The sequence below is a fragment of the Lissotriton helveticus genome, chromosome 1_2 (assembly GCF_964261635.1).
Source record: "Lissotriton helveticus chromosome 1_2, aLisHel1.1, whole genome shotgun sequence".
Taxonomy (NCBI): domain Eukaryota; kingdom Metazoa; phylum Chordata; class Amphibia; order Caudata; family Salamandridae; genus Lissotriton; species Lissotriton helveticus.
In genome coordinates, this window is record NC_136058.1 from 216,227,302 (window position 1) to 216,515,659 (window position 288,358).

A 288,358-nucleotide genomic window follows, 5' to 3' on the forward strand; every position below is an offset into this window, starting at 1 on the left:
TAGGGAGATGGACCACCTCAACAGTTTTGGGTTCTCACCCCTCATTTGCATTAACCATCTGAGGAGCCTGTGGTCGGTCTGAACACGGAAGTGAGTCCCAAACAGGTAGGGCCTCAGCTTCTTCAGAGCCCAGACCACAGCAAATGCTTCTCTCTCAATCGCACTCCACCTCTGTTTCCTGTGGAGTAGCCTCCTACTAATGAAAGCTACCGGCTGGTCTCCTCCCTCCTCAGTGATTTGTGAGAGTACTGCTCCCACACCATGCTCTGAAACGTCTGTCTGTACTATGAACTCACTCGAAAAGTCAGGTGCCTTGAGCAACGGTGCTGTGCACATAGCAGCTTTCAAGATTTCAAAAGCAGTCTGGCAGGCTTCAGTCCAGTCCACTCTTTTGGGCAACTTCTTAGAAGTGAGTTCTGTCAAGGGGGCGACAATGGTGCCATATCCCTTGACAAACCGTCTGTAATACCCGGTGAGTCCTAAGAAGGCTCTCACCTCTGTCTGGGTCTTGGGGGGCTCCCAAGCCAGAATGGTATCAATCTTTGCCTGAAGGGGTGCCACCTGGCCGCTCCCCACCTGGTGTCCCAAATGCACCACAGATCCCTGCCCTATCTGGCACTTGCTGGCCTTGATAGTGAGGCCTGCCCTTTGCAGAGCCTTCAACACTTTGCAGAGGTGTTGCAAGTGTTCCTCCCACGTGGAGCTGAACACAGCAATGTCATCCAGGTATGCGGCGCTGAATTCCTCCAGCCCGGACAGTACCTGGTTAACCAGTCTCTGGAACGTGGCAGTGGCATTCTTCAACCCAAAGGGCATGACTCGGAACTGGAAGTGCCCCTCTGGCATTGAAAATGCTGACCTCTCTTTGGCCCCTCAGTTAAGGCAATCTGCCAGTACCCGGAAGTCAAATCAAATGTACTGGGCAGCTCCCAACCGATCCACGAGCTCATCAGCTCTGGGGATGGGGTGTGCGTCAGTCTTCGTGACCACATTGAGCCCACGGTAGTCCACGCAAAACCTGAGTTCTGGAGTTCCACCGGGCGTAGCAGCTTTCTTGGGCACTAAGACCACTGGGCTAGCCCAGGGGCTGCTGGAGGGCTCAATCACCCCTAGCGCCAACATCTTGGAAACTTCTTCCTTGATGCTGGCCCTGACCTTGTCAGCTACCCTGTAAAATTTGTGTTTCACAGGCAGACTGTCTCCAGTGTCCACATCATGGACGCACCAGTTGGTGGCTCCTGGGGTCAGGGAGAACAACGAGGCGAACTGACCCCACACTTGGCGACAGTCACTCTGCTGCTCTGGGGTCAGGGTGGGCGAGAGGACCACACCATCCACTGACCCATCTTGCTCCTTAACTGCCAGGAGGTCAGGGAGAGGATCACTATCCTCTTCCATTCCTGCATCTGTAGCCATGAGCATAGTCACTTCAGACCTCTCAATGTGTGGTTTGAGGCGGTTCACATGCAAAACTCTTAGGGGCTGCCTGGGAGTCTTCAGGTTAACCAGGTAGGTTACTTCACTTTTCCTTTCCACCACCTCATATGGCCCAGTCCACTTGTCTTGGAGCACGCAAGGCTCCACTGGCGCCATCACCCACACTTTCTGCCCGGGTTGAAATTCGACCAGAGTGGTATTCTGGTCGTACTATCTTTTCATTTCTTTCTGGCTGGCTTCCAGGTTCACCTGAGCGAACTTCCTGAAGCGTTGTGTCTGGTTGCGGATGGCCAGCACATAGCTGAACACATCCTGAGGGGTTTTCCCACGGGACTTTTCCCAACCCTCCTTCACCAGTGAGAGAGGTCCTCTAACAAGGTGGCCATACAGGAGTTCAAAGGGACTGAACCCTAAGGACTTCTGGGGCACCTCCCTGTATGCAAACAACAGGTATGGTAACAAGACGTCCCACTTCCAACTCATGGGCTCCGCTAGGCCCATAATCATACCTTTGAGGGTCTGGTTGAACCTTTCAACCAACCCATTTCCTTGAGGGTGGTAAGGAGTGGTGAACTTATAAGTTACTCCACATTCCTCCCACATAGACTTCATGTACTTAGAGATGAAGTTGGTACCCCGGTCGGAGACCACCTCTCTGGGGAACCCCACACGGGAAAAGATCCCCATCAATGCACGGCCCACCACGGGTGCTGTGATTGTCCTGAGAGGGACTGCTTCCGGGTACTGGGTGGCATGGTCCACCAAGACCAGGATGAACCTGTTGCCTAAGGCTGTCTTGGGGTCCAGGGGCCCTACTATGTCTATGCCCACCCGCTCGAAAGGGGTGCTCACTACTGGGAAGGGTTGAAGGGGTGCCTTCAACTTCATTCCAGTCTTGCCACTGGCTTGGCAGGTGTGGCAAGATCTGCAAAAGGAACCAACGTGCTTTCTCATCTGGGGCGAGTGGAAGTGGGTGACAAGCCGGTTCAGGGTCTTGTCTTGCCCCAGATGTCCTGCAAGAGGCACGTCATGAGCCAGACCCATTAGGAAGTTTCTGAAGCGCTCGGGTACCACCAGCACAGGGGCTGCACCGGGCTCAGTAAACTTAGGCTCGCTATATAGTAGGTCATCTTCCCAGTAGATAAAGTGGTCTCTGGCTGCTCCGCCTGCTGCCTGATCTACAGCCTGTTGCCGCAGACCGTCGAGGGAAGGGCATTCCTTCTGCGCCTGGCAGAACTCCTCCCTGGAGGGACCACCTTCCTGCTGCCAATGGGTCAGCTCGGGGAGGTCTCCCCGTTCGGCCACCTGTTCCCCTGTAGGTTCCAGGGCATCCCCCTCAGGTTCTGCTCCTTCCTGGACCGTGGGAACTGCTGGAACCGTTTTCCCGCGCCCCTTCCCTCTTCCTCTCCTGGCAGGTCTCTGGGCCACTGTTTCAGGCTCCAGTTCTGCTGAATTACCCTTACTGGCTGCCATACAACTCGTGGTCACACAAATCCATGCAGGCAGACCCAACATCTCCAAGTGAGTTCTGTGTTCTACATCCTTCCATGGAGAACTTTCCAGGTCGTTACCTAACAGACAGTCTACAGGCAAGATATCACTGACAACTACTTCCAAAAGACCAGAGACTCCCCCCCATTCAAAGGGAACACGCGCCAGCTTGCAGAGGCGCACTGAGCTGTCACCTGCCACTACAGGGCGGAGTACATCAGGGATGATTTGCTCTTCAGACACCCACTGACACCTCACGGATGTCACGCTGGCTCCTTTGTCTCTCAGAGCCTCAACCTCACTCCCATTGATGGTCACCTTCTGCCCATACTTCTTAGTGTTAGAGGGCAGTATGGTTTCCTGGACCATCTCTTGGTCTCCTAGAGAGACAAGGATCATAACTGCTAGCTCCCCCCAGTCATTAGAAACCAAATCCCCTCCCAAAGCTACACTAGCTAACGCTGGGGCGGGAGCACCAGTGGGTGCTAGCTTTTTCTTGGGACATTTTGGAGCAATGTGGCCCACCTCATTGCAGTGATAGCAGGTAGGGGGACCTTGGTTATCTCTTCTGTCTCTATTGTCCCGCCTGCCCTTAGGGGGCCATGGCTGTCTAGGTTTGGGGGGTTGGGATTTCTTTCCATGGGAACTATTTTGGGGCCCTTGTGAGAACTCCTTTTGGTTACCCTTATCCCCCCCACTCTTCTGCTGGGGACCCTGCCCACCTTTGGCTGTGGTACCCACAATTTCTCTGTGGACCCTGCTACTGGTCCAGCGGTCCGCCTCCTTAGCAAGCCCAATGGGGTCTGTCAGCTTGCTGTCTAAAAGATGCTGGCGCAACTCTGGAACACAAAGACTACTCAAGTGCTCCCAACTGATTAAATGCAACAACCCCTTAAAATCAGTTACTTTACTGCCCTTCATCCAACCTTCCAGTGAACGTGAGTACTGATTCACACATTCCATCCAAGTCTCAGACTCTCTCCTCTTGGAGTTTCTAAACTGCAGTTTATACTGCTCTGGAGTAAGGCCATACCTGAAATATAAGGCCTCCTTCATATTGGGGTAGGTCATGGCACCTGCCATCTCTAAGTGCTCTAGAGCACTCCTCCCAGAAGCCTCAAAATGTTTCCACAGGCCCGCCCCCCAATGCTGATCAGGCACACCATTCATCTTGAATGCAATTTCATACGAAGTGAACCAGGCATAAATATCCTCACTCCTATGGTAATTCTGTACCAGGTCTTTGGGAATATATACTTTACCCCCATACACTAACTGTGCGCTGCCACCATTTGAACTGGCATCCACCTCCTTGGCTTTTAGATCCAGTTCTCTCATGCTCAACTCATGAGCCAAAATTTCTTTTCTTCTAAGGCACGGGCATTTTTGCTCTCCTCCGCCGTCTTTTCTACTTCTAATTGCTTCATTTTTATTTTCATGACTTCCAAGTCATATTCTCTCACTCTCTGATTTTCTTGTAACTCTTCTGGGGTGAGGCTCCTGCTGGAGTGGTTGCTGCCAACTCCTGCACCTACTCTGCCCACTGGCAGATCTGTGACTTGAAAAGCATTCCCTGCATCCACATCATCATTTCCCTCTTGTGCCTCCCAATGGGCCTTCAAGATTCTTTGCAGCTCATCCTTCCTGTAGTTGCTCTTTATGGGGCACTCAAACTGGTTGCAGAATTCCTGAAGCTGTGTAACTTTGTAAGAATACAGATCCTCAATGCAAAACTCTAATTCTGCTTCCTTACTAGGTGCTTTCCCATTCAAAGACGTGATGTTTTAGAAGAGGTATTCAAAAATCAAAAACCAGTAGTATGGGGTGGCGTAGTGGTCTGCACTCACTAGTGATGTACACCAATTACTGTGGGTCTAGTACAAATACAAGTTCAATCCGCACTGCTGACCAACAATGTTAGAACTGGGGGTCTCTAGTTGGCAGGGGTAGGTACCACTGTCTAAATAGGGACCCTTGCTTCTAGTCAGGGTAAGGAGGAAACCCTCTGAGATAACCCCTGCTCACCCTCTAGGAAGCTTGGGACGAGCAGTCTAGGCTAACCAGAGGCAATGTGTAAAGTATTTGTACCAACACTCACAGTAACACAGTGAAAACACCACAAACTGACTCCACAACAGTTTAGAAAAAAAAGGTATTTTAATCTAAACTACACAAGACCAAAACGACAAAAATCCAACATACACAGTTCAAGAATATGGTTTCAAAAGAGTTCTTAAGGTTTGCGATAGAATTCTCTACGTTGCGATATAATTCTCTACAGATGCGTGAAAAGTTCACAGTTGCGTCACGTTTAATCACAGTACCTTTTAGTTGCAACAAAGTTCCAAATGCAGAAGCTGGTGCGGTGGAAAACAAGCGATGCGTTGCTCCTGAGACCCTGGGGAGGTGATGCGACAACCCCGCTGCAGCAGCGGGTGTGTTGCGATGAATCCGGTCTGTATGGGGAGGAAGGCCACTTGTATGGATTCCGGTGCGTAGGTTCCGTAGGAAGTTTGTTCTCGCAAAGGCACGATGCGACGATCTCGTAGGGGCTGCGACGATCTCCGGGGCGACGATGCGCTGTCCAGCGGTGATCCTCTCTCTCGTAGCTCCTCGATGCGATGGTTCTGTGATGATGCTCGCAGTGACGTGATGCGGTCCGCAAGCAAGCGGTGCGGTGATCTCACCCAGCGACGACAAGCTCTGCGACGACACTCACAGCGATGTTCGACTTTCCCGCACCGGTCTGGTGCGTCCGGCAAACGAAGGATGCGACGGCTCTGGCAGCGGCGTCAGGCGCTGCGATGATCTCGACCTTCGTAGCCACGGGAAATTTCTCGCACTGTCGGGGATGCGCTCCGCAAGCGAGCGATGCAACACTTATCATTGGCAAAAGTCTCTCAAGCTTAGTTTCAAGCGTCCCAGCGCAGGTACCACTTCCAGAGGCCCCACAACTGGATCAAGCACTGTAGGAAGGACAGAACTCTATCAGCAGGGTTCAGGGAAGCTGGGGGTGAAGTCCTTTTGGTCCTGGGACTTCAGAACAGGGAGCCAGCTCTTCTCAGGCCCTTGGAGATTCCTTTAAGACAGGGGACACAGCACACTAGCAACGTTCTTCCCCTCTCCTTGGCAGCAAAGTAACAGCAGGTCAGTCCAGCAGAGCAACAGCAGGACAGTCTTCCTTCTTCAGAGTCAGCTTTCTCCTTGGCAGAGGTTCCTTCTTGATTCCAGGATGATCTAATTTTCTGTTGTCAGGGGGCCTTTACTTATACCCCTAAAAGTCTTTGTTCTCTTTGTGCATGTAGGCCCCGAGCCCGGTCTGAACCAGTTCAGGGTGTCTCCTGAGTACTTTGTTTTGCTGGCTTCTTCTTTCCTTTCAGAGTGAAGGGCAGGGTCGTCAGCCGCCAAGAAGGAGGTGGAGCCAGCATTGTGGAAGGCAGGCACAGCCCTATTCAGGCCCAGGTGCTAACTCCTCCCACCACTCCAGTTGCAAATGCAGTCATTCAGCCTAGGGCTGACTCAGCCAGCCTCCTGGGGCATCCCCAGCCTCTGTCACTCTCAAACCAGACAGTCAATCCACAAACAGGCCAAGGCACACAGAAATATCAGACAAGAGAACAGCAACTTTCTAAAAGTGCTGTTCTCAAACACAAGATTTAAAAACAACCTTTCCTAAAAGATGTGGTATTAAATTCTGAGTTCAGGGATACTAGATACTTATGTCCCTTCTTGTTACTATGGGAAGAAATGCTGTTAACCACTGTAGCCAGCATCCCCCATGTTATTCTATGGAGCAAGATAGCCTTACAATAGTAAAAACGAAAATGGCTGCCATTCACTCTCAGAGCATGTCACCTGACCTAGTACATGCTCTATCTTTTACATACACTGCACCCTGCCTAGGGGGGTACCTTGGGCCTTCCATAGGGGTGACTGATGCACACAAAAAGGGAAGGGTTAGGCCTGGTCAGTGGGGACGCTGACCAGAAGGACATGGCAGTTTTTAAACTGCACACAGGCACTGCATTGGCAGGCCTTAGACACTATTTTAGAGCTACTCCTGTGGGTGGCACAATCAGTGCTGCAGGCCCACTAGTAGCATTTGTCATCACCAGCACTGGCACACCCAGTGCACTTTACTAGGGAGTTCATGGTGATACAAATATGCCAAAAATGTATATCCTATCAGAATAACACTTTACATAGGGAGCACTTACACTCTGGCACTGATCAGCAGTGGCAGAGTGTCCAATGCATCTAAACCAGCAAAAACGAAATCCAGCACAGCATCAAAAATACAGGAGGTAGAGGCAAAAAGATAGGGGAAAACCACGCCAAAGATGCCAGGTCTAACAGGTAGTCCTTCAACTTCATCAAAGTGAGTGCCGTATGGAAGGCGAAATTAAAAACAGCATTCCCCATGTGGGTCGTGGGGGAGAGACACAAAAGTTGCTGTCCATATTATGCCATGAAATAGTGGATTTACTGACTCCTGCTGACACCAGGAACTCCAAGTGCCGCTGGTCCGCTGTTTGCTTCAGTGTGCATCCTCTGGAGTGTCGGTGTGTGGATTTGTCTTACTACACTGCACATGAGGTTCCATGTCGGACTTTTCGGCCAACAACATGATGCATTATAAGATTTGTAGTTTTGCTTTTAACGTTGCAGGAGTTCAAAATCCATTTGCCTCTTGTTTCTCTCACTTCTCCCTGCATATCAGTTGTTAGCAGCTTCATCACTGACACACTGTGTGACTTTGGGCTTTGTTCTGGCCCTCTCGCTCACGTACCCAAGTACAGCTATTAGAAGCAGGTGGAGTTAGCAGCTGTGCTCTTTCATTCATTCACTGTCACAATCTTGGTCATAGGTCAGGAACTGTTGATAGATAGGTTAGCAACCGGTTTTGTGATTCCTTCGTGTCTCTACTTTTATCTGTGCGCAAAACGGAACATGCGATGTGAGGTGTTTGTTAGCAGTGTTCGCTCAGCTTAGACACTTTGCCCTCGGCTTCGCACGTCTTTTCATTGTACTGTCTCTCTGGGTTCTTGTCAGCATAGTTACCCAGGGACCAGCACTTCTGGGTGTCCGTGACACGCTAGTTTCTGTGACGACAACTCCTTTCCCAGTGTCTCAGACTCCCCTAGGTCCGGCTCTGTCTCCCAGTGTCTGAGACTCCCTTGTGTCCAGCTCTCTCTCCCAGTGTCTGAGACTCCCATGGACCCAGCTCTCACTCCCAGTGTCCAAGAATCCCTTGTGTCCAGCTCTTTCTCCTAGAGTCCAAGACTCCCTTCTGTCCGTCTATCTCCCCCAGTGTTTCAGACTCCCTTCTGTCCGTCTCTCTCTCCCAGTGTCCAAGACTTCCTTGTGTCCAGCTCTCCTAGTATCCAAGACTCCCTTCTGTCCAGCTCTCGGTCCCAGTATCTGAGACTCCCTTCTGTCTGTCTCTCTCCCCAGTGTCTTAGACTCCCTTCTGTCCGTCTCTCTCCCCCAGCATCTCACACTCCCTTCTGTCCGTCTCTCTCCCCCAGTGTCTCAGACTCCCTTCTGTCCGTCTCTCTCCCCCAGTGTCTGAGACTCCCTTCTGTCAGCCTCTCTGTCCCAGTGTCTGAGACTCCCTTCTGTCCGGCTCTCTGTTCCATTGTCTGAGACTCCCTTCTGTCCGGCTCTCTGTCCCATTGTCTGACACTCCCTTCTGTTCGGCTCTCTGTCCCAGTGTCTGAGTCTCCCTTCTGCCCGGCACTCTGTCCCACTGTCTGAGACTCCGTACTGTCCGTCTCTCTCTCCCAGTGTCTCAGACTCCCTTGTGTCCAGCTCTCTCTCCCAGTGTCTGAGACTCCCATGGACCTGGCTCTCTCTCCTAGTGTCCAAAACTCCTTTGTGTCCAGCTTTCTCTCCTAGTGTCCCAAACTCCCTTCTGTCCCTCTCTCGCCCCTGGTGTATCAGACTTCCTTCTGTCCGTCTCTCTCCCCCAGTGTCTGAGACTCCCTTCTGTCCGTCTCTCTCTCTCTCCCGGTGTCTTAGACTCCCTTGTGTTTGCCTCTCTCTCCCAGTGTCTGTGACTCCCTTGTGTCTGGCTCTGTCTCTGTGTCCAAGACTCCCTTCTGTCCGGCCCTGTCTCTGTGACCCATACCCCCTTGTGTCCGGCTCTGTCTCTGTGTCCCAGACTCCAATGTGCCCGGCGCGGATTCTTCCAGCGCCTATTTTGTTCATATCTCAGTTCTGAGCCTTTCTTCCTTTTTCCCTTCAAACACCCGAGATGGCTTTAAAAAGGAACGGGGCAGGTCTTTGCTCTCCTCGGCAGGGCGGGGGCTGCTTTAGAAGTTACTTTAAGCAATACTCAGAGCCTGGTAGGAGAACACATTTAATAATGAACTGGTTACTATGGTTCTGCCGGCTGTAGGGCAGCGCACTTTTCTCAGCCTGTTGAGAGCTGCTGTTCATTGTAGGAACGGTGGGATGTGATCAGCTTTTCCCAAACAAACATAAATCCGGTTTCTCTCCACAGCCTGGAAATGGCCCTTTGTTGTAGCTGGATCCATCTTCGTCTGTTTTTTTTTAGACCTGCACTGATTTGTGCTGCATGGCTAAACACTTGTAAGGTCCCAAAGGCGAGACCTATTGGCTATGCCAATGCTTGTTGTAATTGCAGTTCAGAATTAGTTAGCGCACCCATTTTGTGAGTCAGACATGCTTCCTTTGCTTGCAAAATGGGTCTAGTATAGAACAAAATTCTATTTTGTGTCACAAACTTTGTGTTTTAGTGAATTGCAATGTTTGCGACTGCTAACTGGCTTTGTAAATTTCACCCTAAGTACACAGATTACTACCCAAAAAATCTCATACAATAGTTTTAAATTTATGTTTATATGTTTATGTTTATTTTATTTTTACAACAGACAAAATGCAAAAATGAATGTGCCCCCACATCTGCAGTAAAACTTTTGATTAAAAGCAGGGCAATGGGATTTCTAATAGTGGTTTATTCAACCAAAAGTTATATCTCTTCAGTTTAGCTATTAGCAGCAGTCAAGGTTCCTGGTAAAACAACTCCAGGTTCCTGTTCAGCTACCCAGATGTAGATCAAAAGGCAGAACATTTGTCACTTAAAGAACAAATCACTTATGATGGCTCTATTAAAGTGTTATGCTTGGTGGAAATGCATCTCTCGCGACAAACTGTACTAGGTAGTTTATAAAGCTTACCTGATGGGACAAACCCTGTGATTTATTGAAAAAAAGCACAAAAAGAAGGAAATCAGGAGCTTGCTGCCTGTAGAACCCCCAAACCAAAATGTGCATCATGCCCCAGAACATTCTGAATATGATAATGCCTCACAAAGGTTTTAGAAAATGCCCAGGTAGCAGCCTGACAGATCTCAAACAGGGATACACCCTGGACCTCAGTCCAAGAGTCCACCATCCCCCTAGCAGAATTCCCCTGAACCCCAGCCGGAGGAGGAAAGCCAGAAAGGGAGTACGCTAACATGATAACCTGCTTCAACTAGCACCTAATAGACGAAGAAGAAGCCCAGCACCCATGGTAGGGAATCCCAAAATACACAAAAAGGGAGTTAGACTTCCAAAAAGGACCAGTGCAGTCTAAATAGATCCGCAACGCCCTGCAAACGCAAAGTAAATCCCAAGGAAGATCACCAACTGCCACCTGACCTGATCCCAAAGCAGGCAGCACCAGCTCCTGGGAGCGGTGAAACTGAGAAGGAACTTTTGGAACAAAGGAAGAATCCAACCACAGGAACACCCCATCGTCCAAAAAGGATCAAAAAGGTTCCCAAGCCATGAAGGCCCCAAGTTCCCCAAGGCGCCTGACCGAAGTAATGGCCACCAAAAAGACAATCTTGAAAGTCACAAATTTCATATCCACGTCTGACAAAGACTCAAATGGAGAAGCCACCAAAGCACGCAACACCAAGGGAAGTCCAAAAGAGGAAAAGAAGGCTTCACCACAGGACGGGATAAGGAAAAACTGTGAAGCAATGACCAACCAAATCGTCCACATCAGACAAATTACCCCAAGGAGAATGGAAAGCCCTGATAGCAGCCCACTGAGCATATAAAGCGTAGACAGCCAAACCTTTCTCAAACCCCTCCCAGAGAAACTGATGGTCATTAGCAGGGGACAATGCAGAGGAGACAACTTCAGAGCCAGACACCGACGCTGGAAACTACCCAAATGCGAACCGTATGACCTGAGAGTAGAAGGTTTCCTGGACTGCTGAATGGCTATTGCTAAATGCTCGCGAAAACCCTGAATCCTCCACCCCTGCCTCTCAACTTCCAGACTGACAAACGAAGCTGCTGAAGGGACAACATTGGAGGGGACCACAGGGGAGATGGGAGGAACTGGAACAACCAAAGACCCTGAACAACCAACAACCAAAGAGTGGGAAACCAAGATCACAGGGGCCAAAATGGTACCACCACAACTACCTCCTGATCCTCTAGCAACAGATGAGACAGAAGCTTGGGGATCAGAGCCAGCGGAGGAAATGCATACAGCAGGCGAGAAGGCCATGGAAGGATAAAGGCATCCACCCCCAAACCCCCACCTGATGGACCCGGGAGCAGAAATGGGAAACTGAGCATTGTGCCGGGAAGCAAAGAGGTCGAGAAAGGGAAGACAAAACCTCATGCACACCAGACGAAAGGCCCCCGGAGTCAGAGACAACTCCTGAGAGGCAAAGAAATACCACCTGAGGGCATCCGCCACCCCATTGTCCACCTACTGGAAATGAACAGCTGACAGAGACAACAGGTGTCCTTCAGCCCAACAAAACAACGGGACCACCAACGCATTCAGGGACCGGGACCATAAACCCACTTGATGATTGAAAGGCCACCGTCACCATCTTGTCCAAATGAACCACAACATTGCGATGCAACAACTGATCCCGGAAACCCATGACAGCCCGGAACACAGCTGACAACTCCCTCCAATTCGAAGACCGCCTCGCCTCCCGAAGGGACCAACGACCCTGAAGGGACACTGACCCCAACGTAGCCCCGCACCCCTTTGCACTGGCATCCATTGTAAGGAAAACTGGAGGAGAGGGCTGCAGAGGCAGACCCCTGATGAGATTGTCTAACACCATCCCCCAGCGTAGGATAGGGAGGCGAGACAGAGGCACCGGAACCAGGAGGAACAAATTACGGGACAAAGGATCCCAACGAGACAACAGGTGTGACCAAACAGGCCGCAGATGAAACCGGACCCAAGACACCGTGAACACTGTTGCAGCCATAACACCCAATTAGAGATGAACCGGGAAGGAACACCCCTCCAGAAACTGACGAGCCAGGGAACACAAGGTCACTGACGAGACACAGGGTGGAAAACCCGATTCAGATCAGCCCGGATATGAGCCTCTATGAATTGCAAGTCTTGGGACGGGACCAGCTGACATTTGGACAGCTTCAGTAGAAACCCATGGGCCCTTAATGTCGAACACACCAACTCCTGATCTTTCAACAACATATCCCGGGGAAGTAGGGCGTGGCTTAGCTAGCGACCAAGATGCCTGACTCTGAAGCTCCAGGACCTTCACTCACACAAACCCTCCCGTCCCGCTCCAAATGCTGACTGGTGCTTATGGGTTTACAAGCTGAGGTGCGGCGAGCAAGCAGCGTTCCATTGAGCCACCCATGTATCTAAACAGCACCCAAAACTGGCAGATACAGCGAGTGCAAGTCTGAGCCTGATTCTGCCTTCGGAGGCCCCAGGACGATAGGGGTCTCGGGTGACCCTGCGGGCGGGCCCAGGCTGCACGAAGTGGACCTGCGGGTGGCTCCGACAGTGCACCTCAGGGAGCTATCTGGGATCACCTGGTGGACTGGGGGAGGGGGGGCGTGACATTGAATCCTATCCTCAACAACTCATTATCCGCTAGTAAGTGCATACTGTGAGGTGAAATGCAGCGCTAGGGGCTAAAATATGGCTTGACCCAGAGTTTAAATACACAGCACCCTGACTAGGGTGGAGACGCGTCTTGCATCTGCTGACACCTACTGGCCCTGGCATAATGAGCTGGTGTTTTGGTGGCTGGGGATAGTGGTTAGGTGCAGAAACACTATGGGCGACTCCCTCCCACTCGTCTAACTACACTGAACTGTCCCGCTGACCTGGGCCTCCGGGCTCCATATTTTTACTACCAAATCTCCTCGGCGATGTGAGTGCAGAGGGAGGATCACAGCTGTGCCTATTCAACCTTGCTGTTTCGTCGGAAATCTGTGGGGAGGCAATATACTTGTGAGAGCGCTGCCTAGTCCATCCTGCATGCCTTGCTGAGAGTGATTTATCATGATGGGGCGAACAGACCCCAAACAGTGCCAATTGAGCTTTTACGCCTGAAAGACTCCCAGGCGGGCAGTAAGCGAATGCCCCTCTGTGGCCGGGGCCCCACCACTGGAAGGTACCACTGCCATCAAGGCCGAACTAAAGGCTGGCTTTCAGGCCATTGATGATCACCTTGACACCCTTACATCTAGGCTCGAAGACATCCATGGAAGTATGGAGGCACAAGGTACCCGGATTTGGAAGACTGAGCACCGCATATCGACCCTGGAGGATGCGCACCACTGGTGCAAGAGGCGAGGCACAAGTATATAGACATTAAACGCATGTTACAGAAGGCGAATGTCAAATACGCAATGCTGTATCCGGCTAGACTGCGGATCCAGATGGGCGACAAAACTCAAATTTTTGAAACTCCAGATGAGGCGGGAACATTCTGCAAACATCATCAAAACACGAATGCCCCTCGGAAAAGTGGTGAGGATGGAGAATCCAGATCCTAATAGCCCTCTGGTTCCCTGAAGACAAGATTGCCCCATTGCCGTGCTACCCATAAATGAGATCTCTATGCATCACCTGGCACCGCACTTAAGACACGAGGGCGCAAATCTGGGAGCCTCGAATGAACCATGAACATTTATGCAACAAAGAATATTAATACCCGTGCCACTGTCTGTGATGAGGCAGGAGCTAAGATAGATGTCATGTTCATTTTTACATAGACGATCCCTTTGGAGTGTTGCCTACCCCCTTTGGAAGGACTCGCATTCTGTTCCCTGAATTTATTTTTGTTTCACTTTCCCCGCTAGATTCCAATGGGATTCACAGGGTGCTCGTTTATATGTCTCCGATGAGGGAGGGGGTTGGGGTGGAGAATGTTGGGGGTTATTACCTGTTATGTATGTTTGTGGTACAGAGTGATGCCTCTCTGCTTTGATAGAGCAGTGAGAATTACACAGTTGCACAGTGTTAGGGTCCGAACCATGCCGTCTACATGACCCCTTCTAGTGTGCGCAGCGCAGGCTTGCAGGTCAGATGTATGTACTGGAATGTCAGAGGGCTATTGAACCCTGGGAAGGGGGCATCAAGTTATGGCCTATATGTCTAGGCATTCCGTTCAGCTGGCATTCCTACAGGAAACACACTACGCCCCACTTCCCATACATCTATTTGCATCGACATGGGGTGCTAATCCCTTCTTTGCCTGCTATGGTACATACTCCCGGGGGCTATGCATCCTGGTCCATCATTCACTCCCCTTTCTGGTTGGGGAAGTGGTGGCCATTGAAGAAGGCAGTTACCTCTTAGTGTCAGGTACACTGGGTGTGGAACCATTGCTGCTGATTAATATATGTACACCAAATGTAGACACTACAGACTTTTTCCCTAAGATTGCTACACAAATCACACAAATAAATATAGATAACATTTTAATGGGAAGAGAGTTTAACCACATGCTAGACCCCATTATAGATACTACGGGGCCAGGCTGTGTCACTAACATGCAACACAGGGCCTCATTTTGATACTAGAGTCTGCACTATTGTCAGACCCCTGGAAGTCAAGGAACCCCTCGGATTAGGCATGCTCCTATTATTCATCTCCACATGGCATGGTCGCGAATAGATCACTGGTATCTTACGCCCGCTGCCTACTAGTGGTCCAGGAGATTGACTATTTGCCCCGAACACTGTCAGACCACTCTCCAGTTCTCCTCACATTAGAACTGTCCATGATACTGAGACCACACTATCAATTGAGGTTCCCGGCCGATGCCCTTCTTGACCCCGTTTTACATACCAAAGTGGTAGAAGCTGTCCAGGAATATTTTTGGTTAAACGAAGGCACAGTACATTCGCAATCCATACTATGGGATGACTTTAATGCATATATAAGAGGGGTGTGCATATTCAAGCAGGCAGGAGTGCTGAGCTCCATACGAAGGGAATTTAAAGCACTGAGAACAAACTTAAAGACATCGATGTGGCTACGCAGGAGGCCGCTTCCCCCTTGACATTACGAGACCGAGCGGCATTATTGACAGAGTTCGCTGAGCTAGCGGACCGCTAGGCCAAATATCTGGGTAAGCACACAAGAGCCCGATGCATTCAGTGAAGGGGAAAAACCTGGACGGACACTTGCTAGACTACTTCGCCCTCAGTACCAGTTAACATATGTCACACATCCAGAGATGGACAATGATGTCATACTATCACAGGGCAGTAATATTACGACTGCTTTTCTGTCTTATTATTTGCACTTATACACGACGCATAAGGCCCCTGAGGGACATGCCCTTACAGATTATCTAAACGAGAGAGCCATGATGTGGATAGACATGGGGCACTGCGAGTTTCTAGCCTCTCTAGTAGATGATGACAAAATCAAACAGGTAATTTGTGACCTTGCTAACTTCCGGGCCACCGACTCGGAAGGCCCAAAGGGTGAATTTTATAAAGCCTATCAGCACATACTGGTGCTTTGACTGCTGGAAGTATATGACGAGGCCTTACAGAGAGGAATTCTCTCCTCAACTATGCAGGAGGCAATAGTCAAGCTTCTACTCAAGCCCGGTAAAAATCCTTGAAGCTATGCATCCTACAGACCACTATCACTCCTTAACCAGTACTACAAGATCTTAGTCAAAGTCCTAGCTACCCTGCTTTCACTATTAGTAGATAAAATCATATGTCCCTTTCAGGCGGGGTTTGTCCCTGGCTGCTCTACGGCAGTGAACTTATGCTCCATATTTGCTGCCAGCTGGAGCCCACTCTACCAGCGGCAGCAGTTCTGCTTGATGCTGAAAAAGCATTTGATTCCTTAGAGTGGCCCTTTCAAATCGTGGTGCTCCAGAAGCTGGGGGTCCCGGCTGGGTTTATTAATCTAATTTGGCTCCTGTATGCCACCCCGATTGCCTGCCTGAAATTAAATGGGAACATTACCCCTCAGTTCAACCTAACGCGGGGCACCAGGCAGGGATCTTCTTTCTCGCCCCTGTTATTTTTTATAACCATGGACCCTCTGGCTAGGCATATACAGGAGAGACATCTCCATCGTGGATTGCAGTTTCATGCAGGCCCTCTTGTAGCCTCATTCTGCAAAGATGAATGATGTAATGCTAGTTGCACTTGAACCAGTCGCTAACCTGTCCCCATTGTTAAGGGAAGTGGTCCAATTTGGAACAAACTCTGGATTAGCAATCAATTGGACTAAGTCAGAGGTCTTTGCACTATTAACAGCCACTATCCAAGCCAATGTCAAATTTCCACTTAGATGGTGTACAGATCCTCTGAAATTGTTTGATATTTACCGAAATGGCAGTGCGCCAGAAGTGATTTGCCTCAATTACGGGCCGGCGATTGATAAACTCACACTTAAATAGAGCAGTGGATTAAACTCCTCCTTTCTATGGTGGGTAGAATTGCTATTATGAAAATGGTTATACTTGTGCATTTCCTCTACCTCTTCTTAAACATTCCCACTGCAATTACCATGACATTTATCGACATATTATGGTCCTTGCTGCTCCGAATCATATGGGCTGGAAAATAGCCACGCATAGGCTAGGACACTCTAGTTATGCCATACGAGCGGGGGGGGATTCGGGGTCCCCGATTTTTACTTATACTACCTCATTGCACAGGTACACTTCTCGTATTATTGGTATCATCCAGATGCCCGCCTCCAATTTTTAAAACCTAAGTGATCTCATGTATTTTCTAACCTGCTCTCAACTATACTACCAAAGGGCATAACTCGCAATCCCTGTGAAATTCAGACACTAGCCACAGCCTACTGGGCATGGTCTAAACTGCGACGATATTTAGACACTGATGTTTTAAATTCCACGCATGTAACCCTTGCCGATAACCCCTGGATACCCCATACAAAGGAGACCCTTACTAAACAGACTCTTAATAGACACGGGAAACGCACTGTGGGAGATTTTTTGGGTGACTCGTAACTACTCACCGCTGGAGAACTGCCCCTCTGCGGTGATGCGTCCTACATGGACAGATTTCTCCTGCATAGGGTTCGATGTTCTTTGGCAGGGGCGCTCCCAGACGTGACAGCTGAACCCCCAGACTTTCCCCCACTTACATTAATTATAACTTCGCCAGATGGGACACATCTGGTGTCGCAGCTATATCATTTATCCCTGAAACTTCGACCTGGAGTCGGGGCAAAGGTGCGCTCAGCCTGGGAAGAAGATCTAGGACTACTGTTAACAGATAAAATGGGTTGTACTGCTGCGAGAAAACACTCTATGTGTCAAGCAACCACCGGCACAAAATTGCTACACTTTAAGTACTTGCACCGTGTGCATGTTTATGCCATACTTATTAGTTCAAATTCACCCTGGTACCCCCATGGGTGCGCTAGATGCGCTGCTGACCGTGCCGATTTCGCACACTTGGCTTGGACTTGTAGACCTGCTCTGGCATATTGGGGGGGAGGTTTGTAGACATTTATTAATAATGTTAGAACATATGCTACACCCGACACTACTGATTGCATTGCTGGGATATGTACAGCCCCTAAAGAAGAGTATACAGCGATGTGCCCCCATACCGCTATTGATAGCAAAACAACAGAATTCCTTACACTGGGGTAGAACACAAGTCCCAACAGTGAAGGCCTGGATTAGAGATCAGGTATACTGCGACACTACAAGCGAAATATATGCCACACTACAGCCCCCAACCTCATGACCACGATATATTTTGGCAACCAGTGAAAACATTTGCAGACACACACCCCAGATGAGGATTGAAGTCCCCATTTAGATACCGATGTAGACATCCCAGGCGACACAACTAAGAGAGAGTAATATGCGGAGAGAGACCCTCCCTTGCTGATGTTACTATCTGTGGAACAAGAGGAAACATGCTGCTTATGAATAATATTAAGCCTATTTCAAGATTGCGCTGTAACTGGCTGTATAACGGCCGTGGGTCGACATGAGTGTGGCATGACCAACTGCTGTATAAGTGGTATAACGATGAATAGATACTGCTCAGATAGAGAACAAGTTGCAACACATAGAGAACTGTGACACAAACTGATAAGACGAGCTCAGTTGTTATTGTGGTTGTTAGGTAAACACTCTGTACCTGATGTTATGGTTTGAGTTGAATTCATGCCTATTGATTTCGGAAGATTTGAAATCACGCTTTTCAATGATTACTTCATGTATCTTTGTAGACTACAAATCTTAATTAAAAAAAAACATCCCTGGAAGGAGCATGGACCAGCCAATCGTCCAGGGAAGGATAAATCAGGACCCCCTGAAGATGGAACAAAGCCACCAAGGGAGCCACAACCTTGGTGAATACCCTCTGAGCTGGCCTCAGGACGAAGGGCAGAAGCCGCAACTGATAACGATACCCCGTAGACAAAATCGCAAGAACCTGCGAGAATAAGTGTGAACAGGGACATGATAATATGCTTCCTGGAGATCCAGGGTGCACATGAACTGACCTGGGAGAACCAGGGGAATCACTCTTTGGAGGGTCTACATTTTGAAGGTTAAACGCAGCACACATTTGTTGAGCACCTTCAATTCTAAAACTAGATGAACCCCCCTGTCACCTTGGACACCAAGAAAATCAGAGTAAAACCCCTCTACCTCTCCAGCCGAAGAACCTCCTTAACTGCCCCAGAGTCCAACAGAGCCTTCACCCCCAGACAAACTTCCTATCTTTTGGCCAGACAAGCAGGCCAGGGAGTCAGGCAGACGCCAGAATCTTGATGAGGATCAGAGAATTTGATGAGATAACCCAGTCTCACAATGTCCAGGACACACAAATCGTAACAGGAGAGGACCCAAGCTGGGAAAAAGTGCTGAAGCTGACCTCCGACCAATAATTTGGCATCGGCCGCCAGATAGTCAGGAAAGCGGCTTTGAAGGTAGAGTCTTAGCCTTCTTGTCCCGGCCCCTACCAGAAGAAAACCTTCCATGACCACGAGTAAACTGATGTCTCGAGGGAGGATGGAAGAAGGACCTGGGCTTAGAAGGCGTCACCACAGAGGAAGAATGCTTAAAGGAAGAGGAATGCTTTAAGGGTCGAAGACTTCTGAGCAGAATCTGTCTTCCAATCTTTGAGATCCAAATTGCAGCTGCCTGCCACACAAGCCCCTGAAAGAGCTGAAGCTCTTACAACGTTGAAAGAAACATCAGAGAGGAACTCCACCTGTCTCTCAATATGTTGTATAAGTCTCGAACAGTCAGAAGAGTCATTCATAGAGCCATAAAGAGCCTTAATATCTAAAATCCGTAACTGAGCAACATAAATCCCATAGATGCCGGCCCACTGAGCCAGATGGGAACTGGAATAAACTTTCCGAAGGGAAGCATCCACCTTCTTGTCCACGGGATCCCTGACCATTGCATCCTCAGCCAATGTAGTACGACCCACCAGACTCGCCACAAAATAATCAATAGGAATTGAGCCAGGTAAATCCTTGGCCATACCTTGCAGAGGGTAGAGCTTAGCCATGAACCGGGCAGCATGATGGGATCAGTGTCCTTCCACTCCCATTTAAGAACTTCATGGATGTGTGAATGGACAAGGACTTCAACTGCTGCAGTGCTCTGAAACTGGTGAAGCAATGAACCCCCAGAAGTACCAGGGGCCTCGTCGCTAGGAAAGCCCATATTGGACTTGGCATGCTTCAGCAAGTCCGGCAACATACCCTTGTCTATGTTCCTGCCCTTATGTTCATCACCCCCATCCAATCCTCCTCTGAGTCAGAGGAATGAGAAAGAGGAACACACCTAGAGCTTTTGGGTCGGGGACCTCCGCCCATCTCCTGCAGAGTTTCCTTAATCAAACACTTAAACCTGGCATCATCACTCTCCTTGTGCCATTTTGATTGTGCAGGGGAGGGCGAAGAATAAGATTCCGAAGAGGTAGAGGAGGAATAGTCCACATGCCTGCTCTTTCTGGTATGTTTTCCCATATCCCAAGGGACTGGACACACAGGGGAAATGAAGAATCCAAGAACCCCATCCCCCCTCAGGCCAGAAAACACTGTTCCAGTTGAACACAACTGTCAGCAGCAAAGGTTAGCAAGAGCCAGCAACGGCCAAAAAGGACTACCAGCACAAGCCAGGCCAAACAAAATCCCACAAGCACTAAACTGGAATGTGCAACGAAGATGTAGGCGAAACCAGCGTCCAGGAACACCCAACAACACATCAAAATGACAAAGAAGCAAAGAAACCGCTAAGCGGTACTTACGTCAGGCCGGCTATTTTAACTGCAAGGCAGCCGATCGCTGAAACGCTCTGCAATGCCTGACTCTGACCCAGAAGCACCCCAACACCAAAGGGCTGCCAGGTCAATTGGGAATCCATACACAGAAATGCAGCGCCACCAACATGCCCGGCGCAGACCCCCGAACCTGCATGTTCCATCAGCCAGGAAGAACAACGTCAGCAACCACGAGAACCTAGCGTTGCAGGAGCGGTCACCAGGACTCCCCCCAAGCCCGGCAGGAATGGAGTCACAGAACCAGTGCCTTTCCCGCCGCCGGCTGCAGAGAAAACAGTAGGACTGCAGGAGCCCCCCAGGCTCCTGTTCGTCCTTCCTACTGTCAGTAGACAGAAAAAAGAACAGGAGAAATGCTGGTATAGGGTACGTTTATGTCCTCCGTTTGGGAGGGGGAGCGGGAGGGGGAGGGGTAGAGCCAGCATTCTTTTGCTCTTTTTTTCTGTCAGTGAGATAGGATTATCTCACTTGTTATTAATGAAGGGGACAAGGACAGGAGGGACCTGGGGGTAATGGTATAGTTTAAGGACTTTCAAGGAACACAAAAATCCCAAAATTATGCAAATTTACCAGCATGATGTAGATTTCATCCAGGCCAAGTTAAGCGATCATTTTTTGGCGTAATTTCCCCACTGGAACTTGGCAATTGCCCAAGACATATTCTCGCTTCTCAAAACCATCTCCTCCACACTTCTCAAATATATCAGTTCTTCTGTGATGCCTTACTGGTCTGACTGGCTTACTACTTCTCTATCCCATGGAACTGTCCAGGACTGTTTAACAATTGAACAGATCTCTCCATTATCAAAAAGAACAGGTGTGGACCCACAAAAGCCGAATAACCTCTGTCCAGTGTCAAATCTTCCCTTCCTTGACAAGATCTTGGACAGCTGTTTGGTGATACAACAGTGTAAAGCCAATTATTACCTGTTCTATGACATTCATTCTTATTTCAGGTCTGAATTGAGAACGAAGACCCTACTAAAAAGATGTCACATTTTCATTCTAGATGAAAATAATTCCTGTCACGTCATGAAGCTAGACCTGTACATGACTTCTGACTCTGCAAACCATTAGATTTTCATGGAAATCATTAAAAAACAGAATGGGTATGAAGGCAGTAGAGCTTCACCCGTTATATCAACGCATGTTTGAAGACTGATGTTAAAGGGTCATCGGGGTAAAATCTCTCTACCCATTATTTGATCCAACCAGGTATTTCCTGAAGGTTCATCCTCACATGCACTCTTTTCAATTTCTACATGGAACCTATTTATCCCTTCTCAAACACTCTAGCATTGCATACTTCATTTACACTAAAAATACTCAGCCATTGCCATCATGGCCCATGTAGAGTTACTTAAAATGGTGTGGCTGCCTTGGTCAGGTGAGGCTATGATCTCTGTTCCCATGTTAGAGAAAAGCCCACCCTCTTATCAGATCCCTGCCTGTCTGGTGGGGATCTCAGTGCCATCTATGCAACTACAGATGCAGCGGTTGAATGTAGTCAGAACACTGCAAAATGGGCATCATGTTACAAAGTACAATTTCTTTTCTTTTCCACAAACAAACAAAAATTCCTTTTTTGAGTACAATATAAAAAAAAAGAAATGACTGATTGTGTTCTTCAAGAGTGCAATATATTTTTGAGTGATGATTGAAGATGGAATGATTCTTCTACTGCCACTGGTCAGCTTCTGTGATCGGTCTTGGAGTAAGAATCTATTGTTCTCATACTAGACCTTAAATCTGATGTTAGCAATGTTGTTTCTTGCACTTTCCTTGACGTTTGTCTCTGGATTTATTCAATGTGTGCACAAGCTGTATGGAGTCTTAAAAAAAAAAGGCTTGAACTTTTTGTATATCAAGCTCCTGCAGGATAATAGGACAAGATCCCTTCCTCCAGCTACTTCAGAATAGCCGGTGCCTTGGTGCACAGTTGGCACTTATGTTGATCCCTTGATTTACCATTATGTCAGAACAGAGCATCTACCACTCTTCTCCCATCAACAATTAGTTACTCAACAGAGTATGGTAATTTTGAGGTGTAGGATTACCACAGTACTACTAGGGTTGCGTGTAACTAGAGTAATTCCATGTAGCTTAGTTATGCGGTTATCAAAATGCATAAATACCCCCATTGAATCCAAAATTGATGTGGGGACGATGTTTTGCGCTGAGAAACAGTGCTAAATGCAGCAGAACACAAAACGTGAGCCGACGCTCTCACCTACTAAATGTACTCCCCCCAAAGTACCTGTAATTACACAAGCAGGAGTAATTGCTTATTTATCAGTATTTCTGGATCAAAGAGTATCGTGAGATTACCGATATGACTCCAATTACTTCAGCATACTCGAAATTATTCCCATGCCTAAGCACAGCAAGTTTTCCATTGAGGAATGGAGAATAGTACCCAAATGAATCAATGTTTTCACACTGATTCCCAAATGCTTTACGGATCACTGACAGAATATCGAAAACAACAATAATGTGATACTCATATATTGTGTTAAAAATATTGATTACAAAATATCGTGTCCCTATACTTATAACAGTATTAAAAAAAAGTTTCACACTAATATTGTTGAAAAACATACACAAATATAGTTTTACACAGTTTAAAATGGTAAATCTTAACTATTTAAATATATATGTAATACCTATTTGAATATCTATTTATATAAACACACATATATGTGTGTTTGTGTGTTTATATATACATATATAATAAAACACTATATATTACTCATTATATTACATTTTTCGGGAAATGTTTTAAAAGTACTTCTGTAAAAAGCATATATATATATATATATATATATATATATATATATATGTATATATATATATATATATATATATATATATTCACTGAAAAAACCATAGGTTAGAGACCATATATAGTTAGGAATTAGCATTTAAAAAACCTTGAAAATTCACTGAAAAAACCATAGGTTATAGACCATATATAGTTAGGGATTAGCATTTAAAAAACCTTATTTTACTCACACAAAACCATTGAAATTCCATATATAGTTAGTTGCACTAACTATACATCGCGCACCCGCAATCCACTGCTGATGATGTCACATATTACATCATTCATGACATGGTCAGTGACATCACTGATGACATCACTGATGACATCTCAAATGACATCACTGATGACATCATCCAGTGACTGTGTGTTTCTGTAAAGTTTAAATATGTTTTACATATTGAAGAATGAGTAGATGTAGAAGTGTCTGGATGAAGGATTTAGTAGGTGCGTGACTGACTGTATGAGTGAGTGATTAAATGTGTCTCACTGAGTGCATGGGTTAGTGACTAAACTGTCTTAATTTGTGCATCATTATGTCTGTTGTTCTGTAAACTGCTGCATGTGTTGGTCAGTAGCTATATGAGTAACTATATGGGTTATTGATTGATTGGCCAAGTATTTGTATGGGAGACTGAGTGTGTGTGGCTGGCTGGGAGGTGTGTGACTCTGTGCAGATCAATGTGTACTTGTATCAATGATTGTATAAGAGAGTAAGTATGTGTTAGTATATGTTTCAAAATGTAAGGTGCTCTATGTTTAACTGTATAGATTAGAAAATGGAAGTGTGATTGATTATTTACAGGACTGACTAGGTGTGTGAGTAACTCCATGGATGAGTGACAGAGTGTGAGAGTCTGTATAGGTGTATGAGTGCATATGATAGTGTTGTAAAGATGAGTGATTGTATGTATGAATGATTGTATGGGTAAATGAGTGAATGTGTGTGTAAACATAGGAATCACTGAGTGCGTATGTAGTAACTAGTATTGGTGTGTCAATGGTTTCAAAAATTATACTCTGTATTTAACACTGGGTGTAACAGAGATTATATTAAAGTGTGAGGAGATGCATTGTATTGTCACATGAATGATATCATCAGTGATGTGGCCATTGATGTCAAATGAGATGTCATCAGTGATGTCATCAGTGATGTCATTTGAGATGTTATCAGTGATGTCATTTTAAATGTCATCAGTGATGTCATTTGAGATGTCATCAGTGATGTCATCAGTGATGTCACTGACCATGTCATGAATGATGTAATATGTGACATCATCAGCAGTGGATTGCGGGTGCGCGATATATAGTTAGTGCAACTAACGATATATGGAATTTCAATGGTTTTGTGTGAGTAAAATAAGGTTTTTTAAATGCTAATCCCTAACTATATATGGTCTATAACCTATGGTTTTTTCAGTGAATTTTCAAGGTTTTTTTAAATGCTAATTCCTAACTATATATGGTCTCTAACCTATGGTTTTTTCAGTGAATTTCAATGGTTTTTTAATAGCAAATATCATAAGCTGTCGAATGTCAAGTACGTGGTAAGTAAAAACATTTTCGTGTTTATGCACACTGATCTGCTTTGAATGCTGCCCCCCCTCCCCCTCATTTCTATTAGGAGTACTCTCTCTTTGCAGATAGTGAAGGGTAGTTAACGCAGGCCTTTGCCCCCGTTGTAATCCGTCGTGCCTGCTTCTCTCTCCATTTGATTGATTGTTATCCAAGCATTTACTGTTTTAGAATTGGTTCTCTTTGGTTCATTCTCTATTTACAAACAAGCACAGAGTCGCAATACTCTGTTTAGTCTTTGCAGATAGCGAAAAATCGTGTAAAAAAACAAAAGGAATCGAGCAAAATCAGTAGGCCACTAATGGGATCTCTTTTTGACCTCGTTAAAATAGAAACATTAGGAACAACCCCTCATGACAAACACAAAACTATTGAGATGAACTGAACTCCACACCATGATGGCTGCAATACAGCTCGGCTCGGCCACCCACCCCCCCCAAAATAACGATAAACTCTATGCAAATATTACAAATATATACAACACACCAGCAAAGTAACAGGGTAAAACATTTTATTAAACAACTATTTACATAACTATTTTATACTTTTTGTTGCCCGATCCGGCTAGCTCAATCGATCGAGCATGAAACTCATGCACTCTGATGGTTCAAAGTTTTGAGGAGTGCTTGTAACACTGTCTGAAGCCTATTTGCACTTGCTTCAGCTTCACTATTCTCAAAGTAAAGTGGGGGCTGTTTGAGGACGTGACTGCATTTGTGAATAATGTAATGCGGTGCCACCCTGAACCGCTTGACGGAGGCCCCCGAGGGGCGGTGTGATGGCACGGACTCGGAGGGGGCGCTTGGCTCCGGCTCCCTCCCCAAGTCGTGTTCTCCTGGTGTAGCCTGAGATCGCCCCCGACATAGGTGGCCGGCTCCCGGGATCAAGCGGAACTTTTTGCCTTTTGGTAACTCTTCCATTCTTGACCTTGTCCCACAATCCGTTTCACCTAAAGACACGCTGTAGTGGGGCGGCCCTTTACCATTTCAGTTGCCATTCCGCCCGCTTTTGCTACACTGTGCCTCTTCCGCTATTCAGCTGTTTACCGCCCGCTCTTTCGACTACAGCGTCTCACTCACCATGTAGTTGAGTTGCTCCCGCTCTTGCTGTGCAGCGATAGCCGGCTGCCACAGTACTCTCAAAATGGCGGCCGGCTCTTCAGATTTGGGCGTGGTCCACTAAAATTGCCCTGCGACACCTTGGAACTCGGACGCTTGTCTGCTAGAGATTGGGCTCCATTCTCGAAAGCGTCCCCTCAGCCTTGAAGATTCTACAAAAGTCTTGGGGGCCCCCGACTCCCGCAGGCTTCTGGTGGGGAGCGGCTAGCATTATTGCTCGTCGAATGGCCACGACGGAGCTACGAAATGGTGGTGCTCTCATGCTAACGCCAGCTTCAGTCTGAAACATCCAGAAACACTGTAGACTACCAATTCGATCAGTTCCGGTAGCGCCCCAACGTGACCCGGTAGAGAAGAACTAGCCCTCTCCTCTTTCACTGATGGTTCTTGTTGCCTGTCCCTTCTGTTGTCATTTAACAGAACTATTTAGCCTGCTGAAAGGGGTTGTGTTCCGACCGCTGGTTGGTGGAGACATTTTGACTATATTCTGGACCTGCGTTGTCGCGTAATGCGTCATATGACGCGCCGCGTTAGCGCATCCGGAAGTGATCCGGAGCGCGACGCGCAGCGCGTAACGTAAGCATAACAGGTCATGTGACTTGTTAATAAAACTTTTCATTGGTTCATTTTACTTTTCTTATTCTAATGATGAAAGGCTTGGTCATATGACCTAAAAATTACGCTTTTTATTACTTTCGAACATTATTTTTTCTTAAATATATGTTATAATGTTCCAGGCTAATGTACTTTCCCGGAAAATTTACAACTGTCCTGCAAGTAAAATATATTCCTTTTTCGAGAAAAAGGGCGTTTCTTCGTCCCATGACGGAGCCGTTGAGCAAAAGAGGGTCGGCCTGCTGTCTTAGTCGCCGATACGCCTGAATATGAGATTCTTATCGATCACTTTATGTTGCAGGAGTAGAAAACACAACAGCCCTTGACCATTTATCTTTACTGCGTTCCTGCGTATTATACCTTTTACCCTTCATGTAATTAGTCTGCTTTATTTCACTTGCCTTTTACTGATTCTAAAACAGTGACTATTATTAAAAACTTTACCAATGTATATACTACTACCATGTTTTCTTTTAAAAACCTTTATTGTGAAAATGTCATTATACAAATACGGGCCTATAACCACGTGGGCCGGCCACGGAGCAAACTGTAATCGTATATGATGAGTAGACATTTACACTGTAGAGGAACGTAACGGGCGAGCCATTAGGTTGCAAGAACTAAAGTGTCTAACAGTTGCGGAATCGGTGGACGTACATTTTATAATTAAAATACGACAGGGCCAGTTACAATAAAATTATCTAGATATACATTTGCGGGCAAGTACCATGGGTGACGTTAATTCGAACTTTCAATAGTACAGTAATCAATAACACATCAGAACTTAATATCAATAGGGATATCGAAATATTCAATCTATTCTCGTCCCCGCCCGCCATGTGCTTCAAAACTGCATACGTATCTCGTGATATCAAGGTTGTGCAACCAGTACACAACAAGGAGTTACGACTCCCATTTATTCCGGCGCCATTTTGGGCGAGGACGGGCAGGTCCAGGATATAGTCAAAATGTCTCTACCAACCATCGACTATGATGATGTTCATATGCTGTATTTATTAGAGTAACACTCATCTGTCCACATGAAATTAATTTGCCACAATCTAAACATGTCATTTTAATCTTTCCAAAGTTCTTCTAAATATTTGGGACCGTTTCCCTTGCCTCTGATGCTGTCAGTGCCACTTCTTTGATGAATGTACTGGCAGGTCGGGGGTTCTCCTCCAAATCTCTCTTTTATGCAGCACTATAATTAATCGGTGCCACCTCTCCATATGACGATGCATGGTATAGTTACCATAACTATATATTTTTTCGGTTCCTCTGGAGAGTACATCGTGGCAGATGAAGCGTGTAACGTACCGGGCATTTACCTTTTTTTGCATGTAGAGGAAAGGAAAAAGAATTCGAGCGTCCGAGTTCTAAGGTGTCCCAGGGCCATTTTAGTGGACCAGGCCCAAATCCAAAGAACAGGCCGCCATTTTGAGAGTCCTCTTGCAGCCGCCTGTCGCTGTAGCATCAAGAGCGGCCGAAACTCAGCTGAATGGCAACTGAAACGGTAAAGGGGCGCCCCACTACAGCAGACGAGCCTCCACCTAGGAAGGCCCGTTCACGCCGCCCCCCCCCCTTCGGGCACCCCACGCCGTTATTCGGAGCAGGATTGTACGATGGCCACACCAGTACGGCAACTTGCTAGACACCACCTCGGTGCCTACCGAATCTCAGCGCCTTGTGGTGTCTTCTATTCAGAAAACATTGTTGTGCTGCCTTCGACCTATTCGCCGCAAGTGCGCACGCAACTCAGCTGCATAGCTTGCTAGACACCACCTCGGTGCTAACCGAATCTCAGCGCCTTGTGGTGTCTTCTATTCCAAAAATATTGTTGCGCTGCCTTTGGCCCCATTCGCACATCGGTCCGCTACTGACGCCATCTCACAGGCCAACGGGGCGCCCCACGCCGACTTTCAGCATTGTAGGATGGCCACACCAGTGCGGCAACTTGCTAGACACCACCTCGGTGCCATCCGGATCTTGGCATCTCAGCGCCTTGTGGTGTCTTCTATTCAGAAAATATTGTTGCGCTGCCTTTGGCCCCATTCGCACATCGGTCCGCTACTGCCGCCATCTCACAGGCCGACGGGGCGCCCCACGCCGACTTTCAGCATTGTAGGATGGCCACACCAGTGCGACAACTTGCTAGACACCACCTCGGTGCCATCCGGATCTTGGCATCTCAGCGCCTTGTGGTGTCTTCTATTCCGAAAATATTGTTGCGCTGCCTTTGGCCCCATTCGCACATCGGTCCGCTACTGACGCCATCTCACAGGCCAACGGGGTGCCCCACGCCGACTTTCAGCATTGTAGGATGGCCACACCAGTGCGGCAACTTGCTAGACACCACCTCGGTGCCATCCGGATCTTGGCATCTCAGCGCCTTGTGGTATCTTCTATTCAGAAAATATTGTTGCGCTGCCTTTGGCCCCATTCGCACATCGGTCCGCTACTGCCGCCATCTCACAGGCCAACGGGGCGCCCCACGCCGACTTTCAGCATTGTAGGATGGCCACACCAGTGCGACAACTTGCTGGACACCACCTCGGTGCCATCCGGATCTTGGCGCGTTGTGCTGCCTTCGGCCTATTCGCACATCGGTCCGCTACTGACGCCGCCTCACGTGCCAACGGATTTTCTATGCTTTTTATACCCTATGCCGCATAACAGGTCATGTGACTTGTTTAAAAAACTTTTCATTGGTTCATTTTACTTTTGGTTTCCTAATGATGGAAGGCTTGATCATATGACCTAAAAATAACACTTTTCATTGGATGAAAACTATTTTTTTTTCCCAAACGATGAAAGCCCCACCTTGTTTCTGGATGTTTCAGACTGAAGCTGGCGTCAGCATGAAAGCACCACCATCTCGTGGCTCCGTCGTGGTCATTCCGCGAGCAATCATGGCAGCCGCTCCCCACCGGAAGCCTGCAGGAGTCGGGGGCCCCCAAGACTTTTGTAGAATCCTCAAGGCGGAGGGGACGCTTTCGAGAATGGGGTCCAAGACCTAGCAGACAAGCGTCCGATTTCCAAGGTGTCCCAGGGCCATTTCAGTGGACCAGGCCCAAAAAGGAAAGAGCCTGCCGCCATTTTGAGAGTCCTGTGACAGCCGCCTATCGCTGCACCGCAAGAGTGGGCGCAACTCAGCTGAATTGCGGATTTTGACACAGTGGACCAAAAGCGGACGGAATGGCAACTGAAACGGTAAAGGGGCGCCCCACTACAGCAGACGAGGCTCCACCTGGGGAGGCCCGTTCACGCCGCCTCCCCCCCCCCTCCGGGGCGCCCCACGCCGTTATTCGGAGGGCGGCAACTCAGCTGAATTGCGGATTTTGACACAGTGGACCAAAAGCGGACGGAATGGCAACTGAAACGGTAAAGGGGCGCCGCACTACAGCAGACGAGGCTCCACCTGGGGAGGCCCGTTCACGCCACCTCCCCCCCCCCCCGGGGCGCCCCACGCTGTTATTCGGAGGGCGGCAACTTACTGGACATCACCTTGGTGCCATCGTTCTGCTGCCTTGGAACTATTCGCACAACAGACCGCTACTGATGACCCACCCCCCGCGACGCCCCACGCCGGATACCGAAATCAGTGCGGCACCCAGGCAACATCACCTGGGTGCCGTCCAGAAATATGGACGTTGTGCTGCCTTGGGACTATTCGCACAACCGACCGCTACTTCCTTCTTTTTCCCTAAAAATGTTTAAATGTTTTTACTGTTTTTGTTTTGTTGTATGTATTTATAAGTTATTAAAGTTTTATAATCCGACTACTTTGTTGGAGTGCTATATATTTTTAATGTGAGACATAATTGTAAAAACTTTGATGTACAAAGAGTCATCCCTGGAATCTTCCGCTTCAGGCTCGGTCCCCTCCCCAATCACAATACAGGATGGTTTTCAGATAGTAGGAACGCGTGTGGTGTGACGGATCTCATCGGGTGTGGGCCTTGATCTACTATAACTCCTTTGAAGAGGGGTGATTCTTTACAGCTGGGGCCATAAACTACATCTGCAGGGCTAGCTGATAGCCTGGGACCGGCCTGGACAATCGGACACAGAGGAAGAGGAGTGTCAGGGGGTGCGGTAGTGAATAGGGCAAAAGGGAGGTGTCGGGCGGGCACAGGGTGTGATTCTCAGGGAAGAGCAGCGCAGATGGGGGGAGGTTTATTGCCCATGCATAAGACAGAGAGCGGGGGTGACCAGTGCCTGGGGGAGATGCTTGCGAGGGTGGGGAGCCATGCTAAGGATCGACAGCGTGCAGAGAGTGGGTCTGGTCAAGTCATCTAAAATGGCTGCCGTGCACGACAAAAGTGTGGCATTTGAAAAAAGGCAAGATGGCGCAGACAATGTTTTTCAACACTTCCTGATTTCCTTCGAATCGAACGTTAACAGACGTTGGGGCATATTACCAAAGTTAAGCGATATTTATCCCTAACGATGCTTAGCAACGAATTTTTTACCGCTAAGCATCGTCAGAAATTATCGCAGATAAACCTTGCTATTATCAAGGTTTATCGCAAATGCGATAAAAAACGGCCGCAATGCATTAATATCGCTGAAAAGTCCGCGATATTCATGCATTACCGAGCTAATGCTCTTAGCCATGTTATCCACCTCCCATTGGATAACATGGCTAAGAACTGCTCAGGGCAGGTGTTACTTTTTGGAGATATTCGCGCTTAGCGCGAATATCTCCAAAAGTTGGTAATAGGAGATAGCGATGTTAGCGACTGTTTCCAGTCGCTAACATCTTGGCATGCCCACTTTGCATGTCATTAGTGATAAATATCACTGACATGCAAAGTGGGGCCCAAGATGGTCGCTATCTCCTACTAGCGGTCGCTAACTGGTGTTAGCGACAGCTAGGTAATACGGAGATAATTTTATCTCCGCTTTCTTGGCTTTTAAAGCCAAAAAAGCGGAGATAAACCCCCTTGATAATATGCCCCGTTATCTCTCCCACACTACCGGTCCCCCTGGGCTTAAACGCCGAGATGGTAGGGACTGCATCCCGTGAAGATAGGCCGAGACGTCACTCAGCAGAAAAAAAAGTAAAAAAAAAGTCTATAAACATACAATAAGTTAAAAGTCAATCATTCTTCATTCCTTGTAGTACGCTCCCCAGTCCGCTTCCCGTTACGCTAACCGGGCGCACCCCACCAAAAAAACGATTTTTTTTTTTTTTTTTGCCCCGCCGAGCCCTTTTAAAGCCTCCACATCAAACCTATGGGGTCAGGGAGGATCTACTATGCCTCCTTATGGTCATTTGCCCCTTCGCTTTGGCCTCCTCTTGTCTCTCGATCCTACCGAGAGACAAGATGGCGGCCGCTACGGACTGTTTGGAATGTTTACAGACGCCGGAGAACCAATCAGCTTCGCTTCACAAAGCTCCGTAACGCGAAAAGTACGCGAACTGGAGCGCTGCCCGTTCCGCTGTTACAGATATATATCTTTTTTTGAACGTTAATTTCTCAAAATCCACTGGAGCACATATATTGAGACCTAGCAAAGGCACATCGGGCTACCAGTCCCTACAATTTTGCCAAGTTTCGTGCAAATCCATTCAGCCGTTCGATTATTATTATTTTATTTTTTTTTGCCCCGCGGGGCCCTTTTAAAACCTCCACATCAAACCTAGGGGGTCAGGGAGGATCTACTATGCCCCCTTATGGTCATTTTCCCCTTCGCTTTGGCCTCCTCTTGTCTCTCGATCCTACCGAGAGACAAGATGGCGGCCGCTACGGACTGGTTGGAATGTTTACAGACGCCGGAGAACCAATCAGCTTCGCTTCACAAAGCTCCATAACGCGAAAAGTACGCGAACTGGAGCGCTGCCCGGTCCGCTGTTACAGATATATATCTTTTTTTGAACGTTAATTTCTCAAAATCCACTGGAGCACATATATTGAGACCTAGCAAAGGCACATCGGGCTACCAGTCCCTACAATTTTGCCAAGTTTCGTGCAAATCCATTCAGCCGTTCGGGCTAAAAGTGAGGCCAACCGCCCTATGGAAAACTCAATGTTAAAAACACGTTTTGGGACCCCCCTTTTTTCTCGGCCCCCCCTTGACGAAACCCCCCCAAATTTTCAGGGGCTGCTCAGAAACATAATGTTCCATTTTCCTGAAAATTTCAGCCAATTCCGTCCACAAACGCCAAAGTTATTAGACATAGAATTTTCAAAAATCCCATAGAGAAAAAATCCTAACTATATATACCTACTGGCGACCACCAGTAGGTAATATATATATATATATATATATATATATATATATATATATATATATATATATATATATATATATATATATATATATATATATATATATATATTATATATGTTACATATATATCTATCTATGAAAGAAAAAGGTCCTGTCCACCCCTTTCCTCGGCCAAACCCCAGGCATGGACCTCCAAACTCCAGAAGCAAATCACAGACTCCCACAATGTATAAGTGGGTAAAGCAGTGTTGGTTTATTAGAGATATTTCAAACCAAAAAATCCACAGGAACAGTGCTTGCCATGACGCGTTTCGCTGGGAGCTTGATCACATGATGCGTCTCCTCACTGTGACGTGTTAAAAAGTGAAAATGAGCACAACCAACTTTGGAAACAAACTCTCCCGGCCCAAAAATACAGAAAACAGACTACGGCATTCTCCTAGTCAGCAGCATACATCTCAAAATACAATCTTGTAAGCAATAATTGTGCAAATACGCGTAATAGAACAGAGAAGAGTACAAAGGATCACACAAGTGGTTAAAAACTACATGTGAGCCATAGTCATTACAAAATGCAATAAATAGGATAAAACCACTCTACCAACAACCTACATAACGGTTAGTGATGTACTCCAAGAAGTTCATATAGATATATATATGCATATGTGTGTGTGTGTGTGTGTGTGTGTATATGTATATATACACACACACACACTCACACATATATGCATACAACATATATATATATAGCTGTATATTCATATATATAGATATATATATATGTAACATATATAATATATATATGCTTTTTACAATAGTGCATTTAAAGAATTGCCCAAAAATGTAATATAATAAAGAGAAAAAGAAAATAATATATATATATATATATGTATGTATATGTATATTTATTTTTATTTAGAATGTTTATTAAAGCATGCACATCACCCAGGGGTATCAGAGCACTGTACATAGGGTTGAATGAAACAAGATGAAAGGTATAGATACAGATACCTCTAGAGTAAAGCGCCGCATTGGGCTGTTGCAACAAAAATCATAATTATAAAACCATCATTCCATTAAAATTCCGTTAGTCATCATAGCTCTAGCTACTTCGTGGTGGGTATTAGGTTCTCCAGTAAGCGATGGGCCTCTTACCAATCTAGAGGTTGCTGACATTGAGACGTCACTTGTGCCCTGTCTCTGAAAGACAATGCCAGGAATATATTCATTAGGATCTTTTTACCTCTTTTTGAAGAAGTGGACCAATGGATTTGTGCGTACCTTGGGTGGTAAGTAATTCAGATCCATGGCGCTGCTACAGAGAAGGATCGACATGACCCCCCTCTGGCCTCCGCGCTTCTCTTTTTAAGGGAAGTGGTTTGTGTATATTTTCGCGCCAAGCCAGGAGCGCTTACGGATGGCCCTGCTGACAAGAAGACACGAACGAGACTGGCACCGCGCTGCTTGCAGTGCAGTTTTTGCTCGAGGGATCGAGATAGTTTGTTGTCCACCAAAGCAACAGGAGAAGGAGTGCAAAAGGTGGTACTTACCCCGGGACGCTGTGTGCTTACACTGCTGTCCTCGCATAGCCAGAATCTCTCTGTGATTTGGTCCAGCAGTCCGAGGGGACTTGAGGAGGAACTTTGGGACACGGAGGTTTCATTTATAAGTCCCACCATACGAGGCTGTAAAGGACATTGGAGCGGACATTGATAGACTGTCTGCACCCACACCACCGGCCCAGCTGCAAGACCATGTTGCATGCTGGGAGTTGAAGTCTCTACATACCCACGTGACTTCCAACAGGTGAGCCAACGCTTAAGGGGAGGAGTACAATGTCGACTGCAGCACTCGCAAAACAGCCTTGATGGAGATATGCGTGACTTTGTGTTGGGGCGTAAGCACTGAGGAAGGCTTGTGTTAAGCCGAAATGCATTTGCTGCTGCCAACTGATACCACCGAGAAATAAAGGGCTTCCACATGACCCCCCTCTGGCCTCCGCGCTTCTCTTTTTAAGGGAAGTGGTTTGTATATATATATATATGTAAGTTTTTTGCTTTCGGAATATAGCAGGTTCAGCCTGAGAGAGTTATCACTTCTTAGGTAGCGGCTGCCACCAGATATTCAGATATTTTCTGCCAGGTAACTTGGTTCTTTAAAATGTAATGCTTTGTGTATGAGGCAGGCAATTTTCAATTGAGCTCTTGCTTCAAGGGGAAGCCAGTTTAGATACGGAAGCGATGGGGTGATGTGGTCAAAGAGTCTAGTACCTGTTACCAGTCTTGTTGCAGTATTAAGAATCATTTTGAGTGGAGCTGTTCTCATTTTGGGTAGTCCTGACAGTGTCACCACACCATATTCTAGTCTGGAAACCACATGTACTTGTACTGCTTATTTGAAGTCTGAAGGTGGTAGAAATGGTTTCAGTTTTTTCAGTATTCTGAGTTGGAAAGTTGCACTGCGTGTGGTCGCACTGATGTGAGCTCTCATATTTAGACTTTTGTCCAGTGTTATTCCCAGGGATTTTGTGGAATCAATGATGGTAGGTGTGCAATTGAGTGTGTATAGGTGCTTGAGCCCATCATGGACGCGTGAGGAGCTGTTTGGTGGGGAGAACAGAAGGAATTCCGTTTTCAGAGAGTTCAGCTTGAAGTTGTTTTGTGAGAGACAGGACTGGGTTTTGACTAAATTGTTATTTAATTGAATGACATTTTCTAGGGAGGATATCTTTAAGTATAGTTGTGTATTGTCTGCGTACATGTGGTATGCAATGTTCAATTAGTTGAAAATTTCAGATAGTGGTTCCATATATAGGTTAAAGAGTGTGGGTGAAATGGTCGACCCTTCGGGGACTCCACATATCACTGGTGAGGAGTCAGAGAATCAGTTGCCAAGTTTTATGCACTGTGAGCGATTCTGTAGGAAGGAGACTCCCAACCACAACTGCTCCACAGCCCCCCCTTTACCAGCCATAACGCAGCTAGACACTCGACCAGAGGTAGATCCCCCTTCCCCTGAACCCTATTAGAAATAACGATACGTGCAGCTCGCCCACCATCATCCAACAAGATAGGACCGCACCCTCCTCCCCAGAGCATAGCACCACTCATCTTCCCCTTCTCACCCCCACAAATAATCTGACGCAACCCCTCAACCTTCTTGAAGTTCAGCTCGAAACCTTGGTTCGAGGCCTGACCGAAACCCTATCCTTCCTAGCTAAAATCCGAATGCCCACCCAACATTCCGTACCCCTCCAAACCCCTCTCAACCCAGAAGGAGCAAAACACCTCCTCCCAGCTGGACCCCTGCCTCCCCCAAGATCCCGTCCGGCGGACATTAAACCAGGGACCGTGATCCGAGCAGACAGACGAAGAAGAACAAAACCCACCCTCTCCCCTCAGGAAGCGACTACACTCGCCTCATCATATGACCACCCCGCAAACCTTTACCTCAATTCTGCACATGCCTCACAGAAAGTGATTCCATTTGCCTTAGCACAGGTCCCCCGTTGACCTCCTCACCCAAATCCATGATTCAAGTAATTACAGGAGTTGGAAGGGAACACCCCCCCCACCTAGAGCCCTTAGACCCCCAGCGCACCTAATATCCCTACCTAGAGCCCAACCCAGCAAGTTGAGGTCCGAAGAAGAACCCCCCATTAAATGCATACTTATCAACAGCAGATCTGCTTCCAAACATGCAACAGAATTAGCAGAAGCTATCCTCTCCCATGATCAGGATGTAGCTTTCATCACTGAAACCTGGCTCAACACCCTGTCCTACCCCAACATGGACATGCTGGTGCCGCCCGGATTTACAATAATCCACAAAGATAGACATGAACAGAGAGACAGAGGCATAGCAATCATTCATAAAAGTAACTTCTCCATCAAAAGAAAGCTCATCGTGCCTTTATAACTCCTTCGAATGCCTCTCAGTCAACATCAAATCATGCACGAACAGATCGCTACTTTGCCATCTCCTGTACCACCTTCCAGGCAACTCCAACGAATTCGGAGCGCAGCTCTCTGACCTGATCACCCACTGCGCACTCAGCAAAGCCAACAGCATAATTCTGGGCGACCTCAACATAAGATGGAATGAAACAAAAAACCCGTTCATTCAATCCCTTAACAGCCTCCTGCTAGAAAACAATCTGATCCAACACTGCTCAGAAGAAACACACCACAGAAGAGTGATCCTTGATGCAATCATTTTGGATAGAAATACAATCACTATTGACTATATCATTCCCGTTGACTGGTCAGATCACCACATTATTCTTTTCCATATCTACCAACCGGCCCTAACTCAACCTCCTAAACAGGCTCCTCCCAAATGGGTCAGGAAAACAGCTCAAGTCCCTCGGGCCAACCTAGAAGAAGGGCTAAGCACGCTCCTCCCTAGCACGATGGAGCACCTCTCAACCACCGAACTCTCCTCTCTCTACCACTTGGACCTCCTGGCGCCCTTGAAACTAAAAAAAACCAGAAGCACCCCCTCCAGGTCTTAGTTCACCACCAACATCAATGATGAAAGAAGACATCTTAGAACCTTAGTAAGAATCTGGAGGAACAAACCCTCCTCCCTCCACCGTGATCAACTCAAGGCAGCATGCAGAAACTGCAATAAGCTCATCAAGAACAAAAAGACTACTTTCTTCTGCTCCGCTTTAGACAACACAAACAACCTCCCCAAAGAACTCTTTAATATCATTAGAAGCCAAACATCCAAAAGGACGACATCCGATATAGTGGCATCCAAAGAACTATGCGACAAGTTTGCCAGCTTTTTCAACGAAAACATCGCCAAGATCGATCTCTCTCTCAGCACAAATCCCTCCCCTCACACGGAGATCAAGAAGTCAGCAATTAAGGACAGCACCCCAGTGAACCCGCCTAATCACTGGTCCTCCTTCAACCCCATCCAGGAAGCAGAGATAGTCAATCTGATCGCCAACGCCAAATATTCATCCCACTCCCTAGATCAGCTTCCCACGAGCCTGGCTAAAGACCTGAAGCTTATCTTAGCCCCAATTTGGTGCAAGATCATCGATAGCTCACTAAGCTCGGGAATCAATCCAGACTGCTTCAAAGTAGGCCAAGTCACACGACTACTAAAAAAAATAGGGTTAGACACTGAGGATATGAGCAAATTTAGACCCGTATCGAACCTACCTCTTTTATCCAAAGTTCTGGAAAGATGTGTTCTTCCACAGCTAACCCAACACCTGGAGAACATCAAGCTCCTAGACCCACACTAATCGGGATTCAGAAAGGGATGCAGCATGGAAACTGCAATCCTAAATGTCATAAACTATCTACACAAGTCACTTGACTCAGACCAATGCTGTCTTCTCATTCTCCTAGACTTATTGGCCGCTTACGATACAGTTGATCGCACCCTGCTCCTCAAAGTCCTCCACGAAAGAGCAGGCATTGAAATGACGGTCCTAAACTGGTTCTCCTCCTTTCTACACAACCGCTCGCAAAGAATAAAAATTAAAACTTTGAATCCAACCCCCTTCCCGTCAACAGATGAGTTCCACAAGGGTCAGTACTCTCTCCCCAACTTTTCAACATCTACATGGAACCCCACACCACACTACTCAGGAATACCAACATCCCCTTCCACCTCTATGCGGATGACACGCAGCTTCATCTGGAAACCACCTCCGTTGAGGACATACACAGACTAAATGTCACGCTCAAAGAGGTACAACAATGGCTCACATTGAACCACCTTAAACTTAATCAAGAGAATACAGAAGTTCTCCTCATCTCCAACAGAGACGAAAACCCCCAAATCGAAGAATGGCTCAAAGCCATTGACGCCCTCAATGGCGCCCTCAAGCCAACGGACTCGGTGAAATCTCTAGGTATCATCCTAGACCCCAAACTGGACATGAAAAAACACATCTCAAGATCCGCCAAAAGCGCGTTTCTCAATCTGAAACTTCTATACAAAATAAAACCCTTCCTTCCCCCGAAATACCTTCAACAGGCCACACAGGCATTGGTGCTCTCCAGAATTGACTGTGAAATCGCAGCCTTGACCGGGACAGCAAAATCTCACCTAGGTCCCTGAAAACTACCTTCAATGCCTCAGCAAGAACGGTCACAGGAACGAAGAAATTCAACATCTCTCCCGCACTCAAGGAACTTAAGTGGCTCCCAATTGAACAACGAGCCAGCTTCTGAAAAGCCTGCCTCACGCACAAAGCCCTTCACACAGGCAAACCAGAATACCTGGCCGCCAAACTCAAAAGGGCGGGCCAATCCAGGAATCTCAGAAGTTCCAACACGCTACTACTCATCCCACTGAAATCTCGGAAACACAAAACTGCAACTAAATCCTTTGCGGGAAATGCACCTAAGATCTGGAACTCCATCCCCCCCCACAGCTGAACGACCACCTATTTGCTGAAATTCAAGATATTACTCAATGCCCTCTTCATAGAGCGCTCTCGAACGTAACAAGAAGAACACAAGATACTCTGGAAAGAGCTCTACACCGCACCATAACCTCGATGTGGTCCAAAACAGTTGTCTTAGTACTATAATCGCCGGGATCTCCCGCCGTACCTCGTCTTGTTTGATAGACACCCCACTCGCTATCAGCAAATTAACTCCCCTCTATGAAACCCCTCAGCGTCGACCCTCTTGTTCAATCAAAAGATCTGTATTGTAATTATGTCTATAATGCTCTTAAGTTTGTAAGTTACGGATTCTGTCTATGCCGATAAGGCTCATAATTGTACTTGCTGTGAAGCACTCTGATACCCTCGGGTCCAGCTAGCGCTATACAAAACTTCTAAATAAATAAATAAATAAGCAAACCAAGAAAGCACTTTCTCAGATAACCCCAGTCTGTGTTCTTGTACTTTTAGTAGGATGTTGTGATTGACCGTGTCAAACGCTGATGAGAGATCTAGGAGGATGAGTAGGCACAAGTTGTTGTTGTCTAGTATCTTAAGTTGGTCGTGCGTTACATGCACAATGGCTTATTCAGTGCTGTGTCCTGTTCTAAATCCTGATTGAAATTTGTTAAGTAGGTTGAATTGGTCAATGTGCTGGCTCAGTTGGTTGTGCACACATTTTTCCAGCAATTTTGCTAGAAAGGGGATATTTGACACTGGCCGAAAGTTGCTCAGGATTGCAGGGTCAGCACCCACTTTTTTCAAGAGGTGAGTCACTTGACCGACCTTCAGGAATTCTGGGATCCTGCCTTGTTTTAGCGACAAGTTTACAATCTCCGTTAGTATAGGTGAGACGATGTGACTTAGGGGCTCATTACGATGAGAGAGGGACCGCTACCGCCAGCCATGCGCCCTTCGTCATCTGGCAGCAATGTTCCCCCCTCTAGATGATAATGGCAGGGGGAAACCTCAGGGCAGATGCAAAGACCGTCCCCCATGGTTCTGCAAAGCAGTCCATTTCCGCTCACCTTCAGGAACCAAAAGATAGGGCATCATTGTAGGGATTACGATATCCCTTTCTGCCTGTCTTTTCGCGGCGGACATCCCACAGGGAAAAGACAGGCAGAAAGGTATTCGGGGGCCCATAGTGGGCCCTCCTTTTGGTGGGTGGGGTGCTGCTGCACTGGGGGGTACCCCCTCCATTTCCCTGCACTGCGTGGCAGGCAACGTATGGTGCCTGCCACGCAGTGCAGAGAAATGCAGTGCATGGTGTTTTAACATTGCGTACAGTGCTGCAGCCAGCAGCACCGTCCTCAATGTTAATGGCCCTGGATGCGCCCACCAGTGTGGCAGGGGCATTCTAATTACAGTGGTGGGACCACCGCATGTCTGGCGGGCAGTCCCCAACACTGCAACAATGGCGGGCATACTCAGGTCCACCCGCCAACGTAATGAGCCCCTTAGTTCCTTTACTGTTGTGGAGGGGATACGGTCATTGAAGTGTGAAGTTGGTTTCACTGATATTAAGACATTGTGGACCTCGTCCTCTGTTAGTGTTTTGAACTGGCTCCATGTAGCTTGATTTTTGGTCTTGGAAGGGTGGTTCAACAATGGCTCTCTAACTTGGCATGTAGGGTCATAGATGGTATGGCGATCATTGACTGTATTGTCTTGTGAACTGTGACTGTCAGTTGCAATTTCCTTTTCGATTGCTAAGATTTTTTAATCGAAAAATTAAGCAAACACTTCCCATTCTTGCACTGTGTTAATACTGAGCTTAGTTACACTGTTAACCCCCGTTTGTTGGGTGACAATTTCAAACAGTCGCTTTGGAAGTTTTTTTGCATTGTCTAGTTGGATTCTGAAGATGCTTTTTTTGTTTCTGTTTCGTTGTTCAGGAAGTCTTCTTAGAAGTAATGTTGAGGGTTACTGTGTCCATCTTCGCTCTGCTTGTCTGAGACTTCTCTTTTCCTCATTTAGGCTTTGTGTGTACCACGGTTGGGAAGGTTTGTTTCTTTGGGCCCCATTCACAGAACTAACTTAAGACAAAATCCGAAACTTACTACCATGCTATTCACAGAATATCGAAAGTCTTAAAATTAGGACTTTTCTCAATTTAGTAGTAGTAAAGTTCGGAGTCCTACCTTTAGGACTCCTAAATGACTTCTGTGAATACCGAAAGTCTTAAAATTAGGATTTTTCTCAATTTAGTAGTAGTAAAGTTAGGACTCCTAACTTTAGGACTCCTAAATGCCTTCTGTGAATACCGAAAGTCTTAAAATTAGGATTTTTCTCAATTTAGTAGTAGTAAAGTTAGGACTCCTAACTTTAGGACTCCTGAATGCCTTCTGTGAATACCGAAAGTCTTAAAATTAGGATTTTTCTCAATTTAGTAGTAGTAAAGTTAGGAGTCCTAACTTTAGGACTCCTAAATGCCTTCTGTGAATACCGAATGTCTTAAAATTAAGATTTTTCTCAGTTTAGTAGTAGTAAAGTTGAGAAAAATCCAAATTTTAAGACTTTCGGTATTCACAGAAGGTATTTAGGAGTCCGAAAGTTAGGAGGCCTAACTTTACTACTACTAAATTGAGAAAAATCCTAATTTTAAGACTTTCGGTATTCACAGAAGGCATTTAGGAGTCGTAAAGTTAGGAGTCCTAAATTTACTACTACTAAATTATGAAAAATCCTAACTTTAAGACTTTCGGTATTCACAGAACACATTTAGGAGTCTTAAAGTTAGGACTACTAACTTCTGTGAATACCGAAATGAGTAAGTACCGTCTGTGAATACCGAAATGAGTAAGTGCCTTCTGTGAATACGAAAATGGTAGTAAGTTTAGGATTTTGTCTTAAGTTAGTTCTGTGAATCAGGCCCTCAGTTTCTTGAGTCTCAGAGGGGCTACTGCCTCCATTATATTAGATGCTGTTCGGTTGTAGTGCTCTGTTAGTTCAGACACATTCTGTTTTGATGCTGGAGGGGTGAGGTTTTTTTTTGCACAATTCTGTCAGTTTCACTTTATCTATCTTTTAGTGTCTCTGATCCAGTATTTTTGTATGGGTATTTGCCCTTTGATGGTCTGCGTGTGCGTCATTAGGTGGAATAATATTGAGTAGTGATCCAACCAGTCAATGGGTGTTATTGAGTTTATTGACAATGCCCCTTTTCTGGATATGATTAGGTTGAGCGTCAAGCCTTTATTGTGTGTTGAGCTCATGCAGGATTGGGTCAGGGTTTGGTCCTCTAAAATTGTTAAAGGGTGGAGACCTGTGAATTGTCCTCGTTGTTCCAATGAAGGTTAAAGTCTCCAAGAAAAATCGCATTGGGGTGTAGCATGGAATGTATTGTGATTGTTTACATTATCTATTCAATGAACAGCTGGTTGTCTCCCGGAGGGTGATAAAACAGGTGTAGTTTGGCTAGGGATTTCTCTGCTGTGTAGATTTCTGCACCCATGTATTCACAGGATGTGAGACTGTCTACAGGGAATGTTTTGACTTGAAGGGTGTTCTCGTGAATGATTGCAATCCCGCCTCCAGGTTGATGCTGTCTGTCTAGGTGTTGGATGGTGTAATATGGAGGAACAAGTAAATCCAGCCTGGGTGCGGACCATTGATTTAGCCAGGTTTCTGTCAGGAAAAGAATGTCCAAGTCGTGGTGAAGAATAGTTCCGGCAATGTCTGTGGCATGTTTGCTTGCTGATCTGCAGTTTAGTAACATACATTTAGTGGTTGGTTTTGGGAGTGACGATGGATTGAGATTTAGTTGCCTTGGGATTTCAATTAGGTTCTCATAGTTTGTGTTCTGTGTTTTTTCCCGCGGGTTTCGCCTTTATTTGAAATCTGCAGTCTGTACGTTGAAGACTTGTGTGTTGGATGGTGGTGAATGGACGTTTTAATGTTGAAGCAAGTTTTTAATGTCTTTCGTGGATAGATGGTTCTGTGCTCTCTTGGGTCAACAAGTGGACGGCCAAGGTTGAGTGTCGTAGAAGCAGGCTGGAGGTGATATGTTATTAGCAAACTTGGTTACTGTGTCACGAAGGAGAGTCTTAGGGGCACATGCATCAAGGGTTTTTGCGTTCGCAAACGGTGCGAATCGCAAAAGTCGGCGGTTTGCGAATGCAAATCCCTTTTTTGGGATGCATTAAGCTTTTTGTTTTTTTCGCAATTTAAGAAATCGCAATCTATTTGCGATTTCTTAAATTGCGATTGCATTTAAGAAATCGCAATTTTGCGATTTCTTAAATGCAATGCATGATTTTTTTTAAATTGAGAAATCGCAAATAGGAAGTGGTAAATTACCATGAAGTTAACCTTCATGGTAATTATCAAAAACTTTCAAAAATGCACAAAAGTGCATTTTTGAAAGTTTCATTTTAAACACACATATGCCCTTGGGGCATGTGTGTGTGAAAAAAGTACTTTAAGGTACATTTAAGGTTCCTTTGGAACCCCCCTGCACCCTTGATATTGCAATCTCATTTTGCGATTCCTTAATTGCGAATCGCAAAATGAGAATGCCTTCACATTCATTCCTATGGGCCTTTAGGCCCATAGGAATCAATGGAGAGGGATTCCTTAATTGCGATTCACAAATTGTGAATCGCAATTAAGGATAATTAAGGAATCGCAAAACAAATTGCGATTTTTTAATGCATAGGCGTTTGCGAATTCTTAATTGCGATTCCTTAATTTTCGCAATTAAGAATTCACAAACGGGAACATTGATTCATGTGGCCATTAATCTCTTGGCAAGGTAGTGAGGTATCTTTGATGCTTGCGTAAGCTATGTTTACTCCATTAATTAGGTTTACAATTTTTCTTCCCAGCTTGCTTAGCTGGGCGTTCCATTGGGTGGCCAGATTGTGTCTACTGAGTGATAAATATACATATAGGGCCATATGTAGGTAATCACTATTTACCGATTTCTAAATACCGAATTTTACTGATTTGGTATTTGAAAATCGGTAAATAGTATGTAGGTGAATATTCGGTAAATTTTACCGAATCGGTAATATTCGGTTGCCGATTCGGTATTTACCAATTGGGTCATTCCCATTCATTCCTATGGGCCTCCAGGCCCATTGAATGAATGAGAAGCCATTCACTATTACCGATTTGGTTAATACCTATCGGTAATAGGGGGAACATTTTCAAGGGTGGCAGTGTGTCACATTGACACCCTGTTGCACCCCTGAATCGTGCATGTGTGCACATGTGGCACACATACATGCCCTAAGGGCATGCATGTCAGCCACATGGCACTGAAAAAAAATAAAAAAAAGGGCTTTTTCTAAGGTATTCTGTATTTTATAGTTGGTAGTAAATAACGAATCCTGAATGCTAAAATGCACTCACTTGAGTGCCTCCTACATAGGAATTAAGGATTCAGTAATTTACAGAATCTGTATTTTAAAAATTCCGTAATTTACCGATTCCTTAAAGTACCGATTCGGTAAATTACTGAATCCTTGAAACCTGCCTCCTACATCTCTAATCCCTATATACCGGTCGGTAACGGTGAAATTTACCGAATTTCACCGTTACCGACCGGTATTGCCTGACCTACATATGGCCCATAATTATGAAAAAATACACATATTAATTAATCAAGTGCAAAACAATAATTACATTGCCACATTAATGAAAACTAAAAATCTATCAATCCAAAAAATGACATTTACTAGAAATATAATAAAAATGTAATCTAATATATTTATAAACAAATAATCTAAAATTAATTTAATATATGAATAGTAATTGATATATATATATATATATAAACAATATTAAGAAAATTATTGAAGTCTGTGCATAATAAATAAGTTTATGCAACAGTAGTAAAAGAGTAGGCTTTCAGAGGGGTTACAATTACTATTACCACTCTAAAAAGGTCAACAGTAGAGAAAGTATTGGACTTATGAGGGGTAAGATTTATTTTCCAGCTCCAGTCTGTGCAACAGTAGGGAAAGCGTTGGACCTACAAGAGGTAAGATTTACTATTCCCACTCCAGCCTGTGCAACAGTAGGGAAAACATTAGACTTTGGAGGCGTTAAATTTACTATTTCCACTCCAGTCTGTGCAACAGTAGGGAAAGCGTTGAACTTGGAGGGGTGGGGTGGGCGGTAATACATATTATTCACACTCCAATCAGTGCTACAGTAGGGAAAGCATTGTACTCCGGAGGGATTCAATTTACTGTCCCCACGCCAGTCTGTGCAACAGTAGGGAAAGCATTGGACTTTGAAGGGTTACATTTATTATTCCCACTCCAGTCTGTGCAACAGCAGGGAAAGCATTGGACTTCATAGGGGAAATATTTACTATTCACACTCCAGTCTGTGCAACAGTAGGGAAAGTGTTGGACTTCAGAAGGATTACATTTACAACTCTCACTCCAGTCTGTGCAAAAAGTAGGGAAGGTGTTGGTCTTCGGAGAGGTCACATTTACTATTCCCAGTCTAGTCTGTGCATCAGTAGGGAAAGTACATGTTTGAATTACTGAATTAAAAGTTCAAATATAAAACTATTAATATGAACATTATAAATTGACAAACAAAAAAATATATAGGTGCATAAACATATATCAGCCCACCCACCAAACCCTCCAACACCGACGACACAGCCCACTGCCTCAGACGCTGGATTGAGGACTGCGCCAACACCCTCACCCCGCTAAAGAAGCCCCCCCACAGAGACACCAGCAAGAGGGCCAGCTGGTTCACCCCAGAACTCCTTGCCTCCAAGCAAGCCTGCCGGAATCTAGAGAAGGAATGGCACAGTGAACAAACTCCGGACAGCCACGCAGCACACAAGGATGCCATCCGCAACCACCACCACCTCATCAGGGCGGCCAAGAGGACCTACTTCAAAGACCGCCTCGACAAAAAAGCACACAATAGCTAGGAGCTCTTCAACATCGTGAAGGAACTCTCCAACCCCAGCTCCAACACCAACGACATCCCGCCCTCGCAAGCCCTGTGCGACTCCCTCGCCACCTTCTTCCACCACAAGATAGCAGACATCCACAACAGCTTCAACATCCAGACAGCCCCAACAGACAAGTACACAACAGACCCTCTGCACACCATCGACCACGACCCCCTGCTAGCCTGGGCCAGCATGAGCGTCGATGACACCATCAAGACAATGAGCACAATCCACTCTCCGCCAGACCCATTCCCGCACCACGTCTTCAATAAAGCAAGCAGCTCCATCAAACCCCACCTGCACAACGTCATCAATCTCTCCCTTGAGAACGCAACCTTCCCAGAGAGCTGGAAACATACCGAGATCAACGTCCTACTCAAAAAACCTAAGGCAGACCCAAGAGACCTCAAGAACTTCCGGCCCATCTCTCTGATCCCCTTCCCGGACAAGGTCATCGAGAAAATCGTCAACAGACAGCTAACCCGATACCTCGAAGAAAACAGAATCTTGGGCCCTTCCCAGTCAGGGTTCTGCAGCAACCACAGCACTGAGACTGCACTCATCGCTGCCACCGAAGACATCAGGATCCTGCTGGACAACGGTGAGACTGCAGCACTCATCCTTCTTGACCTCTCTGCCGCCTTCGACACCATCTGGCACCATACTCTACCCGTACGCCTCCACGCCGCAGGGATCAAGGACAAGACTCTGGAATGGACCACCTCCTTCCTCTCCGGCAGAACCCAGAACGTCCGCCTCCCCCATGCCGTTCCAAAGCCTCCGAGATCATCTGCTGCGTACCCCAGGGATCCGACACTGTTCAACATTTATATGGCCCCGCCCGCACACGTCGCCTGACAGCACGACATCAACTTAATCTCCTGTGCCGACGACACTCAACTGATCCTCTCCCTCACCAAAGGACCCCATCACCGCCAAAGCCAACCTCCATGAAGGAATGAAGGCCGTCGCTGACTGGATAAAGATTAGCTGTCTGAAGCTGAACTCGGACAAGACGGAGGTCCTCATCCTCGGCTCCAACCCTTTAGCCTGGGACGACTCCTGGTGGCTGACGGTACTGGGGGCAGCCCCCACACCGACGGACCATGCACGCACACAACCTGGGAATCATCCTCAACTCAACGCTCCCAATGACCAAGCAAGTCAACGCCGTCTCCTCCTCCTGCTTTAACACCCTACGCATGCTCCGCAAGATCTACAGATGGATCCCGACAGATACAAGAAAGACAGTCACCCAGGCCCTCGTCAGCAGCAGACTCGACTATGGAAACGCCCTCTATGCAGGAGCCCCGACCAAGCTCATCAAAGGACTACAACGCATCCAAAATGCCTTGGCACGACAGATCCTCAATGTACCACGACACGGCCACATCACCCCCCACTTCAGAAACCTGCACTGGCTCCCCATCAACAAGAGGATATCCTTCAAGCTCCTCATCAACGCACACAAAGCCGCCACGGAAAGGCATGCGGAGTCTGCTTTGGGGGCCCGTTGCGGGGGTCTGGGGTGCACATGGCGGGGTACCTATGGTACCCCCCAGCATTTCAAAGAACAACGTGGCAGGCCCAACGCGGTGCCTGCCACGTTGTGCTTTGAAATGCACTACATATATTTTTACCATTGCGTGGGAGGTGCTTTCAGCACCGCCCGCCACAACTTCCCCCACGGGACCCCCGCCCTTATGGCGGGTGGTCACTTTCCATGATGGGATTGCGGGCGGGTAAAGTCCGCCCGCCATCCTCATGGGGCCCTAAGTAGCCCACTATTACAAGTAAAATAAATAAGTATAACACAATTTACACAATTGATAATCAATTAACTTATAAATTCTGAATCATTAATTATTTGTTAATGCATTTTTCCTTAATAAATGTATCACCCTAAACTCCAAAAAAAACAACAGCCCACACCCAAAATATAACTAAAAATCAATTAAATAATTTTTTTATATGGTAGTAATAATTGTTAATTAGTTTCTTAATTTAGTTCCCACACTATACACCTACTAGTCCAGCACCCCACACCTAAAATACAACTAATATATCACACAATTTACATAATTAATACTCAATTAAATAATTAATAAGATACTAATAATTAATTGTTAATTAATTATTACTTAGTTAACTTCCCATCCCATACACCTACAAGCCTATCAACCTAATATGACACTATGAATTACTGTTAATCAAATATAAATTTATAAATCACTTAAAATTATAAATTTTATTTTAAAATATAATTAACAATTATACAAACAATGACACAAAATGATTATATGAACTAAAAAACATTGAGATAATTGAAAACAATATTTCCTTCAACTATATTATTGAACAAGATGTTAACAACAAAATTTTTAACAACGATGTTACTTATCTGAAAAAATTATATTCTTGACAACAATATTTCTGCATCATGACATTTTATTATCACAATATGTTTTTGCCAATATTTCTCCTCTGATAATAAAAACTTGATATTTTGTCCAAATACCATTTAGACTCAAGATTATTACACAAAGAGCTAAGGCAGCACTGCCGAGTTGCGAATGCACATCTACACACTTCGTTCATCAGGAGGTACTTTTCAATGTCTTAGTAAATTGTGGTGCTCTCCAGGCATATGCCTCCCTCCGCCTTTGGGAGACCAAACCAACTCTCTAGGGAAAAAGAAATCCCCATTGAGGTATGCAAATCTACTGCTCAAATGCTGAGGCACATCCAAAATTAGTCTGAATCTGTGTAACAGGCATTGACCACCATAGTAGGAAAGAGGAAGTCCATAAGTCGATCTTTATTTCCTTCTGTGTATCCTTTATTTCATATCAAAGATTTCAATACATAAGAAACAGGCAGCCGACACGTGTTTCGTTCAAATGGACTTTCTCAAGGCTAGAAACACTAGTAGAGCACGTCGTAATTTCAGGGTCAGTATACTGAAGAACGATCACAATCGCTTTGGCAATTGAAACCTGTAGTGCTGGGAGCCGGTATGTATATGCTCCCGCTACCTTCGTCCCACTTAACCAAGCCTTGATTAGCCTGTGACTGTGACAGCTCGGAACGCGTTCTTCTTCGACGCAACATTTTGACACAACTGGCGTTTTCAATTGAGGTTGAAGTGGAAGGATCCACCTGAATCAGATTTAAGATAACTACCTTTAATGAAATCCTTTGTTGGATAATTATCCCTAAAATTTCTGTGGGAAAATTAACCTGAAACTTTTACCATTGAAATAACTGTAAGAAGTTCACAAACGTTGTGTCTTTGACTTCTTGTTTTCAACTCTTTCCATATGTGCTGCCCTCTACAACACACATAGAAAGAGGGAAAAGCCTCCCAGGATTGTTTTTGTGCAGCAAGATGCCCCTTCTGGAGAACCTAACTATAATGAGTAGGAACACTGCGTTCCTACTCATTATAGTTAGGTTCTCCAGTGTACCCCCCATTTTAGACATACCAACCTAGGAGCAAGAATAAAAGTTGTTTAGGCCACTAGCAAGGTATTTTTAATCACTTTCCAACCACTCCACCACAAACTGCACCACACGTAGTCTTCCTTTAAAAGTGCTCCTACGTATCTCCGCAAGTCGTAACACGCCCCAGTTCATAGAGAACTGGGATGGCCCCAATGATGAAGCATGTCACCGTGGGGAAACCCTGGTGAGTGAGGAGACTCAAGAAATATATTTTTTTCTTTCTTCCAGGCTTTTTTTTTACCACACGGGTTAGGAGCCACCTCTTTTGGACTAGGTCTCTAAACCAAATACCTTGGGTTTTCTTTGAGTGCACCCTGAATAACCACCCAGACTATTGTCAGGACATATTATCAAGGAGAAAATATATAAAAACAATATTGATAGGTAAGTACGTCTAGATTTTCTATATCTAACTCCACATATATGTACCTAGGGGGTATATATAATCTACAAGTTACACAGATGTGGAGTTAGGAATAGTCAACCTATACTTTACTATATGCACTTACCTTTCGATATTTTGCCTATCAATATTATGTCCTTGATGTTCTTTAGCCACAATATTCTGAGGATCAATGTTGGGTGCGCAAACCAACGGATACAAAAATATTGTGTGGACAAAATATTGTGTCAAGAATATCAAGGACAAAAATATTATGAAGGTAAGTTTCTTTAGGTAAGTTCTACTATATGAAGGTAATTTTCTTAGGTAAGTTCTACTATATATAACTCCACATATATGTACCTTGATGATATATATATCTTCAAGGCACATAGAGTTAAGAATAGTAAACCTATACTGACCTATTTGCACTTACCTTCTCGATATTTTGGTCCTCAGTATTTTTTACACCATTTTTTGTCCACATGCTATTTGTTTTTCTGATATTCTGTCAATGATCTCAATAGTCAGTCGTACAGTCTTTAAAAAGGCAATTCCTGAGGGATTTCCAAAATGCTATGTGGTTTCTCATTTAACACAAATGGAGTGAGAAGTTGGTCCCCAGCTTCAGAGCAATATGACAAAATGATTGTCCTTCATTTTGAGACCACTGATGCTTGAGTTATCTTCAGATTGTAGCACTGTAGAATGTTCTCTTTGGTCAACTGACAACCAATGAAGGCTTCTCAAAGTCATAGAATTGTGATCAAATGTTTTTATGTTAAAGAACATTCTGGCAGAAAGATTCTGCACAAGCTGAAGCTTTTCAGTTGGTGCTGTGGTGGGACCTGGTAGAGTGGTTGCAATAACCTAACCCAGCAGAATGTAAAAGTGACAACCAGTATGCAAGCTTGGCATCACAAGAATAAAGAATTTTTCTTAGTGATCATAGAATTGTGAAACACATTGTGAAATGCTCATAATTTGGTACAGTAACAACAGATCTTCACCCTGGGACACACCTAGCAATTTAGCCTTGTACTCAGATACGTCTTATTGTCGTCAACTAGCAAATCTCTCTTTTAGTTATGCTCAGTTTAAGAAAACTGTGGCCCAGTCATTGCTGGATGATCAACATGAAGCTGTTCAGACTGGCCTTAGAGCAGGGGGCATTCTTAGCCGTTCAATCAACAGTTGTGTGTCATCTATGTATGACAACGTGTGATAGATGAAAATCTTATAATGTTGGAAAAGGGCCCTACATCCATTTTGAACAGCACTCACTCACATGATGTGGCTACCTTAAGACTGAACAAAGGACAAGATCACAGACTGGAATGTAGGAGCCCATCAGAAAGTACCCTGTGACCGTGAACAACCCTTGTCGCCAGAGGCATTCTTGTCCAGTTGATCAACAGTTGTGTGTCATCCATGTATGACCATGCATGACAGCCGTAAAAGCTTGTCAGACTATAGAGAAATTGCACATATATGTTGAACAACACTCTCTCAGTCAGCGTGGCCATACATTCAGATTGAACAGAGGACAAGATCACAGGCTAAAATGTGGTCTGTTGTGTGTCTTCAGTTTGAGAAGCTAGGTAACATTCAGAAACAGCAGGGAAATATAAGTAGGCTATGTAGACACCAACTCCCAGGGTCACCCTTCTTCATATGTAGATGAGGGGATTATGGGAAGGACATTGTGTGGCAGAGCCGCTGGTACTGATCAAAGAGCATGATGTGAAAATCTGTGTTATGTTTCTGAGTGCAGTGTTAACATTTAAATTAGGTGTGGGTGAAATTTTGAGGGTGAGTAATCTCTTGTCATTTCCATCACTTTCAGTAATGTCTGAAATTATGCCATTATGGCACGTTGTGTAATTGAGATTTTTTTCAGGTACAAATTCTATTGCGGGAGCACTGGAACAATGTGAATGAACAGAACGCAAGTGACTGTTGTTCGTGTCACATGCTATGTTGTGCTATTTTTTAACAGGAAATGAACACGAGGATGCAGTTTATGGTAAAAGCCGGAGCAAATTCCAGAAATGCATATTGTGTCTTAACACGCAATTTTGTATCATTTGTTTAGGGCATTTACTCCAAATAAATTGCAAAACGTTTGCCCAGGCTTAATGTGCTGTTACTGGTTATAAAAAAGTATAAAAGATACAGCATGTTCTGTAAACATGTGCAATCCTGACCTAGACAAATCTGTATTTTGTATGAAATGGTAGGCATAGGTATAATTTAAAATAATTAAATGACGGTTTCTTAGCCATTCAGTTGCTTCTTTCTACATATGAATAGGCACACAACCCAACAGGAAAACAGAAATCAATGGTCAAATATGCTTCCTTGTGGTTCGGCTACGGGTTTACTCTAGATGATGAAAAATGAAAAACAAACTGCATTGATCATCCCTGCACTGAAAAGCATATTTTGTTGCTTGTGTGGTCTACCTGTCTCTTTTAAATGTTCGCCATTACTCCAGACAATACAGAACACCGCCACCAGACTCGTCCTCAGCATCCCTGACACAAACACATCAGAAAACACCTACAAAGTCTCCACTGGCTCCCCGTGGATAAAGAGTCACTTTTAAAATCCTCACTCACGCCTACAAATGCCTACACAACAACGGACCCAAATACCTCAACGACAGAATCAACTTCCACATTCCCTAAAGAAACCTCCGATCTATCAACCTCGCACTGGCGAAACCCCGTGCATCCATAGAACCAGAGCAGGATGAAGATCCTTCTCTCACATTGCAGCAAAGACCTGGAACGAACTACCAGCAGACATCAGACCCGCCCCCTCCATGAACACCTTCAGGAAGACCCTCAAGACCTGGCTCTTCTGCTAATCGGATCTGTGGACACCCCTCAGCGCCTTGAGACCCTCACGGGAGAGTAGCACGCTTACAATTCCCTGACTGATTGATTGAGAATAGTGTTTTTATTGTGTTTATAGGACAGATGTGCCAAGAATACACCATTTGTTGTAGCCAGTTACAGGACATGGATTGTGTAGCACTGAAGTTCTGAAACCTGTTGTAGCAATGTAATGGTGTGAAGGGTCCTACCTAAAGTCAAGAAGTGAAGCCAACCATCTCTTTGGGTATGGCTGTCCCATCACTGGTCTTCCCCGTGGCTTGACATCCACTTTATATATTGTGCCCTCTGTCAGGCCAAACAGAGGGAAAAAGTTACAGTGACAAGCACCTGCACATTGTGGTTAAGCGAATGAGAACTCATCACTATGATTGATCGCTTATGGTTGAGCATCAGGTAGATCTGCGGAAACTGACCCCGCGCTATGCTAAAACCTTTCTACAAATGCACATCAAACTTTCAAAAGGCGACCACCCCAGATTGTAATCCCAAACTTGAGAGCGGAACCTAACGAGAAGTGAAACAGTTAAACCTCTGACAACTGAGTCGTTTGGACTTGCTTTCAGATGATCTATTTCAGAGTATGAGTAGTGACTGACCAATAAAGACACAAATTCACATGTTATTCCTAGGACTCTGTTATGGCCCTGCTCCAGCTCCACCAGCTTTCCTGCTATGCCCCAATACAAATCCGTAAGCGGGTACAGGTACACTACAAAAAGCCCTACACACAAACGGATACTCACAAGAATAATAGTATGGTTGACCGAGCTCCTTGTGTGTTGCTGGTTGCCGTGTGTTTGTCCCGAGCGCTCTCGTCTACATGCCAGGATTTGGACTCAGTTTCCCATGAGTCTGTGTCCTGTCCATTCAAGGACGAGGCCTCTCCAAAATGGCCATGATTGATCACAGGGCATAAAAGACACGCCCCTTGTTGGCCTCAGTGTTCATCTATGGTAATGCAGTATGTGGTCCGTTGGCTAGGCTGCCGACTTTGGTGCTGGAAACCAGGGTTCGAGCCACAGGGTCACGTCCACAGCCTGTGATTCTGGCCAAATCACTTAATCTCCCCGTGCCTGAATATGTAATGTAAATACGTGCTCATGTAAAAATCTCCAATACCTTCGGGTAGTGTTCGTGCTATATAAATATGCAACAAAAATAAACGCTTCGTTAAGACAGTCCTGCTGTGAATGCAAGCACGTATTTCGAGGCAGCCGAGTCCTGCTGGACCTTTACTCATTTAAGTCCCAATGGGACGCTGTGGTCCTCCCAGGACATGCGTACTCATAGGAGTCTGGATAGATTTTTGCTATCGATACGTGTCTCCCGCCCATTCTCCTGAGTGCAGCAAGGATTCACTCTGAGGACTGCACGGAGGGGCTTCAGTGCACCTCTTTGGCTCCCGTTCTCCTTGGGAACAGGCCCGGTTCTAGCGGGTGGGCCGGATGGGCCAGGCCCACCCAAACATGACCCTGGCCCACCCAAACAGGAGGCTTGAAGTCAGGTGTGCAAGGCACAGGTTGTGAGTGTCAGCCCAGGCCGAGACAGCTTCCGGGCACCCAGAGACAGTTTTAGAGATGATCGCAGCCGCACCCGAGTACTTCACAGGTCTTTAAAGACCATTTAAATGTTAACAAGGCTTTGTTTATCTTTTTACCCCTTCATCTCTGCATGTGAAAGGCGACAAATCCTTTCTTTGACAATGGTAACCTTTGCCTGCTGTCCTGCTGCGTTGATAGTTCTTTTTCTATGCAGCACAGGAGAAAAGAAGTTTGTTTATTCCTAGTCCCCTTTCCTGACCCCTGCAGAGACTTATCACATCAGGCTGTGACACAAAGTTTGAGTAATTTAGTAGGTAAGAGAATGTGTTACTACATTTTTTTCTTTGTAAAATCTGCACAGGCCCAGCAGGACACATACTTCCTGTGTGCTTCATTTAAACAGTTTTTATTGTTATCATGGCCGATGCAGGACAACAATGAGACAATACAAAATGCCCAGATGACGCTGGTGATTAATGATCCTTCTGGAGAGCAATCATTTGTCTGTTAATAGTTTTTAAATGCAGATGAACTGTATTTTATGTGGATAGCTCAGTGGGTTACTGCCTTTGTCACAGAGATCCTTGTGATACTTGCAGTTCAGAAGTTACAATCCTAACTTAGGACAGTGACCAATGAACTGTCAGCAAAGAGCTGCATACAAACATGAATGGTATAGTTAGAACTTCGCTTTTTTTGTTCTGTGATATAGTTGGAACTTCCCCAGTCTTTCATCATTCTAATGTTGCTAAAATGAGTATGTTTGGGCAGATATACATTTTTATCAGTAAAGCTGACCCCTATGGAATACTCTTTAAATCCTAAGGTTGTGTTCCCCAGACCAAACCCTCTAAAACTATACTGCCCACCAGTATGGATGGCATGTGATTACTACACCTTGTAATCCTCATTGGCTTATGTGACATTCCCTGTAGGCTGATTTACATACTTGTATGATTCATTGTCTTTGTATAATGGGTGTGTGGTGTAAAGTACTGACACACACTACACTGATATGGGTAGCGCTATGCAGCAAATGAAATGCATATGAGAGAGGGGCTACGTAAAGATGAGGGGTGCTGGTGGAGGGTGGCAGTGAGGGAATCCGAGGAGGAGGTAGTGGGCAGGATTGGATTGGGATTGAAAATCGGCCCGGGCATGCCAAAACAAAAATCGGCACACATTTGCATAATCACTCCTCAAATCACTGCTTTGGCGCAATCTTATAAAAAAACTTTAGGAGGGGGGGTAAAAAAATGCATGCGTTAGTTTACACTGGTGAAACAAGTGAGGCCTCTTCTGCTCAAGCCCCCTGCCCCCGCTCAGTATGTGCACACATTAATGGGCCGGCCAGCGAGAGAAAGGGAGTGACACCTCTGCCTGTTGCTAAACGGAGGTAATGAGCGCCCATCTACCTCTAGAAAGGCCACTCAGACACCAAATGGGCCGCTGGCTGAGCCTGTATTCGAACAATCGACACAGCGCCCAAATGGCCCCCCAGACTGCTAAAAAAAAAGCAGCCCACAGCAGAACTCGGACACCGGCCCCTCAGGCATTGCCCGAATGCCCATGTTACCAATCTGACGCTGGTAGTGGGAGGGGCTATGGAGCTATGAGGAGCACTGTTGGTGGGTGGCAGTGAGGGAATCCAAGGAAGAGGTTCTGGGGTGGAGGGACGAGCTAGGGAGAGATGAGGGGCACTAATGGAGGGTGGTAGTGAGGGAAATCCAAGGAAGAGGTCATGACGTGGAGGGAGGAGCTAGGGAGAGATGAGGGGCACTGATGGAGGGTGGTAGTGAGGGAGTCTGAGGAGGAGGTCATGAAGGGAAGAGGCTACAGAGAGATGAGGGACACTGGTGGAGGGTGGCACTGAGAGAATCTGAGGAGGTTATAAGGGGGAGGGGCTATGGGGAGATGAGGGACACTTGTGGCGTGTAGACATGAGGGAATCCGAGGAAGAGGTCAATAGGGGGGGCCATGGAGGGATGAGGGGCACTGTTGGAAGGTGGTAGTGAAGGTATTTGCTGACAAAAAGAGGTTATTGGTGCGGCGCCAAAAAAGACTTTCGCCTCAGCGCTAAAGCCGGCCCTGTCATGGCCTTTCTGTTTTTGTTTATTTAATTAGCAGTCAGGCCATAAGGGCTACTGTGGAACATACTTCGAAGTGCCTGCTAATTATATTTACTGCTATATTAAATGTTTTAAGTATGAAGGTGATTTTACAAATGTTTTTACCAGGAAAAATGAAAGTGGAGCCCATGGTGCCACATATGGGGCTGGGGCCCAAGGTCAGCTGTGAGATAAGGTGCACTGGAGAGGAGTAGTGGATAATCAAGCATGTAAGGGAGTGTGTTGCAGAGTCCGTGGTTAGGAGGAGGTAATGATGAAGAGGAATTCTACCTGAAGGCGCGCACACAGGGAGCCCGAGGAGTGTCACTTGCCTGATACTCCCACCTCAGAAACCTCCTCTTCCCATCAAAGTAACATTACATGGAAAAAACACTTTTTGAAAGTGATAACATTAAAAGGAGATTTGGAAAAGAGTGAGTTTTACTGGGCCTTGTAAGACTAAGAAGAAATAAACGAGGGCCCTGGGGGGCGCTAGAGGGCGCACACACAGCATGGCCGCCTTGTGGCGAGGCTCCTGTTCCCTGGCACATAAATCTGGACATTATCGTGACTAGCTGAAAGATAGCCGAACCCAAACTACGTTTTCGGGTTGCCAACATACCCCCCCCAGACTCGATCTGACTTTGGTGAAGCTGCGATCTGCGGTGCCTGAGAAAAGCGGCATGGCTCTCTCCCCCGAGGACGACACTGGAGCCTCTACTGCTGCGAGGTACGGGAGACAGCGCTAGGAAAGCCCGGGGTCTTCCACGAGGCGGCAGGCCCGGGACAGCGACCCTGACCAGAGGCTTTGAGGCGCCTACCACCCTTGACGAACTACGGGTGCTGTGATCTCCCTCCCCCTGGTAGGAGATAGTAGGGCCATTGAGGACGTGTGCGGAGCGGGGATATTACAAAATTAAGGCTCCGACCTGTGAGTTTTTTTTGTTTTTATTCACGGATTATTGGACATACCCCCTCCCCCACCCGCTGCATCGAGACCTGCAGTAGCCCGGGCGGGAGAGCGGACGACCCGGTGCTACGAACCCGGGGACAGGTGTGGGTGCCGGGCTCTCGTTTGGGCGCAGGCGCCTGTGATCTGCACACCTGCGGAGCCGTATGATCTGCGGCGGAGCAAGTGCGCTGTGAGACTGCGGGAGACACTGGGGCATTGTGTTGGAGCTGCGCCCTGACCCGATTTGGACACAGCGGTGGGACAAGCGCGCTTCAGTGGTGTTGAACACGCGGGCCGAGCAGCATAGACTCTCCTCATACACCAAGATCAGCAGACGCCCCCCTTGGCTCTTTCACGGGATGCGAGGCACAGAGCGACACGCTGGAAAGATTCGGGGAGGAAAATCGCCACTGCCCTGATGTGCTAACGCACTGCTCACCTCCAAAGAGCAAAAATACCTGGCGCAGCAGTAGATGCCATTAGGAAGATATTACTTACCACTGCACGCGTGCTGGTGGCTTCGGGGCACTCCTGATTGGATAATTGTACCCTGTAGGATAACAGGCTTGAATTGCCAGACAAAGTGGATGGGCACAATTGCGCAGGAATAGCGAGCTTTACACCACCCACGAGACCGGGCTGCAACTTGAACCTAATAGTAGGCCATCTCCAGCGCAGGCCCTCATAGTATTTATGAGCCCTGACGTAAAACAGTGCTGAATCCCTGTTGCACAGTGGAACACCTGCATCTCTATCACTGTACTACACCCGTGTTGTCGAGAGTGCGACGGACAGTCTGCGATTCGGAGGCCCTGCAGATCCCGGTGCCAAAGGGGCAACATGGTGAGACCGGACAATCGACAAACAAAACTTACCTTCGACGCTACCCATAAAAAAGGGCCTAAGACTGCAACACCGGATCCTAAAACAAATGGTTTAGGTGCAGCATGCAGTGATTCTCCTCCAGGGGACTTGGACATGCAACAAATACTGCAAGAGATGCGGCAAGGATTCGCCACAGTAGTAGATAAAGTCGAAAGGCTGTCCTCCAGAATGGATGCCGTGGTACACAAAGTGGACCAACATGAGGAGCGAATTACAGAAACTGAGAGGCGATTATCAGACAACGGCGACACCACTGCTGCCCACACAACTCAGCTGGCCCGGATGGATAACCTACTGCGAGTTATTGCTGCCAAAAATGAGGATTTGGAAGCCCGCAGTAGACGCAACAACATCCGCGTCATGGGCATTGCAGAATCCACAGACACAGGGCGGATGGAGAAATATGTGGAAAAACTGCTCCTGATGTCCATTGGAGCTGAGGCCTTCTCTGCACAGTTCATTATTGAACGGTCTCACAGATCGTTGGCTCCTGTGCCCAAGCCTGGAGCTCCACCACGGCCCATTATAGTGCGCCTCTTGAATTATCGCGACCGCGATGTAGCCCTATGAGCTGCGCGCACCAAACAAAGCCTGAATTACAACGGAGTGGCGTTCTCCATTTTCCCTAATTTCACTCCGCTTGTACAAGAGGAGAGACGAAAATTCTTAGAGGTCAAAAGGAAACTTCGTGCCGCTCAAATTGATTATGCCTTACTGTATCCTGCGAAAGTACGTGTTACTCACCAAGGGAAACAACGTTTCTTCACCAAGCCACAGCAGGTGGAAGACTATATAAAGGCCATAAAAAAAGCACAGCGTGGAGGCAATGGCCGGGAAGCGGCACATCGAGAAACTGATGATGAGGCCTGAGAAATACGGCAAGAACACCACCTACTGGTCTGATGGATCGTGAGAACTTAAGGCCTGTATGCAGATTAATGACTGGGGACACTGAACAATCACTTGACGGGGCTTCGTGCCTCTAATCCAGCGGTAATGTATACCAGGGACCACTATCGCTCCTCGGCCGTCTCCAATGGTGGTACAGAAACTGCGGCTAGAGCAGGGAGAAGTGGCTGTGCGCTCTCTATATGTCTCCCCGTATGGGCATACCCCAATGTTAAGACATGTCTACTGGGGTCTGTTTACACCCCGGGGAGGGTATTTGGGAGCGGGGTGGGTGGACTATTCTGGCAAGTTGGGGTTGCTGCAGTGGGAGGGGGAAGGGAGAAGGGGGAAGGGACAAACTTTACAATGTTTACTGCTCTACTGTTAGCGGATGAGGGCGAAGAACAGGACAGTTATTGCGTTAGAGTAGGTTGGGGGTCTGTTTCTTTTGGAAAGATGCTGTTTGGAGATATTTACCTTGGTACTACTGGTTATCATCGTAAGCCTAGCTATTGTAGGCAATGCCATGTGACGAGACACCAGATATCGGCGACTACTGATAAAAGTGTGTTGTGGAAAATGGGAATATGGCAGATCAAGCGAGTAACCTTTTATCACCCTTACTCCATAGTATGCAACCGAAGACACGCAATAGTTTAAATTTCCTCACATGGAACGTGCGGACCTGGGAGATCCGAGAAAAAAAGGCATGTATTATCATATCTTGATAGGCATAACATACATTTCACTTTTTTACAAGAAACGCACCTCAAACCCCAAAGCAATCACACATTCGCTTGTAAATGGGCTTCCCACGCTATCTTCTCTTCATACTCAAATTATGCTAGGGGCGCGGCGATACTTGTTAAATGAGGCGCCCCGTTCACTCTAGTGGGCCACAAGAGCAGCACATGTGGGCGTTATTTTACGGTATTGGGGTGATTGGGCCATATCTCGGTCACTCTGGTATGTTGTTATGGCCCGAATGTGGATGATCCCCAATTTTTTACAGAATTATGGGCGGCAGTGATAGACTCAGGGCCAGATCATATAATATGGAGTGGAGATTTTAACATATCGTTTGATCCACTGGTAGACAGATCTAACCCATCTCCCCACCACTACACCAAAGCCCGTACCACGATGCACGACATATTAGAAGATTACAGTCTCACCGATACCTGGAGACATGTGCACCCCACTACGCTGGAAGGCACTCACTTTACCGCAGATGCAGCAACATGGGCACGTATAGATTATCTGTTGGTGTCGAAGGCCCTATGCCCTATGCCCGGCGATATCGGACGTGACACACTTGGCTAGAACATATTCGGACCATGCACCGGTACGTCTAACATTGACCGCAGAAGATATGTGCCCCTCGAGCTCCTTTTGGCGATTACAACCTACTATCCTTTAGACGCTGTCTTTCAGGAGGAATTACGAGAAGAAATTTTGGGATTTTTTTTAACGTAACACGGGCACTGTTGCAGAGGTGGAGACTATTTGGGAGGCCTTCAAGGTCACATTGCGTGGGATTTGCATTGCTAAAGGATCAGGGGTCCATAAGAGTATTAGAAGCACACTTAATAAACTTGAAACTGAACTCAAGACACTTGAACACTCCCTGGCCCTGCACCCCGACGGGGATACCCGTTCTAAAATTAGAGACAAAATCACGGCATACACTGAAGAAGCTGATAGAGAAGCTAAATTTAGAGGGCGGTATTGGACAGCTAGACGTTACAGTGAGGGAGAACGCCCTGGTAAGGGTTTGGCTGCGGTGGTCAGAATGACTCGACAGCCGAATACTTTCCTAGAACTTGAGGGGGCAGATAGGATGGTGTACAGGGACACCACACAAATGCTAAACGGCTTTGTTCAACATTACTCTGCATTATATGCTACCTCTCGGACTGACACTCTCGACCTGCATGACTACTTAAAGGACGTTGCACTAGCGTGGCTTAATGACACACAACGGCAGTTTCTAGCTGCCCCATTTGAAATTGAGGAGGTTCGAGACGCTATAATGAGCATGCAATCGGGCAAGGCCACTGGGCTGGATGGGATACCAGTTGAACTATACAAAACCTACATTGACTTTATGGCCCCAGTGCTTAAAGAAATATACGAGGAAGCTTTGGAAGTGGGACATCTCCCCCCATCTATGAGAACTGCTCTTATTACGTCCCTGTTAAAGCCCGGGAAGTCCCCAAAAAGCTGCGACTCATACAGACCCCTATCACTTCTTAACTGTGACGTCAAAATCCTAGCCAAACTTATTGCCACTCGGTTAAATCTCCTTATGACCAATCTGGTTTTGCCTGACCAGTCGGGCTTTGTCCCTGGCAGGGCGACATCCCATAACTTGAGGACTTTCTTTTCTATCATGCATAATGTATTGGAAGATTTGCCCCCTGCAGCTATCTTTTTAGATGCCACCAAGGCCTTTGATTCATTAGAATGGGACTACGTTCTAGCGGTAATGGCACGTATGGGATTTCCTCCAGTCTTCCTATCATGGATTAAACTTCTATATGAAGCACCTGTGGCCAAGATCCTTATCAATGGAAAACTGTCCCAAGATATACTTATTACTAGAGGCACAAGGCAGGGATGTCCGCTCTCGCCTCTGCTTTTTGCTCTGGCGGTCGAACCCCTCGCTTCAAAATTGAGGCAACATCATAATGACAAGGGGTTGCAATGCCCCTTGAGGCAGATTTTGGTGTCCATGTACGCATATGACGTAACACTTTATGTCCGTGACCCCCAAACCAACTTAAATCCCACACTTCGAGAATTTGTCAGGTTTGGCAGGCTATCTGGTATACATATTAATTGGAGCAAATCCTAACTATTCCCTTTAACGCCCGTGACTGCTAAATTCCCCATGGACTACACTATAACTTGGTGTGACGACGAACTTAAATACTTGGGTATTTGCATTTCCAGAGACAAGGATGAACTTATGCGACTCAATTATGGCACCGCTGTGTGCCGCATCACTGACAAATTCACCGGATGGATTACACTCCCTCTCTCTATGACGGGCAAGATCTCACTGATCAAAATGGTGGTACTGCCTCAACTATTGTATTTATTTTTGAATATCTCCTTCTTTCCTGGACGATATTTCTTCCAGCAACTCAAATCCAGCTCACCCGCTTGGTTTGGGGAGGTAAACATCCACGGTTGAAATGGGAGGTTATGACCAGACCTTATGCACAGGGAGGGTTCGGCATACCGGACTTCGACCCATACTATTATAGTGCTCAGGCTCACTATGCCTTTTTTTGGGTCCTTCCACCACGATATATGCCGCAGATTGCGGCAGAACACTGGCTGGCACAACCCGTTCCAATAGAAGGCGCACTGTATCTGCAAAATCCAGACAGAGACAAGACGCGGACGACGGTCATGAGCACAGTCAATGCATGGAACCAGCTAGGTAAAATACTTGATACGTCCCTGCGATACTCACCACTCCTTCCTCTGGTTTACCACCCACGTATGCCTCTACTGCAGGGATTTATTTTTAAGAAGCTCATGGAGCGCATGCATATTACGACTTGGGGGGATTTATATAAAGATGGAACGTTCCGCTCATTAGATGACTTGTCTCTTGGCGTACAGCAATCACCATTTGACGCCTTCTTATAAATTCGGCTTCGTCAGGGGATCAGGGCACTTACGCCCGATTTTCCCAAGGAACCCCAGGTGTTCGCACCATTGCACAGAATACTTCTTAATGCCACGCCTAGACGACTGGTGTCCACCATATATAGGACGGTTCACTCCCTTAGAAACGTATGCCCTCCTGATGCCAAAGCGCGTTGGGAACATGAACTAGGAATAGAACTGACGGACGAGCAATGGACTTTCTGCATGCAACAAACTGAGCGTATCTCTTCTAGTAGTAGGCTTAGAATAATGCATTATAAATTTATACACAGACTGTATTACACACCTGCACGATTGTATAGGTATAAACTGCGCGACTCTGATGAGTGTGAAAGATGCCACGCCCCTGGCGCTGATTTCTTACATTTATCATGGAACTTTGCAGCTGTGCAGGAATATTGGCAGCAGATATTTGACGCCCTATCTAAAATGATCAATTTTGAACTGGAACCATCACCTACTCTGGCACTATTTGGGTGGGTGGAACCTATCTGTGTGTTACACCGCAAATTTATTGCACTGGCGCTACTCCTGGCTAAAAGAGAAAGTGGTGTGTAGATGGGGTAGGGGGAGGGTGCCCAAATTTAAGGTCTGGCTGACTGACCTTGTATATTGTCAGGAACAGATCACAACGTATTCGAAGTTAATGCCGGCCTGCTGATATATGGGCCCCGTTGGGGAGTTATTTATTAAATCATACTGACTCTGGCTCTGGCATTGAGGACATGGAACGTCCGTCACAGGTGGATTGATGTGCTGCATTTCCTGACTATCTATTCACTGTCTTGAACAGCAATATAATCTGAATGAGAGGGGCTATTTAGGTCAACTGTGAAGCACTCCTTGGACTATGTACATAATGGTACGCATTGCAGAGTAGCCACTTTATTGATGGATGAAGGACACATGAAATAGGCTAATGTATTGAATATGAACAGATATAGATAGTTCGACAGATGGTACGTGCATGTCTATTTGAAAGTTAACATGTGTAACACTGCCTCCACATTGTCTAGAGCAACATGTAGCCCGGGGAGATATCACCTTTTCTTATTTGGCATATGAGATGATATTGTAATCTGTACTGAGAAACTGATTCTGATTTATATTTCTCTTTTACTGACTGCAGCTTTCTATGTAACTGTACCCCCCTTGAACTCTGGTTGTTTAACAAAAACTTGAAAATAAAGTTTAAAAAAAAATAATAATAAATAAACGAGGGCCCTGAAGCAGGCATGCCTAGACATACATGCAACAAATCAAGCCCGTTGTGGCCCACCCAAATGTACCCTTGGCCCACCCAAATAAAAATTTCTGGAGCCGGGCCTGCTGGGGAACATTCTGCACAGCAGGAGTCACTCACCCGCATGGTTGCAGTGCTGGGCAACATCGTTCAGCTTTTGGACACAAGGAAGGAGCTAAGTGCTGTTTATCCTAGTCTTCTTTTCATGTTTTTGGCATGCGAACATAGCTTGTTTGCTTTCTTTATCATCCCGGATATATACATATTCTCTGACATTGAGCTGTGCCTCAGAAACTTACCTTGACTTGAGGATTTGGAACTGAAGGAACAGGATCTCTGGTTAGAAACTTGACTGATTAAAGGGTGACGTTAGAGTGTTCACTTCCCCCACCTTATGATTGTTTAGTTTCCTAGGAGTAAGGGGGATCATCATCTCCTTGTTGGTTTCAACCCAGAGTTCCGCAGTCTCACTGGGCATGTAATGGTATGTCTGGGGCCGATGAGTGTGGGTGGAAGCTGTTCCAAGAGAAGCATTCAGGTGGCACAGCAAGGGAGACCGGCCTTGACTGCCCAGAGCCAGTAGGCTGTTGTTTCTTTGTTGTATCCATTCCCCCATTCCATTGGGTGCGCCTCCTGTCGAGCAGTGACATCTGTTCCCCTGGCGGTACACTGTGGGGAGTGGTCGGACTGTCTTCTCACCAGCGTCCCTGACGGCTGGATTCACAGGTTGGTGCTTGTAATATACTAACTTATTCCTAAACCAGACTGCAACTTCCCCTTCCCACTGTCATTAACTTAGTGCTCTGAAGTAACTGAGAGGTGACTTTCAGAGCTATATAAAACTTTTAAAACAATAATAAACACACAAATAAATAAATAAATAAATGGATGGAAGGAAGTATACAAAGTATCAATGTTTGGTAGAACTGTCAGCAAAACTTCTGAGCAGGCCACAACGATGTGACAGCTATCATTTTGCTTCTCCTGAATTACCTGCTGTATTCTATTTATATGCAATGGCCTCACGAGGGTCAGGGGCTCCTACTCGCCACATGAAAAATGTATATCTTTACAAGTCTGCTGCCTGGTCGATCCATCCACGTGACTTGCTCAACAAATCTTCCACGTAACCCTTTAGTTTGACTGACAGCCGCTTGGCCAAACTCATGAAATGTTAGAAGGAAGCATAATATATTATATATGTCCACCACCCAAGAAGTATTAAAAAATTAGCACTATCATTTATAACTGGGGAAAACAACTTATGGTTATGGGCATATACCGTGTGCTGACGTTCGCTTTCAAGCACAGAGCACCGCTGTAACTCTTAAATGCATCCCATAAAGGGCCGGGAGGGATATCCCATGCACAAGAAAAACAGCCCTCTCTCAGCAGACTAAACCAATAAATCATAATAATTTGGCAAGCATGCAGCACTTCATGTCCCTGGTAGGTTTTCAAAACCGTGTGCAAACATATGACACATTTAAACAGTATCAAGTACGCCTGTAACTTATGTTCTCATTTTTGACACGTGAGCACTCAAGTTCTAATTTAAAATAAATTGTTCTTTTGATTTGGAAAGGGATTTTTCCACCGTCTCCTTCAAGGATGTCAACCAAGTCTATAGACCTAGGAACATGAAAGGCCTTCTTCAGGCAGAGGAGAGCAGCGAAAAGAGGTCTGGAAACTGCTCCAGTTCTCCCATGATAGTAACTGCTCCTGCTAGAAATGTATCTCTCCCTCAAGCTGTGACCCGTGGAATTTTACTGTAATTGTATGCATTCATGTTATATTTGTACAGCGCAAACCTAGCCTAAAGTAAGCACAGCACAGTATAGGATCGGCTAGGGCGGTCGACCTCGAAGCTGGGGAACCGGGTTCCAGTCTTGGCAACGACGCTCAACATCCTGTGAATCTGGACAAATCACTTTAATCTCCCCATACCTAACAACAAAATAAATGTGTCCTTCTGTAACAAAACTGGTGCTCATGTACAGCGCTCTGATACCCGATTCAGGTCTAGTTCACGCTACATAAAACTCTCTAACAAAAAAAGGCAAGAATAGAATTACTGGGGCACAGAGGAAGAGTTCATTTTCTAGAGCGGGGGCACCAACGTAGATCTTGGAGGACTGCAGCAATGCCAGGCGTTTAGGGTAACCCATGACTTTCCAATGAAGAGTTTGGCTCTAGACCAGTGATTATGAGAGCCAGAGCAAATCAATTTGGTGACCATTCATCATTTGAGAGGGAGGAGGCCTAGCCATTGGCCACTGCATTTTGCCAGCCTCATTTGGAGGTGAGTGAAATTCAGGGCTTGACCTGGCCCACAGGGCTGTCAAGTCCTAATGGTCATAATGATGACGGTGTTGCCTTATTCAGAGCAGGGCAAATGTCGCTAGATTTTCCTGCATGGGACCACATGTTAGACATGGCAGTTCCCTGCAGGGTAATCCATCAAGGGCCACAACGTGGAGGGAAAAACCTCCCTAGGCATTAGTACTGTTAATGATTTATTTTACACCAATAAACCCTTGCTTTGTGAGTTTGTGTGAAGCAAACAGAAATGCCAAATGGGGTTGAAAACAATATGCCAGGCACTCAATAATTCACTGAGCCTACAGAGGAAGCAACTGTTGAGCAACAGCTGCGCTGTAAGCTTAGAGAACCCCCAGGCCCAGATCCCTGTACTGGGGTGAATGTTTGACATTGTTCGGCATTCCGTCCATCAATTGTTCTTTTTGCATTTGTCACCCTAAGTGGGATGGTATGTCCAGACATGGGTCCGGTGCTTGCCATGCCATTGGAGTCAAAGTATCCTGGCTAATATGGGGTGATACACCGATACCTGTCCTAGGTGGTTTGTTTCCGGTCCGGGGAGAACCTGGCCTGGCAGTTTGGGCTGGACTGTTTCTATGCGATTTGAATTTATTTGAATTTAAAAACACTTATTAAGCGCGCTTTTACCAAGCGGTTTCTTGGCGCTTTTTTGTTGATAACCAGCAGTAGCAGTGAGAGGGGGTTAGGCAGCGAAAGCTCGGGAAAACAGAAAGGTCTTGAGGTTTTTTCGGAACACGGTGTAAGAGGGTGAGGTGCGGAGATGCATCGGGAGAGAGTTCCAAAAAGTAGGGGCAGGAACCGCGAATTGTGCTCCTCCCGCCTTCTTCTTTTTAAAGCGAGGAGTGGTCAGGAGTGCCAAACGGGTGGAATGGAGTTCTCTGGCCGGCAGGTAAGGTTTGATGGCTGAGCATATAAACTCAGGGGCGGTGCCCATCCTGGCCTGAAAGGTGAGGCAGCCGAGTTTGAATAAGGCTCGCTCTCTCACAGGTAGCCAGTGTTATGCCTGCAGCAGGGGAGTAGCACGATGGAATTTGGGCAGGCCATAGATCAGGCGAGCAGCCTGATTCTGTACTAATTGCAGACGGTGAATGGCGTAGGCAGGTGCGCCATTGTAGATTATGTTGCCGTAATCGAGGCGCGAGAGCACCATTGCCATCACAATGATTTTTAATGCCGGGAGGGAGAAGAAACGGGAGATCTTCCTGATTGTCCTGAGGGAAAAGAAACAAGAGGACACAACTGAACTGACATGGGAATGAACCGAAAGTTGTGAGTTGAGAAAAATCCCAAGGGTTTTAACTTTGGGGACAGAAGATGGGGGAACACCGCGTGAGGGGGGCCAAAAGGAGGGAGACCAGGGACTGCAACCACCTCCGGTCAGGACCAACTCTGTCTTGTCCGGATTGAGTTTGAGGTGGTTGCAGTTCATCCAGTCCTGAATGAACAGCATAACTGTTTGAACATTCTGGGCGGATGGAGGGGAATTGGAGAGATTAAAAATTAGCTGGAGGTCATCGGCGTAGTTGAACACCGTGACCTCGAGCTGCTGCAACATAAAAATGAGGGGGTAGATGTATAAATTAAACAGAAGCGGGGAAAGTGAAGAGCCCTGGGGAACACCACAGTCCACCCCACGGAAGGCGGCGGTGAAACCAGTGAGGTGGACCGCCTGAGTCCTTCCGCTCAAAAAGGACTCAAGCCATGAGAAGGCTAGGCCCTCTATGCCCGCCACCCTGACACGAGTGAGAAGTGTGGAATGGTCCACCGTGTCAAAGGCGGCGGATAGGTCTAAAAGGATGAGGGCTTGCGAGAGGTTGGTGTCAATGCCCTCACGTAGCCCATCCATCACTGAAATCACCACCTTCTCCGTGGAGTGGAGGGGCCTAAAGCCCGCCTGACAGGGGGAGAGGCAGTGATTTGCCTCCACGTGAGTGCTCAGGGTCTTGGTAACATGAGTTTCCAAGACCTTTCCCAGGTAAGGTAGAAGAGAAATGGGGTCAGGACTGGTTTGTATATAAGAGGAAATCAAAAAAAGGGATGGAAGAGGTGGTGCTGGTAGGCACCGAGGTGGGCACGTCCTTCTCTTGTCAAGGTACTTGTAATCACAAAGGTCCACCTCCGAGAAGGTTATTGTGCATCCTGTTGTTGTTGGAATACACTTGATGTGTTAAAATACCCCTCACACACCAAAAGGGCCCTTGGTGTCATGCTTCATCATCGGGGTCTTCCCGCTCGGCTGCCGAACGGGGCAGTGCTGCAACAAGCGACTACGCCGGAGCACCTTTTAAGTGAAGGTGCTATGTGAGTGATTGGGAGTGAGTGTCAGTAGGGTCAGGGGTGATATAGTGATGTTAAAAAATACCTGGCCTAGTGTAAAGAAAAAATTATTTATTAGGCACTGGCTGGTATTATTAAAATAGGTGATGTGGAAAGGTTAAGCTAGTTAGTGGGCTAACTTTCCTGTGCGGGTCAACATGTTTCGGGGCTCCATGCCCCTTCGTCAGGACCGGGGTCAGATCCCCCTGTCACTCACTAAATGTTGTGCCACAGTGCGTGTATGTACCTTACACTGTAAAGTACTTACTCCTATCAATGTGTATTTTATTTTATTTGTTATATAAATACACAGCCCTTGCTAGTACTGGTATACTTGGTTGTATGCCTGAAAAACAAGAAGCAGGTGTTAAAAGTGCGCGGATCCCAAAGCGCTTCGCTTAAAGGTACCTGTGAAAAAATGTGGAAAGAAAGACTAATACATATAGTACATACAGATGCTGCTGGATGTCCTATGGGAGGTAAACAAATTTTCATCGAATCTGTAGACAAATATTGCTGTGTACGTAGTTTCAACTAAGGACAACACACAATCAAACACACATTTCAGTACATTATAGGAAAGTTTGTGCAAAGCGGTATATACATACTAGGCAGGGAGGGGATCAGTGTCCCATGAGCCAAAACTGAACAGACGGGTAATTGGAGGTCCAACTGCAGTTAGGGAGTAAAATGGGAAGAAAAACAAGAGGGAAGAAAATGTCTGTTGGTTTTCCATATCTGTTCTGTAATGAGGGAGAAACGATATGGACAGCAACGTTTTTTGCCTATCCTTGGTCGGCTATGCCGTACTTACTAAACCTCCAGCCTCGTGGTGCTTCCTCCTCTGTCCGTGGCTTCCGTGATTGTGAGGAAGGGAGCTGGGGCGGAGGCTTATATAGTCGGATTTCGATTGTAAATTGCTAAGCTTAATTGGATAATGACCATTAAGTCGGGACACGTGTGTTTGCAAACAGTGGCCGCCCCGGAAGGTAAGCTTGGTGGCCATTGGTTAGTATGCAAATTAACACGAGGGCCAGGTAGGGTATATTGTTTTAAATGATTGCCATTGGCTCAAACGCCTTCTTGTTGTTCGAGATAATGTGGCTGGTGGGGGAGTGGGGACTGGCGACTCCATTGAAGTCGATTTCTTTTAGCGCTGAACGCGCATGCGCGGAGGAAGTGTTCCGTCCCGGCGCATGCGCGATGAGCGCTTAGGACAATCCAGCGGGGGGGTGTTTGCGAATGCGTGGAGGAGGAGTGTCCTGGCCGCGCATGCGCGGTTGGCGCTATTGTCAGACATGGATGGTGGCCTCCAACCGATGTTAGTCTGGTGGGTGCAGCCGGCCCAACACTTCGAGGTCTAGTGTGGACCAACATGTCTTTGAGGTTTTTACCTCTCTTGTGCGAAAACATTGGTTTTGGGATATCAAGTTCTCCACAGTTTAGAATTTTCCAATGTTTGTTTACAATCTTGGTAATGCGGTTGGAGTTAGTGTTATATGTTGTTACACAAATCGGTCTCATGTCCGATTCTTTTTTCTCTGTGTCTTCAAGTAGGGCCTCGCGATTGTTATTACGGGCTCTCTTTTTTCCCTTCTTTACAACTGATCTTGGGTAATTTCTATTCAGTAGTTTTTGTTCTAAGTCCCCTGCCTGGGATTTGAAGTCGTTCAAATTGCTACAATTGCGTCTCAGCCTTAAGAATTGCCCGTAGGGTAAATTCTCCCGGAGATGTCGCGGGTGGAAGCTGTCGAACAGTAGCAGGCTGTTTTTTGCCGTTGGTTTGAAGTGGGTGCTGGTCTCAAGTTTACCCTCCACTGGATAGATATTTAGGTCAAGAAACACCAGGTTCTCTTTGGAAACGGTATGCGTGAACTTGAGGAACTGGTCTTGTTGGTTTAGCCATGACATGAACTGGGTCACCGAGTTTTGATTGCCCCTCCAGATGACCAGTATATCGTCTATGTACCTCTTCCACGTAACTACGTGGTTTTTGAAGGGATTATGATCGCTGAGGATCTTGGTTGTCTCGAGGTGATGTACATACAGTCCGGCTAGACTAGGGGCACAAGTGCTCCCCATACTAGTGCCATGCCTCTGTAGGTAGTATGTATTCTCGTATTGGAAGTCATTTCTTTTCAGTGTCAAGGAGATGCACTCCAGTACCACTTGTCTGGGAGTGTGGTACTTCCATGGTGTACTGAAAAGAACCTCCTCTATGATATCGATGGTTTCTTGATGGGGGAGGCTCGTGTAGAGGCTCTCCACGTCTAGACCCATGAGAAGGTCTTGTACTGGGTCAAAAGTTATGTCTTTCATCAACTGAAGAACGGCCTTAGTGTCTCTCAAGTACGTGCTTGTTGCTTGTACTAGGGGTCTAAGAAACGCATCCGCGAATTTAGACAGCGGTTCTAAGATTGACTCGATACCAGAGACTATAGGGCGTCCTGGTGGATATGGGGCCTCTTTATGAATCTTAGGTATCGTGTAAAAGTATAGAATTTTTGGTTTGTCCTGAATTAAGAATTCGCTCTCTTTTCTGGAAAGCCAATCGTGTGCCATGGCCTCCTCGATCATTATTAAGATGCTAATCCTGACCTCTTCAGTGGGGTCTTCTCTTAATATTTGGTAGTTACGAACAACTTTCTACATTCTCTGTCATAGTTATGATAGGTTTGTATGACAGTTGCTCCCCCTTTGTCCGCAGGCTTGATCACAATATCCCGATTGTTTGCAAGTTCGAATAAGGCAGCTCTTTCCAATTTTGTGATATTCTGGAAAGTTGTGTTTATATCCATGGGTAATTTCTCTAGGTCCTCCATCACCGCTTTCTCAAACGTGAGAAGTTCAATCGGTATAGTGGAGTCAAGAGGTGTGAAAGTTGATTTTTTCTTTAGACCGGTGTCTGATAGGTCGGTTCTTTCCTTGTCGGAGTTCTGAAAGAAGACCCTAAGTTTCAGTTTTCTCATGAACTCTTTCATTTCCTGACAGATTTTGAATCTGTCCATTTTATTGGTTGGGACAAAGCCAAGACCTTTAGACAGTACTCTTTCTTGGGCTTGTGTTAGTTGTAAATCAGAGAGGTTCACCACTAGGTTCCCCGACTGGTTGATGCCGTTTGACTCCTGGTTGACACTCCTGGGGGTGCCACTGATTGTTGGTTCCAATGTACCTGTGTACCTTTTCGGTTTCTTTCCCTTCGTGGGCCTTGGCGCTGGCCTAAAAAAGGAAGCTGGCCATAGTAATTGTGTGGGGGTGCCTGTTGGTACCAGGGTTGGAACTGATGCATATAGGGTGGTGCTGGTGGGTACTGCATGTATCCTGGAGGCCCCTGGTAGGGTGCCCAGCCTCTCCCGCCTTGTTGATATTGCCCCCTGTGAGATGGTGCTCCACCTTTGGCACCTTGGTAGCTGTTCCTACTTGAGCCAGAACTATTGGAGCTCGTGTCAGAGTAATCGGTGTCCTGGTCGTTGTTGTGATTTCTAGGGACATGATCTTTTTTGATATAGGGGTAGATCTTTTCTTGAGTGAAACCCTCTGTATCTTTCTTGTGTTTCTTATACTTATTCCTTTTTAGGGTTAGTTCAAAATCTGTCATCTCCTGATTGAGTTCTTCCAGTCTCTTTTTTAGAGCTGCTGGGGACAGATAGCTTTTGATTTTCACCTCAAGTTGAGTTAGTTCTATTTTTAGTTCTTGTGTCAGTTTCGTGGCAGTCTTTACAATCAGGACCAACCAGTCTCTGGTGCATCGCCAGCTTATTCGGGACCAATCTCTTTTGAACTCTAAGTCATGAGTGAATATGAATGGTTCATTTTTTACTATCAAGCCCGGAGGGGCTGTTTTGGATTTTAGGTACTCAGACATGAGTAAGCCATGTAGAGCTGTCTTAATCTATGTTCGTCTGAGGGCTGCTAGTTCATCCCAATCGCCATCGTTAGTGCCTGGTTCAGAGTTACTTAGCCCCTCGAAGGGTCGGAGGGTGGCTAGGATTCTATCGACTTCCTCGTCGTCGAAAGTGAGGCCGCCTGCATCTTCCATGGTGAAGAGCTAACTACCGGAGTGTGTGTGTTGACTATGTGTATACAAATAGCTGTGATGTACGTGCAAAAATAAGTGAAAACCGCGTCTAACCAATTGGAAGTCACGGGTAGGACCAGAAATACTGGTTTTCTCAAATAAAATTCGAGAAAAAGTTCCCACAGCTGGGCGCTGTTCGAAAATCTGAGGAAATCAAAAAAAGGGATGGAAGAGGTGGTGCTGGTAGGCACCGAGGTGGGCACGTCCTCCTCTTGTCAAGATACTTGTAATCACAAAGGTCCACCTCCGAGAAGGTTATTGTGCATCCTGTTGGTGTTGGAATACACTTGGGGCCAGATGTAGGTAGGCATTTACCGGTCGGTAACGGCCGAATTCGGCCGTTACCGACCGGTAAATGGAATTTGAGATGTAGGGACATTCATTTTACAGAATCGGTAAATTTACCGATCGGTAAATTTACCGAATCTGTAAAATACCGAATCGGTATTTTTACCGATTCTTAAAATTTGATATGTAGGTGGGACTCTTCTGAGTCCCACAAGCCTTACAGAATCGGTATTTTACCATCAAATTCTATTTGATGGTAAAATACCGATTCTGGTGTGCATGCACATGTGTGCATGCACACCTGCGCCATATGACAGGCAGACCTGCCCTTAGGGCAGGTATGCCTGCCACATGGCACCCGAACCTGTTTTGGGGGTGCTAGAGGGTGTCAAAGTGACACCCCCTGCACCCTTGTGAAATTCGGTATTTACCGATTCGGTAAATACCGATTCGGTAATGCCCATTCATTCCTATGGGCTTCAAAGCCCATAGGAATTATTATTATTATTATTATTATTATTTATTTTTGTAGAGCGCATAGTCACCCGGGGGTATCCCAGCGCTATGAATGGGCATTACCGGTCGGTATTTACCGAATCGGTAAATACCGATTTTTACCGATTCGGTAAAAAAACATCTGGATTTCCCTACATGTCCCCCCTTCATATTTACAGACTCTTAAATACCGAATCGGTAAAATTCGGTATTTAAGAGTCGGTAAATATTACTTACCTACATCTAGCCCTTGGTGTGTTAAAATACCCCTCACACACCAAAAGGGCCCTTGGTGTCATGCTTCATCATCGGGGTCTTCCCGCTCGGCTGCCGAACGGGGCAGTGCTGCAACAAGCGACTACGCCAGAGCACCTTTTAAGTGAAGGTGCTATGTGAGTGATTGGGAGTGAGTGTCAGTAGGGTCAGGGGTGATATAGTGATGTTAAAAAATACCTGGCCTAGTGTAAAGAAAAAATTATTTATCAGGCACTGGCTGGTATTATTAAAATAGGTGATGTCGGAAAGGTTAAGCTAGTTAGTGGGCAGGACTGGTTTGTATATAGCCAGGTGCAAACTGAAATAGCAGGATAGGCAAACAAAAAAACAATGGATTTAGGCCCAGACCTCTATACTGGGGGGTGAATGTTTAACATTCTTCAGCATTCCGTCCATCAATTGTGTATTTTTTTTTTTGCATTGGAGATCCCCATCAGGCAAGACGGAATTACCAAAACCAAGAGAGGATCATTCTTCTACATCAGCATCTGTTGTAGGTGCATACACTTGAACGATGATGATGTTTATCGGGCAACCTCAAATTCAGAGATAACATTCTACCCTTCATTATATTGTATCCAATGACCGTGTTTGCAATTACATTTTCTATGATTAACTCTACTCCATTTTTTTGATGAGCATCGTGTTCAGTGTAATAGACTCAGCACTAATTTTGCAGAGACAATTCAAGGTGTTCCAGACCAAGTGTGGGATCCTTGCCTCCCTGTAGCTCTTAAAAGACCCCACATCCAGTAGTCATTGGCATCAGGGCCAAGTGAGCATTTGACCCAAATACACCTCCCGCTGGAGTGCACTCATATGTGATCAATTTGAAGGGGGTCCCTCCTTTGGATGAAGGCGTTCAAGAGGATAGCCTTCGTCTAAAACACAACGCTGTGCATTGGTGCCAGCAAAATGCAGGGTTGTCGACAGACGTTGGGGATAACATCATTATAGACCTTTGAACAGACCGTGGTGTTGAGCTAGGTGAAAAGGCACCACTCAGGAAAAATCACACATATATTAGTTTAAATAGATCCTAAATTCTGAACGGTGCTGTAAGTTGGGGAGAACCATCAATCTCCCCCAAAATTGCGGCCAAGGCCACTTAATACACAAAGGTAATCCTCAGCACACGTCTGTAGTATCTGAACATTTATCTTCACATTGCATGCATAAATATTAACACAGTGTTTTGAGTTTCTTGTTTTTCTTTCTTTATTTTTATAGTTTCTCTTCAGCCGACACATGTTTCGTCGCATACACTGGGAAATCGTCCCGAGACTTTCTCAAGGCTCTATAATCTTTGGTATATTCTTTTCTTATATGGCGATAATTCCAACCCACAAAGGGTAAAATATCTGTCTTCTGCTTTGAAATCGGTTCTTCATTGAGGAAAGGTCTCCGTCTGAACAATCCACAAGCTCGTACGGATAGTTCCGTCACCAATGTAGTCCAAAAACCGTGACACGAGAGTTACGGTTTTTTGACTACGTTGGTGAAGGATCTGTCTGTACGAGCTCGTGGATTGGTCAGACGGAGGCCTTTCCTGAATGAAGAACCGATTTTAAAGCAGAAGACACTGTTGGGCATATTCTCAAGAACGTGCAATAACCATCGCAAAAGTAACTTAACGCAACTCTCAACATTGCAGTCTATTGCAGGAAAATTATGCCGCTTTAACTAAGTATTCTCAACACGGCAGTACCATGCGATAGTCTCCAGATAACGTGTCAAATGACCTCGATAAAACCAATGCCACGCCACAAAAATGCAAAATACAAATTAAAAAAATACTGCGATGAGGCCAATCGCAATGCAAACATCAGCGAAAACCAGCGACAGGTCTGCAATTCACATGCGTCAGGTGTGTAAACTCACTATAAAAGTAAAAAAAAACAGACAAACAAATGTAAAACTACAGCGTAGCACCATGGATGTTGTTGGAGCAAGTACGGAGGAGAACCAGAACCTCAAAAGCCCCCCGGAGGACCAGCCTGGGGCCTCGGGTCAGGAAAGGGCAAGGCGAAGAAGAGTAGGAAGAAACGGTTCAGGCCGCAGGAAAACAGGATCCTGATAACAGAGGTGGTAGAACATCATCAACAACTGTTTGTCACCTCCACTGTGTCATTGGCCACCAAAAATGGACTATGGCAGTCCATCGTGGACAAGGGGAATGCAGTGGAAGTGCTGAAGAGGACAATGGAAGAGGTCAAAATGCACTGGAATGATGTGAAGCGCAAAACCAAGCTGAAACTCACCAACAACCAGAAGGCAGCAATGCAGACTGGAGATGGGAGTCCTGCGCCACAGGAGGAGCTGGACGATATAATGGTGTCCACAGTCATCAGTGGGGAGACAGTGGCAGGAGTTGGGGGACCGGACACTGCTCAACATGACCGGACACAACAGCAGCAGGGTGAGTAACAATCAAGGATTGGGGGGACAGTGGAGATGGCACAATGGCACACATGTACAATTGAGCTGAGCACATCTGCCAACAAACTATGCCTCAGCCCCCACCTCCCACCAAGAGACCAATGTACCCAAGTATGCAACATCTCAGGACTGTATAAGCACAGAAGTCAAAGGCACATTGCATGAAATAGAGAAGGGGCAGCAAAATCAGAGCTGCCGGGTGACTCCCCGAAATGCAGCACACAGACATAACATGCAGAGCACATCAACACTGACAACTATGTGGTACAAACTGCAATACACCTACAACAGAACACAGGACACAATTGGTGCCGCATGGGTGTCGACACTGGCCAATCACATTTGGCATTGCAGGGAAATGTGAGTTGATAAGGTACAAGTACAAACACACACATGTCTGATGTCGAAATATCCACTGTACCCCATCAAATAGGCAGCTCCTCCCAAACAGCCACAATGTACACAGTCATGCAGTCTGTATGTAAACATGTACAATGCGACAACATACATGTGAACACATTGTTAAACTGCATCTCCCCTTCACAATGCAGAGGGAGAATCAACACCTCCTGCGGGGCAGCCCGACCCTCTCTTCTCTGATGACGAAGAGAACCTCCACAGCTTCAAATCTGACGCCCTCCAAGAGTTCATTGACAGTCTCCACACCCCACCTCCAGGAGCAGAACAGCCCACCTGCAACAAGGAGACCCCGCCCCTTGCACAGACCACACAGCAGGCAGCACCCACCACCACGGCACTCTCCCAGGGCCCCCACAAAGAACACATGGCCTTCCAAAGCCATGTGTTGGGGTGCCAGGTGCAGCTGGCTAAATAGGTGCGGGTGGGCTTCGACTGCATGGCAGACAAACTAGATGCCATACGAGGGTGTCTAAGTCCCATCAGGGACCACTCACGGACCCTAATGGACACCCACAGTCGGCTCCATGCCCTCCAACAGACCATGTCTGACATCGCTGGAGCCCTGACTCAGAGAATAGAAGAAGTGTTCAGTAAGAGTGGCTCTAGCGATGTCACATGGGAGTTGGGAAACATACGGAGGTTAATGGAGAACGTGGAGCTGGTGAATGCGGAAAGAGCGGCTGCCACGGCTGCACACCAGCGACTGGTAACTGGGTTCCTCAATGACCTCAAAACCATCCTCATGGCATTGCTGCCACAAGGCCTGGCGCTGATGCATGCTGCTGCAACCACTACATCCACATCTCCTCCCCTTGAAGTGTCAGTGCCACACAGTGTGGCAGACATTCCACCTCCGGCGCCTGAGGTGTCACTGCCACACAGTGCTGGAGAAAGGCCACCACCACCAACACATGAGACACATGAAACAGCAGTGGGCGATGATGCAGATGAACCTGCCTTCGTGGTATGAAGGACGCAGTAGCATTCATCTCCGCCTTATGGCCTGTTGCTGCTTGGTTCTGCCCTATGCAGCATCACCTTCCACTGTTCCCCGATGCACCCTGCGACACTCACATTGGACCTCGACATGGACTGCTATATACTGTTTGATCGCCAATGAAACAGCAATCAGACTGCGGACTAAACACTTCCGCTTCCTTTGGACTTGTCATTCCCTGAAGGACTGTGGCTGGCCCTCCACGCGCCAACATTTTCATGTGGGAGTTTGCACAGCCCTGTACTGCTGCAAATGCAACACTCCACTGAATGTGCATTAAACATTCCTAATCACACAGACCTGTCATGTCTGTGGTCTTTCAAGTGTGGAAGTATGGATGAACATGGGGTCAGTGAATTCCTCTTACGTCCCTGTTGCTCATGTCATTGGACTCGGGTCACAGGGTGACACATTGCCGAATGTCCGGGTGGCGCCGGCGCAACAACAGGGACACACGCATTAGTTACTTCTTTGTCCAGCCCCGTACGGAACCACGCCCAGAGACCAGGGGTCATTGTTCAAACCCTTACACTGGACTGGCATACGCCAGGCTAACCCACTCCGCTTACGCTCACGGGAGGACTGCAATGCTACATGTCCCAGGTCTGCCCTGTAGTGATCTGCTGATCACAGGTCTAGTTGTCAGCATGCCAGAGCCACTCCCTTATGGCTGGTATACACCACACCACACCCATCCAGCACACGCATCACAGGACATGTGACCCTGCCAATAAAAAGGGCCAGGCACACTTGCTAGATGCCATTTCCAACCTTTCAGGGTGTATCCGTGTGGTGTTCATGCAGGCATGGGGCACAGGGACCTGCAACATCACATTCCCCCGGCCCAGAAATGACATGATGGCGTCCGCACCACGATACCCAATCATACAGAGTCCATGACTTGCGGGGCACAGACTTGATGGTACCAGATGCACTGCAGCCGGCACAGGCACACCTCCTCGGTGCACTGAGGTAAGTGCTGAGCGGGTGTGCACCCTGCGATGATGCCCCGTGCCGGCGGTCCGTACTGCTCAGGTTTTGTGGGCCCTGATGGACCGCAGTGTAGGCCAGATCCAGCGGACAGCGGGAGCCTACCGCCATGTGGCATCACCTCCTGGATCACAGAGTTAGTGGCACCTCAAAGGCTGAGCGGGTGTGCAGCCTGCGATGATGCCGGGTGCATTGGTATGTCCTCTGCCATGGCGAAATCAAGACCAAGAATCAAAAGTGAGACCTGGGTGCCATGTCTGAGGGCCCCAGGCTTGTGGCTTGCAGCAGCATGTGGTGGGCCCTCTTTGCACCACGCCAGTGGTGGAAGGTGAGCAGTGAGGACTGGATGCGCAGTGGTGGCCATGCACCGCTCATTGGTGGGAGGGGCTGGGGTGCATCTGCTTGGGTGTGCAGGGACAGGCATGTACCACTGGGCGGCAGGAGGGGCTGGGGTGCATCTGCCTGGGTGCACAGGAGCGGACAGGTAATGATGTTGTGTGCAATTGTATGTACTTTGCCATTCATGTATCGGGACTCTGTTTCAGATGACGGATCTGTTTCTGATGTGGGACCTGGTGAACTGTATTACATACTGGCATGTGGTGGGAGACACACCGGTGTCAGCAGGTGAGCAGTGTGGCCAGGGTGCGCAGTGTTGGCACTCTCTCTCCCTATCCATCTCTTCTGTTATCTGTGTCTCTCTCGCCCTCTCTGTCCTTCTATCTCTCTCTCTCTCCCTGCTCTGTCTGTTTATCTCTGTCTCCCCTTCTCTGTCCATCTATCTCTCTCTCCCCCTCTCTGTCTGTCTAGCTATCTCTCCACCTCTCTGTCCATCTTATCTCTCTCTCCCCCTCTCTGTCTGTCTATCTCTCTCTCCCCCTCACTGCCCATCTTTCTCTTACTCACTCTCTTTCTCTCTCTCTGTATCTCTCTCTCTCCTTTGCTCTCTTTCTATCCTCTGATGTGCGCAAGACACACCTTTTCATCATGATTTTTGTTTTCCACCCTGTGACCTATGGATTGCCCCAAGGGGAGCCGCCATGGGTCTTCATTTCTGTTCTGTGTTTTACTTTAATATATTTTCATTTGTTAATTTGAAGGTGAATGTGTGATGCTCATTTTTGTGACAACACTTGCATGTCACCAAATGTGATTTTGCAACATCAGGCGGACTATTTGGTACATGATTCCATTTAGTTGATGTGGCATGTCTTTGGCCGGGATGGGGTGCGCAGGGATGGGGGGTTCTGGGGGTGGTGGCGGAGGGTTCTGTGGTCCTTTGGGGTTCCCAACTGCACGATCAGTGACTCCAAGGTCTTCACGTGTGGCTCTGGCCTGGGCTCCCTTTTCTGGTGCAAGCTGTGGTCCGACTTTACACTAGGTCAGAGCAGGTGTTAATTTCCTGCAGCTAACGGCCCTTATCGCATAGGTAACCTTGGGTGACTCTCCAAACTTCCGTCTTCCAAAGGGTTTCTTCAGGGTCCTCTGATAAGGGACCTTCTTCATCAAAACTGCAACCACAACTTTTCTATTGACTTCTATTGAGTACAAAGCTGTGTTTCCATTCTGCACACAGCCTCCGTGGGGTACCTGGGTACTTACCCTAGGTGGTTCCTTGTGTCCCCAGCACTTCTGAGTCTCCAGGTCCAAGAGCCGACTTTAGTCGCAGTTCGCATTCCACTTTTATAGTATATGGTTTGGTCTCGCCCTGGAGACCACTGTGTATTGTGCTTACTTACCTATTTGCAATTGAGGTATTACGTTTATTTGTGTGTATATATCTCCGGGTATCAGATATACCATTGTGTTAGTGAGTGTTGTGTAATAAATAGACTTATTTTTATATATACACTGTGTGGTTCTTTTTCATCTGACCGACTCTACATTATTAGATCTGGTAAAACAAGTTGCTTAATACTACTTCAGGATAAGCCTGAAGGCTGATCCCCACCGCAACCACTTCAATAGCTTTCTAAGGTTGCCTAAGACTACTACATTCACTATAAGTGTTGTCCCGATTCGTGCAAGTTGCTTCATTAAATAAATGTGCACCATATACTAAGCCAGCCTTCTAAGGCCATGCTTCCTTACTCGCTGTTGTTGTTTGACCATGTGGTCGGTGGCCTTTTTGTGTACCCAGCCAGTATGCTTTTGCCATAGGCCTGCATGTGTTGTTGAGGCCATGCCTCCTTGCTTGCTGTTGTTGGTTGACCATGTGGCCTGTGGCCTTTGTGAAGTCACCCTCTTTTCCATTTTTTAAAGAGAGATTGATATGAGAAGTCTATGCCTTTTTGTATTTGCTCATTTTATTTTTACTTTACCCTGATATCAGTTTAATATTATGCTTGAGGATCATCGTAATATTTGTATATTTATTAACAGTTTTAGAATATATGCTTTTTTCATTTTTCACTTGCACCCCCTTTCCTTCCAATGGGTTTCTCACAGTCTCTTAGTACACCAGCAATTAATTGTTGTTGTTATTTTTATTTTTTATTTTAATGTTCTTATTTTATTTGCATTTAAACTAAAATTAATTTGATAGTTTTTTTTAAACATTTTTCCACCATCCATATGCCATCTACCTGCCATAGGCGCACAGCCACACAAAAGCATTTATTTTTTAAACATTATTCCATTTTCCCCTTGACCACTTGCCTGCCATAGGTGCACAGCATTCATTTCTTAATGATTTTTCAATGTTCTCTTGGACACCCTGGCTGCCATAGGTGCACAACCTACACCAGCATTCATTTTTTGTAAGTTTAATCAATTTTCCCCTGGACTCCGCTGACTGCCATAGGTGCACAACATACAACAGCATTCATTTTTTAAGGACTATTTTATTTTACCCTGCACCCACTGCCTGCCATAGAGTAGATAGACTGCAACAGCATTCATTTTTTTAAGCATTATACTATTTTGCCCTGCACCTCCTGTCTGCCACAGGTCTCTCCCTTAGATGCACACAAAGCAAACAGTTACATTTATATGTTGTTATGCTGACTGGAAGTTAAATATTATGCTCTGGTGGTATTGTTTGTCTTTGAAATGCACTGCTGTTGTTAATTGCCACTGCCAACTGACACCTTCAATATGGCCCCAAAGAAAGATGCTGGCAAGAAGGTGGCTAGTGGGGAGAAGAAGATTTCCTTCACTCTTGCGCTTGCCAGAACCTTTATGGGTAAACTTGTGCCTACCGCACCTGCCTTCAGGGAAAATCGGGGAACAGCACTCGCAGCAATGGCACCCCCCCAACCTAAGCCAAGCCCATGTCTTTGAGTGAGGCAGACACTGTAATCTTGTAGATGCCGACGAGCAGTGACATTGAATTGGATTTATTTCTTTTGCAAAGTAGCACCCAAACATTGAAGGAAAGTGGAAAACACCCACAGCTTGCAGTAGATCTTATTGAAGTAGGAGCAGAACATGAATTTGAGCTGCCTGCTGAGCTAGAATCTCCTCTTTTTCAACCACTGGCTTCCAGATCTCCAGCAAGAAAAATGAATGGCACTCCACCATCTTACCCAATCCCCCCTTCTGATGATCTGGACATGGATTGGACTACGGCTGTGTCCAAGACATTCCAGGAGAGGCTCAGGACAAGGAAAGTTCCTGAAAGCCTTACAATTATAGAAGGGATGATGATGATGATGAGTCAGTCTTTATGCAAGTTGGCACAGAGGAGAGTATCATTACCCTCCTATTCAACCTGCTCCAAGGGAGGTGGCACCACCACACCCACCTGGGCCATCTCCAATGTTTGTAAGGCCCATGCTGGGACCTGCATCCACCACTAACTCTGTAGAAGTACGCACTGCAGAAAGACAATCATCACGACACCTGCCTACATCCAAGTCTTCAGGCATTGACAGTGGCACTAGTGGCCCACAAACAAAGAATACCTCCCCTGTTTGGGCATTCTTTACGGTTAGCAAGCAGTAGGACAACATTGCAATATGCTCCATTTGCATTTCTAGTGTTTGCCAAGGCAGACTTGGTACACACTATGATACTGGAGGCCAAGCGACCCATTTGAAAAAATATCACACACTTCGCTGGGAGGTGCACCTGAATCAACTTTCTGCATGTGGTGGTGGTCAAGGTGATGTGGAAGGGGTGTCGGCTCTGGAGTCTCCAATCAGAGTGGGAGGTATAGGTGGTGATGATGAAGAACAGGGTGACATCTTTATAAGAAGTAGCCCTATTCCTAGCAGTGCTTCAGTATCACCTGCCTCAGCAACCTCACATTGGCATAAGAGTCAATAAAGACAACACAGAAACAGCATACAGTAGTGACTGCCCCAAGAAGGACATTGAGTCTATCACCTCCTGGTCCTCTCCAGAAGTCACCTGCATCAGTGGCACCACCAACAAAAGAAATCGAGGCTAATAATAATAATAATAATAATAATAATAATAATAATAATCCACATTTGTAAAGCGCACAATCACCCGTAAGGGTCTCTATGCGCTGGGGGCCGTCGGGAAGATTAAGCAAGCTATTGCCCAGAATCACATAGTGCTGGGCTAACCTGCCGCCGGAGCCGGGGATCGAACCGTGATCCCCAGATTCCAGCGTCAGTCGCCCTGGCCGCGGCGCCACACCTCTCCCTTAATTAAGAGCATGTTTAGGCAGGAGGGGCACTATGACCTCATTCACCTAATTGTATGTTTGTGACTCGGGAAGCTGGCTAAAATGTTAGTGCTGGTCCTCCTCCCTTTTTCGTTTGTGAAGGAATTGATCTTTTAAAGTTTGTGGCAGCCATCTCCCAAAATAGAAGGTTCCATGGCAGGACCTACTTTACAGGCGTGGCTGTTCCAGCGATCCATCATAATGTGCTGGAATTGGCTGTAAATGCTTTACAGCTTTACAGCAGAGTGCTGTTCAGACTATCCTCCTGATGATAGACAGGTGGACCAGTTGTCAAGTCACTGATTACATGTGTATCACTGCTCACTGGATATCTTTTGTGGGGGTTAGGAAACTGCTATCTACAGGTCTCAGTAAAGGAGAAACATTTAAGGGAGTTTGGTGGCATGCAACAGTAGCCATGTTCGCCATTGAGAAATCCCATGCAGCTGCAAACATATTGGATGACTTTAACAGCAAGCTCTTTGAATGACTGCGACCCAGAGGTCTCAGAATTGGGTTTGCTGCCACGGACAATGGCAGCAATATAGTTAAGCAATTGCAGATGGTGGCTATTTCAGGGTCCTGTGTATGGTGCATTGTATCAACAGCATTGTGCAGTATTTTCTCAGAAAAGACCTATTCAGCAACTTACTGACCATCAGCAAAATAATTTGCACTAATTACAGCCATTCTTTTGAAGCATGGAAGCAATTGAATATCATTCAGCATGCTAGAACAGTACCAGTTAAAGCTCACATGCAGGAGGTGCCAACATATTGGAACTCACCCTATTACATGTTACATGTTACAACATCTGTTTGTCATATAAAGAGGAGGAGATGTAACTAAAAGCATGATCATTGGGATGGACAAATGGAAACCAGTCAAATGCCCGACAGAGATGTCCTTCCCTTTTGAGGTTTTCACATGGGAAGACAGTACGATGGGCCAAGCTTTCCCATTGTTGTATCTGCTTAAGAAGTAGTTAAAAATATGTTTGACAGGTTCACAGCTGTGGCCGATGAATAAGAAGCTGTGTATACCTTGATTCAGAGCTTAATCCTTCACTTGACTGAGAATACAAGGCTGCAAAGAGACTGTGTTTTACCAAAGAGTATATCTGTGCCACAATACTGGATCAACACTATAAAAAAATACCAAACACTTTCATTCCTTTTTCAGAAGGGGATGTTTCAGAACAAGAAGTGGACTGTTGAGCAAGCCAGAGTCGGGGAAGAAGAATGGCTGAAACTCCCACTCACAGAAAGAAGTTCTGGGGTCCTACCTTCAACTTCCAGACAGGGCAGTCCTGTTGTCTCACAGCAGCCAACTCCAGCTACAAGAAATCTGGTGGCAACAACAACAGGAACACAAGAATGGTCCACAGCCTCTGCTTTGGCTTGGAATCAAATGGCATGGCTTAAGTCCACTACAGAGGTGAAGGCAAAACAGGTCATTGGCAGCACCAATGACTATTGAGAGGTTGAGAGCATCTGCATGACCCAAGTGTGGGCTATGTGGATCAAAACCCATTGGTGATTTGGTATGCAAAGATGAAACAATGGCCACAGCTCAGCAGTCTGGCAATAAAGTATCTGTCCAGTAGCCAGTGTGTCTGCTGAGCGTGTGTTCAGTGCAGCTGGCACCGGCATCACAGTGAAAAGGACCAGTCTCTTGCCTCAAAACAAGGAGAGATGATCATTAATAAATGAAACAAACATTTTATACCACCAAATTTCACCGTTACTGAAACACCACAGGAGGAGAATGAGGGTGAATGGTCAGACTAAGACCTAAGTGTGTTAGCTGACCAACTTCTGAGAGAACCACCTGAGTTTGAGGATGAAATTCACTTTGCTGACTGAGACGGCCGCAAAGAACTTTTAGTGGCGAATTGCTGTGCAAAAAAAAATGGATATATCTAAGGGCAAATTATTATTTTTGGTTTGTGACTGACTTATGCAGCCCCACTGTTTTAGGTGCTTGTATTGCCAGTTTGGACTTGGACCAGTGTGCATTGAAGAAGCCCCTCCAATTCCCTTGAAGGATATTGGAGAGACGTCTACCTCCGTCCCATGCCTATCCTTTTTTTAATCCCCTAGCAGGACTGCCCTTAAAAATTTGAATAACCAAGACTGCGCCAAAGTGAATTACATGCATCAAAGAGGATCTGCAATTGTGTACCACTGTGCTTGGATTGTAACAGGCAAATATATTGCACCAAAGATGAGTGATTGTGAGTGATGATCCATGTGGTGGCAGACAGTTTGGGTGGGTGCTCACATCTTATTTGTAAACTTTATTGTGATGATTAGCAAAATTTATGGCCTAATGGGTGAAAATTTTTCCTTAAGGTGATAGGCCCTTCTCCTTTCACACTTAATGAGATTTGCTTGCCGGGGCCACTCCTTTGTTTTCTGGTTCACAAGTTGTCTTCAGCGGTGAACATCATTGTGGAGTTTTTTTCACTCCACGCTCCATGGAGCTCGTGGAGTTCTGAAAAACTCTGCTCCACTCTATGTAGTGGAGTTTTTTCCGCGCTCTGAGTGAGGGAAATCCATTGCGAGATCGCTGCCCTGTGAGATTTCTCAGCACGGGCGGTCATGAATGGTCGCTACTTCTTGCGTTGAGAAACCTTCCGTCCACATTGAGGAAGCTGCCGCTCGAGTAGAAGTTCTACTTGAGTGGCAGAAAGAAGCAGCACCCTCTTGCGCTATATGTGATGCTGTTCATGCTGATTTAACAGCACGGGACAAATATCCAGCGCTAAAAATCCGCACGGAACCCCACCCAAGCCTATTCACAAGTTAATCTTCAAAGACCTTACCAGTCTGTTTAGTTAATAAACCCAAATCTACATAAAAAACCTAAATGTTTCTCTTCTTGTTCTTCAACAGCAGTCAGTGCACTACAGGTCGAGCTCTATCATTTGGGACAGGAGTCGGAACGGAGTTGCACAGATTTGTTACTCGAAGTCAGGAGGATGATGGAAGGAATCAGGTTTTGGCTACCCATGATGATGACTCGTAGAGGAGTACTCTGCTCTGTGGACTGGTAAGAGATGCATTAATTTGGGAAATACAATGATGCTGAGTGTGAGTGCTGGTTGAAATTTGAAACTCTTCTATTATGTGCTCATGTCGAGTTACGGGCATGTTGTAAGTTACTGCGAAAGAAATGTGATGTCACATCATCACATTATGCACGTACTTGGCTAAATGTAATGATGACAGTTGTGAGATTAATCAGCCTGATACATGCAGCCACATATCTGTGATTAGTTGTAATTTGCTCTAACTTCTCAATTAATTTATTGCACATGAGTCTTAAAATAAATGATTGCAACAAACATTCCCCTTCTCTACCTCTCTGAGTCTTCTTGGTACACTCCTCATGAAGGTTACCTTCTGTTCTGTCCTCCGTGGCTCTACAATATCGTTTCTGTTTTACAACCCGCAGGCCTTCTCTTCTCCTGCACAAAAGACGAAAGCTCCATATCACCTTACTGGATCGCTTCAGCCAGGCACACAAGGTTGACGGACAATTCAAGAAGAATGCAGATGCACCAAATTGTATAATATTTCTTTTGAGTATAATTTTTTATAACTGTGTTGGTTCACTTTACACCTTTACAATTTGTATACTATTTTTCAAACCTAGATGGCAGTACAAATACATATATAAAATAAACTTGGGTCTCTGGGGCTGAAGGTCTGTTTCTGTTTTAAATGCATTTAACTGAACTGTGTCATACTCACTCCTTTATTTCCTTCCACAACAGATTGATGATGATGTGCTGTCCATCGCCCGATGAATATTGTTTTGTTGTTTGGTGTTTGTCTTGGTCACACCTTTCCTCAGGTCCCCTTTACAATCAATTAATCAAACTCCTATCCCTCTTACTCCAGGCTGTGTGATTTATTAAGACATGACTTAATTTTCACCATAAATAGATCACACATGTGGTGGGGCAGATGTGGTGAAAGCGACACCAACTCACTGTGGGACCTTTGAATACCTGAGCAATGGCACACCCTGGCCCAATTTTATTTGACCAACCCAAACATAAAAGTGATCCATATTTTAGATATAGAAGAACATAATTTGTCAACATCATCATTTAGGCCTTGTGTTGTGTTGCGTAAACGCTTAACCATGTCCACTTCTGACTGTGACTCATCTCCTCCTGACTTTAAGATTTTAAAAGTTTCGTTTTAAATATAAGCTCCCCATTGCTCAGAAGAAGTTACTATTTCTAGTATTTGTGTCATATCAGTCCTTCTTTAGAGTGTCATGGTGGTAGTCTGGTCACAATCTTTCTAAAGTTATGATATGATAATATATTAACCCACTAACTCTGTGCTTTATTTCGATCTATTTGCCTGTGATGGAGAATACTTTGATTAATCCCACAGCTGTAGTTCACCTAGGTGGGAGTGGGACCTCACTTATGATTCCTTCCATGTTAGCGCTCTAGCCTGCTACTACTACCACCACCACCATGGCACCTTGGGAAACCCTGCAGTAAGACCAGATAGAGAGGTGGAAGCCTTCACTTCCTCTATTGAGTTAAGAGAACTATGGAGCATTGTTGTAGGCAATATAGGCAATGGCAATCCCCTTATTAGTAGCCAATATAATTACAGAGGGTAGTAGGACAAGGATTCCATATAACTAACTAGTGTACACTTTTTCAAACAGATTTAAAAAGCAGGCTGCACTAAAAGGCAACATTTCAAAGTAAAACACTCCAAAAAAGTTTGAGGCATAAATAAGTAAAACAATCATTCTTTACCCTTTTTAAACAATAAAACCCACCCTTTGCACCCACAACAGGCCCAACCCTCTCCCTAAAAAATCTCCCCATCCCCAACCAATGTCCAACAAAAAAGTCCAAGAAACAGTCCTGGTCCCAACTACCATCATTTCCACTCTCTCCACCTGCAACAAGTCCCTTCTACCAAAACAAATATTGGAAAAGGGGCTAAAGAAGAGGCCACTGCACGCAAGCCAGAGCTGTTTGAGGTACCGCTCCATGCATGCCGATCTGCTTAGAAGATGCACCAGCCTCAGCAGGACACTGGAAAATACTGTCTGACTGAGAGGTGGGAGCCGCAGTGGTGGTGTGATGGGTAGCTGCCAGCTGCTGGCCGCGCTGGCATTCTTGTCAGGAGTCTGCAGGTGCTGTCGGCTTGCTGGGGCCATGGGCAGTAGCAGCTGCCTCCTCCTCAAGGGCAATCAGTAGGAGAAATTCGGCCCTTAGGAACTCCAGCTGCTGCTGCCAAAGCCAGGCTGCTATCTCCTGCTTAGTAGGTGGTCAACCAGTATGAGGAGCTATATCAAGAAAGGCAAGAGGCAAAACGTAAGCAATGCTCTGTGCAAGCACATCTGATTAAAAAAACTGTTATTTGTTTTTGATTTTCTAGTAAACGAATAAACAAACACTGTGTGGAAAAATAAAAATAAATTACCACTCATTAATAAGTAAGGCATTATGCACTATAGAGTACAAGTATTATTGTTGTGCTATTAATGGAGACATGCTAGCTAGTGTGTCACTAGTCAGTACTTTGCTACCCTGCAGTCTGCAGCTGGGGAAGCTGAACAGGACAAGTATTATCCCAATTGCCCTGCTCTTCTGCAAAATGCCTTTTACAGTGACTCCAAGTCAGATGAATAATAAGGATCAAATGTCACACATGTCATGTATAAAATGTGGATTTCCTGTCTGCCAAAATTAGATGGAAAAGATAAAGGAATGGGACATATAGATTGAATTTGGCACGTTCATCTCAGACTACCCCATCCGCAAAACTCAAGTCACTTATGTGAGAAGTTGGCCTGGCATATGCTGTCAACTATTCTAGTGGGCACCTTGCATCAGTCCAAATGACCCTTATTGATGGTAGGTTTAAAGACAACCTACATAGAAAGCTATCCTAGTGGTAGCTTTGAAGAGCAGCCTTCAGGCTAAGTCTTGAAGGAATGTACAGCAGCTTGTTTTACCAGTCTATTATCTCATGAATGACTAAATGAAAGGAGAACCACACCAGGTATATATATATAAAACATATGTATTTATTCTAAACACATCCCTCTAGTCTCTTTATGAGGCTAGAAGCAATTGTACACACAGTAAACTTATTTAGCACACAGTAAATTTTCACAATATATGGTTAGCCCTAGGGGTGTACCAAACCATATACTAAGAAAGTGGTATAAGAACCATGATAGACATAGAGGCAAGGCCTAAGGCCTGTAGAACCACTGGGTCCACAGGGAATCACCCAAGACAGTGACACAGAGGACACATGGGGGTAGTGTGCAGTGTCTAAACACAGCTGCGAATCACCATTAACTTCTATGGAGAAAGTTGCGATTAGAATTTTAAAGATTAGGGACACTTAAAAGTGGACTTGGAGTAAACCCCTTTAGAACTAGGCAGTTCTAAAGTCCATACCAACGGGAGACCTTATTCTCTTAATCGTTGAAGAACTGGCTCTGGCTAAACTAATTGAGGATTTAACAAAAGAAACACAACAATTAAAACAGGATCTTAGTAACATGCTTACAACTGAGGCAATGGAAGAAATGTTAAATGACATCACTAAACAACTGGAGTCATACACAAAAGATATAAATGAACGCAAAATCAGGAAATTCAAACGGGATACGCTTGACTACAAGCTTGGAGAGGTTTATAACTGGGCCGACATATATGCAAGGAGAAGACAACAAACATCCAATTCCAATAGACCCTCGGATGAAACATCATCCTCTGATGATTCACAATACAGGAGACAACCCCCATGATTCAAACCAACTAGCACCGCAAGCAAAACAACACAAGAACAACCAACCACCTCCAGTGGTACAAATAACACCAGGAATACTTTTTTAGAGAGAGGCCAAAAATCATCAGACGAATCAGGAGGGGCAAAAGGCCAAACAACAGAGGACCCGATAGCAAAAAATACCAGGAGTCAAAAACCTTAGTTATCAACCTTTCCAATCACCCAATATCACGTTCAGAAACTAATGTTCTACAAAAAGGAACCACTTTTGTGTCCACATTTCATTCTAAACTGTTGGACACACAAGTATGCATTTACAAATTTATGAGAGGACTTCGATTACGACATTTTTTTAGTAATGTCATTCCAATTGTAGAAGAACCATCTAAAGACACTCTGAAGGGACTCAGAAATAAGAGTAAATTCATCGCCCCTGTGAGCCACAAGGTTCTGGATGCATTTGAGAAAGTAATTTGTAAAGAGGTAGAGAAAATTTACAAACAGTCGAAATCCAAAGCCACCAACCTTTCCATTAAGGAACAAAACATCCTTAAAAAATTGGCAGAGAATCCAGAGATTACCATTCGTCAAGCAGACAAGGGAGGAGCCCTTGTTATATTGGATACTGACTTTTATAACAACCGTGTGAATGAACATGTCAATGACTCAAACACCTACTACAAAGTAGAGCGAGATCCGACTAAAGAATTCATGGAGATACTTTCTACCCTCATAAACAAGACTGTTAAATTGGGTGTAATTGGACAAAAGGAGAAACAATACCTCATCAAATCAAACCCATCAGTGCCATACATTTACATGATACCAAAAGTGCATAAACATCCTACTCATCCACTTTGCAGACCTATAGTATCAACGGTTAAATCCATCCATGAACCGATTGGGAAATATATTGACAGACATCTACAGCCATTGGTACAATCAATGACTACGTATATTAAAGACACAACTCATTTTTTAACCATTCTTGAGAAACAAAAGGCGCAGTTCACCAATGACATGTTGCTTTGTACCATTGATGTTCAATCATTATACACTTCAATCCCCCACAACTTGGGAATAGATGCGACTGCATCATTTTTAATGTTGTCTGAAATGGAAGAAGGATTGAAGATATTTATAATGGAGCTTTTGAACTTCATATTATACCACAGTTATTTTTCTTGGCAAGAGGCATATTACATCCAAAGCTCTGGAACATCTATGGGCAATTGTGCCGCACCGGCATATGAAAACCTTTTCATGTACAGATTCGAACTGGATAACATCTTAAGTAAAGATCTTTGGTCAAAGAACCTAATAACATACAAGAGATATATTGACGACATATTCGTCTTGTGGAAGGGTACACGGATTGAGTTGGAGCAAGCTATAGAAGAACTGAATCAAGTCAACGAACGGATCAAATTCACTTACAACATTCAAACACACCAATTACCATTCTTGGATGTATTAATACAGAAAAATGCAAACAAACTCGAGTCCAGTGTCTTTACTGAAAGCACTGACAGAAACAATCTACTACACTTTCATAGCTTTCACCAATATTCTCTAAAAAGACACTTACCGTATTCACAACTGTTAAGAATAAAGAGGATCTCCTCTACAGAACAGTCATAAAAAGAAAGTACCAAAATCTGCATTGACAAATTTAAAGAGCGAGGATACCCAATGGGAATTCTAGAAGAAGCCGAATTAAAAACAAGGAACATTGATCGACAGTCATTATTGTTGGTCAACCAGAAAACCACTAATGAGGAAAGAATGGTATTTGTTTCCAAATACTCAACAGAGAGTACGAAAATCAAAAGAATTATATTGAGAAATTGGCCTTTACTAACATTGGAGCAAGACTTTAATAACATTTTTCGACACACTCCGAGATTTGCATTTCAAAGGTCTCAAAATATTAAGGAAATGGTGAACAAGAAAGCACAAGTTCAGACTGAAAAGCATAAAGGTACTTTACCTTGCTACAATTGTGGCAATTGCAACGCCATAATAAAAGGGAAAGAAATCAAACATCCCAGTCAAGGCTTTACCATCAAGTTACGTGTCACCGCGACTTGTGACAGTCGGAATGTAATTTACTTGATCAAATGCCCTTGTGGCCTAGCTTATGTTGGGAAGACGGAACGCAAGATAAAGACACGCATCATTGAACATAAAAGCAATATTCGAACCAAAAATGCGAAATCTCCATTGGCATCTCACTTTAACAATCACAATCATTCTCCGAGTCTGTTACGATTTCTTATTTTGGAAACTGTACCTGTGTTACTCGGAAGAGACAATGAGACAATACTCAACATCTACTACGCAGAGAAGTCTTCTGGATCACCCATTTAATCACAACACAACCGAAGGGTCTTAATGACCGAATTGACCTGAGCTGTTTTCTATAAAATATATGAACATTTTCATATTATGAAATGGACTAGCGGGCTTACATTATTCATGTAATCACATTGATATTGTTGAGCATAACAATGGTTTTTTGATTTCATCTAAAAATTGATCAGCAATGGTTTATCAGTATTTAGCCAAAAAAATGTAATATAATGTTTTTTGATACATGTATGAATTGACTATATGTATTTGACATTGAGGTGTATTTACAAATTAACTCTCTTGTTTACTCAGAACGTTTGTTTTTCAATTTCAAGCACCAGTCGTATTGTGTGATTAATGATTACCACATTGAGGTATAGTCACAAGATCTTTTTTCTAACATCACATTTTTACCGGGTCCACATGATCGGCAGTATCTCTTTTGTTTCTACTGTTTTGAAACAACGCGTAGTTACACTTCCGGGTTAAGAACGACAATATCCGGCACTCTTGAAACTCTCCGTCCTATTCCCATGCTCCGGCACGAAGATTAGAATTGCGGTCTGATGAAATCGACACAATCTGGTGAGTGTGTCCTCGTTTAAACGTGTAATTTAAGCAAGTAAACATGGTTTGACCCGATTATACAGTAATATCTGGGTTCTTCTTTATAGAACGCGGTCCGTGAATCTCGACACCGTATGAAATTTCAACTGCCGTGAAACTGTTAAACCTCAGGTATGTCGGTAATCATCCTAACGATAATATATCTTGCAGACTTGTAACGCCGTAACCTGAAGGGTATCACGATTATTTTTTAGGTAAATTCCTGAGTGACCACATTTATCATATTAGCATCTCTACAATCGCATTTGTGCCACATATACAACAACGCTGGAAGGTACGATTTTCAAATATTGACAGGGATTTACAATAACTATGAATAATTACCATATGATTTAAACAACAGCGCTAGGAATGTATATTAACCTTCACTATTTGATCACGCATGTTGAGTATACAGCAGATAAAGATTTGGGTCATTGAAATGTCATTTTTATATTCTTTACGACATAATTACATGATGCTTCAAAACGTTCTGTGTACAATGATTCTTATGGAAATAAGGTTTTTGAAGATATGTGTTAAATCACATCCGATATTTCAGTAATGTATTACAGTTGTGTTTATTTTCCTTTGACAGTTAAATAATGCCCCTGAGGAAGGGCAGAATGCCTGAAATGCACTGGGCCATGTACTAAAACTCTGAAATATGTATAATGATGACATTGTGAAAAACAACAGTGAATTAAACGTTTCAATAAAACTTTATTGGAAAGTACAAATTATAAAGGAATCTTTCTGCTTTGTGTGCATTTGAGGACGTCATTCCCGATTGGAATAACGCTACTATGTTACTAATCATTGCCTCCTAGACTCAGAAGGAGGAACTCACACAGCACCAACCCACTTGTTCTTCACCGTTTTACACCAAGATTAACCACGAGTGCGACGGCTCTTCTTAAACAATTCAGGGCATCCCAAGAATGGACATTTCAATAAATTGGGAAAGCTGGGACAAAACCTACGAAAGAATAAAGCAGAGAAGTACAAGAAAGTGAGTGAGTGGGCACAGGGAGGGAAGGAAAACACACTTTGTTTTCACTTTGCCATGCACTGAAAACTTTGTAAATGCCACTTTAACTGCAGCAGATGGACTTTGCACAGCCAACATAGCAGTGCTAAATTGAACCATGCAGCAGTTAGGTCATAGATGGCACTGATGAAATGTCTCTGAAATGGATGTGATGGGTGGGACACATGTCTGCCTCGCTTAACAAATACAGTGAGTCAAGGGAGTAGACAGAAATACCCCCTTGCTTTGAACCAAAGCTTTGATAAAACCATTCCAAACAAGCAAAGTATGTGTGCCTGCTCCTGTCCAGAAGAACTTGCTTGTATCTTCATCCAAGCAATTATCCATTCATCATTTCATTGTTCTAGTATTGATACCCACAATTTAAGCTTTACAATCTCTCATCCTGTCTTTCCCCATTGAAAACCATCCATCCATGTATACTCATCTATTCATTCATTCACCTATCCATGGCTCTCAACCATCCTTTCCCGAATCCATCCACTTAACCACCCACGCATCCTTTCACCCATTCACCCTTCCACCCTACCTGCTTTAACCCACTTGAGAAGAATTCCTTTTACCCATCCAGCATTTCACACACCCAGCAAGACACCCTTTCCCCCTTCCGTCAACCACCCATGCAGCCTATCAACCACCTATGCATAATTTCACCTTCACTCACCCACTCATCCTTTCACTCATTTAACATTTCACCCATCCTTTCTCCTTCCATCTTTTTATCCATTTTTCATCAACCCATTAATGTTCATAATGAGCTTTTGTCTGCTGAGCTGCAGATAGAAGAGGACATTGATCCGATCTCTGCTGTAGCTGTCAAAGCGGGGGTTAGCAACACCCTTGCAATGAGCATACTAGCAATTGTGAAAAGCCAAGCAATGTGACTTACCACTGCCCATCCCTGCTTTGCTGGGACTGCCACATCAACAGCTGCCGCCTCTGCTCCACTGGTGCTGGCCCCGGCACTGGTGGTCTGCATGGCTAGAAAAAAACATTACCCATTTTAGATGCCAGATACTTCTCCCCTTATTATTTTTTTTAACAAAGTTAAACGCCAAAAATCAGTACTGTTCGGTTGCAGTATCTTCTATCAAAAGTATCATGTTGGGCATTTTGTTGGTTGGCAATATTTAAAAAGCCAGGTAGTCAAGCCAACCAAAAATGTTTTGTAACCGACGGGCTGAGGCATGATGACTCTTGATAATTGGTGTACAATGAAGGGGAGGAATAATTGGTCAATAAAGGACATATGGTCTTGGTGGGCAAAAGCAATGGAACCGTTTTCAGACTGGTTTCCAACCATGCTGCACTGCCATCAAAACTGCTGCTATACTACTACTAGATAAATGAATACATAATCAGCATTGGGCGGGTCCACCCATGACCATGGCCACTCTCTAGTTTTACTGTTAGAGCATGAGCAAGAAAAAGAAATCCTTCTAAATGAACATGGGTAGAATAAGAATAGCTTACTTGGGCATGCAATCTTCACCTTAGAGTACCTGTAATAAAACCGGTTCTCTTAGTCATACAGTATCAGTCCACAAGATATATAAGGGGAGAGGGAAAGCTTACTGACAAAGCAGAAGAAAGAAAGCTACAGGCGGACAAGTACAGACAGGAGAAAGTCAACTACAGAAACTTGAAATATAGAAAGTAAATAGGATGATGCAAGGACAACAAGACTTTAACACACGTTAGATAGAGTGAATGTTAGGCCTGGGCGGTGAACTCTGCTCCGTTCGTGGAGTTTGTGGAGTTTTTCCCCCGCTCGGGATCGCGAATGGAAAGTTTGCGAGCTGCTGCTTGGGTAGAATTTCTACCCGTACCAAAACTCGAACTACACCTAGTGAAGAGGAGTTGGAAAATATGAGTAGACAGGCACAGTAAAAACAAATTAAATGGAAACATTATTCTAAATGTGCAGAGGTAAAGGTGTAGTATTCGGTGTTGTTATGTATTGCTTGCATTCATGTTCCCTGACCAACTTATTAGAGATCAATTTGTTTATCACTATACGGATAAGAATATTAGACAAAACAACTTAGCATGAGTGACCCATCATTACATGCCACTATTTAACTAGCTAAGAGCATAGAAATCTCTAGGGTTTCTTTAAAAGATTTAGATGAAAAAGTGTTAGAGTCAGTCAACACTATCAATATCTATTCTTCTACCAAACCTCTCAAGAAATCTATACACGGAAATACTAATGTTCTCAACAAGACAGGATACAGACAGGATACATTATTTAATGTTGGTTCTATTTTATGCCTGAGGGGTGGTAACCCTCCTCATTCTAAGAGATCCAGATGCCCTACAGTTAATCTTACCTGCAATTATTGTAAGAAAGTAGGGTATTTTGCTAGAATATTTTTAAAGAGGAGAGGACAGAAGAAACCTATTGTTAGTGTACTTGAATCCGATACTTCTTCTGGCACAGAAGTAGTCTCAGTTGTGTAGTAAGGGCTGGGCCTTGTTGCGTACATTGTTAAGTTTGCATAGGCTTATTAGAAGTTTAAACGCCATTTTACCATTTTGCCGCTTATGCACACGACACTGCATATAACTGTTGTTGTAAGTTAGGCTGCGTGAAATGCTTCTCATGAGAATGGCTTGTTTTCAGCATCCCTACACTTACATCATGACTCTAGTCTGCACATTGAGTTCTAAAGCCTCCAAGGTTATCATAACAAGGTAGCTGTTGTTCGGACTGATTGGCTCATGTTTTAACTATAACATACATGCAGCTGCAGCGAACGTGATTCTAGCGCCTTTAATATTACACTGTAAGCATGATTTCAGGCACTTGGAAGAAGCCCGTTTTTCCAGAGAGACAGAGAGCTTTTGCAGATCCTGATGTGATACACTTCTGCTGATCCTAGAGGTATGGGGTCCCCCGCACAAGCCTAAGAGACCTTCTATATTTTATAAAACATAGTTCCTACCTAGGGAGGGTGATTGACTAGGCGCTGTAGGACCTATTTTCACCATCATTGTAATATGATTTCTCCATTTGTGTTTTATGGAATTGTAACAATGCTGATCTTATTATTTCTAATCGTATATCTGCTTATGTTAGTAAAAATACTGCATCTTAGAGCACGTATTTAAAATATATATTTTAACTTTGCCAGTGTCTCTTTTTATTCCTGTTTTGGACGGGTATGAGAGTATAACGAAATAGTGTTCTTGCTTCCTACCATTCCTGAGTATAACCTAAGTTGCATGTTCTGGGTTGTCTAATCATTGGTTACTTTGCTATCGGACGAAGAGCTAATGTGACACTGATACTAGCTGGTTAGGGTTTCTAGGCACTAAGGTGAGTTTTTTGGTACACCACAATTCACTGACGTCCTGGATCTCTGTGCAGAGTTCTGTGTAGGAGCAGAATCCCTGCAACAGTTGTATCTAATTGTAATTCACATGACTCTTCTGTTTCACAAGATGATGATCAAGGTGATCCTGCGTCCTGTGTTGATCCCATTGTTGATATCACTGTGGGAGATAAGAGTATTACATTGTTAGTTGACTCAGGTGCTAAGATAACAATGATCACCCAAAAATTGTTCGAAGAAACGTGGAGATGTGTTCAGCCATTGTGTCCTCCTGATTGCTCTCCCGTATCATATGAAGTTGAAAATAGAATTATTAGGATTCTTTGAAGAGGAAATGTGCTTCAAGGGGAGGAAAATCAACGGGAAGATCTATGTTGCGTTGAAGGGTCTTAACATATTGGGTTGGTTACATCAAGGCCTCTTTGGAATGATTCTCAAACCAGGAGCCAAGGAACAAGAATTTTTTATGGAATGTACTGATGAAATTAAAACATTGAAAAGTTAAATTCCTTCTATCTTTGGAAACGATTTAGGAAAGTTTTGTGGTTTTAAACATTGAATAATTGTAAAGGATGGTTCTGTCCCAGTACAACACAAACTTAGAGGTGTTCCCTATAGCATAAAGGAGGACCTGGAAGAGGAAGTATTACAATTGTGTGAGAAGGGTGTCATTGAGCCTGCAGAGTCTTCTCTGTGACTTTCTCCTTTAGTGGTTGCTAGGAAGAGGTGTGGCCAACTAAGGTTCTGTGTTGACTTAAGATCCCTTAATAATGAGATTAGGGTTGACTCACGTCCTCTTCCTAAGATCTATGACCTTTTTACTTCAACTAAAGGAGCTAAGTTTGTTTCCAAGCTCGACCTTGCCAGTGCTTACTACCAGGTCTAGCTACACCCCGACTCCTGTCACCTTACCGCTTTTGTTTCTCCTCTGGGTACCTTTCAATATCGACGGATGTCAGTCGGCTTAGCATCAGCAGCATCGGTATTCCAGAGGGTGATGAGTAAAATTCTTAAATAAGTCGACGGTGTGTTGGTCTTCCAAAACTATGTACTAATTTTTGCAAAGGACATTACTTCACATGATCGCATCCTACACAAAGTTCTGAGTTTGTTTCAAAAGCATGGCGTTGTCTTAAAACTGTAAAAATGTAAAATAATTCTGTACTGAAGTAGAGTATTTCGGGCACATCCTCTATCAATATGGAGTTAGTCCCAGACCTGGTCTTCTTGAAGCCATTGCCAATGCGTCTACACCGACCGATAAGACTGGGGTTAAATCTTTACTTGGTTTGTGTGAATATTACTCGAGATGTATTCCTCACTATGCTACCACTGTGAGGCCCATCAGTAATCTCCTCAAGAAAGGTGTAAAATCTGAATGGTGCGATGAATGTGTGTCAGCTTTTAGTCAAGTTAAGTTGCTCTTGGGTAAGAGTGCTATTCTTAAACCTTTCAACCCCAGCTTATCATGCTGTCTAACTGTTGACGCCAGCCAGATTGGTTTGGGAGCAACATTAACGCAGGTGGAAGATTGAATGGAAAACACCATTGGATTTGTGTCAAGGGTTCTTAGGGCTGCAGAACTACAGTATTCCGTAATTGAAAAAGAACTCTTAACCTGTTCCTGGGCGATTGAAAATTTTCATCCATATATTTGGGGAAAACGTTTTCTTCTAACTGACCACAAGCCTTTGATTAATATCGTGGGCGGAAGCTTGTCGAAATGCTGTACTCCTAGGATTATGAGGATGGTTCCTAAGGTTTTGCAGTACCAGTTTAATGTCAAACATTTTTCTAGTGGTAAGAATGGGAGGGCAGATTTTCTCTCTCATTTTCCTGAAAAGAGAATGAAGATGGGGAAATGTATTTTGCTGATCTTATCGATGAAGATTGCGAAGATTGTCTTGTTGAAGCAATGGAGATACCAGAGTTAAAGTTTTGTTCGGAGGATGAATGGAGGTCTGTTTTTTGCAATAATTGTGTTCTCCAAGAGGTTTGTACTCTTGTTAGGAACGGGTGGCCTAGAGAGAAAGTGCTATCCCCTATGTTACAGCCATTTTCTAAAATTGAGTGTGAAATCCCTTAGAAGATGGTCTTCTGTTGCGGAGTGATAAGCTAATTCCTCCGCTAGTATTCAGGAAAGGAATCATTGAAAGGGCCCATGAAGGACACGTAGGTTCTTTTTTCACCAAACGTCATGTTCGTGATGCTTTTTGGTGGCCCAGTATGGATTGTGAAATTGAGGATCTTGTTGCCAACTGTTGTGTCTATAGATCATCAGACAAAACTCTAAAAGTTTCTGTTCCTCCTCTGATACCTATTGAATGTCCTGATGGCCCTTGGGTGAAACTTGGTGTTGATAATATGGGACTATATGAGATGCTTTCTGGTGGTTCAAAATATATTTAGTCCTTGTTGACTATGCTTCCAAGTGGCCCGAGGTTAAGCCTGTCAGGGAGGCTAACACCAACAGTGTTATAGATTTTTTTAGTGATGTTTGGTCAAGAGAGGAGTTTCCTGAAATCCTTGTTTCAGACAATGGGAAGTAGTTTGTCAGCAATACATTTAAATATTTCTTGTCTGTTTCAAATGTGAAGCACATCAAAAGTTCTCTGTATCATCCTCAAGACAATCGACTTGTGGAAAGGATGAATTGAGTTGTTGGTGATTGGGTGAAGTGGGCTAAGGCTGCAACCATGATGTTTATGGTGCTTTAAGCAGCATGTTTTGGTTTTACTGAACCACTCCTAATTCTTCTACAAAAGTCTCACCTTTTGAATTAATGAAGGCAGAAAAGCCAATATATCTTTCGGACCTTGATGGATGTCCAAGTGGCTTAAATCTGAGTCAGATATTTTGAAATTAATGTTGATTGTTAAAGAGGATGTAATTTCCACACAGTCTAAACAAAAACTATGTTATGACCGCAACTTCAACCTTGGAAGTCGGTGACACGATCAAGATAAAGAAGTCGTATCATGTTAACAAAGGCGAAAGTAAATTTGGAAGACTTGTTAAAGTTATTAGATTGGTGGGTAATGCTTTGCAGGTTGACAGTGGGATTTGGTGGAACCTTAGCAAGGTTTCCAAAATTCGGCAAGATGATTCTCATTTCTCTTCTGAAAAGGGGAGTTTATTCTCTACTTATGCAGACTCTCTTCATAGTAACTTCAGAAGAAGTTCCCGGGCGATTTATAAACCTGTAAGATATAGATTTTTTCGTTTTTTTGTGTTTGGGAGAGAGGAAGGTAATGTAGTATTCTGTGTTGTTATGTATTGCTTGTATTCATGTTCTCTTAAAGTTTCCTATGAATGCATCATCTATGTTCTAATTAGAATGTTCCTGGAAGCTGTGTCTGTTGGAGCTGGTTGTCTTCTTGCTGGCTCCTATTCCATGAATCCTATAATAAATCTCTTCAAGATTCAACTGCTTTCCAGCCTTATTACTACAAAAGGTTAGGGAAATAATAATCATATTAACAGGAGGACTTACATGGGGCCAGCAGATCCGTCAGCATTGGCTGCAGCACTGGTGATAATGGTAGAGGTGGATCTTCCACCCGCCACAACACTGGTTGGGCATTCCTGGCTCCCTGACCCGTCTCCATGCTGCTAGCCCTCTTATTGCCTCTGGCTGCTGATGTAAGATAAAAAGCAGATGAAATAGGAAAGTTAGCCATACAGTTAATAATATCCCCTGTTAGATTTGGGGGTCTCTGGTTGGCACAGGTAGGTACTTGTGACAAGTAGGGACCCTCTCCTCTAGTCAGGACAAGCGGATTACACACCTAAAATAACCCCTGCTCACCCTCTAGGTTGCATGGCGCAAGCAGTCAAGGCTTATTTCAGAGGCGTTGTAAGTTAAGCAGTTGTGACCACATACAGTAACCCAGTGACAGCACTACAAATGGACACAACACAGGTTTTATATAAAAAATAAGTAGACTTTATATAAAGTTACCACGAGACCATAAACAACAAAAATACACACTATGATTACTTTAAGATGGTAGATTTAAGCTTAGTTCAGTTCAGTTCTTAGATGCGACACTCTGCGTCAATGTACCTTAAGTTGCATTGCGCTTCCACGACAAGCAATGTCGCAGCGATGGGAAATGCGGCAAAGTCAGGTGGAAAGAAATAAAGACGTGAAGCTCTTCCAGATTCGGCACGCTTCTCGGGGATGCGAGAAACTCTCGGTTCGGTGCGTGGACTGCAGTGGCGACACCCTTCTGATGCGACGGCAACAGCTCCAGTGGCAACGCTCTTCTCCACGATGCGAAGTTTCCGCTCGATGCGACAACTACAGCGGCGACATCCAAGATGCGACGGCAGCAGCTCCGACGGCGGCACCCTTCTCGGGGATGTGAGGTGCTCTTGGTCGATGCGGTGCAATGCGACAGTTCCAGCGGCGACACCCTCCGGCTTCGGAGTTGCGACGGCAGGCACAGCGACGGCTACACGCTCCAACCTCATTGCGAGATTCTTCTCCTGATGCGGTGCAGTGCGACAGCACCAGCGGCGACACCCTCATTCCTCCAGAGTTGCGATGGCAGGCACACCGACGGCGACATGCTTCTTCTCGTTGAGTCGCGCTTCCAGCTCCTTGCGACACGCAGTTCCTCAGAAGGCCCAAAACAGCAGCAGGCACTTCAAAAAGAACTCTGGGGAGCTGGGGGTTGAAGTCTGTTGTCCCTGAGACTTCAGCAGGAGGCAAACTCTTTTCCAAGCCCTTGGAGATCCTTCACAAGATGAAAGCAAAGTACACAAAGTTCCTTTCTCCTTCCTTTGGCAGTAAGGCAACCACTGCAGGCCAATCCCCCAAACAGCACTTCAGATTGGGAATAGTCTCTCCTCAGTTTCTTCAGGTTCCTCTCCTCAGTAAAGGTTTCTTCTTGTAGTCCAGATCTAATTTCATGGGAACAGGGTCCCAATATTTATACCCAGAAATCCTTTGTTCTCTGAGGGGAGAGGGGTCTTTGCCCAGTCCAAACCAGTTCTGAAGCACTCTGTTTACCATACTGCTCCTTTCCTTTCAGAGTGCAGGGTATGCACATCAGACGCCCCACAGGAGGTGGAGCCAGCATTGTGGACGGCAAGTACAGTCCTGGAGCATTCTGTTTACAGGACTCCTTCTCTTCTTTCAGTGTGCAGGGGCAGAGACATCAGCCGCCCCCCAGGGGGTGGAGCCAGCATTGTGGAAGGCAGGCACAGCCCTATTCAGAGTTCAGGTGCACTCCTCCCTTCCATCAAGATGCAGATCTCTCTATTCACCACTGGGTAACTCAGCCTGTCTCCTGGTATTCCCCAGCCCTGTCACTCACAGAAACCAGACATAGGAATACACAACCTAGCAGAGGCAGGTTTGAATGGTTAGACAAGCAAATACCTACTTTCTAAAAGTGGTATTTGCAAACACAGAATATTAAAATAAACTTCACTAAAAGGTGTATTTTAGTTCAGGCATACTAAACTCAAATTTCTACCATGTTCTCTGAGCCTGTTAGGATTATAAAGTGTAACAATTCTAACAGCCCATTCTGGCCTATGGAGAACAGGTAACCTTGCAATAGTGAAAAACGAAAATGGCTGTAATTCACTATTAGGACATGCCACACACATCAGGGCTTGTCCTACCTTATACTTACAATGCACCCTGCCCATGGGCCTACCATAGGGGTGACTAATATGAAGAAAAGGGAAGGTTTAGGTACTGGCAAGTGGGTGCACTTGCCCATTCAGCATGACAGTACCAGATTGCATGCAGGCTCTGCAATGGCAGACCTTAGACACATTTTAGAAGGCTGCTTCTGTGGGTGGCACAACCAGTGCTGCAGGCCCACCAGCAGCATTTGGATTTCACGCCCTGGCACACTTAGTGCACTAGACTAGGGTCTGACAAGTAAATCAAATAGCCAAACATGGAATCACTAATCTAATCCATACATCAATTTACAGTAGGAAGCACTTGCACCGTGGCACTGAATAGCAGTGGCACAGTGCCTAAAGCATCTAATACCAGCAAAAACCCATTAGGCAACAGCAAAAATGGAAGGGAGACCCACGCCAATGGTGCCAGGTCTAACATCCCCTAAAATATTTTAGCAGGCAAAGGCAAACACAGTAACATTGCACTTTTCTACATCAACTCACCTATACTACTATTAGTATTGAGTTCAACTATTCCTAATTTCCTAAACCTAAGCCCTATTCCACATTTCCTAAACTACATTTTGGAGCTACTAATGCATTGCAATGAATGATCTTTGCTTCTCATCTCATTCTCAATCTCAATCCCCTTTGACGGGCCAACTCAGTCTCCCTTTTTTCAATGCACAGATACTTACCACGCTCATTGATGTTTGCTACTACCACCATCTTAGTTACAAGTGAGGAGTCTCCATGAATTCTTAAATAATCAGCCAAAGCGAGAGCCAATGAGTATGATTAGGTGGCACCTAGCACCTGGCTGGATTACATAATATTTGTAACGTAAACTTAACTTACCTCTGAGTGTAAGTGACATGCTATTTGGAAAAAAAATATTAGCATAGAAAGAACACAAGAAATAAATAGTTACTCGCCGAGCCCAACAACCTTAATGCCCAGCAGGTTGAGCTGGTCCTGCTTCTTGTCCAGGACACCTGGCAGCGGTGTGTAAACTGCTGCTGGATGCACTGGACCTGTTGTAAGTCCCCTATAGTTCCCACAGTAGTTTTCCACTGTATTTGAGATAGCCTGGCTGATGAGGGGTGTTATCCTAAAATCAGTCCTGGGATGCTTGTTTCCGGTCCAGGGAAGACCTGGATTGGCAGTTCGGGCTGGAATGATTTGCATATGGCTGGGTCTGAACTGGGGTGGTGAAGTGTGCTAAAGAAGGAGGATGGATTCAACCCAGATCTGTGACTGGGGGAGAGTCCCTCTGCAGCCTTTGAAATCTATTTGCCAGGGTTGTCTGTGATGCTGCCAAACCATATATACTTAAGTGCATTATACCTCGCAGTAAATGCTAACTTTAAAATGGCTGCTTAGAAACAGGTCGTGTTTGGTGTCAAACACCTTGGGAATCATACCTTCACACCAGTAACTGGTGTGGGAGGTATGATTCCTCCCTTGTAAAACCACTACTGTGGGTCACCGGTATACCCAATGCCAGCTTTCTTGACCTGGACATCACAAAATGGATGCTGCCAGCCACAGACACATGTCTGTGACCACCTCCCAGACAGGATTTAGTGTACTGGGGCTGGGTGGGTGGACTCTAAGAGTGCCTGAAAGTCTTCACTGGCAGCACATTTGGAGTCTCTGTGCATAGTCCAGCTCAAACCAGTTGCAGGAGTCATTTCCTCCTGCTCTGGCGCATAACTGGACAAAGGACATGGCTGTAGCCATCCCTCTGTCCTGACCCTCCCATAGGTGGGTCCACAAAGTTTGTCCAACCCCTTCCTTGGAAATAAAGTAGGAACCCTGACTACAGGACATTAGGGGCATATTATCAAGGGGGTTTATCTCCCCTTTTTTGGCTTTAAAAGCCAAGAAAGCGGAGATAAAATTATCTCCCTATTACCTAGCTGTCGCTAACACCAGTTAGCGACAGCTAATAGGAGATAGCGACCATCTTGGGCCCCGCTTTGCATGTCAGTGATATTTATCACTAATGACATGCAAAGTGGGCGTGCCAAGATGTTAGCGACTGGAAACAGTCGCTAACATCGCTATCTCCTATTACCAACTTTTGGAGATATTCGCGCTAAGCGCGAATATCTCCAAAAGCTAACACCTGCCCTGAGCAGTTCTTAGCCATGTTATCCAATGGGAGGTGGAAAACATGGCTAAGAGCATTTGCTCGATAATGCATTAATTTCGCGGACTTTTCAGCGATATTCATGCATTGCGGCCGTTTTTTATCGCATTTGCGATAAACCTTGCTAATAGCAAGGTTTATCTGCGATAAAAATCGCCGATTTGCGGCGATAATTTTTGTCTCTAAACAAGTTAGAGACAAAAATTATCTCTATTGGTTGGTAATATGCCCCTAGATTTTACCTGGACTAAACTCTGCAAGCAGAAACCAAGTACTTTGACGATCTACACTACGATGGTTTACAGAAGAATCTCCCTTGGAGTAAAGGAGTTACTCCCCTGCTGAAGCAGGCACATTATTGCATGTGACTGGTTTGCATCTCCCAAGCTCCTGAGGACTCCGAAGATTTCGGCCACACAGGACATGGGTTCCGGAGCATCTCTGAGGTGGATCTGCTCTCTCAGCAATTCTGAGACCCGTAACCAGAACTCCTGTGCACGGTGTACTTTTGCAACAGCATATCCTTTTTGACAATCCCTGAGGCTGTGCTTTGGGCTCCATGTAGTCCTTACCCCGAGCAGTATTTCCACTGAAGATTTCTGGCCTCTGCTCTACGAATGCTTCTTGGTCCTGCACTTTGTGATTCAGCTTGAGGTCCCTTTGTAATCCCTGGTCTGTTGGCCTGTGGGTCCCTGTGATGGTAACTTTGATTTTGCTTGAGATTTTCTCGTAGCTCCAGATGTGCCCTGAGTCCCCATAGCGTGGAGAGTCTCCAGGACCTAGCTGGTCCTCACCGTGACTTGTTTACTCTGCCCATGTGGGTTGCATTTGCCAAGGCTTGTTGGTGTTAAATCCAGACACTGACCCCTCAGCACTTGACATCCTTCATGGGACAGCTCACCCCCCGACTTTGGTTGTCTTTAACATCTCCTGGTCCCCTTTGCCGCAGAGTCAATCATCCAGTCTTCTCATCTGTAGCACCCCACATCCGTGGGCATTCGTCTACCGAGCCCCTGGTCAACCTGAAGTGACTCAGGCTCTGTCCCCTCTGCTTTCAGGTTCTTCTCACCTCGGATCCAGGCTTGGATTCCACTGGACACTTTTCATCTTCCCAGCAGCAGCACATCTTTGAGTCACATCATTGAAAACGCCAAAGGTTTCCTACACCACTTGACTCCTATGCACCCAACTCCCCTGGGATAGGTAACACGTGTACCTCAGTACTCACAAGGGTGCTAGCCTTAGAACCTTCTATGTTCCAAAGGATTTGCTTGAAGTCCTCTCCGAAGTGTCCTTAAACTGTAATTTTCCAACCTCGACTTTCCCATAGAGTTGTACGGAACTCGCGTCTGTGTTCATACACTGCACCCGTCCTCCATGGGCTTCCTGTGTTATTCCTTTGGGTGGTTCCTTGGGGTCCCAGCGATTCTACGTGTTGTAGGCACTGTGTCTAGTGAAGCCGTTGTTGTTATACCATTTGTTTAGTATATTGTTCGGTCTCCCCCGGGAGCCCGCAGTGTATTGTGCTATTTACTGTTGTTCTATTGATTAGGTATTGTGTGCCATGTGCTCTAATCTCGTATAGAGGTTAATAGAGTGTGTTTAGTAATAAATACATATATTTCATATATCTTGTGTGTGGTTCTCCTTTCATTTGGTTATTCAGGAGGTTCTGATCTGGTAAAGCTGTAGTGTAGTTCCTATATTCCCAATAGGCTCTGCGCATTGGAATAATATAAACAGCAGTTTAGACGTAGGACTGAGGTCATCTAGGTCTCTACTGACTATATTAGACTTAATTAGTTTTGCCAGCTAGCTCAGAGGTCACTAGAAACTTTCTCGAATGTTCAGGAAAGAGTTAACTCTCCTGATTTAGACAAGAAGGGATTAGCTTCTGACAACCGCATAAACATGACAACTTTGCTCCCTCAGAATAAAGAGTATATCTCTAGAGTCATGTGAAAACAATAGACAGCTATTTCACTCAGTCAATTGTGCATACTTAGTTTCACCAGAGTGCAGAGAAATAGAGAGACGGGCGTTTTCAATAAAAGGTGTTATTTATTGAGCAGTCTTCTTTCTCATGCAAGAGAAATGAATTGCCACAGTTGCAATACTTATCATGAAGTAAAGTGCGTACAATAAAAGGAGTATTATGAAATAATACTGTAAAAGTATTGATATGGTTTCTTAGCCATATGATACTTTAAAACGGATAAAATATATACATACATAAAAACATTGACTAACGTACTCAACTGGTGCTTCTAATATACGCCTACCCCGGTGTACCTGACCTAAGCCTAATACGTGGGAAGGAGTAAGTAAGTTGCAGTTTAAGTTAGGTTGGTTTTTGCCAAGAATCTGAATCAAGAAATCTCTTAAGGGTTTAGTCAGCTCCGTACCTTGGTTCTAGAATGTAGGAGGTCTTGTATCTCTCTCTCAGGACTCGATCTCCCAGCAACCCGCAAGGGTGACTGGAAACACCGGAGCTGGATTTTCTCGGCTGGAGAAAAAGACAGCGTCTTTCTCAGTGCGTCAAAAGGGAGGGGCGGCTTCCTTCGGCTCTCGCATCAGCTGGGCGTCGGGCAAGTAGATAGCCGCTCTGCTCCAAACCACCGTGTGTTTGCTTAAGGCAACGTTGGTATATTTATACCTGAAAGGTGCCGGGTTTGACGTAAGGTTGGACAAAAGACGTCACTAAGAACTAACAGTTCTTTCTGGACTACAGGAGTTCTTGTGCAAATCAAAACAAAAGCAGGGGAAATTCCCGGGCTGCTGGAGGCTTGGTTTGTTTAAAGAACGCATTGTACTTTCTAGGAGTCTAGGGGAGTAGCCTTGCCGTATTTGGACTGCATGGGCTATTACTAAATATGGATATGATTCTTATGTAATGTAATGTAATGTAAAGGACACTTCTATAGCGCTCCTATCACTCCAAGGAGTATCTTGGCGCTCACCCAACCCAGATGAAAGGGTTGGAGGGAAAAAGATGACCTGCACACTGCACCACACATTACACCAGCGCCCTACATGCCGCATCGGATAAAGGGAAGACCCAAGTTTTTAGTGCTTTCCTGAAGTGGGTTTCTTGGGACAATGATCGTAAAAAGGGCGGAATCTTATTCCAGGCCTTGGTGCCTAATACAAAAAGGGATTTACCACCTTTTGTTACCAGCTTGAATCGAGGGATTGTGAGCAAATTCTGACTGGCAGACCTCAGACAGCGTGTTGGGTAATATCTTTTGAAACCATTACACAGGTATTTTGGACCTTGCTGATGGAATGCCCTGAAGGTAATTATAAGGATCTTAAACAGGATTCTTTTACCTATTGGTAGCCAGTGGAGTGTATTAAGTGCTGCTGAGGCTGAAGACCTACGGGGCCAACGTAGTACAAGGCGGGCCGCTGCATGTTGGATAATTTGTAACCTATGGAGAACGGTTTTGTTAGCTCCAGCATATAAGCCGTTACAAGAGTCCAACCTGGAATTTATTAGGGCCACTGCAACCGTTCTTCTGGCCGACAACGGGAGAAGATCAAAAAACTTCCTCAAAGCTTTTATAATCTGGAAGCACGTCCCAGCTACAGCCACTGCCTGATGTTTAAAAGATAGTTGGTCATCGAACTTGATGCCCAAGTTGTGCACAGATGTCATTGTGTTGGGAGGGGCTTCTGCATCCGCAGGCCAACACATTTTTGGGGAGAACCGATTGTGATTCCCAAATGGCAGGATTTCTGTCTTTCCAGCATTACATTTTAAATGATTGTCAGTCATCCATTTAAATGTTGCTGCTAGACATTCCTTAAGATCTTCTTTGGCACCAGGCCGTTCCCTGTCCAACACCAGGATGAGTTGGGTGTCGTCAGCGTATGATATTGAACTGATCTGAAATGATGCGATCAGTTTCACTAGGGGTACCATGTACAGATTAAAAAGTACAGGACTTAGACTCGAGCCCTGGGGGACCCCTGCGCTGACGACCTTTGCTTCAGACTGATATTGACCCAACACTGTGACTTGGCGTCTATTGCTGAGGAAATTCCTGAGCCATGCCAGGACCTGCCCCCCTACACCTGCGGCAGCCAACCGGTCCACTAAGATGTTATGTGAGACCGTATCGAAGGCTGCCGACAGGTCAAGTAGGATTAGGACAGCCTTCTTTCCCTGGTCCATGGCCGCTCGTAGGGTCTCTGCTGTAAATAGCAGGGCCGTCTCGGTAGAGTGTTTTGACCGAAACCCTGACTGGTTGGGGTGGAGAATGTTAATCTTCTCCAAAAAGCTCGTCAGTTGACTATTGACGAACTTTTCCGCCAGTTTTTATAGCACAGGAAGCAGGGAGATGGGACGCAGGTTGGAAAGAATGGTAGGGTCGGCGAGTGCCTTTTTTTGGAGCGGCTTGACAGCTGCAAGCTTCCAATTGTTAGGAATGATTGCCGTGGCTAATGATGAGTTAATAATCCTATTAATTATAGGATTAACCATCTCTACTAGGGTCTGTAAAACTAGAGGGGGACAAGGGTCAAAAGGGGATCCAGATTTTCTGGTCAGAATAGCCTTGGAGGTCTCTTCAAGAGAGACCGGGGCAAATTCCTCCAGGCAGGCAGAGGTCCTTATGCTTTTATACATATACTATTTATTATAACCACATAAGGGAATATCGAATTAGGGTCCTAGATAGAAACACAACACCCACTCCATGAATTAATGTCCATCATTACTAAAAACTAAGCAATATTAAACACATAACGATGCATGTGTGTTTAACAACCCACCCCAAAATACAAAATTCGCATTTGAAATGGTATATGGTAAATACACGAAAATGAGTATTGGTACTGTACGTTTTTTAAGCAGTTGTATCATTCAAATAATGCATATATAAATATCGGCTGAATGAATTGCGAAAATTACACATGAAATGGCTCTAAATACAGAAAAGAAGGTCGATACCATTTCATCACATATTTATACAATACTGTACATGTGCTAGAGGCTGAGGTAAAATATTGTCTCTAGTATCTCTAAAAATGGAAGCTCTGTTCTCTAAGAATAGTTCTACTTTGAGTATGTGACAAAAAAAAATATTTTGGAATGGGAAGAAATAATTTCGCTCTCAGGGGAAAAATAGTTCCAAATGTTTTTCAGTAGTTCTGTTTATCAAAACTGAAGGCCGAATTCAGAGTACGGGGAACACTGTGTGCTCGTTGTTTTAAAAGTTATTCTTTTTGTTCAGGGGAGAACATCATATCAGATAGGCTTGGGAAAAATTGGTCTACAACATCAGGTGAAAGTTCGACCAAGTTCGAAAATGCTGAAATTGTGCATATGTGAGAATGATTGCTATCATCGATGTCGGGATCAGCAATGCTCACAGAAAGTTGTACCTGTTTGGTGCTGCTTTCCTCTCGTACTTCACCGCCACCTAATCGTAATGGTGAAGTCTCAACGAATGCCGTCAATAGGTAGCCGCTGGGGACAACACGTTGCATGAGTCGTTACCGGACCTAGCAAAGCATCAATATCCATTGGTACTGCTGATGGTAGTGTAAGACAGATGTCTAACACGCATTCTTTTCCGCATAGCAGACATCGAAGCACAGGTAAGATGCAATCTTGCCAGATAGGTATGAATGAAAGAAACCAGGTTGCACTTAGATCTCTTAACCGGGCCAATCCGAGCACTTTAGTGATGCGGTCTCGGTAGCGTATTGCTAGGATCGTTTCTTCCATTGTAGCTGGAGTTCTGTCTGTGGCTTGGCTTACCATATCGGAGCAGAAGGATCAAAAATAAAATTCCTACTACGAGTCCCAAAAGAAGAGGCAGGCCGCCGAAAAAGGAATGGACAAAATTCTGAAAAATGCCCAGAACTGTTTCAAAGGGTGTTAACAGTCCCGAAAAAATTGTCTTAAATACATGTGCGATGCCACTAGTATCAGACATGTTTAAAATTTGGCTTAACATTTCTACGAAATGCACGGGGCAATTTGTTGATAATGGGGAATGTATCTCTGCTGCTGTCCTTGCAACTTGCAGATCATACGTCTCTTTGGACGAGGATAAAGGCACAGTTGTCTGTGAAAGAATGGATTTCATTCTGCTTAAAGTATCAATTCGAATAGAGAAGATATTCAAAGAAGGCCATATTGCCGCCTCCATATCTGGATTGCAAGTGACCATGGAACTAACGCTCACGAGATAGGCTTTTCCTGGCACCATGCCACAACAGCTGCGGTCACTTATTAGAACATAACTGCCGTTGGAAAGTTGTCTAAAAAATGGCTCTATACGTGTTGGAGGGGTGCCGTACAGGTGATATGGAAGGTTATTTGAAGACCCTTCGCAGGCTCCATGCAAGTTGATACCCTGACACAGGAGTGTACCGCTTAGTGATTTTTCACAATTGTTACCACTAAGGAATACCTCTTTTTTCCCTTTACTATAACATGTGTGTATCAGGTAAATTCCATGTTGACTTGATGTATCCTTTACCCAACCTTTCATACAGGCCTGCTGGTATATATTTTTGGCAATACTTAAACTGGAAAGTTGTTATCAGAATTGTAATTGTTCCGTGTATTATCCATTCAATGACAGGTCTTTCTGACATTGTCAATGGTAATCTCTCAAGTTTTTCAATGCTCAGAATCGTATAGTCTGCTCCTTTTTGTGCCAAACTGATTTGTTTTAAGGTTAAAGATAGAAAATAATGACGGTATGTTCATTAGACGCCATGGCCCGTAGCCTGAACGCAGGTTTTGCAACGTCCAGCCTAGCTGTACAATAGAACGTAATTGGGACTGACCATGTTGTAACATTAGTAAGTCCTGCTCTATTATATCAATAGCAGATGATACAATGCTGTCCAGTGAATATATTCTGGAGGACAGAGTCGTTAACCCATTGTCCACTACAGAAAGTGATTTTTCCAAATTTATACGATCAATTTCTCGTATTTTTTCAGCTGTTTCAATTTGTGTTACTTTCCAAGCTTCGTTGTAAGCAGCGTATATACCAGCGTATATGAAACGTTTTTGACGCTGTTTGCGTGGTCCCAGTATGAAATCAAGCAAGTCAGCACCGTCTTTAAGTAAAGTCGAGTGTTGCTTAATTTCAGCCAGTGTGGATTTCTGTAGCCAATCGAGGCATAGTTTCCCTACACTGTATGTTGTAACTATCCCTGGATGTTGTCTCTGGGAGTATCTTGGGTCTGGCCTGGTCTGTTTAAACCCCTGTGTTTTGTTCAGGAATCTATCTTGACAGTTATTTGTGTCTGTGGGCCAGATCAACCATTTTTTCCAATCAGGATTTGTTCTGTTTTGGTGTAAAATATGGGATACGTCTATCTCAGCATCTGTAGTGCTATTACTATCAGGCATGGGCTTTGGAATAGACGGTTTGTTTAACTCTTTTACCTTGGCTAAACCAAGACAGGTTGTCTGTTGAATGGTGTCATTCAAGAGTATTATTTGTTCTGGGATCATGCAGGCTCTAAACAATGCTTCTAGACCTTGTACCTGCCAGTCTTTTGAACCCCAGATGGTTTTTGTTTCAATGTTGTTTTTCAAAATTCAAAACCAAATGTAGACATTTTTTCATAAAATTGTTCAGAATAAATCAATTTAGTATTTGTCAACATTGTTTTCATTCCTGTCTTATTTAACATTTTAAAATAAAACGTTTCTGCATCACTTGTGTTCAACCCTGAGAAGTATGGGAATTTCTCATAAAATGTTGCTGCCTTTAGGCGGTGTTGCACAATGTTCCCATTGGTTATAATTAAAAACATTTCTAGGTTGAGCAGATTTATGCAAATAGTGATGACCATAATGATTATAACAGTACATTTCTTCATAATTTGATGAACCCTGCAAGTAATCATGTTCTGTGAATTTAGCTGACATTACTAAATCTGACATTATTAATATTTTCAAAGTCCCAATCATCAGAGAAAGTACTTGGTGTCACAAAGTCACTTAAGGAGACCTTAAATTGGTGTGGATATTTCAAGAGCTCAATCGGGCCATAGATTTCATAATCCGTTTTGTCCCATGCTACCCCACCGGGTATTGGATTGGCTGTGATGTTCACTGATGACAGTTCTCTTTTCTTGAGATGAGAGGATGTGTGAGGGTTTAGGACCAAGTTGATGTTCTGACTTGCTGTGTTCATTGTACTATGTTTTCCTTCAATGAATTTTCCCAAACATAGCACCATGATGAGCCAAAGCAGGAGGAAAAGTACACCTAACACAATCCAAAATTCAATCCATGGTGAAATCAGATATGTTTCTTTTAGTTGACGAAAAAGTTCAGTCATTTTTTCTTTGAAAGTTTTTGTTGCTGGCGTTTCTTCATGCTCGCTTGGATCTTCCGAAAAGTCATCGAAATTGATGAAGTAGCCAGATGCAGTTCTGTCAATTGTTGGAATTGCTTCCGGATTTTCATTTTTATTTGCATATTTCTTTGTTTCATTAGCATAGTCTGAGGCTACATCGTTGTAGACAGGTGTTTCTTGACAAACAGTTGCAATTTGGGTTTCAAGAGGCACAAGTTCCATGGCTTTGTTGCATAGTCCTTTTTTATTCACTGCAGGTTTATCAAAAGTGATTAGTCTCTCAGTTTGAACCTCTTGGATTGTAGCAAGATTTGGTCTTCTGCTATTTCTTGGGAGTCCACTGGGCCTACTACTAATTATTGGCCACATGATTGTGGTTTTACCAGGTTGATGGATACAACTCGGTTCTCCTTTTTACCAGCAAGGGACGGTAGTACAACTGATCTTGTTCCGTTGACAGCTAAGACAGGTACTGCTTTTCTGTAAGAAGGCCCAAATTCCTTCTTCACCGCGATTTTCTCTCTGACTAGATCCCCAATCTTTGGAATCCAGACAGGTCTTGCTGGGACAGGTGGTTTCTCTTCAATGGCTGTTGGCTTTAACTCTATATTACTCAGACTTCTTCTTGTTTCATTTAAGTCCTGTAAAACAGCCAAACGATCTTTGATATCAAAGGGTTTTTCTTCTACCACTGAAGTCTGACAATCTAGATCCTGGATGTGCATTCTAGTGCCGAACAATAGTTCATAAGGAGTGAAACCTTTCAGAGAATTTCTTGGCAGATTGTTAAGACTACGTTGGACATTGCTTTATGTCACGGTTTTTTCTTTCCACTACCGCATTTCCCTCAGGATGGAAGGGAGAAGAGTACTGCAATGCAATGCCCATGCTGGTCATGGCCTCTTTGTAAGCCCCAGAGCTAAATGCAGGACCCTGGTCAGAATGTAGCATGCCAATTGCGTATGTGCCGATAAAGACTCGCAAATCTTTTATAACAGTTCTGGCGCCAGCCGAGCGCTGGTGTCTACATTTTTAAGTGAATCTAGTCTTAATATTTATGGGATCACATTTGTCCTGCTGGATTTTTGTGTATAGATAGCCTTATGCTTTCTAATAGAGGTATCCTGGCAGTAGTCTGGTCCGGTTCACAACTGCGATCTCGATTGCAGTCTGGACAATCCTTTGCAAATTTTGCAGGCTCATCCCCGGCCACCAGTATTCTGATTGTAATTTTTTTAGAGATTTCACGATCTCTTGGTGCCTTAGACCCTCTCCCATGTGTGCGTCTGCTATTAATAAGACTCTCCGGTTCGTGTTTGGAATTACCCTATCCCCCACTCCAGGTATTTGAGCAAAAGGAACGGAGTTTGCATCAATTATGTATGTATTACTGAGTGGATAGCCGAGAGGTAATGCTGCATAGTCGCCTTTTAATGAGGCTTTTACTGCCAGCATGGTTTCTCCGTCTATGTGTTTTTTAGAACGTTTTTTTGTGGCTACGGAAGCCGGTTGAACCGCTTCCGCTATGGCTTTGTGAGCCAATGAATTCCCTGCAACGTGAATGCCATCACCTTGATGACTCAGTGTATGTATCACGTGAGTCTTTTGTAGTTCTTTCTGTAAAAGAACTACTTGTTCCCAAAGCTTTTTATGCTTTATAATGGCCCCCGTGTCATCTTTGTAACCGTTTTGAATCCAGGTCTGCATGTCATTATTGTAATGCGAATCGCACACTATTAGTGTGGGGAATTCGCGATCGGCATTTTCAAGCGCCATCTTTAAAGATCTTATTTCAGCTCGCTGAGCTGTACAATTTGTGAGTGATTCAGTTTTTGTAATCATCGGTCTGAATTTACCTAAACGCCAGCGACCTTTAACAATCGCGCACGCTGCATTGTAAGTTTGTTTTCCCACAACGTAGTGCTGTGCAAATCTGTCTGTGTAAATCACACAGGTGTACTGTTCGAGAGGCAGAATTTCGATTGGCAGATGATATTCTTCTTCATATTCTATATTTTCTAGTTTTTTCATTTTCGGGTCAAAATAGTGCTTCACGTCTTCTGCAGCAAGAGAATTTTCCCATCGTAACCATTTTGGATCTAATGCCACTGCATTTAGATTGCGTGAGCTTGTTAATGCCTCAAGGGATGATTCTGCTGTCATAACAGATATGTTTCTCCCTTGGACTAAGGCTCTTTCTTTTGCTACAGCAGTTTGAACCGCTATTAGAAATTTTTCAGTAGAACTGAATTTCATTTCAGCTTGTGTGTACAAATGTGATTTGTAAGTTATTGGTATCGTTTCTCCCTCATTAGAGGTCAGGTACGTGAAGCCGCATCTTCCTGGATGACTCGGATTACAAGGTTGCATATGTTTTCGCGTGTTTGCAGTTTTGTTTTAGTTAACATGTCTGTTTGTAATGATCTTAAAATTTCTGTATGTTTCTGAGACCAATTAATTGGTTTGAAATCAGGTTTTATTAATTCATAGAGAGGTTTAACCCTCTCTGCATAATTTAGAATGTATGTTCTTCCGAAATTCAGGAATCCTAGTATTGATTGTAAGTTCTTCAGTGTTTTTGGAGCTTGGAGTACAGCACATTTCTCTAAGAAATTGTCTGCTAGGCTTTTGCCTTCACTTGATAATTCATATACTAAAATCAGGACAGCTAGATGGGCAATTCGTGACTTCTTAAAGTTGAATTTATACCCTTCAGCTGCAAACCCAAGTATTATGGTGTTCACTCTTTTCAAGTGTGTCTCCAGGTCATCATCTGTGAGATAGATGTCATCGACATAAGATAATGCCTCATCATCATATATTTGTAGTAACTCTGTTACTCTTGCTGAGAATAATCCTGGGCTATTCTTGAACCCTGTTGGAGACGACAGAATTGTTTTTGCGACCCCATTATTGAGAAAGCAGTCAAATACCTGCTTTCAGGTGCAATGTTTTGACAAAAGAATCCATTTGAGATAACTAATGTTGTTTTATATTTTTTGCGCACAATGTTATTCATTAGTGCTGCACTGTGTGAGTTTTGTACTGCAAATTTTTTGAAGCAGGAGTTTAGGTGTCTGTAGTCCAAAACTAGATGATATGAATTGTCTGGCTTGGAGACAGGAAACAAAGGATTGTTCATCTGTGAAGTGCATGTTTCAATCACCCCCTGATATTCAAGTTGATCTAAGATCTCCCTGACTTGCTTTTTAGCTTCTTGTTTAACTGGGTACTGCCTTTGTGCAGTGGGTTGATTTTTTAACTGGATTTTGTGAGGAGGAGAATCCTCATCCCATCCTACATGATTTTTATATAATGCAGGAGCTTGGGCCACTGCCCATTTTCTTGCAAATGTGTATTTTTTTATGAATTGGAATGTTATTTGAGAAGGCAGGCATAATCATTCCTTCGCCATGAGGGCACTCCCTGACAAACTCTGGTGGCCAGTCTTTCTCAGCTAACAGGATGTCATAGCCTTTCGAAAGGTTATCCCAAAAGAGACCCCTTACTTTCCTAGTCTTGTCTCCCCCCATTCGTACGTAATGTTATTTCATATAATTTATGGGGTTTGCTAAGTCTGGTGTCTGCAGTTTCCACTTGAATGTATTCATTCGGTCCACTGTCTCCAGAAGATTCATCAAGATTTTGCGAGCTATGGTTACTTCTGCTGCGCTGTCTAGCATTGTCTGGGCACACTCTCCGTTTTTCAGTTGTGTCCTCAGAATCCTCGGCATGTTTTATTTTAACACTAGCTACCTTCTTCTTTGGATATTGTAATTTTTTACTTTGATGAGCAGGTTCCTTGTCTTTGCACTTGACGTGCTCTTCTTTGTGTTCTGACCGTCCTCGTCTTTCCGATTTCTGTGAGGAAGTCTGAAAAGCTCGAGAGGGACGTGTATCAATATCTTGATATCTGTCAGGTTTTCTCAATTTATCCCTATCTCTAAGGTTGTATCTTTTCTCAGAGGGCTCCCTCTGGGGAGACTTGCCTCCTTGTTCTGGAGATCTATTTCTCCGTTGAGGAGACCTTCCTCTGGACTGGAATTGTTTTTCTTTGGGAGTGGATTGTTTATTTCCATCCCAACTCTTTTTTGGAGTGTTTAGATTATTTTTAATAAATGTTTTTTCAGGATTTTCAAGTAGTTGGGGTTTTACTGGTTTCCCACCCAAACTATCTCTACCTAGTTCTTCATAGGATTTTTCTATGATTCTGGCAAGTTCAAAAGGTTGTTCTGCTATATCTGTTTCTTTCAATTTCTGGCGGATTGCCACAGATGCTGCTTCTCCTTTTATGTTGTCTAATATTATAGCCGAGACCTGCTTGAAATCTTTCAGTAATTTCATACCCCGAGTTAAAGCAGGTTCTGGACCGTATTAATTTTGAATCTGTCTTAGTACGTCTGGTATAACCGCCATGGATGGAACACCATGTGTTTTTGTGTAAATCGAAGCAAAGACTATGCCCCAAGTGTCACAGTCCTCCACATGGTGGAGTAGTGTGGCTCACTGGTTAGAGGCGGCAGGCCCGAGAGCAGAAGTCAGCCTGGGACCAGGGTTCAATTCCCGACGCGGCAGGGTCGTGGACCTTGGTCAGCGGACTCGATAATTCTCGCTTCGGTGCTTACTCTAATCAGGGGTTCCACTCGGCAACTCTGGGCATTAGCTTGCCTAATCTCCACAACGGCCCCACCAATTCCGGGGATGCCTGGCTCCACCTTGGGGACTCCCAGCAAGGGACCATCCCACAGGGAAAGCCAGGACGGGTTCCCCAGAGTTATACAGCGCCGGGACGCCCCGTTGCTGGGGCAGCTGTGCGCTTTACAAGTATACTACATTTACTACATTTACATTCACATGTGGTGCGATCCCCATTGGAAGACAGATAGTCAGAATTCTGTTTTTCTCATGAGGTATAGTATCCGGAAATACCGCCTCTATTTGAGTGATTTTCTGGGCTAACCAGAATGGAATTTGTTCCCGTTTTGCGGGAATTTTGCCAATTGCTGATTGTATATTCTGTGGTGTGATTTTATTTATGTTCCCCTGGTGAGGGGTGGTCTGTGGAATTTTATTGCTGGTTGGACTGTTGAAGTCCGCATGACATATTGGACCAATTGTCTATGTATTTTAATGAATTGTTTTAGTTGAGCTAAAAGTTCCCGGTCTGACATTTTTTCAATGTCGGGATGTGGTGTGTAGCTGGCTAGAACCGGCCATGTGGCTCCTGGTCTACCTAGTGGACCGAGCCTGGTGATGTGATTTTGATGTTTTAGGGCGCCATTAAACCAGAGCAGGTGCTCTTGGTAAGTTAGTGGGATTTCAACGTCCTCGAAAGGAACGTATTCATCCGGAGGTTCCTCTATTTTGTAATAGTGGAAGTCTTGTGTCACAGCGTGTGCTGCTGGAAAATGTATCCATGAATAGAATACCTCTGTCTGCCGATATTCATGGGCCTCTACCACGAATATGACTGTACCACCTCTCGGTGATAGTCCATTTTCTATAAGTTTAATAGTTATAGTTCTTCTTACGTTTACCGGAATGATTATAACATTCGGGTCATTATTTTGGAGACTTGTGTCATCTGCTAGGAGTTGAGCTGCTATTGTAGCTCTTTCTCTTTCGTCCTCACTTTCCCCCATTTTACTGACAGAAAGTTTTTGTTGCAGATAAAGGTTCAAGGGAAACAAAGATTAGGTGCACAATATTTTGGAACACTGTATCCTTCAACGTTGACTAAACCAAAAACTAATACATAGGAATATCTTCCTACTAAGTTCCGGTGGATATTAACCTTTTACCCACTCCAGACGTTTTTTGGAGTATTTACGGGAAAAAGGGTCTGTGTGAAAATGCACGACTGAGTTACTCTAGTATCTAGCGTTAGATTATTGCCTTACCAAACGTTGGGCGCCATGTAGTGTAGTTGCTATATTCCCAATAGGCTCTGTGCGTTGGAATAATATAAACAGCAGTTTATACGTAGGACTGAGGTCATCTAGGTCTCTACTGACTATTTTAGACTTAATTAGTTTTGCCAGCTAGCTCAGAGGTCACTAGAAACTTTCTCGAATGTTCAGGAAAGAGTTAACTCTCCTGATTTAGACAAGAAGGGATTAGCTTCTGACAACCGCATAAACATGACAACTTTGCTCCATCAGAATAAAGAGTATATCTCTAGAGTCGTGTGAAAACAATAGACAGCTATTTCACTCAGTCAATCGTGCATACTTAGTTTCACCAGAGTGCAGAGAAATAGAGAGACGGGCGTTTTCAATAAAAGGTGTTATTTATTGAGCAGTCTTCTTTCTCATGCACGAGAAATGAATTGCCATAATTGCGATTCTTATCATGAAGTAAAGTGCGTACAGTAAAAGGAGTATTATGAAATAATACTGTAAAAGCATTGATATGGTTTCTTAGCCATATGATACTTTAAAACGGATAAAATATATACATACATAAAAACATTGACTAACGTACTCAACTGGTGCTTCTAATATACGCCTACCCCGGTGTACCTGACCTAAGCCTGATACGTGGGAAGGAGTAAGCAAGTTGCAGTTTAAGTTAAGTTGGTTTTTGCCAATAATCTGAATCAATAAATCTTTTAAGGGTTTAGTCAGCTCCGTACCTTGGTTCTAGAATGTAGGAGCTCTTGAATCTCTCTCAGGACTCGATCTCCCAGCAACCCGCAAGGGTGACTGGAAACACCGGAGCTGGAATTTCTCGGCTGGAGAAAAAGACAGCGTCTTTCTCAGTGCGTCAAAAGGGAGGGGCGGCTTCCTTCGGCTCTCGCATCAGCTGGGCGTCGGGCAAGTAGATAGCCGCTCTGCTCCAAACCACCGTGTGTTTGCTTAAGGCAACGTTGGTATATTTATACCTGAAAGGTGCCGGGTTTGACGTAAGGTTGGACATAAGACGTCACTAAGAACTAACAGTTCTTTCTGGACTCCAGGAGTTCTTGTGCAAATCAAAACAAAAGCAGGGGGAATTCCTGGGCTGCTGGAGGCTTGGTTTGTTTAAAGAACGTTATACTTTCTAGGAGTCTAGGCGAGTAGCCTTGCCGTATTTGGACTGCATTGGCTATTACTAAATATTGATATGATTCTTATGCCTTTATAAGGATACTATTTATTATAACCACATACGGGCATAAATCGGGAATATCGAATTAGGGTCCTAGATAGAAACACAACAAAGCAAGCTGCTTTACATTCCTTCGAGACTTAGCCTGAAGGCTGCTCTCCACAGCTACCACTAGGATAGCTTTCTATAAAGGTTGTCGTTAACCTAATCATCAATAAGGGTTGTTTGGACTGATACAAGGTGCCCACTTTAATTAGTAGACAGCTTATACCTGGTCAACTTCTCACATTAGTGCGTAGCGGTTGGGATTCAAGCTTGCTATTTTTTACCAGATGAATCTCAGTGAGTAATTAACTGAAAACCACTAAAGGAATTTAGGTACATATAATACATTAAGATTGAATAAGTAAATTCTACTGAACTTGGAGTTGGGTAAGTCAAGGGTCTAGCACATCCTTTCTCCAACCCAAGAGAGTTAAGTTCCCACTAGGTTCAGTAGGTGCCTTCACCACATAACACTAGTATGTCCTCTGCCAAATAGGTATAACCAGATCTCATTCCAAGAATTGAGAAATATGTGTGCATCCAGGAAGCTGAGGACAGGGAGAGGGCCCAGCACTCAATGCCTAATGAAAATATTAGTTCTAGATAACCTCAGAAAGACTCCGGGGTCTGATGAGGTGGGTAGAGGGGCTGGGGCAGTGGATGAGGACAGAGCAGGAAGTGAACACTTCTTTGATCTGGAATCAAACACTGGCCAGGAGGATCAAAATGATTCTAACATGGACATTCCAACGTTGCCTTTAGACGGAGGAGAAGGCCCCAGTGGCAGACTCTTTTCTCCCCAAGGAAGGGTACAAAGTTTACCTAGAAGGTCTTGATCTCCCTCCAGGGAATCTACTCAGTCGGGGACTTCTGTAGGGATCTCTGCTTCTCATAAAAGAGAATCCTCTTATGATAAGAAGTGCCAACTCCTTGAGTATGAAAGAGCTAAGCTCAGGTTCAAGAAGGACAATTGGCCTTAGACAGGGAATCCCTAGAACTCCAAAGAGTTTAAAGAAGAATGGGACTAAAGTCCCATGGTGGCAGCAATAGTGCCCCTAGACAAAGAGAATACACTCATGATAATAGGAACCTGAACAAGATTACCCCTCCCTCTCAGAATGGGGATGACATCCACAAATGGATAACTGCACTCGAGGGGCCTGTACAGTACAGAGGGTCCCTCAAGAGCAGTGGGCAGCTATCTTGTAGCTCTCATTTGCTGACAAAGGTAGAGACAAGCTCCTCACTGTAAACGAAGATGATGCAGTCCAGAAAAGTGGTCTCATAGATGTGTTTGGCATAACCACTGAAAAGTACAGGATTAAGTTCAGACTCCCAGAAGACACAGACCCAGGACTGGGTTGATTTTGTAGATTATGCTACTAAGGCTCTGGAAGGCTGGTTACTTGGTAGTAAAGTGTGTGATTTAAAAGCATTGTACAATTTAATTATGAGGGAGCAGATCCTTACTAATTTTCAAAATCAGTTGTTGCATCAGTACCTGGTGGACTCTTATCTGACCTCTCCCCAAAAATTAGGAAAGTAGGCAGACAAATGGGTAAGAACGAGGGGGAAGCAGAACGCTCAGAACCAAGGAGGTGACTCTAAGAAGCAAGATTCTAAAACCACAGATAAGGGTGGGGATAAAGGTAAAGATCAGAAGTCTTCAAAAGAGCCCCAAAAGTCTTCATTTGGTGGGGAGTCACAATCAAACAAGGGTAAAGCCAAGAAGAAATCTTGGTGTTATATCTGTAAACAGAAAATCCATTGGACAAATTATGCTGATTGTCCAAGGGCCAAGGAATGTACTCCAGCCACCACTGCCCCTAAGGCAACTGTTCCCCCTACTTCCGTTCAAAGTGGTGGTACAGAATAAGGGTGTAGTGGGGTTGACCCTGGGATCTCAGATGAATTCTGGCCTAGTCAGAATTACAACTCAGGCTGTGTGAGTCTGTGATGGGGGCATGGATATTGCCTCCTTATTTGTCAGTCCCAGTGATCTGGGCAAATACAGACAGCAGCCTTTGATCAATGGTAAGGAGGCCATGGCATTCAGGGACACAGATGCAAGTGTCACAATTGTGACAAAAGATCTTGTGGCCCTTGAACAAATCATACTTGGTGAGACGTACCAAGTGACCAATGCAAGCAGTGTCAGGACAGACCATTCCTTGGCAGATGTGAATTTCACCTGGGGAGGGGTAATAGGCCCTAAGAAGGTTGTGGTAAGCGCAGACCTCCCCGTTGAATGCTTATTGGGCAATTATTTGGAAACCTCAGCCTGGGCTGAAGTGGAACTCAGGACACATGCAGACATACTTGGCATCCCTGCAGATGTGTTTGCCGTGACTAGGTCACAGGCAAAAATGTCTTCCAGGGAACAGGCCCTGGATTCTGGAATAATGGACCATATGCCTTTGAAGAGAAGGAGCAGTAGGGGTAAAGCAGTTTTCCTCCCTGCCTCAGAATGCAGACCAGTCTCTTGAGGGAGATGATCTTAGTCCTGAAGAAGGAACCGTCTCAGAGGAACTTGAACCTGATCAGGTTGAGTTCTTGGGGACAGGGGACCCTTCCAGGGCAGATCTGAGCCAGGAGTAGCTGAGCTGCCCCTCTCTTGAACCCCTCAGACAGCAAGCTGCTACTGAGGCTGCTGGGAGTACCTGTGGGTCCCATTGGATGTACTGGGATGATGGACTATTATACTTAGTGGGTAGAGACCCCAAACCTGGGGCTACCAGGAGGTTGGTTATACCTCTGAAGTTTAGGGGCTTCCTATTGACACTGACAAATAATATCCCATTAGCAGGACACTTAGGCCAAAGCAAGACTTGGGACTTTCATTGGCCACATATGTCAGAGGACACAAAGGAGTTTTGTTGCTCCTGTATCACTTGTCAAGCCAGTGGTAAGGCAGGTTGAACTACAAAGCCCCCCCTGATACCATTACCTTTGGTGAGGTTCCCTTTGAGAGGGCTGGAATTGACATTGTTGGTCCCATGGATCCTCAAACTGCATTTGGCACAGATTGATACTAGTGGTGGGGGACCATGCCCCTAGGTATCCAGACGCAATCCCTCTTAGGACTACCATAGCTCCTGTTGTGGCTAGAGCCCTTCTGGGAATAATTTCCAGAGTGGGTGTTCCTAAAGAGGTAGTATCAGACAGAGATGCAAACTTTATGTCTTGTTACTTGACTGCTATGTGGAAGGAGTTTGGAGTAAATTAAAAATGTCCCACCCATTATCACCCACAATTCAATGGGTTGGTTGAGAGATTCAACAAAACCCTCAAGGGCATTAATAAAGGTCTACCTGAAAAGTTCAGGCGTAGATGGGACATACTTTTGCCCTGCCTTCTCTTTGCCTACAGAGAGGTTCCTCGGGATGGGGTTGGTTACAGCCCTTTTGAATTTCTGTGGGATGGGAGTTACCTCTCAAACCCCCTAACCATGATATTGTGGACTATGTACTTGGTTTCCCCTCCAGGATGGCTGAGTACATGAAGAAGGCATTCAAAAACCTTGAGGCTAGCCAGGAATTGCAAAAGGCCTGGCATGACTAAAAGGCTGTGTTGACTGTTTATCAGCCAGTACAGAAAGTATGGGTGTTGGAGCCTGTGGCTCAGCAGCCCTCCAAGACAAGTGGAGTGGCCCTCATACAATCATTGAGCAGAAGGGAGAGGTTACCTACCTGGTGGACCTTGGAATGCCAAGGAGCCCCATAGGGTGCCCCATGTGAACAGGCTCAAAACATATGTTGACAGGGCAGACATGGGCTTGCTCATGGCTACTGATGAGGAACAAGAGGAAGAAAGTGTTCCACTCCCTGACCTGCTCTCACAGAACCCTGGTGATTGTTCAGCTGATGGTATAGCCTTGACAGGCAGCCTCACTGACCAGCAGCAAACTGATTGTAGTCAAGTCCTGAACCAGTTCAGACATATGTTTATACTGATTCCAAGTCAGACTTCCTAGTGCACTCATGAAGTGGACACAGGTGACAGCCTGCCTGTAAAAAGTAAGATTTACAGGCAACTCGACCATGTCAGGAACTGCATCAGGACTGAAGTCCAAAGAATGTTGGAATTGGGAGTAATTGTGCCCTCAGATAGCCCTTGGGCTAGCACAGTAGTCTTGGTACCAACATCTCACACCCAGAATGGTAAGAGAGAGATGAGGTTCTGTGTTCACTACAAGGGACTCAATGCAGTCACTAGGTCTGATGCCCATCCAATACCCAGGGCAGATAAACTCATTGATACTTTGGCCTCAGCCAAGTTTCTGAGCACATTTGACCTGACAGCTGGTTACTGGCAAATCAGATTAGCTAAGGACGCAAAGCCAAAACAGCATTCTCAACCCCTAGTGGGTACTATCAATTTGTGGTGATGCCTTTTGGCTTCAAGAATGCACCTGCCACTTTTCAAAGGTTGGTGAACAAAGTCCTTACAGGTCTGGAGGCCTATAGTGCAGCTTATCTAGATGATATTGCTGTTTTTAGCTCCACCTGAGAGGATCATCTGGTCCACCTGAGAAATGTTTGGAGGCCCTGCAGAAAGCAAAGCAGGCCTCACTATCAATGCCACCAAGTGCCAGATAGGGCAGAGTAAGGTTGTATAACTAGGCCACCTATTGGGTGGAGGTCAGGTTCAACCATTGGAGAGCAAAATCCAGACCATCAAGGACTGGGTTGCCAGACTCAGGTCAGAGCTTTCTTAGGCCTGACTGGGTACAACAGGATGTTCAGCTCAGTTCATGCTCAGCTCGTCATCAGCACCGGAGCGCCGTGGCTCATGACGAGGTGACCTCGTCATGAGCACCCAAGGGTGTTTGTATGAAGTGGGATATAATAGAGATAAATAAATTCTTGAAGGACCTGATAATTTATCAAGTCTTTGAAGAATTTATTTAGCTCTATTGATACATATGAGGACATAATGTACTGCCTGTCTTTTGAAGCTGACCCAGCTAAAGACCTTCACAGTTTTGTAGTGGTTCGTCGCACAGTTTCACTTATATGGACCAGAGAAAACATACTCAAGGGACCACCTAGCTCATACATGGTTTAACCATAATTGTACTGCTGTCCTTAAAATCCTTAAACATGTCACTAAGACAATTCCTACAAATATAATTGCAATTAGGAATGCTGGTAATGAATGTAAATGTGTCCTAGTGAAGAGAAAGGAAGAAATCAGAATCAAAGCTTGGGAAGAAATGGAAGCAGCTGCACATTTCACAGATAGTAGAGCTTTTTGGGAAATCATAAATCATCCTTTATTTCTGAATGTCCAAATATGGGCATTACATGTCACAATCTGGCTAATGACTGGGTGCTCCATTTCTCCACTGACCCATATAATGACCCATATAATGTTGTGCCTGAACAGCTTTCAATATTAGATCACTTGTTTTTCCCCTCATCTGCCGAGTTCCATTTTGACAATACCATTGAGGTGACAGATGGTACCAAGGGTATTCAAGGCTTTTCTGAGATGCCCGGCCGGGAAGGCGTCAGACCCCATCAGGGACACTATCAATTTGTTTTGGCATAGTCCGACCTACTGGGGACCCATAATAATAAATGTACGCCAAGCCAGCAGAAGGGGTGGCTCAATCGTGTCTTGGTCAGAATCAATCATCATGCCAATTTTTAATAAAGGAGACAGGAATCTCCTTGCATGTTTCCGCCCTATTTCATTACTGGATTTATCCATTAAAGTATTAGGGCGGCTCATTTTGGGGAAGCAGGATGATTGGGCTGACACCAATTCCTTCTTTTCGGAGGTCCAATATGGATTCCAGCTAGGGCTAGGCACAGTTTAACACGCTATCTATTTATCTCCAATTACAGGGAAATAAGTCAAAGCCAGGAGAGGTGGCTAACACATGGCCTTTATGGACCTCTCCTGTGCTTCAAACTTCATTGACAGAGGGAAAACTTGATAGCTGATGGATCTTGCAGGAATTGAGACCACCTTACTAGATCCCCTCAAGCTTCTACTCTGTGATATAACTAAAAAAGTGCTTTACACTCAAAAAGGAGAATGTACTCAATCAATACGGGTTATAAGAGGGGTAAGACAGGGTTGTATCCTAGCACCAATTTAGTTTTTATTTTACATCAATGCCCTTGATTTGGCGTGAGCCCTAAGAGGTATTTTGTTTGATGCCAACCTGAATTGGAAGAGGCTAATTACTCAGAAAACCCAAATGTTTGCGGTAGAATGTGAAGCAATCTTCGACTTTGCAAAAAATCTAGGCCATAAGCCAATTTGAGAAATGACTTTCTATACAAGAGCAAATGCCTACAGTGCGGGTGTTTGGGATTATGCTGGCTTGGGAAATTTGCAGACTCTTGAAAATAAATTATTGTGCAGGCTATTGGCCATTCTTAAAACAATGGCAAGTTTTATATCACATCTAGAACTAGGTCTTCATTATTTGGAGGACCAAGTGAGAATGGCCCCTTTGCTTTTGTAGCTGAAACTGTGGGCCACACCTGGGACTAGCTTTTTCCACTTGGTATTAGAGAAATGGCTCATTTATATGGCTTCTATACCTTGCCTTGCTTATGTTAAGCAAGCCTTCCTATACCTTGGTATGAACTCTCTTTTTAACTCACCAGGAAGTATGACATACATTCCAAGCAGGAGATGAAGTAGAAGTTTTCCATTTCCACTAAATATGGCAGAATATAAAGGTCCAAAGAAATGGCATTTGTCCCTTGCTATGTGTCCATTTCACCTTCAGAAGGGTTGAAACCATATTTATCGTGGGTAGTTAATACTGAGCATAGATTCTACCTCACAGGCCTTTTGATAAAGTATAGTCCATTATTTAGTAGCCTTCCCATTAACAGGCTCTTGGTTCACCTATCTCCCTTATTGCCCCTACAATTCTGTTTCTTCTTAATCTATGACACACTTTATGCTCTTTGAGCATTGTTTCACAACCCAAGATGTCGTTTTATATGTCATAGAAATGGCATTTGTCCCTTGCTATGTGTCAATTTCACCTTCAGAAGGGTTGAAACCATATTTATCGTGGGTAGTTAATACTGAGCATAGATTCTACCTCACAGGCCTTTTGATAAAGTATAGTCGATTATTTAGTAGCCTTCCCATTAACAGGCTCTTGGTTCACCTATCTCCCTTGTTGCCCCTACAATTCTGTTTCTTCTCAATCTATGACACACTTTATGCTCTTTGAGCATTGTTTCACAACCCAAGATGTCGTTTTATATGTCCATTATTACACCTCATATTTTAGTGTATATAAAGATGATTTATATTACTTACAGCGCTTAGATTCCCAATCGGTCTGTTTTTCTTTTATCAGTTATATTTGTTTTGTGCTAAAAATAGGATGAAAGTATGCCTCAAATGTAGCAAATGTATGACTTTTCTTTCTGACCAGCTGTGTAGTATTCTTTTTAACATATGAACTTTTTTTATGAAGTGACACATAGTTTTAGTGCAGGTTTGTTAGTTTCAAATCCTTTGACTCAATGCTTGGGATTTTATTTCCTTTTATTCTTGAATTCTTGATTTAATTTTTGCTATTTAAAATTAAACTTGTATAGATTTCTCATCAGAGATGAAGTGCCCCATGAAGTTCCCTTAATGCTTTCCCATTTAACATAGCGGGCACTTAACTAGTTGTATGGATTACATCTTGACAGCCTTTATCCAGGCGTCTCTATTACCAAATCTTGTTTTTTATGTTATATTATAACCTTTATAACTATGGTTTTATCATTGTGCTCTTATGATGTATTTTTTTGTGTGGTTTTCTGGTCTTGTATTGACCAAATAAAGAATTGACTGACTGACCTACTCTGTGGCCACCTGCCTGAAAACGACCCTCTCCTGTCTACTTCAGCTTACTTATGCCACGTATATAGATCTTCATGTGAGCCATTTATATTTTCACAATGTTGAGCTTTCCGTGGTTCATTGTTCTGATGTCCCATCTTCTGATTGGATGTATTTTCAATAAGTTTCAGATGTTTCTTTCATATCTGGGCACATCGGCATCTAAACATCCTTTCAGCTTTGACTTAAATGCAGCACAAATCACAGAGGTACTCATAGTAATCCTTCGCTCTTCCTTGGTAGCATTTTTGGCACTTTCCTATCTGTGTGTCTTATCTTGTGGCACCATATGTTGAGCTATTTTTTTATCCATTGAACTTTCTTGGTGGGAATTCTGATGTGTGTCAACATCTTCTCCTTCAGTGGACTATATTTAGAGTCATTTGGTATTTTACACTTTTAAATTTAGTTAAGAGTAAGTTGTAATTTAAATATGTTTTATTTACTTTATAAAGTAGTCAGTCAGTCAGTCAAAGTACTTTATTCGATAATTCAATATCATAAAAAGACAGTATTGAACAGTATATAAATAACAGTTACATCCTTGAAAAAATTCACAGTTTCACAGAATTTCATGGTTGTAAAAATGGTTAAAAGACATAAAAAAGTTTAAAAAGGTCAATACCTATACATTATATATACTATACAAAATTGCATCAGCGTAAGTTGTAAAAATACGATCAAGTCTGGAGGTTCAGTATCTTGTTCCTTTCCCTAACAGCCCCCACCAAAAAACTTGCAACGTGAGAAATAACCCTGGGGCTGTTTACTAATTGCAGATATAGGAGAGCAGGCCTCACCTGAATGAAGCCTGCTTCCTTGAGGATAGGGACAAGAAACTTCCTCCTTTGTGCCATATAGTGGCCGCAGAACATTAAAGAGTGCATCGTGTCCTGCTTAGAGAAATTGTCACAGCTGCACGGGGGCGCTTGATCAGAGGTACACCATCCTTTTAATTGACCTAAGTTCAGATAAATCAGGTTCAAACGAAAACGCGTTAAAAGAAATCTGTGGTAGGGTCTATTAACTAAAACCAAATAAGGCTCAGGGCCTGGAGGATTAGAAATCATAAGGTGGGATCTGACAGTTATTTTTCTAAGCTCATTCTCTTCTCTACACAAAGACAACATTTGTAGCATTGCCCCTTTTGTTGAAGATACATCCTTTGCCGTTATTTTTTCTGGCTCAAGGAAGAGCTCTGGCCTTCCAATGTTTTGAAAACCTTTCTTAACATATGATAACCACTTGATTTTATTTGCGTTATCTAAATGGAGACAATCCATGAGAATGGAATGATTCAAGGAGAGTTCTTCATTTAGCCAGGTCTTTAACCAAGTTATTAACGGCGCTACTTTTAATAAGTCGGTAATAAAACCAACACCCAGCTCAGAATGTACTGAGAAAGAGGAGGTTGACTGTGGGACTGATAAGATTGCCCTCAGGAATTTGTTTTCAGTAATTTGCAGACAATCTGTCGCACCGTATCCCCATAGGGAACAACCATATGTTGCTACCGCCAAGCACTTTGCCTTGTATATACTTAGTAGTGCTTCTATGGGCCTGCCCCCGAGCTTTTTGCTGAAGGCCATAACGGCCATGGAGGATCTAGCGAGAGCAACATTTCTGGCTTTAATCTGTGTGTTCCAGAGCCACCTCTCCTCAAAAGTGATGCCCAGGTAGAGAAATGTTGGAACTCTACTTAATTCCTCACTGCCGCAGAAGAAGGTTTTCACATTCTTCTTTCGGGAGCCTTTCCCGGTAATCATAATGTGGGATTTTTTTACATTAATTTTAAGGTCTAGTGATGACATAAAAACCCCAAATGCATCCAACAAAAGTTGAAGCCCCACCCCGGTTCGTGAGAGAAGGACAGCGTCATCCGCGTACAGGAGAACCGGTATACCCAGGTCTCCTGCACGTGATATGTCTGCCTTCACCGCCTTAAGCACTGATTCAAGGGAATTAATGTAAATCGTGAACAAGGGAGGGGCCATAATACATCCCTGCCTAACCCCCTCTCCAAATTAAAGTAGCTCGAACAACGCCCCTCTGTGTTTACCCTGACCGTGGCCCGCAGGCCAGAGTGTAATTCCGCCAGGAAGTTTACCAAAATTGGGTCAAGGCCTAAGTCAATTTGGGACTGCCACAATTTCGACCGATTCACCAGGTCGAATGCCGAGGAGAGGTCCATAAAACCTAAGTATAAGGACCCTTCCCTAGCAACGGTGTATTTGTCCACTAGTAGTTGTAAATTGAGACCCTGATCTAAAGTGCCTCTTTTGGATCGAAATCCATATTGGACATTTGATAAAGTCCCCTTATCATCAAGCCAATTCTGCAGTTTACGCAGAATGACCCGCCCCAGAATTTTGACAGATGAATCTATTAGAGAGATTGGGCGGTAACATGCTGGGTCTGACCGATCCCCCTTCTTAAACACTGGGACGATAATAGACTATTTCCATGAGGGTGGTATGTTCTTCTGGTTTAATGCATTAAAAACCTTACTCAGGATTTTTGACCACAATCTAGTATCGCACTTAAAGATATCCGCTGGAACCCCGTCTGGTCCGAGAGATTTATTTTTCTTCGTTTCATCTATGGCCCTTTCTACTTCTGAGACTTCAAAAGTTACATAGTGACCCTCAACTCTCTCTATGGTCGCAAAAAGTGACTCTTGAGGAGCGGTACTAGAGTATATGTTACTAAAGTGCGTGATCAAAGCCTCATCAGTAACGTTACATTCAAGAACACTATTCTCCACAGGAGCGAATAGGGGTTGATTTACTACTTTCCAGAATTGGGAGCTATTTTTTAAAACATCTGGATCTAGTAGCTGTGACCAAGCGTTATCTTTTAGCTCATTTTTTCTGTTTTGTATGGCATGTTTATAGGTGACTCTTAGCCTGGCTACAAGGGCGCGATCTTTTGGGTCAGATTTTAAGGCCTTTAACAGGTCAGCATGAGCCTTGGAGCAAGAGCGATCAAACCATCTCTTGGCCCTGCTTTGTGGAGGGCCATCAATCACCGTTAAGCTGTGCTTGATCTGTTTGCAAATACTGTCAAATGAACTAATCACTTGCTCAGTAGCAGCATGTGAGTCTAGGCACTTCGCTACGTCTTCGTCCACCTTATTTAATACATCCTGTATGAAGGCATCTGGGATTATATTTGCCCATTTTAGTCTACGACCCTGGTCTGTGGGGGTCACCTCCTGGCCACCCTTTGAGACCCTGTTTCAAATGATAAAAAACCCAATGACAGAACTTCCAGAAAACAGGATTGTGATCACTAAAAACTGAAATTTCTGGTTTATACTTTAATACCTTTCCTATAATGTAACAAGACATAAAAATAAAGTCAATAACTGTACCGTCACCCGGACCTTTAAAAGTAGGGACAATCAAATCACCTTCCCTGCAACTTGATTCGTACAGGTTCCAAGCTGCCAGGAATTCTTCGAGAGCCTCCCCCTTTTTGTATGTTCAAAGTGCACAACTGCAGAACATGGGGGACCCTCTTCTACAGAGACGGCACACGGAAAAGTACATGGGTGAATATTGAAGTCACCTAGAAGAATTATCTCACAACCAGATGCCATAGTTGTGTAGGCTGACAAAAATGTATCTAATAGATCCAGATTAAGTCTGGTACTATCATTAGCAGACACATTATAAAAATTTATAAATAAAATGTTAATGGAATGTGGGGGATTCAATTCCACAATTAAACAATTACTACATCCTGAATCAAGCTTAGTTAGCTTTCCCTTTAACTTTGTTTTAAATAGGGTTAGCAAACCCCCTTTCGCTCTTCCCGCCCGACTAGATATTGCAGGGTTAGAAAAATGAACATATCCATCAAGCGAGAAACAGTTCGTTTGATCCCAAGTTTCCTGTAAAGCCACAATATCAAAAGTCTTTAAATAGTCAATCCAAATTTCATTGCCAATTTTACCCCTCAGTCCAGCAACATTCCAAGTCATTATTCTGCATGGTTGAACTTGAAGCTGTTGATTTTCAACCAGTCAATCATTTTCCTCCAAGGATGTTAGAGGAGCAAACCGATTAAATAAGGGTAAGATTTGCTCAGGTGGAAAATTTGGTCTGCATAGATTATAACAATAAGAATCTTGAATTGTAGGATTGTTGTGACCTGAAAGAGCATGTGGCACTGTGTTTTGTACAAAGGGGGATGTTAATGAATGATGATGAACAACTTGTAATTTTGAGGTTTCATTTAGGTGATTGTAAAAAAAACGCAGAGGGCGGGCACATACAAAGTTGTCCATCGACGGCAAAGAGGCTGCCCTCAACAAAACAGTTGCGACATTCTGAGGGTGCCTAAAGTTTATGATAACACAATCTCCCCTGACAGTCTTTTTTGAATTGCCTATCCAGCCTACTCTTCGTGTAGACAGAATGTTGTTACAGAAGGCGATGGGAAAGCCGCAGTATTTGCTTAACCAAGCTATTACTTTGTGGTTTAGAGAATCACGCGTTTCACCCCTTGCATCATGAAGGTGTGAATCTACTCCTGGCACGTTAGTCAACACAACTATATAGGGTGCACAATCGGGTGGGAGGTTAACTGTAGGTTTTGACTTACCCTCCCTCCACCCAGTGGCTTCTCCTGTGGTGTTTGGCTGTGTGTTGACTCGTAAAGATGGATGAGTAGTAGATGTCTTAGTAGAAAGCTGATTATTAGCTACAGCAGAGACCGAGGTATTATTTATTCTGCCATCTGTGTCTACTCTCGCCTCGTCCACCATCGTGTCTACACAGGGGGGCCTTACTGTTTTAGTAGAACATAAATGAGTAGATAGCAGAACACTCAGTTTAGACACTTCCTTGACAACCTGATCAAGTTTAGCTCCTTCCCCTTTACTTGGAACAACAGGACCCTTATGTATTTTACTAATTGCACCTAGGTGTTGCGGTGCTACTGTGGGAGGAGTCAAAAGAGTGCTTAGTCTAGAAACTTCTAGGGAGATCAATTCTACTTTTTCTATCAGTGGCCTAATCATGTCTTCCAATTTGAGCGTGAACATGTTTGCTAGAAAGTCAAATTGGTCTACAGTCAGGGTATCAGCGTCATGCTGTTTGGGGGTAGCCGCAGTAGATTTTAATTTGTCAGCTGCGGGGACCACCTTTTTTACTCTGTGGTGCACTACGCGATTATTCTGTGACCTTCTGCAGGCCCTAACCACTCTACGGGCAGGAGGGGATACTTGGGAAGTTACTGGTGAGTTAACCGAAGATACAGATGTTGACCTTTGGGATATATCTAGCAGCGTAGGGGGCAAGGGAGTGGTAATCTCCGCTGGGTTTAGATGTATTGTTTCTGAGTCCCCTCCCAAGTTAACGCTGGAAGATATGTCCGGAGCTGTTAGCTCAGGGAGTGAAACGCTACTTCTTGGTGAAGCCGGAGGACTGACACGGCCCAGTGACATGCGGCGGTCTGAATTAATTTTAGAAACAATTTTGACCATGTAATTATCTATGGTGCCAGTAGGAGCAGACATTTTGGATGAGCGCAATTTGGTCATGACAGAAACTAAGGGGTTAGCCACTCACAGTTCTGTAGGATGTCCTGTTCAACAAAGTCAAGAGCCAAGAGCCGTGGCCCAGCCCGGCCTCCTTCGGCCTCTGACGGCCACAGATGGTCCCGCCCTTGTCCCGGGCTTCTCCCGGCGCGTGCCCGCGCGTGTCCCGCGGGACGAGGGACTGGCGCTGCCTTTATGCGCCTCCTGGCGCTGCTGAGGGCGTCACTGGTGGTGGGTGGGCCCCGGCGGAGCCAAGCCCGGCCGGGGAGTAGGCGGAGCAAGGCCCGGCCCTGAGCTGCTGGTGCTGCGGCGCTACTGGCGGAGCAAAGCCCGGCCACGAAGAAAGCTGAAGCCGTGAGTCTGTCTCCCCCACGGGACTCTGCACTGGCGCTGCCTTTATGCGCCTCCTAGCGCTGCTGAGGGCGTCACTGGTGGTGGGTGGGCCCCGGCGGAGCCAAGTCCGGCCGGGGAGTAGGCGGAGCAAGACCCGGCCCTGAGCTGCTGGTGCTGCGGCGCTACTGGCGGAGCAAAGCCCGGCCACGAAGAAAGCTGAAGCCGTGAGTCTGTCTCCCCCACGGGACTCTGCACTGGCGCTGCCTTTATGCGCCTCCTGGCGCTGCTGAGGGCATCACTGGTGGTGGAGCCAAGCCCGGCCGGGGAGTAGGCGGAGCAAGGCCCGGCCCTGAGCTGCTGGTGCTGCGGCGCTACTGGCGGAGCAAAGCCCGACATGTGATCAAGGCCAGCTTGGCTGGCCGAAACACGTAATGGCAGGTTGCGGGAGCACTGCATACAAAAAATGAACATAAAATAACCTGGTATCACTACAACTGGTGTTCGTGTTTCTCTTCATCGCCGCATGGAGGTTGAGGACGTCATTGGATCTGATTATATATATATATATAGATATATATATATATATATATCCACTTGAACCTCTCGCTCAACGAAGGGAGGACAAGCCACACCAGCCAGGTTTTCTTTATTGGGCACAAAAACCGATGCGTTTCGAGCCCACACGGCTCTTTGTCACATGACCACCTCGGACATTTTACAATTGATATAGATAACAAAGGATAACAAAGGAAGAGAGACTCTGTGTTCAATTTCACACAGGGTTCCCAAATGTGCCGTTTCGTTAAAAATAGAAAAAAGCATTTGATTTTAATTGTAAGGCACAAGGTGTATGGTGTATTTTAGCAGAAAGGTATATGATGAATCTACATTCTATTTACAAAAAATAATGGGTATAGTACCCGATTTCATATTCAGTTCTGAGAACTCAAGATACGCAAACAGGAGGACAGAATACTCTTAAGGAAGAGAGAAAACATAAATGATAGGCGCACAGGTGAAGTGAAGGATCAGGAGAGAAATCTTTGAGAAGGGAAAGGAAAATGAAGAATAAAGGAAAGCAGGTTAATTCAGGTGTAGTAACATTGTGAATCAATCTTTTATCCAAACTAATTAACAATTCGTCCCATATCTCTCTATATCCTATGTATTCTCCTCAATCCACCAATTATCTGAGTATATCAATACTAACTCAGAGATTGTAGAGACTAGTAATCAAAAAACTATAAGAGATTTGGTGTATAAGAAAATCACATTTCTACGGAAATGCACCCCTTCTACTCATTACTGAAAGTTCCAAAAATAAATAAAATATCTATATAAGTGTCAATATAATACCCATGCTCTTATCGCTAATTTATACATTTTTGTGGAGTTGTTGTGCTCGTAATCATATCTTCTATCCGTGATGCACATTATTACTCCATCAACAGCACGGTTTCTAGAAGAGGTAAAAGTAAAAGGGTTATGATTAGTTTCATAAATAACCATAGTGGCTGAACATATATAGATAGTACAATCTCATCTCAATATCTCAATCTTCAATATCAGTTTAGGTCCTCCAAGTCATCAATTTGCTAACAATACACCAAAAAACACCCGATTGATTGTACAGTAAAATAAATTATAAATTTAAAATCAGATTATCATGGAATCTGAGTATCCAGAAGTGGGCAGAGGAAGGTCTCGGTCAGAAAAATGTCATAAATGTACATACATTTCCTCATCAATATTCATCCCCAGAGGAGCGATACTGCCTGCCTGAAGGATGAACTTGGACTCTGCTCTATGTAGTGCTGTCACTCTGTCTCCTCCTCTCACATGTTTGGGAATTGAGTCAAGGGCAAAGAATTTTGCCTTGGTCCAGTCCCCATCATGATGGGTTTAGAAGTGCTTGGCTGTGCTGTAGGAAAAATCCTTGTTGGTAATTGCACGCCAATGTTCCAGGATTCTCTTTTTGACTGGAAATGTTGTTGACCCAATGTACCATTTGCCACAGGGGCATGTTACTACATACACTACAAAGTCTGTGGAACAAAGGGTTTTCATGTTTGTCTTCCATTTCTTGTTCACCCTGCTGAGTACGACCTCCCTTACATTAGTACTGTGTCTGCAAGCCTTGCATTTTCCACATCTGTGGAATCCTCCCTTCGCCTCCAGCCATGACTTTTTCTTTTCCATATGACTCTGTACTATTAAGTCTTTAATAGATTTGCCCTTCCTGTAGGTTATCGATGGGTGTTGACCTAATCTCTCTTTCAGGGTTTTGTCCTGTAAAAGGATATCCATCTCTTCCTTACAATCTTGCTGAACTCGGGGGATTGAGAATTGTATGTCGTTATAAGTCTTATGGGGGCATTGGATGTATTTTGCATACTATTGGGTGTTCTGAATAAAGCATCTTTCCGGTCAATTTGAGAAACTCTCACCTCACTCTTCTTGAGCATATTAGGATGATAGCCCCTCACAGTAAACCTCTCACGCATTGCTTTCTTATGCCTTTCAAAGGATTCTTGGGAACTACAGTTCCTCTTGGCGCGTAGGAACTAGCCTAAGGGTATTGCCCATCTAAAGCTGGGGGGGGGGGGTAACAGCTTGTCGAGTGGAGTACCGAGTTCCCAGCTGTTTCCTTCCTGAAGATTTCAGTCTCAATCCGATTCTCAACAATCCCTAGTTTTAAGTCTAGGAAGTCAATGGTACTCTGACTGTGTTTCATTGTGAACTTTAAATTTAAACAGTTGAAATTAAGTACATTTACAAATTTGAATAGTTCCTTTTCCCTTCCCTCCCAAACAAAGAAAATGTCATCAATAAAATGAAGCCAGATGTTCACCTTACTTGTCCACTGTTCTAGGGCATCGTTCCTGAGCACCTGCTCCTCCCACCAGCCTACCAATAGGTTGGCATAGCTGGGGGCAAAGCAGGTGCCTATCGACGTGCCCTGTATCTGTTTGTACAAAGTACCATCAAATAGAAACACATTCTCTTCTAGACAGAGCTCTATCATTTGTAGCAGCATTCTAGAGTGGGCTTCCAAATGTCTACTTCTTGCCTGTAAAAAATACTCACATGCCTTCAAACCATCCCTGTGTCTTATTGATGTATAAAGACTCTCTACATCTAGGGACACTAACCAGAAGTGAGGCTCCCAATTAATGTTTTCTACTTTCTGGAGAAAGTCTTTAGTGTCCTCTATGTGAGATGTAAGTTCATTTACATAGTCTTTAAGAAAATAATCTACATAGTGAGATACATTCTCCAATAGGCTGTTAATAGAGGACACAATGGGCCTTCCTGGGGGTTCTGTTTGGTTCTTGTGTACCTTAGGAAGTAGGTAAAGTGTGGGCGTGGTAGGATTTTCATTAATTAGGAACTTGGTTTCGTCCCAATTTAACAGTTTGTCATTATTCCACTCATGAATGTGTTGGTGTGCCCTATTCTGCAGTTTGGCTAGATAGGTGTGATCAACTTTAACATAACATGCAACATCTGACAATTGTTTCATCACCTCTTTAACATACATTTTCTTGTCCCATAAAACTACGTTACCGCCCTTGTCTGAGGGCTTAATTATGATTAAGTCATCATTCTTCAAGTTTGTTATGGCTTTTCCCATTTCTGGTGTTATGTTCTGCTTCGCTGGAGGTTTGTGTAAAGGTTTGAGCATGTTGTTAGCGACCAGGTCATGGAATAGATCAATGTTGTCCCTTGGCAGTTGCGGCCTATATCTGGACCTAGGTTTGAAAGGGGTCACTATAGTGCTGGATTGGGTCTCAGTTATGGAGGTTAAGGTATTTTCCTGGGTGCTAGGTGTTTGCGTCTGTATTTGTGTAAGATCTACTACACCCTCTTCATGAAGACTCTCTAGGACATTCTGCAACTCATTCCCTGATTCGGATGACACTTCAACCGTGTCCTGTATCTGGTGAATGGGCTTACTATTAGAGTGTATTTTATGTAGTTTCAGTTTTCTGACAAACATGTACATGTCTATACGTGTCTGTGTATAGTCAAACTGTAAGTCTTGGCAAAATGTCAATCCTAGTCGCAAGACTTTTTCTTGATCTACAGATAACTGTCTATTAGGTAAATTCATTACCGTTAACTCCTTATTTTGTGCATCCATTACTTGTTCTTCGGCATCTGATTTTTGTTTCCCACTCCAGAATTGCTTTGCTTTCCATCGCCGCTCTCTTCGCCTTTTGCTTTTCCCCTTCCTCCTCGGCCTTGATATCGTGTTCTCCCTCTGATGGATTGCTCATTGGCCTCTATCATGAGGCGCATTTCGTCGGAAAAAAACGTTATATCCGATCCTAGTTGCACACTCCCATCCAGTGAGCTTGCGTCAGAACTCAAACTAGTTCCTGATTGCCGCCTGTCTTTGTCGGCCATTCCCAATGCCTTATCTCTCAATAGTGAGGAACGTGGTTTATCAAACTTTTTTGCAAAAGTTAAGATCCTTCCTGACATATAGTCGCGATCGTCACGCTCGAACTTTCGCTGTTTTCTGGCTATTAGGTCCTTTTCAAATCTTTTTATTTTATCATCCACCATAGATAAAGTCTTTGTCACCTCAGTCTGGTCAGTATCCTTTGCCAGGTCGTCAAGAAGCAATTGTATCTCCTTCAATAGTTCATTATGTTCCTCCCATGCATTCTTGACTAGGATCTGCATCATTGTTTTAGAGCAGGCGTTGGTGTTCTCGCGCCATGCTTTCAGGACCTCTGGTTTAGGTTTGTTCAACGTTGGGACGATAAAGATTCTTAAGCTTCTGGGTACGCGATCCATCTCAATGTAGTTTGTCAGAGATGTCGCCTCCCACCACCGGCTAAGTTCCTTTTTTCGCAATCTCTCCAGCTGATTTCCTTTTTGTTTCAACGATGTTACACCCGTCGGGGCTGTGTCTCCAGAGCCACTCCTGTCAGTTCCATCGGGCGCTTTCTTTTTCTTGAATACGTTTTCCGCCGAGGCCTCCCGCCCCTTCAGGAACTCCATTGTCCAGAATGCAACACGGCCGCCTGACCGTACTCGTACCTGGTCGCGCTACCGGCAGCAGTTGCCGTGCGAGCCCTGGCTGCTGATTCCGCCGCTGGTCTCCTCTCACCCCGCCTGTCAGCTCTCAGTGCTGGCGTAGAGAAGCTCGACCCCGGGCCGGATCGAGCTGGGGGAGATCTTCACGGGCGAAGCCTTTGGGCAGCCGCGGGCAGAGATTTCCTGACTCCACGTCAATTTCAAAACACTGCGCAGCTCTCCACCCTTCCAAGCGGGCCGGGGCTTGTCTCTTGAGCGGGCGCCACCGCTCAGTTAAATCCACTTGATCCTCTCGCTCAACGTAGGGACGACAAGCCACACCAGCCAGGTACGATCAAATTTTCTTTTTTGGGCACAAAAACAGACGCGTTTCGAGCTCACGGGCTCTTGGTCACATGACCACCACGGATATTTTACAATTGATATAGATAACAAAGGATAACAAAGGAAGAGAGACTCTGTGTTCAATTTCACACAGGGTTCCCAAATGTGCCGTTTCGTTAAAAATAGAAAAAAGCATTTGATTTTAATTGTAAGGCACATTTCCAAGGTGTATGGTGTATTTTAGCAGAAAGGTATATGATGAATCTACATTCTATTTACAAAAAATAATATATATATATATTCATTTGTTTTCATTGTGGAGGGCGGTGCTGAGAGCACCGCCCGCCACAATGCTATAAATGCAGGACATCCTAATCCCAACAACGGGACCCCTGCCCTAATGGCGGCCGGTCCAGATATCCGACAGGATGGCGGGCGGACAAAGTCATCCTAATGTGCCCCTAAGTATATGGAAACCAGTCATATACGTTAAAACCAACATTGACAAACACTTCCTAATACATACATACCTAACAAGTATTTCTAATTTATTATTCATATACAGTCAAACATATTTGTTTTAGTCATGACTACACTACTCCTGTTTAATAATGTGACTAAAAGTATTAAAGTTCCTAGAATGCAAATAACATAGATCTGTCTGTTCTGCACATGATGTTTCAAAATTGAAAACATTGTCTTTTTTAAAGGTTTTGCTCATGGTAACTTTCAACAGTACTAACATCTAAAACACATTCCTCTGCCAGATACAGTTCACCTGATTCTATTTTTTTCACATCACTGTGGTACTTTTTTTTTATCAAACTCCCATATACATCTTTATTTCTAATGTAAATCTTTTAAATAATTAAAAAGTTATAGACATACCAGTGAATTAAATTCATAGACTATATTGTTGTTTTAAATTCTTCTGGATAATGTTGACACTGTTAAAATGTGTGAAAACTAAGCACAAGAATGGTACACCACTCTCAAAGAAAGCAACTATAATATGGCAACCTCTTTCACTTTCCACTCTATGATCATGAGAAAGGCTCTGCGTGTCCAAACCTATATCTAGCTTCAGTTGTTTAGATTTAAATACTGCACAACAGTTTTTTACATTGTCCTCAGTTGAACATTGAAGTTTACCATTACTTAAATTGTGTAATAACTCCTCAACTTTTTGAAAATATTCTGTCTCTCTAACTCCCTTCCCCTTAGCTCAGTGTACCAAGCAACCAAGTGGAAGCACTAGGTCACAAGTTCAGGGCACATTGTAGAAGGCATATGCTACTTCCAAATGAGATACAGTAGGTTAGGTTTATTCCACAGCCAATAATAGGGCTTCTTGCTAAGGCATCCAACACACTACCACATTTTATTCACGTTCATGCTGACAGCATCCAATGAAATATATCTTTTTTTTAAAACTCAATTTTATCTACTTTTCATTTGGAAAACCACCTCATCAAGCTCCTGCCTTCTCCTGCCTGCTATTACTCCTTCAATTCAAAATGCTTAAAGGGTGGATTGTTGGTCGCAGCTATGCCTATTGGGTAAAGAGGCTGCAAAAAACAGAGGTCTTGACAGGGACTTGGGTCTGCCAAATGAAGAGCTTGCTTGGTTTGAGCAGAGAGGGGTAAGTTTCATCATTTTTTTGCTTTGGTTAAATCCACTGAGGAATGCCAATCTCCTCACCTCATGAATGTGCACTGTGGTAGCAATGACCTAGGCGGTAAACAACCTTTACCACGAAGTTTTTACCACGCGGTACCTTTACCACGCGGCCGTTACAATGCAAGTCGTTACCACGACTTGCGCTGGAGGGCGCTGTGGGATAAGGAATTTTATAAATTTATATTCCAACACCTTCCCTACTGTTACGGGGACTGGTGTTGGAATATAAAATTATAAAAATCCTAAATCCGCGCCCTCCAACGCAAGTCGTGGTATCGATTTGCGTTGTAGCGGCCGCGTGGTAAAGGTATGCATTGTTACAACCTGCGTTGTAACAACGTACATCCGACCTAGGCACATTGACTGTGGTAGGGTTGGAAATCCTAATGAAAAGTACCTTTGCAGAACTGATGTTGCTTTTCCCTCACACTGTCTTGGTGTACTCTAATATATGCCCAAAGACAAAAATGGAAGTGGTCAAATCCATTCTGTCCACAGATTGACAAAGCCAGGAAACATGTTAATAAAACTGTTTCTGCATTCCTCAGAGACCATAGCATTGGCAACAATCAGCGTTTTGACAGGCATTGAATTTATAGAAATGAAGGAGTGCACTTTACAAACGAAGGCAACAGGGTGTTTCTAAGTAACCTGAAACTCTGCGTCCGGTCTTATGTGTAGCTGTTATATACAAACAATCAACACAAAGGCTCTTGTCTAGCATAGAGATCCTTTTTTTCAGTTTTTGGGAATCTTCACAATAACCTCACGATTGCTGTGAATATGTCACTATGTCACAAAACAAAAGCAGATATTCAACAGCCACAAACACATCCAAAAATATTAACAAAAAAAATGTATTCAAAACATTTTGCTGTACTTTTCAAACTTATGTTTTTCTAGTTTATAGCTAAAACAACCATCTCTAAAACCTATTTTCCATTTTTGAGGTGAGGTTGGAGGTCGTGATTACATCTGTAATCGTGATCCCCGCGGATACAGTGTGGAAGCAGAAACCAAAAGCAGGTGTTCAATAGTCACCACCACATTTAAAAATTATAACTGCATAATTAATGATAACAATCACACTAGATAAATCACTTTCTAAATAACTCTAAAAAAACATTTATCGGAATCTCAAAAATAATATAATGTGTATTAATGATAAACTGATATATTTTTCATATTTCCACCAATATTCATGGTGTTGCTACAATACGCATGACATCCCAGCAATGGTACATGAGGGAAGCATGGGTGGTCACTGCGTCATCGCGAATATCGTGCGCAATTAATTTTTTTCATTTGGACACATAACTTTTGTCACTAACACACTCAATTCTCAAACATGGTGTCAAAGTATCTCCACCCTGACCCCTTATGTTAGCTTTCACACAAATTAACTGATCCGGGATACATTCCCAAACGATAATATGGAGGTCACAAAGTTATCTTCAGGTTTGCTTTCAGCCAATCAGAGCATTCCTTATGGCTCGTGCATCCACGATTAATCGCAAAACCACTGTGAATTTTCCGTGGACAAAGATATATCTCGCTTACATTGCTCAAAAGCTACTCTACCGATTTGCATCAAATAACGAAAAGCCCAATCTGCTTAACAACATCTACCTTTCTGCCAAATGTAATTCTGTCCAGCGGTTCTGGCTGTAAGTTCGACTACGTGTTTCTATGGGAATTAACATTACAACGCACCCTTTTGTCGCACCTCTATTGCTGGGTCCCCCTGCACTACTCGCCCCCAAACTTTCCATGACACACGGACCCTACTTTGACACTTTTTGGGGAGACATTTTATGAAGATGAGCAAGTGCCCGCCTATAGATAATGCATCTATCTATCTATCTATCTATCTATCTATCTATCTATCTATCTATATACGTTTATATATATATATATATATATATATATATATATATATATATATATATATATATATATATATATATATATATATATTACCTACTGGCGGTCGCCAGTAGGTATATATAGTTAGGATTTTTTTTTCTATGGGATTTTTGAAAATTCTATGTCAAATAACTTTGGCGTTTGAAGACGGAATTGGCTGAAATGTTCAGGAAAATGGAACAGTTTGTTTCTGAGCAGCCCCTGCAAATTTGCGGGGGTTTCGTCAAGGGGGGGCCGAGAAAAAAGGGGGGTCCCAAAACGCATTTTTCCCATGCAATTTTCCATAGGGCGGTTGGACTCACTTTTAGCTCGAACGGCTGAATGGATTTCCACGAAACTTGGCAAAATTGTAGATATTGTTTGCCCGATGTGCCTTTGCTAGGTCTCAATATATGTGCTCCAGTGGATTTTGATAAATGAACGTTCAAAAAAATATATATATCTGTAATAGCGCTCCGGTTAGCGCCCCAGTTCGCGTACTTGACGCGTAACGAAACTTCCGGTTAGCGCCCCGGTTCGCGTACCTGACGCGTAACGGAACTTCGCGAAGCGAAGCTGATTGGCTCTCCGGTGTCTGTCAACATTCTAAACAGTCCGGAGCGGCACCATCTTGTCTCTCGGTAGGATCGAGAGACAAGAGGTGAAGAAAAACGAAGGGGGAAATTAATGAAAGGGGGCAAGGTAGACCCCTCCTGACACCCTAGGATTGATGAGGGGGCTATTAAAGGGTCCCGCGGGGCAAAAAAAAAATAATTCTGTTTTTTCGCGGTAGAGGCGCTTCCCGGTACGCGAACCGGGTAGCTAACCGGTAGCGTAACGGGAGTCCGCCATCTTGTGTTTCGGTCAAATTTAATCACAAGATGGAGGAAAAACAATGTGGGAAATGGGTATAAGGGGGCACGGGAGACGTATCCTGACCCCCTAGGTTTTCTAAGGGTGGCTGAGGAGGCTCATATATGTCGAAAAAGAAAAAAAAAATTAATTTTTCGCGAGGTTAGCTGCCGGTACGCGAACCGGGTAGCGAACCGGGAAGCGAAAATTAGTGAAAAAAGGTACATTTGAAATTTTTAAAGAGTAATCATAGTTAAGGTAGCTCTGAAAAGAGCTTTTGGGTTCTGTGTAAGTTCTAGGTACTTATAAGTAGGTACCAATACATAGTCTTAAATTCAGGATGAAAATTCTGTTCCCCTCATCTGAGAAGTGAACTCCATCTCCTCTGTAGATATCTTGCATGTAGTAACGCAAGTTATTGTTGTAGATGGAGCCCATTCCATGGTCTCTCATGTAAGCTGAAACAGACTTATTTACATGCTTCCTCGATTTCTCAATTTGTGGACAAAGTTGGTTGGACCACCTCCATTTCTGTCTTTGGCAAATATTGGAATATACCAAGGCAGTTTGAGGAAAAAGTGCCATCAATTGCTCAAAGGTGTCCTTTAAAAGCATTTCCAGACCTACCCCAGTCAAAGTGCCCAAGTCATTTCCTCCACAGTGCACAATTAACAGGTCAGGTTTTGGCAAATGCAAAAAGGTTTTCACCAATGGTATCAATTGGTGACATCTTAATCCTCTGTGACCAATCCAGTTGATTTCCACATTTTGTAAATTGAGGTTGTGTAAATTTCTGCTATCAGCATACCTTTGAGCCCAGTGGATGTAACTATGTCCAACAATCGAGACAGAAAACATGGTGAGAGGAGGTTCTGCTGCAGTCAGATAAAGTGTGGGAATGAAATGGCAGTTGAAACAGTAGGAGTTTGTTATGAAAAAAACTGTGGAGTTTCTGTGCTAATGATTCAGAAGCAGTGATTGGTGGATTTTGATTGCTGAAAACAGAAAGTTAGGGTGCATGGATGAGTTCTTTGAAAGATGTAATTTGAATGGTCAAGAAAAAATCATTTTATGAAAGATTGCACTGGATACGCAGGTGTACTGAGAGTTTAGAGTTCAATCGAAACATTGTTGTGTGAACTTGTCAACATGACAGGTCTTTCAGGAGGTGGTTGCTATGGAAAAAAGGCAGAAAGGGTAGAGGGGGGAAGGGTGTTGATTTGAAAAAAGTGAGGGAAGATTTTTGATTGGGTGACATGAGAGATATGTGTGATGAATTACAGCATTTCTGTGCCTTTGTTGGTTGCAGCCTCTGGAGTGCATACCCTTTGCTCTGCTAAAGAAAAATTGGTGTGTGTCTGAGACTGTTTTGAAACTCAAAAAGTATTTGCTAAGGTGAGAAAAGATTCATTTAATTTAGATAGAGAATAGTATGCTTTAGGGAGAAAATTATGAAGAAAGTTGTGTATTTAAAATGTTGCTTTGTGTCAAGTGTTTTACAAATAGATTTAGTTTCTTTGAGTTTCATAGCCATGTTAAAAGTGACGCAAAAGTGGTGCAAGGGCCTTAAAAAAACGCTTTCATGTGTGTTAGGGCATTTTAAGTCACTTCCCCATGAATCTGGGTGAATAATTTGCTTACTTGATGTGTTTAAAAACGTTTCTAGAAGTCAATTAGGTTTCTTGATATGTGCTGCTAGAGTTTCATAGCCAGCATGGGTCATATTTAGAAGGACTTTGAGCCACTTTCAACTTATTTTCCCTATGTTAAAGGTGACGCTAAAGTGATGAAAGGGCCTTGTAAATACACTCTCATGTTTGAGCCACTTTCATGTTATTTTCCCTATGTTAAAAGTGACGCAAAAGTGGTGCAAGGGCCTTGTAAAATATGCCCTCATGTGTGTTAGGGCATTTTAAGTCACTTCACCATGAATCTGGGTGAATAATTTGCTTACTTGATGTGTTTAAGAACGTTTCTTGAAATCATTTAGGTTACTTGATATGTACTGATAGAGTTTCATAGTCAGCATGGACCATATTTACAAGGCCTTTGAGCCACGTTCACGTTATTTTCCCCACGTTAAAAGTGACTTTAAAGGTGGTGCAAGGTCCTTGTAAATACGCCCTCATGAGTGCTTTGCAAATTTAAGTTATTTCCCCGTGGTGCAAGGTCCTTGTAAATACGCCCCCATGTGTGCTTGGCAAATTTAAGTACTGACAGGGTGTGCTTGTACATAGGAGCTGTGTTGTGTTTTCAAATTATGACCAGAAAATCTTTTTTTTTTTTTTTTAAATGCTTTTTACATTTATGAGAAGGTCAAAATGGTGTCTGCTTCTTTAAATAAATATTTCACTTTCCACCATGAATATGGGAGAATAATTTCCTTGTTTGCCGGTTTAAAAACACGTTTCTTGAAGTCATTAAGGTTTCACAATAAGTTCTGCAAGAGTTTCATAGTCAAAATGGGGGCAAAATTACAAAGCTTATGAGCCACATTCACGTCATTTTCCCCACGTTAAAAGTGACTTTAAAGGTGGTGCAAGGTCCTTGTAAATCAGCCCTCATGAGTGCTTGGTAAATTTAAGTCATTTCTCCGTGGTGCAAGGCTCTTGTAAATACGCCCGCATGTGTGCTTGGCAAATTTAAGTACTGACAGGGTGTACTTGTACATAGGAGTTGTGCTGTGTTTTCAAATTATGACATGAAAATGGTTCATAAAGAAAAGGAATGGTTTTTACATTTATGACAATGACAAAAAGGTGTCTGCTTCTTTAAATAAATATATCACTTCTCACCATCAATCTGGGAGAATAATTTACTTGTTTGTCGGTTAAAAAATTGTTACTTTAAGACATTTAGGTTTCACAATATGTACTGCTAGAGTTTCATAGTCACTATGATGATAATGATATACATTTAGAACTGTGTAGGAGGCATGGAGAAACTGAGGCTTCTGTAAGTGTCAAGGGAGGTGAGTAATGTACATTGCTCTGTTGCATACAGTCCTCATCTTCTGCGTACTCTTGGATATGCTAGACTACATCTGCACAATGAGATACCTAAGCTGAGGAAATACAGGTGATGTGATTGTGAAATGAGCAAAAATATTTGCACGTTTTTCAATTATATCACCTGTGTTTCCTAACATTACAAATCACATTGTGCAGATGAGGTTTAGGCCTGTCCAGGGAGACAGAGGAGGTCTTGCCTTTGTTCAAGAGTGCAGTGGACATGACTCACATGTATTATCTCCTCTGTACTCTTCAACAAGCTTAAATTTCATCTGCAACCCTTAGTAGGCCTCACCTCAAACAAACCTGTGGATAGGCCACACGGTGCGCGGACCGGTAGCGAAACAAAAAAAATATATATACATAAAAAAATTGTATTAAAAACATACAAAATATATTTTTCGATTTAAAGAAGAATGCATTTTAAAGCTTTTGATATTTGCTATTAAAAAACATTGAAATTCACTGAAAAAACCATAGGTTATAGACCATATATAGTTAGGAATTAGCATTTACAAAACCTTGAAAATTCACTGAAAAAACCATAGGTTATACACCATATATAGTTAGGAATTAGCATTTACAAAACCTTATTTTACTCACACAAAACCATTGAAATTCGCATATATAGTTAGTTGCCATAACTATATATCGCACACCCGCAATCCACTGCTGATCATGTCACATATTACATCATTCATGACATGGTCAGTGACATCACTGATGACATCACTGATGACATCTCAAATGACATCACTGATGACATCACTGATGACATCTCAAATGACATCACTGATGACATCACTGATGACATCTCATTTGACATTACTGATCACATCACTGATGACATCATTCATGTGATAATACGATGAACCTCTTCAGACTAGACTCTAATATAACCTTAGATACACTCAGTGTAAACAGACACTCACAGACTGTCACTCATCCATGGAGTTACACACACACCTAGTCAGTCATGCAAAGAATCAATCACACCTCCATTTTCTCAACTATACAGTTATACACACCTTACTTATTCAAACATATACTAACACATATTTACTCTCTTATACAATCCCGGATACAAGTTAACAATGATCCATACAGCCACTCACACATTCACTGGCTCTTATGCACAGTTATTTATATATGTCAACTCTCAAATGTACTGTGTTTTACATATGTACTTACTTTGACATGTAGCACTGAGATATCCATTCACTCACCAATACACTCATGCACACAGTCAACCGCCCATACAGCTGTTTCCACATGCACTTTTGAACCCATACATCTAGTGAATCAACTTTTCACACATCTATGCACAGAGTCATACACCTCCCAGCCACCCACACACACACTCAGTCTCCCATACAAATACTTGGGCAACCAAACAATAACCCATATAGTTACTCATATAGCTACTGATCAACACATGCAGCAGTTTACAAAACAACAGATATAATGATGCACACATTAAGACAGTTTAGTCACTAACCCATGCACTCAGTGGGACACATTTAATCACTCACTCATACAGTCAGTCATGCACCTACTAAATCCTTCATCCAGACACTTATAAATCCACTCATTCTTCAATATGTAAGACATATTTTAACTTTACAGAAACATACAGTCACTGGATGTTGTCATCAGTGATGTCATCAGTGATGTCATTTGAGATGTCATCAGTGATGTCATCAGTGATGTCATTTGAGATGTCATCAGTGATGTCATCAGTGATGTCACTGACCATGTCATGAATGATGTAATATGTGACATGATCAGCAGTGGATTGCGGGTGCGCGATATATAGTTAGTGCAACTAACTATATATGCGAATTTCAATGGTTTTGTGTGAGTAAAATAAGGTTTTGTAAATGCTAATTCCTAACTATATATGGTGTATAACCTATGGTTTTTTCAGTGAATTTTCAAGGTTTTGTAAATGCTAATTCCTAACTATATATGGTCTATAACCTATGGTTTTTTCAGTGAATATATATATATATATATATATATATATATATATATATATATATATATATATATATATATATATATATATATATATTACCTACTGGCGATAGCCAGTAGGTATATATAGTTAGGATTTTTTTCCTATGGGATTTTTGAAAATTCTATGTCGAATAACTTTGGCGTTTGAGGACAGAATTGGCTGAAATTTTCAGGAAAATGGAACATTTTGTTTCTGAGCAGCCCCTGAAAATTTGGGGGGGTTTCGTCAAGGGGGAGGCCGAGAAAAAAGGGGGGTCCCAAAACGTGTTTTTCCCATGCAATTTTCCATAGGGCGGTTGGCCTCACTTTTAGCCTGAACGGCTGAATGGATTTACACCAAACTTGGCAAAATTGTAGGGACTGGTAGCCCGATGTGCCTTTGCTATGTCTCAAGATATAGGCTCCAGTGGTTTTTACGAAAATTAACTTTGAAAAATATATATTGGGCTACATTGGGCTATATATATGTTGGAGCCCAAATGTAGCCCAATGTAGCCCAATGTAGCCCAATGTAGCCTAATGTAGCCCAAAGATGGCCACCAGAGACAAAAAAAACCAAATGTAGCCCAAATATCAGCCACATGTAGCCCAACTATAGCCCAATGACAGAATGTCCCAGAGTGTTCTAAAGAACAACTAGAGTGCTAACAGTACTACTTATTACAAAGGTATGGCACACCTGAAGCCATCTTGATTGGAATAAAGTGGTAACTCTTAAAACATTTAATTTAAAAAGGAACAAAATGAGGGGGTTCATTTTGCCATAGAAAGTATGATTAGCGAATATATGACGAAATCCCGCATACCATCAGTCCGCAAAAAAAATCCCGCATTACTATTAGGCCGCAAATTAAAATAACGAAAACTTTTAGAACGAATATGCCTTTAGCATACACTAAACAACTAAACTACCCTAAACCCTAAAACACTACCCCCAGCATGACCCTACACTACACAAACAGTACAACACTACCCTAAACCCTAAAACACTACCCCCAGCATGACCCTACACTACACAAACACTACAACACTACCCTAAACCCTAAAACACTACCCCCAGCATGACCCTACACTACGCAAACACTACAACACTACCCAAACCCCTAAAACACTACACCCCAGCATGACCCTACACTACGCAAACACTACAACACTACCCTAAACCCTAAAACACTACCCCCAGCATGACCCTACACTACACAAACACTACAACACAACCCTAAACCCTAAAACACTACCCCCAGCATGACCCTACACTACACAAACACTACAACACAACCCTAAACCCTAAAACACTACCCCCAGCATGACCCTACACTACGCAAACACTACAACACTACCCTAAACCCTAAAACACTACCCCCAGCATGACCCTACACTACGCAAACACTACAACACTACCCAAAACCCTAAAACACTACACCCCAGCATGACTCTACGCTACGCAAACACTACAACACTACCCTAAACCCTAAAACACTACCCCCAGCATGACCCTACACTACGCAAACACTACAACACTACCCCAAACCCTAAAACACTACACCCCAGCATGACCCTACACTACGCAAACACTACAACACTACCCTAAACCCTAAAACACTACCCCCAGCATGACCCTACACTACGCAAACACTACAACACTACCCTAACCCCTAAAACACTACCCCCAGCATGACCCTACACTACGCAAACACTACAACACTACCCTAAACCCTAAAACACTACCCCCAGCATGACCCTACACTACGCAAACACTACAACACTACCCTAAACCCTAAAACACTACCCCCAGCATGACCCTACACTACGCAAACACTACAACACTACCCAAAACCCTAAAACACTACCCCCAGCATGACCCTACACTACGCAAACACTACAACACTACCCAAAACCCTAAAACACTACCCCCCAGCATGACCCTACACTATGCAAACACTACAGCACTACCCAAAACCCTAAAACACTACCCCCAGCATGACCCTACACTACGCAAACACTACAACACTACCCAAAACCCTAAAACACTACCCCCAGCATGACCCTACACTACGCAAACACTACAACACTACCCAAAACCCTAAAACACTACACCCCAGCATGACCCTACACTACGCAAACACTACAACACTACCCAAAACCCTAAAACACTACCCCCAGCATGACCCTACACTACGCAAACACTACAACACTACCCAAAACCCTAAAACACTACCCCCAGCATGACCCTACACTACGCAAACACTACAACACTACCCTAAACCCTAAAATACTACACCCCAGCATGACCCTACACTACGCAAACACTACAACACTACCCAAAACCCTAAAACACTACCCCCAGCATGACCCTACACTACGCAAACACTACAACACTATCCTAAACCCTAAAACACTACGCCCAGCATGACCCTACACTACGCAAACACTACAACACTATCCTAAACCCTAAAACACTACACCCCAGCATGACCCTACACTACGCAAACACTACAACACTACCCAAAACCCTAAAACACTACCCCCAGCATGACCCTACACTACGCAAACACTACAACACTATCCTAAACCCTAAAACACTACGCCCAGCATGACCCTACACTACGCAAACACTACCCTAAACCCTAAAACACTAGCCCCAGCATGACCCTACACTACGCAAACACTACAACACAACCCTAAACCCTAAAACACTACCCCCAGCATGACCCTACACTACGCAAACACTACAACACTACCCTAAACCCTAAAACACTACCCCCAGCATGACCCTACAATACGCAAACACTACAACACAACCCTAAACCCTAAAACACTACCCCCAGCATGACCCTACACTAAACAACCACCACAACTCTACACTACACTAACGCAACACTACACTACACAACACTACACTACACTACACAATCAATAACCCACGAAAAAATTAACACAAACCCACTTACCTCTCTCGTCATCGTGGTTTTCACAACGTAAATGCATTTACCATACATGCCTTTAAAACGTAATTCTTTGTAAAGGCATGCGCGATAAATGCACATGCGTTTTGAAAAAATGCGGGATAATGGTATGCGAGGTCAATGACCTTGCGGGATAATGGTATGCGGACTGAAAGTCTGCGGGATAAAAAATGCGGGAAAATGGCTGCAAACCATGATTAGCAGCAGACTTCCCTGGTGAGCACTAGCTTTACTACAGTGATCTAATGAGCAACTAGAGTGCTAACATTCAGAATTTATGGCAAATGTGTGACACATCTGAATGCCTTCTTGATAGAACCAAAATAAACAAGCATTGAAAATGCAATAGATCTCGCCCTCGTTTAAGTTAAAGCCATTCTGTTTGTAATGAGGTGGCTTTTTAGCTTTGCTTTTATTAGTGTTTTTAAAACTTTCATGTAAATAACATGCATATGTATGCATATATGTATATGTATGCATGCATTTATATTTATATAGATATGCAGATTATATATGTTTATATATGTATATTACCTACTGGCGATAGCCAGTGGGTATATATAGTTAGGATTTCTTCTCTATGGGATTTCTGAAAATTCTATGTCTAATAACTTTGGCGTTTGTGGACGGAATTGGCTGAAATTTTCAGGAAAATGGCACATGTTGTTTCTGAGCAGCCCCTAAAAATTTGGGGGGGTTTCGTCAAGGGAGGGCTCAGAGAAAAGGGGGTCCCAAAATGCGTTTTTCCCATTCATTTTTCCATGGGGCGGTTGGACTCACTTTTAGCTCGAACGGCTGAATAGATTTACATGAAACTTGGCAAAATTGTAGATATGGTTTGCCCGACGTGCCTTTGCTATGTCTCAATATATGTGCTCCAGTGGATTTTGAGAAATTAACGTTTAAAAAAATAAATATATCTGTGACAGCGCTCCGGTTAGCGCCCCGGTTCGCGTACCTGACGCGTAACGGAACTTCGCGAAGCGAAGCTGATTGGCTCTCCGGTGTCTGTCAACATTCTAAACAGTCCGGAGCGGCCGCCAACTTGTCTCTCGGTAGGTTCGAGAGACAAGATGTGGTGAAAAAAGAAGGGGGAAATGAAGGAAAGGGGGCAAGGTAAACCACTCCTGACCCCCTAGGATTGATGAGGGGGATATTAAAGTCCCCCGCGATTTTTCGCGGTAGAGGCGCTTCCCGGTACGCGAACCGGGCAGCTAACCGGCAGCGTAACGGGAGTCCGCCATCTTGTGTTTTTGGAGCGTCCGGTTCGCGTACCGGGTAGCGTCCTGGTAAGCGTAACAAGGGGAAAACCAAGAGAAACAGTAAAAAAAAAATTAAGGGAATAGATTTCCAGCAAACTTGGCAAAATTGTAGGGACTGTTTGTTTGATGTGCCTTTGCAAGGCCTCAAGATATGTGCACGTGTGGATTTTGTCTAATTAAGGTTAAAAAAAATACATATATCTGTAAGCGTGCTCTGGCACGCTTACGTTACGGGTTTTGTTTGCGCTGCAGAGCCGATACGTCACGGTTATGCGACGCGTCATGAGGCGTCTCACGTGGCTACGTGATACGTCATGTAATAAAGAATATATTTTACAGCTATAGATATTAGCTTTTAAAAAACCAATGAAATTCACTGAAAAAACCATAGGTTATAGACCATATATAGTTAGGAATTTGCATTTACAAAACCTTGAAAATTCACTGAAAAAACCATAGGTTAGAGACCATATATAGTTAGCTGGACATTTTATTGACATAAAACCAATGAAATTCCATATATAGTTAGTTGCACTAACTATATATCGCGCACCCGCAATCCACTGCTGATGATGTCACATATTACATCATTCATGACATGGTCAGTGACATCACTGATGACATCACTGATGACATCTCAAATGACATCACTGATGACATCACTGATGACATCTCAAATGACATCACTGATGACATCATGACACACCAATACCAGTTACTACATACGCACTCACTGATTCCTACGTCTACACACACATTCACTCATTCACCCATACAATCACTCATACATACAGTCACTCATTATTACAACACTATCATATGCACTCATACACCTAGTCAGTCCTGTGAAGAATCAATCACACTTCAATTTCCTCATCTATACAGTTAAACACAGAACACCATACTTTTCACACATATACTAACACATACTTACTCTCTTATACAGTCACTGATACAAGTACATATTGATATGCACAGAGTCACACACCTCCCAGCCAGCCACACACACACTCAGTCTTCCATACATCCACTCATTCTTCAATATGTAAAACATATTTAAACTTTACAAAAACACACAGACACTAGATGATGTCATCAGTGATGTCATTTGAGATGTCATCAGTGATGTCATCAGTGATGTCATTTGAGATGTCATCAGTGATGTCATCAGTGATGTCACTGACCATGTCATGAATGATGTAATATGTGATATCATCAGCAGTGGATTGCGGGTGCGCGATATATAGTTAGTGCAACTAACTATATATGGAATTTCATTGGTTTTATGTCAATAAAATGTCCAGCTAACTATATATGGTCTCTAACCTATGGTTTTTTCAGTGAATTTTCAAGGTTTTGTAAATGCAAATTCCTAACTATATATGGTCTATAACCTATGGTTTTTTCAGTGAATATATATATATATATGTATTCATTTGTGTGCTTTTTACATTGTTGGTTTAATTGTTTGTTTGATTTTTTGGTTTAAGATTGTTTAGAGTTTAATTTTATTGTCCACTAATCTTTTGGTTAGAATTTCGTTTCAGCTATGTGCTTATATAAACTCTTCTAAACTTGTTGGTAAGACCACTCTTAGATGTTTGTACCTCAATGCTAGGTAATTGCCAAAACATTGCATTGAGATTTGGTACTTGATCTCGGACTCTTAGCCGGGTCTGCCATTTATTACTGAAACTTGGCTTAAATCTTCCACATCACCAGATAACGCTGCAACCATATCTATAGGTTACAAGCTAGTGAATTGTGTTAGGAATGACCTCCAAGGAGAAGGTTTTGTTGTTATTTTTGAAGAATCTCTCACTTGCACGGTGGCTCTCAAGCTCATAACAAAAGGTGGGAGATTTTAATCTTACAGCATACCCACATAGAACAACTATTGTTACAAGGTGCAGTTCTCTATAGACCTACCAGATATGATTCCCACCTAAATAATAACCTTCTTCGCTAAAAATCAAATATGAAAATTATCTATTAAATGGAGATTTTAATCTTCATTTTAAAACAAAAATGGAAGATGAGGCATGCAGGCAATTAGAGAAAGATTTGTGTATTCTCCAAATGAAAAAATGGATTAGTGGCTCAACTCTTAAATCAGACTATACATTAGATTTTTTTTCCAACATTAAAACATTTAAAATCCAGGGCATGGTCCCATTTTATTGGAATGATCAATTTTTATTCCGTTTTCAGTCACGATCCCTAGAGACTTTGGAGGTGTGTAAATAATGATATATTTCCCAATCATTTCTCCAACCCCTCAACTGAGATGGAAATACCTTTACCTAAACAGATTGAAAATCTACATGCGATATAGTAAGCTTATTAGATAAATATGCACCTTTAAAAACTGATTCATTCGCAAGAAGCAAACCTTCTGAAAAGTGGTATATTGCCAAACTGAGAATAGCGCAAGGGAGTGCAAGGGCCTTGTACAAAAGTGGAGTGTTGGACTTGGCCCTTTGTGGCTAAAGTTCCTTAAACATTTTGCCTTCCTCCTAGAACTTTTTCAGACATTATGTTGTCGACTTAGATGCTTTGGGCACTTTGCCACTGCTGATCAGTGTCAAATTGCAAGTGCTCCCTGTATAGAGTGTTATGGTAATTAGATATACATCATTGGTCTGCTTTCCTTACTAGTAAAGGCTCTAGTAAAGTGCACTATGTGTGCCAGGGCTGGTAATGCAAATGCTACTAGTGGGCCTGCAGCACTAATTGTACCACCCACACAAGTAGCCCTAAAGTGAGAACTCAGGCCTGCCACTGAGGTACCTGCGCACAGTTTTCTAACTGCCATGTTGTCCTGACAAGTGCACCCACTTGCCAGACCTTACCCTTCCCTTTCAATGCCCATCAGACACTCCTATGATAGATCCAAGGTACCCCCCCTGGGGAGGGTACAGTGTCTCTGAAAGGTAGGACATGTACTGAGGTGTGTACCATGTCATAAATGTGAAATACTCTCCATTTCGTTTTTCACTGTTGCAAGGCCATCTTGCCCATAAGACAGAATGGGGAAGGCTGTGTAATATGTTTCCAGCCTATCTTCCCATAGGCTTCAGATGGAGAGGTGAAGTTTAGTGTGCCTGAACTCCCAATTTAATAACATATCTTTTTGTGAAGGTGGTTTTTGCATCGTATGTTTAGAAACTGCGCTTTTAAAAGTGGATGATTTTCTTTTTCCGACAATTCTGTGTGTCTCTGCCTGGTTGTGGATTGACGGTCTGGATTTGAATGTGATAGAATCTGGGAAATGTCTTGACCCAGGGGAGGAGGAGGTGAGACAGAAACAGGCTGACCTGCATCTGGAGTGTAGGGGGGAAGAGTAGCCCCGGGATGTGAAGAAGCCTGGGCTGCTGCCATAAAAAATGGCACCCTCCTGCTGAGCAATCGAGGAACCAGACCCCCACTAATCAAAAGAAGAAGGTGTCACTGGCAGTTAGAAACCCAGAACTGGTTTGGACAGGGGTCAGTGCCCCCCTGAACACAAAGACTTCAAAGACATTTAGGGGTATACCTATGAGAGCTGAAACCACTGACCAACACTAAAAAGGATTGAAACTACTTTGTGATCAAGAGGAAGTTCTGCCAAGTAAGAACAGCTGAAGAGACTGAAGAGAAGGACTGACCCTTGCTGTGTGTTATGGGGCTGGCCTCCAGCTTTCTGATTTAACCAAGGAAGGCTAAGGGACTTTGCTGTGTGCTGTGTCCACCTGCTTGAAAGGACTTTGCTGTGTGCTGTGTCCCAAAGTAATTTGTCCCCAAGAGCCAGAGGAAAGTTGGCTCCCTGTTGTGGAAACTCAGGAACATCAAAGTTTCCAAGTGTGTCTCAGCGGCTTTGTGTGCATTTGCTTGTTGCAGCCTGAGACCTTCGTAAGCATTGCCCCAGGACTGTGTGGCCCAAAACCTAACCAAGTCTCAGAGACACTTTGTGCATGTGCATGTGCAGCCTGAGACTGCTGTTGGGGTCCTTGGTGCTGGTTGGAAACTGCCCCCTTACTGCAGTGCCCCAGCAACGTTAATCATCGTCCACGCTGCTGTGAAGTTGCTTGTGGCCCGAGCCGTCATCGTAACGGAGGCTGCTGATCAAGATCGCCGCCGCTGGCCCGAGCCGCAATGTGCTGAAGGATTTCATAAAGCTAAGGAAGTCGTGAGGTAATCGTGAAGGTTGTTCGCCAGAGGAATGTGCCCAAGATTGTCAGCAATGAAGAAGGTAGCGCCGTAACCTGTCCGGCTCCAGCGTTGCCTTGCATCGGAGCTGAATTGTCATCGGGAGCGCCTAGCAGGATGTCCGATGAGCGGGGAGAGAGAAAAAACAAGGCAGCGCATCCCCCAGGTAAGGCTTGGACTCTGGTCAGGGGCTGCAAGTGTGTGTGGCCTGGGAGGTACAGGAGGAGTACAGGAGTGCTCCCGTCTCTCTCCCGCTGCATTGCGTTAGAGGCGCTGAGTCCTCGAGTGGCCCGGACCTGCCCAGCAGAACTGGAGCCGCCCTCAGATGTTCAGGACTGTTGTCTGTGGTTGGTGTTAGGGGTGTTACAGGTCGTCTTAAATAGATTCTGACCCAGAATTGATTCAGTGTAAATATTGAGAATCAAAAGGGTTTATTTTGTTTTGTGATTTCATTTAAAGTATTATTTTAATGATAAGTTTAATTAAAATTCTGTTTAGGAAAAAAGTCGGTAGCAATTGCCTTTAGCAATGCTTGTTTGTTATTTTGTGCAGTTACATAGATTGTGCGCTCTGAGAGACAGGCTCGGGGCTCCCTCGCGCTAGGTGTCATTAAGTAAGAGCCTCGCGCAGGTCTCGTGGCTGAAGCTATAAATACTAGCTTCAGCCAACTGTCAAATGCTTCGTCTCTCGTTGTTTCCTGCGAGAGCTTCTGTCCCCGTGTAGAAACTCCCCTGGCCCTGTGGCCGTCTCTTCCCTTGCTTCCAGTGAAATCTTTAAGTTCCTTTTAGGAAAGAACAGTCGGCGGGATCCTGAAACCCTCGCCTGCTATTTTCACTGAATTTGCTGCCTGCGCGACGGCGTGGCAGAGCTCCGGTATTTCTGTTGACAGCCGGGAGGTTTGTTAACCCGCTTTCCTTTGCCGGTCGGCTGTTCGAGTCTCCTGTCAGCCTGACAGCGAGTTTTTGCCTGAAATCCTGAAAGAAGGACAGTAAGATTTAATTTAATTTCTAAGAGGCCACGAGCAATTTTAGCCTTTAAGTACGTGGCAAAGGGGTAATTTTGAGACAATCCTCTGCTCAAGACGTTTAAAAGGTTTAGCACGTCGAGTAGAGCTGAGCTTGATTAAACCGTGACAAAGACTAATGACTCTGCGCAGAGAGCAGGAATTATTTACATAATGTGAAACGCTAGTTACACGCAGTGTTTTTCAGCAAGTACAGAAAGAGATTGTCGTCTGCCTTTGAACTGAGACAAACTGTGATTAGACTTAGTCACGCAAAAGGCGGATTGCAGAGTAAACAAGCCTTGGTTAAGGCAAATGTGTTAAATAGGCAAATTAACAGACAAATAGGACAAATGTGTACAAATTGTGATATGTAAATTAAATTACTGAAGTATTTTTAAAAGGTTCACATATTTACAAGTTGGGCTCAAATTAACAAGCCTTGGTAAAGACAAATGTATAACATAGTCAAACAGAACTAATGTGTACAGTCGTGAAATGTAGACCTTATTGCAGAGGTATATATATATAAATATATATATAAAAGGTTCGCATATTTACAAGTAGGATCTGGAATAATTATCTAAGATAGTAGAGAGAATTAGATAGGCTGTATTTCTCTGTCTTCCTACTTCAGAACCTCGTATCGAAAGAAATAACTAAAGACTCAGGTATGATCCTGCATGAAGTTTTCGAGTTCAGTTAAAACTAACCCAACTAATCTATTAGCCTGTCTTATTAGTTAAAGTATTAAGTGATTCTGACATGTTATGTTTATTTGAAGGTGTCAAGATTCTGAGTCAGTGCTAAAACTTCAGTAAAAGTGCGAACAAGGGTCAGACGGATTAATGGTCAGTAAGCATAATGTTAGTTGAATATAGAAACTAGTTAAGAAGTTGTCAACTGAGTAATAGCTGTTAATATTGCACCATAGCGTAACGTGAAGACAGCGCAGAACATCTTTGAGAGAAGATTCTCGGCCTGGAGCACTTTCTTGAGAGAGACTCAACCGAAGATTTAACATTGTATAATTTGTTGTGAGTCTCTCTGTCCACTTCCCCTTTCCCTGAGGGAGAAGTCAATCCAGTCAGTGTCTAAGTCCTGATTGGGTTGGTAGATCCTTGAGGGAGTTGGGAGTTTGCAGCTCGAGAGGAAACGTCAGAAGAGTCTCACAGGACTCCTCAACAGTAGACGAAGCCTATCTTCCCTACTTTAAAATCGTTTCCTTTCAAGTCTGCAAGCTCACCCTCATGGATGTTTCACAGTTGTCACAGTTAGTCCAGAAGATGACAGTGGAGATGGAAAATCTACATTTAGAGAATCAATCGCTTCGTCAGGAGCTAGATGAGACTAGGGTTGGATTCTCGTCTTGGAGGGATTCTTCTAAGGAGAAGAAACCGGTTTTAGCACCAGCTAGATTTGGAGTTGATGTTAATCAGCCTCATACCTCAGCAGTTCAGTCAGAAAAACAACCAGTTCAAGTTACTGTTGTTACTCCTACATCTGTCCCTTTGGCTAATCCTGAAAGGTTTACTGGTGATAATAGCAGATTTGCGACATTTTTTAGTCAATGTCAATTGCACTTCATGTGTAAACCTCAAATTTTTTCTTCTGATTCTGCTAAGGTGGCATTTATAATTTCTTATCTGGGAGGGGTGGCTGCTAATTGGGCCATGCCTTTAGTAGATAATAATGATCCTTTGCTTCACAATTTGCAGAATTTTAAATTGGCCATGTCCAGTCTATTCGCCAAACATACCTTAATTCAATCTTCTGACAATGAGTTATTGAGTCTTCGTCAAGGGACCAAGGACCTGGTATCCTATGTAACTACCTTTAATAGACTTTTGTCTGAAACTCATTGGCCAGAGGAGAAGAGGATTTCTTTATTTTATAGAGGTCTAAAAGATGATTTAAAAGATTCCCTTGCACACATAGTGAATTTACCGGATGGGTTTAAGGAATTTCAGGATCTAGTGATTAGACTTGATCACAGATTGGGTGAACGTAGAAATGAAAAAACTAGGAGTGAGTTTAGAAGTCCTCTAGTTAAAGTTGAGAAAAAAGAGTCAGAAGCTAAGAATGTTTTTGTTGAACCTGTTTTTTCGGGTGGTTTCAAAGGGCCTTTAACTCCTGAAGAAAAAGAACGGAGGCGTAAGGGCAATTTATGTTTATATTGTGGCAAACCTGGGCATTTTGCCAAGGATTGTTCTGTGAAACCCGCCAAAAAGAAAGTTTTAGTTGTTGAAACTCTTCCCATTAAACCGTCAGAAAACTGAAGTTCTCGAGGAAAGCAGAGATCGTTTCCTCGAGCAACATTTCTGCTAAGATCTCCAAATTTGTCACTAATGTAACTACACATATTCCCAAACATTTTACTATTCGGATGGTCTTTATCTTAACCACTCTTCAAAGATATAGCATTCCTGTACTTTTGGATTCTGGGGCTACTGGGAATTTTTTCGATATTGGGTTTGCCCATAAATTGAATCTGAAATTTGTTACTAAGGAGGAGCCTGAGTCGGTGAGAGCAGTTGATGGTTCGGTTTTATCTTCTGGTATGATTCAATTTAACACCGAACCATTAACTTTGGTAGCAGATAATGGGCATACGGAGAAAGTGGTTTTTGATCTTATTGATGCTCCAAGTTTTGGCGTCATCTTAGGCATTCCTTGGTTGGAATTACATAATCCCAATATTGATTGGATTAAAAGGACTGTTACCTTAGAGTCTTCCTTTTGTAAGTTACATTGTTATCAAGAGACCAAGGATCCAGTGATGCCCCTTTTTTGTGCTGCGTTAACTACTGAAGATAATAAAATTCCTGTAGAGTATAGGAATTTTTCTAAGGTTTTTGATCCTGTTGAAGCAACCAAATTACCACCGCACAGAATTTTTGATTGCAGAATCGATTTAGTTCCGGGTGCTATTCTGCCATGTAGTAGAATTTACGCCTTAACTGAACCTGAAAATGTTTATTTAAGAAGCTATTTGGATGAGCTTTTGGAATTAGGTTTTATTCGACATTCTACTTCTCCTGTTTCGTCTCCTCTTTTCTTCGTTGCGAAGAAGTCTGGTGATTTGAGGGCTTGTATTGATTACAGAGCGGTAAATAAGGCAACCATTAAGAATAGGTATCCATTGCCTTTGATTCCTGTGCTTCTTAATCAAATTAAAGGTTCTAGTGTCTACACCAAACTGGATCTTAGAGGAGCATATCATTTGATTAGAGTCAAAGAAGGCGATGAGTGGAAGACCGCTTTTCGTACGAAATTTGGTCTTTTTGAGTATACGGTTATGCCTTTTGGTCTTTGCAACGCTCCAGCGGCTTTTCAATATTTTATTAATGAGGTCCTGCATGATTTATTGGATGTCTGTTGTATTGTTTATATAGATGACATCTTAATTTATTCTAAAAGTATGGAAGAGCATGTACAGCATGTTCAGTTGGTATTACAGAGATTGAGAGATCATTCTCTGTATGCTAAATTGGAAAAATGTGTTTTCCATGCTTCTCAAGTTGAATTTCTTGGCTATTGTTTGTCACCAGAGGGAATTCTTATGGATCCTAAGAAGGTTGAGGCAATTTTATCTTGGCCAATTCCTGCTTCAATAAAAGACACGCAGAGAATTTTAGGATTTGCTAATTTTTATAGGCGTTTCATTTCTAAATTTTCAGAAATTGTTACTCCTATTACCCAGTTATTGAAAAAAGGGAAAGTCTTCTCTTGGACTGAGGAGGCTGACCAGGCATTTTCTTTGTTGAAGAAGGCCTTTACCTCGGCTCCCATTTTGGTTCATCCTGATCCTAATAGGCCTTTCTTTGTGGAAGCAGATGCTTCACAGACTGCTATTGGTGGTGTGTTGCTTCAAAAGGATTCAAATACTGGTCACCTTCATCCAATCGCCTTTTTCTCCAGAAAATTACTTTTGGCTGAGCAAAATTATACGATTGCAGAACGAGAATTGTTAGCCATTAAAGATGTGTTTCAAGAATGGAGGCATCATCTTTTGGGGGCTAAACACACTATTACTGTTCATTCTGACCATAAAAATTTGCAATTTTATTCCACTGTTAAGGCGTTTACTCCTAGACAAATGAGGTGGTTGCAATTTTTTAGCGAATTTGATTTTTTGATTATGTATCGACCAGGGAAGAAGCAGCTGTTATCTGATACACTTTCACGTTTAGTTTGTGAAAAGGATTTAAATTCTATGAAGGATCCTCCCAGCATTTTGCCTTTAGAAAAAATTGCTGCTGAAATCCATTCAGAAAGTTTCTTGGATTCAGTAAAAAAAAGAATTAAAGAATTTTGAGGTTCATGAATGGTTATTAAAAAAAGGTAATTCCATTAGAGATGGGTTTTTCTATCACAATGATAAATTGTTTATTCCCACAAGAGATTTACAGGATAAGGTCATGCAATGGAATCATGATTTGGCGATTGCTGCACATCCTGGTATTAACAAAACCCTGGATTTGTGTCAACGTCATTTTTGGTGGGAAAGAATGATTTCTATTATTCAGCAATTCGTGAAAGCCTGTCCAGTTTGTTCTCGTCAAAAGGCTTTACATGAGGTTCCAATGGGTTTACTTCGTCCTATGACTATTCCTCCTCACCCTTGGCATACAATCAGTTTAGATTTTATTACTGATCTCCCTAAGTCTAATGGTTTTACTACAGTCCTTGTGGTGGTGGATCTGTTATCCAAAATGGGACATTTTATTCCATTACATAAGATTCCCTCGGCAACTGAATTTAGTGCTGTATTTTTATCTAATATTGTGAAACTTCATGGTCTGCCCTCAAAGATTATTTCGGATAGGGGTCCTCAGTTCATTTCTAAATTCTGGTCACAACTTAGCAAACTTTTGGGAATTGAGTTGGCTCTGTCTTCTTCTTTTCACCCACAGACGGATGGTCAGACGGAGAGATTGAATCAGCATGTTGAACAGGGTTTAAGATGTTTGTTAACTACCTCCTCTCACCCTTGGGATGAAATGTTACCGTGGGCTGAATTTTCCTATAATAACACCACTCATTCAGCTTTGGGTTGTTCTCCTTTTTATTTTCTCACTGGTCAACATCCAAGATCTATTCCTATACTTTTACCTGATAAACAATTGTCTATGCCAGCAGTTACTGATAGGTTGACTCATCTGTTGGATATTCAAGATAAGGCTAGAAAACAATGGGTCAAAAGTAAGGTATCTATGAAAAAGTCTGCTGATTCCCATCGTAAAGCTGCTCCTTTGTATAAGGAAGGTCAGTTGGTATGGTTATCCACTAGAAACATTCAGATGGAGGGTCCCAGGAAGTTGAAGCCTAGATATATTGGGCCTTTTGAAGTTAAGAAGGTTTTGAACCCTGTATCTGTAAAATTAGTTTTACCTGAGGAATATGCTATTCATCCTGTTTTTCATGTTTCTCTGTTGAAACCTTTTGAACCTTCTACTCGTGCTGATAACCCACCACCGCCGGTAATTGTCGGTGACCATGTTGAGTACGAGGTTAAATCCATTTTAGATTCCAAAAGGATTCGGGGTGCCTTGTTTTATTTAGTTGACTGGAAGGGTTATGATCCTTCTGAGCGATCTTGGGAACCTGAGAAAAATTTTCATGCTCCTAGACTTGTTAGATCTTTTCATGCTCTGTATCCTGATAAACCTAGACCTGTAAGACGACCTTTGGGGGGAGGAACTGTTAGGGGTGTTACAGGTCGTCTTAAATAGATTCTGACCCAGAATTGATTCAGTGTAAATATTGAGAATCAAAAGGGTTTATTTTGTTTTGTGATTTCATTTAAAGTATTATTTTAATGATAAGTTTAATTAAAATTCTGTTTAGGAAAAAAGTCGGTAGCAATTGCCTTTAGCAATGCTTGTTTGTTATTTTGTGCAGTTACATAGATTGTGCGCTCTGAGAGACAGGCTCGGGGCTCCCTCGCGCTAGGTGTCATTAAGTAAGAGCCTCGCGCAGGTCTCGTGGCTGAAGCTATAAATACTAGCTTCAGCCAACTGTCAAATGCTTCGTCTCTCGTTGTTTCCTGCGAGAGCTTCTGTCCCCGTGTAGAAACTCCCCTGGCCCTGTGGCCGTCTCTTCCCTTGCTTCCAGTGAAATCTTTAAGTTCCTTTTAGGAAAGAACAGTCGGCGGGCTCCTGAAACCCTCGCCTGCTATTTTCACTGAATTTGCTGCCTGCGCGACGGCGTGGCAGAGCTCCGGTATTTCTGTTGACAGCCGGGAGGTTTGTTAACCCGCTTTCCTTTGCCGGTCGGCTGTTCGAGTCTCCTGTCAGCCTGACAGCGAGTTTTTGGCTGAAATCCTGAAAGAAGGACAGTAAGATTTAATTTAATTTCTAAGAGGCCACGAGAAATTTTAGCCTTTAAGTACGTGGCAAAGGTGTAATTTTGAGACAATCCTCTGCTCAAGACGTTTAAAAGGTTTAGCACGTCGAGTAGAGCTGAGCTTGATTAAACCGTGACAAAGACTAATGACTCTGCGCAGAGAGCAGGAATTATTTACATAATGTGAAACGCTAGTTACACGCAGTGTTTTTCAGCAAGTACAGAAAGAGATTGTCGTCTGCCTTTGAACTGAGACAAACTGTGATTAGACTTAGTCACGCAAAAGGCGGATTGCAGAGTAAACAAGCCTTGGTTAAGGCAAATGTGTTAAATAGGCAAATTAACAGACAAATAGGACAAATGTGTACAAATTGTGATATGTAAATTAAATTACTGAAGTATTTTTAAAAGGTTCACATATTTACAAGTTGGGCTCAAATTAACAAGCCTTGGTAAAGACAAATGTATAACATAGTCAAACAGAACTAATGTGTACAGTCGTGAAATGTAGACCTTATTGCAGAGGTATATATATATAAATATATATATAAAAGGTTCGCATATTTACAAGTAGGATCTGGAATAATTATCTAAGATAGTAGAGAGAATTAGATAGGCTGTATTTCTCTGTCTTCCTACTACAGAACCTCGTATCGAAAGAAATAACTAAAGACTCAGGTATGATCCTGCATGAAGTTTTCGAGTTCAGTTAAAACTAACCCAACTAATCTATTAGCCTGTCTTATTAGTTAAAGTATTAAGTGATTCTGACATGTTATGTTTATTTGAAGGTGTCAAGATTCTGAGTCAGTGCTAAAACTTCAGTAAAAGTGCGAACAAGGGTCAGACGGATTAATGGTCAGTAAGCATAATGTTAGTTGAATATAGAAACTAGTTAAGAAGTTGTCAACTGAGTAATAGCTGTTAATATTGCACCATAGCGTAACGTGAAGACAGCGCAGAACATCTTTGAGAGAAGATTCTCGGCCTGGAGCACTTTCTTGAGAGAGACTCAACCGAAGATTTAACATTGTATAATTTGTTGTGAGTCTCTCTGTCCACTTCCCCTTTCCCTGAGGGAGAAGTCAATCCAGTCAGTGTCTAAGTCCTGATTGGGTTGGTAGATCCTTGAGGGAGTTGGGAGTTTGCAGCTCGAGAGGAAACGTCAGAAGAGTCTCACAGGACTCCTCAACAGTTGGGGCCTAGTGGTGCCCCTGCTAATCGTGTCGATTGGCCTGGTATTATTCCTGCATTATGAACTACCGTATTACTTGCATTAAGGAGTGCGTTATACTTGCATTAAGGAGTGCGTTATTACATTCATTGAGGATTGAATTATTCTTGCATTATGAACTGCCTTAATATGTGCATTGAGGATTAAATTATTCTCGCATTACGAACTGCCTTATTACTTGCATTAAGGAGTGTGTTACACTTGTATTACGAACTGCCTGATTACTTGCATTGAGAATTGCATTATTCTTGCATTACGAACTGCATTAATCTGATGATTCTAACTGCATTACGAAGTGCACAGCATTGCATTAGGACTGCATTTGAACATCGTGAACTGTTCATTAATACCGCAAGAACCTACAAGTGTTTGTTGGCCTAATAACCGGTAAAGTGAAATATTACGAATATGCATATATTGGATTATTATCCTTTGGTCTTACCGTATTTTTCTTCTTGATAAAGATACCGCTATTTTCATACATCAGTGTGGTGTCCATTTGTGGTGTTATCACTGTGTCACTGGGAGTGTGGTTGCAAATACTTTACACATTGCCTTGAAGATAAGCCTGGATGCTCGTGCCAAGCTACCAGGGGGTGAGCAGGGGTTATCAAAGAGGGTGTCCCTCCTTTCCCTGACTAGAAGCAAGGGTCCCTATTTGGCCTAAGGTAACTGCCTCAGTTAACTAGAGAACCCGAGTTCTAACATGGAGGATTTCTAGAAATAGAACAGATCACTTAAAATATAAAGAAGAAGAACTGAAACAATATCATAAAGCCAGGATGAGAGCGAAACAAGACTATTTCATCAGAAGAATTGAGGAAAATAGCAACTTCTCAAAATAATTGTATACAATAGTGAAGAAGCGTGCACAGCTGACTTGCCTATCTCAATCCATTGCACCACTGAGACTCTTTGTGAGGTAATTGGAAATTATTTCACAGATAAATTTAGAAAAATATATTCATCTGCAAGGCCAAACCATCCTTCAAGGAATCCCCTAGGTTTACTATGAACCCCCATCCTGACGCTGTCTCTCATTTGGGAGCTTTTGAATATTCTACGGAAGAATAATTCTTCAAATCGATGTTGGAGGTTAAATCTGGCTCTTCTTCTGAGCTCTGCCCATATTTTTATCAATTCTTGGCTAGTTACCATACTATGCTCCTATTTTATAAAAACGTTTAATCATTCCTTCGCAGAACCTACCTACCCCAATGACTGGAAGGAAGCGATACTCCTACCTCTTGCCAAAAAACCTGCAATTGGTGCCTCCACTCTTTCCAATTATTTGCCCATATCACTCCTCCCTTTTATGTCAAAAATTCTAGAAAAACGAGTGAACTGGCAACTAACACATTTTTTAGAAAACAATAATCTTCTGAGTTCTTCGCAGATGGACTTTTGGGCCAATATTTGCACTGATTCTATGTTGCTAGCTGTGTTGGATTACATTTGGCTAGTAGTTGCCATTGGCCTGATCCTAGATGACCTTTCACAGCTTTGAACATTGTGTGTCACAGTCTGTTGATTAACAAAAATCTTGAGATTGGTGTACATTCCAAAGCTCTCCAAAGGCTGAGTTCATTTTTTAAAAACAGGTCATATATAGTTCAGCTGGGCTCTTTCAGATCCAATTTCCATAAATCAGAATGCGGAGTCCCCCAGGGCTCCTTACTAAGTCCTACTCTTTTTAATGTGTATGAGCCACTTTGTCCACAGTTGCAAGGAAAGAGGGGTTTTAAAGTATGTTCATATACTGACAATACCCAGTTGATCATTTCACTAGGAGAGAACCATGAGGAAACATGTGTCAAACTACATAAGTACCTCACCGAAGTGGCAGACTGTATGATCAACTATTGTCTAAAGTAAAATGCAGACAAAACTGAGATTCTGTAATTCGGTGAGGCCCATCAGATGTTGGATGCCTATTGGTGGGCAGATTCACAATATTTGGGTATCATAACACTTTTTAGAAGGCTGTTTAAATGGATCATTGTCCAGGATTTGATTATGAGTCGTTTGGACTATGGCAACACCCTCTATGTGGGTATGGAGAAATACCTTTTTACAAGATTACAGGTAATCCAAACAACTGCTGCTCAAATAATCTGTAATATGGACAGGCTTAGTTCTGCCTTGGTGTGCTTCACATTTTTTCACCGGCTACCAATGTGAAAAAGAGCAGACTTCAAACTTCTATGCTATGCTCACAAGGCTTTGTACAACACTGGTTGGAAATGTTATAGACCAGAGTTGAATTTTATAAACCTTCCCATGACCAGAGATCCAGAAGTTTAGCTTTATCCAAGACTATCAGAATAAGGAAAGCCAGTACAGGCAGACGCTCATTTTTGCATCTGGTTGCAGTTCAGTGGAATGCCATCCCCCTGGACCTCCGCCTCACCATTGATCATTTTTAGTTTAGTAAGAGGTTGAAAACATGGCTGGTTTTGGTTTCATATCCTCCTGTACCATTGAGAACACCAGAAAGTCAAAGTATTCTTGTCAGACTGCCTACATAAGCATTGCAAGCTGTGAGAAAAAAGTCACGGGAAATCGGTTCATCTCAATGTGCGTGTCTATTTAAGATGGCGGACCTCCTACCGATAGAGCCACTCGTGACGGTAATGAGGGAGCGATTGGTCTACGAAGCACCGTGCAATACGAAACTCATGCCCCTGTGTTCTGCAGAGGTTCCGACACTCGCTAGTCTATTTTTAGCGGTTCACTGCCAGAAAGAGCACCATAGTGTCCCTCAGTCTCCACGTCTCTTCAGCGAGAGTCACAGAAACACCACCATCTTCCTTGGGCGCTAACCACACCCAGGGCCTCATTTATGAGGCCTTGCGTCCGTTTTGCGCTTCCGATGCGTCACTTTTTGTGATGCATTGGCGGCGTGAAACATGCCTCCTGTTGCGCACTATTTACAAAGTGACGCATCTAAGCAGATGCGTCACTTTGTCAAGTCAAGTCAAGTCATAACATTTATATAGCGCACTACATACCCAGAGGGTTTCAAGGCGCTTAGGAAGGGGAGGTGGATTATCTGTCAAATATCCACGTTTTAAGCTGCTTTCTGAACGCTAGGTGATTCTGGGTGAGGCGAAGGTAAGCGGGGAGTGAGTTCCATGTTTTGGCAGCCAGGTATGAGAAGGATCTGCCTCCCAGGGTGGTCTTGTTGATGCGAGGTACAGTGGCGAAGGCTTGGCTGGAAGAGCGAAGTTGGCGGGAGGGGGTGTAGAAGGACAGTCGAGAGTTGAGGCAATCTGGTCCGATGTCGTAGAGTGATTTGTGTGCGTGGGTAAGCAGTCGGAAAGTAATCCTCTTATTGACGGGTAGCCAGTGGAGGTCTTTAAGGTGACCAGAGATGTGTTCGTTGCGTGGGATGTCTAATATGAGCCTGGCTGAGGCGTTTTGGATTCGTTGTAGTTTCTTCTGGAGTTTAGCGGTGGTACCTGCGTAGAGGGTGTTTCCGTAGTCCAGTCGGCTCGTGACTAGAGCGTGGGTGACTGTTTTCCTTGTTTCGGAGGGGATCCAGCGAAATGTTTTTCTGAGCATGCGAAGAATGTTAAAGCAGGAAGAGGATACGGCGCTGACTTGTCTGTTCATAGAGAGTGAAGAATCCAGGATGACGCCAAGGTTCCGTGCGTGGTCTGTCGGGATGGGTGCATTTCCGAGTGCTTCTGGCCACCAGGAGTCGTCCCATGCAGAGGGGGATTTACCTAAGATGAGGACTTCTGTTTTGTCTGAGTTCAGTTTCAGACGGCTTTGTTTCATCCATTCGGCGACTTCTTTCATTCCTTCGTGTAGGTTAGTTTTGGCGGTGCTGGGGTCCTTGGTGAGAGATAGGATCAGTTGAGTGTCATCCGCGTAAGAGATGATGTTGAGGTTGTGTTGGCGGGCGATGGCCGCGAGGGGGCTCATGTATACGTTGAAGAGGGTGGGACTGAGTGAGGATCCTTGTGGTACGCCGCAGATGATTTCAGAGGCCTCGGACTTGAATGGTGGGAGGCGGACTCTCTGGGTTCTTCCGGTGAGGAACGAGGTGATCCATTCCAGTGCCTTTCCTTGGATTCCGATGTTTCTGAGGCGTTGTAAAAGGGTGTTGTGGCAGACTGTGTCGAAGGCTGCAGAGAGGTCGAGGAGGATGAGGGCGACTGTGTCTCCATTGTCCAGTAGAGTTCGAATGTCGTCTGTTGCTGCGATGAGTGCGGTCTCAGTGCTGTGTTTGGCTCGGAAGCCAGATTGTGAGGGGTCGAGTGATTTGTTGGCTTCGAGGAAGGCGGCGAGCTGGTTGTTGACAGCTTTCTCGATGACTTTGGCCGGGAATGGAAGAAGCGAGATGGGGCGGTAGTTTTTGAGTTCGGTGGGGTCTGCTGTTGTTTTTTTTCAGAAGGGCGGTGAGTTCAGCGTGTTTCCATTCTTCTGGGAAGGTAGCGGAGTTGAAGGAGCAGTTGATGACGTCTCGGAGGTGCGGAGCTATGACGGAGTCTGCTTTGTTGAAGATGTGGTGGGGGCATGGGTCTGTGGGGGATCCAGAGTGGATGGAGTTCATCAGGCGGATGGTGTCCTCAGTGGAGATTGGGTTCCATGCGTTAAGGGTGTTAACGGGGGGAAGATGGTCAGCTGATGGTAGGGTGGGTTGCCTTCCTGGTTGGTTGTCAAAGCTGTTGTGGATGTCAGCAATCTTGTTGTGGAAAAAAGAGGCTAGGGAATCGCAGAGGGTTTGAGAGGGGGTGATGTCGTTGGAGTTGGCCGAGGGGTTGGAAAATTCCTTGACGATGTTGAAAAGTTCCTTGCTGTTGTGGGCGTTGTTGTCAAGTCGATCTTTGAATGCTGTTTTCTTTGTAAACCCCTGCGCTACATTATACCTGCGTCAGGTATAATGTATGCAGGGGGGGGCGTTCCCCCGCAAATAGCTTCGTAGAAGTGACGCAGTGAAATCTATGAGATTTCACTGCGTCACTTCTAGGACGCCGTTGCGTCAAAATCTTGTGCCTGCCTTACAGCAGGCGTAAGACTGATGTAGGCCCTTTCACACGGGGCTTGCCCCATGGGAAAGGACGCATTGCTGGAGTTGCGTCACTTTTGTGACACACTCCAGCAATGCATCACTTTTGCGCTTATAGATACGTCAGAAATACTGACGTATCTGTAACTCCTTGCGACATGATGCGTCATACATTAAATATGACGCATCAGGTATGTCGCAAGGAGTGCGCACTAAGAAGTGACGCATCACTGCTTTCACGCAGCAATGCGTCATTTCTCATAAATGAGGCCCCCAGTATATATGTTTTTAACTGATGTTGATATGTTTTCATTTGGGGTGATTCATAATTATTTTGGTAATGTAATATATTTATTTTATTGGTAAAATATGTATTTATGTTGCTTAACGTTTATTTTATTGTTTTGGTTAACGTAAAAAGTAGTTATTTTTTATTAATGATAATGTACTTATTTTGGCAATATTAATGTGGATAATATAGTATGAGTATGAGGCTATATTTTCAGTAACGATATTTAGTAGCCGATATTTTTGTCCATCGATGTACAGTGCATCAATATTGTGTCATTAAACCCAGTGCCTGATGCTAAAGTGACTCCTTTCCTGGTTGTGTTCTTCAACTTTCTACAGTAGTCTTCAAGTGTGTGCTATGCTGCCAGAGGTGGTGGAGTGGATATGTAGGTGATGGAACTGAAACAGGTATTCTGTTTACCATTACTTTCTTGACTTTGTTCACATGTATTTATCGCGAGGCATGTTTCAAATTTGTGTAAGCACTTACATCGCTAGTATGCATTAGATGTAGCAATTCTTTAAGTGTGGTTTCTTGTTATTTTGGAAGATATACATTATTCCAATTTTACCAGATACCCTGGGGAAGATCAGCTGACATTCTACTGAGTCTGGTTGTATATTAAGGACTTTGCTAAAAAGAGTTATATTTGTTAGTATTTGTTCTTGAGAGGCGCAAAATGAAATTGTGTTGTGCTTGGTACTGAACCGCTTGTAGAATGCTGATGGCTTCCAGTAGGGCTCTCTGCTTTTATCATGAGTGGTGTCCACTGTACAAGGATTGACATATCATCTTTAGTGTAGTCTAGCATTATGGCAACTGCCACTTCAGTAGTACTCATGGTATTCCTGGTGTCACACGTGGTATCCTCAATGACATTTAGGGCTACCTTTGTGGCTTTGAAACCAATGTGGTAGGTAGAAGCCATCTCAAATGTGCAAAGAGTGCTGGCAGTCATTCTTTCTAAGGCAGGGTTGTGATATATTTCTAGTGGTTTCTGGAATCACTGTCAGTTACTGGGAGTCTAAAGCTCCTAGCTCTTCATTGGGCTCTCTATGGCACTGCAGTGTGTTCTGATGCAGTACTGTCTTGGACCTCCGGTCTCCTAGCCTTGCATAATCGGTTGCCTTTATTAATTGATGTTTCTGGGTTGCAGGTGTGGCTTGTGTTGTTTTCAGTTGCCAGAGTCACATCATTTTGACATCAATTCTCCTACATTCATTGCTTGCCTTATTTATTTATTTGTGACTTGCAGCTTCAGATATGTGGAGTACTTTCATTGCACACAAATTACCTAGGTGTGATATTGTGATGGGTCTTAGATGTTTTTGATTGTGCCAACGTGCTACTTTACTAGCTAGTGTCTTTCCAGAGCACAGCATTTCATTGTGTATTTGGAGCTGGGACAATCGCTTATAAAGGGAAAGGGTTCAAGTTGTTTGTCATTGTAATTCTGGATTAAGCATGAAACAATTCACTGGTGAAGTTATATGCTTAATAAATATTTGGGAAAAGTGTGTTTTAAAAAATTAGACTTTGTCTGCCTAACCCTCCAGTTTGCTATTAGCATTAGCCTTTCAGCAGCTGCCCTCTGTCAGTGCTTTTCCTTAGTGAGGTGTGAAACTGCTCCCAGAGCAGTACATAATGTCTTAGGTCTTTTGGCAGAAAGACCTGGATTTGAGGTGTGTGACTCCTATCAGCTTTGGAAGGGCAGTTTGATTTAGGAGCGTCATTAACAGGTAAGAGGCCATGGTGAGACTTTGCTCATTCATGGTTAAGTGTAAAAGGAGACCATAGGAAGAGAAGCCTTTGTGTTCTGGGCCATCTATAGGTAGCTTGGTACTAGACCAGTGGATTGAGGAGCTGGTCCTAAAACAAGTTTGGTGTCGTGGATGAAAATGGGACTGCTCATTTTCCTAAATATGCCCTGGGTGACACGAGAACAACCCCGAGAGCAAAGAGGTGCTGCCATCTGGACAAGCCACGGACCCCGCTAATTATTGTCTGTGAGGCAAAGTTTTTCGCCAAATGCCTGCTGGCTGACCTAACCTCATGGGTGACTTCTTAAAAATCTGCTGCCAAGAAATCAGACTGGGTTTATTAAAGGCATGGGTAATTATTAATATTCAAAGGCTAGCACTCTCAATTGAATTGGCAAGGCATTGCTCATTAAATCTTCATTTGTGTTTTATTGGTTTTCACTCTGCCTTTGACACGGTGCAAAGGAATATTCTTTGGGATAAGCCATTGATATTGGGAATTTCACCTAAACTTTTGAGAGCGATTCAATTGCTGTATACGAACACCTGGACGAGAGTAAGGTTGGGCCAGGGGACAACCATTAACAAAAATATATTAACAAAGAATAGTTTGAAACAAGGTTGTGTCTCGGCTCCAATCTTGTTCAATTGTTATCTTGCTGAAATCTCTTTAGGTTTCAAAAGCGTTAACTTACACTCTCAGTTGGTGGCTGGCTTCAAGGTTTCCCATTTATTGTACGCCGATGATTTTGTACTGCTGAGCTAATCAAAGGTGGGGCTGAAGCGGATAATTAGCTAAACTGCTCTTTATGCCTCGTTCCACGGGTTAAAGGTCAACTTACAGAAGACATAAACCATGTTGGTATCAAGGGGGATAGCAGCTCGCCCAATACTGAGCATAGAAGGGACCGTGTTGAAATCGTTTTTTGAGTATAAATACTTGGGTGTCATATTAGACGCGAGGGGCTCATTTAAGAGCCAGTGTGCGGCACTACAGAGAAGGAACAATCGTTAAGTGCAGCATTTGCAACCCTCTGGAACAGCTTAAAAGGCCTTTCCTTCAAGCTACTATTTCAACTTATGACAGTTAAACATGTTCCATTTCTGACATACGGTGTGAAGACCATAAGAGGGAAGGCTGATAACTTCCTAGACAAGCTAGTGACAGGAACCTATCTTCGCCTGTTCAATTACCCTCAGCAGACCTCACCATCACAAATTCGATTAGAGTTTGGGCTTTAGAGACAGAATGAAACAGTTTTGGGGCATACTTGCAACTCTGCCACAAACTTAGAAGGGATAATATTTCTACACTTATGACAGTCGTCTGGGAGGCTGTAAGTGACTATAAACATACACAGGCCCACAAATACTTCAAATTGGCATTATCGACATTCAAGGCAGGACAATTATGGGCCTTACCCCTCTCCCAGGCAGCATTTAATAAAGTAATCAATGGGTGCAGTAAAAAAATGTCTTCACTAATGGACAGAGAGGCGTTATCAAAAAGATCCCATGCATGGATAGTAATTGCATTATATGGCAAGCTATACTCACAGAATTATCTAGGTGACCTACATGGTCTAAGTGTTAAACTGAAGTTCTTGAGACTGCAGCTGGGCAGTTTCCAATTTTGTGGTGACGCACCAGCTTGGAAAAAGCTGAGTAGTGAAAGGACATGCCGCCTTTGCAATTATGAGAAGACATTTGTCATTTGGTTTGTAGTTGTCCAGCTTTAACAGTTAAACGCAGAAGTCTGTTGAGACAGGAGTTTAATAGTCACACTATACAAACACGTCGACAAGCTGTTATAGCCTGCTTTCAGGGAGAATTTTTACAATTTACTGGCAGATTCTTGAAGTTCATCGATTTAGCAGAAAGGAAATTGGCTAATAGTGCCCAGTAAAGAGATCTTATCATTTTAACATATTTACATACAAAATAATACAAATCAGCTAGGACCCTCTGCACGCTACACAGCTGGACTGAATAGACCTACCCATAGTGAGCAGCAAGTTGGTAATGAATAGATTAATTGGGGTACTCTAGATAAGATGAAATAGTAGGCAGATGATGTTACCAGTAAACGCACTGTAAGGTTAGTTTTTTTTCTTCTTAACTAGATGAATAGAGGGTTCTTATGGCGGGACAAAATTTATTTTAATCATGGTAGTTTTTAAAATGGTTTGATAATGGATGAACGAAATGTATGAAATTTGTATAAAGGTGTTTTATTGTAAGTTTTTTATTAAATGAACAATAAAAAAGTAATATTTCATTTTTCAGGTTCAGCCATCTTGGATTTACCACAGAATAGTTCATTGCGGTATAGTGCAATCAGGATGTGCTGAAAAAATGATGAGGATTAGCCCAGGGAACTTTTTTCTTATTGGTTAGGGAGTGTCCAGGTGTCGCCCCCACCACTGTTTGAAATATTTGAGAATTCCCACCAACCTTTAGGTTTGTGGATGGTATTTGCACCTTGCACTGCTTGCCACCTTAGAAATCACACTTTCCTGCCTTTAAACCTGCAGTAAGGAACAATAACCCTGTTAATGGATTATTCACCATAACAAGTCAATCAATCAATCAGGGAATTGTAGGCGCCCTATTCACCCGTAAGGGTCTCAAGGCGCTGAGGGGGGATCCGCAGATCTGTTGAGCCAAAGAACCAGGTCTTGAGGGTCTTCGTGAAGGTGTTCAGGGAGGGGGCGCGTGTGATGTCTGCCGGTTACTCAATCCAGGTCTTGGCTGCAATGTGAGAGAAGGATCTTCCGCCTGCTCTGGCCCTGTGGATGCGCGAGGTTTCATCCAGTGCGAGATTGGAAGATCGGAGGTTTCTTTTGAGTACGTAGAAGTTGATTCTGTCATTGAAGTATTTGGCTCCGTTGTTGTGTAGGCATTTGTAGGCATGAGTGAGGATTTTGAAAATTACTCTTTTCTCCACGGGGAGCCAGTGGAGACTTCGTAGGTGTTGACTGATGTGTTTGTGTCGGGGAATGCCGAGGACAAGTCTGGAGGCGGTGTTCTGTATTGTCTGGAGTTTGCGGAGGAAAGACTTATTGATGCTGGCGTAGAGTGGGTTTGCATAGTCCAGTCTGCTGGTGATGAGTGCATGGATGACTGTCTTCCTTGACTCAGAGGGATCAACTTGAAGGTCTTGCGGAGGATGCGGAGGGTGTTGAAGCAGCTGGAGTTGACAGCATTGACCTGTTGGTTCATGGTGAGTGATGAGCCGAGTACGATGCTGAGGTTCTTGCCGTGGTCTGAGGGCATAGGTGGGCTTCGAGAGCGGTCGGCCACCAGGTGCTGTCCCATGCAGAAGGGGTGGTACCGAGGATGAGGACTTCTGTCTCCTCTGCGTTGAGCTTCAGGCAGCTATTGGTCATCCAGACTGCGACATCTTGCATTCCTTTGTGGAAGTTGAGCTTGGCAGTGGTGGGTCTTTGGTGAGGAGAGGATGAGCTGGCTGTCCTCAGCTTAGGATACGATGTTGAGGCAGTGTTGTTGGACGACGACTGCGAGGGGGGCCATGTAGATGTTGAAGAGGGTGGGGCTCATGGATGAACCCTGTGGGACTCCGTAGGTGATTTTGTGGGGTCAGAGAGGAAGGGTGAGAGTCTGATCCTTTTGCTTCTTCAGATGAGGAATGATAGGATCCAGTCCAGGGCTGTTCCTTGTATGCCTGCGTCGTGTAGTCTGGTGATTAGTGTGCGGTGGAAGACGGTGACGAAGGCCGCTGATAGGTCGAGTAGGATGAGGGCTGTAGGGCGGACTCTGTCTGTGGTTGCTGCGGAATCCGGATTTGGATGGGTCAAGGACTGCGATCTCTTTAATAAATCGTGTCAGTTTCCTGTTGACTGTTTTCTCTGCAACTTTGGCTACGAAGGGGAGGAGCGAGATGGGCCGACAGTTCTTGAGGTCGGTGGGGTCAGCTGTGGGCTTCTTGAGCAGATGTCTAACTTCTGCAAGCTTCCAGTTGTCTGGGTAAGTGCCTGTTTTGAAGGTGGTGTTGATGGTGCATTGCAGTTCGGGTGCAATGGCGGCCGCGGCTCTGTGGTAGATGTGACGGGGGCAGGGGTTGGTGAGGCCCCCAGAGTGGATGCTTTTCATGGTCGAGGCGGTGTCCTCAGCTGTGAATGGTGTCTCGTTGGAGATGGTGGACTGGCTGGTGTTTCCGGGGGCCGGGGTGCCTGGTGGATGGTCGATGATGTTGTCATAGAGGTTTTTGATCTTGAGGTGGAAATAGGTTCCAAGATTATCGCAGAGGTCTTGGGATGCTGTGATGTCTGTCGCTTCGCTACGTGGGTTGGTGAATTCTTGAATGGCACTGAAAATTCCTTGGAGTTGGCCAGGATTTTGTTGTGGATGAAGTTCCTCTTGGTGACTCTGACCTGTTGTGGTAGTCCGTCATGCTATCCCTGTAGGTGGTGTGGTTTTCGGTTGTTTTTGTCTTTCTCCAGTTCTTCTTCAGGTGTCTGCAGGTGCATCTGGCTTCTTGGAGAGTTATGGTGAACCGGGCGGCTTTCCTGGGGCGTTGTCTGTCAGGGTTGCGCAGCGGGGTGAGCTCGTCTGCGCAGTTGGAGACCCAGGTGTGGAGTTCGCTGGCTGCGTCATTTGTGTCGGGTGCCCAGGGTGGAGTTAAGTTGTTCATCAGTAACCTTGCTCCAGTTCCTTTGTGGTGGGCGTGGGCTGGTTTAGGTGCCTTGGGTTTGTTAATGGTGAAGTGTACGCAGTGGTGGTCGGTCCATGGCGGCTGTGTTGTGTAGCTGAATTGGACGCTGTTTCCTGCCATGAAGATGGGGTTGAGGGTGTGTCCTGCTTTGTGGGTTGGTGTGTTGACGAGTTGTTTAAGACCGATGCTGGTGAGGTTGTCACGAAGGATAGTGATTTTGGGGTTGCTGGGGTTGTCGAGGTAGAAGTTCAGGTCTCCAATGAGTATCTAGTTTGTTGAGGCGATGCCGTGGGGTGTGATGAAGTCGGTAATGGTGGTGGCGAAGGGTGTTTGGGGGCCAGGGGGTCTGTAGATGAGGGTTCCTTGGAGTGGGCCTTTGGGGGTGGTCTGGAAGTGCAGGTGTTCGGCGGAGGGGAAGGTTTAGCCGGAGGTGGTGAGATGGCGGGTGTCTTCGGTGCTGGCGTCGGCAGTGTTGGAAGCCGAGGTGGCAGTGAGGGTCTTGCGGCAGTGGAGGCAGGAGAACTGGCCGTGGGTCATGTTCGGCGGGGCCTGTTGGCATTCTCTAAGTCTTCCAGGGTTGAGTGCGATGAGGGTGGTGGTGTCGTAGAGATGGGTAGTGGGAGGTCCAGGGTTCCAAGTGTACTCTTTATTTTGAAAATCTGATTCCATGAATCCATATGTGATTATCGTGGAGAAGCAGCAACTTCTACACTTCAGTAGTACATTGATGCAAAGAAAGATTTATGAGTCCAGCCTTACATCTGTAAATGATGTCTTGTGTCAGATTCCCTGAAAACAGCCAGAGTAACTCATTGCTAAAGGAAAATCTAAAGGGTAGACCACTCCTCTGGCTAATAATTAACCCATCTTGCAAATTCATTTTTCTCCAGGAGTTAGGAGAGGGGATTATCGTTTTATTTATCAACAATTACACCATAGCCTCGGTTTTATGAAACCTCATGTCTTAGATACTAAACTGTCCCTTACCACCAGGTTTTAACCGGTCGGAACAGACAATGAAAACTGGCCATATGACTGCCGACAGGTGGTCAAATTGCAAAAGCTCTAATGGCCCTACTCCATGGGGCTGTCAGAGCACTATATCGGTAACAGAGCCTAAGCAGGCTGCATCGTTAAGACACTGAAGATTCACCTGCCTGTAATTCAGATTGGTGGAGGAGGTACTCTATCACACTGACGATTGAGTCCCCCCTTTGCCAAACTCTAAATCAGGCCTTAACTTTTTTTAAATATCGCCTACAACACTCATTTTGAGACAACATCAAAGAGTTTGAATCTCTTTCCTGACAATGGCATGTGCAGATTCCTGTAGAAGAATGGAGAGAAACTTGTCAACAAGTATTTGTTTCTTAAGGAAACTGTTGCAATTTTTGCCCTAAATAGGTAGCCTTATGCAAAACACAAATAACTAAATATTGTTCTGCACTTTAAATCATATTTATCAAAGATGTGTTTATATTGTGGAGAACATTCTCCATTGTGAAGAAACCTTATAAAGTGTAATCAAGCATACCAGTTTAGTCTAGCATAGCGTCCTTGATATTGAATGAAGGAGTTTCCTTTTTTTTAAAAATAATTGACAGCGGAAGAAAAACCAAAAAGGTAAACTAGCATAGATCACAGAATCAAAACTGGTCATAGGAAAACTTAAAGAACCACTAAATAATTTTTGGTACATTTGAATGTATATGTTTTATTGTCATCAAATGTTAGAGGTATATATAGAAATGTTAAATAAATCCTAAAATGAAATACTTGGTACAAAGAACTATCCTGAACATCAGTGCTAGAATAAACCTGGCTTGCCAACAGCAATTTCCTTTTCCACCCAAGGTGACCAATAACCCATTAAGACGTATCACTTAATGGCCAGCATCAAAGTGCGATAAATTCAGGCTAGAAGACAATATGCGTTAATTTAGTATTTACACTCAAGCTCCCAATAAGGATGGAACATGTAAGATGTTCTTGGAATCCCCACTTTTTTTTCTTTTACATTTCTGTAGATGTTGATAGTCTCACTGAGGCTCCAAGAGTGTCACCGTAGAGTAGTATCTCAGTTGACTAACAAGCTATAATGTGAATAGAGTCTTCCATCTTTACATACGTTTTAATTACAGCCTTTTCTTCTGATTCCTCAAGGTCCACCCGTGCCTCCAAAATGTATTTTTAGTCATTCTTGTTGCAGCCAACTCAGGTTCTGCCTCATTTACCTTTACAGCAAACGACGCACTTTCCTAAAATTTCCATTACACGCAGCATCCCTGAGGTATAAACACATCCTCTGCGCTGGGACACCCTAGACAGGAAGTGTGGTCTTTTCCGCTCAGCTATGCTTTCATGTGGGGCCAACCAGCCGGAACGAGACGTGAATTGCAGAGGGTTTTTTCTGTTACTTTTTCCATGCATTAGTCAATGGTCTGCCCTCTTTGGAGCGCTATAGCAGTCTCTGGACCAAGGAGAAGGTAATTGTTTCTTGGTCGATGTACAGTGGCCCCCTGGGCCCAATAGAGTGGGAAATGCGTGTGTGCTAACACGCCGGACTTCACTAAAGATATTGGAAAGGACCCGTGAAAGCAACAGGGGGCGCGAGTTCAGAGTCACGCTGAAGTTGACACAGAGGTAAGGTTATAAAACATGGGAACTCGAGAAGTGTGGCCAATACTTCTTGTTTATCGACCAAGCACATTACTTTGGCAGCACGGCGACAGGAAGGTGGGCTGCAATCATCTTACAATGTGAAAGGTCCCTGGAATTAACATATTTTTCTCTTGGGGTGAAGGTAGGCAAAACATCTGTATTAAAAAAATGTGATAATTGGGGCATACTTGCATTGTTATTACTTGCGTTTTGCAGTGGCAAAATAGCCGAGCAAGCTTGATAAACTCTGCACATTTAAAATCGCATTAATAATTGGAAGGCGTAGGTTTTACTGTATTGAGATGTACTAAAGAACATATGCTGAAGACTAGAAAATAACAGAAAACTAACTTTCAAAATAAAACTATCCATGACCATTAATAGAAGAAACAAATCTCATCCATCTAAAATTCAGTCTTAGGTGTCGTAATGCAATACCCAGGATGATCCAAAATATTGTAAGGTAATCTAAGAAAAGGTGACAGATTACAGTTTTTTTCAAATGTGTGGCTAGGTGCTGAATGTTCACTAAAAGTAGGAATGAGTCATTCTCCCCACAACCATCCAAGGGGTGCCTTCAGTAATTAATGCCAAGCCTGGGGGCATTCTGGAAATGAATGGGTGCACCGTAGGGTATCACTGTTTCAGTATTAGCCAAATCTCTCCCGTTTACTTGTCACCTGTGGTACTTATATTCACTTCAAATTCTGGATGATTACTTATCAAGGTTGAGGTCCTGAAGGGTTTTCTGAACCACAAGAGCTGTATGGATCTACTGAACATGAGGAGCAGTCAGGTAAGTAGACCTGAGTCACAAAGGCAATCTGAGATAAAAGTCTAACTTTACGACTTTTTTATATTCACAGAGGTCTTTTACGAGTCGTATCTTTACGTCCACAGTCAGGCTGGAGTCTCTGGCTTAGGCCGTACTCTCTGCACCCGGGCCGTACTCTCCGGCTCAGGCCGTATTCTCCAGCTTGGGCCGTATTCTCCAGCTCGGGCCGGAGGAAGTGTAATCAGGCCCGGAATGCAATTCTTACAAAAAGGAAAGTGTGATAAATGGTAGAGGAGGTCATGAACATCAATTTGGGCAGGGAAAAGGGTGTGGCCGGACCATGCATCATATCACAGAAAAGTTTGCTTCTTTGCATCATAGTACATGCAGAATACAATTTGCGCTCCCCTCAGTGTTGACTGTAGTCCCCTTGACACTACAGTCAACACAGAGAGGAGCGCTTTATACATGTTTATTAATAGTATCAATGCCTCTTTATGTTGTGCCTGTAGGTTCTGTTTCATGCCTGATTTTTCACATTGTCACTGTTTTTCCCCTTTTCTCTTCCTCCCGACCATTTTTTCTCTCTTTCTCTGAATCAAAGTATGTTGAGGGAATGTAAGTGGTGGTCCCTGAATAAGAGTTTCAGTGGTCTTCACTTGCAACCACCATCTCATATCAAGTATTGGTCTTGGTAAAGGAAGCTAGGTAATGTGAAAGTGCACCAAAGCATACATTGTGACCCCTGTATACATGCTTGCTTGCACATCAATCATAATTAGGACCTAATTATCACACTCTCGCAGTTTGCCCAAGTAGATTCCAGCAGGCCAAACCTGTTGAGGTTTATTAAGTGAAAAGGCATGTAAAAAAGGCAAAACATGGAATTCAGGGGCATATCACCAAGCAATAGCGATAATTATCGCTATTGCTTGGTTAGAGACAAAAATTTACCGCTGAGCTGCGGCGATTTTTATCTCAAATAAACCTTGGTATTACCAAGGTTTATCGCAAATGCGATAAAAATCGGCCGCAATGCATGAATATCGCTGAAAAGTCAGCGATATTCATGCATTACCGAGCTAATGCTCTTAGCCATGTTATCCACCTCCCATTGGATAACATGGCTAAGAACTGCTCAGGGCAGGTGTTAGCTTTTGGAGATATTCGCGCTTAGCGCGAATATCTCCATAGTTGGTAATAGGAGATAGCGATGTTAGCGACTGTTTCCAGTCGCTAACATCTTGGCACGCCCACTTTGCACGTCATTAGTGATAAATATCACTGACATGCAAAGTGGGGCCCAAGATGGTCGCTATCTCCTACTAGCTGTCGCTAACTGGTGTTAGCGACAGCTAGGTAATAGGGAGATAATTTTATCTCCGCTTTCTTGGCTTTTAAAGCCAAAAAAGCGGAGATAAACCCCCTTGATAATATGCCCCTCAGTTTGTTAGATACAGATTCCTCATTTCATGCTTAATTTGTAAGTTATTTAACTCAGAATAGGAGGTACTTACCACATGTGGTATATACCTCGCCTTGGTGGTAAAATACCTTACCTAACGTGTAATGAAGGCCTGGGTGTTTTAATGTCGTGACACGGCCTAATGTATAAAATAGCCTCCTTGAATCACTGCTACCGAGTTCGGTGATAGCTTAGTTTTTCTTGTACTCTGTCACCAAATTCCCTACTCTAGTGACAATCTTTTTTCTAGAATCATCTTGGACGGCAACACCTTCCTGCTCTCTATGTGTCAGGAATATTGCCTCGAACCGCTGTCTATGTATTTTAAAGAGCGTTATGTTATGAATGTCTGAAAGAAAATGTCTCTTTTTGCATGATCACCCTCATTTATTTTGGATTGATGCTGTCGTTTTTTGGGCTCTGTTTACTGATACCCTGCTAACCAGACCCCATTATATGTGCTATGGCCCCACAAAACTTGTTGAATTGGCTAAAATACGTGATTGGCAAATCTAACTTCTAACTCGTTCCTAGTATATGGTACCCTGTGTCCCCAGGGCCTGTAATTTTACCATTAGAGGAATGAAGCACATATTGTGCTACCACTTAAGTGACCATATAAAGCATGATGCTAGGCCTGCAACATCAGCCTAACTCAGCAGTTTAAAAACTGCCCCTCAGTCTGTTTAAATCACCCTTTTGCCAAGCCTAAACCTTCCATTTAAATGTAGTCAGTCCTAAAGTAGGTGTTATTAGTTCAAAAGCAGGGTGCTTATTATTTTAAAGTAGGGCACATGTATTTAATGTTTTTACAAGTCCTTACAGTGAAAAATGCCCCAACCCTTTTTTCACTGTAGCACAGCTGGCTGTGCCATACAAAACACTGGGTTACTTTATTACACTTCATAAAGCAAATTTCAGATTGACACTTGCTGAAAAAATGTTTAGAAAGTCACTATATTTCTGCCTAAAGACTATAGCTACATATAGCGTATAGTAGCCCTTTCAGAGCTAATCCCTAACTTTCACCTGGCAGTTTGCTGGCCCCCTGCAAGGATGCAAGGGGGTGTGAAGGGCTTCCAGGAAATGAAACAAAATAGAACTTTGGTGGGAGATGTGTCACCTACTCCTGAAATGATAGCAGGGGGGATGTGCCACCAACTGCATAAGCTTCAAAGGGGAATCCCCTGTCAAAGGCAGATGTAGCTCACACCCAGATCTCGCCCTTTCATCGCCAGGTAGTCAGGCTGACACATATCTTAGTGTGAGGAAATTCTGTTTCAGAACTGGGCTGCAAGGGGAGTTTTTTTATTTACCTAGACACACTTCAGGGGTGTGGCCAGAGCTCTGCCCAAAGGAAGATGTGTTGTGCCATGTTGGATTTGGCAGGACAGTGCACTCTGGGATTGTTTAGTGTCAAATTCACAGGGAATCATGTCAACGTGAGTAGGGTTGCACCGGATAACTTTTTGCTTATTGGGCATGGACTCTCATCCACCCACCAGCTAGTGCCAAGCATGAATGTGGCACCGTTGCATACCTTCTTCCAAGCACATCTAAACCTGTGGAAGACAGAAGGACTGAACTTGATGTTGAACCTGTGGAGAGAGGTCTGGACCTGCTCCCTCTTGTATCCAAGACAAGGAAGAGGACTCCAAGGGTTTGCTGGCTGACCTCCTATTAGATACAGGGCCACAAAAGCTGACCAGTTCCAACAGAATTTACCCTGGACCCTTCTGGTGGCTTCTGGGAGAGTGAGTCCTAACCACCAAGTGCCTTCAAAGTCCTAGTCTATGTTAGAGGGCACTCCCCTGAACCTAGAGCCGGCAAAACTGAATATTAAGAAACATTTCCGAACTTTTTCTCCAGAGAACCAGCAGAGACAGAGACCAACATCAAATTTGGTGATGTTGAAACGCCAGTTGGATTCGTCTCACCTGTTTAACCCATTGAAAGAATTTTGACTTCCCAAAAAGTTTCTATGTCCAAATATGGCATGAATTCACAGAGGCAGCATCAATCAGTATTTGACCAACACCAAGACCTTTCTGGGTATGGAGTGTGAACTTCACCCAGATTTTCTCAACATTGACTTTGCCAGGCTTCTCTCATTAGCTGAGGCTCCTTCTAAGGACTCATGCTTTACCAGGTGGCTGTCATCGAGCCGTCCTTTGGACCCCAGCCCTATTTGCAGATGACCTGTGGATGAGGACTTTTCACTTGAAAATCAGTCACAAGGCAAACTTTCCACTGGGACAAACCTGGCACATGTACTCGACCAACAGTGGCTCATGGTCAGCCTTAACATTTGACTTAGATGTGGTCTAGCGTAGAGAGAAAACAGTAGTTGGTGCATTGTACTTTTAGGTGGTATTTTGACTTAAAACTTTAAAAAATCATATCTCCGGTTCCCTACATCCGATTTTAGTTATTTTGGTGACTATTTGCTCAATTAATGTAACTTTATTTTTATAAAATGTTGTGTGTTTTTTGTTTTGTTGTGTTTTCTACTTTTTAATTGTTTTTTTGCCGATAAATGCTTTACACACTTTTCCAAAGTTAAGCTTGTGTGCTTTGTGCTACAGTTACCAAGGTTGAGCTCAGGTTTAAATTACTGAGACCTACCTGGATCTGGTGCAGAATTGTCACATTATAACTTGGTGAGGACTCGTGCCCCCTCCAACTAATATTAGAGTTTCTCACAATGTCTCAGTACACAAACTTGAGTACCATAACTAACCACTAGTACTGTTCAAGTCTTCTAGGGACTAACAGTAGGCCAGTTCCCATGCCTTTGATGATGGCACCGAAGTTTCAAGTAGTTTCAGGGGCAGAGTTAGCTAGTGAACACAGCCACTCCAAGAACTTTCTTTTGTGTTACTGGGGCTCAGACATACAAACATTCTTAACAAATTGTTACTTTTCCTAAATAGGTAAATTCACCCACTTTTACTACTTAGAGAACAGTTAAATAACCCAGAATTTGATAACATTCCATATTCCATGACTTATGTCCTACATGCAAATATGGGCTCTTTAAATGGCAAGCTTGGAGAACCTTTCCCAACATTAGGGTGTCCTGTAAATTTCAACAAATGATTTCATAGCTGAGTGTCAGGATTGACCCAAGTAGATCTGTAGCAGATTTTCCGCTTAATCTGATTTGCAAGCTCAAATGTCTGGATTTATGAGTGTAAATCCTGCATAAAAGGATACTTGCACTTCGAAATGCGTTTATGTTTGTGAAATATTACACAACACTTTCATAATATTCTGCAGGAGTAAAACTCATGCAAGTGGTGGGGACTGGTCGCGCCTTGAACTGAGCTCTTGATGGGATACCGGGAGTCCTCTTATGTGAGATAGGCAGGGAGATGTAGATAGGCAGGAGATACTGTGGGAGTGACCTGATAATGCCGAATAACTATTAATGGTTTAAGCTCCTTTAAGTAGCCTCCTTCTAACAATTGTTAGAGGGGTTCTGCGGAAGCCACTATTATACTCCTCCACTGTTGAACTTTGTCTTGATCCTTGGGCTGTTATGGATATCATTTATTCCCTAACCTCCTATGGACCAATTAACCCAACCCTACTAGGGGTACCTTGAACCAGGGGTTGAAAGAAAGGGATCCCACATTTCCTTTCTCTTCACTGAGCCATTTAAACTGGCCAACCTACCAATATGTTTAGCAGAGTCCACCCAGTCCGAACAGGAGGGTGGTGTGGTGGAAACCCATTTTATACATATTTCTCTACATACAATAATTATCAGAATGAAAAACAGCTGGGTTTGTATCTTCCCCAGTTTTTGAGGAGGCTTGTCTCCTGCTACAATCCCAAAAATAGTCAAAGAAAGGCTAACCTCTATGGTCTCCCCCAAGATTCCATCTTGCACCTTACCTACTTCTTGCCAGAAGAGCAGAATGCCTGGACACTGCCATTGAAGTTGGACCTCATCTTTGTTTTCCCAAAGGTAATGTATTGAAAATAAAAGTGAATTTTGGGACGAAGATGAGTCCACAGCTGCAAAAGCTTTTTAGTTTCCAACACGAGCCTGCTACAATGTATCTCTACCAATTTCTCCAAGTCTACAAGGGGCATATTACCAACAACTGGCGATAAATATCGCTATGTTGGCTTAGCGGCAATATTTATATCGCCGTGCTGCGGCGATTTTTATCGCTTAGGAACCTTGCTATTATCAAGGTTGATCTCCTAAGCGATAAAAATCGGCCGCAATGCATGAATATCGCTGAAAAGTCAGCGATATTCATGCATTACCGAGCTAATGCTCTTAGCCATGTTATCCACCTACCATTGGATAACATGGCTAAGAACTGCTCAGGAATTGGCTTGGTAGTTTGGTCTGCCCTGTTCCCATGATGCACTGGGCCAGGGTCAGACTAATTTGCATGTAGCCAGGTTCTGAACTGGGATGGTGCAGTGAGCTAAAAAACGGTGATGGATCAAGCCCTGATCTTTTGACTGGGTAGGAGTGTTCTGCTTAATTCAGATACTCTGTCCATCACCACCCCCTTTTTGAATCGTTTTGGCCACCACAAGCATGGAAGGGTATGCTCAGATGTGAGTCCCTTGCTCACTGCACCATCAGGATTCAAGCAAGCCGGGCCGAAGACGGCTGTAATGCCAGAAACCGATCCCCGGAAGCTTGTTTCCTTTCCAGTAAAGAATTGGCTTGGTAGTTTGGTCTGCCCTGTCCCATGATGCACTGGGCCAGGGTCAGACTAATTTGCATGTAGCCAGGTTCTGAACTGGGATGGTGCAGTGAGCTAAAAAACGGTGATGGATCAAGCCCTGATCTTTTGACTGGGTAGGAGTGTTCTGCTTAATTCAGATACTCTGTCCATCACCACCCCCTTTTTGAATCGTTTTGGCCACCACAAGTGTGGAAGGGTATGCTCAGATGTGAGTCCCTTGCTCACTGCACCATCAGGATTCAAGCAAGCCGGGTCGAAGACGGCTGTAATGCCCGAAACCGGTCCCCGGAAGCTTGTTTCCTTTCCAGTAAAGAATTGGCTTGGTAGTTTGGTCTGCCCTGTTCCCATGATGCACTGGGCCGGGGTCAGACTAATTTGCATGTAGCCAGGTTCTGAACTGGGATGGTGCAGTGAGCTAAAAAACGGTGATGGATCAAGCCCTGATCTTTTGACTGGGTAGGAGTGTTCTGCTTAATTCAGATACTCTGTCCATCACCACCCCCTTTTTGAATCGTTTTGGCCACCACAAGTGTGGAAGGGTATGCTCAGATGTGAGTCCCTTGCTCACTGCACCATCAGGATTCAAGCAAGCCGGGCCGAAGACGGCTGTAATGCCAGAAACCGGTCCCCGGAAGCTTGTTTCCTTTCCAGTACAGAATTGACTTGGTAGTTTGGTCTGCCCTGTTCCCATGATGCACTGGGCCAGGGTCAGACTAATTTGCATGTAGCCAGGTTCTGAACTGGGATGGTGCAGTGAGCTAAAAAACGGTGATGGATCAAGCCCTGATCTTTTGACTGGGTAGGAGTGTTCTGCTTAATTCAGATACTCTGACCATCACCACCCCCTTTTTGAATCGTTTTGGCCACCACAAGTGTGGAAGGGTATGCTCAGATGTGAGTCCCTTGCTCACTGCACCATCAGGATTCAAGCAAGCCGGGCCGAAGACGGCTGTAATGCCAGAAACCGGTCCGCGGAAGCTTGTTTCCTTTCCAGTATAGAATTGGCTTGGTAGTTTGGTCTGCCCTGTTCCCATGATGCACTGGGCCAGGGTCAGACTTATTTGCATGTAGCCAGGTTCTGAACTGGGATGGTGCAGTGAGCTAAAAAACGGTGATGGATCAAGCCCTGATCTTTTGACTGGGTAGGAGTGTTCTGCTTAATTCAGATACTCTGTCCATCACCACCTCCTTTTTGAATCGTTTTGGCCACCACAAGTATGGAAGGGTATGCTCAGATGTGAGTCCCTTGCTCACTGCACCATCAGGATTCAAGCAAGCCGGGCCGAAGACGGCTGTAATGCCAGAAACCGGTCCCCGGAAGCTTGTTTCCTTTCCAGTACAGAATTGGCTTGGTAGTTTGGTCTGCCCTGTTCCCATGATGCACTGGGCCAGGGTCAGACTAATTTGCATGTAGCCAGGTTCTGAAGTGGGATGGTGCAGTGAGCTAAAAAACGGTGATGGATCAAGCCCTGATCTTTTGACTGGGTAGGAGTGTTCTGCTTAATTCAGATACTCTGTCCATCACCACCCCCTTTTTGAATCATTTTGGCCACCACAAGTGTGGAAGGGTATGCTCAGATGTGAGTCCCTTGCTCACTGCACCATCAGGATTCAAGCAAGCCGGGCCGAAGACGGCTGTAATGCCAGAAACCGGTCCCCGGAAGCTTGTTTCCTTTCCAGTAAAGAATTGGCTTGGTAGTTTGGTCTGCCCTGTTCCCATGATGCACTGGGCCAGGGTCAGACTAATTTGCATGTAGCCAGGTTCTGAACTGGGATGGTGCAGTGAGCTAAAAAACGGTGATGGATCAAGCCCTGATCTTTTGACTGGGTAGGAGTGTTCTGCCTAATTCAGATACTCTGTCCATCACCACCCCCTTTTTGAATCGTTTTGGCCACCACAAGTGTGGAAGGGTATGCTCAGATGTGAGTCCCTTGCTCACTGCACCATCAGGATTCAAGCAAGCCGGGCCGAAGACGGCTGTAATGCCCGAAACCGGTCCCCGGAAGCTTGTTTCCTTTCCAGTTAAGAATTGGCTTGGTAGTTTGGTCTGCCCTGTTCCCATGATGCACTGGGCCAGGGTCAGACTAATTTGCATGTAGCCAGGTTCTGAACTGGGATGGTGCAGTGAGCTAAAAAACGGTGATGGATCAAGCCCTGATCTTTTGACTGGGTAGGAGTGTTCTGCTTAATTCAGATACTCTGTCCATCACCACCCCCTTTTTGAATCGTTTTGGCCACCACAAGTGTGGAAGGGTATGCTCAGATGTGAGTCCCTTGCTCACTGCACCATCAGGATTCAAGCAAGCCGGGCCGAAGACGGCTGTAATGCCAGAAACCGGTCCCCGGAAGCTTGTTTCCTTTCCATTAAATAATTGGCTTGGTAGTTTGGTCTGCCCTGTTCCCATGATGCACTGGGCCAGGGTCAGACTAATTTGCATGTAGCCAGGTTCTGAACTGGGATGGTGCAGTGAGCTAAAAAACGGTGATGGATCAAGCCCTGATCTTTTGACTGGGTAGGAGTGTTCTGCATAATTCAGATACTCTGTCCATCACCACCCCCTTTTTGAATTGTTTTGGCCACCACAAGTGTGGAAGAGTATGCTCAGATGTGAGTCCCTTGCTCACTGCACCATCAGGATTCAAGCAAGCCGGGCCAAAGACGGCTGTAATGCCAGAAACCGGTCCCCGGAAGCTTGTTTCCTTTCCAGTAAAGAATTGGCTTGGTAGTTTGGTCTGCCCTGTTCCCATGATGCACTGGGCCAGGGTCAGACTAATTTGCATGTAGCCAGGTTCTGAACTGGGATGGTGCAGTGAGCTAAAAAACGGTGATGGATCAAGCCCTGATCTTTTGACTGGGTAGGGGTGTTCTGCTTAATTCAGATACTCTGTCCATCACCACCCCCTTTTTGAATCATAAGAACTGCTCAGGGGCAGGTGTTAGCTTTTGGAGATATTCGCGCTTAGCGCGAATATCTCCAAAAGTTGGTAATAGGAGATAGCGATGTTAGCGACTGTTTCCAGTCGCTAACATCTTGGCACATCCACTTTGCATGTCATTAGTGATAAATTTCACTGACATGCAAAGCGGGGCCCAAGATGGTTACTATCTCCTACTAGCTGTCGCTAACTGGTGTTAGCGACAGCTAGGTAATAGGGAGATAATTTTATCTCCGCTTTCTTGGCTTTTAAAGCCAAAAAAGCGGAGATAAACCCCCTTGATAATATGCCCCCAAGTCTCTAACCAATTGTACCCCCAAATATCTCATTTCTAATATTCAATACCAGGGCATAACCTCTGTTTTATCCTCATTGACTAGGTAACCGGAGACTCTCTCAAAGTCACTCAATGATTCCATTATTATGGGGAGAGAGGGTTCGCAGTCAGATGTATAAATTATAAGATCATCTGCATATATAGCTTCTTTTTTAAACCAATCTAAGTAATGTAAGGCACGATTTTCTGTTCTGACCTTATTCTTCTAGCCAATGGTTCAATAAAAAGATTAAACAGGAAGGGGGACAGTGAGCAGCCTTTCCAGGTGCCTCTACCTATGTGAAATTGTGAAGTGAGAGAGCTGTTGACCAATATCCTAGCTGGAGGGGTATGTTATGTTATGTTATGTTAATAGCAATTTATAGAGCGCACATTCACCCTAGGGTTTCATGGAGCTAATTGTTAGGAATGTCATAGCAGAGGGACTATGCGTAGGCTTGCTCAAATAACCAGGTCTTTAAGGCTTTTCTGAAGCTCAGGAATTTATCGCAGCTCCTGAGTGTAAGGGGGATAGAATTCCAGAGCTTCGGAGCTAGATAAGAGAAGCGACAGCCTCCTTGCCGTTTCCGTTTAAAGGAGGGGATGGTGAGCAGGTGGAGGTGGGCCGAGCGGAGACTTTGCAAGGTTGCATGCTTCACGATCATACTGTTGATAAATCTGGGGCTTTTGACATGCAAGGCTTTAAAAATGAAGCATCCGGTCTTAAAGGCTACCCGTTGAGCCATCGGTAGCCAGTGAAGTTTCGTTAGCCCGGGTCTGGCTGATAGCCATTTAGGCTCTTGCTGCCTGATTCTGAACAGTTTGGAGGCGTTTCAGTAGACCAACTGGGAGGCCAAGGTAAATGGAGTACGAAAAGTCGAATCGCGAGAGGACCACCTGTATGAGGGCAGAGTGTGTCAGCAGGTGGGCGACTTTCTCAATTTTGCGCAGTTGAAAGAAACTGGCGGAGATCACTGATGCCACCTGCCCTCTGAGTGAGAGATCTGCATTAATGGTTATCCCTAGACTTTTTACCGAGGGGGAAGAAGTGGGGGGTGGCCCCAATTCCGCCAGCCAAAAGTGCGGGCCCCAGCAGGTCTCGCTCTTCCCAGGCAGCACTAGTTCCGTTTTGCCTGGGTTGAGTTTCAGGTGATTCAGATCCATCCAGCGCTTGATGTGAAGCATAATTGCCTGAAATTCAGCAGCAGAGTCAGGGGAGTCTAGTGGAAATATAAACTGTAGATCATCAGCATAGTTGAAGATGGCGATCTTTCTGTTTATTAGTGAGTGGATCAAGGGCCGGAGATAAAGATTGAACAGAAGTAGGGAGAGGGACGAGCCCTGTGGGACCCCACATGTGGAGGTGAGTATAGGGGCAGTGAACGTTCCGAGCTTAACAGCTAGAGTGCTATCAGCAAGGAAAGATTTAATCCAGCTGAGTGCGGGTCCTCGCAAGCCAGCCTGCTCGACTACGGTACATCAGGATGCCATGGTCCACCGTGTTGAACGCGGCCGACAAGTCCAGGAGCCCCAAAGCCTGGTGGACGCCCCTGTCCGCATTGGCTCTAAGAGTGTCCAGGACTGCCAGGTTCACAGATTCAGTAAAGTGCGCAGGTCGAAAGCCAGCCTGATTTGGCACTAAGTAATCTGATAGTTCAATGAAGCTCGACAAGTGCCTAGCCACATGGGCTTCCAGTATTTTGGCAAGGTAGGGAAGAAGAGAAATAGGACGATAATTTGAAGGATTCGTGGGACCAGCCCCTGTTTTTTTAATAAGGAGGATAACCGTCGCATTCTTGAAGGCGCTGGGAACCTTGCCCTGCACAAGTGACTCATTAAGAAACAGGAGAACACTGTGAGGCAGGACAGAAAGGATATCTTTTAAGACGTAAGGTGGACAGCTATCGTTGGGCGAACTGGATTTAACACGGGTCGCGAGCTCTAGTAGTGTTTCGGGACCAATAGGTGGGAGAAAATCTAGTGTGGAAGGATTGTTGGATATGTCTTCCAATGGTTCCAAACTGGCAGTAGGGGGAATGCTGGCTTAAATAGTGGTGATTTTGTCCCGGAAAAAGTTGTTCAAGGAATTGCAGAGCTCTTGAGTGGGAGCCTGGGTGGTTAAGGTTCTCTTTTCGTTGAACAAATTGTTCATAATCTTAAAGATTTATTTGGATTTATTTTGGGATTTAAGTATTCTAGTAGAAAAATAAGCTACTTTGGTGTCCGCAATAGCCTTTTTATACTCTCTGAGGGCTGTCGAAAATTGCTCTTTGTCTTCAATGGCGTATCTTAGTCTCCATTTCCTCTCTTTTTGTCTCAGCTCCAGTTTTTGTTTTTTGAGATCGGTGGAAAACCATTTGTGAGCGTCTGAGTGGCGAGTATGAGAGAATTTAGTAAGCGGGACGTGTGCATCACTTGCCGACAGAATCCACTCAGAGATGTTCTCTTCCATGGAGTTGATGTCGGGACTAAAGATGGGAAGGGAACTAGCCAAGGTATTGTATATAGATCTCGTTGCTTTGAGGAAATTATCCCCTAGGTCATTTTGCTTAATTACTTCATATAAATAGGGCCAACTGACTCTATCAGAGGCCTTTGCAGCATCCACCATTATAGTGGTTAAGGAAGTTTTTGTTACCAAAGGCACATCAATCACACTTACCAAATCATGAGCTGAATGGTAGAGCTGCCTAAGTTTCATAAAACCATTTTGGTTTTCATGTACAATAGCCCCTACAACACCATCTAGTCTTTTGGCTAGTATTTTCGTGTACCTCTTAAATCATTATTGAGCAAGGAAAATGATGTATATGATTCAAATTTTTTGGGGTCTTTATTGGGTTTTAGGATCAGTGTTATCAATGCCTCATTCCATGAAGTGGAAAAAGGCAGATGCATAGATGGTGTTCAATAATTTAATAAGACCAGAGGTGGGCTCCTCCTTTAAAATCTTGTATAATTAATTAGGTAGACTATCCTGACCTGGCGCTTTCCAATTCTTTAACCCTCTAAGTGTTTAATCTATTTACAGGGTAGTTATTTTGTGGTTAAGGGATATTTGTTTATCCTGGCCTACTATGGGAATTATGTCCTGCTGTATCCACTCTTTAACTTCTACTTGCGTTGCTTTTGAATCGTCAGTATATAAATCCTGAAAACCATCCCAATACTATGGTCTTCCAGGCATCGTTCTTTTGTGACACTAATCACTACTTCCTTAATCTCGATCCGAATGCTGTCTTGCCTTTTTTTTTAGGCGAAAAGTTTTCCGCATCCTTCCCCATACTCGTAATGTGCCAGCTTACTGGTATTCCACCTATTCTGCACCCTACCTTCCAGATATTCTACTAAGTATCCCTTGGCCACCTTTAGTTTGCTGTGAAGCTCTAATTCTATACTACGAAATCTTTCTAAACGTAATCAATTCCCATCTCGTGTTCTCTAAGCTTGTTTTTACTTTCTTTCCTTCTGTGTGCCGTGTAGTTAATCAGTCTCCCACAAAACTAAAGCTTTATATGCATCCCACACAATATGTATGGGAACAGATGTTTCATTTAAATCAAAGGACTCTACAGTGTCTTTCTTCAAGGCATTTATGATTTATTGCTCACTTAGAAGGTTACTATCTAGGGTCCATCTACACCGGGGTTAGAGACTCCCAAGGGAGGGCTCAAATTTTACCAAAGTATGATTCGATAAATGCTCTGGTTGCTGTGCTACCCTACTGATAATTTGACTTAGCTTTATATCTGTTAAAAAGAAGTCTAACCTAGAGGCGCAAGAAGATTTTTTTTCATGATAGGTACATTCTTTACTCTGGCCCACCCTTAACCTCCAAATATTTACCAGGACCAGATTTCTTTATCTATTGATGTTGATCAATCAATATATCTTTATTCAGAGGCCAGTAGCCAATCATAAAAGCAATATATAAAAAAACATTAAAAAATAATAGAGTTCAAAGCAGCAATTCCAAATATGTTCATGAATATACAATAAAACTCAGAGTAAGACAAAGTCTATAATCAAGAAAAGATACAACAGTATATCAGAGTGTAATAATTTAGAATTAAAAAGAATAATCATATCCAATTAAGTTCCTTCCCAAAGTTCTTAGTCCATCCAGTAAGGGTAAACCATAGGCGCAAAATCCCTGTAAGATACTTAGCTACAATTAGGTGGAGCCAGACTACTGGGGGACAACAAAAACCTCAGATTTGATCCGCCATGCACGCCCCACTTCCCCAGGCAAATAAATACATCTTTACCATTTACAGAGACATAGAGGTGCCAATGGCTGCATGTATACAGGATCCTTATCCTAAGATTGTGGTAAATCTGATACCTGAGTCCCCTTTACTGTCGGAGAGTTAGGGGGATCTTCTTTCTCGCATAAAAGACTGCCCATAAAAAGGAAACCACACTACAACAGACCTCCAGGGAAGGCAAAGATTGTATGTATTGGTATGCAGGTCGACACTGAGTAAAATGTAGGGGTCTTATGGTCGGTATATAATAACGCTTCCTCTGGTGGTTATAAAATTTACAAAAGAGCACCACATGCATAGTTTCCTGTGCCATCGCATCATCGCAGGGACATTTAGATAAGGATATAGACCAGATATTCATATTTGGAAAACTAACCAATTGGTGAAAAATGTTCAGTCTTAAGCGAGTCAAGTGGAACCTATGTCTTGCATTTAACACTGCTTTAAGGTAAGGTTACACATTAAAAGTAGTTAAAATCATTTGATTCTTCAGAAGGTTCGGTTTGGTGATTTCACTTGTCAGCCTCTGATTTTCCACGTATGTAATGGCTTAGTTTTTTAATAGTTTCTTGCTAATCAGGTCAAGTGTTTCAGGTTTATTAAAATACTCAGGGTGACCTAGGTCAGTGCAGAGACATTTTATGTAGACGACTCACGGCATGGACTGATGTTTGCTTGAGTTGTGGCAATCCCTAATTATGGCACAATTTAAATCAGTGTGTCCGCTCGTCCATACTTTATGCCAGAGTAAAATTGGCTGTAACATTTTTGATAATCAACTTTATTGATTTTAGAGAACAAAGAAAAGGTTAGCAGAAGCAGCAGCACAGTACACAGATTTATACACATGACATTGCAAGGGTGTCGATAACAGTGTTATACAGTATGCATAGTGATAAAGCTCAGTACGTGGTGGAAACAGGTAATCTGTCTCGAGTAAGGTACCATCTCCATGGATTTCACTACTCCAGACGGTCCACCCATTTACCCAATATTTTCTGGTATTTCGCAGGGCAGCCTCTGGCCTCAAACATGTATTTCTCTTGAGCGGCACACCTGTCCACACCCCGGTGCCATGTAGCTACCGTGGGGGGTCATATCGCGTCCAGGCAATGGCGATGTTGTATTTGGCAACCATTGCTGCCGTCCACAAGACCAGTTTATCTGCTCGGTATCCATCTAGTCCATAACGCCTAGAAGAAGGCACATAGGGTCGTGGGGTACATGCCAGCAGAGGATGTGTGTGAGTTCGGATTCTATTTTATCCCAGTATCTTGTGAGGCAGGGGCAAGTCCAGACCATGTGGTAGAAGTCTGCTGGTTGTTGTTTGTAGCGTGCGCCTTCGGATAAAGCACAAAGCCCCGCTTTATGTAGTTGTTCCGGGGTGAGGTATGCAGTTTGAAGGTAGTAAATCTGGATGAGTGTAAGTCTGGCAGAAGCGGTGACAGTCTTGAGGGCCATAAGGGCATCCTGCGAGTCTTCATCCTCCTGGGTGCATAGCCTTCCCTCCCATCGAAGTCTGAGTGAGTCCAGTGTTGTAGGCCTATTGTGCGTGAGAGTACGATACATACGTGATATGCCTCCCTTCCCTAGATTTCTCATCATAACCTACACTTCCAATGGCCCAAATTCGTGGAGTGTGGTGCCTATCAATCTGTGTACACTCAGGGCAGGGCACGGCGCATCTGTAAGTACCTATAAAATTGTGAAGCATGCAAGGTAGTGCGCTTCTGCAGGTCTTGAAAGGTCATAATATGGTCTCTCACTCACACGTTACCCAGTTGTGAGATGCCGATGTAGTCCCAGTATTTGAACCCTCATAGTGCCGCTACCTCAGCCAACTACGCACCCTGCTAGAGTGGTGTTTGTTGGCTCAACTTGGATTCCCATTGTGTATGAAGCAGGGCTGAACGCCAGGCCAGGAGGACTTACAGGTCACCGTTTGGAGGTTTTTAGGAATGGGGCATCCATACATGAGGGCCTGGATCCGAGAGAAATCCATGTCTCGAAGTTCGGTTTCATAAGCCAGGTCAGACCCTCCTCTGGTGAACCAGTCGTGTGAGACAAGCAACCGGGTGGCGAGATAGTACAGATATAGGTTGGTCATGCCAATGCCCCCATTGAAAGACGCAATGCGGCATCCGGCGAGAGCCATACGCGGCCTCCCACCACCCCACAGGGTGACCCATGTGGTCATGACGTCGATCTCCCTAAACCAGCTTTGGGGATAGTCGAAGGGGGTGTTTTGGATAATATACAGGAATCGAGGGAGGATCATCATCTTAAATAATGCCACTTTTTCGAGTGGATTGAGTGGCAGGGTTTGTCAACGTCTGAGGTCCTCTTTAGCCTTTTTAATAAGCCAGGTGATGTTTAGCACCCACTCTAGTTCAGGGAGCAGAACCACCCATATACCCAAGTATTTAAATGACTGTCGTCTAATGGGAATATTAGTCTGCCAGTCAAAACATTCCCTAGAGAGATGAAGAGGCACATGAGTCGGTTTTGTTGAATTCAGCCAGAGGCCAGAACCCTTTCAAGGGCTTGGAGCGATTGGAGACATTTCGGAACAGAGCGGGGTGGATCTGCCAAGAAAAGCAGCTCGTCGTACACGTATAGGGCTATTTTATCAACGTTGTGACTTTCCATGTCCATCCCTGAATTGAGTCATCTAGGCGGAGGAGACACGCCAGGTGTTCCATTGCCAGCGTGAAAAGGATTGGGGAAAGGGACAGCCCTGCCCGGTACCTCTTCGGATTGGAAATATATCGGAGAGGCTCCCATTAATAAGCACTGTGGCTCTAGGGTTGGAGTACAGGACTTGAAGGAAGCGTCTAAGCTATTGACCCATACCCATTAGTGTGAGCACTTCTTCAAAGTAGAGCCAGTCAACACTATCAAAGGCCTTCTCAAAGTCCACAAGAAGGCATGCTAGGTAACGGGTAAGTGTCCTGCAGTTTGCAAGGGCTAAGTGGAGACATCTTAGGCAGTGGCTGGTGCTACATGCTGGCATGAAGCCGCACTGGTCCGGTTGGATCAGCCTGCCAAGAAGTGGACGCATGTGCTGAGCCAAGACCGTGGCACAGATCTTGATTTCAGTAGTGATCAGGGAGATAGGACGATAGTCCACACAGGCAGACGAGGGTGGTTGGGTCATGGGAATGACCACAATGGTCGCCATATCTGCCTCCGGGGGAAATGCCCCAACTTCTGCTGCATGCTGGAACAGGGTAGAGAGATGAGGGACCAGCAACTCCCGGTAGCAACCGTAGTATTCTTGGAGGAGCCCATCCGGGCCCGGAGTCTTCTGAGAAGCCATGTGGGAGAAAGCTGTACTGATTTCTTCTGAGGTGAAGGGAAGGTCTAGACTAGCTGCCTCTGAGTGCGTCAGACAGGGAATGTGGACTTGTAAGGGGTGCAGAAAGTCTGAAAGGGAACCCTCTTGTTTGTGCGCTGAGTATAAGTGAGCCTAACCGTTTGCAAGTGCTTGCGCTATCTCAACTGAGGCACGGCAAATGGCTTTTGAGGATGCGCGGATCTCGGGGACAATTCGATTCACCAGAGGATAGGAGGGCAGTCTGTGAAGCAGCTTCCCGTTCTTGTCCCCCCCCAGCCATATATCCAGGCAACAGACGAGTGCCACAGTACTTTTGCTGATTCTAACGAGGTTTGCCTGATTTCTTCACGCAGGACCGCTAATTGCCTATCACAGACCGCGTCTGGGGTTTGGGCGAAGTGGGTCTCAAGTTGGATCGCTTGCGCCTCGAGGAGGGCTAAGTGACTGTCCTGGGTTAGTCTTTGTGCCTGAAGGCTGCTTTTGGCTGCCCTATGAATGGAGGCCTTACTTGCCTCCCATTGGGGAACCAGGTGAGGAAACTGAGCCCAGGTTTGTAAGAAAATATTGCTGAAGTTCCTCTCCAATAGCCTCTTGGAACTCATTGTTCTGGAGAAACTAGACGTTCAGGCACCACATCGGGTGCAGCCTGCCAGGAATATTGCCCACGTGCAGGAGCAATGCTGAGTGATCCGAGATTCCCCAGGGGAGGATGGACATTTCTGTCACACGTTGGCAGTCATAGGCAGGCATGGGAACCATCTCAATACGTGCATGGGTATGGTGCGCTGCTGAGGTGTGCGTGTACTGGGAAATGCGAGGGTTCCAGACCCTCCTTATGTCGCAAAGGCCCAATGTGGTGGCCATTCAACCAACTTCTTAGCGTGATTTGCTCTGGTAGGGGCGGGTGTGCCTGTGGTATTGAGGGTGAGTTGCATATCCGCTTTGAAGTCACCTTCCAGGATCGTCTGTCCCCAGGGCAGAGTGGAGATGACCTCAGTTTATATGGATAGAAGATTAATGGTGTTCCCCTCCAGTGTCCCCGAGAGAGTCACATAACGCTCTTGTGGGTCTCTCTTAACATGAAAGGCGACGAATGGGGGGGTCTTCTTTAGCAGGATGGCCATCCCCCGTGAGCCCCTGTTAAAGCCTAAATGCCACACCCTGTCAAAACCATAGCGTGCTAAGGAAGAAACAATGGGTTCCAAAGAGATGGTCTCTTGAAGTAAAAGGATGTTGGGATATTGTCGCTTGGCATATTTCAAGACTGCTGTGTGTTTGATTCGGTCAAGCAGGCCATTTACGTTCCACGTCATGACCTGGAAAGAATGATTTTCTTGGGTTGTGTTCATCTTGTTTAGCTTGTTGATCAAGGGTGTAACAGGGTCGCGCCCTGTACTGAGCTCTTGATGGGATGCCGGGAGGGTATAACCTCCCCGATTGGTGTTCGGTATGCAGTGCCGCATTGCATGTGTGACATTTCTGTGCTAAAGTTCCTTGTGCTGTCCGAAAGGGAAATTGTAACACAAAACCTATATCTAAACAGTGGACAACGGTCCAGGTTCCTCCCCCCACCCACAGCCCACCCTATACTTCTGGAATTGAAGCATCTGTCACCCTAAAAACTAGGAAGAACAAACAAAACTATAGAGTTTAGCGTGGGAATTGTGTGTTGGATCCCTCCTCCAATGTTGGATGTAAGTGAGTCATCGGACAGTTTATCTGAGCTCTACAGTGTAGTACTGCAACGCACGTGTCCCAGAGTTTCTAGTAGTGGTCTCTCTCCATCTCTCCACAGCTGCCTCTCCGGCGGGGCTTTCAGATTGTTGTTCTGCAGGAGAGACCTGAGTATGTGGTTGCTAAGTCCAAGGTGCCCAGGGGGATGCCTTTCCTGGATGAGTCTCCTGTGGATCTGTTTCTTTGTCTGGGTTGGGAGCCTGAAGGGCTGGAGGTGTTCTCAGGTTCATGGGAGGTTGGGCTCTGGGATCTAGAGGCTTCCTTTCGACCCCTACGCCCCCTGCGTGATTGTGTGCACCTCCTGCGTTGTTTGGGGGACAGAAGTTGGGCGGACTGGGGACCAGAGTGCATAGGTGAAGAGTTTGCACGGGTCTTGAGGGGGCGCTCCTTGGTCATCCAAGTCCAGGCAGCCTGCGGGGAGTCAAAGAATTGCGTTTTCCCATGGAAAATGATGCAGAGACGGGCCAGGAAGAGGAGTCTATATTGGAGACAGAGAGCACGCATTTTCTGTTTGACCTCTGTGTAGGAGCATTATTCGAACTGTACTTCCTTAGTGTCATCTGCAAATACCATTATGGTGTGGTTCTGAAATTTCAAGGTGCCCAGTGTCCGTGCTTCTCGTAAGATTGCATCCCGCTCTTTAAAGTTGAGGATCCCAGCTATTATAAGGCGATGTGGGGCTCCGAGTGGTGGCCTGGGCGCAAGAGATCGGCAGGCTCTTTCAGGCTGAGAGTGTGTCTTTGGGCATCCTGGATAAAATCCATGTTTTGATGAAGGTGGTCATCTGTCCCTGTTCGGCCCCTTCTGGAAATCCCACCAAGCAGAGGTTATTACGGCCTTATCGGTTTTCAGAATCCTCGGCTCTCCTGTGTAGTCCTTGGTGTGGGATTGTAGGTGGGTCATTTTCTCTTTCAATTGATGAACATTCTCTTCTACCATAGAGAGGCAGGACTCTGTGATGCAGGCATGGCGTTGCACAAATCCTGCAGGATGAGGAACATGTTGATTCAAACTTCTTCAATCTTCCCTTCCACCGAGGCCTGAGATAATAATAATAATAATAAAGGCGTTTGTAGAGCGCCTGGTGACGCCATCCCGGCGTATCCCCGCGCTGTGGAGAGAGTAATAGAAGAGGAGCGACCGGCCTAAAGGGTGAACAGATGTGTTTTTAAAAGTTTCCTAAAAATTGTTTCAGTCTTGGCTAACCTAATTTCAATTGGGAGGGTGTTCCATTGGTTGGCTGCTAACACACGAAAGGAGCGGCCTCCCATTCTGGCCTTTTTTATACGAGGAACTTTAAGAAGACCCATGCCCATAGAGCGAAGTGCTCTGTGGGGCTGGTAGGGGATGGCTAGATCCTTCAGATATTCAGGGGCTTTCATCGAGGTTATCCTATAGCAAATTAAAAGTGCTTTAAATAGGATCCTTTTTTTTTATAGGAAGCCAGTGAAGGGCAGCCAAAGTAGGCTTGGATGCCGTTCTTTTGGGGAGTCTGAGAACTAGCCGTGCTGCCGTATTTTGAAGCACCTGGAGCCTTCTCATGTTCTTTTCAGTTGTCCCCAGTAGCAGCACGTTAGCGTAGTCAATGCGGGAGGTGACTAATGCTTGGGTCATGGTGCGTCGGGCCTCTAAAGGCAGAAGGTCCAGAGTGCGGTTTAAGGTCTTCATTACCCCAAAGCATTTCCCTACTATTTTGTCACCGTGACTCTCAAAATAGAGTTTGGGATCAACCCAGACCCCCAGGTTCTTAGCCTCCTTGCAAGGGATAGGTAGAGGGCCCAGACAAGGTGGCCACCATTCCTGAGTCCAGCTAGCATCATTACCCCCTATCACTAAAACCTCAGTTTTTGAGCCATTGAGCTTCAGGCAATGTTGGTTCATCCAGCCTGCAAGCTCCTGCATGCAGGTTTTAAAGTTGGCCGCTGCTAAAGTGGGTGTCTGTGATAGGGAGATGAGCAGTTGAGTGTCATCGGCATAAGATACTAATTTTATGCCGTACGACTGGACCACATCTGCCAACGGAGCCATATAAAGGTTGAACAGGGTGGGGCTCAGGGCAGAGCCCTGAGGCACCCCCTGTTCTAAGGCTATGCTGTTTGAGAGAAACATGCCTCTCTGAACCTGAAAACTGCGGTCAGAGAGGAAAGCTTTAAGCCATCCCAATGCCGCCTTGGTGACCCCAGCACTGCTCAGACACTGTAGCAAGATGGAATGTGCCACAGTGTCAAATGCAGCGCTGAGGTCCAGCATAATAAGTGCCATTGTGTTGCCTTCATCTGCTCCAATCCGCAGAGTTTCGGTCGCTCTCAGGAGGGCAGTCTCAGTCGAATAATTCTTCCGGAAACCAGATTGGGAGCTGTCAAATGCTTTATTAGATTCTAAGTGATCCATGAGTTGTGTGTTGGCTAATTTTTCGATCACTTTCGCAAGGTAAGGTAGGAGGGAGATGGGTCGTAAGTTCTCCAGTATGTCCTGGCTTACATTGGGTTTCTTTTTAATTGGCAAAACTATTGCTTTCTTCCAGTCTCCCGGAAGAGAGGCCGAAGAAAAAGATAGTTGGATAATGTGTCTAAAATAGGGCTCCAGTACTTCTAAGCTGGCATTGAGTACTTTTGGAGGGGCCGGGTCACGAGGGGAGCCTGATTTGACACTCTTACAGACATTTACCAATATTTCAGAAGGAGGAACCAAGAAGCTATGCAAACATGACTCCGTCGAACTGGCCTCTCTGCTTTCCCTGAGATCATGGCTATCGGTCAGGTTGCCAGAGAAGTTGGCATAGATGTCCGTGATTTTCCCCGAAAAATACTTGGCAATGTTATTGCAGGTTTCCACCGAGTCATTAGAGGACATATTATCATTTGAGAGTACAGAGATCTCTTTAAAGATTTTAAAGAGTTCCTTAGAAGAGTTCTCTGCCTCACCAATACGATTTTTATAATGTGCGGCTTTGGAGATACGTATTTCTTTATAATACTCCCTTTGCATTTTTTTATATTGTGCTTTTATCACAGGGCAGAAGTTAACACGCCATTCACGTTCCAACTTTTTACAAGCAGATTTAGATGTTTGAAGTTCAGGAGTATACCACTGAGTGGTCTTTCTCGCGTTTTTGGAGTTTCTCTCAGTGCGAATAGGAGCAGTTTTGTCAAGAGCTCCTAGAATACGGTTTTGCAGGGGACTGTAGGCAGTTTCACAGTCAGTGCCTCCTAAAGGACCTCCTATTGTGAGTAGTTCGTTAAAAGTAGCCTGCGAAAAAAGTTTCCATTTCCGCCGCTGGTACCGCTGCTCAGAGTCTTTTTTAGAATCAGCCTCTGATGTCTGAATGAGAAAAGGAATGATGGAATGATCGGACCAGGGGACCGGAATCGGAGTAGAGGATTGTACTCCAGAGTGGTTTCCAAAGATGGGGTCTAAGAGGTGCCCCAGTCTATGAGTGGGGTCATGATTGATGAGATCCAGCTGTAGGGAGTGGAGATTGGACCTGATGTCCCAAGTTTCCATATCCAAGGGATCATCGAAGTGAGCATTCATATCGCCAAGCACAAGAAATCTCTTTTTCCTAATCGCTTGATGAGCAGTGACCTCCATCAGGCTAGCAATAAAATCGTACATCCTGCCAGGGGGTCTGTACACAAGAATGCCTGAGAGGGAGGTTTGAGGTCCTATGCTGATAGTGAAAGCACCGGCTTCACAGTGATCAATAGTCAAGGGCAATAGGGAGCATTGCATAGGAGTTCTAGTAGCAATAGCAAACCCCCCTCCCCTGCCATCCTTCCTATCCAGTCTAGCAAGGGAATAGCCAGGGGGCATGGCCTCTATGATGTCGGGATCAGAAAATTCTCCCAGCCACGTCTCGGTGAAAAACATAATATCAAATTCCTCGTCCTCAAGTAGGTGGTAGATTTGAGTACTATGTTTACTGAGAGAGCGGCAGTTTATCAGTCCTGCCTTAGTCTGCCTATTAGCGGGAGCCTTCATAGATGGATTAGAGGGCTTAAATGAGCACAGAAGACAGTCATGTAATGATAGCGCCTCCATAGAGTGTTTGCAGTTTAGGGAGACCTCGGGACAGAGAGCTAGCAACTCCTTTCTATCATACCTTAACATAGGGGAAGACATGAGACCGAAGGCCTTAGCCCCGCGCCCCGTCCTGTCGCGGACGGGCGCAGACGGGCTGGACTTTGGCTCGACTTCGGCTCGCTTCCGGCGCGCCCGCTGCACGCGTCCGCTGCGCGGTCGCGGTCCTCCGCACATTTATGGGAGGGGTAGGGGCGACTAGAGCGCTGATCTTGCAGCCCTGAGCCCGGAAGTGTTGGGCTCCTCCTCCACCCTCCGCAACAAACGCCCAAGATGGACGCGGCAGACCGGGGCGGGAGTTAGACAGTCAAAGTAATGTGCTGATCACCTCCAGGATTGTGTCTAGGTGCCCACCCCGGAGAGACTGGCCACTCATAGCCCCCAGGGGGTTCCTGGTCAACTGTGGTGAATTGTTCCATTTTTGTTTGTGTGTGGGTGGTCGAGGATTTAGGGCCTCGGTCTTTCCCATGATAAGTGGGGGGAAGGGCTCCAACGAGGTCAGAGTCAGGGTGCCTCCGGTTCAGTCTCTTCCGGTCAGAAATTTCTGGTCAATTCAGTCCCCTCACATCATGAGACAGGATCGTCCCAGGATTTGGGGCGGAGGGTCCATGGACAGCAGGCCCCCAGGGGCAAAGGGTGGCCAGCCCTCCTGGGAGGCCAAGTGTGTGGTCTGTCTGCAGTAGGAGTGGCTCTCTTAGAGGTGGGTGGGGAGAAGCGAAGTCCTGCTGTGCCGAAGTGCCAAGTCTACAGGTCAGGGCTGCCTCGACAGCACTGTGACTGGAGCCCGAACACCCCTGGTAGTGGAATTTGGCCAAAGGCAGGGGGGTACCAGAGTGTGAACGCTGGTTAAGGTCCCAGTGTGAAGAGGGGATGATCTGCTGCCTTACCCCAGGATCCAACCAAGAGTCCCACGTCCTTCCTGGGACCAGGACACAGAGCGGGACCACAGGCATCCACCATGAGCCAGGTCAGGTTTGAGAGTTCCAGTGCTCAGGGGCTACTTAGGCGGGAAGTGGCCCTATCCGCAGGAGCACCACCGGTGACACCAAGTAGGGGGTGTTAACCTCTGTCCCCCAGAGAGACGCCACTGGGAGATTCAAATTAGGGCCGACTCTTGGGGCCCGTCGCCAGGAATCTGTCTGCGGCAGGACCCAGAGGTGAGAGCGCGGGGGGATAGCGCAGCAGAGCGAGGTGTTCATTCCCAGGCCACTACGGCACGTCCCCTTGGGGCATGTGTGTGTGCAACACGTTTTTAAATTGCAATTTCAGGGGTGCATCAGGGTGTCCTTTTGGCACCCTTAAAATTGCAGGTGCAATTTGTGATTACCTATTTATCCTGGATAAAATCCATGTTTTGATTAAGGTGGTCATCTGTCCCTGTTCGGCCCCTTCTGGAAATCCCACCAAGCAGAGGTTATTACGGCCTTATCGGTTTTCAGAATCCTCGGCTCTCCTGTGTAGTCCTTGGTGTGGGATTGTAGGTGGGTCATTTTCTCTTTCAATTGATGAACATTCTCTTCTACCATAGAGAGGCAGGACTCTGTGATGCAGGCATGGCGTTGCACAAATCCTGCAGGATGAGGAACATGTTGATTCAAACTTCTTCAATCTTCCCTTCCACCGAGGCCTGAGATGTGCTGATCACCTCCAGGATTGTGTCTAGGTGCCCACCCCGGAGAGACTGGCCACTCATAGCCCCCAGGGGGTTCCTGGTCAACTGTGGTGAATTGGTCCATTTTTGTTTGTGTGTGGGTGGTCGAGGATTTAGGGCCTCGGTCTTTCCCATAATAAGTGGGGGGAAGGGCTCCAACGAGGTCAGAGTCAGGGTGCCTCCGGTTCAGTCTCTTCCGGTCAGAAATTTCTGGTCAATTCAGTCCCCTCACATCATGAGACAGGATCGTCCCAGGATTTGGGGCGGAGGGTCCATGGACAGCAGGCCCCCAGGGGCAAAGGGTGGCCAGCCCTCCTGGGAGGCCAAGTGTGTGGTCTGTCTGCAGTAGGAGTGGCTCTCTTAGAGGTGGGTGGGGAGAAGCGAAGTCCTGCTGTGCCGAAGTGCCAAGTCTACAGGTCAGGGCTGCCTCGACAGCACTGTGACTGGAGCCCGAACACCCCTGGTAGTGGAATATGGCCAAAGGCAGGGGGGTACCAGAGTGTGAACGCTGGTTAAGGCCCCAGTGTGAAGAGGGGATGATCTGCTGCCTTACCCCAGGATCCAACCAAGAGTCCCACGTCCTTCCTTGGACCAGGACACAGAGCGGGACCACAGGCATCCACCATGAGCCAGGTCAGGTTTGAGAGTTCCAGTGCTCAGGGGCTACTTAGGCGGGAAGTGGCCCTATCCGCAGGAGCACCACCGGTGACACTAAGTAGGGGGTGTTGACCTCTGTCCCCCAGAGAGACGCCACTGTGAGATTCAAATTAGGGCCGACTCTTGGGGCCCGTCGCCAGGAATCTGTCTGCGGCAGGACCCAGAGGTGAGAGCGCGGGGGGATAGCGCAGCAGAGCGAGGTGTTCATTCCCAGGCCACTACGGCGCGTCCCCTTGGGGCATGTGTGTGTGCAACACGTTTTTAAATTGCAATTTCAGGGGTGCATCAGGGTGTCCTTTTGGCACCCTTAAAATTGCAGGCGCAATTTGTGATTACCTATTTGGTACTCGCAAACTGTGCATGCAATTCCTATTGATTCCTATGGGCCTCTTAGCCCATAGGAATCAAGGGAAGCAATTCCAGATTTGTGATTTGCAATTTGCAAGTCGCAAATAAGGAATGTGTAGGAATCACAATTTTGTTTTGTAATTCCAACATGCATACGGACTTGCGATTCCTAAATTGCGATTTCTTAAAAATCACAAATTAGGAATCGCAGTTCCTAACGTTGATGCATGTGGCCCTTAATCCCATACATAGATGGCAGCAAAGAAAAGAAAGAACATAAAAAAGAAAAACATGCAGGTCCTGACAACTGATGATCATCTAAATATACATCCTCCTCAGTAAGTGAGTTGTCTGGACCTTTGTGTTTTTCTTTTTTATGTTTTCTCTTTCTTTATTGACATCTATGTATGGGATGTACTCATATAATCAACTCTGTACATGATAAGTTGCAAGAGGGCAAGCAGAATTTGCATAAGTAGGCTTCTTGCACCACCATGACAACAAATGGATTCTTCACCGTCCATGCACAGAAGAGGAAACTCAGCTCTAAGAGAGGATGGATATGGGATGGACTCAGTTAATTCCGTCAGAAGTTTTTGAAAAATAGAAGACAACATAGCTTGATTCATAACATAGTTTGAGAAAGTAATTGGTTAGAAATTCATAGATTTAAATCCAATGAATTTATTTTTCATGTCTGCTGTCTGACAAGCTAACAGGGACGTGTGTGTGAGAGAGAGTGTGTGTCTGAGAAAGAGTGAGCTTGAGTAGTGGGTGTGTAACTTTCACGTCACAAATCCCAATACAAGAGAATTAGCCCTGACGGTCACTAAGTCTGCTGCGGAGATCTCTGTGTATCCTCCAGATGACGAATTTACATTTCAAATAGGATATTTCAATTTTCGACCACTCCAAGAATTAAAGCAATTAGCAAATCTGAATTTCATGTTAGAAGCAGCTGATAATACAAAGCGTTTATTCCCAGGAATTTTTGCAATCCTAATAAAAATGTTAAAACGATTCCTATAACCTAAATGTGGAATTTTGTCATCTTCTTTATTAATAAGGTAGCAGCTTTGAGGGTTCCACACGTAACTGAACAGCCACCCTCGAACTAGGACTACGCACTGCTGTCTAGAACCCACGCAGGTTAAACCTGGCTTAACTGTCACAAAGCAATTCTCCATCACTGTCATATTTTTGGGAGATGGTCCCCACAGAGCTCAATGTTTAAGTCTAGTTAGTAAAGGCCATTACATTTCTTGAACAGCAGACGAAGACAGTGAGATAAATGCAGTTATTTTGAAATCCAGGAAAAGTCACTATAATTCAGTTAAAAACATATGACAGGAAATATTCCCGCTAACACTGGTGTGGTAATAATCAATTTAAAAGAATTCAATTTATGGGTGGTTATTGCTGCTTGAAATTATCCACATATAGAACCATTTCTTTTATTTACATACAAAAAGCCAATCAATCGTGATTTTTAAAGCATGGCTCATCATTCTTGAGGGTATCCAGGTGCTATGTTCTTGCTGGGATCAGTCGAACAGCCAGATCTTGAGTCTCTTTCTGAATTCCGAGAGAGAGAATGATGTTTGGAGGTGGAGTGGAAGGTTGTTTCAGGACTTAGCGGCAAGGTAGGATAAGGGGCGCCCTCTGCTGTGGCTTCGGTGGATGTGGGGAGTGTGTGCTAGGGCATGTGAGGTGGAGGACAGATGTCTAGAGGGCTGGTGTAAGTTCAGGTGGTGTTTGATGTATGCTGTTCCTTGTTTGTGGAAGGCCTTGTAGGCATGTATCAGCATCTTGAATTGGCATCCTTTCTGGATGGGGAGTCAGTGGAGTTTCCTGAGGTGGTGGTGATGTGGTTCCATTTTGGGAGGTCGAGGATGAGTCTGGCAGCATAATTATATATCATCTGTAGTCTCTTCAGGAGTTGGGTGGTGATTCCAGTGTAGAGTGTGCTGCCATAGGCCAGCCAGCTGGAGACTAGGGCTTGGGTAATGGTGCTCTTGGTGTTGATGGGTAGCTATCGAAATATTTTCCAGAGAATGTGGAGGGTGTGGAAGTAGGTAGAGGAGACTGCATTTATTTGTCATTTCATGGTGTGTTTGCTGTCCAGGATGATGCCAAGGTTGCGGGTGTGGTCTGTCGGTGTGGGCGTGGGACTGGGTTTGGAGGGCAACCAGGTGGCGTCCCATGGGGAGCCTGTGACTGTTGTTTGGCAGCATTCTCAGCCACCCCAGAACTGATCTCTACTGATGAGGGATATTATCCCGAAACACGAGCCATGTCTAGAGATACTGAAAATACCAAGTACTTACATGCACCAACCTTGGTAAAACACTTACAAACTTTTTCCTAACTCTTCAAGTCATACGAACTGCATATACCAGAATGCAAAGGGGCGATCCGGCGGAGAGGTTAGAAGTGTGCTCCCATCTTTGAATACTTTTAAGGGCTCCCGTGAGCCCCCGTAGCTGACGAGCTATTGGAGATACACCTTTGCGCCAGAGAGGCAACGAAGCCTATGACTGTTGTTTGGCAGCCTTCTCAGCCACCCCAGAACTGATCTCTACTGATGAGGGATATTATCCCGAAACACGAGCCGTGTCTAGAGATACTGGAAATACCAAGTACTTACTTGCACCAACCTTGATGAAACACTTACGAACTTTTTTCTAACTCTTCAAGTCATACGAACTTCATGTACCAGAATGCAAAGGGGCAATCCGGTGGAGAGGTTAGAAATGTGCTCCCATCTTTGAATACAGTCCCATGGGGAAATGTTGTTCCCAAAAACCAGCACTTCTGTCTTTTCTGTGTTGTGTTTCAGGCAGTTGATATTCATCCAGTCAGTGACACTGGTCCTTCAGTTATGGAAGTTTGTCCTAGTGGTGGAAAGGTCTTCTGAGAACGAGACGATGAGCTGGCTGTCATCTGCGTAGGATGTGATGTTGAGGCTGTGGGTTCTGAGGATGTTGGCCAAGGGTTCATGTATGTATTGAAGAGGGTGGGGCAGAGGGATAAGCCTTCAGGGATGTGGCAGATGATGATCCTGAGTTCTGAGGTGAAGGACCATAGGCGGATCCTCTGGGATTTCATCTTGTGATGAAGGATGCAAGCCATCTTAAAATATGTTCCTGGATCCTGATGTGGTGGAGTCTCTTGATGAGGATGTGGTAGTATACAAGATGGAACACTGCTGAGAGGTCGAGGAGGATCAGGGCAGCTGTTTCTCCGCAGTCGAGGAGTGTTCTGATGTTGTCAGTGGCAGCAATCAGGGCGGTTTAGGTATAGTGGTTGGTACGTAAACTGGATTGGTAGGTGTTCAGCAGGTTGTTTCTCACCAGGTGTTTGGTGAGTTGAAGATTGATATCTTTCTTGAGGACTTTGGTGGGAAAGAGGAGCAGAGAGATGGAGCAGTACTTCTTGAGTTTGCTCGGGTTGACAGAGGGTTTCTTGAGGACTTGTCTGACCTCTTCGTGTTTCTATCTGTCAGGGAAGGTGAATGTGGTAATAGAGGCACTGAGAATGGAGGTGACTTCCATGCTCTCAAGGTCGAAGAAGTGGTGGGGGTTGATCAAGGGGATGTGAGGCAGCGGTTTTTGATGTGAAATGTGGGGTCCAGGGATAGCAGCTATTTGGCAGAGTGTCTGTGGGTGGTAGGAGGAAAAGGGTTCCTTGCGATGGGTGCGGTACAGCTGTGGTGGGCACAGACAGTCTTGCCTTTGGTGCATCTTTGGCACGCCATCAGTGCGCCTGCTGGGCTGCCATGCTGCGGCCTCCATTAAATAGGTCTGAGGCGGGGACTGGGCACTGTGTGGCAGGAAACCGGAGCGGTGGTAAAGGAGTGCAGCCGGTATAGACCAAACTCAATTTTAAATTAAGCACATGTCAACATAATAAGGCCAACAATACTGCTTCATGTTTTCAGTTTATTCACCAGGGTCCACATTTATCAACACTTTGTGCCAGGTTTAAACCAGCACCAAGTGCTGATGTGTGCATTTACTTTCTAGCACAATGCATGTCTTGTAAAGAAGAATAGCTCCCAATAATGCAAAAGAATTATTTTGCGCTACTTTGGGTCAAGGCGTCTTACCCTGGGTGGCATGCAATACAACGAAACCTACAATGTGAGGAAGAGACAAATACAACACGCACCATATCTTAGTAGATTTGCTGATGTTCTGCTCTCTCCCTTTCACTGCTCTCTCCCTTTCTGCTGTTCTGCTCTCTCCTTTTTACGTAACACAGCAACCTTGGTTGCTGTCCTGCATTGCGTGAATTCATCGTGCATTTGTCCCCAGTGCAGTTACCAGAATATGTGACTTTTTTAACTGATTTCTGAAGCCGAGATGTAGAGGAGAGCACCTGCTGATGGGAGGGAACTATGAAGAGAGTCAGGCCTTCTCATCCACAGTTTGATACACAGCTTAGAACCCACCATTCTGCCTTTGTCCGTCCCTTGCTATAATTTCTTACATCTGAGACCTCTGTGCCTCCCCAGAACCAATCACACACCATTTTTTCTAATAAAACTCCCCCCCACCACACCTCCTGTCTTTTTTTGTCTTCTTACTTGAACATGCCATCGGTGCTGGTGGGCTTCGCTGACCTACGCAGTAGGGCTGCTTATCTATGATGGGTTTCCTGGTTGGCGGCACACTTTATAACACGACCGATCACAGTATAAATGAATGAGTGACTCCTTTCATCTTAACTAGAAGTATTAGTTTTTAAGGCTGGTAAATGATAAAGTGTCATGTTTTCACCATAGTTCTACAGTACAAATAGGAGCAGTGCTTAATTTGTATCAAAATGAGTGCCAGGTTCATCGTCTGGAGGCCACTTCAACTTGGTTATATGTTCTTAAAACGAATTCCGTTGCAACGCATGCCTTTACCACGCATGCGTTACAACGGAATGGTTTATCAACTCATAACGTTTTCCTCTAATTCATGCGTGGCGTCGTCGTACGTCCTTAAGAAGAAACTGAAGTTTCTTTCCGTTTCCTCTTAAACAACGACGATTTCAGGTGAGGTTTTTATTTGGGGGGGAGACCCCCCCAAGCCCCCCATGATTATTTTGAACCTTTACCACATATGCCTTTACTACACACCTCGTAGTAAAAGTATGCGTGGTAAAGGCATTCGTGTTAACCACGCATGCGTTGTAATGCATGCGTGGTTAATGTATTCGTGGAAACGGCCGCGTTGTAATGGCCGTTTCCCCTTCAACTTACACCACTGATTACCCCTGCCAGTGCGGCAATGACAGTACAAACACAAATACTAACCATCAAACTCCTACAAGTGTGACAATTCAGACTATTCTAGGCCCTCAAAACTATAAGAATGGCTTGACGGCAGGTAATTGTGATTGTTAATGTGTATTGAATTAATAAACAACTGATGTTGTGCTCATCCCTGAATAAGACAAACCCCTCCAGACTGTGGCAGACTGTAATGGTGCTGCTGCTGACAATTAAGTGACGGTACAGAGCACTGGAAACCACTGGCTCAAATTAAGCACTGTATCCTAGAAATCTCAACTTAAAAGTATATATTCTGCATGCAAAGAAATACTCCTGGTCTTTGACTGTGCTTCAGCAAGGTTGCACTTGCCTTTTCTAAATGTTTAATTTGCCTTTCTTCTAGGTTTTTCTGTTTCGTACTATTGTCCTTTAAATGCTTATTATTTTTTAACTTTTCTCCCGGGAAACAAAGCTGTTGTTTTTTTTATTTTTTATTTAGCACAGCGTTTTTTTACTCTTTGACTTCTCTGGACCCCCACTGAATCATGGCTGGAAGCTAGTTATCCCGGTCCTTCAATGATTTGACTCTCAAAACAATACAGAAAAATATAGACACAAGTTCACATCAAACGCATATAGATGATATATTATGATATATTTTATATAACTCCCAAATAAAAAATATGAAAAATTATAATGTTAATTGACATGCTGCATGCTTTTCAAAATGTCCTGTCATTTCTAATAGTTAAAGCAACGCTAGCATAACTTTTTTCTTTTTTGCTACTTACGCATGCTCTCATTTTGTTGGTGCATATCAGTGCTTCAATCAAAGCCACCGATCATCCATAATAGTTTTTGTTTGCAGTACTTGTGCTGCTCCTGTAAATCAAGCAAAGTATACCAACTTAACTTTTTGTGACCTTTTATTCTGGCAGGATAGTATAATTTGCCTGGAGTAATACCACAGAAGTTTGGGAACTTACAATAAGCAGACAACTCCATAATATTGCTACTCTCAGTCCTCATTTTTGTCCTGATTTCTCTAACTACTCGTACTGTGGATGGTGGGAAGGAATTAGACATTAAAAGGAACAGTAAAAAGCCACATTCCTAGAAATTATCTCTGATATTCATTGTTATTTTTAGGTCGAGCCTGGGCAGCATGTGCGCTGCTCTGCGAGGCATATTGTATTCAGTCTCTAGGCTTCTCAACACAGCCAGTGCCTCTGACTGGTTGGTTGACCTGTCTTACAAAATTCCTTTACTTGGTCAATAGTGTCCATATGTCCCACCTTTGGATGCTTGGTTCTCTTCCAGTAGACATCACCAATTGTTTCTTTTAGTTGGCCATCTGTTGCCTCCTCCCTCACACCCCCTTACTCCCGTTGTTGCTGCCATCCTTCCTGGTCGTCTGTCACAACATAGCATGCAACACAATATCTGCAATCACCATTCAATAGTTTTATATCACAGCCTGCAGCTTTCCTTACAATTTCCATAATTTAAAACCACTTTTGCAGAATTATTTTACGTGAATTGTTGAAACGTGAGGGTGTGCAGAAACTATTGTTTTCGAGGACATCTAAGATGGCCCACAAAGATTACCTTCTGCATTTTGAAAGAGGCAGATTTACATTCTGCCAATAGTGGGCAATTTATTTGTGAGCTACACTTGAGTTGGAATAATTGTAGGCATTTTAGAGAATTCATAATTATACATTTTATACTCAATCTCAATCTCTTCACATTTTCTCTAACTATGGTGTAGTTTTCTTCCTTGTAGCCATTTTAGGACATACTGCGCCCAATGAACATAACATGTTTTCTTGTGACATCTGAAGAAGTTATGTTATGTTATGTTAATGGCATTTATTATGCGCGCAGCTGCTCCAGCGAAGGAGCGTCCCGGCGCCCGACAAGGTAGCCACACAACATAACTAAAGAATGGATTTTTAAAATTGAGTTTTAGAAAGGCTACGGAAACAAAAAAGTCTTAACAGCCCTCTGAAAAGAAAGCAGGTCAATAAGGGTCCGGATTTCAAAAGGAAGTGCGTTCCACAAAGCAGCTGCCCGCACCCTAAAGGAGCGCCCTCCAGCTCGACTACGTTTGAAGCGTGGAGCTACTGCTAATTCACGATCTGAGGAACGAAGGGAGCGGCCAGGAATATAGGGGCACACAAGGTTATGCAATATCGGAGCAGAGGGGCCTTTTAGGATCTTGAAGGACATACAAAGTACCTTGAAGTGGATCCGCTGCCTAACAGGCAGCCAGTGGAGAGCACGTAGGGTGTGAGAGACAGAGTAAAACCTAGGAAGGCCTACGACTGCTCTGGCCGCTGCGTTTTGCACTCGCTGGAGACGAGTAAGCTCGGACTGATTTAACCCTGTAAAAAGGGAGCTGGCGTAATCCAGCCGAGACAATACCGTCGCCTGAACCACAAGTTGACGTGTTGCGGCATCAAAAAATTTGAGTGCAGGTCTCAAATTGCGCAGAATGCCAAAGCAGCAGGCCGCCATCCTTTTAGTGTGGCAAACAAAACTGAGTGTAGGGTCCAACCACACCCCCAGATTTTTAATCTCCGAAACCGGAGTGGGAGTGGGGCCCAACTCAGGAGGCCACCAAGTATCGCCCCAGAGTTCCGTCTGTTTGCCGAAGACCATAATCTCTGTTTTTTTGGCATTCAGTTGGAGACAGTTGGACGTCATCCAATTGGCCACCGCCCGAAGTCCGTCCCTGAATCTTGGGGCTTCCGCCCCGGAGTCCCCGCTGATCGTGACCGCTAGCTGAGTATCATCTGCTTATGACACCATGGTCATACCGCAGAGCTTTACGACCTCAGCCAGCGGCCTCACGTACAGATTGAACAACGTGGGGCTCAGCGAGGAACCCTGCGGGACCCCAAGCATCAGAGGGTGGAACTTGGACTGGTAGGGCGGGGCAGCCACACAGAAGGAACGATCCGCTAGAAACGATCGGAACCACTGAAGTGCAGTGGCAATCACGCCTGCCTCCCCGAGGCGCTGCAGGAGAATCTCATGCGAGACAGTGTCAAAGTCGGCGCTCAGATCTAACAGAATAAGCGCCGCCGTTTGACCTGCATCAAGCACTGCCCGCAAATGCTCAACCATAAATAGGAGTGCTGTCTCCGTACTGTGGCCAGCTCGAAAACCGTTCTGTGTAACATCCAGAACGTTAGTACGCGATAGATGGTCAGAGAGGGCGGTGTTAACATGCACCTCCGCGACTTTAGCTGGCCACGGGAGAAGCGAAATCGGTCGGTAGTTCTCCGATTTACTAGGGTCGAGAGATGGCTTCTTCAAAATGGGCCTTACTACTGCCTGCTTCCACTTCAAAGGCACCCGGCCAGACGTAAGCGAGATGTTGATCAGTTCGCGAACTGGGTTAGAGAGTGTCAAGTCTCTAAACATTACTGGCTTAAGCGGGTCTGCCGGAGACCCAGATTTGACTTGTGAGGGTTGCTTATAAAAAAAGGTGCATGTTGACAGCTCATGCGTACCTCTCTAAATAATTTTCTATCTGTGGGGGCTTGTCATATTTTACACTATTTTAGTTAAATTTTTTCAGTCTCCTTTCCTCTTTCTTTTTGTCGATTAATTCTAGAACATGTGTTCCTGCACCAATAGTGGAAAAAACTATAAGTACTACAACGAACAAAGAAAACCATGGACTGGCTCCAGTACTAACCTGAGAAGGAACAATTTCAGCCAAGGCTAGCTGCTTTTCTGGTCCCAGTAGTAATTCCTCATTCTAAGTCCTCTAGACAGTGCTGCTAGCTGTTAATCTGGTCCTGTCAGCAATTTCTCATTGTACGTCTTCCAGAAAGTTCTGCTAGTTGCTACTCTGTTCCCATTGGTAATTTCTCATTCTACGTTTTCCAGACAGTGCCGCTAGCTGCTTTCCTGGTCTCATTGGTATATCCTCATTCTAAGTCCTCTAGACAGTGCTGCAGCTGTGTCTCTTCCTCGTTCTTAGTCCTCTAGACTCCTCTAGTAAAAAACAATATAATTTACAACCCCAATACATTTTTGTACTAAATATAGTTAGTCCTGACCTGCACAGGAGCACCCTGCACATTGTCAGTTAGCTCAAAATCATGCAGCATCCCACACAATGAGATATGCACAAATTGAAAGGTCTGAAAACAAGCCGAGCCAGGCAGAGGCATCAAAATGGGGCCATTCACAAAGTGCCTTTGAAATAAAGCTGCAGAGTGATTTATCCTTTTGTTGTTGATATTGTGCTGACTTTATTTATTGCAAATCATCGGGAGTCTGTAGTTATATTTCTAGTATTAGTTACTAGTAATCTTCAATACTCTGAGTCCAAGTTTTCCTTGTCAGAGCCCTTGCATCAGGAGTTACACCTTGCCATGGACACAGAATTCACCAACCAAATGAAAATGCTCTAAAAACCGTATTCACTTAGTAGCCCAGGAAGCACTCCCCCTTCATGTTATTGACTTGCCTGTATCTTTTCCTAATTCTCTAATTATAATTAAAAAATAATGTTTACTTTCCAATCTATTTTATTGTACAGAAAGGGAGGTACTGTAGGACTACGATGAGGAATACTTGAATGCTGAGTATTGAAGATTTCCGGTAAGTAAACTGAGTGTTACCTCCTCACTTAATTCCTTGTCCTAATACATCATGAGGCCAGACCTAAACAAAAGTAAAAATTGATTTGAATCTTTGATAAACCACACACACAAACTTTCAGCACCCAGTGAAGTAGTTATTATTGCTTGTCGAAGTTTCAATAAAAAAAATCTAGTTTCTTAACGTTGCTGCGTTGTTGGATATTCCAAAAATAGACAGGTAAATGTGTCGCAAGGAGCTTGTTAATCTGCCCCTGTGTACAGTGATGGAAAGGGGAAGAGGCCTGTAGAAGACGGTAGAGCCAAGGATTCAGCATTGCATCTATTCCCGTGGTCCGTAGTGGGGACAAGAGAGCATAAGGCGAGAAGGAGATAGCTCTGGGGGCAGGCAAACAGATCCAGACATGGAGTTCCAAATGTCTCCTTAACGGACACAGCTTCATTTGTCTGCACACTCATACACCATCTGAAGATGTTGTTGGAGACAGGAGATTGGTCTCCACCCAAGACCCAATCAACTCTTCTTGATTTTATAGTATCGGAGCAGGGAACCTCTAGATATTTCGCATGTGTCATTTGGTTCTTTGTTCAAATCTGGACGAAGGAGAAAATGAAAAAAGAGCCTTGTAGACTGATGTAAACTCCTACCATTTGGTGGCGCTTTCCATTTCTCTGCAGTCCAGAGACCCTTTGCAAACTTGTCTCCCAGGGTGGCTCCCCGACTCAGACTGCTGACATCCATCAGTAGGTTTTGTTACAGTAAGAAGTAATATCTAAGTCAAATAAGAAATTCATGAACCCTTTTGTCTTGGACATTTGGAAACTACAATGAAATTTGTTTCAAACTATAATGTGAAGGTGTCTTTTACATAATAACATTTAGCTGCTCTGTAGCAACCGACATGATGTTTTACAGGGCCCCTGCACAAAAACTTCCATTTTGCATGACCATGTGTAAATTTGACATCATTATGTACAAGTGACTTTTTGTCTGCTTTGCGCGTATATGATAGCGTACTCAGAAAAGTGTACATACTGCAAGCACATTTCTTCGTAAGCATTTTATTACAACACTGTACATTATGATCAAGGGTAAAGTACACTGAGCACGCTTCCCTGGCATATTGTTGTTATCTGTTTGGAGATAGCTCTGAGTCAGAAATACAAACTATATTACAACATTTCAATGTAATGAAGGCTCAGAGGATATAAAAAGGTCTAACATTGTATCCCACTCTAATGAAATTGGGGTCTTCCGTAAGCCCCTAGTTTCCTTCCTCCTTATTGCCATGCTTTCAGCCCTTCCCCATCTGACTACTTCCCCATGCCAGATGAGCACAGCAGGGGGCAGTGCAGATTTCCACTGCATTCAGATTGAACGTGTCCAGTATGATAGCCACTGCAGCAGACTTGCATAACAGTATGCCGTAAAGTCAGGGACACCCTCGGCCCCCCCTCCAGGTCGGTATTCAGCTGAATTTTAAGGAGCCCCACTGCGGCCCTTACCCATATTAGTTCTAATAGGAGTGTGTTCAAGGTCTTGAAAATGTGTGTCTGGACCACTAGAGGCAGATTGGTGAAATAGTATAGTAGTCTTGGGAGCATGACCATTTTTGAGATGGCTACTCTCCCCGCCACAGAGAGTGGCAGTGAGATCCAAAATGTGATTTGATTTTGAAATGTTTTGATAGCACTTTTAGATTACCATCCAGTAGTTCCTGTGCTCCCCTGTATATTTGTATACCAAGGTATTTGAAAGTGGTGGGCGGAATTGGGAATACCCAGGGACTAAAGTGAACCAGCTCTGTCCATGTTGCATCATTGAAATAGTAGGCATACAATCTGGACTCATTAATGGAGAGGCCTGAGAGGCTTTGGAATTGAGTAAATATACTTGGGATGGGTTTGGGATCACCCTAACGGCTGTGGGTGGCATTTCCTATCTTGATACTCCTTCCTGCTGCAACAGTACAGAGTTTGTTGGCTGATGGTTCGAGCGCTAATACAAACAAAAGTGGAGAAAGTAAGCACCCCTGACGTGTGTCATAAGCTAAATGGTAGGACTGTGAAATATGGGCTCCAGTAAGGCACGTGCTGTAGGTGCCATGTGCAGTAAGCTGACCCATGCTTTTAGCATATATTTCCAATTTAGTGTGTCAAAAGCTTGCCTCAGGTCTAGGAAGATGCAACCAGCTCCTGGGCTGTCCGCTGTTGTGGAAGTTAATATATGGTATAGTTGTCTAATATTGAGGGAGGTGCTACGGCCAGGCACCAAACTGCATTGGTTCATGTGTATCAGTTTTGGCAGTAGTCTGCGGGATAATATTTTGCTTAAAATGTTATCTTCGGTGTTTAGTATTGTGAGATGCCGGTATCCGGACATGTCCATAGGGTTCCTTCCTTGTTTCAGGAGGGATGTCACCAGCACCAGTGCCTGTCATGAAGTGGGAGGGAGGGATCCTGTGTCCTTTGCTGCCTGGTACGGGCGGTCTAATTGGGGGACTAATGCTGATGAGAATGTCTCCTAAAACTCTACCGGGAGACCATTCAGCCCCAGGGTTTTGTTCCTTGGGATCTCTCTGATCGTGTCTTTAATTTTGTTTTTTTAAATTGGTTCTGCTAGTTCTTTTTTATGTGCTTCAAGCAGCTGGGGGAATATGAGATCATTTAGGAATTCTTCTAATGCCTACTCCTCGAAAACTCTAGGTGGTGCGTATAGTGTTTCATAATACTTCTTAAATGCTGTGTTTATTTCTGAGTGCATGTTTGCTGTGGTTCCCTCAAGTGTAATAATCTCCTGGATAGGGGTAGAGGATGGTGCATCCTTCAATATCATGGCCAAGAGGGTACAAGCTCTATCAGCCTCTGCATGTTGTTTTTTGTGTGTAAGTATGTTAATCTATAACCCTTAGCGGTTCTAGAAGTTCGGCGTGTGTAATGCGCGCTTCTTGCAGGGCCGTCTCCTTTGAGGTGTCAGATATTGCTACCTGCTCTAGTCTACCCAGTTTGTCTTCTATTTCTCACAGTTCTTTATTAATCATGTGATGGGAACACACTATTGTGCTGCTAGCCACCCCTCTAATGACTGTCTTAAAAGCCTCCCATTCTATTTGTCATGTGGTTGTAGTATCTGCATTTTCAGAGAAATAATTAGAGGTAGCTGTGGCTACGGTGTTGCGGAATACCGAATCTTCTAGTGTTTGAGGCTGCAGTCTCCATTTTAGCACTGGAGTAGGAAATTTCCCCAGGAGAGCATTACCTCTACGGGATTGTGGACCGATAGTGTTTATCCGAGTTATGTGGTATGGGCAATTTGTGCAACTAGGTGTAAGGAGTAAAATATCCTATTAATTTGTGTATGTAACATATGTGGGGGAGATTAAAACAAGTATTCCCGGCAATTTGGGTATTTAATGCGCCATGCATCAGTTAGTGCCCAGCCTGTCGCCCATCCATGCAGAGAGGACGCTTGTTTCTCAGTGGCAGCTTCCTGTAATGGTGGGTGGGAGCGATCAAGATCTATATCCGGTACTGCATTAAAATCCCCTCCCAGGAGCCAGGGGTATGCTACCAAATCAGCTATTATTGTGTTAAGGGTACTTAAGAATTTATCCTGTTCTGTTTTCGGGGCGTATATGCTGCCAATCAATATGTGTGTGCCGTCTAGTGTGCCATGGATTAATATGTATCTTCCGTTTACATCTATTCTTTGGTCTACAGCAGCACAGGGAGTGCCGTTTCTGATCCATATGGCAGCCCTTCTAGCAAATTCAGAATATGCTTTGTGGCATAACTGCCCCCTCCACTTTTTCCGGCAGCTTGGTGGCTTCTGAGCTAGTGAGGTGTGCCTCCTCAATTATACCAATATGTGATTTCCTCGGGTATATATTCTGTGTCGCTTATGCACAGATCCAATTCCTCTAACATTGCAAGGTTTTTACTGTGTACTTTCCTGACGTAGCCATACGTTTATATGTGTTTTGAGTTAGGACTTGCCGTTCCTTGGCATTGTGGAAAAATGATGGAGTTATCTATGAGTAAATCAACTATGTAATTACCCCAAACATTTCCCAATACATGGTCTCCCTGTGGAACGATGGAGGACTAAACCAAAACAGGTTTGAATATAATACATCTTGAACTTTGGTGCACTTGCAATGGGGGATGTGGGTACCTTGGTCTGCTGTGGGTCTATGGGTGCAGTTCTCAGAGCTATAGTAGAGCTAGCCGGGTACAGGCCTTTCATAATGCCATGAATAAATTGCTAGGCCAAGCAGGCATATAGTTCAGTGTTCCATTTACCTTAGAGTGTTTTCCAAGACCAGAGTGGCCTTGAATCACGTTTATTAACCCAGATAATCATTTACCGTCTGTAGGGTGATGGAAGGAAGAGAGTTATCAGAGTCTGAATTTAGGTTAGTGTCTTCCGATGATTCAATTGACTCAGCCATAGAGAGTGTTTCCTGGTCATCTAGTGCTGCTGCTGCCATTAATGCTGATTTTTGGCTTTCTATTACTTGTTCCGGAGATGGGCTTGTCTTCTTATCTGTACGGAATGTTCTCCTTCAGCCTGATCTTTCTTTACATGACTTTTGTGATTTTTGTGGTTTCTACTTGGTAGATTGTGAAGATCTTTGTGATGGGCCAGGGGTTAGTGTAACCTGCGTCCTTTCCGCAGCCTCCTCTGGATTTTCAAACAAGTGGGATTTCTGCACGTGTATAACTTTTAGTCTGGCTGAGAATAGGAGAGCATATTCAAGATTTTGAGCTCTGAGTGTCTTTTTGACCCCTTGGAAGGAGGCTTTTTGGCACTGGACCGCTAAAGTAAAGTCTGGGTATAGTGAGATTCGTTTGTTCTCAGATTGAATTGGGCCATCTCCCTGGCAGCTCTAAGTAGAGTGCCTCAGTCTTTATTATTAGGTATTCGCGCTATTGGCCTAGGTGGTGCACCAACTATCTGTGGTCTCGTAGGGATTCTGTGTGCCTTTTCCACGCTGAAGAAGTCGGTCGGTCCATCTGCTGCCACTGTTCTAAGAATTGCATTGGATTTGTTCCTTCTCTTCATTCTGGTAGGCCCACTATTCTCACATTGTTCCTTCGTAAACGGCCTTCGGCATCTTCAACTCAGTCTTACAGGCCTGACACCTGGCGTCGTAGTTGCTCTATCTGTTCTGAGTGGGCTTTTATGCTGTTGTAACATCTCGGTGAGGAGCATTTTATTATTTTTCATAGTCGTGGCTGTTTTGTTTTGATCGGCCTTTAAGAGTGTGAAGCCCGTTGTTAGTGCATTTATTTGTTGCTCAATCGCCGACCTTGATTCACAGACTTCTTGCAGGGTAAGGTCCAGTTTATCTGGAGGGTTCACTAAAGCTGTCGGTGGAATGCAGTCAGGGTCGAGTGCAGGGACTGTGTCGTACTGCTTGTTTTGTTCTGGCCCCCCTCATTTGAGTGGGTCCGTCTGTTTCCCTCTTGTGCGACCCATTTTTGGTTGTGTTAGGACGTGATGGAAGACTAGTTGTGGGCCTTTGATGAAGTGCTCAGCTTGTCAGTCACGCCACACTCACTGCTTGTCGTGGGTCTGTTGGGGGACATGTGTTGCGTTACACTCGTTGCTTGTCCTCAGCAAGAGATCCGGCGCTCAGGGGATACTCCTGTTCCTCGCCTCCGTCATCCTACCCTTCCTCTCATCTGATAGGGGGCTTCAGTAGATTTAAGTTTACAGTAGGTTGTGTCATGGTTTCGGATCCAGAGAGCAGACCGCGTTCGTATTCAGTCGAGGCCTAGCCCAGCCTAGTAAGTTAAGTTGTTCGAGTTCGGCCTAGTGGATCTACGCATTGTTGGTCGAGGCCTAGTTCGGAAGGCACCGGTTGGCAACAGGGGGTAGGGCTCCCAAGTCTGTGCTGGTCGCTTCTTCTTGTTCTGTGACAGGTTTGCCGGAGGACATGCCGCGGCCAACGTTAGCCTAGTCTTGTTTTGGTGCAGGCCCCAGGGGTCTGACAGGAGCGGTTTGTCCCTGTGCTGTAATCATGGTCTGGATTCAGGGGACCCCGCTCTGCGGCCTCGAGTATAGTTCCTGGTCCCGCATCTGCTGCCTCCTCTGCACCCACGCACTACCGCCCGTCGTGGCAGCGATCAGTCCCCGGCGAAAGCCCAGGCACCGGGGCAGTGTATTTACACTACACAGGCTACTTCACTCGGTTTGACTGTGGCCGTTCCTTACTTTTAACAGCAGCCGCCGCATCTGTGGTTTCTGTAGAGCCGATGCTGTTGCCTTGGTTAGCACGGTTCCACATCCTGGAAATGAAGCCCTAAACTGCAGGTGTTTTAGTTTCGCCACTGATCAACTCTGTCGCGGCTGCCGCCGGTGCTCGGTGGAAGGCCTATTGCCAGGCCTGAAACAGGTTGCAGAGCTGGTCCCGGGCCCCCAGGAGCAGCGGCTCAATCTAGAACTGCACAGGCGGCCCAGTCTCGAGGAACCCTGCTCCGCAGCCGCAGGTAGGGCTCACAATCCAAGACCGGTCACCTTGTTTCCTTCCGCCACCAGTTTGGTCTGTCATGGCAGTAGCAGGGGACTGGTGGAAGTCGTGTCTCAAGTACAGCATGTTGTATAGCGTTCCGGATTTCTCTTACAGTGTGATCGCAGTGGGCATTGGCGGATTGCGGTGGCCTCTGTGTCCCCGATGTGTATTATGCTGGTAATGCTGCTTCGGCGAATGCTGTTTTACACACTGGAACCAAAGTTCTTTCTTCTCTCTGTCTGGCCCTGGGCTTCAGGTGTCCGTTGGTCAGATTGTAGCTCTGGATGACCTCGCAATACCGTGGTGTGCTTCAGGATGTAAGGCACGGCCCAGAGCTCAGCTAAGACGTGTCTGCCATGTACGGCAGGTAGAGCTCTTCCTGATTAGCTAATGGGTTGAAGGGGAACATCTTCTCTAATTGAACAAGACTTTGCAAGGTGGCATTTATTTGAGCATTTCTTTTGTTCCATGGTGACTGTGCTGCTCAGCATTTGACCAGGAACAGAGATCACTTTCTGTGTCTCTACTACCTAGCAACCAAGCAACATGGTCACAAAACTACTGCACGGCTACCACCATCTTCTTTGCAAAAGACAAACAATTGATGGACGGAATGCAGAACAAATCACAATATTTACCCCCAGTCAAGAGATCTGGGTTAAATCCATCATTCTTTTGCTCACCATGCTACCCCAGTTTAGACCTGACCATATGCAAATAAGTCTTGGCCCTGTACCTCATGGGACCAGTCCAGCCGAAACTGCACAAAAGAGGCTGGTGCCTATAATTATGTAATACTGTGTTGCATGCCTTTGCTCACTGGGGTGGATTACTCCATTACATGTACTGACTGTGTTTGCTGCACGCACATGGTCAGACTCCTAGATTCTACATCGTCATGGTAAGTCATAACACACCTTGAATTATCCTGTGCACAGAGCAGTCAGGCTTAACTTAAGAGGCAAACAGTAACACAGTGAAAACACCAGAAAAAGACTCCATACCAGTCCAGAAAAATAAAGTATGATAATACTAATAAAACAAGACCAAAAAGCCAAAGATCAAAAATCCAATAAGAAGAAGTCAAGATGTGAATTTTTAAAGATTAAAAGTAAAAATAGTGATTACAAGCAATACGCGCCTCTGGGGTTATCAGCTCACGTTGGACTGGGGCAAAGTCAAGAGTTCTGGCCAACCGTGATGGAACGTGGGCCATATAGGGGAGCCATGCAAGGCCCCCTGAACAAAAGTACCTTAATCCTGGGTGCAAAAGCAAGATGCGGTGTGCAGTCGAGCAATGCTGTAGTGTAGTTCCTATTATCCCAATAGGCTCAGCGCATTGGAATAATACCTCCAATAGTATAGACCTAGACCAGACGTTAACTAGGTCTTCTAAGGTCGATATTAGACTTAAAGTTTTGGGTTTGCCAGCTAGCTCAGAGTTCACTAGAAACTTTCTCGAATAGACAAGGAGGAGTTGAACCTCCCTGGATAGACAAGAAGGGATTTAGTTTCTGACAACCATAGAACATGACAACTTTGCTCTCCCCTAATCAAGAGTGTATCTCTAGAGTCGTGTGAAAACAAAAGACAACTTATTTTACTCAGTCAGTACGTGCATTCTTAGTTTCACCAGATTGTAGAGAAAAGGAAGAGACGGGCGTGTTCAATAAAAGATGTTATTTATTGATCAGTCTCTCTTCTCGTACAAGAGAAATGAATCGATATTATTGCAATACTTATGGTTAAGTAAAGTGCATACAATAAAAGCAGAAGTATAAAATAATACTGTAAAAACATTTATATGGTTTCTAAGCCATATGGTGGTTTAAAATGGATAAAATAGATACATACACATATACATTTAACTAATCGTACTCAACTGGTGCTTCTAACCACGCCTACCCCGGTGTACCTGACCTAAGCCTAATACGTGGGCTGGAGTAGAAAGTAGCAGTTTGAGTTTAGTTTATTTTGCCAAGTGACTGACTCAAGAATTCTCTGCAAGGGGTTATTCAGTTCCGTACCTGAGGTCTAGGATGGTTGAGGGATAGTATCTCTCGTCTGAGGTCTCGATATTCCAAGCTGCCTGCGAGGGCTGCTCAGAAGCGCCGGAGCTGGATTTCTCGGCAGGAGAAAGGCAGCGTCTCGTTCTCAGCGCCGCTCTCTGCTGGGCTTCGGGAAGTCTCGCTGCTCCGATCTCGTCACCACCGCGTGTGTTTGCTTAAGGCAATATCGGTAATATTTATACCTGTAAGGTGCCGAGATTGACGTAAGGATGGACATAGATACGTCAATAAGGATGTCATACGAGCTGGTCGTTAGCGCATTCTTTTACTGAAGTTCTCGGTGAAATCAAAACAATGGCCGCAGGGTTTTTCCCAGGTTGTCATAGGTTTGATTTGTTTTGAGAACTCCGTATGCCTTATCAGGGGCTGGAGGAATATTGCTTGCCTAATTAGATGGCAAGCGTTATGACCTAATCAGATAACTCGCTCCTGTGCCGTGGTCTGGCGTAATCAGATAACGGTTTCTGCATCATGGGATGGCTGCTAGTTAACTCGTTAACCAGAATAGGGTCAGGAATAGGGGGATCGATACAGAACCTATAGGAATACATCACACCCACTCCACGCTAACTATGGCCATATTTACGAATCTAGGCATAGTAAAACATACTGTAGAGTATCGTGTATACCTTACCACCCCAAAATACACATAATGCATTTTGAAATTATGTAACATACGGGGAAAAAAATAGTCATATGTACTATATGCACTCAAGCAGTAGAATAATGCTAAAATAATCACGCATATGTATACATTATTAGTAATTGAATATTAGAATTACACATGAAATGGCTCTTCATACAGAAGAAAAGTTCGAGACCACTTCATCACAGTTCAAAAATATTTATTAACATACCAGCGGGCAGCTAATGTCTATGAAGTTTCTAAAAATAGAAATTAGTTCTCTAAGAATAGTTCTTACTTTAAGCAGAAGAAAAGTGTCCCGTAAAATTTAACAAAAATATTTTGGGGCTGCTAAAAAATTGCTGTCCCTGAACTGGAGGAAAAGTCGATCTTGCTACTTTATTATTAAAGTTGAAGGCCAAATTCAAGGTGTCGGGAACGCCGTGTGCTAGCTTGTTCAAGAGTCATTATTTCTGCTCTGGTGAGAACATCATATCGTTGAGACTGCTGAAAAAGCTGTCAACAGCTTCCTGTCATAGTTCCACTAATTCGGAAAAGGATGTAACCATGCATTCATGTGCATGATTGTCTCCATTGACGTTTTGATTAGTATTGCTGACAGAAGGTTGTACCTGATCGATGCTGCTTTCATCTTGATCTTCACTACCCCTTAATCGTAGTGGTGAAGTTTCCACGAATGCCGTCATCAGGATTGGCAGCCGTTGAGGGCAGCACAATGCATGAGCCTTTACCGGACCCAACAATGTTTCTGCATCCATTGGCGCATCCGATTGTAGCGTCAGACAGGTGTCCAACATGCATTCTTCTCCGCACAGCATGCACCTTAATACAGGTAAAACACATCTTTGCCATATCGGTCGAAATGAAAGAAACCAAGTCATGTTCAGGTCTCTAAGCCGGGTTAGTCCCAGGATTTTTGATATCCGGTCCCGGTATCCAATGGCTCGGATTGTTTCTTCCCTTGTCGCAGGTGTTTTGTCTGTGACATGGTTTGCCATAACGAAATATAAGGACTAAGAATAGGATTCCTGCAATTAGTCCCAAAATGAGGGGAACTCCTCCAAAAATCGAATGGACGAAGTCTGGAAAAATACCCAGTATGGCTTTGAATGGTGTTAATGCCATCGAAAATACAGTCTTAAATACATTTGAGACTCCACTGGTATCAGAAATATTTAAGATTTCATTCAGGATTTCTGCGAAATGTATGGGGGAATTAGTTGATAACAATGAGTGAATCTCTGCAGTCGTCCTTGCGACTAGGAGATCATACGTTTCTTTTGATGACGTGAGCCTGGTCGGCATCTGAAGAAGCACTGTTTTCATTCTGCTTAAAGTATCAACTCGAATAGAAGTAATTTTCAAGTGAGGCCATGCCCTTGCCTCCCTGTCTGGAAATGAGCTGGGGAACAATAAGCGTCCACAGCACATGACCTTCGCAGTCGTACTAACGAGATAAGGAACCCCGGGCAGTAGACTACAACATCTGCGATCCACAATTAGAATGTAACTCCCGTTATAGAGTATTTTAAAGAATGGTTCTATCTCTGTTGCAGGTGTGCCTAGCTGGTGACATGAAAGGTTATTTGAGTTCCCTTCACAGGCTCCATGCAAACTAATTCCATTACACAGAAGTGTACCGCTTAGTGACATCGCACAATTATTGCCACTAAGAAACACTTTCTGTCCTTTATTACTGACACATGCATGTGAATAGGGCAAGTTCCATGTTGTCTTAATGTACCCTTTTCCCAATTTTTCGTACATGCCAGCCTGTATATATTTTTGGCAGTATTGAAACCTGAAAGTAGATATCGGAATATTAATTATCCCATGTATTATCCATTCAATGACAGGTCGTTCTGACATTGTCAATGGTAATCTCTCGAGTTTCTCAATGCTCAGGATTGTATAATCAGCACCCTTTTGTGCCATACTGATCTGTTTATCAGTAAGGTTAAAGATAGTGAATAGTGACGTTGTGTTGATTAAACGCCAAGGCACATAGCCTGAACGCAGATTTTGTAACGTCCAGCCAAGCTGTACAATAGAACGCAATTGAGGCTGACCGTGTTGTAACAACAGTAAGTCTTGCGATATTATGTCGATTGCTGATGACACAATGCTGTCCAATGAAAAGATTCTGGAGGACAGAGTCATTAACCCATTGTCCACTACAGAAAGCGATTTTTCCAAATTAATACGGTCAATTTCCCGTATACTTTCTGCTGTCTCAATTTGAGTTATCTTCCAGGCCTCGTTGTAAGCTGCATATATAGAGGCTGCTATGAAGCGTTTTTGACGCTGTTTGCGCGGTCCCATAATGAAATCACGCAAGTCAGCACCATCAGTAAGTAAAGTCAGGTGTTGCTTAATTTCTGTCAGTGTGGAAGTTTTTAGCCATTGAAGGCAGAGTTTGCCCACACTGTAGGTGGTGATTATCCCTGGGTGTTGTCTTTGGGAATATCTAGGGTCTGGCCTGGTCAATTTGAACCCCTGTGTTTTGTTCAGGAATCTGTCTTGACAGTTATTAGTATCTGTGGGCCAGATTAACCATTGTTTCCAATCAGGATTTGTTCTGTTTTGGTTTAATACATAGTTCACGTCTATCTCTTCATCTGCAGAGTTATTGCTGTTCATTGTTGGTTTTGGAATAGACGGTTTATTTAAGTCTTTGATTTTGGCTAATCCAAGACAGGTAGTTTGTTGAATAGTTTCATTCAAGAATATAATTTGTTCTGGGATCATGCAGGCTCTAAACAATGATTCTATACCTTGTACGTGCCATTCTTTTGTACCCCAAACACTTTTTACTTCAACATTTTTATCCCAATAATCAAAACCAAATGTATTCATTTGTTCGAATATATCAATTTTGTGTTTGTAAGCATGGTTTTTGTTCCTGTCTTATTTGACAATTTGAAATAAAATGTTTCAGCATTACTTGTATTGAACCCTGAAAAGTATGAATATTTGTCATAAAAGGTTCTTGAGCTTCCTTTTGGAGGGGTTGCACAATGTTCCCATTGATTATAATTTAAAACATTTCTAGGTTGTGCTGATTTATGTAAAAAATGGTTACCATGGTGGTTGTAGCAGTACATACTATCATAATTAGATGAACCCTGCAAATAATCATGTTTGGTAAATTTAGCAGACATCACTAGATCATACATCATGTTATTAATACTTTCAAAGTCCCAATCATCAGCAAATGAGTTTGGTTTTACAAAGTCACTCAACGAGATCTTGATTTGGTGTGGATATTTGAGGATTTCTACCGGACCATAAATTTCATAGTCAGTATTGTCCCATGCTACCCCACCCGGTATAGGATTGGCTGTGAAATTGACTGAAGAAAGTTCTCTTTTCTTGACGTGTGAAGACGTGTGTGGCTTGAGGATCAAGTTGATTTTCTGGCTTGCTGTGTCCATTTTAGCATATTTTCCCTCAATGAAGCGTCCCAAACATAGTATCATAGTATCATGATGAGCCAAAGTATCAGGATAAATACACCAAAGGACACCCAAAATTCAATCCACGGAGAAATCAGATAGGTTTCTTTCAGCTGTTTCAAAAGTTCCTTAGCTTTATCTTTAAAAGTTTTTGTTGATGGCTGTGTCTTTGATTCACTTAGATCTTCAGAAGAATCTTCAAAGTTGATGAAGTAGCCGGATGCCGTTCTGTCTATTGTTCCAATTGCTTCAGGATTACTGTTTCTTGCAGCTTCAGCATATTCATTTGTTACTTCATTGTAGGTTGGTGTGTCTCTACTAAATGTTTTTATTTGGGTTTTCAGAGGTGTGAGTTCCATTGCATTGTTGCATAGTCCTTGTCGTTGTTCTGTAGGCGTTTCGAATGTGATTAGCCTTTTAGTTAGCACCTCTGTACTTGTAGCAAACCTTGGTGTTCTACTACTTATCGGGAGTCCACTTGGCCTACTGTTTGTTATCGGCCACATGATTGTGGTTTTACCAGGTCGATGGATACAACTCGGTTCTCCTTTTTACCAGCAAGCGGCGGTAGTACAACTGATCTTGTCCCGTTGATGGACAAGACAGGAACTGCTTTTCTGTAAGAAGGCCCAAATTCCTTCTTTACCGCGATCTTTTCTCTGACTAGATCCCCGACTTTTGGAATCCAAACAGGTCTTGCTGGGACAGGTGGTGGTTCTTCAGTGGTTGTTGGCTGCTGTTTCAACTTTATGTTGCTCAGGTCTTTTCTTGTTTCGTTTAAGTCCTGTAAAATAGCCAAACGATCTTTGATATCAAAGCTTTTTTCTTTTCCCACTGAAGTCTGACTGTCAAGATCTAAGACTAGCATCCTAGTTCCAAACAGTAATTCGTACGGACTGAATCCCCTCAGAGAATTTCTTGGCAAGTTGTTTAGACTACGTTGGACACTTATTAGATGTTTGACCCACCCAGCTCCCGAACCTAATACCTTTGCTGTTATAGATTGCTTTATGTCACGGTTTTTTCTTTCAACAATTCCGTTTCCCTCGGGATGAAATGGACAAGAATACCGCAATGTAACGCCCATGCTGACCATGGCCTCCTTATAAGCTCTAGAGCTAAAAGCAGGACCCTGGTCCGAATGCAGCATGCTAATTGCGTATGTGCCGATAAAGACTCGCAAATCTTTTATAACAGTTCTGGCGTCAGCCGTTCGCTGGGGCCACATCCATATGAATCTCGTGCATGAATCTACTGCGACCAAGATATATTTATAGTTACCATCCCTTTGTAAGGGACCACAGTGGTCCAGGTAAACACAGGCTAATGGTTTATCCGAGATTAGAAGGGGCGTCTGTGCTGGTCGTCTCACTGTTGATACTTTCATTTTTTGACATATTTCACATTCTAGAACATAGTTCCTGGTTTGTCTTCTCATTTGTGGCCACCAGTATCTCTGTTTTAATAACGATACTGTGGCTGAGACGCCAGCATGTACAGAAGCAAGTCCTTCGTGTGCCGCTATGATGAGTCCTAACCTATGTTCCATGTTTGGAATTACTCTATCCCCCACTCCAGGGATTCGAGCAAATGGAACGTTATTTGCATCAGTTATGTATGAGTACTTCACTGGAAAGCCTTTCCGGAGTGTTTCTATCACATCTTTTACTGTAGCACTGACAGCTTGTAATATATCCCTGTCTATTTTTGTTTTTGACCGAGTGATGGCAGCTACGGAAGCCGTTTGCACAGCTGCCTTCGCGGCCTCATCAGCCAATGAATTCCCTGCAACGTGAACGCCATCACGTTGATGACTCAGTGTATGTATCACGTGAGTCTTTGGTAGTTCCTTTTGTAAAAGAACTACTTGTTCCCAAAGCATTTTATGCTTTATTGTGCCTCCTTTTGCATCCTTAAAACCATTCTGAAGCCAGATCTGTAAGTATTCATTGTAAGACTGAACGCAATAATACGAATCACACACTATGAGTGTGGGGAATTCTCGATCGGTATTTTCAAGCGCCATCTTGAATGCTAGTAGTTCTGCTCGCTGAGCTGTACAATCTCCTAGAGATTGTGTTTTAGTGACCGCTGGTTTGAATTTCCCATCGTGCCAGCGACCTTTTACAATCGCACACGCAGCACTGTAAGCTTGTTTACCTCCTACTGCGGGTTGTGCTGATCCGTCTGTATATATTATACAGCCGTAATGTTCTAGAGGCAGAATTTCGGTCGGCGTCGGACATTCGAATTCGTATTGGAGAAACTCTTGTGTTTTTAAGTTAGGATCAAATTCGTATGCCACGTCTGTTGCAGCAAGAGAATTAGCCCATTGTATCCATCTCGGATGGAGCGCTTTAGCATTCGGTATGCTTGCATTTGTTACAGCCTCTAGGGCTGGTATCGGTGTAACGATTATTATTTGTTTACCTTGTGAAAGGGCTCGTTCTTTTGCTATAGCTGTCTGTGTTGCAGTAAGAATTTTTTCCGTTGGGCTAAATTTCATTTCAGCTTTAGTGTACAAGTGCGATTTGAATGCAATTGGTACTTTTTCTCCCTCGTTAGAGGTCAGGTATGTGAATCCGCATCTTCCTGGGATGACTCGAATCACAAGGTTGCGTGTGTTATCACGTGTTTCTAATTTTGTTTTAATTAACATATCTGTTTGTAAGGATCTCAGAATTTCTGTGTGTTTTTGAGTCCAATTTGATTTTTTAAAATCTGGTTTTATTAGATCATAAAGGGGTTTGACCCTTTCTGCGTAATTTGCAATGTATGTTCTTCCGAAATTTAGGAAGCCTAGAATTGACTGTAGGTTTTTTAGTGTTCTAGGTGCTTGGAGTACGGCACATTTCTCTAGGAAATTGTCAGCCAGGCTTTTGCCTTCACTTGATAATTCATATCCTAAGAACAGGACTGTTAGATGGGCAATTCTAGATTTTTTAAAGTTGAATTTGTAACCCTCTGCCGCGAACCCAAGTATTATGGTGTTCACTCTCTTCAAGTGAGTATCCAAGTCATCATCTGTTAGGTATATGTCATCGACATAAGATAATGCTTCGTCATCATATGTTTGTAGTAACTCTGTTACCCTCGCTGAGAATACTCCTGGGCTGTTCTTGTACCCCTGGGGTAACTGACAGAATTCTTTTTGAGCGCCATTTATTGAGAACGCTGATAAGTATCTGCTCTCTGGTGCTATATTTTGACAAAAGAATCCATTAGAGATGTCTAATGTTGTTTTATATTTTTTGCGCACTATGTTATTCATTAGTGCAGCACTATGCGAGTTTTGTACTGCAAAAGTTTTGCAACACGAGTTAAGGTGTCTGTAATCCAAAACTAGACGATATGAATTGTCTGGTTTGGAGACAGGAAACAAAGGGTTGTTCATTTGTGAGGTGCAAGTTTCAATCACCCCCTGGTATTCTAGTTGATCTAGAATTTCTTTTACCTGTTTTTTAGCTTCTTGCTTGATTGGATACTGCCTTTGTGCAGTAGGTTGTGATTTTAACTGGATTTTGTGAGGAGGAGAGTCCTCATCCCATCCTACATGATTTTTATATAAAGCAGGAGCCTGAGCTACTGCCCACTTTCTTGCAAGTGTGTATTTTTTATGAATTGGAATATGATTTGAGAAGGCAGGCATAATTATTTCTTCGCCATGTGGGCACTCCCTGACGAACTCTGGTGGCCAATCTTTTTCAGCTAGAAGGATGTCATAGCCCTTGGAGAGATTATCCCAAAAAAGGCTCTTATTTTTCTAGTCTTATCCCCTTCTATACGTAAAGTTATTTCATATATTTTGTGAGGTTTGCTAACTCTGGTGTCTGCAGTTTCCACTTGAATGTATTCATTCGTGTCCACTGTCTCCAGATGATTCATAAGGACTTTGCGTGCTATGCTCACTTCTGCTGCGCTGTCTAGCATTGTCTGAGCCCACTCTCCGTTTTTCAGCTGTGTCCTCAGTATTCTCGGCATTGTTGAATACTTTAATACTGGCTACCTTCTTTTTTGGAAACTGTAATTTTTTATTTGGATGAGCAGGTTCCTTGTCTTTGGACTTGACGTGCCCTTCCCTGGGTTCCGATCGTCCTCTTCTTTCCGATTTCTGCGAGGAAGTCTGAAAAGATTGAGAGGGACGTGTATCAAAATCTTGATATCTATCAGGTTTCTTTATGTTATCCCTATTTCTAAGGTTGTATTTTTTCACAGAGGGCTCCCTTTGGGGAGACTTGGGTCCTTGGTCCGGAGATCTTTCTCTCCGCCGAGGAGACCTTCCTCTGGACTGGAATCTCTTTTCTTTTGGATTGGATTGTTTGTTTCCATCCCAGTTCTTCTTTTGACTGTTTAGATTATTTAAAATAAATATTTTTTCAGGACTTTCAATTAGTTGGGGTTTCACTGGTATTCCACCCAAACTATCTCTACCTAGTTCTTCATAGGATTTTTCTATAATTCTGGCAATTTCAGCTGGTTGGTCTGCTATATCTGTCTCTTTTAACCTCTGGCGGATCGCCACAATCGCTGCTTCTCCTTTTATGTTGGCTAGTAATATTGCCGAGACCTGCTTGAAGTCTTTTAGTAATTTCATACCAAGAGTTAAAGCGGGTTCTGGACCGTATTCGTCTTGAATTTGTTTTAGCACATCTGGTATTACTGACATGGATGGAACTCCATGTGTTTTTGTGTAAATGGAAGCAAAGACTGTACCCCAAGTGTCACAGTCCTCCACGTGTGGTGCGATTCCCATTGGAAGACAGATAGTCAGAATCCTGTGTTTATCCACAGGGGTGGTGTCTGGAAACACCGCCTCTATTTGGGTGATTTTTTGTGCTAACCAGAATGGTATTTGTTCCCGTTTAGCTGGTACTTTACCTAGGCAGGACCGTATGTTCTGTGGTGTAATTTTATTTGTGTTCCCCTGATGTGGGGTCAGCTGTGGAATTTTAACTACAGGTTGGATCGTTGAAGTCCGCATTACATATTGGACTAGTTGTCTATATATTTTAATTAATTGTTTTAGTTGTACTAAAACATCTGCTGCAGACATCCTTTCGATGTCTGGATGTGGTGTGTATCCGGCTAGGACCGGCCACGTTGCTCCTGGTCTACCTAGTGGACCGAGCCTGGTGATGTGGTTATTATGTTTTAGGGCGCCATTAAACAAGAGCAGATGCTCTTGGAATTTGAGTGGTACTTCCACTTCCTCGAAAGGAGTGTAGGTATCCGGTGGTTCCTCTGTTTTATAACAGTGGAACTCCTTTGTTACAGCATTTGCTGCTGGAAAGTTTATCCATGAATAGAATACCTCTGTCTGCCGATATTCGTGTGCCTCAATTACGAATATGACTGTACCACCTCTTGGTGTCAGTCCATTTTCTATAAGTTTTAACGTTATAGATCTTCTTATGTTGACCGGGATGAGTATTATATCCGGGTCTGCTTCTTGCATAGTATTATCAGCTGCTATTACTTCAGCTGCTACTCTAGCTCTCTCTCTTTCATCATCACTGTCTGGCATTTTACTGTCAGGATGGTTATTCTGTTTGTTTGCAGATCAGGTTTCTTGTGGAAACAAAGATGAGATGCACAATATTTTGGAACAGTGTATCCTTCAACGTTGAATAAACCAAGAACCATACATAGGAGTCTCCTCCTGCGAGGTTTGGCGGATATGACCTTTCACCCACTCCAGACGTCTTTGGAGTATTATGGGAAAAAGGGGTCTGAGTGAAAAAGCACGACTGAGTTACTCTAAAGTCTTGCGTTAGTTTTATCGCCTATCCAAACACGTTGGGCGCCATGTAGTGTAGTTCCTATTATCCCAATAGGCTCTGCGCATTGGAATAATACCTCCAATAGTATAGACCTAGACCAGACGTTAACTAGGTCTTCTACTGTCGATATTAGACTTAAAGTTTTGGGTTTGCCAGCTAGCTCAGAGTTCACTAGAAACTTTCTCGAATAGACAAGGAGGAGTTGAATCTCCCTGGATAGACAAGAAGGGATTTAGTTTCTGACAACCATAGAACATGACAACTTTGCTCTCCCCTAATCAAGAGTGTATCTCTAGAGTCGTGTGAAAACAAAAGACAACTTATTTTACTCAGTCAGTACGTGCATTCTTAGTTTCACCAGATTGTAGAGAAAAGGAAGAGACGGGCGTGTTCAATAAAAGATGTTATTTATTGATCAGTCTCTCTTCTCGTACAAGAGAAATGAATCGATATTATTGCAATACTTATGGTTAAGTAAAATGCATACAATAAAAGCAGAAGTATAAAATAATACTGTAAAAACATTTATATGGTTTCTAAGCCATATGGTGGTTTAAAATGGATAAAATAGATACATACACATATACATTTAACTAATCGTACTCAACTGGTGCTTCTAACCACGCCTACCCCGGTGTACCTGACCTAAGCCTAATACGTGGGCTGGAGTAGAAAGTAGCAGTTTGAGTTTAGTTTATTTTGCCAAGTGACTGACTCAAGAATTCTCTGCAAGGGGTTATTCAGTTCCGTACCTGAGGTCTAGGATGGTTGAGGGATAGTATCTCTCGTCTGAGGTCTCGATATTCCAAGCTGCCTGCGAGGGCTGCTCGGAAGCGCCGGAGCTGGATTTCTCGGCAGGAGAAAGGCAGCGTCTCGTTCTCAGCGCGTCAGGAAGGCGGGGCAACTAGTGGGCTTCGCTCTCTGCTGGGCTTCGGGAAGTCTCGCTGCTCCGATCTCGTCACCACCGCGTGTGTTTGCTTAAGGCAATATCGGTAATATTTATACCTGTAAGGTGCCGAGATTGACGTAAGGATGGACATAGATACGTCAATAAGGATGTCATACGAGCTGGTCGTTAGCGCATTCTTTTACTGAAGGTCTCGGTGAAATCAAAACAATGGCCGCAGGGTTTTTCCCAGGTTGTCATAGGTTTGATTTGTTTTGAGAACTCTGTATGCCTTATCAGGGGCTGGAGGAATATTGCTTGCCTAATTAGATGGCAAGCGTTATGACCTAATCAGATAACGCGCTCCTGTGCCGTGGTCTGGCGTAATCAGATAACGGTTTCTGCATCATGGGATGGCTGCTAGTTAACTCGTTAACCAGAATAGGGTCAGGAATAGGGGGATCGATACAGAACCTATAGGAATACATCACAATGCATTGGTGTCGATCCCACAGTCGAAGTGATACACCAATTTTCTCCATACAATGATGGTGATGCACTGGTTCTGAGAACAAAGTGCTGGTTCCGACATGCATTGGTTCTGAGTGTGATGTGCATGGTTTCTCCATGCAGTCGAGGTGATGTGTCGATCATCTCTCTTGCAGCAGCTGTGAAGTGGTAGTTCAGATGCATCTGTTCTGATAGCAATGTGCTGGTCCTCGTGCAATGCGCTGGTTCTGTTTTCACAACAGTGTTGATGCGTTATTTCTGCCTCACGTAGCAGTGGATACATAATTCCACTGGAGCAAGCATCTGGATCCACATCCAATGGGCCAGGCACAGGAGCGGAGGGTACAACTTTGATACCCTTGAGTTTTAGAGCAGTGGGCAAGCCAACATACCCTTGAAGAAAACTCTAGGTTCAAGCAGGAGTCCAGTTCTTCCTTAGGAGTGAAGAGGGTAGCAGGCAGCAGGACAGCACAGCTGAGTAGCAGTTCTTCCATAGCAGCAGTATAGCAAAGTGGCAATCCTTGTAGCAGCACAACGCTCCTTCCTCCTGGCAGAGTTTCTTCACAAGTCCAGTGGTGTCTGATTTGGCAGGGTCAGAGACCAAGTACTTAAACCCAGTTACACATTTCTAAAATAGTGATGATAAATTCACCTTTGCCAGCAAAGATGATTGATTATTACAATTCAAGTGATATGTAATATGGCAGAGCTACTTTTAACAACCAGGAATTATAATTTATAAGCGTAATAAGGAATTCACAATTTTGAGGGATAGGCCTCAATGTAGTGGCAAACAAATGTGGGTGTTTTCCATACCAGGACATGCAAAATCTATAAGTTCATGTCCTTCTGTTTAACTACACAGCTACCTGCCTTAAGAGCTACCTATGGCCTATGTTAGGGGTGACTTATATGTAATGAAAGGGGAGTTTAAGGATTAGCAAGTTAACATGGCAGTACAACTGCACATGTGGTGCACTCTACATCGGAACGTATAGGTAAATTAAATATGCCAATTGTGGATAATTAAAACAAATCAGGTTTAGGAGAGAGAGCACGTGCACTTTAGTACAGGGTTGCAGTATTAAAGTGCTCAAAGTTCTAAAACTGACAAAAATGAGGTTAGAAAAAGAGGAGGAGGAATAGCAACAGCTTAGGGTGACCCTTCAGAGAGGGCTATTTTCCAACACTGGCCCATCCAGGCAACCTAACCCCTCAATTGTGCGGCTGTCTGGGAGGAATAAACAAAGTCAAACTGTCAGCTACACCCTGCATGTGACCCAGGACTGGCTGCAGGCACAAAATAGCAAAGGCAGGAATTGTAACTTAAAATCTGACTTTACCATTAAAGCTGTTTTTAATTATAATTTCATAGATACCAAACATGAAATACTTTCCTGTTCATAATCAAAAGTTAGCACCTATTGAATTGCTATGGCAGAGGTAGGCCTCACGGCAGTGAAAAACGATGTTAAGGGTTTTTCACTCCAAAGACATGTAAACTTAAAAGTATATATCCAGACTTCGACTTACAATGCACCCTGTGCTATGGGCTACCTATGGGGATGTATGACGTTACAACGCATGCATTCACAACGCATGCCAAAACAACGCAACTTTTACAACGCAGATGCCATTACAACGCATGGCATTACAACCAAGGTGCTATTACAACGCATGCCATTACAACGTGAGTATAAGTAAGTATTTTATTTTATTAATACATATTAATTTTAATTAAATTACAAATTGTTAATTAAATTATTTTAATTAATTTTTAATTATTATTAAAAAAATAATAGATTTACTATTCTAACTCCAGGGGGTGTAATAGTAGGGTAAGTGTTGGATAGTGTAGGGGGTAAAATTACTATTCTAACTCCAGGGGGGTGTAATAGTAGGGTAAGTGTTGGATAGTGTAGGGGTTAAAATTACTATTCTAACTCCAGGGGGGTGTAATAGTAGGGTAAGTGTTGGATAGTGTAGGGGTTAAAATTACTATTCTAACTCCAGGGGGGTGTAATAGTAGGGTAAGTGTTGGATAGTGTAGTGGTTAAAATTACATAGTAGGGTAAGTGTTGGATAGTGTAGGGGTTAAAATTACTATTCTAACTCCACGGGGGTGTAATAGTAGGGTAAGTCTTGGATAGTATAGGGGTTAAACTTACTATTCTAACTCCAGGGGGGTGTAATAGTAGGGTAAGTGTTGGATAGTGTAGGGGTTAAAATTACTATTCTAACTCCATTGGGGTGTAATAGTAGGGTAAGTGTTGGATAGTGTAGGGGTAAAAATTAATATTCTAAAATAAATGTAATTGAAAAATAAAAAATTACTTAAATAAAATAAAATATTATTACAAAAATATAACTTGGTAATTAAAATGTTATCATTATTTTTAACAAATTAATTAATTAAAAAAACGACATTTAAAAAAATATTAAAAAAATATATATATAATATATGAAATTAAAAGAAATTAAAATTAAATTAATATTAACTAAATTAAATACTTACCTATGCTTACGTTGTAATGGCATGCGTTGTAATAGCACCTGCGTTGTAATGCCATGCGTTGTAATGCCATGCGTTGTAATGGCACCTGCGTTGTAAAAGTTGCGTTGTGATGGTACTGCGTCGTAAAAGTTGCGTTGTGATGGTTGTTTCCCACCTATAGCCTACCTTAGGGATGACATATGCAATAAAAAAGGGAGTTTAGGGCTTGGCAAGTTAAATTGGCAGTTTAAAACTGCACACACAGACTGCATTGGCAGGCCTCGGACACGTTTTACAGGACTACTTAAGTGAGTGGCACAATCAGTGCTGTAGGCTTACTTGTAGCATTTAATTTTTGGGCCCTGGCTACATCGGGTACCACTTTACTGGGGACCTACAAGTAAAATGAATATGGCAACTGGCTATAACCTAAGTCTCCCTTCCTTCAGGGAGAGAGCACAAGTACTTTAGGACTGGTTAGCAGTGGTGAAGTCCTAAGACCAACAAAACTGAAATCAGCAAAAATAGGAGGGGCGAAGGCATATAGTAAGGTAGAAGATCAACCTAAGGCTGACAGGTCTAACAAGGTGAAAGTGGGGAGATTCACCCAACCTCCTGGGAGTTCTCATCACCAAGGCAGGAAAAACCTCGAGGGACAAAAACACTGGTGTGGTCTGACCCGGTCTGACCCGGAACGGTATTCCACTGTAGGGAGATGGACAATCTCAACCATTTGGGATTCTCACCCCATATCTGCATCAACCATCTCAGCGGCCTTTGGCCTGCCCGAATATAGAAGTGAGTTCCAAACAGGTCTGGCCTCAGCTTATTCAGTGCCCAGACCAAAGTAAAGGCTTCTCTCTCAATAGGACTCCACCTCTGTTCCTGGAGAAGTAACCCCTTACTAATGAAGGCTGTAGGTTGGTCTAGTCCCTATTTATTCAGCTGTGACAATACTGCCCCAAGCTGCACTTTACCCCCCCCTAAAAGGTATTCCAAGTACACCACTGATCCATGCCATATTTGGCACTTACTGGCCTTTATAGTCAGGCCTGGCTGCTGCAGATCCTGAAGCACCTTCTTAAGATGGAACAGGTGGTCCTTCCAGCTGCCATTGAAGGCAGATATGTCATCCAGATAAGCACCACTGAAGGCCGCCATCCAAATGAAAGACCTGATTCACCAAAAGAAGGAAGATTGCAGGGAAATTCTTAAGTCCAAAGGGCATCACCTTAAACTGGAAGTGGCCCGCTAGAGTTGAAAAGGCAGACCTCTCTTTTGCTCCCTCAGTTAAAGTGATCTGCCAGTCCCTAGAAATTAGGTCAAATGTGTTTAGGAAGTTCACAGCTCCCAACCGTTCAATTAGCTAACCAGCTTGGGAAATAGGGTGAGCAACACTCTTTATAAATGAGTTGAGCCCCCTGTAGTTTACAAGGAACCGGAGTTCTGGGGTGGAACCCAGTAGGGTGGCTTTAAGAACCAGCATGACTGAAATGGACCAGGGACTACCGGAGTGCTCAATCATCCCCAACTCCAGAATCTGGGAGACCTCCTCCTTGATTCTAGTCCTCATCTTGGTTGAGAGTCGGTAGATTTTGTTCTTTCCAGGGGGGCTGTTACCAGTTTCATTTTCATGGGTACACAAATGTGTAAGCCTAGGGGTGAGGAAGAACAGAGAAGCAAAGTACCCAAATAACCAGCTACAGCCGCTCTGCTGTTCTGGGGTCAGGGTAGGAAAAAGGTTGATACCTTCCACCGACCCATCTTTGTCCTTGGATGATAGGAGATCAGGGAGAGATTTTCTCTCCTCGTCTACTCTGTTCTCAGTCACCAACAGCAAGGTGAACTTAGACTTCTCATGGTGGGGCTTGAGGTGATTGAGGTGGAGGACCCTAAATGGGCTTCTAGTGGTCTTGTGGTCCACCAGGTAAGTGACCTCACCCTTCCTCTCAATCACTCATAGGGCTCTGTCCAATTATCTTGGATGGCCATTGGTTCAAATGGGTCTATCAGCCACACATTTTGATCAGATTGATACTGATCATAACACTGTTTCACCACCTCCTGGCTAGCTTCTAGGTTCACGAAAGTCTTCCTCCAGAACTTTTGCATTTGGTTGCAGAGGGCTAGCATGTAGCTAACCACATCCTGAGGGGGCTTCCTCAGAGGTTGCTCCCACTCCTCCTTCACCAAACTGAGAGGTTCCCCCACAGCGTGACCATAAAGGAGTTCAAAAGGGGTAAACCCTACTCCCTTCTGTGTATTTTCCCTGAATGCAAAGCGGAGGCAGGGCAGGAGGACATCCCACTTCCACCTCATGTGCTCAGTCAGGCCAATAATCATGCAATCGAGGGTCTTATTGAACCTCTAAACAAGCCCATTAATGGGTTTGGAGAACTTGTAGATTACCCCACATTCCTACAATATTCAATTCTTGTATGAGGACATAAAGTTGGTGCCCCAGTCTGATACCACTTTTAGGGAAAGCCAACTCTGGTAAATATCCCCACCATGGTCTAGCTACTGCAACCGCCGTTATGGTCCTCAGAGGGATAGTATCTGGGTACCTAAAGGCATGATCCACCAAATGCAGGATAAACCTTTTGCCAATGGTGATATTATTATTATTATTATTATTATTAGTGAGCTTGTAAACCGCAATGGTTACTCCAACCGGAGTGTCCCTGCGCTAGGACAAACAGAGCCCTAACAGCCCTCCCCAGCTACCCCACACACGGGAATCCAACTAGGTGGAACCCGACCACCTCATTCCTCCATGGGAAGAGCAGAAGAGCAAAGTCTTAATTTTTTTGCAAAACAAATGCTTTGACTCAGTTGTCCTAAGATCCACTGGAAGCTTATTCCAGGCCTTGGCTGCCAGAAAGCCAAATGATCTTCCACCCAGTCGCGCCTTACGCACCGTGGGCACAGTCACTCTTGCAATACCCAATGATCTTAGATAACGAGCAGGCTGGTGAGCTTTCATGAGAGGCCATAAGATGCGTGGTCCCCTCTCCCCAAGAATCCTATGACTAAGGCAAAGAGCCTTAAAGGTAACTCTAGCCTGAATAGGAAGCCAATGCAGTACCTTTAGGGCTTCTCCCACCAATGCCCTCCTTGGTATATTCAGGATGAGCCGGGCTGCAGCATTTTGGACTTTCTGCAGGATGTTAAAAATTTTAGCCGTTACCCCCATATACAGGACATTGCAATAGTCAAGGCGAGATGTCACCAATGCCTGTCCGATCGACCTTTTAGCATTTAGGGGGAGAAAGTCCAAGATCTTATGTATCACCCTCAAAATGCCAAAACACGCCCCGGCCACAGCTGATATTTGCGAGGAGAAGAAGAGACCATCGTCGAACCATACTCCCAAATGTTTCACCTTGGCTTTCGGCACTGGGCAAGATCCCAGTGCTTCGGGCCACCAGAGCTGTGTCCAGAGAGAAGGCTGTTTTCACACAACCATCACTTCTGTCTTCCCTGCATTCAGCTGAAGACAGCTCAATCTCATCCAATCCATAAGTTCCTCCAAGCAGGCTCTAAAATTGGCCGCTCTTTCGGGTTCCATTTGTTCCAGAGTAACAACTAGCTGAGTGTCATCAGCATATGACACCAGCTGAATTCCATATTTCAGGACGATGTCTGCAAGTGGGCGCATATACATTTTAAAAAGGGTCGGGCTGAGAGCCGAACCCTGTGGCACCCCCTGGTTTAGAGGGCAAATTCTGGAACTGAAAGGATGTTGCAAAACCTGGAAGGATCATTTGCCAGAAAATTCTTCACCCAGGTCCACGTGATACCTCCGACCCCGGCCTCCCTTAGCCTTTCTAATAGAAGGCCGTGGCAGACCGTGTCGAATGCGGCGCTCAGGTCCAGCAATATCAGGGCCGCAGTCCTACCCTCATCAGCCACAGCCCGCAGTACTTCGGTCGCCAGCAGGAGAGCGGACTCGGTACCATGCAAAGTCCTGAACCCAGACTGTGTATCATGCAGGACCCGCCTCTCTTCCAAAAACTTAGAAAGATGGCCATTCAGATGTTTCTCAGCAATTTTTGCCACATAAGGAAGGAGAGATATTGATCTTAAATTTTCAGGAAGAGCAGGTTCCAAAGAAGGTTTTTTCAACCGAGGAACCACCATTGCATGTTTCCAATTACTAGGGACCTGACCGGTTTGGAATGACAAGTTCAATAGTGAGGTGAAGACAGGGACAATCATTTTCTTTCCCAGCAGCAGAAATTTAGGAGGGATTGGGTCCAAAGGAGACCCAGATTTAACCACCTCCATTAGCCTGGTGACCTCAGCCTCCACCAAAGGATGAAGGACTGTTGGAAATAGGATCCCCGACTGGCCAGGGCTTTCGCCAAAGTCAGTCAGAGACCACCACTCCCAAGTCAGGGCAAGGGAGTTACACGCCAAGATAACCCCTGCTCACCCTCTAGGTAACGTGGCGCGAGCAGCAAGGCTAAACTTGGAGGCGATGTAAGTTAAGTATTTGCTCACACACCCCAGCAACAACATCCAGGACCCACCACAAAGGAAACTCCACACAAGGTTATATAAAAATAGCCTTTGTATTACACCAAAACACATTAGATAAAACACACACTTTACAATGTGCCAGAGGCACGGGCAGAATTTACAGGGGATATTTACAAGACAGGGCCACCTGGACCACTGTCAGGAATCAGAAGTAACACTTTCAGAAATAGCATTTAGAATGTAAAATTACTTTAGCACAAAATAGCACACAACCAGTAATCACTGGTAACCAGGACCTCAATAGCACCACCTGTACTAGGGAGAAAACAACCACCTAAGTATTACAGTACCTCTAGGGGTGTAAGAACATAACACATGATGCAATGCATAACATTCATTCAGAGGTGTAAGGGAGGAAAACACATGATGCATCAACAAGACATTCAGAGGTGTAAAAACAAGGCACATGACGCATAAAAACACATTCAGAGGTGCAGCAAAAGGAACAATTGCGCCAAACTCACGTAAGTCACCACCTGTGACTGTCCCTGTGTCCCAATGTCCAGGGGCCTAAACGTAGCAGTTGCCCACAAAGTGCTGGGCAACTGGTGCAACAAGGTTTGAGCCTTCCTGGGCTCAAAAACAACAATGGGGCCAATGTGGGCGCCTCGCTGGGCTCTCAAGAAATAAATTGGCCCCCTGAGCCTCTCAGGGCTCTAGACAGCTGTGGCGCTTTGTTGGAGTCCTCCCCTCCTGGGGACTCGGGGATTAGCACTGCCCCTTGAGCCTCTCCGGGCTCTTTTAACAAATAGGCCCACGGAGCCCTCTCAGGGCTCACAACAAGGTGGGGCCTTCTGGGGCCCCCTGAGCCTCTGTGGCTCGTAGATCAATAATGGCCGCCACGAGCCTCTCGGGCTCTGAGAACAACTGCGGTGCCTTTCTGTGGGAGTCCCCCCCTCTGGGGGACTCGAGAACACTGGCCCGTCGTTGGAGTCCCAAACGGGGGACTCGGTGTGCCTAAAATGCCCCCAGAGCCTCTCAGGGCTCACCAACAATTCCCCTCACTCGGGGAGAGAGCACGAGGGGGGGCGGGCGGGCATCGACAATGTGCCCCAACGCCTCGCCCTTCCCTGGAGCAACCACTGCGCCGTCACTCACCCGGTCTCGCTGCAGCTGGCTGGAGAGCTCCCGCTCCTCGGGACTCTCTGTTGCTGCGGCCGGACTCTTCCTGCACTGCGGGGGCCCCGCCGGCGCGGGCGAACCTCTGTCTTCACCGAGGCTTCCCCAGACCGGGGGAAGCAGAAGGGAGCCTCGCCGGTCCTGCCCTCGTCCGGCGTCTTGTGCTGTCTTCCGGGTCGCGGCTGCGGGGGCGGGACTTCCGGTCGGCCTGCTCTCGGATTGGCCGGCCGGCAGGAGCACTTCCGGGTCGTCGTGGGCAGCGCGGCGGCCCGTCTCCGGCACTTCTAGGCGGGGGCTGAATTTACCGAGGGCTCCCTCGAGTTAAATTTAAAAACAGCAGCAAATCACCGGGGCAATGCCGGGTGGGCACCGGCTTTCTTAAATAAATACTCCAATCGAGGTGGGCACTCGATCTGGCAGGCAAAGCGCTCCCAAGCGCTAAGGGTAATTAACACAGCGATCCCAGCGCTGGCAGACAAAATAAAGCGCTTCCAGGCGCTTCAGGGGAAACACAAGTCCAGAAAAAGTACCTCAGGGCAGGCAGGGGGCAAGGCTGGGCCCAAAGCCAGCTCACTGGGTCTCCAGGCAGGGAGACAGTCCAAGTGGCGGTCCTCTGGCCCAGCAGCAGCAGCAGCCCCCTCAGGATCCTGGAAGAGAACCACATCTGTGGGGACACAGCCCCATTTTTATACAGTACATTCCTTTGTCTCAAGGTGCAGCGTGGGGGGAAAACCAGTTACAGCTGGCTTGGGAGCACTCTTGATGGCCCAACCACCCATTTCTTTCAATGGGGAGGCTAGGGTCGTTAGACACACCACAGGGGGGCGGAGCCAGCATTGTGTGGGGAAAACCCAGCCCATCCAGGACACAGGTACACTCCTCCCACACATCACTCATGCTAATCTCCCACTCACCACCGGGCAGACCCATCCAGACTTCCTGGAGCCTGGCATGCCAGCCAGCTCCAGCCAATCACGCTCCAGCACCCTCACTGCACACGTACAGCCATGTCTAGGAATGACACTTCCCCACTAGACACATACATGCTGCATACACCATCTTGCAGCATTCGCTCTCACGAGTGCACACATACCAGACTCGAGCCTGTACACCCCACGCATCAGGAACTACCAGGGACACATACATTCCCCATGCATTCCTATGGGCGGGCAGGCCTAGCTCAGCACATGCACTCAGAGTGCGCACGCACTTTCCACTGGGACACAGTAAAAGTGCGCAGAATCCAAAAATCACCATCACCAGGTCCCCATTTAAAGGCAAAATGTCTAGGGGTGAACCTGCCCTAAGGGCCAAGTCCAACACAACCCCCTTCCAGCCAAAACGCAGGGTAGAACAATCACCACCGTGATGGACTTCCCTGCTTGGGGCGATAGAACACGGACGCGGGCCCGCAACTGCAGGGACACCCTCCTGTTCTACGCCACGGTGAACCCATGGCATTCCTTCTAAACACACTGTCTGGACCAACTGGGCTACCCCACTGGTACTCCCAAGCTGTCCGCGGCCAGGACCGGGCCCTGGGCCACCCAGGTGCCACTGGTCCTTGCCTATTCGCAGAGCGGGGGTAGTAACCCCTGGCACATAGGAGCCATTCTCCACTCTTCCTGTCTGCAAGACAGGACTAGACTGCCACTGGTTCTCCAGCCTAGGGCCTACAACCTCAGGCGGACCAGGAGTCTCAGGGAAGGCTCTCCTCCCCCTACCTCTTCTCCTAGGGTTCCTCCTCCTCCGACGAGGGGTACACCTAGAACGCCATTCCAACCCAGGGCTTATCCACTCAGGTTGCACCGGGGTCAGAGGTGGGCTCTCCCACCCTCTGCACCCCCTTCCAGAGGTCTGCCCTCTCCCACCTGGAGAAGTTCCTCTGGAAGAAGAACTGGTCAGGACACTGGTTACAGTCATCCTACCCTTCAGGTCAGGCTGATCCTGAACCTGGCCTTCCAACCTCTGGTCTAAAACCTTCGGTGGAACAATTGCCTGGCACTCCAGGACTTCTGGGGACACGCACACAATCCCCCTGAGGCTAACAAATGACACATCTGTTGTGTGACTGTCTGTCTGGCGCAGATCTCCCGCCCTCTGTCCACCTGACAGTGCGTGATGATCCCCCAGACCAGAAGTGGCGCCACCCGGGTCACTACACGGGAACCTAGCCCAACTGAGTAGTCCCTGACCCACTGGTCCTTCCACTGGGGAACTCCCCCAATCACTCCTCACTCTGGACTCCTGTACCCTCCCTACCGGAGCGGTACTGCCAGACTCTAGAACCACAGGAGCTCTGTTTACAGACGCTCCAGGTCCTCTACTCACTAGGAGATCTTCCTCAAATGGACTAACAGGACAGCCTAGGTCCCCAACCTGGTGTTCCCTAAAGAAACCATCCAAGTCCTGAGGCAGGGCATCGGGCACCTGGGGACCCTCGGTCACCCACTTACTCCTGCTCCACTGAGCCAGGCAGTGAGCCCCTACACCCTCCTCGCTATCCTGGGACCTAGCTGCGCTACACTGAGCCTCTTCCACCACGCTGGGCTGGAAGATCCCTGAACCACTACTTTTGGAATCACTCCCTAATGACTCTAGAGAACCTCTGGCCCTTTCCCAGCGGTCTGCTTCCACGGCAAGCTGCTCTGAACAAGGAGATCCATATTCCAACAGGTGTTGGCGCAACTCTGGACAACAACCACTGAGCACCTGCTCTTTGACAATCATATCAAACAGTTTCTCAAAATCAGAGTCAGTGTGAACCTCTACCCAAGCCCACAGTGCTCCATGAAATTCATCCTCAAACTTCTCCCACGACTGGTGAGACAGTTTCCTACTGTCCCTGAACTTCACCCTTAACTCCTCCTCTGGGGAAACAGGTACCATACTGGGGGAACTGGGACTGGGACTGCTCGCACTGGGCTCTATATAGCTGCCACCACTGGACTCAACCCTCCCTGGGGAGCCCAGAAAATCAAAACTGCGCGCAGGGGATAGTCTACCCTCCAGAGCTACTTCGCCTCTGGTGGAGGCCCTCTCAGCCTCCTCTATCCTTTCCTGCGCTAAGACCCTCTCGGTCTCTAGCTGTTGCTTCTTAACCTCCAGCTGTTGCTTTCTAACGCCCAGCTGTGCCATAGCCTGGGCATGCTCCAACCTGAGCTTTTCTAAAGCCAGCTGGTGCTCCCTTTCTCTCCTCCTATCTTCCAGCTCCTCTGGGGACAGGAAAAGGGATGAGGCGCTGCCTCCTACGCTGGACCCAGCAAGGGACTCCCTATCTATGGGGTCCTCACTATCTGCTGGCGTCCCTGTGCTATCATTTTCTTCCTCCTCCTCAGACTCTTCAGGGCTCCCCTCAGACCCACCACCCTCATGGTGTGAGACCTGGGCCCTCTCCTCACTGTGCTCACGCTCCCAGTCATCCTTCTGCCAATGGATCAGGTTACCCCTAAGTTGGGACTGGGTGTCTGACTCATCCACTGCAATGTCTCTCTCTTCGCAAAACTCTCTCAGTTCATGCAAAAACAGACCCCAGACTTTAAAAGCAGACTCCATCTTGGCAAGATGCTCACAGACACGTGCAACACAGGGGACTTAACAATCTGAAGTAAGAGTACACAATTCCAAAACTTCAACAATCTCCTTATCAAAGAGAACTCATACTCATGCATCCAGGAAAACACACCATTCATCCACACACACCCTCCCCTCAGATCGGTAAGGCAGTTTCTACCACCCCTGACTTCTCAACCTGACCAAAAGAGACACAGGTACCAAACTCTGGAAGCAGGGCGGGGGACAAATGTACTGAACACAATTATCAAATGACACTCTTCAGGAGAAGAAACAATGGAATTTCACCAAAAACAATAATCCCCAAAATGTGGTCATCTAAAAATTTAGAGCTTTGAAGTGCGGCCAGCCGCTACTGTGGTACAACGCAAACACAAATCCTTATCCCACTCGCTGCCGCCAATGTTGGAAATGGGATCCCCGGCTGGCCAGGGCTTTCGCCAAAGTCAGTCATAGACCACCACTCCCAAGTCAGGGCAAGGGAGTTACACGCCAAGATAACCCCTGCTCACCCTCTAGGTAACGTGGCGCGAGCAGCAAGGCTAAACTTGGAGGCGATGTAAGTTAAGTATTTGCGCACGCACCCCAGCAACAACATCCAGGACCTACCACAAAGGAAACTCCACACAAGGTTATATAAAAATAGCCTTTGTATTACACCAAAACACATTAGATAAAACAGACACTTTACAATGTGCCAGAGGCACGGGCAGAATTTACAGGGGATATTTACAAGACAGGGCCACCTGGACCACTGTCAGGAATCAGAAGTAACACTTTCAGAAATAGCATTTAGAATGTAAAATTACTTTAGCACAAAATAGCACACAACCAGTAATCACTGGTAACCAGGACCTCACTAGCACCACCTGTACTAGGGAGAAAACAACCACCTAAGTATTACAGTACCTGTAGGGGTGTAAGAACATAACACATGATGCAATGCATAACATTCATTCAGAGGTGTAAGGGAGGAAAACACATGATGCATCAACAATACATTCAGAGGTGTAAAAACAAGGCACGTGACGCATAAAAACACATTCAGAGGTGCAGCAAAAGGAACAATTGCGCCAAACTCACGTAAGTCACCACATGTGACTGTCCCTGTGTCCCAATGTCCAGGGGCCTAAACGTAGCAGTTGCCCACAAAGTGCTGGGCAACTGGTGCAACAAGGTTTGAGCCTTCCTGGGCTCAAAAACAACAATGGGGCCAATGTGGGAGCCTCGCTGGGCTCTCAAGAAATAAATTGGCCCCCTGAACCTCTCAGGGCTCTAGACAGCTGTGGCGCTTTGTTGGAGTCCCCCCTCCTGGGGACTCGGGGATTAGCACTGCCCCTTGAGCCTCTCCGGGCTCTTTTAACAAATAGGCCCATGGAGCCCTCTCAGGGCTCACAACAAGGTGGGGCCTTCTGGGGCCACTCTACAACAGACAAAAAATGCCCCCTGAGCCTCTGTGGCTCGTAGATCAATAATGGCTACCACGAGCCTCTCGGGCTCTGAGAACAACTGCGGCGCCTTTCTGTGGGAGTCCCCCCCTCTGGGGGACTCGAGAACACTGGCCCGTCGTTGGAGTCCCAAACGGGGGACTCAGTGTGCCTAAAATGCCCCCAGAGCCTCTCAGGGCTCACCAACAATTCCCCTCACTCGGGGAGAGAGCACGAGGGGGGAGCGGGCACCGACAATGTGCCCCGACGCCTCCCCCTTCCCTGGACCAACCACTGTGCCGTCACTCACCCGGTCTCGCTGCAGCTGGCTGGAGAGCTCCCGCTCCTCGGGACTCTCTGTTGCTGCGGCCGGACTCTTCCTGCACTGCGGGGGCCCCGCCGGCGCGGGCGAACCTCTGTCTTCACCGAGGCTTCCCCAGACAGGGGGAAGCAGAAGGGAGCCTCGCCGGTCCTGCCCTCGTCCGGGCGTCTTGTGCTGTCTTCCGGGTCGCGGCTGCGGGGGCGGGACTTCCGGTCGGCCCGCTCTCGGATTGGCCGGCCGGCAGGAGCACTTCCGGGTCGTCGTGGGCAGCGCGGCGGCCCGTCTCCGGCACTTCTAGGCGGGGGCTGAATTTACAGAGGGCTCCCTCGAGTTAAATTTAAAAACAGCAGCAAATCACCGGGGCAATGCCGGGTGGGCACCGGCTTTCTTAAATAAATACTCCAATCGAGGTGGGCACTCGATCTGGCAGGCAAAGCGCTCCCAAGCGCTAAGGGTAATTAACACAGCGCTCCCAGCGCTGGCAGACAAAATAAAGCGCTTCCAGGCGCTTCAGGGGAAACATAAGTCCAGAAAAAGTACCTCAGGGCAGGCAAGGGGCAAGGCTGGGCCCAGAGCCAGCTCACTGGGTCTCCAGGCAGGGAGACAGTCCAAGTGGCGGTCCTCTGGCCCAGCAGCAGCAGCAGCCCCCTCAGGATCCTGGAAGAGAACCACATCTGTGGGGACACAGCCCCATTTTTATACAGTACATTCCTTTGTCTCAAGGTGCAGGGTGGGGGGAAAACCAGTTACAGCTGGCTTGGGAGCACTCTTGATGGCCCAACCACCCATTTCTTTCACTGGGGAGGCTAGGGTCGTTAGACACACCACAGGGGGGCGGAGCCAGCATTGTGTGGGGAAAACCCAGCCCATCCAGGACACAGGTACACTCCTCCCACACATCACTCATGCTAATCTCCCACTCACCACCGGGCAGACCCATCCAGACTTCCTGGAGCCTGGCATGCCAGCCAGCTCCAGCCAATCACGCTCCAGCACCCTCACTGCACACGTACAGCCATGTCTAGGAATGACACTTCCCCACTAGACACATACATGCCGCATACACCATCTTGCAGCATTCACTCTCACGAGTTCACACATACCAGACTCGAGCCTGTACACCCCACGCATCAGGAACTACCAGGGACACATACATTCCCCATGCATTCCTATGGGCGGGCAGGCCTAGCTCAGCACATGCACTCAGAGTGCGCACGCACTTTCCACTGGGACACAGTGAAAGTGCGCAGAATCCAAGAATCACCATCACCAGGTCCCCATTTAAAGGCAAAATGTCTAGGGGTGAACCTGCCCTAATGGCCAAGTCAACAAGGACAAACATATCCTCAGGCCCCGGAGTATCCAAGCCAGTTGCACGAACATAACTCCTGCTGCTTTCTGGAAAGGTGGCATAGATCTTAGCTATCTTATCAGTAAAAAAGTCAGCAACCTTATTACAGTAGTCCATAGAGGCAGGAAGTGCAGGTGTCACTCGTTCCAGAGTGGACAGTTGTTTCACTACCTGAAAGATGGCCTTCGTTGAATTTTTACCTAGATCAGTTTGCCCAAAATAGTGTTCCCTACGCACTCTCCTGACCTGGCGATGGTAAATCTTTAGGGCCTCCAAATATTTCAATCCGTTCTCGTCCCTGTAGCTCTTCCTCCATTGGTGCTCAAGATGCTTACAGCTACTTTTCATTAGCGCCAAATCTGGCGAGAACCACTTTGCAGAGGCAGAGGTATGCCCACTTTTACATTATTTTAACGAAATCAGGGAGTTCACTGCCTCCAACATCCAACTTGATATTACATTATCGGCATGTTATCCCCCACCTCTGGGAGGCGGTTCACCAATACTCCTTCAAAGTCATCCTGAGTTAATAACGCCCACTTTCGAACCAGTGTCGGTTTTGAGCAACTACCAGGGAAGGCCTGACCCGGCATCAATAAACTAAAAGATAGTAAATAGGGATCTGACCAAGCTACAGGAGTTGGAAATGAGGCAACTGTCCCTGCACAGTTAGTAAAAATATTGTCCAATGTGTGACCTTTGTTATGCGTGGCAGAATAAACCAATTGATTCAGGCCCAAAGCCTGAAGACCAACAGAGAGCTCGGCTGAATCTTTACAGCCTTTGTTTTCCAAATGCAGATTAAAATCCCCTAATAGGAGAAAATTAGAGTAGCGGAGGACATATGAAGGGAGTATTTCAAAAAGTTCATCAATAAAAACTTTCCCCGGACCAGGGGGCCTATACATGAGTAGTCCAGACACTGAGAAGGTGCTAGAGATATTCAAAATAAAAAAAGCTGCTTCGCAGCTAGAAAGCGAAACCTTCTCCAATTTAAGTGTTGGGACCACTACCTTATTGTTCAGCATGATGTGCTCCTTGAGTTCAAGGCATCTGCATGGTCCTCCCGCCCAAAATCATCACCTCTCTGACTGCCTGATGTTTTTAAGTTTACTCTTGTGAATGGGCAAAATGTTTTTTGGCATGTTAAAGTATACTTGTTTAGGACTCAGGAGCTAACTCTGCTATGTGGCGAATCAGAGTTTTTGCCTGAACTCTGTGTTCTCAGCAGAATGCGGAGTTGGTAAAACTCCGCAAGTGGAGTTCATCGCCCATTGCTAGCCCTGTGCCTGATGTCCTGCCAGTGGTATCTCATGAGCCAATCCCAGGGGGAAGGCCCTGAACACTGGGGGGCCACAAGCACATGTGCTGCCCCATGCACAGGTGCCATAATCTCACTGTAGAGGAGGCTGTTCTCTGAGTAAATAATGTGATCTCAAGATGTATCACCAACTGCCTGGGCTTCAGCCTGGTGCCTCGGCCCCTTTAGGGTTGAGCACTCTCTCTTTGCTTTACAGAACCTCTCCTTGGAGGACCCATCCTCAACTTGCCATCTAGCAAGCTCAGACAGGTTGCCTAGAGAGGCAATGTCCTCCCCAGTTGACTCTAGGGCTGCTTCTTCTGGGACCCTATCCACCAGTACCATGTGAGTTTCAGGGGCTGGTTTCCACACCACCTGTTATTCCCTTTCCTTTCAGCTGCCTGGGCCATTCTTCTAGGCTCAAGTCTTTCTTGACTCTTCTCCTGGAAAGCCATGGACTCAGTGGCCACAGAGACCTATTTAGGCAACCCCAACCTTTCCAGGTGCAACTTGAGCTCCACTTCCTACAATGCAGTGTTCTTCAGTCAGTCAGTCAGTCAGTCAAAAATCTGTATTCGATTCGAAAAATCCTCAAAGCATACGAAACAAATCTTTATCCATATTACAAATGTCATACTTCTGTCACGAATGTTAAAACATACATAAATTACTAGGGGCTTTAAAAACAAGACATATATATCATTTAATCTTTCTCCTATTCGTTTTTGCCCCATTTGCACCAAGATTGGTTTAAGTTCTTGCCAATACAGCACAAGAATACCTATTCAGTTATAGCACTCAGCACCCATTTAGGCTCCGTTGCTATTTAGGCGGACCAATTATTCAGTCTAAGACCATAACAAGTTTAAACAAATATAAAATTCAAAAAATCAATATTTATAAAACTTTTAAGATTTTTAAAATTTGAGCCCTCTCCTATGTCTTATGTGACTGACAGCCAACAAAAATTTGCTGACACCAAATACAATAACTTGGCAGCTGTCCAAACTTAATATTCTCAGTGACTCTAAGTATATCCTAATGTTCAAACTTCTGCACAGTGGTTTGATCCATTGGCATCTGGGGGTAACATATGCTGCGCAGAAGAATAGAACATGTGATATGTCCTCATTGACACCTAATGTACACAGTGAGCATTTAGAATAATTCGCCGTCACCCTGGAATTTGACAATTTGGCTATAAAAACATTAGCTTGTAGTATTTCATACCTAAATTTCATGTAGAGTGACTTAGCCAATTGTGGTTGGATCTCGTCCAGAAAAGACTCTAAACTTGGGATCAATTTAAAAGACAAGAATTGAATAGTCAATCTCCCCACCTCAGGATTTAAAGTGACTTTTTGCATTATAAATTCCCAGTATATGGACCTGATCTCTCTCTTTGAATCCGGGATCAGCAAACTCAGGTTTGCCCAGTAGCGGCTGGAACTCAAGTCGGTGAGCCATTTCCGAATGTGACCCAACCAAGGAAAGGTGACAAATTCGTCCAAATACAATAGCTCCCTCAGAGTCTGCCTATAAATCTCTAATTCCTCAATTGCCCATATTCTAATCCAATAGGCCAGTAATCTCCATACAGCTAGATGTCCTAATCTTTTTTATACAATTTTGTGTGTAAGAGGGATCATCTGTGTATTTTTTGGGCAAGCGTGTAAGCATTCTAATGATTTTGTTTTCCCCAGTAATCAGAGAATGAAGGTTTCTCCTCTCCATAGCTCAGGTCCATAGAGTGTAGCTGATTAGACTCTAGCTTTATAAACTTTTAATGCGGGGTAATGGCCTTTGATGAAGTGAAGTGCTGTTTCTTCACTATAGGAATAGAGTTCTGCATTCGAATTCCACTTGACTTTTTTATTTGGGAGTTCCATGTAACTTTTGAGTCTATTGTAACACCTAGATATACAAAACTGGGAACACATTCCAAAAGTACCCCATTCAATACCCCATTCAATACAAATCTTTTCTGGAAGTTTTTGTGTGGGTTGATAGCCAGGAACTTGGTTTTGATGAGGTTAATCTTCAGACCCTTTGTCTTGCAATAGTTATCTAGGCTATCAAGTAAGTTTTGGTGACCCCTTGGTGTTTGTGACATCAGTATTGTGTCGTCTGCAAAGGTTAGGGCGCAGATGTGAGTGCCTCCTAGCGTAGGGGAGTCATGTGAGGTTGAGTGCAGGTGCGCTACCATATCATTTTCATATAATAGGAACAGGGTGGCGCCAGGACGCAGATCTGGTGCACCCCTCTCTTAATTGGAATTTCCTCGGTCAGCTCCCCTCCTTGGCCCCAGCGAAACTTTGCAAAAGCTGCCTTTAAATCTATGAAGGCAAGATATAAGTATTCATGTTTTATCTTTGTGTACTTCCAGGCTATACTTAAAAGTCTGAATACCTGGTCAATTGTGCTTATTCTCTGTCTAAATCCGGCCTGGCAAGGTGAGGGAATATCTTTCTCTTCTATCCAAGCATTTAACTTGGCGAGAATTTGTTTGGCATAGACCTTTTGTGTGTTGTCTATCAGGCTTATAGGCCTGTAGTTTGCTGGGTCGTCCCAACTGCCCTTTTTATGCATAGGGACAATCTCAGCCCCTTTCAGGTTTCTGGAATAGGCTCTCCCCTGGCTATTGCGTTGCACAATTAATTAATATATGAAGATCAAACATCCGGTGCGTGTTTCAAAAGGTCCCTGGGAATTTTATCTGGAACAGGCGCCTTTTCTGATTTTAAACTATCTATAGCTATCTTAGTATCTTCCAAACTAAATTCAAGATATGTAATGAGTGCTTCTGGCAAAGACTGATTCTGGGGCTGATACAACTGGTGCTGCATACAGCGTGGAAAAATGTTTGTCCATGTGCCAGGATCCAAAAAATGATCAGTGGTCACCTTATTCACTTTGTTCCCCAGTGCTAATAAGTTCCAAAATTAGATTGATCTTTGGCTTTTGCGGTTACAATGAGATCACTCCAACCGGCGTCCTCCCAGTCCCTCACGGCGACATTCTTACTTTTTTGTAGTTGGATCTTTCAAGTCTGGTCGGAGTTACTTTAGATTTTAAGGCTGCAAGGAGTCTGCATTTGGCTTAGGCACATTCCTTATTGAACCATGGATTCGAAGATTCAGGTTGCGACCTTGGTTTGTTGGTATTATTCTGGATTGTGGTTAGTTGTGTTTTAATGATCTCAGATATTTTTGTGATGAATTTGGGTGAACTGTATGGTTCCCAGGCACGATTCTGTGTAGCCCGTTAGTAGCTCACAGAAGTTATTATATTTATTAGTGAGGGGCTCGACCTGATCTAATATTGTTGGCCATTTAACAGATCTCCGATTATTGCTTACTGATGGAAGCAGAATTTCTTCTCTCCCGATTGTTGTATTCAGTAAATGTTTAGCGAGCCAGCTCCCCTCTAGATCTAAACATAATGGGAAGTGGTCACTTTCCCATCTTTTGTCAAACCTAAAATCTTGGATTTGGTTCCAGTATGCTACCCTTGCCATTATATAGTCAATAGGCGAGGTGGCATTTCCTCTAGTAAAGGTGTTCAAGCACTCAATGTTGGAAGGGAGCCGCCAATTGCATGCTCTTAGCACTCTTTCAATGGTAAAAGGCAGTATTTGTATTGCGGATGTAGAGCATGCCGACTTTTTATTTGTTGCAAGTAAAGGAATTCCCCTGGCCCCGTTTTCCTCGTGGAAGATCATGTCCATTACAGACATCGCTTCATAGCAGCAATTGAAATCACCACCAACAAGAACTGCTCCATGTGCTTCAATACTGTCAAGCACTTCCTCAAGTTGACGGATGCCCGGTGCTTCATTTGTGCACCCCCTTGGTCTTAGGTATTAAATTAAATTAAATAGGTGTGTCAGTGATCCCTTCTTAGGTCTTAGCTTTAATCCTACTATGTCCTTGGAGCTAGAATTCACTATCTCTATGGTAATGTTTAATGTAATTTTTACTCAGATGATCAACCCATCCGACGGTCTACCTCTCTTTGAGGGGATGGCCCCTATATGAAGGTTCTATAGCCTAGTTTATGTAAAGGCTCGACCGCCCATGTTTCCTGAAATAGGCACAGGTCAAAGGTATTAACATAGGCCTGCCAATCGAGATCAGAAAGTTTATGATGTAGTCCTGCCATGTTCCAAGGCAGTATCTTTAAAGATTTTGGAGCTGAATCGGGAGATGGCCTAATGCGAGTTCTATTTAGGGAACTCTGCCTATGATTATCAACGATCGTTGGGGTTTTTAGCAAATCTTGTGGATGATTCCTGCACAAGTCTGCATCATGTAAAACAGGGGGATTTTGCGCTGGACTCAGGGGTCTCAGGTTTATATCATTACGTGGGCTGCCCTTTGATGGAGTCCCTCTAGGCTGTAAACCTAGTCAATCAACAGATTCTAAACCATGTGTCCCTTCTAGTGTAGGCAATGGACCATTTTCCTGCGCTGCTGGTGTTTTTGTTAATCTAAAACTAATTTTTGTGTCAAAGAGTGAATCTATTCTTAGGTTCATAGTCATTAAATTATCTACAATAGTTTTAGTGCGGAAAGTTAATTTGATGTCATCAAGGTTCCCTGATTCTTGCCTGAGACGTTCTGCTTTTAAGATGTCGGATCTAATTATAGAATGGCATTGTTGTTTGTTCCTAATCCAATGCGTGACTTTATTTATTAGAGACTTTTCATCCTCTCTGGCTTTGTTATTTAAACTTGGGACATTTGTAAGGAAAATACTATGAGCACTTTCCCTAAAGCTAGTTGTGTGTTCCATTAGTGAGTAACATTCCCTTTGGCGTTGGCTACCTCCGGACTCCCCGTCTACACTGGTCAACTGGCACTGTCCTTCCTGTCCTCTACGGTTTAACCCATTATGTGTGTTGATCTTAAAAGAATTGCTGTTGGGTACCCCTTGCCCCAAATGCGGGAGTATTCTGGGCCAAGTCTCCAAACTAATATGTTGGCTATGAATGTTGGCTGGTAGGAATTTACGGAGATTGTTGCAGGCGGAGAAGTTTTTATTACTGACCGCATCCATTGCGGCTGAAGTAAGGAGTGATGTAGGTGGACTTCAGTCCATTTTCCCTGTGGTCTGGGTACAGGAAGTTTGCCCCAATATAGATTTGCTGGACCCTTGTGTTTTGTTTGCAATAGGTGTAGGTCATGAGTGATGACCAGCTATTTCCTTAAGAATTTTTATCTCATCTTGTATGGTATCTTGTCTTTGGTGTAAAGATACTATGAGAACATAGATGTCTGGGCTCTCAGTCTGGGTCTGATTATCCCTAGTACAGGATTTCATTTGGGCAGCATCACAAGATTGTATTACCTGGTCTTCCTCATGCCGGGATTCTAGTGGTGAGTATCTGTTGGAGCAGAGTATTGTCAATACCTCATAATTTGATGGACAAACTTAACTTGGCATCTCGATCCCCCGCATACTGGGGACAGGGCTGTCCATCTTGTCCTGGCTTAGCTTTGAGGGGAATGTTGTAATGTGTGCAATATTCTCTCTGTTGGCTCAATGAACTGTAATGGGATCATCGAGAGGCCTGACAGTATTTGACATACTCTTTTTGTTATAATAAGAGGATATCTTTTTAGTGCCCTTAGATGTCATATCCCTTTCCCCTGCTAGGATTGTTTCCACTTCTTCTATTAGATTGTCAATTGCTGCTAGGGTGCAATTGTCAACTGCTGACGTAACTGACTTACTAAGTTTTGCTAATTTCTTCTTTCCCGTTGCAGCCTCTACTGCCTTCCTCTTACCCATTATCACTGCAGTCTACCTAAAAGGTCACAGTTTGTTTCTAGCTTCAATTGTACTGCTTAATCAGACAGCCTTTGCTGTAAAAGTACACTCTTGTGGTTGACTAGATTGTAAGGCAAAAAGTAAAACCCCCAAAGATAATCATAAATTAAAATACCAATGTTCTTGTTTAGTCAAAATTGTTAAGTAAATCAGTGATCCAATGATACAATCCTTCTGGTTAACGCCACAAGTACTGACAGCACCTGGACCAGTTGCCAAACAAAGGAGTTTATTGCCGGACTAGTCCAATTAACACATATCGATTCAAGACTTCAATACTATGTGCTTAACTTCAAGATTTGCGCGTGCAAGCGATCAAGTAAGACAAAAAATAGAAAGCACTATTTGTCACTTGTCAGGTGGACAACTGAGAAAGTTTTGTAGCGGTGCTTCAATCTTTGACTGAGTAGGTGGTATACTAAGATAGCGCTTTGTGTTAAGTTTGAGTATTTTCTACAGGCAACAATAAATGCACATATTATAAAGACTTACCAGAGTTCCGGGGTATCAAAAATATGGGGCCCGATTCACAGAATGAACTTAAGACTCAATCCTAAATTTACTAATATTTTGGTATTCACAGAATGCACTTACTACTTTTGGCATTCACAGAATGAACTTACTACTTTTGGTATTCACAGAAGTTAGGATTTTGTCTTAAGTTTGTCTTAAGACAAACTTAAGACAGACTTAAGACAGACTTAAGACAAAATCCTAACTTCTGTGAATACCAAAAGTAGTAAGTTCATTCTGTGAATACCAAAAGTAGTAAGTGCATTCTGTGAATGCCAAAAGATGTAAGTGCATTCTGTGAATACCAAAATAGTAGTAAGTTTAGGATTGAGTCTTAAGTTAATTCTGTGAATCGGGCCCTGTATGTACAGAACTAAGAGGGGGCCTAGCCCTGCCACTTCCTGTCCCTGACGGGTGCAGATGGACCCGCCCTTGGCCCGGGCACGTCCCGAGCTGCGGAAGCCGGTGCAGGTTTTAAAGTACTGCTCGTCGCGGTGGCAGTGTCTGCAAGTGCCGAGATTGCAAGGGGCGCTTGGATTGGTAGTTGGTCAGTGGCCGTTCCACTCACGGCTTTGGAATTGGATGTTGGCCATTTCCCTCATGGCACCCAAGTTGTGGTGTTGAAGCATGTCCCGCGTTGCAGAAAGCCGGCGCAGGTTTTAAAGTACCGCTCGGCACGGTGACAGCATCAGCAAGCGCCGCAATTGCAAGGGGCGCTGGGATTTGTAGTTGGTCGGTGGTCATTCCCCTCACGGCTTTGGAATTGGATGTTGGATGTTTCCCTCACGGCACCCAAGTTGTGGTGTTAAAGCATGTCCCACGTTGCGGGAAGCCTGCGCAGGTTCCAAAGTACCGCACGTCACGGAAGCAGGTTCAGCAACCGCAAAGATTTCAAGGGTGCTGGGATTTGTAGTTGGTCTGTGGCCATTCCCCTCATGACTTTGGAATTGGATGTTGTCCATTTCTCTCACGGCACCGAAGTATGGTGTTGAAGAGCATCCCGTGCTGCGGGAAGCCGGCGCAGGTTTTAAAGTACCGCTCGTCACGGTGGCAGCATCAGCAAGCGCCAAGATTGCAGGGGGCGCTGGGATGTGTAGTTGGTTGGTGGCCGTTCCCCTCACAGGTTTGGAATTGGATGTTGGCCGTATCCCTCACGGCACCCAAGTTGTGGTGTTGAAGTGCGTCCCGCACTGCAGGAAGACAGCGCAGGTTTTAAAGTACGGCTTGTCATGGTGACAGCGTAGGCAAGCGCCGAGATTGCAGGAGGAGCTGGGATTTGTAGTTGGTTGGTGGCCGTTCCCCTCACGGCTTTGGAATTGGATGTTGGCTGTTTCCCTCACGGCACCCAAGTTGTGGTGTTGAAGCGCATTCCGCACTGCAGGAAGCCGGCACAGGTTTTAAAGTACCGCTCGTCACGGTGCAGTGTCAGCAAGAGCCGCGATTGCAAGGGGCACTGGGATTTGTAGTTGGTCGGTGGCCGTTCCCCTTACGGCTTTGGAAATGGATGTTGACCGTTTCTCTCATGGCTACCAACTTGTGGTGTTGAAGCGCATCCCGCACAGCAGGAAGCCGGCGCAAGTTTTAAAGTCTTGCTCGTCGCGGTGGCAGCATCAGCAAGCACCGAGATTGCAAGGGGCGCTGGGATTTGCAGTTGGTTGGTGGCCGTTCCCCTCATGGCCTTGGAATTGGATGTTGACCGTTTCCCTCACGACAACAAAGTTGTGGTGTTGAAGCGCGTCCCGCACTGTGGGAATCCGGCGCAGGTTTTAAAGTACCACTCGTCGCGTTGGTAGCATCAGCAAGCGCCAAGATTGCAAGGGGCACTGGGATTTGTAGTTGGTCGGTGGCCGTTCCCCTCACGGCTTTGGAATTGGATGTTGGCCGTTTCCCTCACGGCACCCAAGTTGTGGTGTTGAAGCGCGTCCCGCGCTGCGGGAAGCCACAGTAGGTTTTAAAGTACCGCTCAGCGCGGTAGCAGTATCAGCAAGCGCCAAGATTTCAAGGGGCACTGGGATTTGTAGTTGGTCGGTGGCCGTTCCCCCCATGGATTTGGAATTGGATGTTGGCCGTTCGTTTCCCTCACAACACCCAAGTTGTGGTGTTGAAGTGCGTCCCCATTGTTCTTCAAGACATTCCCTAGTAAACAATCCACAGGCATGGCAGAGCTCATAGTTACCTTAAGAGTACCTGAGATCCCCACACAACTCGAAGAGAACCAGAGCCACCAGGTAGTGCCTCTCATGTTTTTTTGCTACCACAAACTGGTGGAATGTATTGAGTATCACCTGCTCTGATGACACCATATGCCTCCTGACATTAGCCCACCCTCTTCCCATGATGGTGACCCACTGACTATACATGGAACTAATTGCTGACATGGGGTCCTGGACACCGTCTCTCTGTCACCCACGGACACTAAGGTAACTTCAGCTGCCCCCTATACTAGTTGGTACCATCTCCTCCCCAAGAGCTACAGTGGCCAAACCCTGAGACTGCCCAGCACTGGATGAGGGCTGTGTCCTCATAGAATGCTTGGTTTCACCCATAATGTGCCCATACTGGTGAAACTCATAGCACTTATGGTCAAACTTACCAGTATTCTTGTCCACAAAACCTTTTGGTGGGCAGTTTAGGAATGGGACCCTTTTACCTGAAAACCATTTTGGGGCATTTGTGAGAACCCTTTCCTGTTTTTATCTTGCTCCTCCTTCTTCTGGTGGGAACAGGGACCACCCTTTCAGGAGTCCCCCCAAATTGGTTCTTTGACCCCTTGGTACTGACCCAGGGTTCTGCCTTCTCAGCAAGCTTCCTAGGATCAGTCAGTTTGCTATCTGCCAGGTGCTGGAGCAGCTCTGTAAAACAAGTATTGAGCATGTGCTCCCTCAAATTCAACTTGCACAGCACAACATAATAATCAACTTTGCAGCCCCTCACCCAGTCATTAAGTGCCTTTCTGGAATAATCCAAGCTTTCCACCCATGCTTGGTTTGGGAGTCTGTGGTTGTCCCTGAACCTCTGACGGTACTTCTCAAGGGTTAGTCCAAATTGAGCGGCAAGTGTGGCTTTCATGGGGGCATACTTTGTCTGGTCACTCACCTCCAGTATAAAGAGTGTATCCCTCCACATGGTAGGCAAGTGCGTCCATAACCTACCCTACCAGTACTCATCTTGTATACCCTCAGAGCTGTCTCATAGGCAGAAACACATTTACCTATGTCATCTGACAGCATATATTTGGGCACCAGAACTTTAGGGATGCAGACTTTCTTGTCTGCCTCAGACAACGCAAGTACCATTGCTGTTTGACTCTGTTTGCTTGGCTAATGTCCAGCTCCTTCAGGCTCCTCTCATTACCCAATCTTTTTTCTTTCAGAGCCAGCTTCTCCTCCATGTTATGTTTGGCTATCTGTAGCCTGAACTCCCTTCTTTCCTGCAAGCAGTTCCCTCTCCGTGCAGAGTTTCTGCTGCTCAGCCATCCTGAGGCTGCCTACATTGAGCATTTCCATTTCCATGGTATAAGGCAAAACGGTAGGTAACATAAATGTAGAAAAAGTATAACAGCAAGTAGGAAAACTTGAGAGAATCTAAAAGGCTCAAATTGGGGTTAAATTACTTAGCTAGGTTTTTCAGTGCAACATAAAATCACTGTATGGCACTGCACAAACACAAATCCTAATTCTCACTCTGAACACCAATGTAAGAAATTAGGCTTCTGGTTGAGGAAGGTGAGACCCTACCAAAGCAGCAATGACAACCAGGTATCAAGCAAACCCCAAATCAACCTGTGCTTAAGCTTCTGGTAACTTGGCACAAAAGCAGTGAGGTTTAACTTAGAGGCAATGTGGAAAGTATGCAGCACTTAAGACAGTAATAAAATGAAACACAACACAAGAAAAATCCCACACCAATTTATGAAAATAGAGTAACATTTAATGAATAATTGAATTTAAAACCAAAATGACAATACTCCATTCAGTAGGACCAGAGATATGCAATTTAAATTGTTTAGATGAAAATAGCCCAAAAAGAATAAAGTGTCACTCCCGGGTATCTGATTGCGAAAGACTGGGTGAAAGCCACAATCCTAAGTCGACCGTGATGGAGTGCAGGCCAGATGCAGGGACCAGGTTAATCCAGCCAAAAGAGTTGCCTTCACAGTTCACCGCAAAGAGTTCTGTTCATAGGCGATGGGGCGCAAGGAGCAGTGAGAGCATCACAGATGGCCATCGAATTAGCACAAGGGGCATCACAGACAGTCGTAGTTGCTGAAGGGTTGCGTTGGCAGTCACCATGAACTGTCGATGCTGTGGCTCAAAGTGCTGATCTGGAACTGCCAAGCATCAGTGAGCGGCAATATCTTGGCACAATCGGTCCTGTTCACGTTTGGAAAGAGCCCAAACACTTCAGGGGAGTTCAACTGAGGCCACAACAAGAGTCCAAGACCTCAGGGATACCACTTGAGAGGGTCAGGAACTCACTCCAGCAGAGGCAAACAGGGCTCAGGAAGGTCCAGTTGCAGGTCTAATTGCAAGTACAGGCCGCAGGTCAGCTGAGCTGTTGCAGGAAGCCTCTGGAGCTTTTTATGCCCCTGTAGCTCAGAACAGGAGGTAAGCTGACTGACTAGTGTAGTCACTTCAGGCTAAGATAAAGGGTGCTGGTTCAGTCTTCCTTCCCAGCAAGCAGAGCAGCAGCGTGGCAGTCCTTTTGACAGAGAAGCAGCACAGCAGTCCCTCTTCTGTGGCATCCATATGTCCAGTGGTCTACTGAAGAGTTGGGTCTGAGGTGTCAATATTTATATCTGGTGCCAACTGTGTAGTAGGAGAACTTTACAGAGAATGCCCTTTGCAGTCCTTGAAGTTCCCTGCCTCCCTTTCCCTGGCTCCAAGCTGGCTACATGAACAATGCAGTGGTGACAAGTCATGTTTGTGGAGGCAGGGCACAGACTATTCATGTGCTAGTGGATCAGTTTCCAGCTCCATCCCGCTTTCCTGCTAGTTGATGCCCCATCCATGCAACCTAGTCCCTCTATTGTGTGGGTATCTGGGATTAATAAACACAGTCCAACTGTCAGCTATACCCAGTCATGTGACCCAGAACAGACTGAAGGCACCATATAGCAAGGGCCAGAAAATAGCAACTTTCTAATAGTGCATTTTCAAAATTACAACTTAAAATTCGACTTTACCAATAAGGAACATTTTTAATTAGAATTACAGAGATACCAAACAGAAAATGCTTACCTGTTCCCAATCATAATTTAGCACTTTTTAAACATAATACGTCAACACCAAGCTATCCCATGAGATAGGTAGGCCTCACAGTAGTAAAAAATTAATTTAGGAGTTTTTCACTAGCAGGACATGTAAGACTTAAAGGTACTTGTCCAACCTTTTAATTAGAATGCACCCAGCCCAATGGGCTACTTAGGGCCTACCTTTGGGGTACGACATATACAATAAAAGGAGAGTTTAAGGCTTTGCAATGGGGTTATATTGTCAAGACGAATTGGCAGTTTAAAACTGCACACACAGGCTGCAATTGCAGGCCTGATACAAAGCTACTCAGGCAGGTGGCACAATCAGTACTGCAGGCCCACTTGTAGCATTTAAATCAGAGACCTCGCTGCATGGGGTACCACTTTACAAGTGACTTACAAATAAATTAAATATGACAACTGGATATAAGCCAATTCTTCCATGTTTGGGGGAGAGTACAAGCACTGTACCACTGTTTAGCAGTGGTAAAGTGCACAGACTCCTAACGCCAACAAAAATTAGATCAGCAAAAATAGGAGGGGTGAAGGCAAAAGGTTTTGAGTAAGACCACTCTAAGGCTGACAGGGCTAACATTCACATTTGTTTTAGTACTGAGGGAGAAGTCGCTGCTGGTCTTGCGATCAAGGCCATGTGAGGTCAAAATGAGTCATGAGTTTATGCTGCTGCAAAGAACACTGCACTAGTTTTGCCATGTGTGAGCAATTTAACTTACCTTGTGTTGGAATATTTTTATATTTATATTTTAACTTTTTTGCAGTAGTTAATATTTAATTTGTGGCTTGTTTGTTATTTAGGCGTATAGAGTCGGAAGTTATCACATTTTAAAATCATAATGTTTTAATTATTAATAATATTTAATTGGTTAATTGTTAATTATATATGTTTATTAATGTAGGCTATAGTGTGTTCCTGGTTTCAGATTTTCTACCTTTTCATTTTACTGTAAAGGCTTTAATAATTATTTATTTGAAATGTACGTTTAATGTACCATTTACATTTATTTGCAAAATAATATATTTAAGTTCTTATGGAAGTTATAATTTTCAAGTGTTTACTATTTTTGTTTAGGTAGGGTTTTAAGTTATGTTTCAATTGTTTATTCTTTACAGGTTTAAACTTTATTATTCATTAACAGTTTTTTAGAAACATTTACCTGTATTTTCTGTATTTCAAATATGATTAGATTTTTTAAATAGTAGATATTTATACGTTTTTTAGAAAAATATTAGGTGGTGTCATTTTATTTGTAGTTCCTTCAAAATTCCAGCATTATCCCTTCTGTTTTGTAGATTAAAGAAGCAATAGTAAATGTAACCCATCTAGATTCAAAAACCTTCCTTACTGTTGCTTAGACTGGAGTGGCAATAGTAAATCAAACTCATCTAGAGTCCAAAGCATTCCCTACGGTTGCTTAGAGTGGTTTAGGAAGAGTAAATCTAGCACCTATGGAGTCCAACACTTTCCTTACTGGTGCCTAGACTGGAGTTGGAATGGGGTATATAACTCTTCTGTAATCCAACACTTTCCTTACTGTTGCCTAGACTGAAGTAGGAATAGTAAATCTAACCCATCTGGAGTCCAAAAATGTTCCTCCTGTCTTTCAGACTGAAGGATCTAGTAATAGAGGATGTCTGTAATTCTAACGACTCTGAAGTCCCTACTGTTCCTTAGACTGGACTGGAACTGAATCTGGACTGGAGAGGGCATGGTAAATCTACCCACTCCGGAGTCCAACAGGGTCTATACTATTGCTTAGACTGGAGAGGGAATAGTAAATATAATCATATTGGTGTCCAACAATCTCCTTAAAGTTGCTTGGACTGGAGTGGGAATAGTAGATTGAACTCCTCCAGAGTCCAACACTTCCCCTATTGTTTTATAGGCTGGAGTGGGACTAGTATATTGAAATATTTCAAGGTACATCATTTGCACAATTTTTATCAATGATTATTTATAATAATTTATTTTACTATTGGTATTTTATATTCTATGTTTTATTTTTCATTAATTTACACTTTTTCTATACATTTTTGTAAAATAATGTTTTTCTTTTGAATTCTATTCATATATAATTATTGTATTTGTTAAATTATGTATTATCTTTATGTATGTTATTAACATTGTGTTTGTGGCTGATTATATTTTTATCAGGTTGATCATTAAAAGAGTTTTACTTGTATATGTGCTAATTTTATTTGTGTTGCAAGAGTACGAAAACACAATAATGAAAAAAATGGCAGATGATAATCTCTCTTTTGGACAGGAAAAGCAGTTAAAGGCTTACAAAATGATGAGACCATTGTGATCAGCCAATATGCAAATCTGACAAATGGGGAATGTAGTGATCCTCTCAAGTGAAAAGTATTTGAAAAATTCTCATAATCAACTAAGTGTGTAGGAATGCTATGTGAGAGTAACCAAAGACGATATTGGTAAATCAAACAATGACTATTTTGATATGTTAAAAATATATGGCCAGAGAGGAGCCTTATTGGGTGGGATGAATTTACATTTCTTTACTTTGAAGATCCTAGGAGATCAGTCCTTTACCTCCACTCAAATTACAGAAGAACACCCAAAGCCCACAGGGAAGATCGATTGTATCTTCCCAGGAGAGCTTACTAGAGAATACTTCCAGGCATATTGACTATTTCTTTCGCCCTTTTGTCACTGCATTGACATTTTATATTCAGGACAGCCCGGACTTTCTGGCACGGATTCAAGTCATCCACTGGAAAAGGGACTTTTATTGATGATGCTTCACGTATCTAGTCTGTATACTATCATAAGATATGAGGATGGGATTAGTGCATGCAAATATTTTATGCGAGCAAGATCTTTGCCATTTTTATTACATGCAGAAATGATTTTGAACATGATTGCTTTTTGTTTTATTGCCAATTTTTCCATTTCCATTTCTGCTGAAGTACTTTCATCAGATTACGGTCACAGCCATGTGGACTTGCTTTGCCCTCAGCTTTGCCAATTCATTGGTTGACCTGTGGGAGGCACAGGTTGTCAGTGCCCTGGATCAGTTTAATATATATGTAAACTTGTGGTTAAGTTTTATAGATGACTTGTTTGTGAGTTGGAAGGAGGGTACTTAGGAGTCACAGGATGTTGTAGCTCTTCTTAGTGACAATCTAAATCTCAAATGTACTGCTCATATCACTGGAGCTGAAATTAAGTTTCTGGATATCAAAGTCATGGTGAAAGATAACCGATAAATGACGAATCTGCATAGACAAACAACAGCTGGAAATACCCTACTGCATGCATACATTAGTCATCCTAAATTCCTATTTCACAGTGTCCAGTGTGGGGAATTCCTCAGAGCCCATCAAAATTGTAGCTCGGATAGGGCTTTCAGATTCGAATGTGAATATCAGACAGGTTCACAGAGAAAGTATAATCAAGCAAAATATTGGATGCTACTTCTACTTATGTCATTAAGGTTGAGAGAAAGTATTTATTGAATTCTCAGAATGTAACAGTAGATACAGAAAACAAGAGTGTTAGGGTCATTACCATTAATAACTCAAGGTCACATTAAGTTGAACATCTTATCTAAACAGTGGCAGATTTTAACTACAGAACACAATTTGAGTGATGTGGTAACTTCATATCCCCAAGTAACCTTTTGAAAGGAGTAGGACATTAAAGGACATATTAAGTAAGAACTTGATTGCAGACAAACATAAGTCAGATAGGGATCATATCAAACAGTTTTTTTTTACTTGTAAAAACTGTAAAACCTGTAAAAACATTTTGATCACCTTGAAATATTGTTCATGGGTACATGATGTGGGCAAGGTGATTCACAAATACTTAACGTGTTACTTGGATTTAGTGGTTTCTGTGTTGAAATGACCACTGTAAGTGGTATGTGGACAGTACCATTCACCCTGTCAAAAAATGTACCTTGGAGCACCTTAGGGTGTTTGCCCACAATGATCAACATTATTCTGTTGCAAGGCATTTTCCTAAGATACATGAGGACAATAGTAACCCACTAAAATATGTTGCCATCAACAGGGAACCTCCAACAAAAATAGAGGGTAAAAGTGTGTTGTCCTTGAGATGATTAGACACAATGGTCTAAAATGGATGGAACAAAGATGAAGAATTTAATGTACATCCTGGTTAATATTAGGTAAATAGGAGTTTCTGCTGTGACACAGATGTGGACATACTTTTGATTTTGCATCCTTTAGTTAAAACTGAATACTATTAATACAAAGTTTTAGAGAGTTTTTAAACACATCGTTCCATATTTTTTTAGAAGGGCTGTTTGGAGCATATGGGACCAGAAGAGCATTGAATATTTTCGAGCTAAGAATTTTAATTTGTATTATGATAATAATCCTGTATTCAGAGATGCTATAAAATGGAATGGTTGGCTTGTGATAAATGATTTACTTTGAATGAACAGTGGAGACTCGTGAGTATTTTCATGTGCTTAATATGATGATCCACAAACTATATTATAGGAACTCCTTCTTATATGTGCTCCTCTGGATGATCGATGCAATAATAGATCACAAAAAAAATTAAAGCTTGTTTGGTATGTATAACGTTTACAGAAACATCACACAACCCTTTGAGGTTGAAGAAGTGTTGCATAGTATACATAAGAAAGTTGCTAAATGTAAATATACTCACTTGGCACAAATGAATTACTGATGAAATGTGTTCGATGATAATGTTCAGATACGGAATATGTCATACATTTCATGTGTTTACTAGAGTGGAATGCACTAGGGAGATGGTACTGATAATATTTTGTTTTTCATCATTAAGTCATGTGTTATGCTTAAGGCATGATTTTGGCTAATTGTTGTGGAGTATCCTATATAATTGTCATCATTTCATTATTAATTTTGAACATCAATCTTGTCATTAATCTTTGTCAACTGCCTATAATTTTCATTTTGTTTCTCTGTTGTATCGTAACAACAGTTCAATTGTCTTTAGACATGGTAATGATGTGTGATACTTTACAAGATGACTGCTTTGTTCCCTGTATATTGTGTAGTCTGTTGACCTTTGTTTATGTTGATGACACTATGGTATACGTGTATATGTTTGTGTATATATGTGTTTGTACACACACACACACACATATATATTTCTATATGTGTGTTTGTACACAAAGTTTTTGACTTGGCTATAACTTCGGCATTGTTTGACCAATCTGCATGAAAGTTTGCCAACAAAGTGTCACGGTGGGTACTATTGATTGGGAAACTTTGGGGTGATCCATGTAGTGGGGGACTGAGAATTTGGGGCATAAAATAAGGTTGCCTTTGTAATGATAATTCTCATAGGAAATTTTAGCCACCTCTACAGCCCAAACCGCTGAACGGACTTACACCAAATTTGGCAGGGAGGTAGATGCCGGTTCAAGGAAGTGCCATTTTCTAATTTGGTGTAAATCAGTTCAGTAGTTTTTAACAAATGTAAGTTTAGAATTATAGTGATATCTCTGGCTGCGGATATTTCACAGAGGTTTCGCGATGATTTGCAAATGCACACACTAATGGGAATGCTCTGATTGGCTGGTCACAACCTGAATAGAAAGTTGCACCCACCATTTTAATTGACACGATATTCGCAATGATGCTGCGACTGCTAGCGTGACCCCCGTGTTCCATCGTGGGGACATCGCGACTATCAACGTTGTTGCAAATATTGGTGGAAATATAAAAAAATATATCAGTGAATCATTAATACGCATTGTTATAGAGCTACTGAGATTCAGATAAATGTTTTTATAGATTTGTTTATATAATGTGATGGCTAGAATTAATAATAAAGTTATCATTTTTTAATGTGGAGATGGCTATTGAAATCCTGCTTTTCAATTCCACTTTTGCGACCTCCCCACTAAGATCGCAATGACTGAGGTCATTGTGATATCGGGAGTCACCGTGAAAATATACTAGAAAAACATGAGTTTGAAGTCTACAGTGATAAATTTGTTCTGTGGAGAATACTGTAATGCTTGTGCATATATGTGTTTTCACTTCATGGGAAAGGTGCAATCATCGCGGTTAACAATGTTGTTGCAATGTCCAAAATAACTGTGAAAATGGAAAATAGGTCTGAAAGAAGGTTTTTAAAGAAAATTAAGTACAAAAATATGAGTTTAAACATGTTTTGAAAGAAGAATGTATATACTAATGTGTGTAGGTCAATGTCCAGAATTCTTTTTTTTTTACATAATAGTTTTGGATGTGTTGGTGGCCATTGAATGCCTGATTTTTGTTTTTTGTTTTCGCAATGTTTTCGCAGGGATCACAACATTATTGCAAAGATCCACAAAAACAAAAAGAAAAAAACGTTAGAAAAAGACTTCACAATATTTTGGGTACTAGGGGGGCTCTGACAAGAGCCATTGTGTTGGTTGTGTGGCTGCTACACATGAGACCGCATGCAGAGTGTCAGGTTACTTAGAAACACCCTGTTGCCTTCATCTGTAAAGTGCACTCCATCATTTCTATAAATTCCCTGCATGTCAAAATGCATTTTGTTGTTATGGATACAGCCCACGTGATGGCCTCTGAGGAATGTACAAACAGTTTTATTAACTTGTTTCCTGGCTTTGTCAATCTGTGGATAGAATTTGCCCAATAGATATAGCTGTGGCCCACAATCCGTACTCGAAGCATTTTGAAGTGAAGGTGCTTTAGTAGTCAGGAGAGGGCTGGAGCTGAATGGGGTAGTTTTCCAAAGGTAAAGAAGTTAAAATGGAGGTGTTTAATAAAAAAGATATATTTAAATGGATGCTGTCAGCATGAAAGTGAATAAAATTAGGTAGTGTATTGCACGCCTTAGCAAGACGTCTTATTATTGGCAGTTGTTTAAGACAAGAAATGTAATACAGACATGGATATGCTTTTAAATGTGTGGAGTAAAGCAAAACTTATGTATCTTATTTGCAAGCAGCTTATTCCTTCTAGAATGGGCTGTGAACTTGTGACCTACTGGTTCCACTGGGTTGCTAGGTACACTGAGCCAAGAGTGTCTTGTGAGGGAAAGGTGTTAAAGAGACAGAACATTTCTTTTTAAGTTTAGGACTGATGACACAATTTAAGTAATGGCAAGTTTTAATTTCTAACTCAGAACTATGTTCTAAACTGTTGTGTTGTATTTAACTTTCATAAAAATGAAGCTAGATATTGGTTCAAACTCCCATTTTTATCTGCAAATGATTGAGAAAACATCATGAAAACGCGCTGACAGGAGCCTCATTTTGAAAGAAAGGGAAAGGGTTAACAGATGCTAACCATTCACAAGTGGAGATGCAGTAATCTAAAATGAAAGACATGATTTCATTTGCTGCCTTTCTTATGATGATTGAGTGTAAAGTTGAAGAGGTTGCCATTTTAGACTTGCTTTGTGTGAGAGTGGTGTACCGTTCTTGTGCTTAATTTTTACAAATCTTAACAGTTTCCAAACTATGCAGAAAGAGCTAAAACAACAATATAATCTACAAACTGAATTCAGTGGTATGTATATAACTTTGAAATTATTTTGAAAATGTACATTAGAAATGAAAATGTATATGGGAGTTTGATTAAAAGGAGTATCACAGTAATGAGAAAAAATATACGAGATGAAATGTAACTATTAGAGGGCATGTGTTTGAGAGGTTAGTTGTGAATGTTTTTGGAAGTAAGAGAAAACTGAATTAGAGCCTGTTTATTACATTGTGTATTTTCTTGAAAAATAACAGTATAGTTTTTGGGAATGTTGCACTGAGGAACTAAGAATGTTTTAAATGTTTAAAGAACATGTGCAGAATAGATACATCTGTCATTTGCATTCTGGGAGTTATTAGTAACATAATTTAACAGGAATAGCGTAGTGAGAAATAATATTTGAGAACATGTTGTCTGCATGTATATGAATTAGAAAGAAGTAATACTTGTTAAGTATATATTGGGAAGTGTTTGTCAATGTGGTTTTTAAACTTATATGACCACTTTGCATATGCTTAAATGGTGATATATAGTTTTTGTGCTTGCAATTAGCTATATATACGGCGGGACGTTTGAGTTTGCTTAAAGATGCAGAGAGGTATATACTATGGGAAAGATAGCTTGAAGGTGTACATATTTTAAGAAATTGCATATATGTTTACATGGTGACCTATGTTCAGTAAGGCTCATAAAAACTTCATATAGATGGTTAGGGTAGTGTTTTTCTTTAAAATGGTTTCTTTAAAATTGAGATGGATTAATAGTGCAAAATGCCTCGAGATGTCTTGTGCTAGATTAATTTTAAATGTAACTTTTTTCATTTGTGATATGATAAATATATGTTTTAGAAGCAGTAGAAGTATTTGAGAAATTATGTAGGTATGCAATTTGCAAAACGTTTTGTGGTTTGATAAATGTTTTTTCTATTTTAGAAACTTAGTGGTGCATGTGCACGCTCAGTAACAAAGCAAAGTATGTTTACAGTAAAACAGGAACTTTGATACGGACAGAAAGAGATAGCCAATGATTCAGAGATGTAGTGACAACTGTTATGTATCTATAGAAATGAAGTTACTTTCTCAGTCATTCAGGCAGTATCCAGGCAGTCATGGAATTACCCAGCCACTACGCAGGCAGTTATCAAATCAGTGATTTAGTATGCATGGAGTTATTCAATTATCCAGAAACTATACATGTACTCTTAAAATGAAATGATAAATGCCAGCATTTGTAAAGCACACAGCTACCTCCTACGGAGGTGTCCCGGCGCTGGGGGCCGTTGGGAAGATTAAGCAAGCTATATCCCAGAGTCACATGGTGCTGGATTAACCTGCTGCCAGAGCCGGGGATCAAACCGTGAACCTTGTGGTCCGGAGTCAGGCACCCTGGCCGCTGCGCCACACCTCTTGTAATCAGGCAGGCAGACATTATGTATTCATTGACAGAATTCAGGCACTATATTTACATTCATCTAATCACCTTGGTACTATCTATTAAGTTATGTAATTAACGAGTCTGTAACTATGCAATCATTATAACATTTGCGCAGAACCTATGCAGCCATCTAAACACCCTCTTACAACCAATGCGGTCATTGAAATACTGAGGCACACACGTGCACTGATGAAACACTCAGGTTCTACTCAGGCACTCATGTAATCACATAGAGAGTACCATTGTTGTAAACCTATCACCCATCCAGTACCTATGCAGTAATTTACTTACTGAGCCAATAGTTTTGCACTAATACAATCACCCCAGCTGTATACTTACTTTCATCAAATCTCTCAAGCTTTAACTATGGAACCATGCAGTCATTTAGACACTAGTCATGCGGTCATCTAATAAGGTAGGCACTACTGATGGACTTATTGAATTCTAGTAGTTATGTAAGCATCCAGGCACTACCTGTTCAGTCAACCAAAAAGACATGGGCAGTATCCAAACACTATTCATCCACTGATCCAATAGGCTCTGTGCTAAGCAGGGGCTTAAACATAAAATGAACAACAGGTAGATATTAAATGCCCATTTTGTAACATAAAAAAATGCCTGGTAATGTAGAAAACCTGTGAATGTAAAAAATAAATCAACATTTATTATTCTTTCCAGCATTGCGAAGTGCCGTTATGGACTGCTCTCCAGCACTCACTACAACTCCACAATCCATACAGTTTTATGCCATCGGGGAAAACTGTGGAGCCAATTCTTGAAGTCGAGATTGGACTTTTGAATAGACTATCTGCTTTGGTGTTGTTGTGCTGCTATTGTAGGCGAAGGTCCTTCAGCTTTGCATTGCCTTCTTGCTGCTGACTTGAACTCTTATAAAAAGTGCAAAAAAAATAAAAGGAGGAAAAAACACCATGTATGATTTTTGGCAGCATTTTGAATACATGTAACACACTGCTCACCAAACTTATAAAAGCACCGCAGTCCATGCAGTATGTGGACATTTTTTAAAACTCTGGAGCCATATCTGTTGCAGTAGTCTGCACCTCGGAAGAGAGTTTCTGACCAGGAATTGTTGCTGCTGCCACTGAAGTAGATGATCCTCCAGCTTCACTCTGCTTTAGTTGGGATAACATAGATGTTGTCCCACATGAATATTTTTTGTTCGTTCTTCTAGAGAGGGTCTTGTCAGACATTGTGCATTGCACTAGTTTTTCAGCAGTTCTTGATTCCCCATAGTTTAAGGTTTATTTGGAAGTTATGTTATGTTAGTGTGTTTAGATGTCAAAAGTTATTTTTTGACAGTGTTGTTTTAAAAAAAAGTGTTGTTAAAATAAAGTTAAACCAATATGTTACTAAACAGCTAGACCCAAACTTTGTGTAAAATAAGTCTATATATCTGTTTTACACTTTTTCATTTGTATTCATGACTACTAATGTAATTGCGACCTCCGGTGTTGCTGTGTAGAAAGTAAATGCATTTTTATTTTTTACAAATGAATACAAAGGGGTAAGTTATATTACTATCTTACTAAATAGCTACACTAAAACTTTATTTCAAATATGTCTATATATGTGTTTTACACTTTGTCAAAAACACCAGATATTCGCAGTCTGTTCTTGGAAAGGGCACTCATAGAATCATACAGTGCAGTACCTGTGCAATCATCAAGGATTATCTTTCTGCATGACACTGCAAATGTGCTTCCTAGCATAGTACTAGTTGGGGATACATTTGTCTTGGATGCTAAAGGACCTTGGGGACCAAGAAGCCCTCCTGGTACTTTCTATAAGTCCTACTTAGTGGGATTTCTGAGAGCTGGTCAGAGGCCCTGTCCCTTTCCACAGCATTCTGCAAAGACCATTGCTACTCCAAAATTCATGGAAATTCACTGAAAAATTAAAGGTTGCAGGAAAGTTATAGTGAGGAATTCGCATTTTTTTAAAAAATTTGAAATTCACTGGAAAAAAACAAAGGTTACAGGTACGTTATAGTTTGGCTGACCTTCCACTCGTACAAAACCAGAGAAATTCAGCATTTATAGTTAGCTGAGCTAACTAGAATTTGGGCCCCCACAAAGCACTGCTTATGACCTCACATATTACATCACTCATGACAAGATCAGTGACGTCACTCACGACATCTCAAATGACATCACTGATGACATCATCACAGAACCTCTGACGTACCTACTCACACATCCATGTACCATTTTATACACCCACTGCAACTTCCACATTATCATTCTCAAAACCATTGACACACCCATTACAGTACTTTTATACCAATTCACTGATTAATAGGTCGACACACACATCCAGCAAGTCAACCATACAGCCACTCATATACCAACTCACTCACTAATACAACCACTGATATATGCACTCATACAGCCATACACTCACTCACATACTGTCAGTCACTCATTGAGCAACTCACAATCCTACTCACTCGCCTATAGAGTTAATCATACAGCTATTTACTCACCTATAAATTTATACACACACCCACTCACTTATACAGATACTAACACATAATCACTCACACATACAGACCCTCACACATGCACTCACTAACCCATACAGCTAGTATCACAATCCGTCACTCACACATAGTAACTGATCTACTCCAACACTTACCTATACTGCCTTTCACATATCCACTTACTCACCCATACACCACTGACACAACCATTTACTTACCGACACAACCATAGACACACTCAGTCAGTCACTTATACAACCCTTCTCTTACACTCACTAACCCATAAACCCACTGAATCACGTACTTGCTCATTCAAGTAGGCAGTTACACACCCTCTCACCCACCCACACAGATACTAATACACCCATACAGGTCCTCAGACAACCGATCAATCACACCTACACCCACACATGTACCAACTTACCAACCCAGACAGCCACTTCAATAGCAACTGACAGACTGATACAGACATTCAGAAAAACAAGTCAGTGATCCATAAATTTGTTGAGACACCTAATCACTCACTTATACTGTCAGTCACGCACCTGCTGAAGCATTGAAGCAGGAACACTCATAGACCCACTGATTCATCAATACACATTGGTGTATGTATATGTATGTAAACACACACACACACACACATATATATATATATATATATATATATATATATTCACTGAAAAAACCATAGGCTATAGACCATATATAGTTAGGAATTAGCATTTACAAAACCTTCAAAATTCACTGAAAAAACCATAGGTGAGATGTCAAAACAAACTTTATTTCGATTGAATTTACAATCATAAAAGTTCATTGCAATAAAATTTTCCATCAATTAAAAGAAAAAGAAGAAACACTGTTAATTGCTATATACAAAGATATAAAATTTGCATTTCCACGTCATCTGTACATTTGGAACCTCTGGGATCCCTGTAAGAGTTTATACACACAGTCAACAAAAATATTTTACGATGCAGAGACAGCAGATAGAGAGCGAATTTTCAAGCAGGCCTTTAAGAAACAGGTTATGGATTTGGCAACATATGGAGTGTCTAAAAACTGTAATGACAAAAGGGCAGGTCTGCATCTTCTCAGCCCAAACTGACGTAGTAGTGGAACCAGCCAGCGTTTACGCGGGGTCTCATACAAGCTGCAAAATAATGTTATGTGCAGGGTGGACTGGACAGAACAATCGTCACAAGGACATCTGGATAGTTCACGGGACCAGTCTAGAGGCACAGGGAATGACACAAGACGATAAAAGCTATCAAAGCGAAATCTGGCTAGAACATATCTATCGTAATTTGATAAATAAAAAGACAGATATGGTTGCATACCAAAGGAGGATTGTACCATCATTAAATGGGTATTAGTATGTTTACCGATTTCAGAAGACATACGTAAAGCTCTTAAATGGGTGACACATAAGTTCTTCAGAGACTTTCTTGGAATAAACGTTAATGAGACAGGGTTTGTGAAAAACGCTGGGCAATTCAGATCATTCAGGAAATTAAAAACATACAAAAGCCAAGGGATCCTTTTCCAGTGAGCCAGTGTCAGGCAGCCAGTGATTAACAACCGAGTGAGGAGACATTGCTCCTTAGTCCAAATACGATGCCAGAGGAGGATCGGTTGGTATCTGATGGTATCAGTGATATAATCCCAGCCGAGCTCAACATGGCTGCCGTAGTTGGGGGCACTGCGAGGGAGAGCTAGTACATATTTTAAGAAGTCATTTTCAATAACTTGGAGCTCATTAACGGGAACATAGCCCCATACCCCCGCTCCGTAAGTGGCCACACTCAGGCATTTGGCTTGGTATATTTTCATAAGTACAGCAGGGGCAGGTTTACCCAATTTCCTAGAAAATGAAGACAGCGCCGTTGTAGTGCGATGGAATTGCAGTGTCTTACTAGAGGTGGCAGGTTTCCACGACAACCGGTCATCGATGAGAATCCCTAGATATGGATATTTTCTGGCAAATTCTAACCTAGTACTGTCGATATAGAGAGGCTTACATTTAGAGGCTTTTTTGCCAGATTGCATAACGAAGGTCTTGGTTTTGTTGACTTTTAGGCCTAGCGAAAGCATATACTGACAGTACTTATCCAGTTGGAGCTGGAGTTGGATCGGTGTTCTCGCTAGGATGACTGAATCGTCGGCGTACAGTAACGCGGGGATTGGGCGGGAATTTATGCATGGAAGGTCTTTACTTTCCACCAGCATCGCTTGCTCCAGTCCATTTGTATAGATATTAAATAGGAATGGAGCAAGGACGCACCCCTGCCTGACGCCCTTTGTGATGTTAAAAGTATCCGATAGCTCACCGTTGATGCCATACCTCACGCGAGCGTTGGCATCCGAATAAAGCTCACGTAGGAATTTCAGTAGTGGGGGATCAATACCAAGGTTGTGCAGGATCTCCCATAATTTAGAGTGGATAACGCAGTCAAAGGCGGAGCTTAGGTCCACATAGACCAAATAAAGCTTACCGCCTTTGGCCCAAGCATATTTGCCCAGGAGTAGAGTCAGGTTGAGGGCCTGCTCAACAGTGCCCAGTCCCTCTTGGAACCCGAACTGTAAGTCAGTTAGGATCTTCTTCTCCATAGGTTATAGACCATATATAGTTAGGAATTAGCATTTAAAAAACCTTTTTTTACTCACACAAAACCATTGAAATTCCATATATAGTTAGTTGTACTAACTATATATCGCGCACCCGCAATCCACTGCTGATCATGTCACATATTACATCATTCATGACATGGTCAGTGACATCACTAATGACATCACTGATGACATCTCAAATGACATCACTGATGTCATATATATCTATAGCTGTAAAATGTATTCTTCTTTATATCAAAAAATATATTTTATATGTTTATTAATAAATTTTTTTATTATTATTTTTTTTTGTTCGCTCCCGGTTCGCGAACCGGGAAGCTTCCCGTTAGCTCAATTTGGTGCCGCGACCCGGTCCGCGAACCGGTAAACGTTCCGTTTGCGCAACTGCTGCGTTAGAAATCAACATCGTGACGCGTCGCGGAAGCGCGACGTATCACGTTGTCGCGTAATGCGTCTTATGACGCGCCGCGTTAGCGCACCCGGAAGTGCTCTGGTACGCGAACCGAGACGCGAAGCGCAGCTCCCCGGAAGCGATCCGGGGCGCATCGCGAAAGCGCGACGTATCGCGTTGCCGCGTAATGCGTCTTATGACGCGCCGCGTTAGCGCACCCGGAAGTGCTCCGGAGCGCGAACCGAGGCGCGAAGTGCAGCTCCCCGGAAGCGATCCGGGGCGCGTCCCGCAGCGCGTAACATAAGCGTAACAGGTCATGTGACTTGTTAATAAAACTTTTAATTAGTTCATTTCACTTTTGGTTTCCTAATGATGTAAGGCTAGGTCATGTGACCTAAAAATAACACTTTTCATTGGTTTAGAACTATTTTTTTTCCAAAATGATGAAAGCCCCCACCTTTTTTCTCACTCTGACTTTCAACTTTGTGAAAGGAAGACCTATTTTGCTGAGTGGAAAATGGCTTCACTAGTAGCTGCAGCTGGTGCACCCCCACCACCACCACCACCTCCTCATAGGAAGAGAGGACCACCTCCACAGTTCCTTCCCAACACAGAGGAGGAAGAGGATGAAGAAGAGGAAGAGGAAATACAGACATAACAGTTTTTACAAGAGGAGCCCCGGATATCTCATCATAAAAATAGTTTCATTTGGCAGTTTTTTTCTTTTCCTGAAGGACAAAAACAAGTTAATGCTCGCTATGTGACGTGCCTCATATGCAAAGAGGACTTATCTAGAGGCACAGATAAGAAGTATAGTTACGGCAACTATACTATGCACCGTCACATGCAGAGGTGGCATCCACTAAATTACAGCAGGGCAGAGATTCGTGACCTCCAGGACAACCCACCAACTCCTGTGGCCAGGACATCGGCACAGGTAACTCTGTCGGGGCCAGAGGCACGGGAAACAGTGCCAAACATTCAAGACAACTTTGTCCACATGAAGATAGTGTGTTTATATTGTGGTACCTTACTCTCATGTGGCAATATGAGTATTAATTTGATAAACAGAGCATTTGAAAACCACAAGTGCTCAAAACGCCCCAAAAAATATAAATTTTTTTTGCTCCTGTTGAGCCCTTTCCAATGCCTGTTTTTCGTTGTTTCCCCCCCAAAAAAACCAAAAAAACCATAAAATTGTTCAAAAAATACAAAAAAACAAAAACATTTCAGAAAAATAAAAAAAAAATATAAAACAACAAAAACATTTAAAAAAAATTTCTTTTCAGAACTACCTCCCCTTTATAAAATAATTGCTAGAATGTTTAGCACTCTGGCAACATCTATTTCTTTTGGTTCGCTTTCCGGTTCGCTCTCCGGTACGCGAACCGGGAGCGAACCAAAAAAATAAAAAAAATAAAAAAGAAGAGTAAGTATAAGGGAAGTAAACAGAGAGTAATGTTAAAAGAAAGACAGCTATAGGTACTAAACCAGAGATACTGTTTAATAGATTTATTTACGGAAGAAAAGATGGAAGAGGATATAATTGTGAAAAACAAAATAGATAAGGAAGTGAAAGAAAAAAAGGAGAGTAGAAGAATAACAAAGAATAGTTTCTTAGAGAATGTGAGTGAATGTTCAAAATAAGATTAAAACATGTGGAATAACAGAGAGAAAAAACAGAAAGCAGAAAAGAAGAAGTAACAGAAAAAGAATAATTGAAACAGCAAAGAAATCTAAATAACATAGGGGCATATTATCAACATAGGCAATAAAAGTTTTGCAGCTTTTATCGGCAGAAATGTGTCGCTAAAGCCACTTTTGCGGCAGAAAACTGCCGCTAAAACCGCTTTTGCAGCAGTTTTCAGCCGATAAAAACAGCAATAATTTTATTGGCTGTGTTCATAATATGCCCCTTAGTGTGCTTCAACTACACAGAGAAAGCATAATGAACAAGTAGTGAAAGAGTGATCAGTCAGAGACACTAAGAGTAATAGAGACGGAGTGAGTGAACAAGAGTGAGGAACTATGAGAAGAGAGAGACTGAGAAAAGGAGTGGAAGGAGTAGAGTAAGTAAGTAATAGAGAAAGGAATGAGGGAAGTAGCAAAGACAGGAAAGTGAGGGTTAAAGAAATGAAGCAGTGGAACTAATAGTATTTAAATGTGATAGATGTAACGAAAAGAGTACAAAACATTTACCTTATAATTGTCGTTAACTTAGTCACTTGTTATTTTTATACTTTCAATCTGTGAAAGAGAGAACAAACATTTGAAAAATATTAAAACATGTATTTAAAAATTAGAAAAGACAAGGGAAAAGATTGAAGGACAAACAGTTTTTCAACAACTTTGACACTTACAGAAGCTTCTGCTTCTCCAGGCCCCCTACACAGTCCTAAAGATATACATTTTAAACTAGCAGTATCTTGATGCAGATGAAGTGAGGCCTATCTTGGAACATGGTGCATTTTTTGCACTGCTGTTGTCTCACAAAAGTGACGCAATCGCAGCGCAAAAGAGGTGCACAATCATCATAAAACTGTTCCTAACATTTTAAATGATTGTTTCAGGATGCCAATAAGGTGTGTCCTATCCAGACGTTGGTTTCAGGTGAGGCCTACTCAGGGTTGCAGATGAAATTTAGGCTTGTTGAAGAGTATAGAGGAGATAATACATGTGCAGGCCTAATAACGAAGGTAGTCATGTCCACTGCACTCTTGAACAAATGTCAGACCTCCTCTGTCTCCTGGAACAGGCCTAAACCTCATCTACACAATGTGATGTGTAATGTTAGGAAACACAGGTAATATAATTGAAAAACATGCAATTTTTTTTGCTCATTCCACAATCACATCACCTGTGTTTCCTTAGCTTAGGTATCTCATTGTGGAAATGTAGTCTATCATATGAAAGACTATGTAGAATGTGAGCACTGTATGCAACAATTTTGACACTTACAGAAGCCTCAGCTTCTCCATGTCTACTACACATTTCTAAATGTAGATCATAAGTACAAAAAGTACAGAATTATTTATACATGTTAAATGGTTTATTTTTGCTGTTCTCAGAATTTATCAAATTTCACTAAAAACAGTGACTTGAAGGTATTCATCATATAACAGCGGGGAAAAAAAACACAATCAAAATGATTGTGTTTAAAAAACCCATATAACATAACCAATCAGAAATCAGAACTCCTCAAAAGTAACTTACTTTCCATGACGTCGAAGGATGTCCTATGAACAGCTTACACTCGGTTGTGCTGTTTTTATTTTCAGCCCGCCACTTTCTGAAAGAAAACCTCCATCGTTTTGAAAAATATGTTACATACAATAAATGAGTTCTCGCTCTCTACCACATGTTTCCACAAGGCCAAATCATGTAAGAGCCATTTATAACTCTTGGAATTCTTTTAAGCAAATCCCGTCATTTTGTATTTCCGCAACTTTCAGAAAGAAAACGTTCAAGATCACTTTCACAATCCTGGACTAGTAATATCTTACCCTTCTTGCTCACTCATGTTCTACATTTCCTATGACACTGATACTGCTTACTATGAAGCAAACTTACACTACCTCTATGACTACTACAATTATTTAATTCTCTACATCACTTTTAATCACAAAGCAATATAAAACAGTAGATAAAATTATATCAACCGCTAGAATCATTATACGCCAGTTACCTACCCTAAATTCTCTTTTCTGAAAACAGAAAGTAAGAATATTTTTAAATAAAAAGGCAACATTGTATCGTAGTCAAATGGGAATAATTTCCGAAACAGCAAATTCTTTTACATTTTGAATAAGCTGTGTAATAAGCGGATCTTGTCAAATGACCATCATGCCATATAATAGCTGCAGTTACAAATGTTCTTCCTAAAATCAACGACTGTGTAGCCACAACATTTGTAATTAAAGTTGAAGACTTACTTTCATCAGGTTTATATAGTTGGATTTTTAAAATGACATTATAATCAAAAGTTTGGACCAATAATCTAGACAGCATTGCAGACTTACATTCCCTCTACTCCATGTTTTGATTGGCTGCTTGAATTAGCTTATAAAAAGAAACAGTTTTTCTGAACTCATACAAAGTGCAGTTATTTTTCCATGACGTCAAGTGTTATGGTAAGAACACCGTTTGCTTTGGGAAATACTCTGTTGTCCTTCAACTAATCTCTGCCCACCACTTTCTGTAAGAAAATCTTCTTTTTTTCCAGGAACTATTTAAAACTCAAAAATAACTTTTAACTCTGTACTACACTTATCCTCAAGGCCAAATCGTGTAGGAGCCATTAGAACCTCTTGAAATTCCTCAGAGCAAATCCTGAGATTCCTTCCCTAAAATTTTGGTTTTAAAAACACCAGGTAAGAATTTTTAAGGTCAAAAGGCAATTTTTTTTAAAAAGTTAAAACAGAATCATTGCAGAATGACCAGCCATTTCTAGACTTTAAATAAGCTGTGTAATGTCCTGATGTTATTGAAGGACCGTCATGATATATAATTGCTGCAGTTACAAAAGTCCTTCCTGATATTGACAACTGTGAAGCCACAAAATTTTTAATTAAAGTTGTCAATTTTGTTCCATCAGGCCTACATCGTTGGAACATTAAAATGACATACTGGCCATATGTTTGTATAAATAATGTTGATAACATTTCAGACTTACATTGGCTACACTCCATGTTGTGATCAGCTGCTTTTACTAGCTTATTAAAGGACACTGATTTACTGTCTGGCAAAGTTAAATATATAAATCTTTCTGAGTCTACACTAGTAGTACTTGATACCCTACAGTTCTCGCAGTCATGCTGCCATTGATAAGAAAGCCCAAACAGGTGATCTACATCTACACCTTCAGCATGCAATACATCAAGCATATACATTAAAAACTCCTGACAATCTTGCTGACTATTTTGAGAGAATTGTGTTTGACCTGAACATCTGTCTAACAGATTTCGAATTTCAGACACACGTTCTATTTTTGTTCTATCAGTGCTACATTTCTCTAACACAGAATTCAACAAACTGCAAAATCTCTGATCCGAATTGACCACAATCTCTTCTTTTACATTTTCTAGAGAAAACAAAACATTAACCACTACATTAGCATAGCAGTTGACACCAGAACTGTTTTCAAATTGAAAACCAACAACATCTTCAACAGAATCCTTTTTGTTTCTGCTTATAATTTCAGGTTCGTCGACTTTTCGTCTTTTTGCTACAACCTCCCAAGTATTGGTCACATTTCTTCGTTTCCGGCCTACCACACGTTTCTCAAACAAAGGATATTGAGGCAAATGTGGCGCATACTCTCTTCTTAACCTATTGTATTCCTTAACACAATCTAGATCCGCACAAATGTTCGTGATATCACACTCAATCAAGTACAATCCCGATAAAGTTCTAACTCGTGACAATGCCACATATGCCATACCCTCCTTGAACACAGAACTGCCAATATTCACCAATGCACTGTCTACACTTAAACCTTGCGATTTATGGATTGTCACCGCATATGCCAAGCAAACAGGAAACTGCTTACGGCGAACATATAAGTCTTTTACAAGCAAAAATCTAGCAGAACAACGACCAATTAGCTGTACTTCCTCAATGCCATCAAATTTAATTTTTAAAAATTCAATTCCATCTCTATTTCTGTATTTCACAAAATGAACAACATTACCCATTGATCCATTTACCAGACCTCTTTCAACATGTAAATTCCTTCTTAAAATTATACGACAATTTAAGCACACATTCAGAGTCTTTTCAAAACCCGCAGTTTTAGATATACTCTTCTCTAATGAATCCAATTTTGTTTTCAAATTCTCAGACAAAATAATTGTTGATCCCATATGCTCTACTCTGTCAATAGCTTCCAGTTTCACAATCTCTTGGTTTTCTAAATACAACATTTTGTTGTTGAAGATGGCACATTCTGCAAGAGTTGGCATCAAACATATTCCAGATTTCTTCTCAGTAATTTTCTGAAAAATATTCTCAGGCACAACGTCTTGTTCTGGATATAAATTTGACAGTAATCTTGCATGTAAAGCTTCTTTCCCATGCTCGGTCACTTTTCCAATTCTAACATCTTGTAGAATATTCTTGTAATCTTCATCCTTCGCCTGACGCATATTTTCATTTAGTTCAGCATAATTGAAGTTTAACCATATATTGACGTTACCAATGCTCCCTAGGCACTTCCTGGTATCTTCATGCGTGAGCATTTTGAACACAGGTTGTCCTTTCACTGGTGTCAGCTGCAGAAGATCTCCGAAAACAATGATGTGTTTGCCACCAAATAACACATCATACTCTGTTTTAAGAACTTCTTGCATTCTCAAATGCACACAGGCAAGCATGACATTGGAAACCATGCTTACTTCATCAATGATAAGAAGTTTCATTTTCCTCAAGACTCTTGAAACTTCACAACAAGCATCTCCAGATAACTTGTGGTATTGTAATTTGTTATCATGCTCCACTGGCAGCATCAATAGACGATGCAAAGTAATACCTTTAATGTTATGTGCTGCCAGTCCAGTTGGAGCGGTGACAACACAAGACAGCGATGACTCAGTCCTTTCCTGCAAATAACATGAAATTGCTTTAATGAGGAAACTTTTTCCAGTTCCCGCTTCTCCACTCACGTACAGTCGGACAGGCTTCAACGACGTACATGAGCACTCTTTCTTCTCATGACTTAATCCATGATCAATTTGCTTGGTAACTTCGTCATGCTCAACGTTGAGTTGTCTTTCCAAGTCTTCTAAGTTAACCACATCCTCCTGAGCATGTGTCATGGCTCTTTCCACTTCATTCATGGCAGTGGCAGCTTCATTTTCGATAACAGGTCCTCCTAGTGGATCCTGACTCAATGAAACAGAACTCTGACTGTCCTTAGGTGATTTCGTCATCACATTATGTCGCAGCGAAGACATCAAACTGTTTACTCTTCCTTTAGAAATCACCGGTCGTGGAAAGCCGAAACGACATTTGGTGTAGAACTTGTCTTTGTTTCTGAATTTACGACGACAGTACTTTCCACAACAATGGCTTTGGAAACGTAGAACTTGTTCTCTTAGGCTTTTCTTCTCCTTTGCGTTTGGAACAGCACATGTAGAATACTGTTCTATGAAACTCATCACTAAGTCTTCTGGATCCGTTCCAAATTTAGGTGCATCCTTGATCCACAGCAGCATATGTATATGAGGAGCACCTCTTGCTTGGTACTCCTTTCTCCAGAAGAAATCCAACACCTCTCCAAGAGGTGGATTTCTCTTGTTCATGATGAAAGACATCATAGCTTCAAATCTATGATTGAAGTACCTGCATACATTCACTGGATCCAAAGAGCACAGTTCTCCGGGTGTCTTGAATTCGATATTTTCAATGTTTCCATTTGCCTCTCGTAGAAATTCAAGTAAGTCTTCCCAGCCATACTCGGCACAGCTCAGAGTGAGGAACCATGTGGGAGTTCCTAAGTTCCTCAGCATACATTTTAAATCACCATGACGACGGTACCAGTACTCATTAGTACCACGCTGACACGCCATGAGATTAATCAGGTGACAATCCAAAATACTGTCTTGCACATTGACTTTATCCATAAAGTCACTTGCAGAGATGTTTTGCATGTGTATACCACTTTTCAAGATGTGGTTCACTGCATATGACAGTCCAGACAGATCGCTTTCAAACAGGAGATGAAACAAATAGGGAATGCATTGTTGAAACCTAGCATCTTCTGCATACAATCGTAAAGTCCGGTATTCAGAAGCAGGAATTTGATGAGGTCGCTCATCATATCTTCCTCCCTGACCTGTTGGAAATAGCTGTGGGAAACACCGAGCTTCCAAACTTTCCTCCCAAACACTAATGGGACTCCCTTTGGCTTGTTTCATTTGAAACAACTCAATAGCATTCCCCATGACTTCCTTGGAATGCAAAGGATGAACACTATAATGTTCATATATTTCTTCACTTTTAGAGGGTTCTACTTTCTCAATTTGACCAGCACACAAATCGCTATCCTCTTCCTCACTTACTTCCTCTTCTGCAACATATACATTCTTATAGTACTTATTATTTTTTTTCAAATACAATGTTGCCTTTTTGACTTTCCTAACATCCACTAAATCTTGCCATATTTTCTTATTCTTTGTCGGAACACCATTAACTAAGATAACCAGAGGTTCCTCTTCCACTTTTTCTACTCCAATTGTATTAATGTTTTTCTTCAAATCTAGAGGCAAATAAACAACTCTTCCCTTTAATCCTCTCTGTAAATCTGATGGAGGCAATTTCCCTGTCTTTGGCTCCATTCTTACAATAGCCTGAAAGGGATGGATACTTTGAATCAAAATAGATTCATAAGTATTTAAATCCTTCAATTCAGAAGGAATCTCAACCAATTCCAGATTATTATGAACCGCTCTAGCAGGCATCTGGTTTTGATTTAATTTGTTACAACAATAAGTACACACACGTTGATCCAATCCCAAATCAAAACAATTTTCTACCATCAAGTATATTGCGAAATCCTTCCATTCACTATTATTTTCCCTTTCACTTTTTGCATATAAATCCACTAACTTAGTCTGATTCTTATAATAAGTGCGCCGACAACACACACAAGTGAAATTAGGCCTCTCACTTGATTTCACCTGAAACGTGGCAATTTCCTTCTGAAAATTATCTGTACTGGAAACCTGTACACTATCTTCCACATTACCCTCTTCTTCTGGGTCAATTTCAACATTCTCCTCTTTACTTCCAAAGTAACAAAACTCAATTTCTTCACAAATATTTTTCACATCTATTTCAGAACCATGCAAAAGAGCAGCGCATAATTGTTTAAGCATAACTGCTGGACTCTTAGCATAATACAACATTCTAACTAATTTCCTCACTTTATTATGATGCACTGCTAGCATCCTGAAATGATGAAAAACACTCTGGCATACTCTCCTGGAAAGACAAGCCAGTGAATGACCATGCAAACCTGTCACTTCTCTCACTCTGCAAGGATCTAATTCTTGCAACAACATCATTTTCTGCTTCAAACTTTTCTTATTAAATGTCCGTACAAAATCACAAAGCAAATTGATG